This window comes from Myotis myotis, unplaced genomic scaffold (genome assembly GCF_014108235.1).
Source record: "Myotis myotis isolate mMyoMyo1 unplaced genomic scaffold, mMyoMyo1.p scaffold_m19_p_4, whole genome shotgun sequence".
Lineage (NCBI taxonomy): Eukaryota > Metazoa > Chordata > Mammalia > Chiroptera > Vespertilionidae > Myotis > Myotis myotis.
In genome coordinates, this window is record NW_023416346.1 from 22,588,001 (window position 1) to 22,876,358 (window position 288,358).

Here is a 288,358-nt window from a genome sequence, read left to right on the forward strand (position 1 = left end):
AGATCATACACCATGACCAAGTAGGATTTATCCCAGGGATGCAAGGATGGTACAATATCCACAAATCAATAAACATGATACATCACATAAACAAATTGAAAGAAAAAAACCACATGGTCATATCAATTGATGCAGAAAAAGCATGTGACAAAATTCAACACCCATTTTTGATAAAAGCTCTCATTAAGGCGGGAGTAGAAGGATCATACCTCAACATAATAAAAGCCATATATGACAAACCCACAGCCAACATCATACTCAATGGACAAAAACTAACACCATTTCCCCTAAGAACAGGAACAAGACAGGGATGCCCACTCTCACCACTCCTGTTCAACATAGTACTGGAAGTGTTAGCCATTGCAATTCGGCAAGAAGAAGAAATAAAAGGCATCCAAATTGGAAAAGAGGAAGTAAAACTGTCCTTATTTGCAGACGACATGATATTATACATACAAAACCCTAGAGACTCCATCAAAAAGCTACTAGACTTAATACATGAATTTGGCAATGTAGCAGGATACAAAATTAACCCCAAGAAATCTGAGGCATTTCTATACACCAATAGTGAACTTTCAGAAAGAGAGATCATAAAAACAATCCCATTTACCATCACACCAAAAAAATTAAGCTACCTAGGAATAAACGTAACTAAAGAGGTAAAAGACCTCTACTCAGAAAACTACAGGACGTTGAAAAAAAGTATAGAGGAAGACATAAACAGATGGAAGAACATACCGTGTTCATGGATTGGTAGAATCAACATCATTAAAACTTCCATACTACCCAAAGCTATCTATAAATTCAATGCACTTCCCATTAAAATACCAACGGCATACTTCACAGATCTAGAACGAACTCTCCAAAAATTCATCTGGAATAAAAAAAAGACCCCAAATAGCTGCAGCAATCCTGAAAAAGAACAAAGTAGGTGGGATCTCAATACCAGATATCAATATGTATTACAAAGCCACTGTTCTCAAAACTGCCTGGTACTGGCACAAGAACAGGCACATAGATCAATGGAATAGAATAGAGAGCCCAGAAATCGGCCCGAACCAATATGCTCAGTTAATATTTGACAAAGGAGGCAAGAACATACAATGGAGCCAAGATAGTCTCTTCAATAAATGGTGTTGGGAAAATTGGACAGATATATGCAAGAAAATGAAACTAGACCACCAACTTACACCATACACAAAAATAAAATCAAAATGGATAAAGGACTTAAATGTATGACAGGAAACCATAAAAATTCTAGAAGAATCCAAAGGCAACAAAATCTCAGACATATGCTGAAGCAATTTCTTCACTGATACAGCTCCTAGGGCACTTGAAACTAAAGAGAAAATGAACAAATGGGACTACATCAAAATAAAAAGCTTCTGCACAGCAAAAGAAACCATCAACAAAACAATGAGAAAACCCACTGTGTGGGAAAACATATTTGCCAATGTCATATCTGATAAGAGCCTAATCTCCAAAATTTATAGGGAACTCATACAACTTAACAAAAGGAAGATAAACAATCCAACCAAAAAATGGGCAAAGGACCTAAATAGACACCTTTCAAAAGAGGACATTCAGAAAGCCAAGAGACATATGAAAACATGCTCAAAGTCACTAATCATCCGAGAGATGCAAATCAAAACAACAATGAGGTACCATCTCACACCTGTAAGACTGGCTATCATCAACAAATCAACAAACGACAAGTGCTGGAGAGGATGTGGAGAAAAAGGAACACTTGTGCACTGCTGGTGGGAATGCAGACTGGTGCAGCCACTATGGAAGACAGTATGGAGTTTCCTCAAAAAACTGAAAATGGAACTCCCATTTGACCCTGTGATCCCACTTCTAGGAATATATCCCAAGAAACCAGAAACACCAATCAGAAAGGATATATGCACCCCTATGTTCATAGCAGCACAATTCACCATAGCTAAGATCTGGAAACAGCCTAAGTGCCCATCAGTAGATGAATGGATTAGAAAAATGTGGTACATCTACACGATGGAATACTATGCTGCTCTAAAAAGGAAGGAACTCTTACCATTTGCAATAGCATGGATGGAACTGGAGAGCATTATGCTAAGTGAAATAAGCCAGTCAATGAAGGAAAAATACCACATGACCTCACTCATTCATGGATAATAGAGACCATTATAAACTTTTGAACAATAATAGATACAGAGGCAGAGCTGCCTCAAACAGATTGTCAAACTGCAGCGGGAAGGCTGGGGAGGGTTAGGGGGCAGGACAGAGGGGGGTAAGAGATCAACCGAAGGGCTTGTATGCATGCATATAAGCATAACCAATGGACATAAGACACTGGGGAGTAGGGGAGGCTAGGGGACTGTCAAGGCCCGGGGGGGGGGGGGGAAGGACACATATGCAATACCCTTTGTAATACTTTAAGCAATAAAAAAAAAGAATAGAGACCCCAGAAATCAACCCAAACCACTATGCCCAATTAATATTCGACAAAGTAGGGAATAGCATACAATGGAGTCAAGACAGACTCTTCAATAAATGGTGTTGGGAAAATTGGACAGATACATGGAAAAAGATGAAACTAGACCACCAACTCACACCATACACAAAAATAAACTCAAAATGGATAAAGGACTTAAACCTAAGACGGGAAACCATAAAAATACTAGAGGAATCCACAGGCAGCGAAATCACAAACATATGCCAAAGGAATTTCTTCACTGATGCTGCTCCTAGGACAATGGAAACGAAAGAGAACATAAACAAATGGGACTACCTCAAAATAAAAAGCTTTTGCACAGCAAAGGAAACCATCAGCAAAACAGCAAGAAAGACTACTGCATGGGAGAACATATTTGCCAATGTTATCACCGATAAGGGTTTAATCTCCAACATTTACGGGGAACTCTTACAACTTAACAAAAGGAAGTTAAACAACCCAATCAAAAAATGGGCAATGGACCTAAATAGACATTTTTCGAAAGAGGACATATGGAAAGCCGAAAGACATATGAAAACATGCTCAAAGTCACTAATTATACGAGAGATGCAAATCAAAATGACAATGCAGCACCATCTCACACCTGTCAGAATCATCAAAAAATCAACAAACGACAAGTGCTGGTGAGGATGTGGAGAAAAAGGAACCCTCGTGCCCTGCTGGTGGGAATGCAGACTGGTACAGCCACTGTGGAGAACAGTATGGAGTTTCCTCAAAAAACTAAAAATGGAACTCCCATTTGACCCAGTGATCCCACTTCTAGGAATATATCCCAAGAAGCTAAAACACCAATGAGAAAGGATATATGCACCCCTATGTTCATAGCAGCACAATTCACTGTAGCTAAGATTTGGAAATAGCCTAAGTGCCCATCAGCAGATGAGTGGATTAAAAAAATGTGGTACATCTACACAATGCAATACTATGCTGCGGTAAAAAAGAAGGAATTCTTTCCATTTGCAACAGCATGGGTGGAACTGGAGAGGAGAGCATTATGCTAAGTGAAATAAGCCAGTCAGAGAAGGGTAAATACCACATGATCTCATTCATTTGTGGAATACAGAGGACAACATAGACTGATGAACAGGGACAGATCCAGAGACAGAGAAGCAGCAATCAGACTATCAATCCCCAGAGGGAAAGTAAGGGAAGGTGGGGGTAAGGGTAGGTGGGAGTAAGGGGGGGAGATCAACCAAAGGACTTGTATGCATACATATAAGCCAAACCAATGGACACAGACAATAGGGGGATAAGAGCATGAGTGGGGGGTGGGGATTAATGGGGGGAGGAGGACACATTTGTAATACCTTAACCAATAAAGAAATTAAAGATTAAAAAAAAAGAAACACCAATGATGAGAGAAAAATCACTGATAGGCTGCCTCCTGCATGCCCCTCATTGGGGATTGAGCCCGTCACCCAGGCATGTGCCCTTGCCAGGAATCGAACAGTGACCTCCAGGTTCATAGGTCATTGCTCAACCGCTGAGCCATGCCGGCTGGGCTAAGTGATATTTTTAAAATGCCATCACAACCAACAAGAGAGCAGAAATTCCAAGGTCCTTGCAGCAGTTAATACTGAAATTTATTTTGGACATATTGTACATTACAGAATTCTTTTGTGAAACATGACCAAGGTAGAAAGACTTAGAAAACACAAATTATAATTTTGTTGCTATGGGAAGTACTGGATTCTATAACCATAGATGGAAACCAAAGGATGATCTAGAAATGCATTTCCAGATGTTTGCAGACCAACTCCACTTGTGTGCCCATATGTTTCTTCAATTCAGTATGTCCAGACTAGGCTCATTATTTCTCCCCTACCTTGCCAAAAGTAAAACAAAGCAAAACAAATACATATTTTAAACAAACTGCTCTTTTCCTTCCTTTCTTATTTTTACAAACAGTGTCAATATTTGTCCTGGGAGTGATGGGTGATACCTCTTTCTCTTACTGCCTGTATTCAATCTATCACCATGTCCTTGTGATTTGGCCTACAAAATAGCAAAAATCTGTCATGTTTCTCCATCATAATCAACCAATTTCATCATTATCTTGATGGGGACAGAAATAGAATGTTGGGGACCAGCTATAATTGTAAGAAATATTAACCATGCTCTGTTAACCGTGGTTGTTTTGTTCTGATTAAAGAAGGCACATTCTAACCTGGCTGGGAGTTACACGTGAGACCTGAGAGCTCACCTGGAAATGCAGCTCATCCTCCCCATCAGGGAGCTGCCTATTATCATGGAAAGATTAACAACCTTGTTGCAGAATCCAGAGGCACCAGCCCTTTGAAGATCCCTAGCTCTTTGTATATCACTAGATTTTTGAAGACCCCCAGCCTTTGCATGCTCACAGGCCTTTGCAAATCTCCAGCCCATATTACCTGTAAACTGCCCATTTGGCATACCCTTTGCCTACTTCCTCTTGTAATCTTTGTCCTTCTACCCAATATAAGCAGCTGGCTCTGGTGGGGGGCAAAACAGATTTTTGTGGATGACCAGCTGCTCTCTCATATTGCCAGCAGTATTGGAATAAACACTCATATATGATTCAACCCTGTCTCTGCTTAGTTGGCTGGAGTAGTGACAAGCAGAACAGACCCATTGATTGTCCAGTTACAATCTCTCAGTTCCTCTTCTCTAAAAACCTCCTTAGTGGTCTCTGTCACTCACTTCAACCTTCTCCTCTTAATTCCACATACAAAAACCAGTGTGATCTTTTTTTCAAAAACAAAAATTTCATGTCATGCTGTTGCTTAAACTTTTCTATGGCTCCTCCTTGCTCTTATGGGAGGAACAATCATTCTGATGGCAGCTAAGATCTCACATGGTCAAGTTTGGGACAAGGGGGTGGCTGGGTAGTACAGAATTCTATCAAACCATATAATTCCATTCAAATCAACAACTCCATCGACTCAAATGAAATGAAAAGTTTAAACCAGTTACAATAAAAGTTATTAATAGTGAAATTTAAAAGACATCCAAAGAACCAATGATGTCCAGGGCTGAATAACTATATCACAGTTAAAATGCATGGGTTTGGGGTCATCATTGACAGAACAGGTCAAATTCAGGTAATTTGAAATACCTCAGCATGTTAAACTAGGACTTGGGTACAATCATCCATGAAGTAACATCCAGGTCTCTATTTCTGACTAAGACCCTTATCTGTAACCATATTATGGCCACAGTCTTCGACTAATTAAATGCAGCATATCAGAGATGGTAACTCTGCTCTCCTAGTTGGGTAAGTAATTTTGCAAACCCAGTATGATTGCCAGATAAAATATAGGATACCCAATTACATTACACTTCAGTTTCTAAAAGGTTATTAGTTGTTCCTCTAAAATTTAAATTTAACTAGGTATCATATTTTATTAGCTAAATTTGGCAATCCAAATACTCTGTAAGATATAGAAATCTATAACAATAAAAGCATAATATGCTAATTAGACCAGACAGCCAAACGACCTTCTGTACATCCTTCTGGATGACCTTCCGGACATAAGCCAGGCTACAAGGGCTGAGGCAAGCCACCATGGCTGCGAGGGCCGAGCCCCTTGCATGAATTTCATGCATCAGGGCTCTACTAAGTATATAAATTCCAAAGCAAATCAAACCCTCAGTAGACTGTTTTCATTTTAGGAATATATTTTATTATCGTGATAGTCTGTTTGTAGTTTAAGGGATTTGAAACATTTAATAGAAATTGACAGATTAGAGTTCTTAAAATTATATATTTAATTTTAAATGTTTAATTATTATTAAACTACTGAAATAGGCAAGGTAATTTTATGTGTATTTGAATGCTTATCAGAATGTAATTTATTACCAGTATAATCTTGGTTAGCTAAATTTATAGGCATTGCTATAGGGTTTAGGAATTGTTAGGTATTAAGATTACTCTTTCAGGCATTTGAAATGTTTATGGAAATCAAATTTATCAAATTTATTAAATAAAGAAAAAAACTTACTTCCACCACCTTGAGCTTGAGTTTTCCAGGACTTAAAAAAAAATTATTAAGTTTCTAAGTAAATTTGGGGTAAAAAATTAAGAAAAATTCTATTAAGAGTTAATCAGAAAAAAAAAGAGTTAATCAAAGAGCAAGTGAAAGTGATTTTTATTTTTTCAAAATGCTGAATTTATGAGTAGAATAACAAGGTTTTATATTGAACTAAAGGCTTAAAGAAAAACTTGATTTTAAACTTAGAGTTTGAATTAGTGAATATTAATGTAATCACAGCTTTATATAGCTTCATTCTCACTCCACTCCAGTCACACTGCCTTCTTTCAGGTCTCTCTAGACTGCTTCCCACCATCCTACTGTCTCCTAATTAACTCTTTCTCTCCTTTCAGATCTTGGTTAATGCTTCAGAATTCCCTCCAGAGGTCAAATCTCTCAGCACATACTCCTACAATTTAAGAATAAGAGGCTGTTATGGCTATTATAGCTATTATTGTTTTTATTTTTACCTATTACTTTTCCTTCTTAGCACTTGTCTCAGTTACAATTTTACATTAATTTTTGCCATTAACTCGTATCTCTTTTTATATAAGCCCCAAAGTTACAAAACTCCAAGTCCCTTAAATTAAAAACACCGATCAGCATGCTAATAACAAGATTACATTTGTTCTTCATTAATCATATTATTCCAGGTGGATGGTAGAGTTTGTAGCATAAGAAGCACATACAGCCTGGACAGCATGACTCAGTAATTGAGCATTGATCTATGAACCAGAAGGTCATGGTTCAATTCCCAGTCAGGGCACATGCCCAGGTTGCAAGTTCAGTTCCCAGTGTGGGGTGTGCAGGAGGCAGCCGATCAATTATTCTCTCTGATCATTGATGTTTCTATCTCTCCCTCCCTTCTTCTCTGAAATCAAAATATAGTTTAAAAAAGAAGCACATACACTCAAAGATATCCTGTTCCTCCTTGAAAATGCATGCTATTTCTCCCCTGAATGGATAGAAGGGAATTTTATATTTATACTATAAAGCAGGGGTCCTCAAACTTTTTAAACAGGGGGCCAGATCACTGGCCCTCAGACCGTTGGAGGGCCAGACTATAGTTTTAAAAAAAAACTATGAACAAATTCCTATGCACACTGCACATATCTTATTTTGAAGTAAAAAAATGAAACGGGAACAAATACAATATTTGTATTTGCATGTGGCCCGTGGGCCATAGTTTGAGGACCCCTGATATAAAGGAATTAAAAACCTTAGAGACATCAGGCTGAAAATCAATAATTTAAGTGAAAAGTTCTGCTTGGCTCCAGAATGTGTTAGTCAATGTATAATACCCAGAAAAAATGGAACATTTATCTCTGAAGTAACGGTTACTGACAGCTGGTTCCTTAATAATTGTTCTACAATGAAGACTACTGGTTTAAAACACCACTAAGAAAGAGCTTATCACTTTTTTTTGTGCATAGCCATTAAAATACGATGGAGAGTAAATCTAAAGAAAGTCTCCAAGCCCTAACCGGTTTGGCTCAGTGAATAGAGCGTTGGCCTGCAGGGTCCCAGGTTCGATAATGGTCCAAGGGCATGTGCCTTGGTTGTGGGCACATCCCTAGGAGGGGGTGTGCAGAAGGCAGCTGATCAATGTTTCTCTCTCATCGATGTTTCTAACTCTCTATCCCTCTCCCTTGCTCTCTGTAAAAAATCAATAAAATATATTTTTAAAAATAAAAAGAAAGTCTCCAACATAAAAGATCAAAGTAAACAAATAATTCAGTGGAACTAGACAATCCATAAAGTAGAAAAATTTCAAAATATTTATAATGAATAGCTTGAGCAGTTAGAAATAAATAATGAATCTATCAAAGCCAGGATATTATTTAAAATAAAACAAAAATAAAGAATAAGAGAGAGCACTTGTAAATTTAAAGAATACCAGCCAAATTTTAAAATCCATAAGAGGTGGTAGAAGATAAAGTTAAGAATATTCCTAAAGGTAGAACTAAAGACAGATGGTTAAAATTAAATGAGTAAATGTAAGAAATTTTAAAAATAAATTGAGTGGACCCACACCTAAATACTAGGTGTTTTAGAAATAAAGAGCAAAATTTAAATTAATGAGAGGGAGGAAGATGGCGGCGGTATAGGCAGACGCGTCCCAGGTCGTGTCCCTGAGCAAATGGAGTGAGCAGCTGAAACTAGTAACATCCACCCCGAATTGGCGAATCTGCTCAGCTGGTGAGACGGTTTGCAGCCGGAAGAGCAGAACTCCCCTGGAAAGGTAAAAAAACCAGGGATTTGGGCAGGAAAGTTTGCCAGACCTCTGAGCCCAGAGAGTCGGAGGGAGACCGCGTGGCAGACAGCCGCTGACGGGGGAAAGGAGAACCGCGGGATTCCTGTCGCCGCCGAGGGAATTGAGAGCTGGGTTCTATGATCACAGAGGACTGAGCCTAAAGGGGGCAGCCTGAAGAGCTGACCAGACCATGCAGTCCCGGTAAGAGAAGAAGCTTACAGAAACCAAGCCTTCCCCGTTTCCGCGGCCGGAGTTTGTTTGTTTGTTTTTACTGAATCCTGTTCATGGGACATTTCGGATACAGACACTCGCCTGTGCTGAAGAGAGGGAGAGTGTGCGGAGGAGTGGAATCTGGGGAGAGACTGAGGAGAGAAGGGGGGCAGGGAGAGGTGGCAGCGAATTGAGTGCTGAGACACCCCTGAGCCCAGGACTGGGGCAGCCATTCTCTCCGGAGAGTGAGACTCCTCCCCCCAGCCCCCAGGCAAGGAGCACAGCCACACCCAGATTCCACCCTGTATGAGATCAAGGATTAAAATAACCTGATCAGTCCCTGGGAGTTAACAGGGTCTGGCCTATAGAGGGATTTTCAATCCCAGCAACAACACAGCGCCAGTAACTATTACGCAGCCAGCTCTGGGCAGTGAACTTCCACTGGACAGAGAGGCCCTATAGCCTAAGAGGCCAACCCCAGAACACTGCCACCCAGAGGCTGACCCACAAACTGACTCTTTGCTAAACACAAAATAAGGCAGTCTGGGAAACAAATGTGGCTTGCTTTAAAATAAGGACTGTGGTTTACAACACAGAGGAACAGTGTATCACAGGGAAACGCAACACTCTCCTGAATACCTGGCAGGTCTAAGGCGAGCCACACTGAAGAATAGAAGAACTGAAGGACCTTCACTACTGCAATTTTTTTTTCTTTTTTCACCTTTTAACTAAGAAACCAATTTTTTTTTTATTTTTTTTTTATTTTCTTCTTTTTTTTTCTTTTTTATTCTTCTTTTTTGCATCACCTGATTTTACCCTTTTAATTACTACCTTCTTATTTTTAACCAGTATTATTACTCCTACCATTTTACCATTTTTTTTTAAAGTGCCATTTTATTTTCTCTTTATTTTATTTTGGGATTAGTGTTCTCCATTCTATTTTCATCATTATATTATTGGTTGTTTCTAGTTTGCATTCATCTCCAGGGAGCTGTTGCTGGAATTTGTTGGGATTAATGGCTGTTCTATAGGAGTATTCTCCTCATATAAAAAAGTCTCTTCCCCTCTTCCACTTCATTCTCTCTTTTCGCTCTTTTTTTTTCTTTTCTTTTCTTTTCTCGCTTTTATTTTCCCCCCTTCTTTTCCCCAATTTCATTTTTGCACTCCTTTTTTTGGTCCCTACTTTTCTTTTCTTTTTTCTCTTTTACCTTTTTCTCTTCCTTCTTCCTTATCCCCTAATTCTCTTAATTCAGGTGGTCACCTTTATTTGGGGTTATAAATATCTTGAATATATTTGTGTATAGTGCCTGGTACGTGGTGCCTTGTTGTGTTGTATTTTGTGCCTTTAAATCAACGCAGCAGATCCAAGCAACAACAACCTCCTGAGCACCACACCCTCTGCTGAGGAACAGCAGCTGCACGTGAAACCTCGCCCCATCAGCCAGAAGAGCCACCACAGCTGTGAACAGCACCCACCAGAGGAGCTGCTGCCAACCGAAGAGCAGCTGCTACCGCAACCGCCCGAAGAGCAACCACAGACCAAGGAGTCACTGCCACCAAGGGAGCAACCACTGAACGACTCAACGTCTAGATATGTCAGTGAGATCAAACATGGGTAGACAAAGAAACCCCCAAAGGAAAGAGAAGGAGGACTCTCCAGAAAAGCAGCTAAGTAATACAGAGGCATGCAACATGACAGAAAAAGAATTCAGAATAAGGGTCCTAGAGTGCATAAATCGGATGGAGGAAAAAATCGACAACCTCTGTAAGAAGCAAGAAGAAACAGATGAAAAAATCGATAACATATGGAAGAAGCTAGAAGAAACAGATGAAAAAATCAACAACTTAAGTAAGACCCAAGAAGAAATGAAGAGCGATATAGCTGCAATGAAAAACTCCATTGAAAGTATCAACAGTAGATTAGGAGAAGCGGAGGACCGAATTAGTGAATTAGAAGACAAGGAAGCAAAACACACCCAAAATGTACTGCAATTGGAGAAAAAAATTAAAAGACAGGAGGAGAGCCTAAGGGAGCTTTGGGACAACATGAAACGAAACAACATACGAATAATAGGGGTACCAGAACAACAGAAGGATGAACAAGGATTAGAAAACCTATTAGAAGAAATAATATCAGAAAACTTCCCTGAGGTGGGGAAGAAAAAAGTCACACAAGCCCAGAGAGTCCCAAACAAGGTAAACCCGAAAAGACCCACACCAAGACACATCATAATTACCATGGCAAATGTTCAGGACAAAGAGAGAATCTTACAGGCTGCAAGAGAGAGACGGAAAGTTACATACAAGGGATCTCCCATTAGATTGTCAAATGATTTCTCAACAGAAACACATCAGGCCAGAAAAGAATGGGCAGAAATTTACAAAGTGATGCAAAGCAAAGGACTGAATCCAAGAATACTCTATCCAGCAAGGCTATCATTCAAACTTGAAGGGGAAATAAGCTTCACAGACAAAAAAAAGGCTAAGGGAGTTTATCACCACCAAGCCAGCAATGCAAGGAATGCTAAAGGGACTGGTATAAAAATAAGAAATAAAAAGCTCAGAAAGAAAACAGCCACACAAAAACAGAAATGGCTACAAACAAGTACCTTTCAATAATAACTTTAAACGTAAACGGACTAAATGCTCCAAACAAAAGACATCGAGTGGCTGAATGGATAAAAACACATGACCCATACATCTGCTGTCTACAAGAAACCCACCTCATTAGAAGGGACTCACACAGACTGAAAGTGAAAGGATGGAAAAATATCTTTCAGGCAAATGGAAAGGAAAAGAAAGCTGGGGTAGCAATACTTATATCGGACAAAATAGACCTCAAAGTGAAGGCCATAACAAGAGATAAGGAAGGCCACTTCATAATACTAAAGGGATCAATACAACAAGAAGATATAACCCTGGTAAACATATATGCACCCAATGCAGGAGCACCCAAATTCATAAAAAAACTCCTGGAAGATATCAAAGGAGAGATCGACAACAATACAATCATAGTAGGGGACTTTAATACACCACTGACAACACTGGATAAGCCCTCTAGACAAACAATCAGCAAAGATACAGCAATCCTAAATGACTCACTAGATCAGATGGACTTAATAGACATCTTCAGAACACTTCACCCCAAAGCCAGGGAATATACATTCTACTCAAATGCTCATAAGACATATTCAAAAATCGACCATATATTGGGTCACAAGCAAAGTATCCCCAAATTCAAGAAGATTGAAATCATAAAAAGCGTCTTCGCAGACCACGATGGCATAATATTAGAAATAAACTAGAATAAAAACAACCCAAATTACTCAAACACCTGGAAGCTGAATAGCATGCTATTAAATATTGATTGGGTTACCAATGATATCAAAGAAGAAATTCGAAACATCCTGGAAACTAATGACAATGAAAACACAACAATCCAAAACCTATGGGACACAATGAAAGCAGTCCTGAGAGGGAAGTTTATAGCTCTACAGGCCTATCTCAAAAAACAAGAAAAAATGGTAGTAAATCATCTAACTCTACAACTCAAAGAATTAGAAAGAGAGCCACAAAGAAACCCCAGAGTGAGCAGAAGGAAGGAGATAATAAAGATTAGAGCAGAAATAAATGACATAGAGACCAAAAAAACAATACAGAAAATCAATGAAACCAAGAGCTGGTTCTTTGAAAGGATAAACAAGATTGACAAACCTCTAGCCAGACTCACCAAGAAGCAGAGGACCCAAATAAACAAAATCAGAAACGATAGAGGCGAAATAACAACAGACCCCACAGAAATACAAATGATTGTTAAAAAAGACTATGGACAGCTCTACTCCAACAAACTAGACAACCTGGAGGAAGTGGAGAAATTCCTAGAAAAATACAACATTCCAAAACGAAATCAGGAAGAATCTAAAAATCTCAACAGGCCAATAACTATGGAAGAAATTGAAGCAGTCATCAAAAAGCTTCCATCAAACAAAAGCCCAGGACCAGACGGCTTCACAGGGGAGTTTTACCAAACATTCAAGGAAGAACTAAAACCTATCCTCCTCAGACTACTACAAAAAATTCAAGAGGAAGGAACACTTCCAAGCTCATTCTATGAAGCCAGCATCACCCTAATACCAAAACCAGGTAAAGACAACACAATGAAAGAGAATTACAGGCCAATATCCCTCATGAACATAGATGCCAAAATCCTCAACAAAATCTTAGCAAATCGGATCCAGCAGTACATCAGAAAGATCATACACCATGACCAAGTAGGATTTATCCCAGGGATGCAAGGATGGTACAATATCCGCAAATCAATAAACGTGATACATCACATAAACAAATTGAAAGAAAAAAACCACATGGTCATATCAATTGATGCAGAAAAAGCATGTGACAAAATTCAACACTCATTTTTGATAAAAGCTCTCAGCAAGGTGGGAGTAGAAGGATCATACCTCAACATAATAAAAGCCATATATGACAGGCCCACAGCCAACATCATACTCAATGGACAAAAACTAACACCATTTCCCCTAAGAACAGGAACAAGACAGGGATGCCCACTCTCACCACTCCTGTTCAACATAGTACTGGAAGTGTTAGCCATTGCAATTCGGCAAGAAGAAGAAATAAAAGGCATCCAAATTGGAAAAGAGGAAGTAAAACTGTCCTTATTTGCAGACGACATGATATTATACATACAAAACCCTAGAGACTCCATCAAAAAGCTACTAGACTTAATACATGAATTTGGCAATGTAGCAGGATACAAAATTAACCCCAAGAAATCTGAGGCATTTCTATACACCAATAGTGAACTTTCAGAAAGAGAGATTATAAAAACAATCCCGTTTACCATCGCACCAAAAAAATTAAGCTACCTAGGAATAAACTTAACTAAAGAGGTAAAAGACCTCTACTCAGAAAACTACAGTACGTTGAAAAAAGATATAGAGGATGACATAAACAGATGGAAGAACATACCGTGTTCATGGATTGGTAGAATCAACATCATTAAAATGTCCATACTACCCAAAGCAATCTATAAATTCAACGCACTTCCCATTAAAATACCAACGGAATACTTCAGAGATCTAGAACGAACTCTCCAAAAATTCATCTGCAATAAAAAAAGACCCTGAATAGCTGCAGCAATCCTGAAAAAGAACAAAGTAGGTGGGATCTCAATACCAGATATCAAGTTGTATTACAAAGCCACTGTTCTCAAAACTGCCTGGTACTGGCACAAGAATAGGCATATAGATCAATGGAATAGAATAGAGAGCCCAGAAATCGGCCCGAACCAATATGCTCAATTAATATTTGACAAATTAGGCAAGAACATACAATGGAGCCAAGATAGTCTCTTCAATAAATGGTGTTGGGAAAATTGGACAGATACATGCAAGAAAATGAAACTAGACCACCAACTTACACCATACACAAAAATAAACTCAAAATGGATAAAGGACTTAAATGTACGACAGGAAACCATAAAAATTCTAGAAGAATCCAAAGGCAACAAAATCTCAGACATATGCCGAAGCAATTTCTTCACTGATACAGCTCCTAGGGCACTTGAAACTAAAGAGAAAATGAACAAATGGGACTACATCAAAATAAAAAGCTTCTGCACAGCAAAAGAAACCATCAACAAAACAACGAGAAAACCCACTGTGTGGGAAAACATATTTGCCAATGTCATATCTGATAAGGGCCTAATCTCCAAAATTTATAGGGAACTCATACAACTTAACAAAAGGAAGATAAACAATCCAATCAAAAAATGGGCAAAGGACCTAAATAGACACTTTTCAAAAGAGGACATTCAGAAAGCCAATAGACATATGAAAACATGCTCAAAGTCACTAATCATCCGAGAGATGCAAATCAAAACAACAATGAGGTACCATCTCACACCTGTAAGACTGGCTATCATCAACAAATCAACAAACGACAAGTGCTGGAGAGGATGTGGAGAAAAAGGAACACTCGTGCACTGCTGGTGGGAATGCAGACTGGTGCAGCCACTATGGAAGACAGTATGGAGTTTCCTCAAAAAACTGAAAATGGAACTCCCATTTGACCCTGTGATCCCACTTCTAGGAATATATCCCAAGAAACCAGAAACACCAATCAGAAAGGATATATGCACCCCTATGTTCATAGCAGCACAATTCACTATAGCTAAGATCTGGAAACAGCCTAAGTGCCCATCAGTAGATGAATGGATTAGAAAAATGTGGTACATCTACACGATGGAATACTATGCTGCTCTAAAAAGGAAGGAACTCTTACCATTTGCAATAGCATGGATGGAACTGGAGAGCATTATGCTAAGTGAAATAAGCCAGTCAATGAAGGAAAAATACCACATGATCTCACTCATTCATGGATAATAGAGACCATTATAAACTTTTGAACAATAATAGATACAGAGGCAGAGCTGCCTCATACAAATTGTCAAACTGCAGCGGGAAGGCCGGGGAGGGTTGGGGGGCAGGAGGTAAGGGGGTAAGAGATCAACTAAAGGACTTGTATGCATGCATATAAGCATAACCAGTGGACATAAGACATTGGGGGATAGGGGAGGCTAGGGGACTGTCTAGGGCGGGGGGATAAAATGGACACATATGTAATACCCTTTGTAATACTTTAAGCAATAAATTAAAAAAAAAAAGAAATAAAGAGCAACGAAGAAAACAAAGGTATAGGAAGTTAAAGAAATAATACAAGAAAACTTCCCCCAAAAAAGGATATGTTTCCATATTAAGAGGACCCAGTACACTATCATATCAAGTGTTAAATCATAATAAAAACTTTTTCAGAAATGCAAAGTATCAGAAAATGTTATCCTCCACGCATCCTTCTAAATTTTGGAAAAACTCAGTCTCTTTCCTCCTGTGTTTTTCTTTTGCTCTTATACTACTACCACACTTATAAAACTTCAGACACCAGGTATGTGGGTTCCCACACACCAAGAAAGCAATTCTCCAACATCAGTTCAACTCAATTCTGACACTATCTACTCAGAGATAGCATCAGATCTTAGTACAAATCATAATATCACTCCTTCTTAGCAAGCTGTTTAAAGATGGGTTGTATGAAACCAAAAGTAAACCAAGAATGAATGAGAAGTGAGGTCCAGGAAACTGGGAATCAACACAAGAAAGGTGAAGAGAATTCCCCCATACAAAGGTGAAGGAAAGTCCCTAGGATGGCAGTTGGAATTGGCTTAGAGAACAATCAATCCACATTGGAGTGAGAAATGGATGCAGGACCAAAAATGGTGGGGAGAAGAGTGGGCTGATAGAATACCTGATATTGTCACGAGGTGCTTTAGCTGTCTGGTAGGGACTCTAGGGAAAATTTACAGAGCAGTATATAAAAAAGAAGCAGCAAACAAGGAAATTATCTATACTAATAAAAGGGTAATATGCTAATTAGACCAGAAATCTTCCGGACATCCTTCTGGACAAAGCCACGGTGGCGGGGGGCGAGGCAGAGGTGGTTAGGGGCACTCAGGCTGGCAGGGGAAAGTGGTTACGGGGTGATCAGGCCAGCAGGCAGAGGCAGTTAGGGGTGATCAGGCAGGTGGGCAGGTGAGCGGTTAGGAGCCAGTGGTCCTGGATTGCGAGAGGGATGGCCGACCGGGATGGGGCTTAAACTGGTAGTCAGACATCCCCCAAGGGGTCCTGGATTGGAGAGGGTGCAGGCCGGGCTGAGCCCCCCCCCCCCGCCCCCCAACAAACATGAATTTCGTGCACTGGGCCTCTAGTTAACTCTGTAAAAAGTAAAATTGTACAAATTTTAATTGTCACAATATACTTATACTAGAGGCCCGATGCACAAAAATTTGTGCACTGGTGGGGGGGGGGTGTCCCTCAGCCCCACTTGTGCCCTCTCACAGTCTGGGACCCCTCGGGAGATAATGACCTGCTGGCTTAGGCCCACTCCCGGCTGGCAGAGGGCAGGCCCAATCCCTAGGTGCAGCCCCTGGTCAGGCTCAGAGCAGGGCCGATTGGGGAGTTGGGGCACCATCCCCTGTCATGCACAGAGCAGGGCGGATCGGGAGGTTGTGATGCCACCCTCAGTCATGCTCAGGGTAGGGCCGATTGGGGGGTTGGGGCACCGCCCCCTGTCACACTCAAGGCAGGGTCGATGGGAGGTTGCAGCACCACCCCCTGTCATGCACAGAGCAGGGCCAATCAGGGGGTTGGGGTGCTGCCCCCTGTCACTCACAGAGCAGGGCCCATCAGGGGGGTTGGGGCTCCGTACCCTGTCACGCACAGAGCAGGGTCGATCAGGGGGTTGGGGAGCTCCCCCCTGTCACTCACAGAGTAGGGCCGATAGGGGAGTTGGGGCACCGCCCCCTGTCACACACAGAGCAGGGCAAATCAGGGGGTTGGGGCACTCACCCCTGTCACACTCAGGGCAGGGCCGATGGGGAGGTTGCGGCTCCACTCCGTCACACACAGAGCAGGGCCCATGGGGGGGTTGGGGCGCTACACCCTTTCACACACAGAGCAGGGCCAATCAGGGGGTTGGGGAGCTCCCACCTATCAGGCACAGAGCAGGGCCGATCAGGAGGTTGGGGCGCCTTCCCCTGTCACGAACAGAGCAGGGCAGATAGGGAGGTTGTGGCCCCGCCCCCTGTCACACACAGAGCCACAGGGCGATCTGGGGGTTTGGGCGCTGCCCCCTGTCATGCTGCTCCAAGGGCCAGGAGGCCTCGTGGCTCCACTGATCCCAGTGCAGGGAGGCCTCATGGCTCCGCTTGACACAGGGGCAGTGAGGCCTCACTGCTCAGCTGATCCCGGTGCTAGGAGGCCTCACTGCTCCACTGATCCTGGTGCTGGGAGGCCTCGCAGCTCTGCTTGACACGGGGCAGTAAGGCCTCCCTGCTCCACTGATCCCGATGCCAGGAGGCCTCTTGGCTCCGCTGATCCCAGTGCTGGGAGGCCTCGTGGCTCCACTGATCCCAGTGCCGGGAGGCCTCGTGGCTCTGCTGATCCCAGTGCTGGGAGGCATATTACCCTTTTACTATATAAGATAGAGGCCTGGTGCACGGGTGGGGGCCCGCTGGTTTGCCCTGAAGGGTGTCCCGGATCAGGGTGGGCGTCCCGCTTGGGTGCTTGGCCAGCCTGGATGAGGGGATGATGGCTGTTTGCAACTGGTCACACCCCCTTCAGGGTGGGGGTCCCCACTGGGGTGCCTGGCCAGTCTGGGTGAGGGGCTGAGGGCCGTTTTCAGGTTGGTGCGTGACTGAAGCTCCCAACCACTCCTTTTTTTATTTTTATTTTTATTTTTTTTTATTCTGGGATTTATTTACCTTCTATGGCTGTCATTTGAACTGAGAGCCGGCTTTAGCTCTGAGGCTCGGCTCCAGCTCTGAGACCTCGGCTGCTGAAAGCAGGTATCTGGGTTTGTTTGGGTTCTATAATTGAAACTCTCTTGCAATTCCAGCTCGGCAGGCTGGCTGAAAGCATGGGGTTTGTTTAGCTTCTATAATTGCAACATTGCTGTTTAGAGTGCAGCTCAGAGGCTGGCAGCAGCAGGCGGGAAACTTTGGCTTCCTCCTTCACTGGAGCAAGCAAGCCTCCTGTTTGCTTCAGCTGCCTGGCTGCCAGCCGCCATCTTGTTTGGCAGTTAATTTGCATATGGCCCTGATTAGCCAATGGGAAGCGTGCCGGAGGTACGGTTAATTACCATGTTTGTCTATTATTAAATAGGATGGTTCAGCTATGTACAATATTTATATGACCAAAATAATGTTTGCACAGATATATTAATAGTAAAATTACAATATAACTATTGTACTATAGACTTAGGGGACTATGAGAAAGATAAATCTGTTTTCCATAGTTGCAACTTAATGGATAATGTCTTAAATGTAAAAAATATGAAATAGCTATAGAAGCATAATATTTTTTCTTTTTTTAATATATCTTTATTGATTTCAGAGAGGAAGGGAGAGGGAAAGAGATAGAAACATCAATGATGAGAGAGAATCATTGATTGGCTGCCTCCTGCACATCCCCTAATGGGGATCAAGCCCACAACCCAGGCATGTGCCCTTGACCGGAATCAAACCTGGGACTCTTCAGTCCTCATGCTGATGCTCTATCCACTGAGCCAAACCAATTAGGGCTAGAAGCATAATATTAGGAAACTAGAGGCCTAGTGCATGAAATTTGTTCATGGGTTTTGGGGGCAGTCCCTAGGCCTGGCTTGCACCTTCTCACATTCTGGGACCCCCTTGGCAGATGTCCAACTGCCAGCTTTGTGGGAAGTGGGCCAAAGCCAGCAGGCATACATCTGTCTTCCAGTCCAGGACCTCTCACTCCTTATCACCTGCCTACTCACTGCTCCTTACAGCTCAGCTCACTGTTCCTTAGTGCTGCCGTGGAGGCAGGAGAGGCTCCCACCACTGCCACTTCACTCTCCAGCCATGAACCCAGCTTCTGGCTGAGCAGCACTCCTGCTGTGGGAGTGCACTAACCACTAGGGAGCAGCTCCTGCGTTGAGAATCTGCCACCTGGTGGTCAGTGTGCATCATAGCAACTGGTCATTTTGGTTGTTCCACAGTAACGGTCGCTTAGGCTTTTATTATATAGATATAGAAATACATAATACATACTGGGCCAGGAAAAAAGCTGAAGAGATACAAATGTTTGCCTCTGGAGGACAGGACAGGAGTAAGAGGTGAGGGTAATGAAACACCTGTTGTTCTTTTCAAGACTTGTTATACATTTAAAATTTTAAATATGTGATCTAATATCTGATTTTAAAAAGGAATTTTATCAAATAAAATGAGCACCTAACATTGTGCAAAGCCACCTTTTACTGCATGATGAATAATGGACATTTCCCCTAATATAGTGAGCCACATGAACCTTGCTTATTTGCTCTATTACCAAAAGAACCACCTAATGACCGTGATTGGAAACTTCAGTGTGTATTCTGACTCTACCAGGTACTGACAACAAGACCTTAGACAATGGACTTCATCTCTTCCAGCCCCAGTTTCTTCAGCTGTAAAATGAAGATAATAGTATCAATCTTAAAGTTTTGCTATAAGGAATTCATGAGTTACTAGTGAAAGCAAATGTAATTATGCCATGCTCCTCTTAAAAGACCTCAAAGTCTTTAAAATGAAGTCAGACTCCTTCAAGGAACTCCACAATCTATACTTGGGCCTCTTTTTACTTTTTATTTTAATTGTTTCTCCCACTATAGTCCTGCAGGCATTTTCCAATGCAGCTATATCAGATCATTCACCATTCCCCAAGTGCTTTCACATACATATCTTTTTGTTTGTTAACCCAGCACCTAGAATGCTTCCTTACACTCCTCTCTGACTCCCCCTACCCTTCACCAAATCCACCTATAGCAAGTCTTGCCCATTCCTCATTGCCCAGCTCAAATCACACTTCCTTTTGCAGACTTCCCTAGATTTCACTAGTCACAAGTCATCTCCCTTATGTACTTCCATTGGGCTCTGCAACTCTACTTTTACCACAGTTCTTTGTACATATCTGCTGCTCTATCCAGACTAGTGCTTTTGGAGTGGATCAGAATTACCTGGAATTCTTGGTAGCAATTCAGACTCCAGAGGTCTACCTTATAGCAACAGAAGCTCTACAGATGAGTGCTAAAAATCTGACATTTTTTACAAGCTCTCTAAGTGATTCTTAGGCCTACTAAAGTTCCAGAACATTTTCCCTAGACTGAGAAACCTCAAAAAAGATTCACGTCTCATTTTTTGTGGAGTCTTTCTTCCTCTATATCTGTTGCCCAGAATTTAGTAGTCATTCGATAAAAGTTTTAAACATTAATTTAATGTGGGCACAAGAGGATCTTGAAACAGAAGCCATAGCTGCAAATCACAAGAATTTTGTAACACTGTCCACAACTTAGTTTTCAGTAAATATTACTTTAAAGGCAAAAGAAAGCACTCAAAGATCTTAAGGATATCAAAATGCATAATTTCCCTTCTTTCCACATTTCCAAATCCACTACAGAGTTTTCAGAATTTATATATATAAAAGCCTAAGCAACTATTACAACAGAACGACCAGTTGACCGATTGCTATGATGCACACTGACCACCAGGGGGTAGACACTCAGCACAGGAGCTGCCCCCTGGTAGTCAGTGTGCTCCCACAGCCAACCTCCCGTGGTCCCTCCCCCTGGCCAGCCGACCCCAATCAGGACTGGCAGAGATGGCCCCAATTGGCCCCAATCGCCGGCCAGGCCAAGGGACCCCCCACCCATGCACAAATTTGTGCACCAGGCCTCTAGTTGTATAATAAAAGGTATAGCTTTTAATATTTACAACACCAAAAAATGAACTATATGAAGCAATTCTTAATAAGAATGAGAATAATGTTCTTACCCTTCATCCCCACTACTCTTAATGTCTGTATACTAACTAATCTGATCCCCATAATTTACAGAAATTAAAATGATCTCAAATTAGATTTCCTGGAGCACTGTTTCAAACAAATGACTTTAAAAGATAATGCAGGGTCTTATTAGTCACAAATCATGCCACTGTTGCCACTTGCAGGTTCTGAACCTTCCTAAAAAAGTACCCTTTGTAAATAATTTTTTCCAATGTGGTCAGAGTTTGTATAACTATAACCATCTGAGTTTTTATATTATAGCCAGAATAACACCAAAAGGTAACATCTATATACACTGAGTGGCCAGATTATTATGACCACCTGAGGTTTGTAAGCAAATTAGCCATACACTGCATCATATGGGATATGGAAGTCGAAGGCCTGTTCGAACACCTTTGCAGTCTGAAGCTACTAAGATAAAACGTCTCCAATTCACACAGGAACACAAGGATTGGACAGTCAAGCATTGGAAAAAAGTCATGTGGTCCAATGAATCACGTTTCCAGTTGCATCATGCAGATGGCAGAGTGAGAATTTGGCAGAAACAGCATGAAAGCATGCACCCCACATGCATGAGTACAACCCTTCAAGCTGGTGGGGGCAGTGTTATGGTTTGGGGTATGATTTCCTGGCGTGATTTGGGCCCTTTAATTCATTTGGAACGTCTGAATAGCACAACATACCTAAGTATCGTTGCTGATCAAGTTCATCCTATCATGTTGATGGCATATCCCAATGGAAATGGCTTCTTCCAACAAGACAATGCACCATGCCATGGTGCTCATATTGTGCAGGAGTGGTTTCAAGAACATGAGGGAGACTTTGCCTTGCTTAGGTGGCCCCCACAATCACCAGATCTCAATCCAATTGAGCATTTGTGGGACGAAGTTAAAAGAGCCATCAGGCAGCTGGTTCCACAACCATCAAATCTCACAGAACTGGACAGTGCTATTCATCAGGCATGGTGTCAGATTCCTCGCATCGCCTTCCAACATGTCATGGAGTCAATGCCAAGAAGAATCACCACAGTACTGAAGGCAAAAGGTTGCCCAACGAAGTACTGATGGGGTGGTCATAATAATCTGGCCACTCACATTCAAATATATCCCACGTCCAAAGGCTGTTAAATCACATTGTTTACTCATATCTTCAGAAAAAAATCATTTCTACTGTCGTGGTAAACCACCTGCTTCCCTATTTATAATGGTCTGGCCCTCTAGCAACTTCAGTGCAAAATTATAGCTAATTTGCCTACAAACGTCAGGTGGTCATAATAATCTGGCCACTCAGTGTATATAAAAAGCCAGCGACCATAACACCATAACGACTGTAATGACCAGTCGCTATGGCGCCCAGTGTGGCCAGCGAACCATCCTGATTAGGGGTTGGGGCCACCAGCCAACCTCCCACGGCCCCTCCCCCAGTTGACCCGCCCCTGATTGAACTCTCCCATCCTGATCAAGGCTGGCCGGCCAAATTCCCTTCCACCCTTCCCCCTGGCTAACCCCACCTCCAATCTCACCCCCACCCCAATAGGGGGTGGGGCCAGCCAGCCAACCTCCCACAGCCCCTCCCACCAGCGGGCCCCACCCTCCATGGCCCCCACCATCCTGTTCAGCCCACAGTCTCTCCCCCTGGATGGCCCACCCTTGATCACCCCCCACTCCAATAGGGGGTGGGGCCTAATGGTCAACCACCAATGGCCCCTTCCCCAGGCCGCTGGCCCCTGATCAGCACCCCCCTCATTCCAGGGTGGGGCCAGCCCACAGCCCCTCCCCATGGCCAGCCCCATTCACAATCGGCCCCTCAACCCCAATAGGGGGTGAGGCCTGCTGTCCAATCACCTGTGACCCCTCTCCCCAGCCGGCCGGGCCCTGATTGGACCCTGATCAGGGCAGGTTGACTGGCCAACCTCTTGCCATCTCCTCCTCCCGACAGGCCCAGCCCCGATCTGTCCCAATTGGGGCAGGGCAAGCCAGACCCCACCCATGCATGAATTCGTTCACTGGGCCTCTAGTAATAGATAAAAGGCTTCCTTCTCATCCTTAGTGCAAAGTGGTTTCAAACACTTTAAATTTTAAATTAAATACTTTAACATTAAATTTGAGCATATAATTTTATATTTCTATACTGTATAACACCATATATATCACTACATTTGGTCCTCAAACCATCCTGAGAGGCTAATAAGCTGCTATTATTAATTCAGTATTATGGATGAAGAAAATGGACTTCAGGGTAGCCCAAGGCACACCATTCAAGCTTAAATTCAAATCTTCTGAAACTATAAAGCATGTTCATTCGACCATATCGGAGTTTCTCAGGTCTGCCACAATTGTGACATATATCCTTAAGGTGTAACTATCCACTTAACCCCACCAACTCCAAGTGGTGTCACTGATCACATACAGACAAACTGGCCATCCCAACTCTTTACAGGTGCCTTTCAGAGATGGTGAGAGCCCACAGTACAGGTAGCACCTACTTCACATACATACAAAGCCAGGCCAGCCTAGATTCCCTATGGGAAAATCTTGACAGTAAATCTGCAACATTTTTTCTTATTTTTCAATTACAGTTAGCATGCAATATTATATTAGTTTCAGGTGTACAACATAGTAATTATACATTTACATAACATACAAAGTGACCACCTCAATAAGTCTAGTCCCTATCTGACACTATACATAGTAATTACAATATTATTGACTATATTCCTCATGTAGTATTTTACATCTCCATGACTATTTTAATAACTGCAATTTTGTACATCTTAATCCCTCCCCCTTTTACAATTGGCAATGATCAAATTGTTCTATGTATAAGATTCTTTGTTTTATTCATTTATTTTGCTTTTATTAGATTCCACATATAGATGAAATTGTGATATTTGTCATTCTCTGTCTGACTTATTTCACTTAGCATAATACCCTGCAGGTCCATTCATATTGTCACAAAGATTTCATTCTGTTTTATTGCTGAGTAATATTCCATTGTATGTATGTACCACCTCTTCTTTATCCAGCTATAGCTAGACACTTAGGTTGCTTCCATATCTTGGCTATCCTATATAATAAAGAGGTAATATGCAAAATTGACCATCATGCCCTTGCACAATATGGCCACCCCCATGTGGTCACAAGATGGCCACCCAATGTCATCACAAGATGGCCACCACAAGATGGCCGGCAGGGGAGGGCAGTTGTGGGTGATCAGGCCAGCAAGGGAGGGCAGTTGAGGGAAATCGGGGGAACAGTTAGGCAATGATCAGGCTGGCAGGGGAGTGCTTAGTGGTTGATCAGGCTGGCAGGCAAAAGCGGTTAGGGGCAACCAAGCAGGCAGGCAGGCAAGCCGTTGGGAGCCAGTATTCCCAGATTGTGAGAGAGATGTTCGACTGCTGGTTTAGGCCTGATCCCTGTGGGACATCCCCCAAAGGGGTCCAAGATTGGAGAGGGTGCAGGCTGGGCTGAGGGACACCCCCTTCCAGGGTGCATGATTTTCGTGCACTGGGCCTCTAGTTTATAATAATAAAAGCATAATATGCTAATTAGACCAGATGTCCTTCCAGATGACCTTCTGGACAAAGCCAGGGCTGTGAGGGAAGCCTGAGTCCCGGGTTCCAGAGGGAAGCAGGTGCCAGCAGCTGAGAGAAGGAAGGCCTACTCTTGCACATATTTCATGCATTGGGCCTCTAGTTATAAATAATGCTGCAGTGTGCATAGGAAATCATATGTCTTTTCAGATTAGTGTTTTGAATTTCTTTGGTTAAATACCCAAAAGTGTAATTGCTGGGTCACTTGCTAGTTCTATTTTAAATTTATTGTGGAACCTCGATACTGTTTTCCATACTTGGTGCCCCAATTTACAATCCCACCAATAGTTTACAAGTGTTCCTTTTTCTCTATATTCTGGCTAACATTTGTTGTTTGTTGATTTATTGATGGTAGCCATTCTGACAGGTGTGAGGTGATATCTTATTGTCATTTTAAGTTGCATTTCTCTGCTGATTAGTGACATTGAGCATATTCTCATATGTCTGTTTTCTATCTGTATGTCATCTTTGGAGAAATATCTATTCAAGTCGTCTACCCACTTTTGAATTGGATTGTTTGTCTTTTCAGTATTAAGTTGTATTCCTTATATATTTTGAATATAAACCCCCCTATTGGATGTATTGTTGGGGAATATCTTCTCTGATTTACTAGATTGTTTATTTTTCTTTTGTTTTCCTTGCCCAAGGAGACATACCAAATATATATATATATATATTACTAAGAGCAATGTCATAGAATTTATGGCCTATCCTCTGGTGTTTGGAGAACATATATACTGGACCAAAAAGCTTAATGACTTTACCCCCAGTGGGTCCATCCTGGTCAATAAATTAGGTCACACCAGTTTTCCTGGTATCAGAGGTTCATTCTTCTCTAGCATTCAGTTTTGGAGATATTGCTGTTACCTTCAAATTTGTCTCCATAGGAAACCATAGTGTGATTCCAGATATGTTGCCAGAACTCAGAAAGGAGTTGTCACTCATTTGGATGAGCTTTCAGAGAGGTTTGTTTGCTTATTCATTTGTTTCTCCTAATGGTGGCAACTCTTCATTCAATGAGCCCATTATTTTTTATTTCTAGATATATTTAAAAGTGACACAACCAAACCTGCTGAATCAGGTAGGTAATAACATTCTCTGTCCAACATATATTTTAAAGCAAAGGTATAAGAAAAATGTCCTAGTTTGACTAGAAAATTGCCTGTAAAAGTAAGAAGATTTCTGAACATATTTTGAGCAATGGCAGGATCTTTAGGACAAAATGAATATTCTCATATATATACCTAAGGTCTGGTATGTTGGTTTTTCAGGCATCATCTATCTTGAATTGCCATCTATGCTACTATTTGATAATTCAGGAAGACTCTGAAGATGGAAGGTGATCCCCTAGTGCTGTGCAGTGGCAATGATGCCAGAAGGAGAATAGCAAATAAATTATTCAAGGCAAAGAGCCTCACACTGGGCTGTATATCAGGCAGCCTCTCTTAGTTATCAAATTTTAAAAAAAACAGACTTTTGGAAATCTCTTATGCTATTGGAACACATAAAATATCACTCCATCCCCACCACTGTCACATATACTTGCATTACAAAATATAGAAAGATTTTATATAAGGCATGACAAATATTTAGTTCTGAAATTAATAAAATGAGATTTGGGCAAGAAATAATTTTTACATGCATTAGCACTGGTAGAGTGCAAGCTTCAACAAACCGGCAATCTTGAGCTCTGAGGTCCAGAAAGAGCAGAGAAAATTGGATAAGCTGACAACTGGTTGCTTTTACTTTTCTTCCCCAAGAAGAAAGAACCTAGAAGATTTAAACGTCATCCACCTCACTGTTGCCCCCAAATATCAGTCCAATATAGAGAGAAATTAAAAGTTAAAAGCATTTACAATCGTGTACCTTTTCCCTGAGTACTACAATTTAGAATAGAATGGAACCCACAGCTGAAGTCAAGGGTATGTACTTACTAGGACAAGACAATAGGCATGGGGATAGCAGAGGGGACCTTTTTAATAAATCAGCTTTAAGTGTAGAGCTTGGCATGTAACAATTCTGACATCAGAATAAGAATAGTAAATACAGTTCTATTTTCCTTTACAAAGCAAAGAGCAAGCATTTACAGAGCAACTGTGATGAGCCTGGCATTTAACACATCCAGGGAATAAAGATATAAGTGAGACATGGACCATGCCCTTGAAACACTCACACTAGAGAGGGAAGTAGACACATAAATAATTACAGAACACTGTGATACACGCTCTAACAGCCCTATAATAGCAGTTGTCACTATTATACTTAGTAAAGAATTAGTGTGGCCATGTTGTAGATACATCACTGATATTACCAACTCATAATCATGACTGTTATCTGTTGTATCTACCCACTTCTGTCCTAAATTACCCCTAAATGAACCTCTCCTGGGCTCTTGAAATGTCCTGTTTCATTAGAGGACTACATTGTTTTATAAACCAAATTATAATATTAATTTTTAAATCTCCATTACATATACAAAGCTTCATAAGAGATGTCAAATATGCTCTTACATTAGCTAGATATAGAAAGTTCTGAAACATAGACTACAGTAGAAATGAATAGATTTTGACAAAGAAATAACAGGATAGAGATGTTTGTTTCTAACTAAAAAAAAAAAAATACCCTGTTACATCAACCCATCAGTCTCCCAAGGATTCCAAAAAGCAGCTAAGGTATTAGTCAGAATATGCCATTACCTCTTACTATTTCTGTCTCAAAGAAATGAATTCAGTATTTCAATTATATTATTCCCTGTGGGACAGGATAGCTAATGAATTATTTATTTAAAAGGAATTAAAATTCTAGCACTTCCATAATTTTGTCTAATTTTTATCAGTGAAAATAAAAATAAAATTTTTAGAAATTGAAACACATGTAGGCCTCAAACACTTAACTCCCTCAATTCTGAACAAGAATTTAAATTTTGAACAAGATATTCCTTTGGAAGGCTGGTTCTAAAAACAATTTTATTTTATTGCACTATCCTCAGAGAAAATCACAATCTTAATAAAAAAAACCTCATTTCTTGACATATCTAAAATATAATCTGTACTGGATATTTCAAAAGAAAAATTTGGAGGGAGAGGAATATCCAGAATAGTCCTATAGATAGTTTACACATAAGCCCTAGTGAACAATTTTAACAGAAACTCGTTAGGTTAGTAGTGATGGGCACTTCTTGCAAACTCACCTGTTAGTGGAATTTTTAATGTGATATGTGATGACTGTAAAAAAATAGGTGAGCCTTATTTCCAAGCATTCAGCATGAAGAGAAACTCACAGAAAGAATCTTCTCATACCTTCCCACACAATTTTAGAGCCCAATCTGAGGAAGATGCTGACAGTGCTAACCTAGAAATTCTGGAGGCCACACTACTGTCCAATACCTTCCAAGTTGACCATGAAAGCTGCTTAGAAGCTTGCTTTGTCACAGCATTTAAGCCATTCATTTCTTATCAAATAATACATATGCCTGGATTAAACCGGCAATCCACTGGAATGTGGAAGGATGATCCAATCCTTCCCAAAATTTCACAGAACACGTGTTGCATACAGCTGATATCTAGCCCTGGAAAGCTCCTTTAAAGAATCATGTTCACAGCTTGGTGTCAGGGCACCCACAATGTAGGGGCATCTTTACATTAATCCACACTCTCTGTTCTAATTTGTTTCACTACCAACCTTTCATTTAGTGCCCTAAGTGGTCCCTTTCATCCCAGCTTTGACCCTGTGGCTTGTTATGATATTTACATACCTCACATGTTGCACCTTAAAACTTGATACCATTTTTCAACTCTGAAGTCTTGCTTTTCTCAACTATGATTTGGCTATTATACCCTCTGATTCTACTACTTTAGAAGCTCTGGGAAACCACCTGGTCTATCATGGGCCCAAACTGTCATATGTGGAGATCCCACGTAAAAGCGGTGAGAGAACAAAGAGCTCAGGCCCTAAATCATGCAGTTTGTATGTAGCATTCATACACTCATGCAAACAAAATGCACTTATATCATGCACTGGTTCACAATGGGTTCAAGTATGGCTTTATGTAACAGAAATTTTTCTAGAAAACAGTTCTAAAACATTATTTTCTAAAGCCCACTTAGGCTGAGCAAAAGACACTGTGGTCCATATACCTCCCTGATTCCCAAGTTGTGCTGAGCCAGCCAGCTCAGCCAAGGGTTCGAAATCCTGAGTGACAGCGGTGAATGGATAAAGAAATGACAGACAAGGATAATAAGCTGGGTCTAGATCAGCCATGGGCAAACTACGGCCCGCTGGCTGGATCCGGCCCGTTTGAAATGAATAAAACTAAAAAAAAAAAGACCGTACCCTTTTATGTAATGATGTTTACTTTGAATTTATATTAGTTCACACAAACACTCCATCCATGCTTTTGTTCCGGCCCTCTGGTCCAGTTTAAGAACCCATTGTGGCCCTCGAGTCAAAAAGTTTGCCCACTCCTGGTCTAGATGGATCTTCCTGTGCCTGGCTGAGGCCACAGAGAGAGATCCAGAGGCAAGCTGAGCCTTTAATTTATAGCCAGCGGTAAACAAAGTAGTGGTCACCATAGTTACAATGTTCTTGTGAGTTTCACTTGTTTTGGCAGCACTTGCTACATCTCCCTCAGCACATTAGCTACCCAGATAAGATCTAGGGAGCTTCATAAGGTCAAGCCTAATTATGCTAAGAGGATTGTGCCCTCTAAACTGGGACTTGTTTGTGGCTTTGCCAACAGGTCAGTTGGAGGCTTAACCCTATAGCCACGCCCTACACCAAGTTCCAATTGAAGAAAAATTGAACAATAAGTAAGCTCTGTTAAGAAGGAAATATCTTTTCCCCACTTCTGATTTTAGTTTGGAAGGATTTTTTTTTTCTAAGCATATTCCTCCTATCCTGATCTCTCTTCACTTTTTCACTCAGACTATCTTGGGATGGTGAAGTGATTTATTAATTGGTAAATTTCAGAGGATTAGGCTCAGTCCATGCTTCCTTCTCCTTGCTACTGGCTGCCTTCTGGTACTCCAGGAATTCTGCCCCTTTAAGAGGGCATGGGGAGCTTTTCTGCCCTAGTGCTACTGTGACTGGTTGGGTAAATGTGCCTATTTTAGGAGTTCTGAAATAGCAAGAGCAGTTAGCTAACAGACTTAAGGCCACATCCTCCAAGCTGGTTTTTAAAGGTTATAAAGGTGATATTTTGACTCATTGTGCCATTTCTTTGCTTTCTCAAATTGTTCCAAACCTGGTGGGGAAGAGTGGTGTCACCTTAGAGAACCCAGTAAACACCTCTACATAAGACCAAAGATTATGCTAGTCTTCACTGCTATGTGTGTCTAAAATGGTAGGTTAGTTGTAAATTTATTAGCAAATGAAATGTAAGGGGAAAGATCCTGGAAGGCTTCTGGGAAAGATTCCCTTACCCTTAAAAAGAGATTTCAAGAAAGCAAGTCTCTCCTCAGGCTTTTGTGTGCATGGAACAGACTGATAGATCTAAGAGGGGAGGAGGAGGAGGGAACAAGGAGAGATCAACCAAAGAATATAATGTATATACATATATGCATAACCCATGGGCACAGAAAAAATGTGGTGAAGGCCTAAGAGGGGCCAGAGCATGATGGAGGGGGGCAAAGGGGGCATCTGTAATAGTCAACAATAAAAAATATAAATTTAGCCTATATAATAAAGAGTTAATATGCAAATTGACCATCACACCCTCACAAAGATGGCTGCCTTTGACCAGGCCAGCAGGGGGGTTAGTGAGGGATGACCAAATGACTGAATGTCAGGCTGCGTGGGGTGACCAGGCTGGCAGGGGGGTTAGTAAGGGATGACCAAATGACTGAACAGCAGGCTGCATGGGGCAACCAGGCTGGCAGGGAGGGAAGTTGGGGGTGACCAGGCCAGCAGGGGGGGCACTTGGGGGCCACCAAGTCAGTGGGGGGGGGGCAGTTAGGGGCAACCAGGCTGGCAGAGGGGGGCAGTTGGGGGCAACCAGGCCAGCAGGGGGGGCAGTAAGAGGCAACCAGGCCAGTGGGGGGGGAAATTAGGGGCAACCAGGCCAGGGGGTGTGCATTTGGGGGCAAACAGGCTGGCAGGGGGTCAGTGAAGGGCAACTAGGCTGGTAGGGGGGCAGTTGGGGCGACCAGGTCAGCGGGGGGCAGTTAGGGGCAACCAGGCTGGCAAAGGGGGCAGGTGGGGGTGACCAGGCTGGCAGGGAGGGCAATAAGGGGTGACCAGACTGGCAGGGGGAGGGGGCAGTTAGGAGCAACCATGTTGGCAGGGAGGGGGCAGTCGGGTGACCAGGCCGGTAGGGGGGGCAGTTAGGGGCGATCAGGCCGGCAGACAGGTGAGCAATTAGGAGCCAGTGGTCCAGGATTGTGAGAGGGCACGGGCTGGGCTGAGGGGACCCCCCCAACTTCATGCATGAATTTCATGCACAGGGCCTCTAATATATCTATATATCTTAGATATATCCTTCCTGAAAACTATAAGCACTTTATCAGCAAGTTGTATGTAAATATGTACCATGTGAGCCTTACAATCTTCTATTACTGTCCATTTGGACTGCTATAACAAAATACCATAGACTAGGTGGCTTATAAACAACAGATATTTATTTCTTTTAATTCTGGAGACTAGAAGACCAAGATCCATGTGCCAGCAGATTCAGTGACTGGTGAACACTAGTTTCCAGATTCACAGACTGCAGTCTTTTTCAGGTGTCCTCCCATGGTGGAAGTGGTGAGGGGGCTCTCTGGGTTCTCTTTTACAGGGGCAGAAACCTCATTCATGGGTCTCCACCCTCATGACCTAATTACCTCCTATGGCCACACTACCAAATACACTCACATTGGAGATTAGGTTTCAACATTTGAATTGGGGGAGGGGCACCAATATTCAGGCAATAGCAATTACACATTAAAAAACAATGCCTTTGTAGTTAAATAAACTGAACCTATTGAAAGAAAACCCTAAGGCATTTTATTCCTTACATCAACATTTCAAAAGATCTCTCGCTAATGAGTGACTCAGATGATAGAATAATTGCAATTTTTATTCCCATATCAAAATGTCTACATCCTTTTAAATTTATTATATTTCAAATAAATTATTAAGAATGTATGCAGCACAATAATTAAACATGAAATCCAGCTCACAGGCAATGAAGTATAAAACCAGAAATTGCTTCTTAATTCTTTTGACAATTGTAAAATAATAAAAGTAAAAAGCTTGGCCTTACAGTTTTTAAAGACATTTCTGAAAGCTAGGATTGTGAATTCATATACTGTATTTCTAATATGCAGGGAACCCTAAAGACTCATTTGCTAAAAAGCAAAGCAGAGATTTGGGGTACCTCCTAAAATGAAAACCTACCACTTTTCAAATTCACATTTACTATTATATTTATCACCAATAAAAACCTAGTGAGCTAACATGAGTTAACATAAAACTTTCAATAGGAAACTCATCAACTGGACTCTTCACAGTTCCATTATAGACCATGATTATCTGTTGGGACTAAAGTCCTATTAGTTTATCACAGCCATCATTGCCTCCCAAAGAGCAATGATTGAGATTTGTCCAAGTGTGTGAATTGCATAAATCATACATTTCCTCCTATAGGTTTCAGTAGCCTCAATATTTTACACTACATGTCAACAATGAGATATCAATAAGACTTTATATAATAAATATGTTGCTATTCTAAAGAACTGCTAGAAACCAACTGGCATGACTCAGTGGTTAACCAGAGTCACCAAAATAAATTCAATAAAAAGGGAAAAATTGATTATGGTCCTCTGGAAACAGTGAAGTCTATGAAAGGTCAAATGTCCATGATGATGTTTAAAAGGGATAATATAAATTAAGCAAGAAACAAGTTGTATAAAATGCATATATGATTTCAATCATCAGATAAACACTGTCAGGATGACTGGAGTCTGGACAGTAAATCAGATCTGTGTGCTTCCTCATCTTCTGGAAACTTGGGGGAAGATACTGCATAAGCACCTGAGCTCATATTCGTTTTTCACATTGCTGATGAGCTTGGTTCAAAATGGAGTCACATATTTTGGTAAGTTCTTCCTGAATAACATGAAACCCACATATGAAAAGGTGGTGGTGCAGTGAGTTAAGATGTGTTGGGAACCTCTCCTGTGTAGATTTTTGCAGCTACATGTTCCCAGGGACCTTATGTATCCAAGAGAAGCTTTGTTGAGATATTAAAAACCTGAGACTTTATACTACACTTCAGGGAAAAAAAAAGGTGTTTTATTCACTAAAAATAATGCATGCAAGAAGGAAGACCATTCGATACTAACAATGGTTAATGAAGAAAATATATTGTCTCAATAATTATTGGTAATGTGGTTATGAGAGTAAGTAAAATATTAAGTTAAAGTTCTAAAAACTGGCATAGTGTAAACAATCTAAAATATTTTGAAGTCTAGAAAAGGGCAGTGGTTTCAAGATTTCAGCTTTGTTGATCCAGTATAACTCTACCTCATGAAGACAGTATTGCTTGCAGCTATACTCCCTTCTAGGAAGTCTGGGGCCAAGTGATGTGGACTCTGGAGGAGAGGTAGGGGAAATAAAAAATATAAAGTATGCTAAAGTCCTTGTCTTGTTGGGCTGGGAATGCTGTGTATACCTGTTTATTTCTTGGCATTGATAAGAAAATATGTTTCTATATTTAGTGCCTAGAGTTCTTGGGCCCAGTTCCTAACTAAATTATAGGGTAGAAAGGGCTACTGACTGAAATGGAAGCCAAGGCTCTGTTGACACTTCAGGCCTAGAGGGGCTCAAAGTCACTAGCTAAATGCTGATATGCCCCCAAACAATGGTCAAGGATATGGAAGATTGACTAAAGAGGACTCAAATTATAGAAACTGGAAAGGTTTAAATTAAGTTGATGTTGACAACCACCGCTATTAAGGAAAAAGTGTTAAGAAACATTTGATTTGAGGTGAGGGGTTAATATCAATCTCAAAGTTAAATAATTTTAGAAAAGAGTCAAAATGTCCCTTTCAATAAATCTCAAATGCTTTAAGGTTTCATGGTAAAAAAAAAAAAGAAGAAGAAGAAGAAGAAGACTATTTCTATAGGTTTGTGACTAGAATATTCCTGCTCCTGGAAAATGCAGGTTTTCCCTAATGGAAAATTATCAGGACAGAAGAATAACTTATCTTGTAAATCTTGTATTGAGACTCTTTCACTACAGCTGCAGATGCATGAGTGATCCCAGCCAAGATCAGCAGAAAAACTGCTCAGCTGAGTCTATCCCAATTTGCCAAACCATGGGGTTGTGAGCCTACTTCTTTGCACTTCAGTGGTTGGGTAGAACTCTGAGAAAACTGATAAAAGTAGAGAACAAAATAAATGAAAATAAAGAAATGAGCAAATGCTGATTTGTGAGAGAGCAAGGAAACCAGTCTGACTAGAGTAGATGGGCCACAGGAAAATAGAAAGAAAACAGGAATGGTTATGTAGGTAAGATCATGGAGGACTTGGATGTCAGGAGTTGACACTTAGATTTAAACAGGAATTGAGTCATATGAAGAAAATTATATTTTATGGAGATATTCTGGAAGCAATAAATAGGATAGACAAGAGTAGTGAGGGTTTGAGAGGTTGTAAGAACATAAAATCTAGATGATGAGAGCCTGAGCAAGGGGAATAAGACTGATAAGGAACAAACCAATAGTAGACATATTGAAAAGTGGATGTTTTTTATTTATTTTCTTATTATAAAGGTACTAAGAGGCCCAGTGCATGAAATTCGTGTATGGGTAGGGTCCCTAGCGGCTGTGGGTTAGGGCCTCCCTTCCCCGGCTGCTGGCTGCCAGCCGGGGCCTTACTACATTCCGTGCTGATACCTGGTGGTCAGCACACATCATAGCGAGAGATCGAACTCCCAGTCAAACTCCCAAGGGGACACTTTGCATATTAGGCTTTTATATATATAGGTTATATGCTAACTATAAAGTATTAATAATGAAAAAGTGTATAAAGTAGAAAATCAACTACATACACACACACACACACACACACACACACACACATATACTAGAGGCCCAGTGCATGAAATTCGTGCACTGGTAGGGTGTCCCTCAGCCCAGCCTGCACCCTCTCCAATCTGGGACCCCTCAGGGGATGTCTGACTGTCGGTTTATGCCCAATCCCTGTGGATTGGATGGGATCGGACCTAAACCGGCAGTCAGACATCCCTCTAGCAATCTGGGACTCCTGGATCCCAACTGCTCACCTGCCTGCCTGCCTGATTGCCCCTAAGCGCTTCTGCCTGCCAACCTGATTACCCCTAACCACTCCCCTGCCAGCCTGACCGACGACTAACTGCTCCCCTGCCAGCTTGATCACTCTCAACTGCCCTCCCCTGCCGGTCTGGTCACCCCCAACTGTCCTCTCCTGCTGGCCTGATCACCCTAACTGCCCTCCCCTGACTGCCATCTTGTGGTTGTGGGCACTGCGATCTTTGAGGGCATAGCAGTCAATTAGCATATTCCCTCCTTATTGGCTATGGGCACCACCATCTTTGAGGGCAGGGCAGTCAATTAGCATATTTCATCCTTATTGGCTGTGGGTGCCACCATCTTTGCAACATGAGGGTCCATTAGTATATTCCCTCTTTATTAGGTAGGAGATACACACACACACACACACACACACACTCACTAGAGGCCTGGAGCACAAAATTCGTGCATGGGGGAGGGGTCCCCTCAGCCCAGCCTGCACCCTCTCTGATCTGGACCCCTCGAGGGATGCCCGGCTGCAGGTTTAGGCCCGATCCCGGGAATTGGGCCTAAACCGGCCGTTGGACATCCCTCTCACAATTCTGGACCGCTGGCTCCTAATCGCTTGCTTGCCTGGTTGCCCCTAACTGCCCTCCTCTGCCGGCCTGATTGCCCCTGCCTGCCTGCCTGATCTCCCCTCACTGCCTCTGTATGCTGGTATGATGGCACCCAACTTCCCCCCCTGCTGGCCTAGTCACCCTCACAGCCCTCCTGCCAGCCTGGTCACCCCACACAGCCTGCTTGTTCAGTCATTTGGTCGTCCCTCACTAACCCCCTGTCGACCCGGTAATAGGCAGCTGTCTTATGAGGGCATGATGGTCAATTTGCATATTACCTTTGTTATATAGGAAATATATATATATCAACATTCTAGATATCTATATCTACGTCTATATATATCAGTGCAACCACTGTTACAAATGATATTTCAAACTCCTAAATCACTATAGGGAAAAGGAAGACATGTACTTTGACAAATCTAGCAAGAGATAAAAATAAAAATAATAAAATGATAAAATTAGTAATAAATATTATGGAATTATTATAACTATGAATGTTTTAATTATGAATTAAAAGGCAGCATTCTTAGATGAAGAAAAATATCTCATCATGTGTTGTTTTAAAAATATACACCTAAGGCTGGGGACTGAGGGCCACAGTGGCTGCCAGCGTAGGACTGAGGGGCCAGCAGGCTCCACCTGCAAGGGCTGCCTCCTCCACCATCGGGGCCCCGCTTGGGCAATGCCTGGCTGGCTGTTATGGCTGGCTCCCAGGGAAACAGGCTATGCAGGCCACAAGCCCGGAGAGAGCTGGTTGGATGGAGGTGCTGCAGGCTGCCGTGGCCGAGCTGCACTCCGACTCTGTGGTGGCCATCCCCACTGATAGGCTGTATGGCCTGGTGTGCTCAGTGAGCGGTTCGGTGGCACTGGACGCTGTGTACCACCTCAAAGGCCGCAGCAAGGCCAAGCCGCTAGCTGTGTGCCTGGGCTGCGTGGTCGACATCTACAGGTACTGTCATGTGAAAGTACCCAAGAGGCTCCTGAAAGACCTGTTACCAGGACGACTGACCCTGGTGTTAGAATGCCTTGAGGAGCTCAATAAGGACCTGAACCCCTTCACTCCTCCTGTAGGCATCTGGATTCCTAATCATGCCTTCTTGCATGACTTGGCCCAGATGTTTGGGGGACCACTTGCTCTCACCTGTGCCAACCTCAGCTCCCAGCCCAGTTCTCTGAATGTGGAGGAGTTCCAGAACCTCTGGCCTCAGCTGTCCTTGGGAATCAATGGCGGGCCAATTGGGGATGGCAAGAGCCCCAAGTGTCGCCTCGGCTCAACTGTGGTTGACTTGTCTGTGCCTAGAAAGTTTGGCATTATTCATGCAGGCTGTGCCCGGGAAAACACTACAGAAGTCCTCCAAAGGATGTACAGGCTGCTCCCTCACAGGGATCCTGCTGAGACTTGGGAGGCAGGAGGGCTCAGGGACTGATGCTGGACTCTACGCATTTGTCCACCAGTGGATGGCAAGGCCTCACTTGCAGAGGCCACTGGGGCCACAGCATCACTAGTCTGACTTTCAAGGCAGTTTGTCTTTATGAATACTGTAACCAGACCCCAGAAGAAGTTGGTTTAGTGTCATACCTGGGGAAGGGGACTATATTTATTGTCTTTTCATATATCAGCCAAAAGCTGAATAGAGACTTTAAGAACATTCCTAGGATGCTCTTATTCTGATAAGCTTCTTCTCTCCCTCTCTTTTTTTTTTTTGTAAATTCTTGAAATATAATTTAAATAACATCTGGAATCTAGTGAGAGATGGTGGCATTTAAGGTCCAAATAAGCTAGAGCACCAGTTGGTGCTGTTTAAAAGTCTCAAGTGATCAAAGGCTTGAGTTTCGTGCTCCTGAAGCTGGAGCCAGGTTAGCATAAAGACTTCCCTCTGAATCAGGGGCTGGTGGTGCAGCATGCAGCAATTGCCTGGCGGAGGGTCATCACTTTCTACTAATGGTGGGAAATCAGCTCAGTTGGCAGGAAAAGGGATAGGGGATCCAAATTAAAGAGTATAGGAAAATAAATCTCTACTATCTCTTTAAAAAATCCACCTAAAACAAAACAAAACAGAAAAGTTAAAAATACTGGAAAAGATAAAGATACTCCAGACAAATACTAACAAAAATCTAGTAGAAGTGGCAAAGAAATGTTAAGGCAAAAAAGCATTAAATGGATAAAAGAAGATATCTTTATGTTGTGAATTAACATAATCCTATAAGAAAAACATGAAATTTAATGCACTGAAAAAAATTCAAACATGTAAAACAAAAAAGGTTAGAAATAGCAGACTATGATAAAACAACAGTATGACATTTTACATACTTTTATCAGAAAATTTAGATTAATAGAATAGGGAAAATCTGAATAACAATGAATAAGTTTGCTTTAATATGTATAAATATGATATAATATTACCCAAAGAAAATACAACATTTGCTTCAATTGCCCATGGAATATTTATAAAACATTTTTACATTAGGACAAAAAGATAATATTCCAAGATGTATAATTCATGCAGAAAACATTCTCCATCCATGAGAGAGTGTAACTAGCAATAAAGAAAACAAGGATAGAAAAAGCAAACATCAACTAAAACCTAACCATGTTGAAATATATAAATACACTTATAGATAACTCTTAGATTAAAAAGGAAAATTACAGATAAGGTATCAAAAGAATGACTCTTATTACACTGCATGTGAAAACTATGGGACATGGTCAAATGTATTTGGAGGAAAATTTATTATTTAAATGCATTAAATAGAAAGTAAGAAGGACTCAATAATAAACTAAGCAATCACTTAAATCTAGAAAGAAATCAAATGGAAACAAAGACTGTAGAAAAAAAGGAATTAATAAAAGCAGGAAGTGATATTTTAAAAAAAGATTTGCTTTTTAATAGTTATCGGAAAATCAAATATGTAAACAGTCCTATTAAGAAAAAGAATAAAAAAAGGTAAAACCATATATATGCAAAACCATACACATTAGAATATAATACATACAACTTACATTTAAAAATCCATATGAAATGGAAGTTTTACAAACAAATTGACAAAATTGTCTCAAGGAGGGGTGAAAACCTGAATAGACTAACCATCAAAGACATTGAAAGAAGATTTACATTTCTACCCTCTCTCCCCGCAAACAAGCACTAGGACAAAATGGTTTTATGGCTGAGTGTTATCAAGTGTTCAGGGGAACAGCTTGTGTCTAAGTTACTTAGACTTTAAAATAAGAAAAAAATAAGTTCATTTATAAAGTTAATACAATCCTGATATTAAATCAGAAAAATATCATACAAAGGAAAACAATAAATGAGAGTTTCCCAATAAGTATGCCTTGGCACATTGATGTCCTGTGGAGGGGTTGTATGTGTAACATGCTATCTTCTAAGGCAGCGGTTCTCAACTTGGGGGTTGAACGACCCTTTCACAGGGGTCGCCTAAGACCATCAGAAAACACATATATAACTACATATTGTTTTTGTGATTAATCACTATGCTTTAATTTGTAACAATGAAAATACATCCTGCATATCAGATATTTACATTACGATTCATAACAGTAGCAGAATTAGTTATGAAGTAGGAACAAAAATAATTTTATGGTTGGGGGTCACCACAACATGAGGAACTGTATTAAAGGGTCGTGGCATTAGGAAGGTTGAAAACCACTGTTCTAAGGCTTTGAGGGAAGACAGGCCTGGGAAGCCAGTTGTCTCTGCCCTGAGCAATCTTGTCTGTTTAATTTACCCCAGTGTGCCATGATGTGAAAAAGGTAAGGGGCACTGCTCTAGGAACTTGTTACTATAGAGTTTTATATCCTAAATGAAATATTGACATAGACAAAACACCACTGCCAGGTCAGTTTTATTCCAAGAATGCAAGAATAGCTCAACATTAAGAAAGCTATCAAAGTAATTAACTATACTAAAGATTAAAAATGTAATTATCACTTATATGTGGAATCTCATGAACAAAAACTGATGAACAAAATAGATCCAGAGACATAGAAGCATGGAACAGACTGATGAATTTCAGAGGGAAGGCAGGGGTAGGGGAGTGGGTGGGTCAGAGAATTTATATGCATATATGCATACCCCATGGACACAGACAAAAGGGTGGTGAAAGCCTGGGAGGGGCAGGTGCAAACTGGTGAGGGTCAATGGGGGGGAAAAAACAAAACAAAGAGGACATCTGCAATACTTTGAACAATAAAGATAAATTTAAGATAAATAAATAAATATTTTTCAAAGTTAAAAAATAAAAATAAATAAAAAGAATAACCATATTATCACCTGGGCAAATTCCAGAAAAGGCATTCAATAACATGCTATATTTGTTCCTGACAAAACTGTAAGTCAATCAGCAATACAAAGGTGTTTCGTAACTCAAAAAAGGGTATCTATCAGTAACTATGGTAATCATCATATTTTAGAGTAAAATAATGAGATATTTCTGTTAAAGTAAAAAACAAGAGGAGGCCTCGTCTTTATTAATCAATATAAATCGCATTCTCCTGGAAGTCACAGATCTTTACCAATGCGTCAAAAGGAAAACCAAATTAGAAACAAACATTATAAATGAAAAGACAAACATTTCCTTATTTACAACTGACATGATTGTACAACTAGGAATTAAAGATAATTAACTGGGAACAAACACAGAGCTAAGAAGAGAGTTTAAAATGATGCCTGGATATAAGATAAATGCAAAACCCTTTATTGTACAGATGCCAGTTCTTGATAGGTGACTCAAAATTTCCGAGGCACTTCCAGGAATTTTTTTCTTTTTACTGAAGTTGATGAGTTAATTCTATAATTCATCTGGAAAAAGAAAATGTATACAAATAGCCAAATAAATTCTGAAAAGAAGGGATGGATTTCAAAACATATTTTTAATTAATAACGAATTAATTAAAATAATTAATCCAGTAATTAAAGCAGTGAGGTATTAGCTCAGTAATAGACAAAAATTGAACAGAAAATAAACAAGCATGCTCATACAATTCATGATGAAAAGAGAATTCCAAATTAGTATAAATATCATTCAATACAATAAGTAAGTTAGGAAAACTAACTTTGTCTTCTAGAAAAATTAAAGTAGGTCCCTACTTTTGACCATAGGTATACACACACACACACACACACAAACAAACAACAATATCATATGGATTAAAGCACTAAGAATAAAATATGTAAAATATTAGAAAAAAATATTGACTAATATTTTTATAATTTGGGGATATAGAAGCCTACCTAAAAATGGGACAAAAACCAAGAAACAATAAAAAATTAAAATGTTTGCCTATTTACATAATTAATTCTTTATGGCAAATAGTATTATAAATAAACTTTTAAAAAGACAAATGACAGATATTTGTAATATATAACAGACAAAAGGATACTATCTCTAGTATCTAAAGACCTACATATCAAGAAAGAAAAAAAGATAAATGGCTCAAAAGAAAAATAGGCAAAAGAGATGAACAAGCAATCTCCAACAAAATAGAAATAGCTAATAAATATATTAAAAAGTGCTTAACTTTAGTAAGGGGTAGGGGAAATAACTTAAAGGAATGAGATTGGATTTTTCATCCAAAATGCTGACAAAATAAAAAAGAATGATAGTGTCCAGCATGCTACAAAGCAATTTAGCTCAAACCCTTTGATCTGGCAGTTATATTTCTAGGTACTAGCCTATAAAAATACTTCTAAACATGCAAAAAATAGATTTAAAAGAATGCTTTGTATAGCATTGTGTGTAACAGTAAAAACTATTAATCCAAATTCTATCATTTGGAAAGAACTTAATAAATTACCTAATACACCTACTATGGATTTCTACTGGCTGACACAATGGTTTTCTATTGAACACAAATGGGAGGGGGGAAGGACAGTAAGTTGTAGAATAGTAGTTAAGTCCTCACTTAACTTCATAGATAGGTTCTTGGAAACTGTGACTTTGAGGGAAACAATGTATAATGAAACCAATTTTACCATAGGCTAATTGATAGAAACAAGAATTAAGTTCCTAGGGCATATTCTAGTCACAAAAACATCACCAAACTTCTAAATAAATACCCAAGCACTTCTAATATCAAACACTGAAATAAATGTGTGATATACATACATTTAAGAAAAGTAAATAAAAACAAGTAACAGAATGATTTTCCAACCTTTTTATTCCAGTTCAAGGTCATGGGTGACTGGAGCCTCTCCTCAGGACACAAGACGGGATCCACCCTGGACAGGATGCCCTTCCATGGCAGGGCCTCTCACACACATCTATACTCACTCAGACTGGGACAATATAGACACACCACTTAATGTCATATGCACATTTGGGGATGTGGGAAGACACTGGAGTCCCTGGAGAAAATCCACGCAGACATAGAGAGAACGTGCAAACCACATAGAGTGGCCCTGTCCAGGAATCGATTTTTCTCATCAATTTTAACAAAACAAGATTGAATGAAACATTATTAGAGAACCTGGTGTAGGTATAGCATGATTCATATTATAAAACACACAAGAACACATGCATATAAACAGAAAAAGTTCTTGTAAGATTCAGAGCAAATAAATCATCTTGCCTGGGAGAAGGGTATTTTTATTTGTTTCGTTACATACTACTGCCCTTTTAACTTTATGAGAAGCATATGTGACTTTTGTAACAGAAAAAATAACACAATCTCACTCTATAACACTTCGATTAAAAAAACTCTAAGGAAACATAAAAAACTATATGAAATTTCACTACACAGAGGCAATTATTATTAAGATGTCAACACTTTCTTTTAAGTCCCTGTTAGGCATTTTTTTACAGATATGATTCTTATTCTATGTAATTTTGGGCTTGCTTTTCCAGAAAATTTAGAGAATAAAAAGCCACAAGAGAATAAAAAGTACATGTATTCCCAAGCCCCAGAGATAATTGCTTAAGAAAATATCATAAAATTTGCCGAAACCGGTTTGGCTCAGTGGATAGAGCGTCGGCCTGCGGACTGAAAGGTCCCAGGTTCGATTCCGGTCAAGGGCATGTACCTGGGTTGCGGGCATATCCCCAGTAGGAGATGTGCAGGAGGCAGCTGATCGATGTTTCTCTCTCATTGATGTTTCTAACTCTCTATCTCTCTCCCTTCCTCTCTGTAAAAAATCAATAAAATATATTTTTTTAAAAAAAGAAAATATCATAAAATTCAATTGCATAAAACTGGATTATAAATAATTCATGTACGCTATCATAGATCATGCACATTATCTCAGTGATCCATGCATGGCCCTCTTTTGTTTTTTATGCATTAACTTGTCCTTTATTTAATTTTCATTATAATCATACAATTATTAAAGTCAATAGTATGTTTTTAATTACATAATGAACACTCACCCACTCACCCATTGAACCTGAGCACTAGAATACTGACAATAACTTCAATCCATTTCTATGATCCTCTCCTACTGCGGCCCCATTTCCTTAACTCCAAAGACCACTATCCTAACTTTTTTTTGATATTCCTTGGCTTTTTAAATAACATATTTTAACCCAAAATATATATGTATGCCTAAATAATATACAGCACATCCCAAAAAGTGTATACACACTGTAACAGCTGATAGCTCGATTTTGAAAATGAAATGCATTTTAATAAAAACTGCCTTTATAATTATTCAAAGTATGTGTATACATTTTTGGGACACCCTATAGTTATTAGTTTTACTTGTTTTTAAATAAGATATAAAGGATATCTAGTTATACATAGTCTTCTGGTACTTGATCTTTTAATTTAACATTACAAAAGTAATCCATCCATATTATTGTTGTTTAGGTGTAGTATAATATTCCATTGTGTAAATATACTATAATCTGTACATTTTCCTTTTGGGACATTTACTATGAACATTTTAATGTATATTCTTCTGGTTATTTTTCTGAGGACATTTATATAGTTTTCTTTCTATAATTTTTTTTTGTTTGTTCTGTGTTTTTTTGTTAATCCTCACCCGAGGATATTTTATTTATTTATTTATTTTTTAGAGAGGGTGGGAGGGGGAGACACACAGAGAGAAACATCGATGTGAGAGACATTGATTGGTTCTTTCCCACATGTGCCCCGACTGGGGCTGGGGCTGGGGACCCAGCCTCCAACTGTGGTACCTGCCTTTGACTGAATTGAAACCAAGACCCTTCAGTTCACAGGCCAGCGCTCTTACCACTGAGCCAAAATGGTGAGGGCTTTCTAAAAAAATTTAATAACATATATATGTATATATATATTTACATTCATGTGACCTGTTCCTCTCACTAATGAGATCTTGTGAACACATTCCCATTTCAGGAAATATTCTTCTGTGGTATAAACTTAAATGGCTGTATAGTATTCCATCATATACTTATAATATCATTTTATTTATCTACCCCAATTGTTGGACATCTCGATTACTTATAAATTTTATGCTGTGATAAGCTTTATGTTGTACATATCCTTTAGATCAGCAACTCTGCTTTTAAGAATTTATTTTAAGTAATATCTGAGTAAATTTGCACACAATAAAGTACAGAGCCACCATCTAAGATGAGGCAGTTTGTGCTCTGCACAACATATGTCCTCATCACAGCAGTTTTTATAATAAAAAAGGAAAAAAACTCAAGTAAATAAGTAATATATTAAAATTATAATATAGATGCACAGTTACTGACATAGAAAGATGTGTACAATTTATTAAGTGGAAAAATTAGGTTAAAAGAATACCATTTTGTAAAATAAAGCAAAAATACCTGTGAAATAGTATGGAAGAACATACACCAAAAATTTTATAGCATTATCTCTGAATATTGAGTTTATTTTAGATTTTAAGTTTTTCACTGTGCTTACTTATACTCTAAAGTATTTTCAACAGTAAAACTTGATTATATGTGCAATAAAAAGGTGAAGAAATAATGGTCTTATGCACCATTTAAATTTTTTTCAGAAATATAAAACACTTTCACATTGTAAGAAGTTTGGAAGAAAAAAGAACATAAAAAGGTAAATGAAAATCACACATTATCCTATCCACTTAGTGAAATTAGGTCACAATCTATAATGGGTTTATTGCTAGTCATTTGTCTGATTATACATCTTATATAATAAAAGGCTAATATGCAAATCGACTGAATGGCAGAACAACTGGTCACTAAGATGTGCACTGACCCCCAGGGGGCAGATGCTCAACATAGGAGCTGCCCCCTGGTGGTCAGTGAGCTCTCACAGGGGGAACGTTGCTCAACCAGAAGCTGGGCTCACAGCTGGTGAGCACAACAGTGGTGGCGGGAACCTCTCCCATCTCCATGGCAGCACTAAGGGGAGCAGGCCTAAGCCAGCTGTCGGGCATCCCCTGAGGGCTCTCAGACTGCAAGAGGGCACAGGCCAGGTTAAGGGACCCCTCCCCCCACCGCAAGTGCAAGAATTTCATGCTCCAGGCCTCTATTTTAAAATAATTGCAATCATACTGTATACAATTCTACATGCTGATTTAACTTAATCCTATATAATTAAAGCCTAATATGCTACGGGTCGTCTGGTAGGCCATTCAACCAAAGTGTAATATGCTAAGGCTGCTCAACTGCTCGCTGTGATGTGCACTGACCACCAGGACACAGGCAGTCGACCGGTTGACCAGTCGCTATGACATGCACTGACCACCAGGAGGTAGACAGTCCACCTGTTGACCAGTCGGTATGACGTGCACTGACCACCAGGGAACAGTAAACCGGTTGACCAGTCACTATGATGTGCAATGACCACCAGGGGACAGATGCTCCAACCGGTAGGTTAGCTTGCTGCTGGGGTCTGGCCTATTGGGACTGAAGGAGACAAGCCAGACATGCCCTGGAGCCCTCCCCAGCTGGCCAACCTCCTGCACCCCTCTCTGGCCCCAATCATGCACTGGTGGGGTCCCTCAGCCTGGCCTGCACCCTCTCCCAATTCGGGACCCCTCGGGTGATGTCAGAGAGCTAGTTTTGGCCTGATCCTGCAGGCCAAGCCGAGGGACCCCACTGGTGCACAAATTCATGCACTGGGCCTCTAGTATTATATAACTTAAATAGACCATAAATTTTTAATGGAGTAATATTCCATCATATGGAAATAGCACATTTACTTAATTATGCCCTTAAAATTAGACCTGTAGGTTTTTCTGTTTTTAACTATACCAGATAACTATGTGAGGAACATCTTTGTGAATGAGCTATCCACATTTCAGATATTTCCCTTGAGTAAATTCATTGAAGTGAAAATACTAAGTCAAAGAGTACAAAACATTTTTGTATCTCTTGATATATATTGTCAAAACTGGACTTATTATATATTTAAGGTAGCATGGAATAATGGGGGGGTCAAAATACATGGATTCCATGCCCATATTTAGTACTTGCTTCTTAACCTCTGATTAGATTAAAGCTGATGTAAAAACATACATCTTATCTAAGTCACAAGGTTATTGTGATAATCAAATGAGAATATAGATCCTTGGGGCACCATAAATGTTACTTCCTCAGGAATGTTTTTGTTAACTTTCCAGACTCTCACAGCATCCTATATTACTTTTCCTTCATGACCTTATGAGACTTACAAAAATTTGTTCGAATATTTGAACATAGTTTCCCCCAGATGATTTCGTTTCATTAAAATATGCCTAGTACACAGTTGGTACTCAATAAATATTTGTTGAACAAATTGATGAATGCATGAATGAACGAATGAAGTGACAACACTTTGTAAACTAAATCATTAGACATTTTAAGGTATTATTATTTTTATTATTAATTTGTATTACCATGTAGATAATTCTAAATCTTTAGAGATTTCTTGCCTAATCAAAATTCCATTATGTGGCTTTAATGCTTGTAATGCCAACCAGAGGTATGGGTAGCTCCTTATAGGAGCTGAGGCTTGGAAAACCAAGTAGTTCTCTAGATCAGCATGCTGGGAGTTCAGTGACATTTAAAGCAGGTGGATCCTGGAGGTCAGAAACAAAGTAATGGTAAATGGTCTAGATGGTAAGATGACAAACTGGAGAATGGTCAGAGATAAGGAATTAAGGTAGATGATAGAGTTAAATCCCATGCATCAGTACTCAAAGCATGGAGTTATGAATATGATTCTAAATCAAAGGGTACTTGAACTCAGTGCTCTCATAGTATTTCTACCCAAATTGAAAATGGTATGAAGAAGTGTTTGTGCCTAGTCCCATATACATGAGCAAGGGATTGATAGTAGCTGGTTAAGGAATAAGATCTATGAATACAAACACATAGGTTCTGATAGTGACAAGATACAGTAAGACCGTTTGTATATAAGGTTTTATAATAGTTTCCATATAAAATGAAAACAATCAAGCTTTGAATCTCATAATTCTCATCTTGATTTTCAACAGCAGATTTATAATATGGTGGTTAGAATCATGGACTTGAAAGTAGGCTAGTTGGGTTCAAATTCTAGCTCAATAATTTATTAGTTGTGTCTTTTGGACAAGTTACTTCACCTTTGTGTGCCAGTTTCCTCATCTGTAAAACAGGGATGATAGTACCTACCCTCAATGGGTTCTTGGGAAAATTAAGTAAGTTGATGTATATAAAGACCTTAGAACAGTGCCTGGATATAGTAAATATTACATTGAATGTTATTATTATTATTCTTATTAGTCACATAAGGCCAAACAAAAATTGATGTTATAAAAATGGATAAATACACTGTATGTTTTCCACTGTATGTTAACTTTAGCTAAAATAATAGTCTCTCAATAATATTTTCATTAAAATAAGAACTGTACTTGCACCTAAACATAGTTGACTATATAAAAATTATAAGCATTAGTAAAGTAGCAAAATTTATCACAGCAATCCCATACGTGTGTTTATTCTATAGAAGGTGTTTTATGAACATATTTAAAAGTTGTAAAGAATAAATACACATTTCCTAATAGCAAAAACCACTATTTTCTGAAGCTAGTTCTACTAGAAGCAGGAATATTTGAGTTGGAAGACTTGTCTGTGGAAAGATCTGAACATAGACTTGGAAAGACTAATTTAGAAAAGTCTGGACCTGGGGAAAGGTTGGAAGACCTGAACTATGGAACATGTTAGAATACCTGGATATCGTAGACACAGGAAGACCTGAATGTTAGAAGACCGGTACACTGGAGACGGAAGACGTGGATTTTGAGCCCATTGTTGGAAAACTGGGTAGTTTTCGGAAGACGTGGAGATGTTGGAAGACATGGAGTTGCTGGCAGATGTGGAGATGCTGGCAGACGTGGAGATGCTGGCAGACGTGGAGATGCTGGCAGACATGGAGATGCTGGCAGACGTGGAGATGCTGGAAGATGTGGAGATTCTGGAAGACATGGAGATGCTGGAAGACGAGCAGATGCTGGAAGCCCTGGAGATGCTGGAAGACCTGGAGGTGTAGGAAGACATGAATTTTCTGGAAGACGTGGATTTTCTGGAAGACGTCACTTTGTTGGAAGACGTGGGTATGCTGGAAGCTATAAATTTGATGGAAGATACAGCTTTGTTGGAAGACCAGGGTTTGCTGGAAGCTGTGGATTTTCTGGAAGCCATGGATTTGATGGAAGACGTGGATAGCCTGGAAGACCTGGAACTGATTGGAAGATATTGATTTCCTGGAAGCCATGACTTTTCTGGAAGACATGGATTTTCAGGAAGACCCGAATTGTCCGGAAGATCTTGACTGTTTGGAAGATGTAGATTTGCTGGAAGACCTGGAGGTTACTGGAAGGCGTAGATCTCAAGGAAGACATACATTTGCAGAAGACCAAGATTAAGTGGAAGACATGAATTTTCTGGAAGACGTGGCTTTATTGGAAGACTTTGATTTGGTGGAAGTCATAGATTGGTTGGAAGACCTAGATTTTTCTGGAAGATGTGGATTGTGTGGAAGACCTTGAAATCATTGGAAGACACTGATTTTTCTGGAAGACGTGGATTTTCCTGGAAGATATGAATTTTGTGGAAGACCTATAATTGCTGGAAGACTGGATTTACTGGAAGGTGTGGATTGTCTGGAAGACGTGGTTTGTTTGGAAGACGCGGATTGTCTGGAAGACGTGGATTCTCTGGAAGACTGGGATTAGCTGGAAGACCTTGATGTTGTTGGAAGACTTGGAGTTACTGGAAGACCTGGAGTTGTTGGAAGACCTTGACACTGGCGCCATTGGAAACCCTGGACATTGGAGACATTGGAAGCACAGGATGTTGGAGACATTGGAAGCCTTGGATTTTGAGGATATTTAGTTATTCTGGATATTGGAGACTTTGGAGGCCCTGAATGTTGGAATTCATGGATATTAGAAGCCCTGAGCACTAGAGACATTGCAAGTCCTGGACTTGGGGTATCCTAAACATTGGAAGGTATTGGCAATAGAAGATTTAGACATTTAGCAATTCTAAAATCAGGAACCCTGGATATTGGGAGACACTGGAAAATCTGAGTATTGGCATATTCAAGTTAAAAGATATAGAATTTGAGAGATGTACTTTTAATGATGCTGTAAGTCAAAGATATTGAAAGCCCTGGATATTAAGAGACCTAGATTTTAAGAGATCAGGATGTTAAGAGACATAGTCACTTAGATATTGGGGATATTTTAACACCTGAATGATTAAGGAGCAGGTTCTAGAAGATATTGAAAAACTTGGGCATTGGATAATCTGCTAATTTTATAAGACATTATAAAATCAGAATTTAGGAGACATTAAAAGTTGTAGGAACTAAAGAATGTAAGTGCTGCACTTGGATACAGTGAAACATATGAGCTCTAGAAGACAGGTATATAGGAGGTAATAGATAACTGGAAATATAGTAAAACTGGAAGTTATAATTCTGGACTCTAAAAGATAAGACCTATAACTTAAAGATTTATTGTTGGAGATTTTAGAAGACCTAGATTTTTAATGATCTTAATATTGAGAACATTAGAAAACACTGGCATTGGAGATGTTGCAGGTGAAAGAGTGAAAAGATATGGATGTGGTAACATTTAGAATATCTGGCAACTGGAGATGTTGGAAGCTCTGGAGTTCAGAAGATCTGATGTTAGAGACACTGAAGAATTGAAAAATCTAATCATAGATATATTGTAAGGTCATGTTGAAAGATATTGTCAATGTTGAAAGACTTTCGTATTAGAATCTGATATTACTTTTAAAAACATGTCATAAGGCTGTTGTAATAAACTTTATGATTATGTCATTTCTTTCACTATGAACCACAGGGAAAGGCCATTCTAGAAAGGTGACAAAGAAGAAGCAGGGAAATTCAAGTTAAAACACATAGTTTGGCCCAGCAAGTGTGGCTCAGTAGTTGAGCTTTGGCCTATGAACCAGGAGGTCACTGTTTGATTCCTGGTCAAGGTATATATCTGGGTTGCGGGCTTGATCCCCAATGTGGGGTGTGCAGGAGGCAGCCAATTAATGATTCTTTCTCATCACTGCCGTTTCTATCTCTCTCCCTCTCCTTTTCTCTCTGAAATCAATTAAGAATATATTTTTTAAAAACATAGTTTGAATGGGCTGGAACCTATCTTAGTCTCTATTGACTGGCCTTCTGGGTATGTACTGGTTGACAAGATGGAAATGAAGAATTATCAAAGAATAAGCAATATCAAGACTAGGGAAACTACTTGGTTTTAGATAAGGGGTCAGAAAACATTTCCTATAAAGGATCAGATAGTAAATATTTAAGGTTTTGCAAGCCGTATGGTTTGTGTTGGAACTACTCAACTCTGACATTGTCATACAACTATAGACAATACATAAATGAGTGGACATGGCTTTATTTTTGAAAAAACAGGGGTGGGGACTAGATTTGGCCCAGAATCTTTTGTTTGCCAGGCCCAGCTCTAGATGCCAAATCTAGGGTATGGTAAACTTAAGTATATTCCAGGCTAGCAATCACATGCAAGAGAATGGATAGAACAATTCGAAGCCCAATGGTAAATAAATATACTATGTATGTGATGATACTCAGGAGATGAGTCTGGCAAGAACCTAAGAATGGAGTTTAGATTTCCACTTAATTTTTTCAGGAGTCCTAACACGGTGATTTATATACACAGCCAAAATTAAGTGGGTAGTATTCAGAGCCCCAGACAAAAGGCTAGGGTTCAATGAGGATGACCTAATTTAGTAGGCTGAAAGCTTAAGAAGAAAATTAAAGAAACTCACCCCTACAGATTGAGGTCATCTTGCCAGGACTAAGCGTCACTCTCCCAAAGAGAGAGAATAGCTAGCCCAGGGCAGACAAGAAGTTAGTGGCAAACCCCTCTCTCTGAGTTCCATGTTCTTATCAGATGGCACTCATCATATTACTACCAATTAATCAAGAGTTAATGCTAAGTATTTTCAATGATGGAGGAGAACAAGAAGGAGACTACACCTTGGTAGGCATATCTCAGGTACTCCAGCTTATCCCCCAGAGCTTAAGTGATAAGCTTAAGAAATCAGGGTTGACCTGTAGGAAGAAGATCCTTAGTACTTAGCCAGATAGGGCTGAGGCATACAGGAACTATCATATATACTGCATGAAAGAGAACATTGGCATACAAAACTGACTAAGGTACACTGGGACTTGGCAATGATTTAAAGGTTAAGTAGTGGAATATACAGGGGAGGTGAAAAGTAGGTTTATAATTGTGAGTACATGAGACACAGAGTTTATTCTTGTGTTATTATTTAATTAACCTGCATTTTTTTTCCCATATGAACAACTGTAAACCTACTTTTCCCACCCCTGTACAGACAATGGGCAGCTACTGAAGATTTTTTAACAAGGAAGTAACAGAATCAGAATTGTGCAGAAGGGAAGTTAGTATATCAGCAAGTTGCTAAATATCAAAGACTATTAGATATATATGCTAGAACAGCAAAAAATTCAAGTAAGAACACTTAAAGAATTGGGATGTGCATTATGAGGGCACTACAATCAACTAAGTGATAGTGGGGGATTGGATTAAGGCAGTGACAGTTCTGTGGCTTAGCAGACATAGCATTAGAATAATAACTGCTCGTCATTCTGAATACCACTATTTTAAACTTCTTGAATGCAACCACAGAATACATGAAATACAAAGAAGTTCAGAAGATAGTTATGAGGAATTTTCCTCACCTAGTAAGATTACTTAGACATCCAATTATCTCAAAGGCAGTTGAGCCAATAACTTGTAATTTAAGCAAAGTAAGTCTTATACAGTTTTATCTTTAGAGTGATTTAATTATCTTAAAAGTGAAACCAAGTTGATGGATTATATTCTAGAGAATAGGAATACTCTACATGTTAAAAAAAGTCTTTACTTTCAATATCTAGATAAATAAATATCATGCAACAATAACCACATTGTAAATATAGCATATGGAATCACCACAGGTCAAAAAGTAACAAAGGGACAAAGGAGTTATTATTTTAGGTATCTCTCAGAAGCAAACAAATAAAAATATTAAAAATGAATTTTTATTCCTTCTCTCTTCTTAAAACCATTATGCATACCTTATTTTGAGGGAAATTTCGTAAAATATTAAAATTTTGCAAAGACAGGAATAGACTATCATATTCTAGCTCTATAATGCTTATTTGTTATAATAATAATAACAGAAAAAAATTATTGTGTGCTTTCTATGTGCCAGGCACTGTACTAAGCATCTCATATAATCTCATAGCAAGCTTATAATGCAGGTATTTTTGACCCTGTTTTACAGATTAGAAACCCAAGTCTGAAATGGTTTAAAAAAACACACTCACAGTCACAAAGCTGGTAATTGGCAGGGACAGGATTGAGAACAGGTCTAATCCCAAAGCCTTAGGCCATGTGCTGGCTTCTCATGCCCCAGAGTTATCCTGCCAGGACTAAGCACCACTCACCCCAAAAGAGGGAGTCTTCAGCTCAGGGCATACAAGAAGCCAGTGGCAAAGCCCTCATTCTGTCTCATGTTCTTCTCATTATTGCATTCATCATACCACTGCCAGTTAATCAAGAGCCAACCCTGGATGTTTTTCATGATGGGTTAATTACTTCTTAGGCTATGTATAATAATGCCAGAAAGATGAAATGCAATGTCTCAAGCCCACTAGGTTCATATTTAATTTATCAATATTTGTTGTACACGCTAATGAAATACACTATCCTCTCATCTATTTTCTCTTTAATTTTATGGTTTCCAAGAACATATACACTTTGTTCATAGCACATCATATTTCTGAATTCTTAAACAACCAGAATACACTGACTTCAAAGCCCATTAAAAGGTAATAATACTGTGTGAAGTTCAGTGATCAATGTATTTCACAGCACAAACATGACTCACACACCCTATTAGACTATACACACTGTAGAAGCCCTTTATTAGCATTCAGGTGATGGCAGTCATGTAATCTAATGTCCAGTTTAAAGAGCCTTCTCTGCATTTTTATTTTAAACAAACAAAAGGCTCTTTTCAAATGTAATGCCAGTTTTCTAACATTTTATACAAATTTCAGTAACCTGGGCTGCCCTTTCTCCCTACCCCCTTTTTGTCTTTTTGCCAGTTGTTAAATATGTCTGGAAAAGAGGGAAATTCCATGCACTTCATAATATTGAATACAAAATTTTACCTGAGCCATTCAACAGCAGAAAGATTCTTTCCACTCAAGCTCTACATAAAATATACTAAAATATCAAATTTCAATTTTGGGGACTAGCCTTAACTTAAAAAAAAAAAAAAGAAACACCTGTTTACATGGCAGTGTTGTCATTAACTTCTATTTCTACCACTTAGCCTATACCCACTTTCACACCCTCCTGTAAATTATGCTGACTTATTCAATGCAACCATATTAAAATGATCTACCATTTACTCTCATAAATATATTTCTTTGATTATTTTACCTGGATATTGCCTTAAATAAGAATTAGATTTATCCCAAAGTTTTCTTTCATTTGCCTGGGACAAATGTTTCCATGTATCAAGCAAATTCTAGGCATTCCTGTGAAAACTAAAATCATATAGTAGTCAGTTTCCCATTATATTAGTTTATATTCACAGTTCCTGGCTTAATTTAAAATTTGATTTCTCTAATTCTGTTCAAATTAAGAGAAAAAATGTCAATGCAGCAATCTCAATGAATGGTAAAATTATCAGGACAGCACATTTTTTAAAGGCATAGAGAACCACTGATTATACAGGTAAAACAATCATTGACTTAGAAGCTATTCACCTCTATAAATGATTAAGACTATGACAAATTCCATGGAACCTTGAAACAGTAACCATACAGAGTTCTCTGTTTTGGTTTACGGAAGCAATAAATACAAAATGTTAAAATGTTTTAATCAAAATATCTATTCATTATTATTTTCCCCAAACCCTGTAACTCAGAAGAAAAACAGCAATTATCACATAAAAAGAAACTCACAGGAGGTACTCTCTATCTTTTCTTCTAGGAAGTTTATGCTATGTTTGTTTCCCTTTTTATCCATGGCATCTATGTCTAACGCTCTTTTCTGGGAGGTACTAAAATGTGATAAAGCTTGAATCATAAACACAATTTTAAAAATAACAAGAACATAATACAGTAACACTACTACTTCGTCTCCATGAAAAGGCTTAGTTACTTACAAAAATCAACCAATGAGGTTGATACACCTTTCTATCCAGGTTAACAATGTCAGAGATAGAAGGACCTTAGGGACCAAGTGGTCCTATTCTCTCATTTGGCAGATAAGGTAAGAGTAGGGTGATTTGACGAAGACCATCCATTTATCTAGTGACAGAGAAGAAACTTGAAATCAAGGTTACCTAGCTACTGGGCCCATACTATTTGCATTATATTTTCCATTATAATTTTATTTAGACTTAGAGCAGTGGTTTGCCATAATGACTATATACAAAAAAATCACTTGAGAAACTTTCAAAATATACATATGCTGGCTCAATCCATAATTCAGCATACCTAGAAACAAGTCCCAAAATTTGTATTTTATTCAAAGGTCCCCCATCAAGATTTTGATGCGCACTCAGTGTTAAGAATAATTGTGGCTTAGAGCAGAAGTGTAACCTTCTCTGGCACTGTGACAAGTCACTAGCTCCAAAGTAACCTATAATGGATTTCCTAACTCTCATCTGCCTCTTTTGAATTTATTAAGGAATGTCTGTCATTTCAACTGTAACTATGCAAGCAAGCCCTTTAAACTTTTGTATTACTTTTTTTTACCTTTCCTCTGATCACTTCAAACTCAGATATAGATATGCTACAATTCAGACCTCCAAGCTGCAGGGGTTGGGGGGTGGGGGATTACTGGATTTCTGACACCTTTAGGGAAGAAGTATCAATACCTTTTTCTGGAGGATATTCAACTATTCAAATCACTGGGAAGACCAGATATAAGAACAGAGAAGATAGATGACAATGAACTCTAGCAGCATCTCTTCCATGACTAGGTATCAAAGTTAAGCCAGGAATCCATTATAAATACATTGCCTTCACAGACCAATCATATACAACTGCTGAAAAACAAATTAATTTATATCAAACTACTTAAAATGAGAAGGTTTGGATAATTTTTGTTGAGATAGTAAGTTAGGCTTAAAGAGAATTACAATAAATTTCAGGTTTAAGAGGACAGAATCAAAGTGTCCAACTAAGTACAGTAGCCCCTTCCCTAGGTACTGGAATTGATTCCTAAAACCCTCATTGCAGGGGAATTTGTATTGAAAGAATTTATGAGCTTTGGGGAAAAATTGGGTCAGGGAAAGGAGTATTATTAAAGCTCAGACAATTGGTTTGTTCACTGAAATAAAACACCAAGTAAAGTGAATTTTGATGACATTTTACATTAGCAATAGTGATTACTGGGCAATTAATTTCTATTTCACTCTGATCTCAAGGTGAGGACAATCATGCATCAATGAAAATGCTAGTCATCACAGTAGTGAGAGGGAAAAAACTGAGAAAATAGGATTTTGTCTGGAGATAAGTAAGCTCTGTCTTCTCCACTTTCATCCTCTGGCACATGGATCACCACATCATCAGTTCTGATCAGATTCTGAATCCCAGAGTTCAAATATCTGCGCACAGCCTTTCTGCCTGCTGTTTGTGGAATAGGTTTGAATGACATGGCCCGATCTCTTCTGCCCTGTGGAAGCAAAGGAGAGAGACAAGACTTATTGACCTTTGTTTGAAAGTTTCTTATTACTATTTTACCAGGTTATGAGTAATTATTTAAGCCTTGCCTGGAGGTCAGTAAATATTCCACCGAAGAATCTTTCCTCTGAATCATGGAGACATTTCAATTTGTATAGTGGCTACTTCAACATTCTTCCAGTTCTTCATAATAACCTTCACTTACCTCTTTTATCAACTTTCAATGTGATCACATCTCTGAAATTTTTCTCAAATATCTTCCAATGGTAAGACTCTAATAGTTCAGCAACATCACTTAATTCAATGTCTTCAAATCCTTCACCACCTAAAGGTTTTGCAGATGCTAAAATATTTTCAATTTCTTCTACCACTGGAAGGCAACTTTCAGAATCAGTTACAACCTCATTCCAAAGTTTCTGCCAAGCTCCCTTGAGGGTTGATCATTTTATTACTCTGACTGATTCTTCTACTATCGTTAAAGTGTTACAAATGCAGAAATTTTGCCAACCTTCTTTCACAGTAAGTTTTGGTGTCTCTCATAAGATCTGCAAGGTAATCAAACACACACTGAGTATAGTACATCATAAACATTTTTTGTACCCCCAGATGCATGGGTTGAAGTAGGGTAGTGATAATGGGGGAGATGGAGATGACTTTATCACAAGGATCAGAATTTACTATTGTACTTTTGTCAGTGGGAGCAGTGTCCAGAATCAGCAACACTTTGTATTTAAAATATATATTTTTTGGTTTAAATATTGTTTAACCTCAGAACAAAACACTTTAAAAACCAGTACAGTAAAACCTCGATATAACAGACTAATTTGGGCGAGGGGGTGACCTTTAAAGCCAAAAATCTGTTATATAATAAAGTAGGTTTTCCAAATGCATTTGTTTAAAAAATGACAAATTAGTTAGTTTACCTGTTTTTTTTACTTATGTAGATACATTTGTGTAATTAAAATTAAGTATGTATGAAAAGTTTAATTTCACAAAAAAGTTTTCTATATGTATTATTGTAATTTTAAATTTATACTAAATAGGTCTAGTATATGGGTGCATTCACTAGTCACCATGAGTAAACAAATGCACACAGCTGGGGCGTGGCTTAGCTTACTTCAGAACACCAGCGTCACTCATTAAAAGTGCTACAAATGGGGGCATCTGTAATACTGGCAACAATAAAGATACATTTAAAGAAAAAAACTGCTGCAGAAAGTCACACCACTTGACAGTATGTGATGCAGTGTGATCACATGCTAATCATTCACTGAACACTGTTTACCAAAAGTGACTCTTGGATTTAAATGTTTATAGTTGTAGATATGTATTATTTATTTATGTCGGTGAAATTACTACACTGTTTTTTTGAACATATAGCCTATTTGCTAAAATTTGTTAAAAATGCCAGTGAATTAATAACAAAAATCACTGTTAATTTAATTATAAGCAAATCTTGGTTAAAAGCATTTTAAAATTGACAGGGTATTAATTTTCACATATAACATACGGACAGGAAATTTGTCCGTAAAAATCTGAAGTCTGTTAAATCAAGGTCCACAAAATCAAGGGTTTACTGTACAAAAAGTGTTCCTCATTCCAAATGTTATGGTTCCCCCGTCACGTAGACAGAAAAGTGTTTCTTACATTCTTTTATAAGAGGATACAGGTTTTGAAATCTGTGAAGCAACATGGGTTTAATAGAGAGTCACCACAAACATTGGAACAAAGCAGATCTTTGAGTTTGTCTTTTCCAGTCTTGAAACCGCTGGTCTTTTTCTCATCTTTTGCAACAGATGTGCAAGTAGGCATGTACTTCCAGAACAGGACCATTTCATCAGCTTTGAATACCTGTTCCAGCAAACAGCCATTTTCTTCCATCAGTTTCTCCGGGTATTCAGGATACTCTGTAGCAGCTTCATGATCTCCTTCCTTTGCCAGCCACTTTCTTTATCATACAGACATAGCATTTCTTAAACTTACTCAACCACCCATTACTTGTGATAAATGTTATAATTTTTCATCTAGATCGAAATTTAAACTTGCATATTTTGGGGATGCTTGCTGGCAGATTATATACATAGAAAGAGAATTATTTAACCTTCCTATTTTAGAATCCACAAATACAAATCTCTTCACATTTTCTCTATTTTGACATTTCAAGTTATGTGTGATTTTCGTAATTATTCCTGTGTGTCCCTCAACTCACTAGCCCTATTAGCTTTCTCATTTTTCTTCGTTGTATGAATTATAGATTCATTAACATAAAAAACCCACCCTAGAGTTCTTGGCTCCATTGTTATCAAGCATTTCAACAACTCTCATTTTGTTTGCAATAGACATAGCCTTTCTTGCCCTCTTCACTGTTCTTGCATTTATTTCTATCATCTACATTTTTGCTTTTTTGGTTGGATGCTATTCTTACCCAAACATACGCAAATTTACAATTATTAATTGTTTTATATCACTGAGCGGTACATAGCACTAATTTGTAATATATGAGAAGCAAATGACAACATTCACATGACAAATAAAAACAAAACAGCTTTTGCATGACTACACGTGTGTGATTGACAGCTACAGAGGGAGCAACAGACAGAAGAACAAGGATAGAAGCAACAAACAAAAATGTTGATCTCATCACAAGAGCCTAGTCAGCAAGACAACATGATGTTGACTTGAACTTGCATATTGTTCCAAAACTTTAAAAGATGTCAACTAGGTAAACTCAAAATTTTGTATGAGAATGACTTGCAGTTGTGGAGGGATCACAGAATTCAGGAGTCAAGGTCAGGCCACCAGGCTGAGATGAGAAGCACAAATATCACCATCTAGAAGAAAGCAGACACAAACATAGGAAATGAAGGCAGGAACAGAGGCAATCTGCATAAGTAGATTATAAGCTAGAGAGGCAACAGAAATTTGTAATAATAATAATATATGCCAAATTGCCTTTACAAAGGCTGAATCAATTTGTATGCTCACTAACAGTGAATGAGAATCCTTTTCTCCCATATTCTCACCAACATGAAATATTATCAACCATTGTAATTTGTGCCAAGCAGAAGATGAACAACAAGGTATTTCATTTTTGTTTTACTTTTCATTTCTTTAATCATCCTTCCATATGGTAGACCATTTCCATGTCTTCATCTTAAATTGTGTGTTCATATGCTTTGCCCATTTTAAATTTTTTTCTTACTGATTTATGGGCAATATTAGCATATTAGGGAACTCTTATTTTTAATTCTCTGTTGCAAACATTATGCCAAGCCTAGCATTTACTTTTAAATTTTATTTATCTTTTGCCATAAAAATGTTTCACATATTTATGTAGTCAAATGTTTCATACCTTGCTTTGAAAAGCTTCCCCCTCCCTAAGAAAATGATGTTCACATATTTTCTGTCAGCATTTCAACCAAAAACAAGGTGTGTTTTTTATTACTGCTACACCTTGTGAGGATTTGTATGTACAAACAGAATTGATTGCAGCTTTTGTCATGAAAGGACATTTGGTCTTAAGGGGTTTGCTTTTATACAGCTGTGCAGAGTTTATTTTTCTTCTTCAAAAATCTTAAACACACATATATTCAAGTGGTAAGCTCAAAAAGTATGGACCATCAGAATCATTTAACACTTTAAACTGTAATACCCATAAATGGTGACCAATGATGAGGCTTCCATGAGAAATCTTATTTTTTCAAAATTTATAAACTACCCACAATGCTTTTACTAATATGATAAAGATGTCATTCAACTGACTTTTTAAAAAATATATTTTTGTTGATTTCAGATAGGAAGGAAGAGGGAGAGAGAGGGAGAGATAGAAACATTAATGATGAGAATCATTGATCGGCTGCCTCCTGCATGCTCTCTACTGGGGATCAAGCCCGAAACCCAGGCATGTTCCCTTGACTGGAATTGAACCTGGGGCCCTTCAGTCCACAGGCCGATGCTCTATCCACTAAGCCAAACGAGCTAGGGCTCAACTGACTTTTAAGACCAAAAAGCAATAATAGAGCATTTCAAAAGTAAACCTGCATAATGCAAAATTTCAGAAACTTATTCATTCTCCTCAATCATCTCACACTGACAAAAAGTTTATCATGTACAAGGCCATGGGAATAGAAAAATGAATTGATTTAAAAAAAATTTTTATCTTAATGAACTTAGTCTTCTAGGAAAAATAAATATAACACAGTATAAGGCAGAAAGCCACAGTCCATAGAGTTGAAAACAGGTCCTTCTTATCCCTTATCTGAGGAATGGTATAACTTCCTAAGTCATCTGCCTGCCACTCAAGCCTCTCCACCATACTGCGTCCTGAGCAACCTTTCTAAAATAGGGGTCTAATCCAGCACTTCTTCCTCTTTAAATGACTCCCTTGAATGGCTTACTGAATAAAGTCCAATCTCAGTCTGTATGATGGTGCCTGCCTACTTTCCCATTCTTATCTTTTACTACCTCTTCCCTTGTTATCTACATGTCAGACAGTTAAGGGGCTATATCAATCATCCAAATTTCTTTAATCTTCAACACTAGTTCAAGCACCACCTCTTCCAGGAAGCTTTCTCTGCTCCTCCAGATAGCTCTGAAGCAGTGACAGGAAATCTCAGAGGCTCCTTCCCATGCTTAGTATGATTATAGCATTTTGACATTTCACTGTAGTTACATCTGTTTCCCTGTATCTTAATCATTTCTGAATGCCTTGACAGTATCTGGAACAGAATAGATCATCTATTTATATAAAAGCCTAAGTGACCATTATGACAGAATGACCAGAATGACTGGCTGCTATGATGTGCACTGACCACCAGGGGACAGATGCTCAATGCAGGAGGAGGGGGAGCGAGGAGCAGCGAGGCCTGGAGGCACACGCTATGGCCCAGGGATCCCAAGAACCACAAGCCCAGAGCCTGCTTTCCAATAAAAATAAATTGGGGAAAAAAGCGGGAGACAGGGGGCTGGACGCTGCCACCCTGGGAAGAACAGCTCCAGGAGGGAAAGGCCTCCCTAGGCCCCACCTGCGAACCGACTCACCAGTGATGTACAGGAAGCACAGCCCCTCTGACTCCAAAGCCGGTGGCACTGACAGCTGCTCCCCATCCTGCTCCACGGTGGATGCAGACCTGCCTGGCCATACTGTGTCAGCTCCAGCTTCTGGCTTCCTGACCTCCCTTTCATATACTGTGTGTACTTGGGAGTGTGGCTTCGGCCTCCCAGGCCAATAGTGCCGCAGCACAGCCAGAGAGTGGCAGGACACAGCCACCAGGGCTGGCTGGGCATTGATATGGCCATGTGACTGACGTCCACGTGCAGTTACACTGCGTGTTTACATTTGTAGGGAAGCAGGGCAGCCTGCTCCTGCCACCCACGTCACCTTCTAGGCTAAGAAAGGCCCACTGATCTCTGTGTTTCTCCTCCCATCCAGAATCAAAACCTCTTGGGAATGAATGATCCCAGCAATGGCCCCAACACATGCTCGGTGTCACTGTCACAGACATTCCCAGTCATTACAGCCCATTCCTCAACCCGTAGTGCCCTGCTCTACCCACTGCCACCCCTTACCTGTCACCCCCGGAGGACCACCTTCTGTTATTTGAAATGTGGGCAAGATCTCAAATGCCCCCCCGTCCTTCTTTTTTTCCAATAGCTCCCTTGCCCTACCTTTTTCTTCCTCTAAAAACCTTGCATTTTAATAATATGTATTTGATTGATTTTAGAGAGGGAAATAGAGATAGAAACATCAATGATAATAGAGAATCATTGATCGGCTGCCTCCTGTACCTTCCAAACTGGGGATCGAAACCTCCCATGGCTCCTCCCCCCAGCCAGCAAACCTCTTATGGTCAGGTCCCTCCCCCAGCTGGCAGGCCCCAGTGGCAGTGTGGCAGGGATGGAAGGAGGAGGGGGGAAGGTGGGGAACTGCGGGGTGGTAGGGCGCCAAGGGTAGCGATGGTGTCTGGCATGCATTCCTTCCATGCCAGGCCCAGTGACCATCACCTCCTCTCTAGACCTTCGGCCCAATCTGCCCAGCCCCAATCAGCCCTGATTGCCCACCAGGCCTAGGGATCACACCCATGCATGAATTTCATGCACTGGGCCTCTAGCTTTATTACATAAATGCTTACAGTGGACAGAGTAAGTATTGCATGCAACACTCACAAAAGGGTTATCATTTAAAATGAACCTTGAAGAATAGGTAGGGTTTTCAGTGCGTGGAGAAGGGGGCAAGTGAGTGGGAGTTGAGAATTAGGTTACATGAGGCTAAAACACGGTGGGGGGTGGGGGTGTCCAAAGTGGATAGTAAAAAACAAAAATTGGAAAAGTAAGCTGAGGCAAATCATAGAGGGCCTGAGATACCTGTTTTATTTGGTGAGATGAAGTTGTTAAATTTTTCCATATGAATGAAAGGGTTTATGTTTGCAATTAATAAAAAAGCAGGGGTTTATGATAAATCAGTTATATTCGTGTTACTATGTCTCAACACAAACATTTCTAAGGGGAAAAGTCCTATTTGTGTACTAAGTAATTTAGGAATATCATATTGATATTTATTATCACATTATTCTTTTGTTCTTGCAATTTAATTTTTGATAACAAAGACAGTCATGAAACATCTCCCCTTTCCTTCTATGGTTTGATGGGTCACTAATCAAATAGACATCCACAAATTCTTAATAATAATCTATTTTTTCACATTAAAATTTTATAGAAAGCTGTGCCTATTTCTTACTGGATCCAAGTCTTTTTTACAGCTTTGAAAATTCTCCCCGCAAAGTCTAAGTGGAGTCTATGCTGCAACAGTGCCCTCTCCTGGCTCTAGCATGGAACAGCTAAACCCTAAACAGGGAAGGAATGCAAAAGGCAAGGTCATCTAAGGTGCATCTCTCCTGACAGGCCTGCAATGTCTTTCCCTTTCCTGTTAAGCAGAATGTTGACTTGATGAGCTCCTCAAAGGAATCAAACTCATCTTAGCAGGCAAGGAATAGAGCAAATGTTTTGACAACTTCCATTTTTCCCTCATCTTTTGGGGAGTTGGCTACACCCAAAACTTCCAAAGATTTTAAGAAAACGCACATTAATTTGAACAACAGTTTCCTGATCTCCTGTATTCGCTCTTTATCTTTTCTCATTTTTACTCGCCTGTGTAAGAATAAATGAAGTGTTTAGTTACAGAATGCTTTAAAGAATAACAGAAATCATGGACCTAGTGACCTAGTGGCTGGCCAAGTCCCAACCTGAAATACAAACAGGCCATCTCCTAAGCCAGGGGCTAGATGTCATTTAACCCTCTCTCTTAACCTTAAGGGTAGGAAACAACATGAAATCAGCTTACAATGACTCCTTATGATGACAACTGAAAGCAGCTTTTAGCTAGCAGGAAGCACAGTGGCCTCCTGCTGGGAATTAAATGAAGTACGATGGGGGAGATGCACTGTAAATTGTGGAGTATGATCCTCATCAAAGGTGCTAGTATCATTGTAGATTCAGACTAGATTGCAATACCAAGAAATGCTCATGGCAGGCTACAGAAGGATAAGGAGTCCCCAAGTGCACAGCCACCCTTCTTTCTGCAAAGACAATTTTAAAGGCCCTTCCTGCCACTGTGGTTCCTTTATTCAACCCAATTCTGAATAAGCTGTAATTAAGGGACCACAGCTTTCTCCTGTGTCTTATTTCTGTGGGGTTTTGGTGGTTCCAATGCAGAGCTTTACAATCTGGGGCCCTGGGATGAGTTCTCATCTTTGGTCACTTCCAAAGTCCGAAGCCCCTATGGCCTCCGTGAGCAAAGCACTGGGCTATGCCCCTTAAGTAACAGGTGGTAAAGCAGTGGTCCCTTCTTTCCACACAGCCATGGAGTCATATATACAGAAAAAAACCAACTAATTGCCATAAAAGACCCAATGATAGGTACCACAGAGGTGGGGGACTTGGGGCCACAGAGAAAGGAGGTAATCATTTCACAGTTAATTTACAAAGCCTGGCATTAGGGTGAGGCGAAGGCAGCCAAGTCATGAGTTGGATCATTTCTTTAACATTTTTTTTCCCTCATGGAATATTTTGCATTAACTTTGAATCTTAAAGATATCACATTTAAAAATTGTATCGATTAATGAATGCCTTGGTGACCCCTTAAATTTTGTTCCCGAGGCCAATGCCTCAATAGATGTGCCTTTGTCCTGGCCCTGGTGATTTGAGTGAGGGCATAAGTGATAGACATGATTTTGCAGAAAGAGGAGTAAAAGGCAACCGGAGAAGGCACCAAGGAGCCCAAGCAGGGCCTGGAGAAGGCTGGAGAGGCGTGATCTGGCGGGTCTGGCGGGCTTGCTCTGCTTGACTAGGCTAATTTGTGGCAGCCCCCGAGGAAATCCGCTTGGTTAAAGCGCAATACCAAAAGGACATAGGCTTACCTTGTTCTGGCTGCTCAGGCCCTGAAATCTCCTCCTCTAACCACCAAAGCACAATCTGCTCCCCTCTGGGGAAGATGCATCTTTTCTTTGCAATGCGCCTACTCCGAAGCGTTCTTTAGCGCAGACTTAATCAACCAGCTGCTCTCAGTGGAGACCTGCCCCTTGGAGAGGCCCCTCTAGCATCCGCCCTCCCCGCTGCGCCCATTGTTCGCCAGAGGTCCACTCCCACCGCGCAGGGCGGGCTGGTCCCCAGCTGGGATGGGAGGACTGTATGCTGTCACTTCCGACCTTGTGTCGGGACACTTCCTCAGTTACACCATTCAAACCCCAGCCTCCGCCCCACTCGATCCCAGCCGCCAAAGGCCTTCTCCATTAACCATCTCAAGGCCAAAGTGCTAAGAGACTCTGCAAGGGTCGGTTTGCTATTGAATAGTGGCAACAGTCGCTAATAAGCTTGATTGCTTGGGCAGGCAGCAAATTTTAAAGCTGGAAGGAATATCATATAAGGGCAGGATTTAGCATCCGTTTTCTTTCCTGAAAAGTCACCAAGCAAATTAAATGTGTCAACATTTAGTACCAGTAGTGCATCCTAACAAGTACCCCTTCCCCCCCCCCAAAAAAAAAAACGTTAAAGCACTCTCTACAAACACTACCTTTGCATTCTTGAAATCTCCATCAGAAGGCGGGGAAAGTGTTTAGAGAAGGGTGAGTTTTCTGGTAGGAATTGGTCTGAAATAAGCCGAACCCCAGAGAACAGCTTGGAGCTGGGAGGCAAGGGGCGGGGGGTGGGGCCTTAATTTGTTGTTCCTACTTAAGCCCTTTCAAAGACCTCAAATTTCTCGGAAGCTCTTTGCAAAGTGCCTGTCTACAAGTTACTTTGGGTTTCTTATAAAACAATTAAAATGGCTTGTCCAAGTGAGACTGGTAGCTCAGGAAAATACTCCTGGAAAATGGATGTGAAACATGGCTGTTTGAGCCACATAGCTGTTTTAATGTGGTATAATGTACACTGAAAGTAACAGGGCCTGGAGATGCATATTTCCCCCAAATCTCTAAACACATATTTCACTTCAGGAGTCTTGCTTGCAGGTATTTGCTTATTTTTAAGGCATTAGTAAATGAGTAACAGGCAAAATCCATAAATACAAGAACAAATGCCAGGTTTAGCAAATAAAAACATGGATCACCCAATTAAACCGAATCTCATCTCAGAGGGAAGGCAGGTGGGTGGAAAGAGATTAACCGGGCAACTCATATGCATATATACATAACCCATTGACACAAAAATAGTGTGATATAGGCCTGGGGGGGGGGGGGTGGCAGGTGCAGGCTAGAAGGGAACAATGGGGAAAAAGGGGAAAATCTGTAATACTTTCAACAATAAAGATAAATTTGAAAAATAAAGCCAAATCTCAGATGAGGAATATCTTTATAATATAAATGTGTCTTATGCCATATATACATAAATCTCAGATAAATGAGGAATACCTTTATAATATGTGTCTTATGCCATATATACATATTTTTTTTTTAGTTGAAACTCAAATTTAACTGAATATCTTGTTTTTCTCTGGCAACTAGGAACAATGAGAAAACTATTTGAAGTCTTTGTTTATAGGCAAACAAGATACAAGTCTATATTGAGAGGTAGGCAAAAATATCACAAGGATTCTGAGTAATTTATTTATTTATTTTTATTTACTTATTTTTTGTATAGCAAAGGTAGAGACTTATTGAAGAAAAAGTACAGACTCCCACGTGGGGAGAGGGAAAGAATCCTGAATTCCTTTTTCCTATGGTTTATAAAGGCTGCAGAGCCTGGTGCCTTGATATCCCCTCTGACTGGTCACTATTCCTTAGACTGGTTACTATAGTAACTCCTAGGCTCAAAGGTCAAACCCTTTGTTTGACATGTGAAGTTCTCCCCTCTCCTTCCTTATTGTTTTCTTATGCCCTTTGGGCTTTCTTCTCCTTCTGGATGAAGGGCTTCCTTCTCTCTATTTTGTAAATATAGACCTTTTGCTGTTTCCAGCTCCCTCATTCTATGGAAATAAACCTGTTGCAGCTTTTCAGCTTCCCTATTCTATGGAAATATACCTTCTGCTGCTCTGCAGCCCTGTGCTTCCTCCATGGTCCCCTTAATTTCCAAAATTTCTAAAATTTCCTAAAACCTGTCTTTTTCACCCCCCAAAATTACTGTTTCAGTCCCCCCTTCGGTTAGGAAACACCAACTGAGTAATTTATATATGTAAAATAGCAATCACATTAAAATACTTATTATGAAAGCAGTAAAAAATTTTATTTATATTAATTGAGAAGATTGTCAATCTGATACTTAAGACTAATAAGGCTTTTAATCCAGGGATCTCCAAAATAAACCCCGAGGGCTGAATCAGATCTGTGGCCATTTTTTGTATGGTCTTTGAGCTAAGAATGGTTTTTACATTTTTAGTTGGTCAAATAGAATCAAAAGAATAATATTTTCTGTCAAATGACAGTTATATGAATTTCAAAGTTCAATGTCCATAAAGAAAGTCCTATTGTAACCCAGCCATGCCCACTCGTTTGCTTAGTATCTTAGGCTGTTTCCTGGCTACAAAGGCAAAGCTGAGTCAATGCAAGAGAGAGATCAACCTGCAACACCCCCTTGTCCATTGCAGTACCTCACAAACCAGAATATTGCTGTGGTGTTTAGATCCGTGACCCAGTCAGTACTTTATCAAGTGGCTAGCCTGCCATCTAGTGGGGAAAGATATGAGTGCTTTATGTATGTATGTATCCTATATAATAAAAGCCCAATATGCAAATAGACCAAAAAGCAGAATGACTGGAGGAACGACTGGTCACTATGACGTGCACTGACTACCAGGGGGCAGATGCTCAATGCAGGCGCTGTCCCCAGCCTGCAGGCCCCAGGCCAGCCAAGGAGGGTGTCAGCAGGGGCCCCCTGATCGCCCCGCCAGTTGTCCCACAGAGGGAGGCAACTAGCAAGGGTGGGGGGGGCAGGGCCTGCGAGCGGGCGGCACTAGGCCAGCTGATGTAGGTGCCAACAGGGGCCCCCCGATAGCCCCGCCGGTCGCCTCACAGATCATCCCTGATCACTGGCCAGGCCTGGGGACCCTATCTGTGCATGGATTTTGTGCACTGGGCCTCTAGTTAGATTATAAGCACCTTAAGGTTGGAACTCTGCCTTTGTCATCTCCATAAATCCATCACCTAGCAGAATTCTCCTGGTTCAGTATATGGGCTCAATAAATATTTTCTGAATGAATGAATAATCAAAATGAATATAGCCCCTTAATAATGGGCTCATAGGTGGTCCTAAAGAATAAATGAAGGAATCACTCATCCAGACTAAGATGAGCTGTGTATGATGAAACAGCTGTGAGCTATGGGACCTGTCACACCTATACAAACAAGCAACCACTACTTATCATGGTTGTACTTACATTAAAGGCAATTCATTATTCTTTGCTTTTCCACTGGAGAAATTAGGAGAGTAAAGATAACTGTTTCCCAAGAGTATAGAACAAAGTGATAAAAACCTATAAAGAGCCCTGGTGGGATAGCTTAGCTGGTTAGAGCATTGTCTGGATACACCAAGGTTGCAAATTCAAGGGTTCAATCCCAGTCAAGCCACATACAAGAATCAACCAATGAATGCATCAATAAGTGGAACAACAGATCACTGTTTCTTTCTCTCCCTTCTCGCTCACTAAATATTAATCAATAAAAATATATTTTTAAAAACCTATAAAGAAAAATTATTTTTAGGTTCATACAATAGCTGCACATGCTCTAGGAAAAAAACACACATTCATTTGAAAGTGCAATAGTATTCCAATCCTAGCATAGTTAACCCTTTATATCAGTTCCACATTCAATCAACTGAGGATTGAAAATATTCAAAAAATAATGTTATGCTGTTGCTGACATGTACTATGTAGTTACACCTATGATTATTGTGTCTGTACTGAATATGTACAAACTTTTTGTTTGTTATTATTCCCCAAACAACAATATAATAACTATTTACACATTTACATTTTAATGGGAATTATAAGTAATCTAGAAATGATTTAAAATCTAAGGGATGCCCTGGCAGGTTTGTCTCAGTTGGATAGAGCATCGGCCTGTGCACTGAAGGGTCCTGGGTTCAATTCTGGTCAAAGGCATATGCCTAGGTTGTGGGGTTGATCCCCAGTGGGGGGCATGCAGGAGGCAGCCAATCAATGATTCTCTCTCATCATTGATGTTTCTCTCTCTCTCTCTCTCTCTCTCTCTCTCTCTCTCTCTCTCTCTCTCTTTTCCTCTCTGAAATCAATAAAAATATATTTAAAAAAAACATAATGGAGAATCTGCATGTGCATAAATTACATGAAAAAACTATGCCAGTTTATATAAGGGACTTGAACATATATAGATTTTGGTATCTGCAAGGAGTCCTAGAATTAATACCCTAAAAATACTGAAGGAGGACTATATTCCTTTTACATTATTTAAAAAATTATCTTAGCACCTAGTATGATAAGAAAAGTAATAAATTAAAAATCTTGTATTATAATGCAATGGTAGAAAAGTTTTAAAATATAAAACTTACTAGAGGCCCGGTGCATGAAAATTCATGCACTCAGGGGGGAGGGGTCCCTCAGCCCAGCATGCGCCCTCTCACAGTCTGGGAACCCTCAGGGGATATCCACCTGCCAGCTTAGGCCTGCTCCCCAGGGGATTGGGCCTTAGATGGCAGTCAGACATCCCTCTGGCAGCCCAGGAGCCCTTGGCGGATGTCCAATAGGGAGCATGCCTAAGCCGTTTGTCGGATATCCTTAGCATTGCCTCAGAGGCGGAAGAGGCTCCCGCCACTGCTGCTGCAATGGCCAGCCATGAGTCAGCCTCTGGCTGCAAGGTGCTCCCCTGAAGAAGCGCAGTGAACACCAGGGGGAAGCTCCTGCATTGAGTGTCTGCCACCTGGTGGTCAGTGTGCATCATAGCGACCGGTTCTTCCTGATCATTCTGTTGTTAGGGTCAATTTGCATATTACCCTTTTATTATATAGGACTAGAGGCCTGGTGCACAAAAAGTTGTGCACTGGGGGGGGGTCTCTCAGCCCAGCCTGTGCCCTCTCACAGTCTGGGACCCCTCGGGGGATGACCACCTGCTGGCTTAGGCCTGCTCCCCAGGGGATTGGGCCTAAGATGGCAATCAGACATCCCTCTGGCAGCCTGGCAGCCCTCCGGGGATGTCCACTTGCCAGCGGGGAGCAGACCTAAGCTGCAGTCGGACATCCTTAGCGCTGCTGAGGAGACAGGAGAGGCTCCCACCAACACCGCTGTGTACTGGCAGCCATTAGCCTGGCTTGTGGCTGAGCAGAGCTCCTCCCATGTGAGAGCGCCCTGACCACCAGAGGGCAGCTCCTGCATTGAGCGTCTGCCCCCTGGTGGTCAGTCTGTGTCATAGTGACCAGTCATTCCCAGTCTTTCTGCAGTTAGGGTCAGTTTGCATATTACCCTTTCACTATATAGGATAGAGGCCTGGTGCATGAGTGGGGGCCAGCTGGTTTGCCCTGAAGGGTGTCTTGGATCAGGGTTGGGGTCCCGCTGGGGTGCCTGGCCAGCTTGGGTGAGGGGCTGATGGCTGTTTGCAGCTGGCCATACCCCCTTTAGGGTGGGGGTCCCCACTGGGGTACCTGGCCAGTCTGGGTGAGGGACTGAGGGCCGTTTTCAGGCTGGCTGGCGACTGAAGCTTCCAGCCTCTACTTTTTTCTTTTCTTTATTTTATTCTGGGATTTATTTACTTTCTATAATTGAAATTTTGTTGCCGTCACTGGAGCTGAGAGCTGGGCTCCTGCTCGCTCCAGCTCTGAGGCCACGGCCTGCTGAAAGCAGGTATCTTGGGTTTGTTTAGCTTCTATAATTGAAACTTTGTTGCCGTCACTGGAGCTAAGAGTCGGCTACAGCTCCATGGCCACGGCCGGCTGAAAGCAGGTATCTGGGGTTTGTTTAGCTCCTATAATTGAAACTTTGTTTCTTTCAGAGCTCAGAGCCAGGCCGCGGCAGGCGGGGAACCTTGGCTTCCTCCATCACTGGAACAAGCAAGCCTCCTGCTCACTTCAGCTGCGTGGCTGCTGGTCGCCATCTTGGTTGGGTTAATTTGCATATCTCACTGATTAGCCCATGGGAGGCGTAGCGAAGGTACGGTCAATTACCATGTTTGTCTATTATTAGATAGGATATGGGTCTATAAGTCAAAAATGGGTCATTCTTATGCCATTAATTGATAAATAAGTAAAAATAAAATATCTCAGAATGAAGTAACCTTCAAAACTGAGCTCTTGATAGAATTGCACAAATCTAAGATTTAAGGGAAGAAAGAAAAAGATAAATTCCTGAGAACATACTAGGTCTCAGATATTGTCCTGGATGCTTTTACCAGCATTATCTTATTTATCCCTCTGAAAAAATATCGAGAGGTCACATGGCTAATAAATAACTGAATTGGATTTGGGCCATACATCTTCTGTGTCCTCCCCTTTATTCTGCCCCTCATATTAAGAATTCACTCCAAATATAACACTTTTTGGGATTCCTCATCAGTACTGTTTTTTTGTTTTGTTTTGTGTTTTTTTAAATATATTTTATTGATTTTTTACAGAGAGGAAAGGAGAGAGATAGAGAGTTAGAAACATTGATCAGCTGCCTCCTGCACACCCCCCACTGGGGATGTGCCTGCAACCAAGGTACATACATGCCCTTGACCAGAATCAAACCTGGGACCTTTCAGTCCGCAGGCCGACGCTCTATCCACTGAGCCAAACCGGTCCCGGCATCAGTACTGTTTAACTTTATATCTCCCTACCACAACAGCATTTCAGATGCTATCTGGGATAGCTAATTGAATTTCGGAGGTTCTTTCAACACATGTAATTCCAAGTGGTATTTCTCCCATTCAGCAATCCTATTGTTGATGCTTATCAAATATCTTACGACAGACAGTTTAAATCTGTTAACTTACACAGACTACTGTTTAATTTTTTTTTATCTCCTCCAAATACACAGTTTTAGTAGACTGATTACAGCAAGCTGAGTTCCAATGGATCAATAACTAACTCACTTGGTGGCCTGCTGCCAAATGGCTAATCGCCACCAGAAAATATGGAGCCCAATTCTCCCCTAGTCTGCCACTGATTAATTGAACGGGTCATTTTTCTCTTCCAGTCAATCATAGGCGTGAGAGTAGTGTGTGACTCGTATGCAGACAGGATACTTACTGCAAGCACTTATAGATAGTTTCAAATTGGGGAAAAGTTTGTGAATATGTATAATGACAAATTTTAGTAATACAGTATTCACAATCAGTCCTAAGAACACTAAGCACTTGTCAAAATTGCACAGTTAATTTCTTTTAGAATTAAATGAAAATGGAGGAACAATAATTAGGCATTCAATTATCCATAAAAATGTTTTTAAGATTTGCAATTATAGTTAATTGCTATAAAATATCATGTTGATTTAAAAAGCTGTTAACAAAATTGCAAATAAAATTCTTCCAGGCACATGTACAGCCCCAACTGACTTTGTGACCCAGCTCTCTGTAGAACCTGCTGGGCTGGCTGTACAGTCATCCTCCCATTCTCTTGTTGCACCTTTTTTTTCTTTTTCACATTGTCCCTGTACATACAGTGGTCTTATCATAGTCATGCACCCAATAACATTTCAGTGAATGATGGACTGCATATAAGAGGTTTGTCCCATCTACACTAATATAAGAGAAACATGGTAATTGGCGTACAACCACTACCCTTTTCATTGGCTAATCAGCAAGATATGCAAATTAACTGTCAGCCAAGATGGCGGCCGGCAGCCAGGCAGCTTGAAACTAACATGAGGCTTGCTTGCCTCAGTGACGGAGGAAACCAACGTTCCCCGCCTGCGGCTGCAGGCCTCTGAGCCTGCAGTTTAAGAAACTCTGTAACAAATACCACCAGGCTTCAGCCAGCAGGATGGCAACATTGTAAGCAAAGGCCAGAAACCTAAGAGCTGGAGCCAAGCCTCAAAGCTAAAGCTGGCCCAGAATAAAAAAAAAAAAGAAAGAAAGAAAGAAAGGAGCAGTTGGGAGCTTCAGTCACCCCCAGCCTGAAAACAGCCCTCAGCCCCTCACCCAGACTGGCCAGGAACCCCAGTGGGGACCCCTACCCTGGAGGGTGTGTGACCAGCTGCAAACAGCCATCATCCCCTCATCCAGACTGGCCAGGCACCCCAGTGGGGAACCCCACCCTGAAGGGTGTGTGACCAGCTGCAAACAGCCATCATCCCCTCACCCAGGCTGGCCAGGCACCCCAGTGAGGACCCCCACCCTGATCCAGGACACCGTTCAGGGCAAACCAGCCGGGCCCCACCCATGCACCAGGCCTCTATCCTATATAGTAAAAGGGTAATATGCCTCCCAGCACCGGGATCAGCGGAGCCGAGAGGCCTCCCGGCACCGGGATCAGCGTGACAGGGGGCAGCGCCCAAACCCCCTGATTGCCCTGTGGCTCTGTGTGTGACAGGGGGCGGGGCCACAACCTCCTTATCTGCCCTGCTCTTTTTGTGACAGGGGAAGGCGCCCCAACCCCCTGATTGGCCCTGCTCTGTGCCTGATAGGGGGGAGCCCCCCAATGCCCCCCCCCATGGGCCCTGCTCTGTGTGTGACGGGGTAGAGCCATAACCTCCCCATCAGCCCTGCCCTGAGTGTGAGAGTGGCGGTGCCCCAACCCCCTGATCAGCCCTGCTCTGTGGGTGATAGAGGGCGGTGCCCAACCGCCCTGATGGGCCCTGCTCTGTGCGTGACAGGGGATGGTGCCGCAACCTCCCCATCGACCCTGCCTTGAGTATGACAGGGGACGGTGCCCCAACCCCCCAATCGGCCCTACCCTGAGCGTGACTGAGGGTGGCATCACAACCTCCCGATCACCCTGCTCTGTGCATGACAGGGGGCGGCACCCCAACTCCCCAATCAGCCCTGCTCTGAGCCCGACCAGGGGCTGCACCTAGGGATTGGGCCTGCCCTCTGCCACCCGGGAGCAGGCCTAAGCCAGCAGGTCGTTATCTCCCAAGGGGTCCCAGACTGCGAGAGGGCACAGGCCGGGCTGAGGGACCTCCCCTACCCCCCAAGTGCACAAATTTTTGTGCACCGGGCCTCTAGTAAGATTATAATGGAGTAGAAAAATTCCAATTGCCTAGTAACATAGTGGCCACTGTAACATCATAGCGCAATGCATTACTCGTGTGTTTGCGGTGATGTTAGTGTAAACAAACCTACTGCACTGCCAGTTGTATAAAAGTATAGCACATGCAACTATGTAGATAGTATTCGATAATGATAGTAAATGACTATATCACTGGTTTATATATTTACTGCACTATACTTTTAATTATTTTAGAGTGTAAAATAAAAGTTTCTGTAAAACAGTATGCCATGTTATGCTGACAGCAGTCTCATACATCTCACAATTACTCTGTGAAAGAGTTAAAGAGAATAAAATGGGGAAAAGAAAAATTTATTGTGTTTAGCAGTTATCTTACAGAAAGCTTGCAGCCTTGAGTACAGCATAGCTCAGATAACCAGAACCAAGGATGGACCAGACCCTTACATCAGCAGAGCGGCTTACAGCCAGCAAAAATCAATAAAAAACTATCTCTCCCTGCTCTCTTCGCTGATGCCTTTCTCGGTCTCAGCCCACCTGCACTCAGGTGTCGGGAATAAAATCTCTTTTGATACATTAGGGCCTCATGTCATAGGTGCGCAACCTTGGCCCACTCTGAAACTTTCACTCTGTCTCTTGATTACATCATTTCTATTGTGCTTAATTTAATCTCATTTTGTTGTGTTCATCACTGCCTACAAAAGCTACTGCTAACAGCCAGTAGATTATATCTAATGATTGACCTGAAATGAAATTAAAGGTGATTAAGGACTACAAAGATAGAAAATCAGTGAAGATAATTGCTTGCCAGTGATGCATGTCTCATGCCACCAGAACTACGATTTGGGGGAACAAGAACAATGTGACAGAAGCTAACAAAGCATCTGTTTCATTGAACGTGAGACTAACAAAAATGTGAGAAGGACCTACAGCAGATATGAAGAAACTTCTAATGATCTGGATTGAACACTAGACACAGAAGCATATCCCTGTTAATACCATGATGATCATGGCCAAAGCAAAAAGTTTGTTTGTGATGTTGAAAGAAAAGGTTGGACTTGACTACGATGTTGAATTTACTCCTAGCTCTGGGTGGTTTGAAAGTTTCAAGAATCGTTATTCATTACATAATGTGAAAGTGAGTGGTGAGTTGATGAGTGCAATGTGAAGGCAGCTAAAACAATTTTAGAAACTCTAGATAAGCTGAGTGTGGGGGAAAGCAAGAAAAACCCAAATGGAATATTTCTGAAAAGAGTGACACCTCCTCAAGAAGAGCCTCAGGCAGGTCCTTCAGGAGGTGTTCCAGAAGAAAGAGTTATTATCATAGGAGATGACAGCTCCATGCTTGTTATTGTCCCTGAAGACCTTCCAGTGGGACAAGATGTGAAGCTGGAAGACAGTGATATTGATGATCCTGACCCTGTGTGGGCCTAGGCGAATGTGTTTGTGTTTGTGTTTTAAAAAAAAAAAAAACATTTAAAAAGTGAACATATAAATTTAAAAAATCTCATAGAATAAGAATACAAAGAAAGAAAATATTTTGTACAGTTGTACAATGTGTTTGTGTTTTAAGCTAAGTGTTATTACAAGAGTCAAAAGTTTAAAAAAGTAAAAATTTTATAAAGTAAAAAGTTACAGTAAGCTAAGGTTAATTTATTATTGAGAAAGTACTTTTAATAAATTTCTGTAGCCTAAGTGTACATGTTTATAAGTCTACAGCAGTGGACATAATGTCCTAGGCCTTCGTAGTCACTTACCACTCACTTACTGACTCACCCAGAGCAACTCCCAGTTCTGCAAGTTTCATTCATGGTAAATTCCCTCTAGAACTGTACCATTTTTAATCTTCCATACTGTATTTTTACTATACCTGTTCTATGTTTAGATATATTTAGATACATAAATACTTACCATTGTGTTACACTTGTCTACAGTACTTTGTATAGTAACATGCTGTACAGGTTTGTAACCTAGTAGCTATAGGTTATGCCATATAGCCTAGGTGTGCAGTAGGCTATATACCATCAAGGTTTGTGTATATACATTCTATGTGTTCATACAATGATGAAATTGCATAATGATGCATTTCTCATAACTCACCCCTGTTGTTAAGCAATGCATGCCTGTATTCTCTGCCCACTTCCCCCATTCCATAGAGCTCCTATGATGGAGACCCCAAAAGAAAATGATCCACAGGACTAAGAAAAAATAAAATGAAGCTGCGGAGATAATCTGCCTTTAAAATTGGAATTCCATTGAATTATGCCAAGGTTAACTCTTACAGTTGACATAACTTCAAAGCACATCCCTTTTATTCACTGTAGGCCATATCTATCTCTCAATACAAAAGGTTTCCAATTTTATTCTTTCTGAAGTTTCATTCAAATATGATTTAGGTTATGACTATAATATGAAGATGGACATCCTCAGTAAAGTGCATGATGTTATCTTTTAAAACTTCAACTTACATAAAAATCTAAAACCATGGATGGCTATCCTAATATATAAAAACCCTGGATCGTAAGGACCAGTAACTACTGAGGCGTGACCAACTGGAAGTCAGTCCTGCAGTCAGCACAGCGCTTCCACTGCAGGCGTGGTGCCCCAGCACTGACTGCTGAGGGGGCTGCGAATCAGGGCCAGAGAGAGTCCTGAAGAGAGAAGCAGGGACTGCTCTGTTGCCTCTGTGGCAGCTTTTGATCATCACTTACCTCTTTCTCACCCAGTCTGGCCAGCAGCCATGCCTCCATTTCTCTCCAGGCCTCCAGGGGGGCTGCTGATCAGCCCCGCCTTTCTGATCAGGCCCCATTGATAGGCCCAGATATGCTGACTGGCATATAAACTGACCAATCAGAACTGAATCTGGGTCAACTGTGAGGAGCCAATCGCTGCCTAGGAGGCAGAGCTTTTGACACTGACTGGCATAGAAACCAACCAATCAGAACCTAATTGGCTGGCTGAGAAGGGCAGTTGGGGGCGAGATCAGGCCAGCAGGGGAGGGCAGTTGGGGGCAACCAGGCCAGCAGGGGAGGGCAGTTGGGGACAAGATCAGGCCAGCAGGGGAGGGCCGTTAGGGAAGATCAGGCAGGCAGGCAGAGGCAGTTAGGGGTGATCAGGCAGGCAGAGGCAGTTAGGGGTGATCAGGCAGGCAGGCAGGTGAGCGGTTAGGAGCCAGCGGTCCCAGATTGCAAGAGGGATGTCCAACTGCTGGCAGTCGGACATCGCCCAAGGGGTCCCTGATTGGAGAGGGTGCAAGCTGGTCTAAGGGAACCCCCCTCCATGCACGAATTTCGTGCAACAGGCCACTAGTCCTATATAATAATAGAGGAATATGCAAATTAGCCCAGATGCCATAACATTGCAACTGGTCAGCAGGGGGCATGCACAGCAGGAGCTGGTGGGCAGGAACTGCCATCACCAGGAGGGCCTCTGCGTGGCTCGAGGTTGGCCCTTGGCGGAGGCGCACGCAGGCCCGCTGTGCTGCCCGGCCCAGAGGCCGCCCAGCCAGAAGGGATGATTAACAGCTCAGCTGGCACCTATCTAAGTGGGGGCTTCATTTAAATCGAGCCTTTCCCGCAGTGAATGACCCAAACCCTCCCTGGATCAGGCAGGTTCCTGTAGAGTGCAAACTCTACACAATACAACAGGGCCCCCAGTTTTGTCCCTGGCCATCTCATGTGCATTAGCTCGGGGAAGTGGGGAAGGAAGGGAAAAGGCATCATGTGGGCAGGTCTGGCAAGCAAGCAGAAGGAAACCATAACTGGCAGACACTCCCCTGCCACCACCTTCAACATGTAAGAAGAATTAAATAAACCAATACAAACACCTTTCCCCCACCCCAGGAGGGATCTGGGACTGAGGGGCATCCTGCACAGGCATTGTGTACCTGCTTCCCACCCCCTTCATCCAAATGGACAGGTTAGGGGGTTAAGGGGAGGAGGAGGAGCTTCGCAGGAGGGTGATCCCCGGGAACCACACTCCTGCCCTCCCTCCAGACCTGATCTCTCAGAGCACAGGGCCTGACCTCGCCCCCAGCAGATTTGCATATACCAGACCCCTCAGTGCTTCCAGGCACTGGGCATTCCTGTGTCTTCCCTGCCTCCCAGCCACTGACCTTCACTGTCTCCTGCCCCAGAAGCACTCTATCCTCCCCAACTTTTGGTCTTTGTAGCCTAGATGCATGGTGGGCATAGTTGCTTCTCCACTGATTTTATTGGATAAGAACCCAGAGAAGTTGCTTAGCAACTGAGCTGCTCAGATTTCATCAGGGACAATGGATGACACACTTTACTTGCCTTTGATAGCAAAGCAATCTTATTCTTTTATTTTTTTAAATAGATTTTTATTGATTTCAGAGAGGAAGGGAGAGGGAGAGAGATAGAAACATCAATGATGAGAGAGAATCATTGACCGGCTGCCTCCTGCACGTGCCGTACTGGGGATCGAGCCCACAACCCAGGCATGTGCCCTTGACCAGAATCAAACCTGGGACCCTTCAGTCCTCAGGCTGAAGCTCTAGCCATTGAGCCAAACCAGGTAGGGCAAGCAATCCTATTCTTAAAGATTTGATTTTTGTCATACACAAGTGTATTTGAATCATATCAAACCAATATACATTTTTAAATGAAATGTCTCTTCATTTCTACTAATGCAATTCTACCTTAAAGCTTGTGTTGTATAATCTATACTAATAAACGGGTAATATGCTAATTAGACCAACATCTTCCGGACGTCCTTCCGCACAAAGCTACGGTGGTGGGGGCCAAGGCACAGGCGGTTAAGGGTGACCAGGCGAGCAGGGAAGGGCAGTTATGGGTGACCAAGCCAGCAGGGGAGGGCAGTTAGGGGTGATCAGGCCAGCAGGCAGGTGAGCAGTTAGGATCCAGTGGTCCCAGATTGCGAGAGGGATGTCTGACTGCCGGTTTAGGACTGATCTCACAGGGGCCCCCGATTGGAGAGGGTGCAGGCTGGGCTGAGGGAACCCCCCTCCCATTCACGAATTTTGTGCACCAGGCCTCTAATATGTAATATCTCTTTGTTGAGTTAATATCACTATCCTCTTATAGCTGTTCTTAAAAGGAAATGTTAGGCTTTTAATTATCCATTTTCTATCTTTGGGGTGGGGAGAGAGGTTGTATAAGCAGTTTAGAGAATTCTACTCTTTTATTCAAATATTTACATGTATATGTTTCAATGAGCCCAGCCAGTGTGGCTTGATGGTTGAGCATCAACTTGTGAACCAAGAGGTCACGGTTCAGTTCCTGGTCAGGGCATATGCCCAAGTTGTGGGCTTGATCCCCAATGTGGGTGGGGCATGCAAGAGGCGGCCAATTGATGATTCTCACTCATCACTGATGTTTCTATCCCTTCCTCTCTGAAATCAATAAAAATATTTTTAAATGTATATGTTTCAATGATATATAAATATTAATTACCAACCTAACTATACTTTTCCATTTCAATAGTTCCTTATTTAGTAGGATTTATCTACATTTGATTATAAATTACCTGTATTTATCTTTTTTTTTTTTGCATTTAAGAACAATTTGATGCCCTAAAATATCTGCAATGTAAAAGTGTACTCTGGCCAGTGTAAGGCTCAAAACAAATTTGTAGTGGATGATTTCTCTAGCTTTCCATCTATGTCTAGCATCTATTTTATGAAAATGCCAGGGAAATAGAGATATATCAAGTCTAAATATTTGCTAGAAATACAAAATAAGCCTTAGCAATTAGCTTCCATTTTAAACACTGGCACTTTCAGATTGATACAAAAAGAAGGCTTTCTCTATAAGCATGTCCTTTCTCTGCAATACTACTATTCATGAATTCATTCATCTATTCATTCAATAAACCTTTCCTCCGCTGCTGTTCTGGACATGTCACTGTGCAAGGTGCTGAAGATATGTAGAGTAACTCATTACATCTTTATAAGATTATAAGGTAGGTACTATTATAATTCCTACTTTACAAGTGGAATTTAGAGCAGTTATTTGCCCAAAGTTACAGAGATAGTAAGTTGTAGAACCACTACAAAATAACTCAGACAACATAGAAAACTTTAACTTAATCTCTAACTTAGAGAAGTGGTATTTAATCAAAAATCATAAGCAGAGGATTGATAAAGCCTCAGGGCACTGTGAACACATAGGATTATTTACTTGATTTTTTCTTTAACTTTTCACTGCCTTGACAAGATATTACCATCACTGTAGGTGGCATCAAATTTGGCCATTCACAATCACAGTAACTCAGCACACATTTTTCAAGCACTGCTAGAGTCAGGAAGTACCGTGACTTCCCAGGATCCCAAGATACAATTCCATTGAGTCTGATTTTAAAACCTAGGGGTTTTAGTTATTTTGCAAACCTGTTCCAAATTCATTATGAGGATTCTAACCTTGATCATTTATAGAGACTGGGGAGGCACCTACAGCTCTATCAGGGGGAACAGCAGCTTGCTCCTTACCTAAGGACCGTGCTAGGTTCAGGCACAAGTAACTATGGGTCTAGTAAGCACATGGAGATGGCAGACATCAGAAAAGGTGACTCTCAGAATTTGAGGTTCAAGCTAGAAAATACACCCTATGTTACTAGAAATCAACATTAACTCAATGACTGCTTGCTCCATTCTATCGGGCAGTCTAATTCAAATCAAACTATCTTTTCTATGCTTCCTTCCTTAAACCCTTTAAGAGTAAAAACAAAAATCTCCCCCCACTAAAACAAAATAAAAAATTAAATATTTGGTAGAAGGAATTCTCTTAACCAAGGAGATAGTCACACTCTTTGAGCACCATTTTTCTTTCTGAAAACAAGTACCTCTCTGGGAGGCCAGATGGAATGCAGTAAGCTGATTCTCAGAAACTCAAATAAGAAGCAGCAGCTTAGACAATTAATTCAAGTTACTGTTCCCTGCCTTTTATTTGATTTTATTTAACAACCAGAGCTAAAGAGACGGTCCTCCTTTTGCTCTTAACTAGCTGAGGGTCTGAGCTAAGCCTGTTTTAGTGTTGCATCCCCTGCAGCTGTCCAAACAGGGGCTATACACATTTCTGAATTTCATATAACAGTCTTATTTTTTTATGATCACCTATGGCCTTATGGAAGAAATTTAGAGTTTAGAAGAATGGTCACTATGAGTTGTATCAGGTGATCAGACTTATAGGGAGGAGAGAATCAGTATTTTTATTTTATTTATTTATTTATTTTTAAATATATTTTATTGATTTTTTACAGAGAGGAAAGGAGAGGGATAGAGAGTTAGAAACATCAATGAGAGAGAAACATCAATCAGCTGCCTCCTGGACGCCCCCTACTGGGATGTGCCAGCAACCAAGGTACATGCCCTTGACCGGAATCGAACCTGGGACCCTTGAGTCCGCAGGCTAACGCCCTATCCACTGAGCCAAACCGGTTAGGGCATATTTTATTTATTTTTATTTTAATCTTTATTTTTGAAAGTATTACATATGTTCCCTTTTTCCCCCATTGACCTCTTCTAGCCTGCCACGCCCCCCACCCCAGCCCTTCAGCACCCTATTGTCTGTGTCCATGGGTTATGCATATATGCATACAAATTCATTGGTTGGAAGATCAATGTTTTTAAAAAGGACCTGATGTGATTCTAAAGTGCATCCAAGACTGAGAACTACAAGTTTCAACGGTTTCAACCTTGGGAGGTTTCTAAGTAACTGGAACTCACATCACATGCAGTAGGAGTAACTCTCTAGACTACGACTGTTGAATGGAAATGCAATATGAGTCATAGATATCATTTTAAATTGTTTAGGTAACACATGGAAAAGGTGAAAATTAACAGGGAAATTAGTTTTATAACATCCTATATAAGAAAAGCCTAATATGTTAAGTGTCTGGTAGACAGATTGGCCGTTCAACCAATCAAAGAGTAATATGCTAATGATATGCTAAGGCCACTCAACCGCTCGCTATGATGTGCACTGACCACCAGGGGGAAGACAGTTGACTGGTAGATCAGTCGCTATTACGTGCACTGACCACCGGGGGGCAGACGCTCTGACTGGTAGGTTAGCTTGCTTCTGGGGTCTGGCCGATTGGGACTGAGCGAGATGGGCCAGACACGCTCTGGATCCCTCCTGCAGTCCCTCCCCAGTTGGCCAACCTCCCGCATCCCTCAGGGAATGTCAGAGAGCCGGTGTCAGCCCGATCCTGCAGGCCAGGCTGAGGGACCCCACTGGTGCACAAATTCGTGCACTGGGCCTCTAGTATTTTATATAGCCAAATATATCCAAACTATTATCATTTCAACATGTAATCAATATTTAAAAATGGAGTAGTCTATTATTTTTTCTGTACTAAGTCTTGGAAGTTTGGTGTATATTTTACAGGTACAACTCTGTACTGAGCAGCAGGACTAGAAATGAAGGCACTCTTCTACCATGGGAATATGTTCAAATGCATACCCCAAAATGGGTATGGTTTTTGCCTTCCAATTGGCTACCAATCCAGAATGGCACTATATACTGTATAGGGTTGGACAAAAATAGGTTTACAGTTGTGAGTACAAGAAACAGAGTTCATTCTTGTATTATTATTTATTACTGTATTATTTTCCATACAAACACTTTAAACCTACTTTTGTCCCACCCTGTGTAGTCATAAAGACAAAGATGTTTCACTAAGTCACTGGATGGGCCAGAGCTGGAAGGACTGGTAGACATTTGGTCCAATTCCTTTATCTATTAGCAAAGTGACTGAGGCAGAGGGTGAGAGCTTTCTACCAGACTATACTGATAATTTGTGGCAGCACAAAGACTCTGGAGTCTTAGGCTGTTTTCACTATCCTGAAAGAGACTGATAGTTGAAAAGGTGGTATCTGTCCTAATTCTCCCTCTAATTCATTAAAAAAGATGCATTTTCTCTAATATTAAATAAAACAAAGAAACTGATCAGAAACTTTTCATTTTATGGTAAAAATTAAAATGCAAAATTTTCACTTTGTTGGGATTTTTTTAGTGTAGCAGGCCTTGGACAGCTTATTTTATGCCTCCTGAACTGTCAATTTCAGCAAACACACAAAGAATGAGGTGCTTAAAGGGCCTAATTAACTCAGGAGGTTCCCAGTTGAATAGAGTGATTGATTTCTGGAACAATCCACGCATCTGGTATGAATGATCAGAAGCCTCATTAACAACCCCTATTAAACAAAAGGGTACCTGGGGTGTTAAAGGCCATCATTGGTTAGACAAACCTCTTTAGCTTTTCATCTGTTTTTTAATGAAAAAAGAGTAAAGTTCACTTAAACATTAAGCCACCTGCCTGATATTCAGGAGTGTGTGGTAACTAAAAAGCCTTTCACACAAAAAACGAAAACACTTAGTAACTATTAACAGGTGCTTTCCTAATATGCAATTGTGTACTAGAGAGAGCTATGGTTCAATGTGTTTGGGTACTTTTGTTCCTTTAATTATTCTCTCCAGTGATTTCTGTTGGAATTGCCTCACTCAATATTGGCTTCCATATGTCTTATCATTGTTACACCACAAATCTGAGGAAATAGAAACGTGTAGATACAAAATGACATATACACACTGATTCTGTCCTTTGTGCACTTAATCATTGACTGGGAACTCCTATACAAAGCACCGTGTTAGACCTTCCAAGGGACACAAAAGTAAAGAAGATATACCTTCAACCCTCTAGATGTGTGGATGTATGAGAAGGGAACATACAAATAGCTGAAATATATTTTAAACATCTAAGTATTCAAAGATATGCATATGCAATATTATGGGAGATACACCTTTTTGCAAATTTATATCTGTGTAATTTTTTTCTGATCATTTTGACTAGACCTGGGTGAGAAAGAGACACATAGATGAGAGAGGAAGAGTTTTGATAAACACCAACACTTGAAATCAGGGCTTAAGGAGGCATTTGAAAGGGAGCTATCATTGCCAATATATACTCAAACTTGATGGTGACTATTGTAGTATTATAACATACTAGAGGGCCGGTGCACAAAATTCGTGCACTGGGGGTGGAGGCGGGGGGTCCCTCAGCCTGGCCTGCACCCTCTCGCAGTCTGGGACCCCTCACTCCTTACCACTTGCCTGCTAGCTGCTCCTTAATTCTCAGCTCGCTGCTCCTTAGAGCTGCTGTGGAGGAAGGAGAGGCTCCCACCACTGTTGCTGTGCTCACCAGCCATGAGCCCAGCTTCTGGCTGAGCAGAGCTCCCCCTGTGGGAGTGCACTGACCACCAGGGGGAAGCTCCTGCATTGAGAATCTTATCCCAACCGTAATGGTTGCTTAGGCTTTTATTGTCCTACTAGAGGCCCAGTGCACAAAAATTTGTGCACTCGGGGGGAAGGGGGGTCCCTCAGCCCAGCCTGTGCCCTCTCACAGTCTGGGACCCCTTGGGAGATAACGACCTGCTGGCTTAGGCCTGCTCCCGGGTAGCAGAGGGCAGGCCCAATCCCTAGGTGCAGCCCCTGGTCAGGCTCAGAGCAGGGCCGATTGGGGAGTTGGGGCACCGCCCCCTGTCATGCACAGAGCAGGGCGGATCGGGAGGTTGCAATGCCACCCTCAGTCACGCTCAGGGTAGGGCCGATTGCGGGGTTGGGGCACCGCCCCCTGTCACACTTAAGGCAGGGTCGATGGGGAGGTTGCGGCGCCACTCCCTGTCACGCACAGAGCATGGCCGATCAGGGGGTTGGGGCTCCGTACCCTGTCACACACAGAGCAGGGCCCATCAGGGGGTTGGGGAGCTCCCCCCTGTCACGCACAGAGCAGGGCAGATCAGGGGGTTGGGGCACCGCCACTGTCACACTCAGGGCAGGGCCGATGGGGAGGTTATGGCTCTACCCCGTCACACACAGAGCAGGGCCGATCAGGGGGTTGGGGAGCCGCCACTCTCACACTCAGGGCAGGGCTGATGGGGAGGTTATGGCTCTACCCCATCACACACAGAGCAGGGTCCGTGGGGTGAGGGGGGTTGGGGCGCCGCACCCTGTCACACACAGAGCAGGGCTGATCAGGGGGTTGGGGCGCCGCACCTTGTCACACACAGAGCCGCAGGGCGATCAGTGGGTTGGGGCACCGCCACTGTCACACTCAGGGCAGGGCCGATGGGGAGGTTATGGCTCTACCCCGTCACACACAGAGCAGGGCCCGTGGGGTGAGGGGGTTGGGGCGCCGCACCCTGTCACACACAGAGCCGCAGGGTGATCAGGGCTTTGGGAGCTCCCCCCTATCAGGCACAGAGCAGGGCCGAGCAGGGCCGAGCAGGGGGTGGGGGCGCCACACCCTGTCACACACAGAGCCGCAGAGCAATAAGAGGATGGGGAGCTCCCCCCTATCAGGCACAGAGCAGGGCCAATCGGGGTTGGGGAGCCTTCCCCTGTCAGGAACAGAGCAGGGCTGATAGGGAGGTTGTGGCCCCGCCCCCTGTCACACACAGAGCCACAGGACGATCAGGGGGTTTGGGCGCTGCCCCCGTCACACTGATCCCGGTGCCGGGAGACCTCGCGGCTCCGCTGATCCCAGTGCTGGGAGGCATATTACCCTTTTACTATATAGGATAGAGGCCTGGTGCATGGGTGGGGGCTGGCTGGTTTGCCCTGAAGGGTGTCCCGGATCAGGGTGGGGGTCCCAATGGGGTGCCTGGCCAGCCTGGGTGAGGGGATGATGGCTGTTTGTAGCTGGTCACACATCCTTCAGGGTGGGGGTCCCCACTGGGGTGCCTGGCCAGCCTGGATGAGGGGATGATGGCTGTTTGCAGCTGGTCACACACCCTTCAGGGTGGGGGTCCCCACTGGGGTGCCTGGCCAGTCTGGGTGAGGGGCTGAGGGCTGTTTTCAGGCTGGGACTGAAGCTCCCAACTGCTTCTTTTTTTCTTTTTCTTTTTTTATTTTGAGCCAGCTTTAGCTCTGAGGCTCCAGCTCTTAGGCCTCTGCTCCTGAAAGCAGGTATCTGGTTTGTTTAGGTTCTACAATCAAAACTCTGTATCAACTCCAGGTCTGAGATCCCAGCTAGCTGAAAGCTGGTTTCTGGGGTTTTGCTTAGCTTCTATTTTTGTAACTATGTTTCAAACTGCAGGCTCTGAGGCCTGCAGTGGCAGGCGGGGAACATTGGAGTCCTCCTTCACTGAAGCAAGCAAGCTTCATGTTAGTTTCAAGCTGCCTGGCTGCCGGCCGCCATCTTGGCTGCAAGTTAATTTGCATATCACCCTGATTAGCCAATGGGAAGGGTAGCAGTTGTACGCCAATTACCATGTTTCTCTTTTATTAGATAGGATATAATAAAGAGGTAATATGCTAATTGACCATCACACCCTTGCACAAGATGGCTGCCCCCATGTGGTCACAAGATGGCCACCACAAGATGACCAGCAGGGAGGGCAGTTGCGGGGGACCGGGCCAGCAGGTGAGGGCATTTGGGGGCAATGGGGCCAGCAGGGGAGCAGTTAGGCATTGATCAGGCTGGCAGGGGAGTGGTTAGGTGTCAATTAGGCAGACAGGCAGGCAACCAGTTGGGAGCCAGAAGTCCCTGATTGTGAGAGGGATGCCCAACAGCCAGTTTAGGCCCGATCCCTGTTGGACATCCCCCAAGGCGTCCCAGATTGGAAAGGGTACAGGCTAAGCTGAGGGACACCCCCCCCCTCTAGTGCACGAATTTCATGCACCAGGCCTCTAGTATAGATGATAAAAATATATATCTAAATAAGCTCAAAAAAGCTCTGATTCCAACCAGAGTGAAGCTTCACCTACAGCAGTTACTGGCACACCTGAGCAGAGAGCCCCCATCCAACCAGTACATAAAGTCTCCCCCAATATACCCCCCACTCCTCATCCTCTCACACACAGGTATCATCATGCCTGCATCCAGACCTCTGTGTGCAACAGTCCACTTCCCTTTGCAGTTTCCTTTGTGATGAAAGCCTCTCAAAATGCACATGCTCAGTGGCACACTAAAAATGCAGTTGCCCAATCAGCATCCATAGCCCTGTCTCCAGTCCGGATATAGGTTGTCATGCATTCTATTCAAGCCAAGTTGCTAAGCAGCTGGCAGTCTCAGATCTAAACCAATCACAGACCAGACATTCACTCTCTGTTATTGGTTTACCAGGTATGTAGACCTTGCTGCAGAATGAACCTAGTATGCCAACTCAGGTACAAAAAATATCAAAAGAATGCAAGTGATACCATTGTAATTAGCTAGTTATTAATAATAGAAAAGGAGCAAAGGGGGAAGGCCAGACATTTTAGGCATGTCTTTTGGGCAGCTTTACCAGGAAACTGCAACTTTGCACTCCTCAGTGGGAACCATTGGCCTATTCTTTGCAAAACACTGGTGGAAGGGATCCAACAAAGGAAAAATAGACACATACCCAGTAAAGTTGGGGTGACTAAGGGAGGTGTCTGTCAGTCAAACCTGGGACAGACATGGTTGGCCAGAATGGGCATGGCCACTGCAAGTGAGCAAAAACTTGGGAATATATAATCTCCTAAACAAAGGAGTTCTCTCTTGTTGCTCTCTTGTGTTCTTGGCTAGCCCTTGACTTCCCTGTGAACTCCACATGCAATGGACTAATGAACTGCAATGGGAAACACAAATTAAGCTAGCCTGATGCTGGATTGGACTCTGCAGACATGGAAACTCTGGACACTGGTTCTGATTTAAGCTCTACTGAAGCCCCAGTTATACTTCTTCTATGGGTGGGGGGGATGGACAAAGGGAAATGGGACTTTGGAAACTCAAGGATCTAATTCCACTGAAATAAAGCTTTCTACCATATCTCATCCTCCTGTGTGAGTCTCAGAAAATTCCTTTTCTCGGGATATCACAGAAATTCCATCCCCTCTAGCAACTAGGGGAGATGAGGCCCTCTCTCCTCTGTCAACACAAATACTAGTATATCCCAGCCACTTCATCCCTGCATTCTGACACAATGCTGTAACCCTCCCTTTCATTAATAGAGATACGCAACTAAATAAACTATCAATTTGACCAGGAAATCAAAAGCCTTCTTATGGACACTTGTTCCTAAAAGGCTACCTTCCTATCCTCACTTCTGTTAGACACAAGAAATAAGTCTCCAGCCATCTCTGATATGAGAAATAAGGCAAATTGTTGATCATCATGTCCCATCAGTGGCAGAGGGCATTGCCAAGATATTTCAAATGGCATTTTCAGTGAACTCATTGAAGTGCCACTTTCACCTCTCTCTATTGCAGTGGTTCTCAACCTTCCTAATGCCGCGACCCTTTAATACAGTTCCTCATGTTGTGGTGACCCCCAACCATAAAATTATTTTCGTTGCTACTTCATAACTGTAATGTTGCTACTGTTATGAATCGTAATGTAAATATCTGATATGCAGGATGTATTTTCATTGTTACAAATTGAACATAATTAAAGCATAGTGACTAATCACAAAAACAGTATATAATTATATATGTGTTTTCCGATGGTCTTAGGCGACCCTTGTGAAAGGGTCGTTTGACCCTCAAAGGAGTCGCGGCCCACAGGTTGAGAACCGCTGCTCTATTGCCTTACAGGCAAACCCTGCAATTATTTAAATGAGAGTCTCAGTAAGGCACTGACAGGCATTCTTGCATACTTAAAAGCCACAGGGGCATTTGCTAACTTCCTCAAGTATCCATCCTGCCTCTTTTCTCTTTTACATCCAAGGAAATTAGTTCCTTCACATAAAGGAGACAAAAGTCTCCTTTTCGTAGTCAAAAATGGCAACTCTGAATAAAATTCCATTCTCCACAATGAGAAAACTTCTGTGGCAATCTGAAGTGGCTGGCACCCTTGGCCATTCCTTCTCCAACACTGGATATAGCTGTAGGTGCCCTTAAAAAAAGTCCGTGTGACTCTGCCCCAGGCACTCGGATGTTTTCGGGCTGCACTTCCTCTCCTCTCTCCTCAACCCTCTAGTCCTGTCTACATATCTGTGATTTCCAAGTGCTCTGACCCAGGCCTTTTGACAGCAGTGAGATGTGAGGTCAGGTTCTTGAGATGTCAGGAGCACTAATTTTCTGGCTCCAGGACCCCCTGGGATACCTGCTCTACAGTCAGAAATCAGAGCAGCCTCATTGCTGAGCCCAACTCAAGCCCTCAGGACCCCAGGCAGGTGGTTGTCACCCAAACTGCATGCTGGGTGACAAATAATTTTTTCTCTGTTTCATCGTTTATACATCACAAGTACTTCCGTGAGCATTTTAATCTGATTCTGATTAGCTTTATCTTGAATTAAGGAGGCTGGGTGTAATGTCACTGCTATCTTTCATATGAGAAAATAGAAACACAGAAGATGCCACAAGTCATCTGAATAAATGGGGGGGGGTCAGTATAAAGTACTGTTAAGTCACACTTCTGCTCCTATAATATTTCTACAACTATCATTCCTAATAACACCACCAACAGCAATAGTAGCTTCTGAAAACTATATTTATGAGTTTTGACAGAAAGAATTCAATGCACAGCATTAGAAAATCAATACTTCTAATTTAATTTTGTAACTTCACTTAATAATTATCTGGCAAGTATTTGCTTTTGAACAGGATTGCCTACATAATTTGTGGGGCTAAATGGCAAAAGAAAATGTGGGCCCCCTTTTACAAAAATTAAGAATTTCAGCACCATGACAGCAGAGCATCAAACCATCTAAGCATAGGGCCCTATGAGACTACACAGATCAAAAGCCCATGAAGCTAGCCCTGCTTTTGAGCCCTCAAGAGACTCTTAAGCTTTTCGGTTTTTTAAATATATTTTTTATGGATTTCAGAGAGGAAGGGAGGGAGAGATAGATAGAAATAGCAATGATGAGAGAGAATCATTGATTGGCTACCTCCTGCTCGCCCCACACTGGGGATTGAACCCGCAACCCAGGCATATGCCCTGACCGGGAATTGAACCCTGACCTACTGGTTCATAGGTCAAGGCTCAACCACTTAGCCATGCCGGATGGGTGAGACACTTAAGTTTTAGGATGATGTTTAATTGTAGAGAAAAGGGAGGAAACATGTTATTGGATCTCTGATTCTTCTGATTTCATGAAAACTTTTGGTTTTGTTAACCTTGTAAATTCATATATCATCAAGAGTATCATTAGAATTAGAGATGTGCCACAATTCCTGGATGATAAGTCTGTTTTGTTTTTTTCATTGATTCTTGAGCTAATGTGCTGATTGCGGAGTTTTTATTCTTTTTGCTGACCCTTTCGAATACTGTATAAAACAAAAACTGGGAAGGTAACTCAATTGCCATTCCTCCCTCTCTTAGACCCTGCAGTTAATAAAGGATACATTGAATATGTTAAAACTAATCTAAGCCATGGCAAGGAGAAAGGCTTGCTCTGTTAGCCCACTTACGAAAAACAAACAGTGCCATTGAAGGCACAGCCTCACACAAGGCTGTACTAAGTGGTCTTACAACAGACATGCTAGACATTTTCAGTCTGGAGAGATTCAGCCTGCCCCCAGCCATAGCTCTACCCATCATGATTCTTCCCTAGCCCTCCCACTTTCAAGTCAGAAAACAAATGAATGCTAAGAAAACCATCATATAATTAAGATGAAATGTATAATGTAAGGTTATTTAAGTGCACTATGATACATTTTTAAAATGAGAACCATGTTTTGTTTTTTGTAAGTACAATAATACACAGAAAAGTGTTTTTACTGGGCTGTTTGATACCTTGGAGTTTGTCTTTCTTTACTCCACGATCCACCTTTTCTTGACAAATGACTTACCGTATCTAATTCTAAGATGCTTATTTTCTTCACATTTTCACACCTCTGAAATCAGAATGTACTTTTTAATCAATGCAATTTTACAATCACTAACATCCAGGAGGTATTTGAAAGGGAGATGTCATTGCCAGTATATACTCAAACTTGGTGGTGGCTATTGTAGTATCATAATCTATAATATTGAAAGTGTAATATGCTAATTAGACCAGATGAAGCTGGGGCTACAAGGGAAGCCTGGGTCCCAGGTGCCTGCCGATGGCCGGAGGGAAGCTGGGGAAGGAAAGCCTACTCTTGCATGAATTTCCTGCATCAGGCCTCTAGTATATGATAAAAACATATTAAATAAACCAACAAATATATTTCAGTAAATATAAAATTAAAGTTCTATGGATATGGCCCTAACTGGTTTGGCTCAGTGGATAGAGCATCGGCCTGCGGACTGAAGGGTCCCGGGTTCGATTCAGGTCAAGGGTGTGTACCTTGGTTGCAGGCACATCCCCAGTAGGGGGTGTGCAGGAGGCAGCTGATCAATGTTTCTAACTCTCTATCCCTCTCCCTTCCTCTCTGTAAAAAAATCAATAAAATATATATTTTTTAAAAAGTTCTATGGATATGAAAGCATTGCATCAGTTTTTTTAGAATTTTTTTCTTAGTGTTACATAAAAACACAATTACATAAAAAAATCTCTAATGCGATGAAACACTTCATATCTTCAACAGAATACAATATCTGTCACTGACAGTTTTGAAAAGTTTGAAAAGCTTCACTTGCACCCATTGAGAAGCCATCCAAAATTCATATTGGGAAAATTTCTAGGTACTAATAAAAGACAACTTTTTAAATATCTTTAATAAAATGCTAGGGTTTGTTTTTGTCTTTGTTTTTATTATTTGTAGCTTACAAGTAGAGATTCCTCAACCTGGAAATCCAAACACTAGTAAAAGGTACTGGTTACATCAGAATAGAGTAGCAGACAAATCATTTCTTTCCTGTGGTCATGTTTTTAGAGGAAGTTAGAGAATTCCAATATAAGCTCTAGAGCAGTATTATTATATAACTAGGGGCTCAGTGCACAAATTCGTGCACCTTGAAAGGAACTGTGGGTCGTGAGGCTGTGGTGAGCACAGGGGCGTGTCTCGGCCCATCCTCCCCACCTCCACCTGGCCCCTCTTGCCATGGCCCCCTGTCCTGGTCTGCCGGCAGCCCCACTCCGACCACCGCTCCCACGTGCTGATGGCGCTGGCCCCGCTTGCATCCGCTGATGGCACGGAGCGACTGGGGCCGGTGCCAGCAGCAGCTGCCAGCCAGGCTGGTGCTGTCAGCAGGTGTGAGTAGTGGCTATTGTCCCAATTGCCCCTCAGGAGCAGGGGGAGGTGAAGAAGCCCTCAGGGCAATCAGGGCTGGCACCAGGTGCTGGCAGCAGGTGTGAGCAGTGACTCTGGTGCTGGCAGCGGGTGCAAGCGCTGGGCAGGACCTTGGTGTGCGCCCCCGCTTACCTGCTCCACCATCCTGCCACAGCCGACACCTGCTCCGTACTCTGCTGCCTGCTGCTGACGCCTGCCATGTTCCACGCATGCCCCCTGGTGGTCAGCGCACATCATAGTGACCGGTTGTTCAGTTGTTCCACCGTTCAGTCTATTTGCATATTAGGGTTTTATATATTTAGAATATATATAATACAAGCCACATATGTAATTTTAATTTTTATGTTGCAATATTTAAAAAAGTCTAAAAAGGAGGTGAAATGAATTTTAATAATGTGTTGTTTAATTCAACATACCTAAAATATCATTTCAACATGTAATCAATATAACAATATTAATTAAGTATTTTATTATGCTTGTGCTGTCTTTGAAATCCGGCATATATTGTTATTTTACACTTATGTCATATCACAGTTCACACAAGCCACATTTCAAATGCTTAATAGCCAACTTGTGGTTAGTGGCTCCCATATTGGAAAATGAAGGTCATTACATACATTTATCAACAAAATAAAATAATTCCTTCCAGAATATTTTGCTCAAACACAATCAGTCATAGAAGCATTTGCCAGAAATTCAAGAGTGGCAGCTGTTTCCACTGCACTCTTGTGAATGTAAACTACAATAAATCAGTTTTCCCAACAATGACTATATATTGCTCTGGAGCAATTCTGCTTAAGATAGTCTAGAACAGTGGTCTTCAAACTAGGCTACTGGTACATGAATTCTTTTCAAGAAATATGCAACAGGGAGAGTTTTCAGGTAACTCACTCTATGGTTCTCAATTTGCATATGTATTCTTGTCTAAAATTGATCTGACTATGAAAACTTTTGTTCCACTTGCTTAAAACTAAGAATTATTATTCAGCTATTCTCAATACTAATCACTTAAATCTGCAATTAATTGAAAAGAAAAGCACTTCCTAACTAATAGCAGTACACACTGTTGATTACAATTCTATTAAATATGACTGGAATGATTTCCTGTGCTGCCAAGTGTTTACACGATAAAACTTATGCATAGATATTATTGTGATTTCTTTCAGATACGGTACATCATTCATTAAACTAGTTAAAATCTGTGTTCTCATATTGTATCTTGAAATATTTTTTTCCGATTAAAGTCAATCCTTATTTTATTGTATAAATAATCAAAATTTCTATCTCCTATTATTAAAAATAAAATATGATGGTTGCCAGACTGATTTTTTTAGCTATATGTATTATTCTCTTTCATAGATATGGTTGAAGAGTTTGATTCTGTGGTCTAATTACATTCATAGATTTTTAAATTTTCATATAGGGGTTGGCAAAAGTAGGTTTACAGCTGTGAGTACGTTGAAACACAGAGTTTATTCTTGTATTATTATTTGCTAATTATTTTGTTATTTATTTGTATTACAACTGTTAACCTACTTTTGCCCAACCCTGTACATGATTCTTAATTATTTCCAGAACCAAGCAATAGAGTTCTAACAACATATGTGTTATTTGTTTACCAAAGAAAAACCATGTCTGTCATTGGATTCTTTGTTTCATACATTAATTATAATGCTAGCAACATATTACATGAGAAACAAAATTATTATTTAATTTCTGAATTTATTTTGAAGTGGATACAAATATCATTAAAATTTTAATCTAAGTTTGTTAGTAACTGATTTCTCCATGGTTTTACCAATGATCCTCAGAATGCATAGTAATTCATCTTTTTACATTGAAAATGAAGTCAGTCACTTTTTCTGAAGGTAAAGATGACTTGGCTGATTATCTTGATATGAACATTGCTTTTGCCAATTAAGTTTTATTACAAATATTTTCTATGAAATTGATGATCCAAATCTGTGGCCACAGAGCTTTATATTTAAAGGATATAATGAATTAAAGTCATTTTACCAAAATTATTATATTGGCTAAGACATTAAGTATTTTTATTTTCTCAACCTTTGTAAGTATATTGGGTTAAAATAATGCCTCAAAATGAAAGTATGACACATAATAGTTATTTTCAAAATCTTGGTAAGGTCATTTTGGTAGAATTCCCAGAAACTCAGAAATCAATGACTAATCAACAAATCCTTTTGTAAATTGGGGCTTCTTTGCTTTCATGCTATTCAAGAGAGCTCTAACCAAAATGTCTGTTAAAAACTATAATTTTTAATTAAATAATTTAAATAATTAAAAATAATTTTTGATGACAGGTCACTGTGTGATTTCTGACCCATGACTTGGACACTCATTCCATTCCCTCCTATTTATGGGAACAAAGTTTTCTGAATTCTTATAACTATAAAAGTGAAAAATAAGAAAAAGATTATACTGCCCTCTGTCTCATTAGATTAGAAGAAAAGTAAAAGTCATCCTCTGAGTCATGAACTAATTTGGGGAAAAATGAACAATCATGTACTTAAGGAATGCATTTACAATCAAATTCTAGTTTTTATTTTAAATAATTATCAAAATATATAGTATTTTATACTGGCCTAATAAACTGTATACTACTTGTGATTCAATTATAAAAAAAATCAGAAGCTTAGAGTTATAGGAAATTTTGTTTCAAACTATATATACTTCTCTTTTTTTAATATATTTTTATTGATTTTTTTACAGAGAGGAAGGGAGAGGGATAGAGAGTTAGAAACATCGATGAGAGAGAAACATCGATCAGCTGCCTCCTACACACCCCCTACTGGGGATGTGCCCGCAACCAAGGTACATGCCCTTGACCGGAATCGAACCTGGGACCCTTCAGTCTGCAGGCCGACGCTCTATCCACTGAGCCAAACCGGTTAGGGCTATATATACTTCTTGCAGTGATTTATGATATGGTGAAAATAAAAGGCTTTTAAGCATAAAATTATATTACATTAGGATAAATTATGTATGAGAAGTTGAATGGAATGGCAATTTCAAGGAGATAATGCAATCATGTAAAATTTCTGACTATTTATGGGTTTTTCTTTATTTTTTACTTTTAAACTAGCAATGATGAGTTTCAAGTTACTATGGTATTTTTAGTTCATTGGATCATACAAATGTGATTAAATCATGTTATTTAAGAGCACAAGTATTTATAATATGCTGGAAATAACAGCCACAAATAATTAAATTTATGATAATAAATTTCAGATGCTAACTTAGAGATGTATGATGGGATAGCTAGCTTCTCAAAATTATTTTAGGTGGCCTATAATTAGAAAGTATGAAGACCACTGCTATAGACCACAGTTTTAATAAATTCTAGAGAAAAACTTACCAGGGATGAGGGGGACATGACATTTAGAAAGAAAGGTTTATTTTTATGTTATAACTACTTTTAGTTTCTGGATATAGCAGAAATCACTATAACTTGAACTAGCTTATTTGGCAGGGAGGTTATGCAACTTTTCAATAAGTAAAATTTTAGGAATGTTTCAGAGCAATCCACAAATACTGTACTTACTCAATATGGTCACTAGGTGGCAAATATGCCCTGGGAGGGAAGCCCTCTTTCCTGTCTTCCACTGGCTCACTCAAATCTTCCATCTCCTCCTGCAAAAAGGAAAATGATCCAAACAACAGTGACAATCACTACAAACAAACACCAACAGCAGGAAGTATTTATTTTAGGTCTTTCCATTTGACAGGGACAGTAATAAGCCCTTGTGATCTCTGAAAATTTCAGAAATGGCCTTGTCTATAAAGTTAATATATTCTTTATTGATATCATTTATGAATAGTATTAATATATCTCTATGATATAAACATGCACTTGGACCACAAAACCCAAACCCTATCCAGCTAATAACTTCACCTCTAGCAAAACCAAAAAAGCAACAGCAGCAGTAGCATCTATGACATTCCAAACATGAGGCTAAGCCCTTCATTTCCCTGAATCTTCAAATAGTTCTAAGAGGGAAGAGCTAATATTACCGCCCCCCCCCCATTTTACAGGTAAGAAAGCAAAAGAATGGCTCCAAATCATTGCGCTAGTAAGTGCTGAAGCTGGGATGTAAACACAGGTTTGGTTTGGTTTGTATTCAAATTCAATAGCCATGAGCTTTAATATTACACTGTGTGTTGTTTCCGTGGTATGTGTGTGTGTCTCTATGTATCTTTCTATATATACCCATGCATGTTTATATTTCTTTGTTTTCCTGTGATTCTATGCCTGTGAATCTGTGCATGTGGAAGTGTGTGTGTGTGTGTGTGTGTGTGTGTGTGTGTCTGTGTGTCTGTGTGTGATCACACAACATGTGCACTCCAGATCTCTTAGAAAACTTTCTGGTAATTTCCACATTTGCTTGAATACAGTCATCAGAGGGAGCTTAATAACTTTCATTTTCGCTTTAAGAGGCTAAGAAAAAGGTACATTAAAAGTCACAGCTTCCTTTGAAAAAGTATTTATTCATGTGTCCTTTTATATGTGGTTGAGTCTTTATATTTTCATATGTATAAAGCTGCATGAGTCCTTATGTCTGTTTTTGTTTGAGCATAATTAAGTCCATGTATATATTTATATGCTTATGTTGGCAGGTGTATATGTGTGCACATTCACATATTTAATATACATTTAGGACTGAGTGCTATATGAGCGTAGCAGTACATTTGTATGAGCATAGCAGTACATTTGTAAATCAGTGGCTCTGGTAGTTACTTCTACCTTCTTTCCTACCTATCTATAATGCATATCTAGCTCTATATGTCTGTGTGTGTGCATGTGTATGTGTGTGTGTGTGTGTGTGTGTGTGAGAGAGAGAGAGAGAGAGAGAGAGAGAGAGAGAGAGAAAGAGAGTGTATGTGTGCCAATTGTGCATGTTGACATGTAAGGGTGCATATCTGTGCATTTGAGTCCCTCTGAATATGTCTGTATTTTTAGTATGTCTTGGACCGCATTGCCTGTAGATATATGTGTATAGCCTTTACTTTTATATAATGAGGATGTTGTGTATTTGCGTGGGGATATATCTGGCACCTGCATATACATCTGCATGTACTTTTACAGGGGTGGGCAAAAATAGGTTTCAGTTGTGAGTATGCAAAACACAGTTTATTCTTGTATTATTATTTATTAACTAGACACCCAGTGCACGAATTCATGCATGCGTGGGGTCCCTTGGTCTGGCTGGGGCAGGCCGGCCAGGGAAAGGGACCCCGGGAGGTTGGCCGGCCAGCCCCCCGATCGGGACCTATCAAAAAGGTTGGCCAGAAGCAGGGAGGGACCACAGGAGGTTGACCTGCTGGCCCCCTCCCCCCAATTGGGGCCCCGGGTGAGGGACCACTGGAGGTTGGCCAACTGGCCGCGAGGGAGGGGCCATGTGAGGTTGGCCGGCTGAGGGGGGAGAGGGGCCACGGGAGGTTGGCTGGCAGAGGGGAGGGGCTGCAGGAAGTTGGCTGTGGGGGTGCACTGACCACCAGGGGGTAGCTCCAGCATTTAGCGTCTGCCCCCTGGTGGTCAGTGCGCATCATAGCAACTGGTACCAGTTGTTCTGGTCGCAATGGTGACTTAGGCATATATATATATGTATATATGTATATGTATATATATATATATATATATATATATTTGTATTATTTTCTATATGAACAACTGTAGACCTACCTATGCCCCTTTATGTGTCTATATGTGTAAGTGCATTTACAGAGCTCAGTGTGCATGTGCCTTTAAGGGCTGTTTGGAGTGTGTCACCATCTAAGTCAGTGGTTCTCAACCTTCTGGCCCTTTAAATACAGTTCCTCATGTTGTGACCCAACCATAAAATTATTTTCATTGCTACTTCATAACTGTAATGTTGCTACTGTTATGAATCGCAATGTAAATATCTCATATGCAGGATGGTCTTAGGTGACCCCTGTAAAAGGGTTATTCGACCGCCAAAGGGGTCATGACCCACAGGTTGAGAACCGCTGATCTAAGTGGATGGAACCTTGTCTTTTGGAGGTGCAGTATCCAAATCTATGTACACATACATAAGTCTGTGGGACTGTACCTCTATCCCCAAGTATTTAGCTCTGCGTGAGTCCATAGCATCTAAGTCTATGTGGACACATTTAGCCCTTAAGTTTACCGCTTGCATATACTCATCTGTAAGATAGGTCTTTGTATGTCTGTGTATGTGTGTGTACATAATATATACATAATATATGTATGTGTGTGTGTCTGAATGTGAGTCTATGTGTCTATGTGTACCTATACATTCTTGTCTGTAAGCCCCTTTATCTGTGTCTAGATATTTCTATATTCACATTGCATGCCTTGATGTCCATCCATCTGTTCACCCACCTCTATTTGTATGTGTATGTTTGTGTGCCACCTGCATGTGTATGGGGGCATGTGTGTGCATCTACATAAATCTGTCTGCATGAGAATGAATTTCTTTGGATGACTCTCTCGGTGAATGCATCTGTGTGTCCATGTGCAGATGTTTATGTTGTTGAGTGTATGTGAGGATTCTATATGAATGAGAATTTTATATGCCTGTATGTACACGTATGTCTCTGTTCCTGTGTTTGTGCATGCTCGTCTATGTTTGCATGCATACATATGACTATAGACACAAATGTCTGTGCAAGTGCGTGTCAGTGAAGGTGTGTTGGGCTTTGCTATTGTGGGTGCACATATTTCTATGTCTGCATGCACAGGTCAATAGACATGCATGCTTGTGTGTGTCTGCCTCTTGTTCACGTATATGTTTGTATATCCCTATCTCTACCTGTACATCCATGTATAATGTCTGTAAGTATATACAACTGTATTTTTCTACATACATCTGCACAAATTTCTGTGTCAATCTCTTTGTGAGTCTATATGGGTGTGGGCCTGTGTACCTCTCCCAGTGCACATGCCTGTGTCTGTGAATTTACCTGCTTTTCTGGGCATATGTGTAATTTTGTATATGCTTCTCTTGTGCCTCTGAGGGAATATATGTATGAGTGCCAATGTTTGCCTGTATATATCTTCTTGTAGGTCTTTAGGCTTGTGCCTATCTGTGTAGATATATGCCTCTTCATACGAAAGCATCTTTGATAAATCTATGTCTGTCTATCTATCTATCTATCTATCTATCTATCTATCTATCTATCAACTATCTACCTACCTATCTATAATGCATATCTAGCTCTATATGAAAGCATTATCTCTCTAAATGTATATAACACTGTCTGTATGGTACATACATGTAGAGATCTCTTTATGGATCCACCTCTGTTTTGTCTGTATGTGCATGTATATGCCTCCATGTACCAGTAAATTTATGTGTGTACACCTTTGTGCTTGTGTATTTTCCTATGTACATCCACGCACATAAATATTCTCATGTGTGCTCCATGTGCATTTCCATGTGCTCATGGTGAGCATGAACACTTAGGTTTCATATACAGATATGAGCATGCTTATGTATGTGTGTTTTAATTATAACAATGCCTCTGTGTGCATATGCATGTGACTCTGGGAGCATGAAAATGCCACTAAGTACATGTTTAAAACACATGTACCTACCTATGAATGAATCACTGTTTCTGTGTTTGTTTAAATGTGTCTATGTCTCTGCAAATCAGTAAACACACACACACCTGTTTCGGAATATGAAGGATTCTATGCACATGTATGGGTATATATGCACACATACAAACACACATGTGCCTGTGTGGGTTTGTGTTTACTTGTGTACATTTCTGCATAAATATCTGGGGGTGTCTCAGAATGTGCCTCATGAGCCTCCAGAAGCATCTTTATGTTTTCGTATGTGTGTGCACCTGTGTTTTTGCATCTTTGAGGTTATGAATCAGTAAACACATTGTCTGGATGGCATATATACATCTCTGTGTGCTTCTCTGGTCTGTACAATATGGATTGTATATTTACAATTATATGTTGCTCTGTGTCTACACACAGAACTGTGGGCATTTGTGTGTTACTCTATATATTCACATGTGTATCCATGTATACATGAAATCACACTTGTTGGGACTCTGGATGTTACGTTTGTATTGTGCAAACAAATATCCTTGGTTGTGGCTTTAAGAATGTATGGTCTGTATGATTATGACACACCTGTGGGTCTATGTCAGTATGAACATCTGTGACACTGCATGTCTATATATATTCTGTTGTGTATGTTCTTGTCTGTGGTGAATATCTGTGTGTGTAGGTGTGAGTACTTTCTTCTGAACAGACTTCTGGTCATTTACACACCTGTTTTTCTACAATATAGCCAGCCAGAATGGGGTCAAGATTTTCTTCCTATTCTTGAAGTAGCCAAGAAAATAGACATGAAAAGGCAGTCTCCTTTAAAAAATATTGATTATTGAAGATGGTAACTATGGCCTAAGTCAGTGGTTCTCAACCTTCTGGCCCTTTAAATACAGTTCCTCATGTTGTGACCCAACCATAAAATTATTTTCGTTGCTACTTCCTAACTGTAATGTTGCTACTGTTATGAATCGTAATGTAAATATCTGATATGCAGGATGGTCTTAGGCGACCCCTGTGAAAGGGTTGTTCAACCGCCAAAGGGGTCGCGACCCACAGGTTAAGAACCGCTGGCCTAGTGACATAGGATTTTTATAATCTGAACACAAAAAGCAGGTGGCTGCTCAGATCTTCAAATCCCACTGCCATGGTTGGAAACTCTGGCACATACCTATCTTCCTTCCCATCTCTGGCCCTAGGTAGGGCCCACATACTGTTTCCTTCCACCTTCTGCTTCCTCAGGCATGCCTATTACAAAGGGCTCCAAAGTTACTTCTACTTTCTTTCCTAGGAGACAGAAACCAGTGTCAGCCCATTTATAAATGAGGACTAGGATCAGAGAGTTACAGTGCATTGTGTGTGTCACATGGCCAATTATTAGCAGAGGCAGAATTAAAAACCAGACATGACTGACACTGAATCCATATTCTGTCTCCTGTACCACTGACCATTTCTACTATCCTATGTGCCTAGATCCCAGCACCAATAAGTGGTGGAGCCAAGCCTTGGAGCGGGCATGTCTGCCTCCAAAGACTGTTCTGAACCTTGATTCTTTGCAGAAGTTGTCTCATTTAATTCTCAGAATGGCCCAAAAGGAAGTATTTCACTATGTTTACAAATGGGTATACAGACTCAAAAAAGTGAAGTCACTTGTCAAAGCTCTGTGTGAGCATGTCAGTTCTCAGTTCGTATCCTATGGAGCAGCATATTGTTGAGGATTAAATGTGATAGAATGTGGAGCTCAGAAGTGAAGCTAAATGTTCCAGAGTGAGCATATATATTGTGTTGCCTTTCTTGGTCTTATAGACTTTCTGAGTATTGTGTAGCAATGCTTGGTATTACTAAGGATGTCTGTAAAGTTTGGGGCAAGTCTGCATGTTGTGGGATGAATGTATGTTGTGGATTATGCCTCTCTGAGTATGTAGTAGTATCAGTGTGTGAGAACCATGGGAGTGAGTGCCAGTCTTCTGGCTTAGTTTCTGGGTTAGGTAGCATGTCTCTGTGTAGTGTTGTAAGGTTCGGTGTTGTGGGGTGAGTCAGGTGAGATGAGGTGAGTCTGTAAGAGAAAATCTTTTTGTGACAGGGGAAGTCTCTTTGTGTTGTGGGTTGAATCTATGATTTTGGGGGTGACGAGTCTTATGTTGTGGGGTGAGACTGTCTGAAGGAAAGTGGATCTAGGTGTTATGAAGCAAATATATGAGTTGCATGATGTGTAAGTAAATTGTAGGTCCTGTGAATGAGTTTCTTGTGGTGTCAGACTATCAATTGTATGACTCATGTGTGCACTGTGAGGCTGTTCTCTACATTAAGGGAGGCATAGCTAGGGGGTGTAAGATAAACTTGTGCATTGTGGGTTGTCTCTATGAATTATGGGCCCTGTGGGTCCTGAGCATCTGGTTTGGAGTGACTGTTTTGTGGGAGTGATTTTAGTGTTGTGCATTTTATGACTGTGATTTTTAGATATACTGTCAGGGAAATCTATGGATTGTGGAACATGTCCTCACATTGTAGGGCATGTCTAGATATTGTGGTCTATACATGGCAGTCTGTACATTGTGGGATATATTATGAATTGATGGGATGAGACTGTGTGTCATGGGTTGATTCTAGAGATTCTATAGTAAATCACTGTGTCATAGGGGCAGTCTTTGTATTTTAGTGTATGTCTTTGCTTTGTGGGAAATCTATGTGAATTTTTAAAATGTGTTTTAAAAGTCTGTTGTGTGTGGGGTTGTGCCATAGTATGGCATTTCAGCAGGTTGTGGTCCAATGTTGTGCATTATGGTGCAAGCCTGCATTATGTAACCTAATTCTGGTTGTTGTATTGGATGTGTCCTGGTGTTGTCAAGAGAGTGTGGGTTATTAGGGGCAAGTGTGGATGTGAGAGAGCTTGTATTTGTTATGTGGGATCACTCTGTATACAGTAAGACATATCTGCTTTATGGTATAATTCTGTGTTATGTGGTATGCCAGTGTGTAACTGAGCATGTCTTGAGTTTTGGATCTTTATGTTGGGTGATGATTTTTGTGTGGGGTGAGTTTGTGTTGCAGGGCATGGCTGTGAATCATAGGGTATGGGGCAATAGTGTGGGGCAAGTCTGTATATCATGAGGCTTGTCTATAGTAATATGGGTCATGTATTGATTTTTGGGGGTGATGATACAATACTTTGTTTATGTAGGAGAGTTTGAGTATGGAGGAGCATGTTAGTGCATTGTGGGGAGAACTTTATATGAGTTAAGTTTGTATGCTGTGATTTGATTCTAGGTAATTTGGAATAATAGTGTCAATAATAAAAGTTAAAAAATGAATTTGCATTTGGAGAAATTATGAGCATGATGTGGTCATTCTGTGTGGGAAACTGTTTATTGCCTTCACTATCTGATAAGCATAGATAGAGAACCCCCCGAAGGCTGGGTGCTTTTGAAGCCCTGGCAAAGTTTGGAGTTAGGTGCCACCTCTGTTTGTCCAGACAGTGGTGGCTGAAACCACTCCCCCATTTATTATTATGTAAATCCTTGCTGATGGGCTAGTCTGCCTGTTGCTGGGGGTCACCTGCCTAAGGGCTATGCTATGGGTGCATCCTAGATCAATAAAAGCTTGGTGAGGACTGAGCACAGGAGGAAGTCCTTCCCCTTGAGTTGGACTTGTCCGCCTGGCCCCCCAATATTTCCAAATTATCTCTTGTCTTTTCATATTCATTTGTATGCGGCACTGCTTCCAGTTCCTGAACCCTGACCCACGCGGGACGTGGGAAGGAAACACTCAACAATTCTGGGACTGTTGGGAGTATCTATGTGTTTTCAAGAGATTTTGTACATTGTAGGATGCATCTTTTCATTGGAAGTTTTACCAAGGTGTTGTGGGGGTGAGTATGTGCATCATGGACTGTGTCTAGGTTGTAGGTCATGTGTGACTTGTGGTGCAAGGCTGTATGGTAAAGCATTTCTGGTGAAGAACGTAAGTGTGCACTATGGAGTCTGCTTTCATCCTGTGGGGAAAGCCTGTGTGTCCTACGGCAATTTTGGGTGTTGGGAACACAAGTTTTCTTTGTAGGGTATTTGCCTTGTGGAGAGATCATGTGTGTGTTGGTGTGAATCTGTGTATCAGAATGAAATTTTGTGTTTGTGGTAAAAATATTTCTGTCATAGGGTATATCTGTCTATAGTAAGACAGCTATGTGAATATATTGTGAAGCTAATTTATGCATTATAAGACATGTCTTAGTGGCTACACTAAATTTTGGAGTGTGGCTGGATGTCTATGGTCAATTCTTACTATAGTGGGGTGAGTTTACATTGTAGAGTAAGGCTGTACATTATAAGGAGATTTTTGCATTGTGGAACTTACCTCTGTGTTATAGGGAATATCTCAATATTATGAGGTAATATTGTAAGTGCATTGTAAGTGCATTGTAAGTATTATGAGGCATTTCTGTATATATGGTGTAAGACTGAGTTTTGATGCAAACCTATGTGTAATACTAATATTGGATGACTTATGGAGCAAGTCTTGGCATTTTTTGGAGAATTTTTGACTTGTGAGATAAATTTGTGCATTGTGATGCGATTCCATGTGCTGTTATGATAGTCTTATGTCATGGAGGATGTGTGACAGCCCAAGTTGATCTAGATATTTGAGAGGTGAGTGTGGAGTTATGGAAGAAACTGGGCACTGTAAGGCTCATATGCATGTTGTGGATTGTATCTTGGTGTTGTGCTGCACGTTTCTGTGTTTGGAGGCATATCTGGTGGTTGTGGTGTACTCTGAATTATTTGCTTTGTGAATGAGTCTCTGCATTGTGTGATAACCCAGTTTGTAGGGGTGAAAGTCTATGAATTGTAGGATAAATTTGGAAGTTGTGTAAAATTCTACACATTGTGGGGCAAATCTATTTTTCTGTGGCATGTTTTAGAGCTACTGGATAAGTCTATGCTGGTGGAGGAGGGGGTGAGTCTATGTGTTTGAGGATGTGACCAGATATTAATTGGTCCATTCATTATTGAGTGTATGTTTTTAGAAATGTTTGTAAGTTGTTATGCAATACTGTGTGTTTCTGGGGAGTCTATCTTATGAAGCATATTTGTGTATTGCGGGATGTATTGTGATGTATATAGGAGTTGTGGGGGAAGCTGTGTGTTTTGGAATGAATGTGGTTTTTTTGCAATTTGGGGTACTATGAAATGCATTTGGGCATTGTATGGAGAAGTCTGTAATGTTATTGCATTCTGCGCATTGTTTTGGGAGTGTCTAAGTTGTGACTGGTGTCTGCACATTGTAATGTGTGTCTGGGCATTGTGGGACAAATGTGAGTTGTGAATTGATTCTATGTGAGGGTTAATGTATGTGTTATGCTTTGTTTCATGTGGGGTGAGTTTTGTGTATTTTGGGCTCAGTGTGAGTGTTTGGTACAAACTTGGGAATTCTGTGGTGTGTGGTGGGGTGAATCATTGTCTGAGGTAGGTCTGTGAGTTGTTGGTCTTAGTTGTGCATTATGATGCAATTCTATACATTGTAGGACAACTCAAAAACTTGTAAGCTGAATTTGAGCGCTGTTGTTTCTTTCTATCCATTGCAGGGCAACCATAAGCTTGGTAAGGGTGTTCCTATGGGACACGTTTTCATGTTATATTATGATTTTGAAGCTATTTTTGGAGCCTGTTTATTGTACTGTGAGTTTGAGACTCCGGGTCCAATCTGTCTGTTTTGGTACAAGTCTGGAATTTGTGGAGCTAGTGCAGTGTGAGGCAAAGTATGTGTTAAGCTAATTTATGCCTTGAATAGTGAGCTGACAGGCTGCAATGGAATCCTGTGTTGTACAAGGGGGTTGACATCTGGGAGCAAGTCTCTACATTGTAGAGTGTTTATACATGTTATACATGTAGTGCATGTGTGTGCACTGCTTGGGCAAATTTATGCACCAAGGGGTAAGTGAGTTAACTGTAGGACAGTTCTATATATTGTAGGACAGATTGTGTATTGTGATGCTATTCTATGCCTTCTTGGGAGAGGTGGTTACATGTTGTCATTGACCATAAGTGTTCTTGTCAGTCTTTGTGCTGAGAGATGTGTGTGTGTGTACGAGTTTTGTGTCTACTCTGAGTATTTTGTGGCACATCTATGTGTCATGAGTTGACCTTATACAACATGTGGGGAATCTGTATACTCTGGGGTTGTTTTGTATACTTTGGTGTGGGTCTGAGTGGTGGGCAGTGTCTTGGCACTGCATCTAGGAATTGTAAAGGAAGTCTAGATGACTGTGTTATGGGAAGAGATGCATGTTGGAGCATGTTTCTGCACTGTAGAGAGAGTCTTGTGAAATGAGATGTGTCTCCCCATTATGACTTGATACTGTGCGTTGTGGGTCATTTCGACACTTTGGGATATGATTCTGTGCTTTCTAGGAAGAGTCTGAATTGTGCATTTGTGACTGTGCATTGGCCTTTTTACAATTTACGTTGTACAATCGGCTCACAGTTGGTGGGATAAGTATGAGTAGAGGGCTGTGGATAGGCATTACAGGATTCGTCTTTGTGCGGCAGAACAGGTCTAGGTGCTTTGTTGCTTCTATTTTCCCTATAAGCCAGGTGTTCGCACTGAAAGGTGATGGCGTGTTTGAGGCACTTCTCTGTTGTAGGGCATGTCTGTGCACTGTGGTGCAGCTATGTGCTTCGGAGGCAAGTTTGTGTGCTATGCATTTCGGTCTGTGCTTTAATAGTATGAAGTCTCTGAGTATTGTGGATTGTGATTCTGAATGTTATGGTACATGTCTTTGCATCCTAGGAAATGCCATTGTGTTTTGGGACAACTCTATGGATTGTGGTACTGGATCAAACTGAGTGGGATAAACCAGTGCTTTATGGAATAAGTCAGTGCATTGTGGATGATTGTGTGTTTATGAGACATGTTTGTATTTCATATGAGGTATTTTCACATCTGTCTGGATTGAGGTTAATGACTATGCAGCATATGGTGTGTCCAGGTGTGGCTGGCAAAGTCAGGGTGTTGGGGGTGCATATCTATGCATTATGGGCCTCTTAAGTGGTGGGGAAGTAGGGAGAAATACTGTACAGTAAACTTGGGTATTGGTTCTAGTGTTTTCATTGTGGAGCGATTGTGTCTGTTGTGGAGCAAATCAGTTTTGTAGAGTGAGTCTGTGCATTGTGATTCCAACCCATGCATGTTAGCAGAGTCTGTGTGTTGCACGGTATATCTCTTGTTATGAGAGGTCTATGCATTATGGGTTTTATCTGTGTTTTGTTGGGGCTTATACTTGGTATTTGTGGGCCTTGACTTTCCTGCATGATGTATGTACATTGTGTGACGGTCTGGGCTTTGTGGGGCATACCTTAGCATTGTGTTATTATCTTGTGCATTATGGTTTAAGCTTGTGGGTAGTGGTTGTGCCCATACTTTGAGAGGCATGTCTGTTTGTTGTGTGTCATATTTGTGGGTTGTAAGGTGATCTGTGAGCAGTGAGTTGACTCTGGATGTTCTAATGTGAGTGTGGGCAATGCAGACAGAGAGTTGCGTTGTGGGAGATGTTTATTCATTATGAGGCATGTCTGTAGATTGTAAGATAAGCCTGTGGTTGTATTTGAGTTCTATGGGTCCTGTATATCTACTGCGGATCTGTATAGGGACAGCTGACGATGCTTGGGGCCTTGGCATTGTGATATAATTCTGTTCCCTTGGGGGTTTTGGGTTGTGTAGATGCCTGTTCATTGTAAATTATGTCCAGGTATTATGAGGATAGACTGTGTACAGTGGGGCAAGGTGGCTTGTTGTGATGCTATTCGCTACATAGTTGGAGGAGTCTGCACTGGGTCTGTACATTATATGGCATGTTGAGGTATGTATCAGGTTTGTATATTACAGGGTTGTTGTTTTTTGTATTTTGTAAGACAAGTCTTGGTATTGTGAAATGAAGGTTTTTACTGGGTTGACTCTAGATGTTTTGGGTTAAGTCTTCACTGTGTGGAGCTGATGATGTGTATTGTGTGCCCTGTTGCGTGTGTCTACTTTGTCAGTGACTTTGTACATTGAAGATTATATTTGTGTGGAATAGGCCAATCTATGTGGTATGGGACTAGTATGTGTGCTGTGGAGCAAGTCTGGATCTTGTGGATAGATTACCTGCATTATGGGGCAAGTTGGTGCACTGTGGGCAATTTGGGGTGTACAGGTAATTTTTGTGGGTTTTGATAGGGATGGTGTGATACAATCCTGTGTGTTGAAGAAGTCTATGCCTTGTAGATTGTTTCTAGGGCACTGCACTTAAAGTAAGTGTTTTATTTTGTGTGGCCAATGTAATCTGTGGTGAGCAAGTGTACTGTCAAGCATAATATATATAGGATAGGGTGCAGTTAAATGGGATGAGTCTTTGCATGAATGTTTCTGTATAACAGGTATGTTTGTTCATTGCAATGTGCGTGTAGGTGTTGAGTGTGAGTCTAGGTGTTGCAGAGACTGTGTGGCACTTGCTTATTGTGAGATAAGTGTAGTCAACATGGGAATTGTAAGGAAAGAATGGTAAAAGTATGAGCTGTGATGTAATTGTTTGCTTTATGGGGGTATACTCTTTGCTGGGGGTAAATTCTAATTATTTTAGGTTTAGTCTTACCATTATGGTCCCATTCCACATGTAGAAACAACAATAACAGCAACAACAACAAGATCAGTTAATATGGATAACACCTATGCCAGGCACTGTTCTAAACACTTCATAAGGCATTCACTCATTTATTCCTCTTAATAACTCTAAAAGTACCATTATTATTCCCAATTTCAACTGAGGAAAATAAGGCACAGAGAGGTTAAGAAACCTTTCAAAGTTCACACAATTAGCAAATACTATATGTGAGATTAGTGTAAGCTTTTAACCACAATCTGTACTGCCCCTATGTTTTGGGGTGCTGTGCATATCTTTAGGTATGTCTCTGGGCCTCATGAGCTATGTCTAGGTGATGAGATACTAATATTTGCAATGTGTGGGAAGACTTTCTATTGTGACCAACACTGAAAGTTGTATGTCAAGCCTCTGCTTTCAAGGAAAGATGTGTGGTGATGTGGTTCTGTGAGCTGTTGGAGAATTTTGTGTTTACAAGAATACTTATTTTGAAAGGTATGTTTCCTTGTTGTGAGTCTAGAACCTGGATTATGGCATGTCTCTGTGCCTTATGGAATGAGTCTGGGTATTGTTGTCTGGGTCCGTGCTTTATAGATGTGTGTAGATTGTGATGAAATTCTGTTAGTTATCAGGGAACCATGTTTGCTGTGGGAAATGTGTATATGGATCTCCAGGTATTCTGAGGATAATTGCTACTTTAGGGGGTGCATTGCAGAATGACTCTGCTGTTGTAAGGTAAAAGGTGTGTATGTGTGTTGATGTGGAGTGTGTCTGTGCATTTTGGGTCTGTTTGTGCCCATGAAAAGTGTTTTTGTGTTATGGGGCATGTCTGTGCATTGGAGGCCAATGAGCATTTGAGAGAGGGATGAGTTTGTACATTGTGGAGTGAGGGTGCATATTATGTAATGCTGAACACTGTGAAGCTTCTTTGTACATATTAACATACCTCTGGGTATCTTGGGAGATGTGATAAGTGTCATGGAGTATTCTTTGTATTCCTGAAACAAACCTTAGTTTATGGGGAAAGGCCTTAGGTTGAGGATTTAGTCTGTTTGTTATAATATGGTCCCATGCATTGTACAGGGTATGTCTGTACCTGCTAAGCTATTTTGTAGCAAGTCGATGTACTGTAGAGCCTGTCTACGTGTCTTTGGATGAGTCTATCTATTGTGGTAAGTCCACATCATGGGCACCCCTGAATTACTGGGTGAGTCTGTGTGTTGCAGGATGAGTCAGTATCATGGTACAAGTGTTATAAATTCAGGAGCATGTTTGTGAATAGTAGATATGTCCACATATTATGTGACAAAAATTAGTGTGTGGTAGGATGTATTTGTATAATACAGGGCTTATTGCTGAGTTGCAGGGTATATATATATATATATATATATATATGCTGTGTTGTGAGCTTGTGTCTTGTGGGATGTGGCTGGATATTGTGCATGGAGCCTGGACATTGTGGAATGAGTCTGTGTATTATGGAGCAAGCCTGTGAAATTTTTAGCAAATTTTTAAATTGTGGTACAGTTCAGTATATTGTGATATCTGGTTTGGGGTTATGTTTGTGTTCTGTATGGTGTGTGGGGGTTGTGGTGGGTGTCTGTATGCTGTAAGGTGTTTTTAGATGTTCTGTATCACATGGTGAATCTTTCTGCTATCACATGATTCTAGGTATTCTAAGTAGGCCCTTTTCTCTTTAATAGTAATGGTGGCGGGGGGGGGGGGGTGACAGTAATAGTTGTAATAGTTCCTATGTGCCAGGAACTGCACTAAGTACTTAACATATCTCATTTAATTTAACACACAACAACCCTTTTGAGTAGATGCTATTGTTATTATTGTTCTACAGATGAGCAAACTAAAACACAGAGATATATACTTACCCAAGGTGATACGATTAGAAAGGAATGAAACCTGGATTCAAACCTAGGTAGTAGGGGTCCAGAGGCTTTACCCTTAACCTACACAAGCTGTGTATATGTTGTAGGCAAGAGTTGTAGCTCAACAGTATGATAAAGCATGTCTGCAAACTATGATGGAGCTCTTTGCATTGCATGGTAATGTGTATTGTGTGTCTGCACACTGGGGAATGTTTATGTGCATTGCAGGGTTTCCATTTTAGAGTAAGTCTGTGTTGTGATACAATTCTGTACATTGAAGAAGTCTATGTTTACAGGCATGCCTGTGAATTTTTAGTGTTGTGGGGGCGATTGTGTTTTGGGGCTAGTCAAGTCTATGTCCCAAAGGGTTTGCCTGTACATTTAAGGTGAGTCTCAGTGTTCAGTGATGCTTGTGCGTGTTGTGGAGCAAGTATGTTGTTGATGGAAGAATCTATGCATTTTGATGGAATTCTGTGCATGGTTGGGCATATTGTGTTTATGGGCAGCAATGTGAATAGGGACACAGTCTATGTGCTTTGAGGTAAATGTGGAAGTTGTAGAGCAAATGGTTGCAGGTGTTTTGGAATATGTGTTTACACTGTGTAATCACCATAAGGAGTATCATTTTTGTGAAATGAATTTGTATGGCAAGTGTGTGTTGTGAAACAGTTCTATGCATTATAAGGGTGGAGTTTGTATGTATGTTTGCATGGGATAGGTTGCATCTATGTTGTCAGATGAGTGATGGTATTATAGATCACGTCTGTGACTGTGCCCTGAGGGGCATATCTGAACACTTTGGAGACAGATTAGGTTCTACTGTGGCAGGATTGTGTCTGTTGTCGAACAAGACTGTCCATCAAAGGACCAATTTGCATGCTGTGATGTGCATTGTGAGGTGTGTCTACTGCAGTTTGTCTGAAGAATTTGGGATGTGTTTTGTTGTGACAGGGCCACAGTGTGCATTGCATAGTAACTGTATGGTTGGTGAAGGCTTGGATATTGTTGGTCAAATTAGTGCACCATAGAGCTAGTATTTGCAATGTATGATAACTGTGCTTGTTGTGAAGTAAATTGATGTACTGAAGGAAAACTTTGCGTGTTGTGTCACAACCTGTACATCATGAGGGGATATATGTGCTGTAAGATGTACTGTTGTATCTCTGTGCAATGGAATGAGCTTGTCAAAGTGCTGTGTGAAGAGTCTCCATGCTATGGGTTTAATCTGTGTGCCATGGGCTAAATCCTAAAGCTGTGGAGTAAGTCTGTGTCTTGGGGAGAGGCTGTGCATCCTGGGGCCAGTCTGCCTGAGGTGAGGAGGGTCTGTGTGTCATGGAGAAGGCCTGTGTCCTGTGAAGACAGTTTGTGTTTAAGGTGTGTTTCTATACACTGTAGAAAGAGTCTGTGGACTGTGAGGCATCTCAGTTTGTGGGACACACAGTTCTGTGGGAGTAATTTTTTGGTTGTGGGGAGAATCTGTGTGTTGTGGAATGAGTTTGCTTGATCTGGGCAGTGTCTGTGTACTCTGGGACAAGTTTGTGTCCTTTTGGAATGGTCTGTGTATCATGGAGCAAGTCCATCTGTTGTGGGAGAATCTTTGTGTCTCTCTGTGTAGGTCTTCAGGCTGTGCCATGAACTGTGTTCTGGGGAGGAGGTCTGTATTCTTTGGAGAGTCAGTGTGCTCTGGTGTGAGTCTGTGTGTTGTGGGTGAGTCTATGTTCTGTGGGGAGAGTCTGTGTGATATGGTGTGAGGCTGTGTGCCCTGAGTAAGGTCTGTATGCTCAAAGGAGTCTGTGTCATAACTCTTCAAGCTTGACAGGAGTCTATATGCTGTGGGATGGAGTCTGTGTGCTCTGGTGAAGGTCATTGTGATGTGAGGGGAGTGTGTCCTCTGAGGAAAATCTCAACTATGGGTTTAGTCGGTGGGGCATTGGGAGAATATGTGCTGTGGGGAGAATCATTGTGATTCTCCCCAGGCAGTCTGTTTCCTGTGCTCACATTACTATGAATTTCCTTGGGCTCCTGAGGATGTAAGTAACGTGAAACATTTGGAAGACTTCATGGTCACTGGTGGCCATACTGAGAAGAGGTAATTTTGGAGGAAGAAAAAGGAAGTGGCTCAAAGCCTTCCAAAGATTAAAAATATTCAATGCTGTATATACAATCATGATGGCAGTTTAGCCCAGAAAAACTGACATCATGATTGCAGAATAACTCCTTTAGTGACTCTGGTCCCAAAGACCCCTCCTTTTCCTTCCCAGCTGCATTCCGCCACTGCAGAGGAAGGAATGTGGAAGCTCTGGCAAGCTGTTGTTGCCAGGGAAACCAGCCTCTAGATACAAACAAATCACAGCCTAATGCGCAAGTCAAGAAATTACTGGAGCTGTGGTTACGAGCTAAAGAGCCCCCTGCAGTAAGGGTAGGCAAGCCATCCTCCCATCCCTGCTCCTTTGTTTTGTTTCAAAATCAGTAAAGGTTAGACAGTGGCCAGTTCAGAAGTCAATAGAGAAATAAGTATGTGTTGGAGATGGGGGTGGAGGGTCAACAGTGAGTGGCAGATGATTTTAATAGTCAAATATTTTGTGAGCACACAACCCATTTTCCACTAAAAAACTCAATGTTTTATGCTTGAGCCTTCTACCTGCAGTGAAGAGATGAATCATTGGAGTGTGTCCTTATCTACAACACATGGTGACAATGGTGGCATGGATTGGGACTCACCCTAACCTCTTTAAACCCTAGATCAGAATACTGCCAACAACAGGCTGGCAAACATTATTTCTGCTTCTCATACACTTCTTACATTTCCCTCTTATAGCATTTTAGAAAATTCCAGAAACTGAGTCCAGACAGCTTTAATTCTCCAAGCATCTGAGGAGTAGAAAAAGAGGTTGACTCTACATCAGAGAAGCATGGATCAGATGCTCAAAACTCAGAGGGAAGATAGGGGAGAGCGGGGGTGAGGGGGAGAGATCAACCAAAGGACTTATATGCAGGCATATAAGCATAAGCGATGGATGTGGACAACAGGGGGTGAGGGTGAGGGCAGGATTGGGGGGATGAGGGGACATTGGGGCGATAAGGACACATTTGTAATATCTTAATCAATAAAGGGAAAAATTAAAAAGAAAAAAAAAAGAAAAAGAGGTTGAAGGAAGAACCTTAGGGGTAACACTAACCCAAGGGGTATTTTTTTGAACACGAAATTAGAATTCAGGTGTGTCTAAGAAGAATAGCACGTCTGGATCAGTGGTTTATATATTCAGATTTCTCGATTTTAATTTGTAAAAAAAAAATCTGATAAAAATAAAAATTTTGAATAATTAATTTTAAAATCCTGTTTGAAAACATCTGCCTGAAACTGAATGTGCCTAGAATTGTTGAAGAGCATAAGCATGACCATGACACTTTGGAATGCTTTCAGAAGCTGCTAAGAAGGTAGGAGTGCTATTGAGGAATGTAACCATCTTAGGTAGAAAGAAAATGGCTGACCTGTGGAAAGTTACACCCTACCTAACAAGAGAACAGTTGTTGCCATTTCAAATCAGTGGAAGAAGGCTGGATTATTCAATAAATGACGCAGAAACAATTGGTGACCTATTTGAAAAAAAAAATAACAACACAAAATTAGACCCTACTTCCAAACATATACCAAAATAAATTCAGATAATTAAATTGTAGAAAATGAAACAAATGACTAGGGGAAAATACAGGTGAATATACTCATCAAATGAAAAAATAAATCACAAAAACCAACATTTACTAGTGAATAATTAAAAATGTACACCAATGACATGTAAAAATAAGCCCACCATAAATGATAAAAAAAGTCAACAGGCAAAAAAACAACTGGAAAATAATGTTTGTATCACGTATGATAAATAAATTAGGCAATATGTATGTGGTTGGGGGTAGGGGAAGATACAAATTGGTTCATACCATTAGATCCAGAAATTCCACATCTAAAAATTTATCCTAAGGGAAAAACAGAAAAGCACAAATATATTTATATGGAAAGATATTCCTTAAGTTATAATAGCAAAAATTGTACATATACATAAACACTCAATAATTGGACAATTAGTGGGACACCTATATGATTGAAAACTATGCCTCCACAAAATATCACATTCTTATGGAATATTTAAAAATATGGGGAATTTCTTTCAATATGTTATTTTATGTTTAAAACAGGTCGAAAACTATATGTACCTATGATTTTCATTTTATATATAAACATATTTACTATGCATTTATTTGCATGCATTCACTGAAGAGAGACTGACAGTATGTTAATAGTAATTATCTCTACATTATAGAATTATGGGTAATTTTTATAGTCATTTTTGATTTTTCCAAATTTTCTGCAATGACTATATGAGATTTTTATGACTAAAGGTGAAAGATAGCATTTTTAACAAGATACTTTAATAAGTGTTATAAAAGCGGTGGAAGCACAGAAAGAAAGTCTTAGAATGAAGACAATAAAAAGCAAAGACTAAATGTACTAATGTACACTGACAGAGCATCAAGCAAAACAAACTTACTATGTACTACATACAAATTATGGTATTTGCATGTTAGTTGGTACGGAATTTCTTATACAAGATGGACTCCTGGAAAATTTTCTTCACTACACCAGAGAATGGTCACATGTCCCTGGATGCGTCAGTCATTCTCTTTGCCGCAGTGCTCTGTTCAACACTGCCTCCCTTTGCCTTCAACACACTCTCCCCCTTTCCCCCTGCAAAATATGCTACCAGCAGACATTTTCAGACTGAAAAAATGGTCCATCTTGTGGACTTTCTTTGAAGCTTTTTCATTCTTATTTTTCCTACTGGATTGATGCTTTGTCATCTAGCTTGAAAATTTATGTATCTTTTTTCTCCTTTCTTCCTGTTGAAGTGTCAAAACAATCTGAATTTCAAAGGAATGAAAAACCACCACTTTACCTATTTTTTCTTTTTCTTTTGCAGAAATAGATCTATGAAAGCAAATTTCATGGAACAGGAAACATAATACACATTTTCAAAAACATACAAAACAGCTTTGTTGATAGGAATCTCTGCTATCCTTCTTACATCCCTTTTCAAAGAAAGGAATACTGAGAAGATTCTATCTTTACTGTACAAATTGACCTCCATAAATACAAATGAATCATTCTCAAAATATAGTTACAGTCGCAAGGTTCATTATTTATTTTTCATGATTTTTCATCCCAAAACCAAATTTTGATCTTCCCCATTCAACACACATTCATCGCGCACATGAAGTAATTAATGTGAACATTACAGGCTGCCCTCCTTCTTATTTTCTCTCTTGTACAGATATCCAGTCACATCATTTTCTTAATTAAAAAAAGAAAGAAACAATATCCTTTTCCTCATTGCAAAATAACATTGTTTCTCCTGCTTTCTCCACACTGTGAAGGGAAATCAGATCTGAGAACATCTAGAATCACAACCCATTTTTGTCAAGTCTAATCCAAACATAGTAAAGCAGAAATACCGTTCCGAATTCAATTTCTCATTTTAGTGACATCTTCGTCAAGTCTTATTTTGGGAAATATCTTACCAGAATCACAAGGAGGAAGTTTCTATATTTTCTTCCAACAACTCACCATTTAAGACACAAGCTTTAAACTAGAAAAGTGACCGTGAAATATTTAGACTATAATTAAGCCATTTTCCAAGTGCTACTGATTAGAATTCGAAATTCCTACACAGTTTAGTATTATTCTATTCCATTAAAACATGTCACTTGCCTTAGAAAGCATATTTTGGGTATCTATTTTACAAAAGATTGCTCAGCTACTTACCAGCAGCATGCGCTTTGCCTCTGCACCAGCTCCCGGGCTATAGCACTGAAAAAGTGTGGGGGGGAGGGGCAGCCAGTCACTTGAAAATGGGTTGTGCTTTGAAGAAGGGATAATCTCTATGGAAAGAAATGAAATTCCTTGGGATTAGCCTCAAAATTCCTCCAAAAACATAAAATCATATTAAGCATTACACACTAAAAAGTACATGCTCATCAAAGGACAGATTTTAATAGCTAAACCTCTGATCCAAATCACACTTAAATTGCCTTGATTTCCAGGGGAACCCCTACAATGCCATGGGCTTTTGGCTCTCCCGTCTCCTAGCAACAGTCTCATTAATGGTGTTTTTTTCTGCAGTGGTCCTACTACCCATCAGACAAGTTCTAGTCTCTCTCTGGTAGTGAGTATTGCCATTTTGTTGTTCGGTATGTGTTTTTTCTCTAAGTAATACAGAGAGTCAGGCATTCAATAACATTTCTCCAGAAGATGTTGGTTTCAAATGACATTCCATTCAAATAACATACATTGTTCTTGTTCCTTCCCTTGATGCAATGTTGTAATTAAATCCCTGACCTAAAGATAAGACTTAGAAAAATATGCCCAGCCTCTTCTGCAATCCCCAAATTACACATAGGCCCACAACTAGAAATCCAGGCCCTAGTGTTGTTTTCCACTGTGCTCAGAGAAAAAAAAAAGAATTCATGGGATTCATCTGTATTCTTAGTCCTGTTACCAAGACCCCTAACCATCAGTATGTCTACTAGAGGTATATGACATGAAAAACAGTGGATGAAATATAACCAGATAAAAAACAACCCATTTATCTATAAATATTAACATGCAAAATACTGAGTATACATTAAGGAAACAAGAGTAGATTACTATACAGTAAATATAATATGATCACTTGTATATCTTATTTGGATAGGAATAAATGTACATAAAGAAATCTGGAAGGGTGTGTTAAAAGTGGTTATATCTCAGTTTTCTGTGGATGGTAGAATTTGAGGGGAGTTTAAATCATTTTTCTTTTTGGTTATCTATTTAATAACTTTTCTGCAATTACTATAATCTCTTAAATTATTATAAAAGAACAGGACATGAAAATATAAATGTACTTAATGGCACTAAACTGTACACCTAAAATAGTTAAAATTACAAATCTTATGTTATGTATATTTCACTATAATAAAAAAGAGAGAGAGAACCATTCATTCAGTTCCCAAACATGTGTTGAGTCTCACCACATTCAAATACTGTACTGGGGCAGGAATTATAAAAATGAACAAAACACAATGTGTCCCCTTTCTAAAAGTTCATAATCTAACAAACAACTAACCCAAAAATTTCAATATGGAATTTTCTGATACCTGATATACAGAACTGCTGCATTTAGACATACTTTTTATTTTATTTCACCAGTCTTTGGTAACATTTATAGTTAGGTTTGTTACATTGTCTGCCTAAATTATTGGACTCCCTGTGGGTGGAGGAAGTAAAGAATTACATATTAAATTTTAATATATAAACATATGTTCATTTGTATATTTGTATAGAATTGCCATATTTCAAAAATCAAGGGCAGGGAAACTGCTCTAGGTTAAAGAAAATTAAAAAGATATGACAAAGAAGAGATATGATGCCAAATATACTCTGTGATCGTTGATTGGATTCTGAATAGAACATAAAACAGCTATAAAAGACATTATGGGAGCAACTGAAACATTTAAGTATAGACTAGATATTAGATAATATTAGATCAATGTAATAGTTCTTACTAGGTGTACCGGCTAATAATGTGGATTTTGTAATAAAAGGAAACACGATAATTTCAAGAGAAACATCAAAAGTGCTTTATTCAAAGTAATGTCCATCACTAGCTACACATTTCTCCATCTTTCAGGTAATCTGTGGGTACCGTCCCAATAGAACTTTTCTTGTTTTGAGGCAAACCATTCAGAGACCCAATTTTCCACTTCTTCGTACGTTTTGAAGTGCTGCTCAGAAAGTGCGCGTGCCATCAATCCGAACAAGTGGTAATCTGAAGGAGCAAGGTCTGGTGAATACAGCGGGTTGGTTAATACTTCCCAGGCAAAATCTTTTAACATGTCTTTATCTGGTTTTGAAGTGTGTGGTGGTGCGTCATCATGAAGCAAAATTAGTTTGCCGTGTCTTCTGGCACATTCTGGTCGTTTCACGATCAAAGCGTGGTTCACATTGATTATTTGTTGTCAGTAGCAATCAGTATTAATGGTTTCACCTGGTTTTAGAAGCTCATCATACACCACAACTTCCTGATCCCACCAAACGCAGAGCATTGTCTTCTTTCCAAGCAATTTGGCCTTGCAGTCGATGTTGATGGTTGACCTGGATCAACCCATGATTTTGTGCATTTGAAATTCTCAAAATAAATCCGCTTTTCATCGCCAGTCACAATTCAATGCAAAAAAAGACTTTCTTTTGTGCCGTTGAAGCAACATTTTACTGATGACTTTTCGGTTTTCCATTTGTCTTTCATTCAGTTGACGTGGCACCCATTTTCCTTCTTTTAAAATCTTTCCTATTGCTTGTAAACAATCAGAAATTGTTTGCTGCGCAACATTTACTCTTTCTACAATGTTTTTGAGTTTGACACACATCTTCATCCAATAATGCTTGTAATTGTTGGTCTTCAAACTTTTTTGGTTGACCTGGATGTTCTTTGTCTTTCACATTGAAATCATCACTTTTAAAGCATTTATTTATTTATTTATTTATTTATTAAATAAATCTTTATTGTTCAGATTATTAAAGTTGTTCCTCTTTCCCCCCCATAGCTCCCCTCCACCTGGTTCCCACCCCACCCTCTGCCTTTACCCCCCCCCACTGTCCTCATCCATAGGTGTATGATTTTTGTCCAATCTCTTCCTGCACCCCCCACACTCCCTTCCCCCCAAGAATTGTCAGTCCACTCCCTTTCTATGCCCCTGACTCTATTCTATTCACCAGTTTATTCTGTTAGTCAGATTTTTTATTCACTTGATATTTAGATTCACTTGTTGACAGATATGTATTTGTTGTCACTTTGTTGTTCATAATTTTATCCATAAGAGACACACTCAGGGGGCAGATTCAGTGAGCACCAAAGCCCCACTGAAGTAAGTCCTACCCCATAAGGGTGTCTCCAGCACAGAAGTTCTCCCATTGTAGACACAACTGGTTCTCACAGCTAATTGACCTGGAGGTCAATTCCTCCCAGGGATACCAACAGCAATCAAGGCTTAACTACAACAAGACTGTGCACACAGCCCACAAAGGGGTGCATCAAGAGAGTCCACCTCAGGTAATTAGGGAGGCTGAGCCACTGGGCCCTATAGGACACCTAGCACAGAAAGCCACTCTATCAACACAGGGAAGCAAAAAAAATGTGGAGGCAAAGAAACAGATCACAAATGAAAAAAATGGAGGAAAGCAAACTAGTGGATATAGAGTTCAAAACCACAGTTATAAGATTACTCAAGAATCTTCTAGAAACCTCTGAGAAATATAGTGAGACCCTCAAGGATATGAAAAGGGACCAATTAGAAATTAAGCATACACTAACTGAAATAAAGAATAATACACAGAGATCCAACAGTAGACTAGAGGATCCCAAGAATCAAGTCAAAGATTTGAAATATGAAGAAGCAAAAAACACCCAACCTGAAAAGCAAAAGGCAAATAATATATAAAAATATGAAGATAGTGCAAGGAGTCTCTGGGACAACTTCAAGCATACCAACATCTGAATTATAGGAGTGCCAGAAGAAGAGAGCAAGATATTGAAAACCTATTTGAAGAAATAATGACAGAAAACTTCCCCTACCTGGTGAAAGAAATAGACTTACAAGTCCAGGAAGTGCACAGAACCCCAAACAAAAAGAATCCAAACAGGACCACACCAAGACACATCATAATTAAAATGCCAAGGGCAAAATACAAAGAGAGAATCTTAAAAGCAGCAAGAGAAAAACAGTTAGTTACCTACAAGGGAGTACCCATAAGACTGTCAGCTGATTTCTCAACAGAAACTATGCAGGCCAGAAGGGAGTGGCAAGAAATATTCAAAGTGATGAATACCAAGAACCTACAACCAATATTACTCTACCCAGCAAAGCTATCATTTAGAATTGAAGGTCAGATAAAGACCTTCACAGATAAGAAAAAGCTAAAGGAGTTCATCACCGCCAAGCCAGTATTACATGAAATACTGAAGGGTATTCTTTAAGAAGAGGAAGAAGAAAAAGGTAAAGATAAAATTATGAACAACTTTTAAAGCATTTAAACCAGTGTTTATAAACATCTTGAGATAGAGCATGTTCACCATAAGCTTCCCAAAGTATACAATAACTTTTTCTTCAAAATAAAGTAATGAATTAAAACTTCCCAGAAATGCCCTTTTTTTGGCACAAAATTTGACATTTTTAAGCATAAAAATATCTATGATGTTAACACCAACAGCAAATTTGACATATGAAGTTTTGAAGCTTGCTGTCAATACAACAAAATAACATACATATCAAATCGCATATATATCAACATATGTGTAACTCCATCTATTGAAAAAAATCCGCATTATTAACTGGTACACCTAGTAGGTATGATAATGTAAGATGACGAACATGTTCTTATGAGACACATGTTGAAGTATTGAGAGGTAAAGTGCCATAATGTCTACAAATCATTCAGAAATGCTTTGGATGAAAAATCATAGATACAAAACAAATGTAGCAATATGCTAACCATTGTAAATAGTAAATCTTGGCTAAGTATACAGAAGGGTTTACTGTGTTATTCTTTGATCTAAAATCCAGAAAATAAAGAAGAAAATACTTTAGTAAAAATTATTGCACAATAATTATACTTAAAGTTAAATTTCATTTACATTTTGCCCTGGCTGCTGTGGCTCAGTTGGTTGGAACATCGTCCTATACACTAAAAGTTGGAGGATTTGATTCCAAATCAGGGCACATATGTACCCATGTTTCAGGTTCGATCCTCTGTCAGGGTGCATGCAGGAGGCAACCAATCATGTTTCTATTAATGTTCTCTCTCTCTTTCTCTCTCTCTCTCTCTCTCTCTCTCTCTCTCTCTCTCTCTCTCCTCTATTCCATCTCTCCATCCCTTCCTCTTCTAAGATCAATAAAAATCAAAATAAAATTAAAAACTTCATACACGTTTTGGAATTAATGACAATTATGTTTGTACTCTCTTAGAAAGAACTTTCCATACTGACCAATTGGATGATTAGTGTCATGCGCCATCTAGTGGTCAAGTCCTGATTTACCATTACTGGAACATTTCTAAAGAACACAATTTGACAACTAAACCATTAAATAGTAATATAATTTTATTGTAATAAATAAATAAAAATATTTCTTATTACTATATATCAATACACTTAAAAGGTTCCCTTAATTTTCATTGATTATTCTTGTTTACAGAAGAATGACTCTGCTCAGATGTCCGAACAACCTGGCACATGTCCACATAAATCTGGGTGAAATGTCCTGTGACTCTCCCTGAAACACAGCAAGATATCAATATTGTGAAGACTGTTTCTCACCACCTCCCTATCTTGTGAGGAGATGCCAAATGGCAGTTTCTCATCCGCCCCCCTCATTCTGGTTAAGTGTGGGACTTTGCTCCCTTAAGGTACAACTTCCAGTTATAAAACCAACTACATATAATATGGAAACAGTTCCTCTGTACTAGAGAAATTCAATGCCCCTGTCATCTGTAATATTCTCCCTGTAATTTATTGTCATCCTGTGGGAATAAAGATATGGGAGCTGACACCATGCTGATCTTCTCAGCTTTCTTTTGTTGTCATAAGTAAGACTGTCTGGACCCATTTGGCATATTGTCTCTTTACCAATTGAATATATGATGGAGTACTAAGTTGAACCTAGCAGCTCCTGTAGCTTAGAGACTTTGTCATTGCTTGACAAAAGTATCTATAGATGTATGTGTGCATGTCTGTGTACATAAAGAGAGAGAGTGCCCAAACTTCATACATTCTGGTGAAACTTGAAAGCTTTCTTTTTGAAATTGGGAAGAAGATGAGTGATGCCCACTTTTATATCTTCTATTCAACATTGTGACAGGGTGCGGGTGAGGTAGACAGCAGTGGCCAGTGTAGTAAAATTTCATAAAGAGCTAAAATGAATAAAGAGTAAATATGACCAGATTACATAGTGACCAGATTAACATAGACACCCAAGTAACCACTTAGTCATAAGTAAAGGAGTAACAAATCACTAAGAGAAAACTACATGGTTTTTTTTTGTGAGTCCATCACATTTTTTCAGGACAGGTAAGTAGTGTTGGCCCTCAGCAACCACACCTCTTCCTTCCCAGGCATCCCAGTGCAGTGGCTCTTGATGTTACTTGCCTGTTTAGTCATCTAATGGAAACTTCTAGTTCTACTCAGGAGGCAGCCTGAAGGGACTCTCAGTGGATCACTAATAATAATAATGCCTACAGTGACTATTATGCATCAATATATATATATATAAATCATAATTATCACACACTCAAAGATCATTGGTAAACATTGGTAGTTATTGGGGTAGCAACCCCTTATCCTGAAAATTGAAAGTAAAGAGAAATATTCAAGCATTTATCTTAACTTTCCTGTGCAGACTATATTTGAATATAATCAAGTAGTTAATAAGGGGAAGCTCCTTTTTTAAAAATAGATTTTTATTGACTTTAGAGAGGAAGGGAGAGGGAAGAGAGAGATAGAAACATCAATGGGAGAGAATCATTGATCGGCTGCCTCCTGCATGCCCCCTACTGGGGATTGAGCCTGCAACCTGGGCAAGTGCCCTAGCAGGGAATCGAACCGTGACCTCTGGCTCATATTTATACCAAAGGAGTGAATCTATTCTGGGCATGACCTAAATTATTCCCTGATTTAAATGTAATCCAATTTAAATAAAACATCAACCACTGAGCCCTGCCGGCTGGACGGGAAGCTCCTTTTTAAAGAAAATGTCCTGCTAATAAATAGAGAAGGAATTAATGAATCAAAAAAAAATCACCATTTTGCAACCCTCAGCAAAACTATGCATCTAGGCAACAATCTTCAATAGCTTCTAAAACCATTTAGTGAATGATTAATGAGGAACTGCTTTTTAAGCAACAAAAATAACTTCCCAGACACAACATTTTAATGTATTTTATAATGCTAGCAAAATTGTAATACCAACTCTGGGTAAAGACAGTAGGAGAAGAGAAAATTAAAGTTCTATATTGTATTCCAGAGTGCCACTATTTCCAAATAAGATATAATATTTTCATTGGCAAGATCTGGAAAGAATATTTATACCAAAGGAATGAATCTATTCTGGGCATGACCTAAATTATTCCCTGATTTAAATGTAATCCAATTTAAATAAAACATCTGCATATATGCATAACCCATGGACACAGACAATAGCGTGGCGAAGACCTGGGGCAGGAGCAGGAGTGGGGAGGAGGGGGTCAATAGGGTGAAAAAGAGGGACATCTGTAATACTTTCAACAAAGAAGATAAATTTAAAATAAAATAAAATTTCCGGAATAAAATTAACTGTTTAGGAAGGATCCTCAAGAAAGAAATCCAGGACTCTGGACTGTTAAGGAAGGTTATCAATGGTACTGTTTGTATGAGAAACCTGGGACTCTGGACTGATTCTTGGATCCCCATTTGGGAGACAAGGAGAACAGCACTGCAGAATGACAACAGGCACACTAACAGACTCAACAACATAGCCACACTTGCCACATCTGCAGCAAGGTATGATACTCAGGACCTATCTCAGCAGGAAAATAGGAAGCAGTATCTGGAGAACTACTTGCAGAAATGGAACCACATTCCACTGAGGCTTTATCCAGAGCTATTGATGTTTCCATGCCTGGTACTGCTAAAAAATACTCCAATTTTATTTAAATCAAGAGATAAAAGAGAAGATATGGTGTTTGCCTAGGAAATCTAAGAATATAATGCATTTAACTACAGTACTTTTCTTTGCATAAAAGGAAAGTCAACTGAATTTTCCAGCCATTTGCATCTTTCAGAAAATAGCTTCTAGCATGAGATCATACCAGTGCCAGTCCAGCATAAATTAAATCACAGAAGGTCACCTAGGAAGCTCTACTCTTCTGCTGAGAATTTGGACAAAGATGTAACCCAGCTAGAAGCATTAATGACAAAAAAAGAAAGGAAGAAAGAAAACAAGAGAGCACAAAATGAGCAAGAGAATAGTGAGAATTAGTGATAAATCTGAGATGACTCTCTTCAGTCTGCTCTTCTACAGATAAAACATTGAAATTTCATGTCCTGTTCTTCATATGATACAAGTGTTTCACAAGTTTTTACTCTAGATTATTCTCCTCTGGAGATCCTCTAGTCTTTCAGAAGGTGGTACTACAAATTCATCAAAATCATCCAGATTTTGCCTGTTGAACACAGAGAAGACTAGTGTTGTTTCTTCTGATAATCAAAAATACTTCTGGAAACTATATAGCAAAGCATGGAGGAGAGGGGAAAGCCAAACATTGTCCTAGATGCTGTGATACAACACAGTAAGACAGGCAAGGGCCATGCCAGAGAAGAGCTTACAAGTGTAATAGAATACAAACCAATACAAGGAATCAAACAAATAACAAGAATGTAAAATAGCAATGATTTCTACAAAGAAAATAAACAGAATAATATGGAAGAACATCTTTGGTTGTGAGGAAAGGCCACTCTGAGAGAGTGACATTTGAGGTGAGACCCAAAAGGACAAGGAGGAAACCAAGAAAGTATATGTGGAGGTGCTTCCTGGGCTGCTAACATATCCAGTGCAAAGGTCCTGAGAATGAATGAGCCTGACATATCCAGGGACAAAAACATGAAAAACAATAGGAGATAAGGCAGTGGTTCTCAATCTTCCTAATGCTGCGACCCTTTAATATAGTTCCTCATGTTGTGGTGACCTCCAACCATAAAATTATTTTCGTTGCTACTTCATAACTGTAATTTTGTTACTGTTATGAATCGTAATGTAAATATCTGATATGCAGGATGTATTTTCATTGTTACAAATTGAACATAAAGCATAGTGTAATTATATATGTGTTTTCCGATGGTCTTAGGTGACCCCTGTGAAAGGGTCATTCGACCCCCAAAGGGGTCGGGACCCACAGGTTGAGAACTGCTGAGATAAGGCAAAGTCAGCTGTAACTGAAAAATAAATTAATATATATATATATATATATATATATATATATATATATATATATATATATGAGCCCAGCAACCATATGGCAGAATGAGCACAATGATCAGTCGACCAGTCGCTATGACATGCACTGACCACCAGGGGGCAGACGCTCAATGTAGGAGCTGACCCCTGGTGGTCAGTGTGCTCCCACAGTGGGAGTGCCACTGGGCTGACCAGCATGAGCGGTGCTCCCTCAGTGGAACAGACGCTCAGAGGCGGGAGGGGGTCCACAGCTGCTCAGCTGACCACGATGAGTGGCGTTCCCACAGTGGGCTGATCCCTGCAGGTCATGCCCCCACCAGTGCATGAATCTGTGAACTGGGCCTCTAGTACTTTTATTAAAAGGTAGACAAAGGTTAGACACATAGGGCCCTATTAAAAATGTTAATAAACCTTTATATCTAATTGCAATGGGGAATTACTATAGGATCTTAAGCAGGTAAATTACATGATGTGGTTTATGAGCAAAACTGTGGTTTCTCTGAAGAAGAAATTCTGCCTGTGGACTACAGTGTCAGCTCTAGTCCAAGAATTTCCAGCCTGTTGTCATGCTCTACAGATTTCATACTTGACTAGCCCATCTCCACAACTGTGTAAGCCAAATCTTTGTTATCATATATGTAAATATACATAGATACATAGAAGACATATATTCAGTATATATATCCTACTGTTTTTGTTTCTCTGATAGAATCCTGACTTACACACAGATTAAAGCATCTGTGTTCATGGGGTGATTGACAGTCCAAAACTAAGTCAAGAGATCAAATAGCAACATCAATCTAGATCCAAAGAGAAGTCAAGGTGAAAGAAATTAATTAGAGATGTAATTCTATTAATTCAGAGCACAGCGTGAAGACCAGGCCTCATGGTTCATTCACGGTCAGAGAATGATAGGAGGAAGACAGGAATGAGCTTATAAAAATAAAGCAATAGCCAGCTGTAGTCAACTGCCTAGGAGTATCAGGTGGATTCTAGACAGATCTTAGTCACAATATCTGCAAAAGATAGCTGACCTATGGTGTTCTTCCACAGTGCAGACCCAAGCCCAAGCCCAGTGTGTTTGGGGAGGATATAAAGACCTTCTGGCTCACTTTTTTCTAGTTGGCATGGAAGAGGGGCAGCCTGAAACTGCCTTGCTTATAAAGAGAACTTCTGGATGGGCCAGGATAAGGTCAAGGGCTAACAACCTCCTTGCATGCCATCCATGTTTCATTCTCATTTTCACATTTTGTGATTATCCAATCTGTCTCCATAAAGCAAATTCTGAGAGGCAGCCACTTAGGTTTAGGCCTCTCAAGAGCACACGGGAGTTTAGAGATGTGCTGTGTTGTTGATTTACTATGGATGTAGATATTATCGCATATAGGGTGTCCCAAAAGTGTATACACACTTTGAATAATTATAAAGGCAGTGCTTATTGAAATACATTTCATTTTCAAAACTGAGCTAACAGCTATTAAAGTGTATATACATTTTTGGGGGACATCCTGTATAACAGCCATAGCCAATAGCAATGTCAGACATTAATTATTTTATTTAACCATCACAATAACCCTATGAAAGAGGTACTATTTTTTACTCCTATTTTACAGATGAGGAAGCTGAGACCCAGAGAGCAAGTAGCTTAATCAAGATAAGCAACTGGTAAGTGAGGGAGCAGGACTGGAAGACAGGAATTTTGATCAGAGAATCCTTCTTGTGTATATTCTACTGCCTCGTCTATTTGGTTCTGGCTGAGGGGAGGGGTAGAGGGCAGTTGGCTGGCCAGCCCTGCACCCTGGTCTAACTCCCGATTGAGAGGACAATTTGCATATTAGCCTTTTATTATATAGGACTAGAGGCCTGGTGCACAAAAATTTGTGCACTCAGGGGGTAGGGGGGTCCCTCAGCCCAGCCTGTGCCCTCTTGCAGTCTGGGACCCCTCGGGAGATAATGACCTGCTGGCTTAGGCCTGCTCCCGGGTGGCAGAGGGCAGGCCCAATCGCTAGGTGCAGCCCCTGGGCGGGCTCAGAGCAGGGCCAATTGGGGAGTTGGGGCGCCACCCCCTGTCATGCACAGAGCAGGGCGATCGGGAGGTTGTGATGCCACCCTCAGTCACGCTCAGGGTAGGGCCGATTGGGGGGTTGGGGCACCGTCCCCTGTCACACTCAAGGCAGGGTCGATGGGGAGGTTGCAGCACCACCCCCTGTCATGCACAGAGCAGGGCCAATCAGGGGGTTGGGGCGCTGCCCCCTGTCACGCACAGAGCAGGGCCGATCAGGGGGTTGGGGCGCTGCCCTCTATCACCCACAGAACAGGGCCGATCAGGGGGTTGGGGCGCCACCACTCCCACACTCAGGGCAGGGCCTATGGGGAGGTTATGGCTCTACCCCGTCACACACAGAGCAGGGCCCGTTGGGGGTGGGGGGGCGCCGCACTCTGTCACATGCAGAGCAGGGCCGATCAGGGGGTTGAGGCGCCGCACCCTGTCACAAACAGAGCCGCAGGGCAATCAGGGGGTTGGGGAGCTCCCCCCTGTCAGGAACAGAGCAGGGCTGATAGGGAGGTTGTGGCCCCACCCCCTGTCACACACAGAGCCGCAGGGCGATCAGGGGGTTTGGGTGCTGCCCCCTGTCATGCTGATCCCGGTGCCGGGAGGCCTCGCGGCTCCACTGATCCCGGTGCTGGGAGGCATATTACCCTTTTACTATATAGGATAGAGGCCTGGTGCACGGGTGGGTGCCGGCTGGTTAGCCCTGAAGGGTGTCCTGGATCAGGGTGGGGGTCCCCACTGGGGTGCCTGGCCAGCCTGGGTGAGGGGATGATGGCTGTTTGCAGCTGGTCACACACCTTTCAGGGTGGGGGTCCCCACTGGGGTGCCTGGCCAGTCTGGGTGAGGGGCTGAGGGCTGTTTTCAGGCTGGGGATGACTGAAGCTCCCAACCACTCCTTTTTTACTTTTTTATTCTGGGCCAGCTTTAGCTTTGAGGCTTGGCTCCAGCTCTTAGGTCTCCGCTGCTGAAAGTAGGTTTCTGGCCTTTGCTTACAATGTTGTGATCCTGCTGGCTGAAGCCCGGCGGACTAAAGCAGGTTTCTGGGGTTTTGTTTAGCTTCTATATTTGTTACATAGTTGCTTAGAGTTTCAGCTCAGAGGCCTGCAGTGGCAGGTGGGGAACGTTGGAGTCCTCCGTCACTGAAGCAAGCAAGCCTCATGTTAGTTTCAAGCTGCCTGGCTGCCGGTCGCCATCTTGGCTGGCAGTTAATTTGCATATTGCCCTGATTAGCCAATGGGAAGGGTAGCGGTCGTACGCCAATTACCATGTTTCTCTTTTATTAGATAGGATAGCTGCCTTCTGTTGCTCAACTACAATCTCCCTGAGAGCAGCAATCTAGTCTCATTCCCTCATATAAGCATAGGCACTAAGCAACCCTCTAGGCCTGCCCCTCCATTATCTTAGTCACTGGCTGGTTGGATTCCATCACTTTGTACCATTATGGTGATGTGTGCTGACCTCACAGCAGTGGCTCCACTTCCGAATTTGGAGGGTAGCAGAGCATCTTAGTTCAGAGAATACCGTGCAGAAAACTGGGCACAGTTAAACTTTTATTTTTGTCCATAAGACAAAAGGACTGAAAGTATTTAAATAATGGACAAAAAGTTCTTTTACCTTTTTATTTTCGTGTATTTTGTGGAATGCCAACTTTATTTACAGTGGACTGCTGCTGGTAAGTGAAAATTCACTGGACAGTTAATAGGCTTAAAAAGTGAGATTCGCCACTGGGAAAGTAAAATTGTATTCTAAGTAATTATATTTTCCCCTCAAAGTTTATAAAACAGTAAATAATCACAAATATTTTGTAGTGCCAATAACTTCTAATGGATTGATAATAGGACCAAATGAAAAAAAATGGAACATCTCAAGATAGTGGATATCTTCCAAAAGACTCAGGTAAATCAACATAATACTGACATTCAGTAAGATTAGAATTATTTCAAAATTCTGTCTTGGCCTTTGTATTGGTTATTATCTCTGTATATAATAATTAGATGAGCATTCACTTAAAAATTAAATACTATAATATTCACTGCCTTTAAGCTGAACACTCTCTTTAGGGATTGCTCCTTTCTTTTTCTTTTTTATTTTCCTTTTTTTTGGTTGGTACACACAAAATATTCGTTCCTAACAAGATCATAGGAACATAGCTGTATGAATTTAATTGTGATTTACATAATTTGGTGGTAGAGAATATTAATTCAGACATAGATGATTTGCAAGTGTACAGCTTTTTTTAAAAGTCATTTGTCTTTTGTTTTCTTTTGCATTTCTTTATTGAATGCTAGTGGAAATGCTGCTTATTTCCAAAGACAGGAATCAACATCTGACAATCTGAAAAGTCAATAAGTATATGTTTGTTGAGCCCAATCCCAGCATGTTTGGGGAGGATCTAAAGACCTTCTAGCTCACTTTTTCCTAGGTGGCTGTGGAAGAGGGGCAGCCTGAAACTGTCCTGTGTATAATTGTGGTATGCAAAAAATGATTCAATTTCTAACAAAGCAAATAATATCTATATAATAGAATAACATTTAATTAGTGTTAGTCTTGATCCCTCCCTCACACTGAGTTTCTTATCTTCTGATGAAGTGCTTTCCTAAACTGTACTACAAAAAGCAGGCCAGAAACCAAATATAATCTATTCCTAATGTTCCATGTTAATGGCAAACATTTGATGGGAATCATTTCTCATAATTTTGCAAGTACAGTGAAATTATTCTACTGGACATAGAGTACATTACATTAATTTTAGTAACATTTAACATTTTAGCTATAGGAAAACTATATTATGTATTATGTATATTATGTATTTTAGTATCCTTGTATAATTCCAAGTCATTTCCTTATCTTTCTAAAACTTTCTCTAATCTTTTACCTCCTTCTGATCTCCTTCCACAGTCTTCTAACTTTAAGCCCCTCGAGTCATTTTATATAGTTCTCAGGACATCACAGGAAGCTGAGGGCCTGAGAGGATGGGTGAGGACTGACAGCCATTGCCAGGGACATTGTGTTGAATGACTGCGAAGAACACCAATGTGGCCACCACTACTCCACACAGCACTTTTATGCAAATTGGAGAAAGGTGCCCCCTCAGTAGAGATGGATTAATAAAAGATGCCCCTCTGGGATAACAGATTAGTAAAGCACCCCCTATTGTTTACATATTAGAAAGGAGAACCCTGTCTGGGCTTACACAACCCTATGGGCTTGTGACATAGTATGAAGAACAGAGGCTGATTTTAAGGCCTTACTGCCAACTGTCAACTACCAGGTACCTATGTGCAGCACACAAACTACATAGTATGCACAGCAGTTCTGTGAGCAACACTCCTGGCAGTTTTTTCTTCTGTCTTGGCTTTCTCTCCTGGAACCCTATCAGACCACTTGATTCAGAGTGCCATGAGCCAGAAGGCCACTGTTGTCTTGCAGCTCTCTCCCCTCCTGGTGGGCATATTTTTCTTTCTCTTTTGCATATTTGCTAAATGCCTGTTATGGGCAAACCACTGCTCCTCACCCATCTTCATCCATTACAAAAGCATGGGCTTATTCATCTTCCTAAAACTCACATATAAATGTTTCATCAATTGCCAACTCTAAAACCTTTGTCTTCCTCAAACACCAAGCACAGAGTTTGAGTCTTGGCCAGGGCATCAGAAGTCCTGGATTATGTTCCTTACTCTAATATTAACCTAAGATCTCTTCTAAGACCTTTCCTATCCATAAGCCTCTGTGATTCAGGGCTGCCAGAGCACAGCTGCTCTGAGTCTGCATATTCTTCTGAATCTTGCTCTCCTATACTAACTGTCTGGTCCTAGCACCTCTGTCAGGACTTTCTCGGATGCCGGGTAGTAGATGGAGAAGCCATGAGAAGTTGTAGGGGTATAAGAAAGTCTTTATTGTAGGAGCCAGTGGCCATATAGCCATTGTTAATAAGGAACCACTCATCAAAACAGTTCTTCAAAGTAAAGTCCCATGCAGGCAGCCACACACCAGCTAGTTAACAATATATCTTTCTTACACAGCAGCAGCCTCTGTCTCCATAGCCATTATCTGAGCAGCCTTGTGCTGCCTCTAGACCCACTGCCTCACATAGCAGTGGCACCTGAGCTCTTTAACCTCAGTACTCTCAGTAGCCTCTTCAGCCTCTCTCTTTCACATCGTAGTAGCACCAGTACACTGGCTGGTCAATACCATGTATTATACCACTTAGACAAAAGAGGCCTCTAGCCTAGTAGTTGGCAAACTGCGGCTCATGAGCCACATGCGGCTCTTTGGCCCCTTGAGTGTGGCTCTTCCACAAAATACCATGTGTGGGTGCGCATGTACAGTGCGATTGAAACTTCGTGGCCCATGCGCAGGAGTCGGTATTTTGTGGAAGAGCCACACTCAAGAGGCCAAAGAGCCACATGTGGCTCATGAGCCGCAGTTTGCTGACCACTGCTCTAGCCAATAGTGACATGGATCACCTTGGTTATAGAAGGGCACAGTGTACCATGAAATTGCTGTGGCCTATCTTTGTGTATAGTCCTTGGACACCATGATTAAGATTTCCCATGCTCAGAGTGGCCTTGTCCATCCAGCATACTGTAGATAGGGCCTTCACACTCTAATCAGCCTTGAGCATCTGGCATCTCTGGCATGGTTCCCACAAGGGCTCTAGGTCACAGTATAGGTTTAGTCATGGAGACAGAAAGTAGAGCTGTTTGCCTCATAACATTTAGAGATAGTTCCCTGGAAAAATACAACTTTCTCTTGTAATCTTTGATTCTTAATCATATGAAAAGATGCTTACCCAATGCATATTAAGAGATTATATAAATTAAAAGTCCATTGTAATATAAAAAGAGAAAAAATGTTTGATAACATACTTGGCAAAGGAACAGGGAAACAGATACGCTGAAACAATAGTCCCCCTTAATCCATGGGGGATATGTTCCAAACCCTATATATGTTTTCTCTTCTACCTACCTACCTATAATAATGTTTAATTTATAATTTAGGCACAGTAATATATTAATAATATAACTAATAATACACTAGAACTATCACAACATAATTGATCTGATAACAGATGACTACTACCTGTAAGTGACTAACTGGCAGGAGTGTATACAGTAGATGCTGGACAAGGGATGATCCACATCCTAGGCTGGATGGAACAGGAGGGTGTGAGATTTCATCATGCTACTCAAAGTGGCATGCAATTTAAAACTTATGAATTGTTTATTTCTGAAATTTTTCATTTAATATTTTGGATCATGGTTGACCATGGGTAACTGAAACTGAATGAAAGGGGACTATTATATGTTACTTGTAGAACTATAAATGCATCCAACTGTTATAGAGGTAAATTGTCAATATCCATAAAAATGTATATAATTTTTACCCAGCAATCCAACTTCTAAGACTTGTTTCCTTAAAAATAGACTATTCAATTTCCCTAGTCCATTTACTCACTCATGCTCCTAGAAGACTATCTCATATATTTTCTCTCCTATCAAATTCCTAACTTATTTTCCCAGTCACACACTCAGGTGATGGTCTTGTTTCTTCCTTCACTGAGAAAATAAAAGTGGTCAAAAGAGAACTTCCATAAGGTCCCACCAATACAACTTCCCTTTTACTTGCACCTGTATTTATATTCTTTGCCTTTTATCCAGTTGTTATGGATGAACTATCTATATTAAGGCTAGCCTCTCTCTCTGTGCACAAAAGTTTACCCCCACAATCTTTTGATGCATGGGACAACACTCCAACCAACTGAGCCATACCAGCCAGGGCCACTTTTCTTTTTTTCCTAACATTTTATTATGAAAAATTTCAAATATACATGGAAATTAAAAAAAATGTACATTAAGCACACCCATCATCTAGATACTAAAATTAAATACTTTGCTATACTTACTTTTCACAGCCCATGCCATTTTTTATCATGCCATTTTCCATTTCTATAGGTGGCATGAATGAACTTCGGGGCATTTTTCAGTTCTAGTAGGCTGAGCCACGTCATCCTGTACCATGAAGGGACAGAAATTGAGGAGCGGTAAGGGTTGGGGGGGACCATCAACTAAAACTGTCAAATGTATGGAGTGAATGAGTAATATAATTATATCACCTATTGCTCTTTTATTAAATTTATACTAACAATAATTTCTATTTTTTTCAGGTGTAATGAAAAATGGGAGTACTATCAAAAAGGTGGAAATTGAGAAAGAGAAAGGTATATCATATGCTATACCTAAAAGATATATCAAATGGAATATAGGAAATGTAGAATTATAAAATTCACTCCCAAATTGCCCTGTAATCCATGTTCATACTGCACCTTGAAACAATAAATGCATCATTTAATCAGAAAAGTATGGCCACTCTTTTTTCAACCAAATAGATTGCACATGTCTTACTGACTCAGGAAATCAAATTCTCTACAATGCAGGTGAGAGGTGCTTTGAATAGGGCCAAGAAGCAGATGAAATAAAGAAGCTAGGCATTCAGCAGGAATTTAATTTCTATTTGTTTATACAAAGTGTGCAACCTAGTCTCAGCTCCTTTTTATTTATTTAAAATGGTATTTCTGATTTATTTAGGTATATTTGATTTGATTTTCTATTCTCCTATGGGAATAACAATATGATTAACAGATATGTCACTGATACACACAATTATCGTGAGGATTACTTTTCTTTATTTTGATTTTAAGCAGTGATTTCACACAGACCAGCTCTTACTAAAGTAATTTTAATTGTGGATGTAGCCAGCCACCTGCATTTCTCTGATAGATGAAATGAGTATCTTTTTTGCAATATATAAGTGTATACTGAACATACATTAGATAAGCACTTATATATTAACTATAGTGTTAATTTTTATATTTTTAAAATATGTTTTTATTGATTTTAGAGAGAGAGGGATAGAGAGACAGAAACCTCAATGAAAGAAAAACATCGATTAGCTGCCTCTTGCATGCTCCCTACTGGGGATGGAGCCCACAACCTGCATATGTGCTCTGACTGAGAATTGAACCAGTGACCTTTTGGTTCATGGGTCAATGCTCAACCACTGAGCAACACTGACCAGGCTCTAAGGTGCTATTTAGTGTTAACTAATGATGGCACTGATAATAACAATCACTAAATGATTATGGTCAAATAAATGTTTCAGATCAGTGTTTTTTTAAAATATGGGGATGTGCTCCTGAGTTGCTTCATGATATTAATTGTTTAAAAATGAATTATAACATAATACAACTTGTAGAACAGAAAAGATCATTGTGGATCACATTGAAGCATACAACAGACTGACATATTTCAGAAGGAAGGGGGGCAGTGGGAAGAGATTAACCAAAGAACTTATATGGATGTATGTACGCATAACCCATGGACATAGACAATAGTGTGGTGAAGGCCTGGGGAGGGGGCAGGAGAGAGGTGGAGAAGGTCAATGGGGGGAGTAGGGGGACATCTGTAATACTTTCTTCAATAAAGATGAATTTTTTAAAAGAAAAAGAAAAAATAATTTTGAAACCTGGCCCGGTAGCTCAGTTGCTTAGAGCGCTGACCCAATATGCCTAGGTTAGGGGTTCAATCACTGGTCAGGGCACATATAAGACTCAACCAGTGAAAGCATGTAGATGTGGAATAACAAATCGATGTCTCTCTCTCTCTCTCTCTCTCTCTCTCTCTCTCTCTCTCTCTCTCTCTCTCTCTCCCTCCCCCTCTCCCTCTCCCTCTCTCTTTCTGTCTCTCTCATCTCTATCTCTCTCAAATCAATAAATAGAAAAATATTTTTAAAAGAATAAGTACGGTAGCCATGAAATCTATTCTCTTTACTGTGGCTTTCAGAACTGCACCTATAGAGAGTATATTTCACTGACATTCCTAGCTGCTGTGTGCTGAAATCTATCACTGTGTTTGCATTGAAGCCACAATTTCCATGAGCTGCCCCTAGCCAGTGACTGAACAAGGCAAGGATAAGAATGTAGGCCCAATCCTGGGAAATACAGGACTAACCTGACAGCCAGTCTTGTTTTGAGGAGCCCCCCTACCCTGCCACCATTGGCCTTACCAAATTTCCTGAGAGCTGCACTGAGTCCAAGGCTTCTTCACCTGTTCGTCCTTCTCCATCTCCTTCATGAGGGTCAATCTGCATTGGTGACCTTTCAGCTCTCCTAGCCTTATCTGGCAACCTTCACCTTTTCCCTTATGGGTATTCTACCTAACAATTCTCTGCAAGTCTAATCCATTCTTGGCAACTGCTTTTTGGGGACCTGAACAGCACAAATGGTACCAAGAGTGGTCTGAGAAAAACAATAAAATGGGGATTTTGGACTGGATCACTTGCAACCCAGTCTCTAGCAGATAATGGTGGCAAAATTGCTAAAGATTTCCCAGTGCTGACCTGAGAAATGTTGTAGTGAAGGGAAATGCTGTTGCAGGTGTGATTATTCAGGCATTTGAGAGTTATGGTGTAATAATACCTATGAAAAGAGTGGAGTTGGCTGGTTACTGACAAGTTATACTGATGCCCTGAGGAGGGTTAATGAGAGTCTGTGAGACTCTAAGAAGCAGTTAATGACTAAGTGTGAGAACAACAAGGCCTATGAGGTTGGTCACAAAGAGGCCATTATCACCTGCAGTGAAAAGCAAACACGACTAAAGAACTGTTAAAGATTCTTAATAGAGTTATGGGGTGATCATTTTATAAAGGTATATAAATGTCTAATCACTATGGTATACACATGAAACTAATATAATACTGTATGTCAACTATAATTGAAAACAAAGTTTTAAAAAAATAATTAAAACTTAAAAAATTAAGGTTCAGGGTCAGAGATGCTCAGCCAAGGTAAGATCATTTACGTGAAATTTAGGATCATGGTGAGGAAAAGCTGAAACACTGAACTATGCAAATAGAACATCTGAATAGAAGTCTCTGTACATGTTAACTCTGCAGCTCCCTGCCTTGAACACATGGGACTTCACATGTGCCTCACCCTTCCCTAAGTGCAAGTGCTTTTGCTGTACTAGAACATGCTACAGAGGTTTCTTTCTTGCAAGATAACTTATGCTCCACTAAGGAGCTTCCCTCACCTCCTCTGTTGACTACCAGACCAATAACTGAGGTTAAATCCTAGTATAATCCAGATGAGGATGTACTGGAACCAATAAATGAGGAAAGTGACTATAGGCTGAGATAATTGCAAAAATTAGTCCTGTGCATCTATGAGATCCATGGGAGTATTCCTGGTATTGCATTCTGAGGCTGCTTGTTCCAGGAGGCTAGACTATAAGATTGAATAACCAATAATTCATTGACCTGGAAGTATTTTCTTTAGACATAAAATATAACACCCTAGCGAAGACGCATAGATGCAGGCACATATGTTACTGGGATTATCTTAGAAGCCTGGAAAAGCTATTGCCAATATTATTCAATGTGAAGTAAACACCTGAGTTGCCCTAGCATATGGCAGAGGAAAGAATAAAGGGGCTGTGGGAGGGAGTGTGAATGTGGGAATGGTAGAGTGAGGAGCTCAGCAAATCTCCCCAAAGGCAATTATAAAACTGGACAAAGTTGTCAAAAATAGCTATTTCGGGACTCTGTAAATTGACCAAAGTCATACAACATACTAAAAAACATTTATATAAGAAAATGCACTCAACTTTGGCAGGAACTGGCGGGTGTGTGCGTGTGTGTGTGTGTGTGTGTGTGTGTGTGTGTGTGGTCTTTTGTGTTGAGCTCCCATCCCTATCAGTTCTGGTAGAATGACTATAAAAACCAACAGCTCTCTGCCAGAGTGTACTAACTTGAGAAAAAAAGTTGAAGACTGGGGACTAATAAAAAATAACAGACCTTAGTGGCAAAAATTGGGGAAATTCAATATTACAGCTGTTTGAGACTACAATCCTGCTTGGGACAAGTAACATATCAGCCAGAAATTTAAAGAGAAATAAGACAGCTATAATGGGCCTTGTTAAGCTACCAGATATCTCTGCTGTTCTGGAAGGCTGTGCACATGTATAAGGCCGCTTGTCCATAGGTGAGACTGGAGAAGATCACAGAGATCTACTTCTCCTGGTTGAGTATGAGGCCTTGTACACATGCAGAGAAGACAGGAAAAGATCTAGTAGAAAGTAAAAGCTGTGGAAGACTTGCAAACTGCCTCTAGTTTGAAAGCTGTCCCCACAGATCCATTTGAATGGCAGAAGCCTTACTGGCTCAAGATGTTTAAGTGAAACCTCAGAATAAACACTGGTGGATCACTATCCTATATAATAAAAGCCTAATATGCTAAGTGTCCAGTTGACTGGTCGGCCGTTCAACCAATCAAATCATAATATGCTAATGATATGCTAAGGCTGCTCAACCGTTTGCTACGATGTGCACTGACCATCAGGGGGCAGACAGTCAACCAGTCGACCAGTCACTATGACGTGCACTGACCACCAGGGGGCAGACACTCTGACTGGTAGGTTAGCTTGCTGCTGGGGTCCAGACTATTGGGACTGAGTGAGACGGACTGGACATGCCCTGGAGCCCTCCCACGTTCCCTCCCCAGCTGGCCAATCTCCCATGTCCCTCCCTGGCCCAGATCATAACCAGTGGGGTCCTTCGGCCAGGCCAGGACCCCTCAGGAGGTGTCAGAGAGCCAGTTTCGGCCTAATCCCACAGGCCAGGCCAAGGGACCCCACTGGTGCATGAATTCGTGTACCGGGCCTCTAGTATTTAATAATCCAGTCACAGATCCTGGGAAACCATGCATAAGAATGAAAACAACTGGGAAGAGAACTGTAGAGAATACAGACTCTACAAAATAGTTCAGGCAAGTTAGTCAACAAACAAACAAACAAAAGCAACAGCAACTTCCAAGAGGGGAAATGAGAATCCATATTTGCTACAATATATTATCTAAAATGTCCAGTTTGCAACAAAATCTTACAGAACACAAAGAAAAAAGGAAGAACACCCCCTACAGAGGAACAAAAGTAGTCAATAGAATTAAAGTGGTACACTAGAGAATATCTACTTAACACAAAACATGATAAAAATGAACAGGGTAACAAAAGAAATGTGACACATAGAAAATAAGTAGCAAAATGGCAGAGATAAATCCAATCACATCAATAATTACATTAAATGTAAAAGAATGAAAAATAAAAAAGGCAGATTGTCAGATTGAATTTAAAAATACAATCCAATTATCTTCTGCCTACAAGAGACATGTTTTATTGTATTTATTTATTTATTTTTAAATACATTTTTATTGATTTCAGAGAGGAAGGGAGAGGGAGAGAGAGATAGAAACCTCAATGATGAGAGATAATCATTGATCATCTGCCTCCTGCACACCCCCTATGGGGGATCAAGCCCACAACCTGGGCATGTGCCCTTGACTAGAAACGAACCTGGGACCCTTCAGTCCATAGGCCAACTCTATCCACTGAGCCAAACCAACTAGGGTAAGAGACATGCTGTAGGTGTAAAGACACAAATATGTTGAAAGTAAAAGGGTAAAAAAATATATACCATGTATACAGCAAACAAAAGAGAACTGGAGTGGCTAGAGTAATATCACACAAAAGAACTTTAAGACAAAAATTACTAAAGATAAAGAGGGACAGTTTATAATAAAATGTCAATTCATCGGGAAGCTATAACAATGAAAAGAAATACATACCTAATAACTCAAAACACATGCAACAAGACCTGATGGAATTGAAAGGGAAATAGACAATTCAACAGTAAAAGAGACTTCTCAATAATTGATAAACAGAAAAATAGCAAGGATATACAAGACTAGAATAGCACTATCTACAAAGACGGCTTGACATCTGTAGAATATCACATCCAACAACAGCAGAATACACATTTTCATGTGTACACAGTACATTCTCCAGGATAGATCATCAATGAGCCCATGAAGCAAGTCTCAATAAATGTAAAAGAATTGAAATTACACAAAGAATGTTTTCCAACCAAAATAGAATTCAATTATAAACCAACAACAGAAAAAATTTGGGAAATCAACAAATATTTGTAAATTAAATAATATACTTTTAAAATAACCCATGGGTCAAATGTCAAATAGCAAATCACTGAAAACATAGGATATATTTTAAATTGAGCAAGAATCAAAATACAACATGTCAAAATGTATGAGATATAGCCAAAGAAGTGCTAAGAGGGAAATTTATAGGTTTAAACATTTGTATCTTAAAAGGAGAGAGAACTGAGACCATTAATATAAGCTTCCATCTTAATAAATTAGGGGGGCGGGAGGCAAACTAAACACAAAAGATAAAGAAAGAAGGAAATCATAAGAATGAAATTGGAGATCCTACTCACAGGGATAGATATTTATTCCAGCAATTAGTCTTTATTTCCTGCTGGCAGAGCCTTAGCCAGCACCACTATCCTGAGGCTTACGGAATACACAGGCATGGAAGTATAACATGCAACTAGAAGACTCAATTCACAGTGAAAAGAGGTATGGTAGTGAACCCATGATAATGGGACCTACTGGTTATATAACATACCACACCATTCAAAACAACCAACCTCAGAGAGTGCTGGGATGCCTTTCTAAAGGCAAAGCTGAAGCACTAGCACAGGGACAACACTCTGAAATGATGAGGTGCCATCTTGAGAAATACAATGTATGTATTAAAGACCTCAATATGGTGTTATGTCTTCATTAAGAAGAACACAGAACACAAGGTTCTGAGAACTAAGGAGTAGAAGCAGGAGTAGCCATACTTAGCATTACTCCCAGGCCAAGAGGGGGTTTTATGCTTTCTGTGCCCTCAACTGTGAGCTCTGCAGGATTGTAGGTCCTGTTTCACAAAGGAGGTACACTCTTTCCAGGGGACACAGTAAGGGTCCCATTAAACTACAGTCAGAGATAATGGAACTACATGTCAGAGCTCTGGATTCATTGTGCCAAAGGACCAGCAGGCAAGAAGAGGCGTTGTAGTACCAGCAGGGATAATTGACCCTTATCAGCAGGAGGTAGGACTGCTTTTACATAAGGAGTCCATATGGAATTAGGTGTGGAACCCAGGTGAACCACTTGGGTACCTTGCCCCACTGTAACTGTGAATGGACAAGTGAAGATATGCTAAACTGAGAAGGGCCTAATTTCCAAGGCTTCAGATCATTCAAGAATAAAGGTATAGGTTACACCACCAGTCAAGCCACCAAGACCTGCTGAGGAGACAGGATGAGGTGAATTTAGAAAGGATTGTGGAGAAAGAAAAGGATGAATACAGTTGTGGTCCCAAGATCAACTGCGAAGACTGGAGCTGTAGTTCATCCCACTAATCTCCTTCTTCTGAGTTTTTTTTTTTTTTCTCACAAAAATGTACGTAGAAACCATGGGACAGCTGTTCTCTATACCCACGAGGAAAAGTAGACCTGTGCAATGAAATCGAAGGACTTTGGTGATCATAAAAATGTACCATTTAGGTCCCCATCCCTAGAGAGTAAAAATAACCAATGATCTCAGCTACTATGATCTGAATTCATCACTACTACACTTCCAATGACTGAGAGCAACAGGCATACTAAGGCAGACCCATTCTTAGATGATGCAGGCCTCCTTGGGGTATTAAAAAAAACCCTGTGAATGGCTTGAAGAATATTCTAAGTCCCTGATACTCAAAGTGTAGATCCACTGCATTGAGTTGAAATGACTAAATCTTTTAGGGTGTACAATTTGACCACCTTTAGGAACAACCAGAAACCAGCCCAACATCTTCCTCTCACACGCAGGAAACTCCACCACCACCACCCAAATACATACATTATTAATTATTTAAATTCCTCAGAGATGACATGAAAATTATGTAGACATGTCTGTCTTGGATTTAAAATTTAATAATTTCATTTTAGTTCTTTTTTTACAATTGTAGGAAATTGGCAAATGGATATGACATAGTAAAAAGAGCAGTAGGCAAGAGGTCAGAAAAATGATCCCAGCTCAGTTATTAAGAAGCTATGTGAATTTGGGAAAGGCACATTTGCTCTCTCTCTGAGACTTGCTTTCTTCATGTGTAAAACAAGAATGTTGGATTTAATTATCTCTAAAGCCCCCATTTAGCTCTAACTATGATTCTGTGGGCAATTCATATTCTTCCAGTTTGGCCAATTGAATTACATCACACATAGCCTTAAATGACCACAAGGTGTCAGAATATGCTCATCTAACAATAAACAATTCTGCTTGCTCTGCATTAAACTAGAAGACCCATTTTCACATACTTCACACATTTGAAAAACTTTCATAATAACCCTATCAAAGAGGTTAGGCAAGTATTATCAGTAAAATTTAACCTAAATAATAGGGAGCAATAGCTTCTACCGTCCTTACCTTCTCCCAAATACTACATGCTTATTTTCTCCACTAAGCCTTCAATTATACTATTTTTGTTCCTCAAATCTAAATTTTACCTATCATTCAAAACTAGCTCTATCTATTCAGAATAGCAATAATAATAATCTCTAGAAATAAACCTAACAAAAATACATATGACTTATATGAATACAGCTATAATTACTGAAGGATATAAAAAATGATGAGGATAATTGAAAACATTTACCATAGTTTGGAAAAGTCAGTTCTGCACAAATTACTTTTAATCCAATACATTTTGCCCATTAAACCCAAAAATCTCAGTGTAATTATTCATGCAGAAGAGAAAGTGAACAAAGATAATCTGGATTTTTTAAACCTCTAGAAACTATGAGAAAGGATAAAGAAGTTACACATGCCTTACAAAATATCAAAATATTTTAGACTAGTCATTGTGATAGTGAAACAGCACAGGACTAGGAAGACACATCAATGGACCATAGTAGAGTCCAGAAGCAGATCCTGTATACGTATATAGGAATTCAGTATAGATAAAGATTGAATTTAAAATAAGTGGGAAAAAGATCCACTAAATAGTAGTTTCAGAATCAACTTTATTTGGAAAAATAAAATTAACTGAATTCCTAGCTACATGTTATAGTGATTTCTAAGTGAAACTCTTTTTTAAAAAAATTATATAATACAGTAATAGAAAAGAACAAATACCTTCCTTCTATGTGTTGCATTTTCTTTTTCTGAAAAAGAGCTAACATATACTTCACAGGGCCACTGTGAATGTTAAAAAGGCTGGTGAACAAGTACTGAATACATGTTATCAGTATAATAGAATCACAATAAATATTTAGTAATAAATGCATTTTTATTAGACTGTGAAAATGCAGGGGTGGAGAACAACTCACTTGCTCCAAATCACTCAGTATATAATAGATCCAGAGTTTATAACTGAGAGACTATTGGAACCCAGGTCCTCTGGGTTCCAGCTCATTTTTTTTGCTATAGATTCTCTCTTTTTAAAGAAATATTAGGATACCATTTAAACACTGAAATGTTTCATTGAATTTCTACATGATTACAGTATTTGTTCATTTAGAAACTCTTAACTGATGAACTGCTACTATAAAGTCAATAATATTTTAAAATCAACTTATATTTAACTAAGCATAATAGTATGTATATACATTTTAAAGGCTATAGTATGTTTATTTTCTGAGATATTTTTTATTCAGTCCACAGTGAATGTGTGGTGTAGCCCCAAGGGTAGAAACCACTGAACTATGGGAAATGCACTTGTTTATGGCTGCAGAGGGAGCACTGAATCAAAAGTCTGATTGCAACATGTGAAAGAACAACCTAAGAGTCTACAGTCCTATGCCACCTCTCTATAGGGACCTTAATCCTATGGAAGACAAAAAGCTGATAGCGATTTTGTAAAAGGGGCTAAACCTTACAGATAAAAGTAGTTCCCCTTATGGCATCAGCATAGCAGTTTGCTCTAATTATCAGAAAATTCAATTCTCATAGATAAGCAAGTCTTTTAATTTCATTTCAGAAGAGGAGGAATAGGCTCCAAACCTCGAAGGGGCATGTTGTGGCTTCTTGGGTTTTGAGTCAAGGAGATTTGATAGTGGCTGCCACAGGGTTGGCTGGGGAAAGGATGAAAGCACTCTCCAGGAATTTGGGGACAGAGTAAGAGGATGGTAAAGGAAGAAAGTAAGGAAAGGATTGGAATTCCAGGGAAAGACATGGTGCTAATGCATGATGTGCATTCCACGAGGATTTCTGTTGTCAAAGTCCTCTCAGAGCTGCCTCTTTGAAGCTGCTGAAGTTGTAAGTTATGGTTCTATTCTATGTCTACTATGCTTTAACCCAGTAACTTTTATCCATGTCACTTAATGTCTGTACCTGTTTGCTCAGCTGTAAAATACGTAAATAGCAACTGTTGCCACCACTTTACAGGTTATTTGGGAGGTCTCAGTACACCTAGAATATTACACGAATAGAAAGGACTGCTGTTACTCAAGGCATCTGCCCATCCTGGGTTATGTAGAAACAGGAAATAGAGCCACACCTATTCCCACCCTACCATAAGATTATGTTTGAGCAGACAAGAAAACTAACAACCCTTCTTGGTTGCATGTAGAAATGTGGGGATACCAACATGATAGATGCTGCAGAGAATTCATCCAAGAACTTGCCCTGACATTTCATCACCCCAATCTGTGATTGTTTGTGAGGGTCACAAGCAGGCTGACTACAGAAAGAAAAAAACTTCACCTGGGAAGTTTTAGAGAGAAAGGAGGATGCCATTCCCTGGGGTGATAAACAAAAGGAAATTCACCTTTCACTTTTGTTGAACAGAAATGAGAAGTCTCCCACTCACCCAGCTACTCTGCACCTCTGTACTACAAAACATTTCCATCATTTATGATTTTATTTCTATTACTTTTCTTTGAGCCTTGCTTTTACCTGGATAACCCTCTCATCATAAAACTATTCCAGCACAGATATTATTCTGAACCAAAGAGATAGTGAAAACATTTCTGACAAAGGTTTTGAAAAAGCTGGGCCCTGGCCAGTGTCACTAAGCGGTTAGAGTGTCATCCCACACACCAAAGGGTCTTGGGTCTTGTTTCAATCCCTGCTCAAGGGCACGTACCTTCAGGTTCACTCGCCCCAGGTCAGGGAGCTTGTGGGAGGCAACCAATGAACGTGTCTCTCTCACATCGATGTCTCTTTCTCTCTCTTTACCCCACCCCCCTCGTTTCTATTCTCTCTAAAATCAATGGACAAAATATCCTCGGGTGAGAATTAACGCCCCCCCCCCCCCGCCCAAATAAAGATCTTGAAAAAGTTGCAACAAGCGAGTAGCATTGTATATGTGAGAATTCCTGCCCCCAATTTTTGAATTATATTTGTGAAAGGTGCATAGCGGGCTTGGCTCTTAGATGAGACAGACACAGACCATATACTTCTGGTACCATCTATGTGCACTTACTATCGCAACAGCACTTTCATTTCCATTGCTCAATATTGTGATTAGTTTCCAAGCAGAATGAAACACTCAATAGTGCTCAGAAACAACTCTGCAGCGAGAAAAAACAAACCAACCAGCACTGCCTTTTAAAATAGACAGCAGAGGGCAGCAAAGCCTAGTTCACTCATCTACTCCTGGGAAGCCCTGCAGACCCTGCCATTCCCATTGCAAATTTCGGGTCCATTAGCAACCAAACCTCTCTTTTAAGGACCCACAAGGTAATTGAGAGATGAGATGGTTTCTCTAAGATATAGAGCGCGAACACTAATTGGTTCAGTATTGGTATAATGAGGACGAATAAAGCCATGGCTCTAGTCATTATGCAGTAAACACAAACAACATAACAGGCTTCAGGAGACATTATTTTGAAAAGAATAGGCTCCTCTCAGAATTGGCCACGAGCAGGTGATATAATATAGACATAAACACTATATATATGATATGTATCACACTTGAATAAGAAGACTGCAATTAATAATAGCCATTTGAAACTATAATTGATAATTTTAAAGTAAATATATCCATGCAACTGAATGCAGATAGCAAACCCACTATACAGCTGACCCCTGGGCATGAAGAAGAAATAAACAGGAGGTGCATTACATCCTATTAATTATTTTCACTGCTACAGTTATTTGCTATATAATACAGGTCAAGGGGTTAGCCTGAAGCGTCTCCTAATATATTAGTAAATAAATTTGAACAGATTTTAATTTACTAATGGAAAGGTCTGGGCCAGTTACAAATAAGAGTGAGGCTACTTTGTCTCCCTCATTAGCATGCAACCAGGATTATCCTCCTCATTCATACAAAATGTTACATTTCCATAAAGTGTAGTGTAATTTGTCAGAAAAAAAAACCTATGTAAACTGTATTAGGATAAAGATAAATTTGTATCATGTGGTCATCCTACTCATAGAGTGCTTATGATAATTGCATGTGTAACACCTGCCTTCAAATAATACCGCCTGACAAATAATACCTCTCTGGATCTTCATAGTATGTGAAAATGACAGGGAATAAAATAGCTATTTTTCTAACTTATTCATAAGTGTCTATACTCATAGCTATAGGCTTTATTGTGGTTCACTAGTGTGTCTCAGGTTTTGTTTTGTTTTGTTTTGTACAGAAGACTCTTCCTGCTTGGCAATTTTAAATACTTAGTCTATATTATAGATTTATGATATTTTCAGAAAGCTGCCATAAAGATAACATGAAAAAATCATTGCATGCTATGTGACAAAAGCTCTAGTTTAAAGTGAAATGATTGTTTCAATTTATATATGGTAGAGAATTTAATCTAGTTGTAGTTCATATTTTTTGGTGCCTCTTGCCACCAGCCCCATCATTTATTTGACCCACTGAAAATAATCCCTAAAATTTGTAAGGTTTACATCCAAATAAAGAAGAGACAAAAATCTAAAGTTTACTGTGGAAGTAAATTGTAGTTCTCTATTCTTATCTACATTCTTCCTCCCCACCTGGACCCCAGGGGGACTGTGCTTCCCCCTCTGACCCTCCTCCCCAGCCCAGACACAGCCCTTCAGTCAGGTGGGAATCTCTACTATTGTTACCCAGGTGTGATTGGGAGTTCCTAAGATTTCCATCCCCTCTTTGAAGTAAATCTTTCCCTGGTGCCCCACAGTGCTGGGAAAATCCTGTCAGGTGTCAGGGCAGAGAGAGTCAGCTGGATTGGCTGGTTTCTCAGTTTAACTTGGGAGAAACAGGAAGAGATACAGTAAAAGGATGGAACAGGAAAAGGCTCTCTTTGAACAGATCAATGTAGAATCTACCTGCCATGAAGGGGAGAAACTCTTAAGGAAGTCAATAATAGGAGAAGTAAACCTGATATAAGAAAATTGGGGTTTATAAAATATGATAATTTAAGGAGTTAAATTGACCAAACAATCTCATTAGACTTCTCTCAAACTTTCATTCTTACATTTATATTGATGACTCAATCTACATTTCCAGTCCCAAGCTCTCACACAAATAACTAATAGTTGATTTAGTGTTTTGTGGTTTTAGAAGTGCTTTGAAGTTTATTGTTGGATTAGATGTTCATCACAGCCCGGTGAAGTTGTCAGGGTTCAGAAAGATGCAGTGACTTTTTTGAGTTAGACAGCAGGGACTCAGGTACCAGCCCAGGGGTTCCAAATCCTAAACTCCATTCAAGACCCCACGCTGCTTTCCCCCAACCTTAAGTGCCTAAGACCTATGCCATACTCCACACCATTGCATGGGAACAGGCTAGGTGAGTACAGAATGACATTCTGAAATCCTTCACCACATTTCCCCCATACCTTTCTCCCCCTTATCAGGATCCTTGGCTAAGTCCAGGGACAGCCGAGAATGCTAAGGGGGTCTTGACCAAAGAATGACTTCCTACCCCAACCCCCACACCATCCAAATCTGATCCTGTCTCAGCAAGTGGTTTCTTAGGTGAAGAAACCCTATTGTTCACACTCAGGACTCAGTTTGTAAGGTGGGTTGTGGATGAATAGGAAACTACCCGACTGACTCACTTCTCAGGGGCTACAGCTGTCTAGGGCATAGCCCAGCATTCTCCAGAGTTGCTTAATATGAAGCTGAAGTGAATTAAACTAATTTCCCAACACGACGGCACAACAGACTACAAGATACCCTGCTATAAGATCAAAGTAACCTACCTCACATCTCCTCCTCAAAATGAAGAGAAAGAAAAATGTAACTTACAGCTCTTTCCAGAATCTTCTAGGGGTGGGTATGGAACTTCTGGTCAAACCACATCACTTAATGGTGTTTTGCTGTCTAAATATTTTGAACAAAATTTGGTAAGAAAAAAAGAAAAAAAAATAATTGCAACAAAGAGAAAAATTAAATAAGTCTAGGTAACAAAACACTATTCTACTCGATAAGCACGGGGCCCTTTTATCACTGATTACTCATCTTTTCATCTGTTACTTCATACAAAAATAGAAGAACTCATTTTTAACACTCTCAATATCTTTCTGAAACGTCATTTTGAAAAAGTACAATTCCATTTAAAAAGAAACAATTGCAAGCATCAATAGCAGAAGGTACCTCTGTAGTACTGGGGTCTCCTCAGTGGCAGTCTCTTCTCTATTGCAGATTGTCACTCATACTGTTTCATATTAAAATAATGTGAGGAAATAACTCCCTAGTCAGTGTGGGCTCATAGCTCTGTTCCAAAGCTGCAGGTAATGTAGACTCTCTGTTATATTAAGTTCATCATTTGTATATTTTTGAGCAATACTTTTCTGTTTTGCTCAGTGCTGTACTTTGGCAACCAGGCAGAAGAAATGGCAGGAAGAAGTGTATATGTGAATCGCTACTAATTTCCCACCCTTTCTTTTGTAATGCAAAAAAAGAGAAAGAAAACTCCTATTTGGAAACTGGGATGAATGGAAGAGCACCAAAGTCAGTCCCCTTAATTACAATAAATGCCTCAAGGATTATTCAAACATAGATCAAAGTCAGGCACTTTTAATTTCAATTATCCTCCCTTTTTTATGGTGGAGAATAAAATCAAAGCTACAGAAACACTAGCAACTTGCACTTTAAGGCATCATTGTATAGGTTGCTTCAAAATTCTAAATGTTTGCTAACTGCATTGTTTTCTGGGAATGTAGGTAGTTATTATGAGCTTTGCTAGGTATTCCCACTATAAAGGTGAAATACTGAAATATATCTAGAAAAAGACACTACATTCAGACAGCATAGCTGAATACTTTATAGCTCAGAAAAAGTAAACTTGGCCTTGATCGAGTGAAGCCCAGATCATGACATTCCAAGAGGAAAAGTAAGCAAGCCTGTAAACAAAATAATTGAGGTAAGTATAGGACTTTTCATCCCTCTTAGTTGCACCTCAACTCTCCACCTCACGTTACATAGATAAAAAAAATATGTGACCATTTTAATAACCAGAACTTAAAGCTTTAAGTCTCCACTTCATTTTTTTACTTTATAAAATATGGATTAATTTTTAATTAATTTTTTTTCAGTTACACTTTACTTTCAGTATTATTTTGTATTAGTTTCAGATGTCCAGTATGGTGGTTAGACATTCATATCTCCAGTGCCCAACTGGCACCGTAGATAGTTATTACAATATTACTGACTGTATTCCCTATGCTGGACTTTACATCCCCATGGCTATTTTGTAACTGCCAATTTGTACTTCTCAGTATCTTCACTGACTTCAATGATCTCTCTTGCAAGAGCTATAGAAAGTTTGGAAATTCGAGACAACTTTCAGCCTGGAAAGAAAAAAGAATAAAGCATCACATGATAAATTTGACATCTTGGTTGGTAGTTTGTATTATCCAAAGCCTAAAAAAATTGTTCTCAATTCCTATAAAATTAAAGTTAGCTAAAATGTAAGCCAAGTGGATTTTGCCAGTATGTTTGCCTAATACAATTCAGTAGTGTACAAAAACACAGAGTAGGTTGTAATTAAAAATACTAAACATAACCAGCCTACTTCCAGCTGCTTTTATTAGGAGGAAAGAAAAAAGCTTAGAGAAATCGATTGCTGGGAAAAGTAATGGGATAAAATCTCCTAAAATCACTTTATCAAAATATGCTTGTGCCCACTTTCAATTTACATGTTATCTGCTATTTAAATCTGAAGGGGCATCTTTGCCAACTGTCTCTCATAATCTAACAACTATCTGCCAAAAAAAGGAAACTTACAGATATTAGTGACAAGGACAGACTCACCAAGGGGAAACTAATGCTTCTTCTATTTTACTATAGAATGTCACATGTTGTAGAATTTGCACAATTCCCAGCACTGTATTTGTTACTGCACCCTTTATCTCTCCCTGATGCTCAGCATTCCAAAAGTGGCAAATTCTTGACTTATTTTATGAATACATCCATGCCTTCTATATATTCAGGGGTTGGCAAAAGTAGGTTTACAGTTGTGAGTATGTGAACTAGGCTTTATCCTTGTACTATAAATTAGTTACTATAAACCTATTTTTGCCCATCCTTATATTTTAAACATTTAGCCAATTTGATGGCACGCTTACTTTTTAAGGGGAGACTGCATTGTCTGTTCTCTCTTTCTTGAGACTGCTTTAAATTGGGGAAAATATGGGTATATTATTTTGTCAAAATACAAATATTAAGTATAAACTTCTTTGTCAACTGAAACCATAAAAATTATGGTAATCATTTCCACTCTATTTGTTATCCCTATTGGTACTCTTTAAAGAAAAAAAAAAACCTGAATAGGTCAGTGTTCAGTGTGCTATGGGTAAAAGCAGCATAGCCATGTAACTTCACAGCTTGAATAAAGGTGCAGTGGGGCCTTGACTTACGAGTGTCCCAACTAACGCGTTTTTTGAGATACCAGCTGTCTCTCAGCTGATTTTTTGCATTGAGTTGACAGAGTAATTTGAGTTAACGAGCTCCTTAACGAGCTTGGTCTCAGAACAAATTAAACTCGTAAGTCAAGGCCCCACTGTACAGGAAAAACTCCTTCATAGCCTTGGTCATGAGAGACAGAATTTCCTCCTGAGAGATTAATGGTGTTATTGAAATAAAATTACTTCAAATAATAACAATAATTACATCAACACTAGTTACCATTTATTGGGAACAGCTAAAGTTTATTGAATGCTAACCATGTGCCAGGTACTGTACTAAGGAGTCTATATATATAAAGAGCGAGGGTCCATAATGTCCAAAGTGACTGAAGGGACAACTGGACATCAGGCTGTGTGCGCAGCAGGCTCAGGTGGGTGGGTACTGGTGAGCTGGCTGAACTACTGACCTCTTGGAGAGAGAGAGAGAGAGGCGGGGCTGATCAGCAGCTGCCGGGGCTGCTGATGAGGCCTGGAGAGAGAACCAGGGTCTGATCCTCAGCCTTCGTGGGAGCTGCTGATCAGCCTTTGCCTCTCTCTCTCTCTGAGCCTCGCCAGCAGCCCAGCCTCTCTCTCTCCAAGAAGTCAGCAGTTCAGCCCACTCGCCAGCAGCCTGGGGCGGCTGCTGATCAGCCCCGCCTCTCTGATCAAGCCTGGAGAAAGGCCCAGAGATGCTGACTGGCATAGAAACCGACCAGTCAGAACCAAATCTGGGTGAACCGTGAGGAGCCAATGGCTGTCTAGGAGGCAGAGCTTTTGACTCTGACTGGCATAGAAAATGACCAATCAGAGCCTAATCTGAGTGACCTGTGAAGGTGGGGGCTGAGGAGGGGTTTTATGGGCAACAGCTCTTTGGTGTAAGGTGTAATAAAGCAGTTCAATTTTTTAATGACCGGTTTGGCAGTACAGTGCATATGGCTGGCTATCAGTCCAGATATAGGGATTATGTATTTTTGTCTGCCAAGAGCATCTCCTCCTGCTGAAAAAGGTCCCCCCCATTTAAGCAATACTATCCTATATAATCTATCTGTAATAATAAAAGTGTAATATGCTAATTAGACCAGGTCTACTGGCCATCTTCCGGATGTCCAACTTCCTTCTGGACAAAGCTATGGCGGTGGGGGCTGAGGCAGAGGCAGTTGGGGGTGATCAGCCCGGCAGGGGAGTGCAGTTGGGAGTGGCCAGGCTGGCAGGGGAAGGTAGTTGAGGGTGAGTTCAGGCCTGCAGGGGAGGGCAGTTAGGGGTGATCAGACAGGCAGAGGCAGTTAGGGGTGATCAGGCCAGCAGGGGAGAGCAGTTAGGGGCGAGATCAGGCTGGCAGGCAGGTAAGCAGTTAGGAGCCAGCGGTCCCAGAATGTCAAGAGTGATGTCCGACTTCACCGGGGGGGGGGGGGGGGGAGGCATCCCTCAGCCCTACCTGCACCCTCTCCAATCCGGGAGGCCACAGGGGATGTCCTACAGATGGTTTTGGCCCGCTCTCCGCGGGGAGTGGGCCTAAGCAGCAATCTGGCCTCCCTCTGCAGGAGGCTGATCAGCAGAAGGCGCTGCCCTTATCACTCTGCTGCTGCCACTGCCGGCCGCCACAGTCGCCAAGGTGTTTTCATCAACACAGACTTCAGTCCCTTCACCACGAAAAAATGACAACTTTCTTTAGGCATTTTCAAGATGTCTCTTTCATAGGATATGACCTTCCTTCCTTCCTTCCTTCCTTTCTTTCTTTCTTTCTTTCTTTCTTTCTTTCTTTCTTTCTTTCTCACCTGAGGATATTTTTCCACTGATTTTTAGAGAGTGTAGAAGAGAGAGGGAAAGACAGAGAGAAACATCAATGTGAGAGAGACACTTTGATTGGTTGCCTCCTGCATGAGCCCTGACCTGGGCCCCAACCAGGGAGGAGCGTGCAACCTAGGTACATGCCCTTGACCAGAATTGAACCCGGACCCTGCAGTCAGCAGGCCAAGGCTCTACCCACTAAGCCAACCCAGCTAGGGCAGGGTATAACATTTCTTAGCCCCTCCAGCAGCGGACCTTTGTTTTTTCCTCCAGAAGTGAGGTAGAAAAACCCTAGGTCACCTTCTTGGATTCTTATTACACAAGTTACCAAGAACACTGTGAGTGGCCTACCGGGAGCTTAACCAATGAGCAGTCAGAAAAGGTGTTTCCTCTGCAGCTCACATGCAGAGGCAGGACTGCCGGCGCGCCCTGGCTGGCAGGTCCTATTATCTGTGGGCAGGCCCTGTTCTCTGCTCTGCTCTCTGTAGGCCTGACTGCTCACCGCAGCTGGCAGGCAGGCTCTGCTCTCTGACTCTGAGGGCCTGCCCTGCCCTGCTCTCTGCGGACCTGCACCACCGTGGCTTTCCTCACCATGAAGCAGTCCCCTCCGACCCACCTGAGCGTGCAGCCTCCTCCTGAGCAGTGGTGACTGTTACAGCATCCCAGCTAATTTGCATATTATCTTTTGATATATATAGATTAGCCCTAAAAGCACTTGAATCTTTGTAAATCATAGTAATCATTAACAGAGTGATAAATTCAACAATTTGTGGAACACAATAGGTTTACATTTTTCTTTTAAAAAATGCCTATAGTGTGATATCAAAATTAGGAAATGACATCTTCATTAGGCATGTAATTACTTTACAGTATGTGTTGACTTCTCTATATCACACCAGTTTAAAAGAAGGTTAAATCCCAAACACAAAACAACCAAAAGATTGTAATGCCCATACCTAATACTTCCTAAGCTGGCTTTGGACTAGTCACCATTTCATCACATTCCATTTCATTTTATTGTCTTTTCATGAAAAGGAAAATTCTCCCAACTCGTTGGTAACATCTCATTATAAATATAACCTCCTGACTCCAGAGCTATAATTTGGGTTTTGACTGCCACTCCTGCTATTCAACTGTCATCTTCTTTATATGATGAAGAAGAGCATTTTTCTCCAGGTGAGCCTCTCTGCAAGAGCCATTTTAGCTTTAGCCAATTCCTGCTTAAGAGATTCATTCTCTTCCATGAGCTGGTTCCGAGTGAAGTTGAAGGAGTGCTCAGGAGAGTGAACTGACTGAGAAGGCCAAGGCGCCTCTGGACTTGTCTGAGTGGCTTGAGTGACACTGTGCTGTTTCTTCAGAACATACTTTCCACTGGAAAGCAGAAATGATTCACTTGTGAGATTTTCTTTCAAATCATTCCCAGTGTTAAGCATCTGAGAATCTCTGATATGAAAAGAGCCATTGTCATTTCTCTCTACCACAAGATGGTCAATGGCTATAGGAGCTGGTTCAAGGGATATTGTACTACCACGAGGACTCTCACCTTTTAAATTTATTTTTGTTTTAGAAACTTGTATCTTCATTGGCATCACTGTTGCAACAGTATCATCTTCCAAAAAATGTTGAGTATTCATAAGGGAAGATGTAAGAAACTCAGTGCTAAAGTTTTCTATATGGCATTGCAGAAATCCATTTCTTTCTGCAAGCAAAGAGTGTATTACAGCACAAGGACCACTTTCAAATCTCAGGATAATCTCAGGAGAGGATTTGGAATGAATAACAGCTTTATGATCAGAACCTACTGAATGATTGGAAAGGTAATGCTGAAGACTGATATTGCCCCACTGATGCATGATCGGGGCCAGGGAAGGACACGGGAGGTTGGCCAGCTGGGGAGGGATTGAAGGAGGGCTCCAGGGCGTGTCTAGCCTGTCTCTCTCAGTCCTGATCGGCTGGACCCCAGCAGCCAGCTAACCTACCAGTTGGAGCATCTTCCCCCTGATGGTCAGTGCACGTGATAGCAAGCAGTTGAGCAGCCTTAGCATATCATTAGCATATTATGCTTTGATTGGTTGAATGGCCGACCAGACACTTAGCATATTAGGCTTTTATTATATAGGATAAGATGTATAGTGTGGAGGCAGGTTCAGTGGGCACTGTTACTTAGGCTTCCCACTTAAAGATGACTGTGATTTAAGTGTTCTCACTGTGGGTGCTTCTTCTTTACTGAATTTCAGGTTCTTAGAGAGTAAAGCTATTTCTGGCAGCAAATCTTTAGCTTTAAAGGTCAACTCTATGGTTTTGAATATGAAATGTATTTTATTAAACACTGCCTTTATAATTATTCAAAGTGTATGTATACATTTTGGGGGTACACCCTATGTTTAATGTGAATCATTTTCTTTTCAACAGCAATCATTTTGGATGCAAGTTGTCAGCAATGGATGATATCTTGAAATGGTAGAAATATGGGAAATTCTTGGACAATCTTAGCTTACACTCTTGATTCATATATAGTGAAGTATGAACTCTTTAAAATGTTGGACAAGACCCTCCATGATTGTGCCTCTGCCCATGGCCCCAGTCTCAATTCTCAACACATGCTTACTGGTCTTGAGCCCTACCCTATGCTCCAGGCCTTCTAATTTGCATTCAGGTGCCAAATGAGCAGGTAGTTTCACTTATAGAACAGCTCTCTATTACCACATCTTCCCCCAACTAAACTGCCAGAATGTCCAGGGTACAACTAAGCTCCCTAACTCTAACACGTAGCACAGTTCCTCCAATATAGGTGTAGTAACATTTTATGGAATACATAATTCATGGGCTTACTATGGGATAAAATCCTGAGCCCTTTTCACATGGGTTGCTAAGCTCATCTCTTCCATCCTATACTTGTGCAATTGATTTTAAAATCTACCTCAGATACCACCCTGTCTACAAAGTCTTCCCTAATTATCCCAGTCAGAAAAGATTTCTCTCTCCTCTGAATTCACTCTTGAAACTTTCTCTAAGTCTTCAACAATAGTTCATCAAGCAGAAGCAGGTTTCACTAGAATAGAATTTCTCAGCTGTTCTGTGAACAACTCACATTGACAAATACTGTATTTTAGACAGTATACTTAAAGTGATTAAACGATTCAAAATAGCCCAATGCATGTGGATGGTAATGACCTCACAATGACTTTTTCTCTATATTTAGGAATATACACAATTATTGCACACTTATGTGGCTCTTTGGAACTGTTTACTACCCTGATATTTATGCTCTCTCAAATACTCTATAAGCCAAATTCTTACATTTCCTAGGTACGACACTATCTTTCCTTGGTGCTGAAATTATGTTCTACTTCTTACTTATACACATGACCAATGGTACTCCCAACTCCTCACTTATGCAGTTCATGCCTCATCTGGCAGACCTCTCCCAATAGTGTTGAACCTTAGCCATGGCAAAAAAGATATCACATGTTGATTAAAATATGATCATGTAGCTGTAAAAGACTTGTGATACTCTAGGATGCCAAGGCAATCTGGTTAAGATTCAGTGAGACAGAGAGTATACTCAGCCCACCAAATTTATAGCTTGTTTGAAGAGGAAGAATACCACTGAATTCAACAGGTTTAGAACATGTGCCCTGCTCACATACTTGGGCATGTGCTTCCCAGCTTCCAAAATCATATGCAGATAGCCTATGTGGTGTCCCGTGATTAAGCTATCTTAATCCTCTGTGTTAAACCCAGGCATCAGGGTGGTCATATGGTAGAAGGAGCATTAAAGAACTAATTAGCCCTAGCCTGGACTCTCTAGCTGAGAACATCAGTATTAGTCCCCTCATCTGTTAAATAACATGATCTTGAAGGGTTTTCCTCGTTTGGACAGAGGAAATGCCAGAGACTTGTGTTATTCATCTTCTAGATTCCCATAGCCTAGTGAAGGGCTGGGCCCCAAAACATGTATGATGAATAGATAAATGAGGTATTTTTTTTGTTTTTTTTTACCTTATTTTGCTTTAAGAGACATGTGTCTTTGGCATTAATAACTGATCAACACAATCTTTCTTTATGAAGTGTCAGGGACAAGAGATTCATTCAAGGCCAGCTTAGACTAGTGTAGTTCAGGCCTTATGAAGGACTCATACAGACTCAGCTAATTTGTAATGGTGTCATCTCATCATTGACCAAGGAACCCTTTTATTCTTCAAGGTCACAGCAGAACAGGAATTTTTCTATGGAAGTCCTGAGTAGACCAAGGAAATCCCATTTAAAATGGACAAATTCAGAAATCCATGGGTTTGGACAGGCTGTGAAATAGGAAATTAACTAAAAATGACCAAAGAAAAGTTATCTGTGACTTTAATAACCCTAAGTGGGAGTAAATACAGCAGAAAAGAGACTCTATAGAAGAACATTGAAGAACAAATTATCCTGTCCCTATTTTCAGCTAAATATCAGCTTAAAGTTATCAGGGCAGAGTTTTAATTTTGTGATAGCTAGAATGGGACTCTCCGTTTTACTCAAAAAAGAAATATGTGTTGTTTTTTGGAAAACAATGTAGAATTGTTCAACTTATCTACCTGTCTCTGAAAAATATAGTTCTGGGGCTGTTATTCATTGAGACTTCTGATTCAAGGCCAATGTGCTTGGGCAGGAAGAATAAAATATGCTACCTAACAGGCCAACTCACTGAACAAGGAGGCCAGAGACTTGAGTCACTTTCTGGTTTTGCCACCCATTGTCCTACCCATCCTGATGATGTGACCATGTTCCTTTCTCTAGTAGCAATATGAAAACTGATAACTCCTCCCCTAGATCAAGAGGAGTTTGTGAGATATGATCTTTTATAAGAGAAACACTTAGATTCCCTTTATTTTATTTTATTATATATTTTATTGATTTCGGAGAGGAAGGGAGAGGGAGAGAGAGATAGAAACATCAATGATGAGAGATAACCATTGATTGGTTGCCTTCTGCATGCCCCACACTGAGGATCAAGCCTGCTACCTGGGCGTGTGCCCTGACCGGAAATCGAACCGTGACTTTTTAGTTCATAGGTCTATGCTCAACCACTGAGCCACGCTGGCCGGGCCACTTAGATTCCTTTTAAGTGCGCCCTATACAAAAAGATATGTCTTGAGAATTCTGGTAAAATGAAACAGCAGCACCTGCAACTTTGCAGAAGACCAGTTTCAAATGTAGAATTCTCAAATTCCTGGGAGCGCTGATTCAGAATATGGCAGTGAGGGGAGCACCAGCCCCTTGTCCCCAAACTACTCCTCTTTTCACTCTTACCCAAGCTCTACCACTTACATAAGGATCTTCATGTCCTTCATGTGTAGATCCTGTCTTGCATGTTCAAACTTCAACTATTATGACCCAACGATTTTAGTTCTAGGTAAATACATATGAGAAATGAAAACATATGTCCACACAAAAATGTATACATGAATATTCATAGCAGCACTCTTCACAATAGCCAAAAGGTTAAAACAACACACAAATGTCCAACAACTCATGGTTAGATAAACAAAATGTGGAATAGCAATATAATAGAATATTATTCAGCCATTAAAAGGAATGAAGTACTAATGCATGCTGCAACATGGATTCACCTTGAAAACATGCTAAGTGAAAGAAGCCAGTCACAAAAGACCACATATTGTATGATTCCACTTATGTGAAATATCCAGAATAGCCAAATCTATGGACACACAAACCAGATTAGTGGTTGGCAGGGATTGGGGGAAGAAGACATTAGGAGGTGACTGCTTAATTATCATGGGGTTTCCATCTGTGGTGATAAAACAGTTCTAGAACTAGGTAGTGGTGATGGTTGTATAACATTGTGAATATACTAAATCCTTGTCTTTGTCTGTTTTGGTGGTTATAACAAAATATCACAGACTCTAGAGGCTGGAAGTCCAAGATCAAGGCATCAGCATGGTTATGTTCTCCTAAGGGCCCTTTTCTTGGTTCATAGCTTGCATCTTCTCACTGTCCTCACACAGTAGAAGGGCCTAGGGACCTCTCCAGAGGTTTTTTATAAGGTACTATTTCCATTCATGAGAACTCATGACCTGATCACCTCCCAAAGGCCTCACCCCCAAACCATCATCTTTGGAAATTTGGATTTCAATATTTTGAGGGATACATTCAGACCATAACAATGTCACTGAATTTTTCACTTTAAAATAATAAATATTTTGTTATTTGTATTTTACCACAATAAAGAAAAATGATCTCAAACTCATTTACACAAAAGTATCGATGATCAATAACCAACATCTTACATGTTTAAAATTTTAACATATGGTAAAAGTAGCTAACATTTCACTTTAGAAAATGTTTGTTAGCACTAACACAATTTTCATCCTCTGGAGCTTTTAATCTTGCTTGATGTTAGATGGTTCATTTGAGATGTGGCCTTTATCTTTCTCATGTCCCTGGTAACTAATACTTTTTAAAAAATATCATTAGGCAATCACTAATGAATTATAAGTAAATCATACATACAATGCCCTATTTATCATTTCCTCATGGAGAGAATTTATAAGTCCTTGAAAATTTAGTAGATTTAAAAGAAAAATATTTTTCTAAATAAATACTTTCTCTGCTCTGGTTTAAAAATAAACTCCAGTATGATTTATGAAATGTTCTTATTTCTGCTAGGTATTGTGATTTCTGAAATAATGAAGTGTAGTACTTGAAAATCACATTTAATTTACTCTGAGGGAAGCAAGCTAATGCTGTGCGAGGTTGCTGGGGAAACAGAAAAGCTTCTTTAGGTCAGTGTTGTAGCAGAGAAGTAAGCTGATATTTCAAAATTTATTCATAGTCATAGGTCTAAACTCTTTCCTGATTTTTAGCAACATATTCCTAATTTTACATTAAATATTCATATACCCTTTAATCTGGTCTTATTTTTGGTAGTTGATAAAGATTTGTAAAGCTAAAAAAAAAATTGAGAATTTAAGCTGCTCTTTATCACAATCCTTGTACATTTTAAGTTGTTTTCCTAAAGCTCAATTCAATAAAAAAAAAAAATTATATCCGGTTTAGCACCAGAGAAGCTCCTTTTGGGCAATGGAAGCCCATTTATCATTAAACTTTTAGATGAAATAAAATAAGGGCTCTGGGCATACAACCTCTCTAATTATTCAGATAATCCACAAAAGCCCTGATTTATGCTAAATACTTAGCTTTAATTAGCCAGTGGCTACATAAAGGAGGGGTGAGTCTTAAGATGAGTGTTGGAAAAAGGACAATGTGACAGGCACTATTAGTTGCTTTCCCAACATCCATTTCCCTCTCTCTTTCTCTTATTCAGGCCGAACTAACTCTCACTATAGAAGCTGGATATGCCAGATACCAACATCCGAATATTCTCTTGCACTTAAGAAATGAGTGTGTGACTATCGCTTCTCTGGCCAGTGGAACATGAGGGAATTTTGTTAGAGATGGTTTTTCTTCATAATTAAAATGAGAATAAATGCCCCATCTTCCTCTTACTCTCATATGTTTTGTTTTGTTTTTCTGCATATGCTATCTGGAGCTGCTGCAGCCATCTTGCAAACAAGAGGGGAGACATTATAATACTGAGGATGCTGAGGATGACAGAGCAGAAAGATGGAAGAAAGTCATAGCTCTGATGACAATACTGAACCACTGGACTAAATAATCCTAAAACCAACCTCATCTGGTTCTGAGATAATAAATTGTCCTCATTGTTTCAGCCACTTTTAGTTCTGTATTCTGTTAATTTAGCCAAAAAGATCATAAATGTTAAAAAACATGATTGACTTTTCTTGTATATTCTCCAGAGTTACCAAATTGAATTTTCATGAATAAGGACTGTAAATCAAAGTGTCAGAGCTTGGAAAAACTTTTAAAATTTATGGATTTTAATGTTGATGGGAGGATCATCTGTGGGACTTGTTTTCCCAAACTACACATATCTCACCTCCACACAAGTAGATAATAGCTGCTGTAGTGAGAAATTCCACTGATGAGAGGGAAAAAGAGAGGGAGGGAGAGAGGAAGGGAGAGAAGGAGGGAGAGAGGGAGGGAGGAAGGGAGGGAGGGAGGGAGGGAGGGAGGAGACTAAGAATGAATCATGATCATCAGATCTACTCCCATGCTTTCAATTTACAGATAAGGAAATAAAGGTCACCCAAAGCAGTCCCTAAAAAGAGAAAAAGTACTGATTCAGAGAACTTATTTATAGAGCCCAAGTGAATTGTACTGGAGAATTAAACTATCTGATGAGCATTTCTCCTTTTTAGTATGTCAACCAAGAATGACTTTCCTAAATTTTCCAATTAAAGACAATACCCCAAATTAAAAACCAGTATTGAGGGAAATAACTTTGCTATGGACTGGCCAGTTCGCTGGGGTTGGTTGAAATTTCTTTAGCAATCACTTCTGTGATATTTTTCATGAAGGACAAATGCTTGACACACTGTACCTGGCACAGAAAGCATTAAAGAGGTTGAGAAGGAAGCAAGATGCTTCCCCTCCCAATGTCAACATCTGCAATGCTATCTCACAAAGTTTATTTTTTTAAAATTTAAATGAAATACTAAATAATAGAAATCATTGAAGAAATGATGATTGCAAATTACTCTGTATTTTCATGTGGGCAAGAATGTGTCTTGCCTTTTTCCTCCTCATTCGTCACACAGAGACACCCCGCCCCCCCCAGTCTGACTACATCCTTGAAGAGTAATATTTTTTATAATGTTCTTATAAGTGATTGCTTGCAGCATCTTATAGTCTTATCTCAGCTTGTGCAGCTTCTCATTAATATTCTGTACATATGGAAGAGTTTTCTATATCATTGTCCATTAACAAGGAGAATAATCACTCATTCAGTTATCAAGCAGTCAGCAAAGACCTGGCCTTGTGCCCTTAGTGCAAAGAATCATGGGATATCAAGAAGGTTAAATGTGGTTGACATTATGATAGTTACATTTTTTATATAATTAGAGTTCTATAACCAAGTTGATCAAAGATAAGCAAAGAAGTATTAAAGTCTTTTAGGACTTAGAGACCATATTAGTGACTCTTTACCTCCTAGTAGCATGACAAAAAAACGTATTTCAGCTGATACATACCAATCAACATTCTTTTATGGCAAACAAGAAAAGGTCATAAGTTTACATATAAATGACATATTATTACAAAATAGCTTTTAAAGAGAAGTGAGTTAAGAGATACTAAGAAAATTCAAAATTGAAATGGGACCAACTGGGCATAAGGAAAGAGACATTAAACAGCTCACTGACTGAACAGAGAGGCCGAAGGTTCAGAATGTCAAGTTAAAACACACCCTACTGTACCTTTGTGATCATCATTTAGCCATTCAGGTCTTTTCATTTCTACAATCACAGAATCTCTGTATAGACATTCTAATATCCATATATCATATCCATATATCCATATCCATATCCATATCCATACCTATACCTATACTTATACTTATATCTATTATATATATGCTAGAGGCCTGATGCACGAAATTCATGCAAGAGTTGGCCTTCCTTCCCCTGACTGCCAGCACCAGCTTCCCTCTGGCACCCGGGACCTGGGCTTCCCTCCGGCCATGGTAGGCACCCAGAATCCAGGCTTTCCTCGCAGCCCCGGCTTCATCTGGAAGGTCATCCAGAAAGATGTTTGGAAGGACGTTTAGTCTAATTAGCATATTACACTTTTATTATTATAGATATACATATACGTGTGTGTATATATATGTGTGTGTGTGTGTAAAGAGAGAGAGAGTCAGAGAGAGAGAGAGAAAGAGAGAGAGAGAGAGAGAGAGAGAGAGATTTTTTTCAGTGTCAGCAATACCAGAGGGAGAAAAAGGCAACCAGAATTTTAGGCATGTATACTTCTAAATAGGTGATGTAATCTATTCCAGATGTAGCCAAAAGTCAGATTTTAGAGAAGGATGGTCATTACTCAATTGTCATTGCTATTCCTAAGAGGCCACTGAACAGGTGAACTGATAACGATCTGGAAAAAAGTGGCCATGAAAAATGGATAGGAAGGAACAAATTCAAAAGTTACAGCAGAAGAAGAAATGCTAGGATCTGAAGATTGATTGGCTGTGGGGATGAAAAGAGATCCTGTTCGGAATGGGGAACTCTAAACTTCCAGGTGAAAAATGTGGGCTCTCTTTCCTCTCTCACTTTCTACTTAGGTTATCTTGAGCAACTGTTTTAATATGTCAGCAAACATTTTCCTCATTTAAAAATTGGGATAACTATATCAATACTGGTGTAGGAATCAGAGGTGTTTATGTAAATTAAAATACTTTTTAAAGGTCATAGTGTTACATAATATAAGGGCAGATTTTAGTGATCCCCCACACAGAGTTTAGAGTATAGGGGAAGTTGCTAAGATGAACAGGTGTGAATCACAATGAGATATCACCTCACACTTGTTAGAATGCCTATTATAGAAAAAAAATAGATTACAGGTGCTGGTAAGGATGTGGAGAAAAGGGAACCCATCTGCAATGTTGATGGGACTGTAACATGGTACAGCCACCATGGAAAACAATATGGAGGTTCCTAAAAAAATTAAAAATAAAACTACCATATGATCCAGTAAAATCCACTTCTTGGAATATATCCAAATGAAATCAAATAATCTCAAAGAAATATATGCACGCCCCTGTTCATTGCAGCAATATTTATAGGCAAGCTATGGAAACAATCTAAGTGTCCATTGAGGGATGAAGGGATAAGAAACAGTGGTATATGTAATGAAATATTATTCAGTTATAAAAAAAGAAGTAAATTCTTCCCTTTATGACAATATGAATGAACTTTGTGAAATAAGTCAGGCAAAAAAAAGAAAGAAAGAAATACTGTATGTTCTCACTTACATGTGTGATAATAATAAAATCAAACTCATACAAATAGATAATAGATTGGTGGCTACCGGGGGCATAGGGAGGATGTGTGAAGGTGGTCAATGGTTACAAATTTCCAGTTACAACATGAATAGATTTGGGGAATCTAAGCTATAACATGGTGACTATCCTATCCAATAAAAGAGAAACATGATAATTAGCCATACATCTGCTACCCTTCCCATTGGCTAATCAGGGCGATATGCAAATTAGCTGCCAGCCAAGATGGCGGCCGGCAGCCAGGCAGCTTAAAGTGAACATGAGGCTTGCTTGCTTCAGTGACGGAGGACTCCAATGTTCCCTGCCTGCCGCTGCCGGCCTCTGAGCTTGCAGTTTGAAACATTGTTACAAATATAGAAGCTAAACAAAACCCCAGAAACCTGCTTTCAGCCAGCCAGGATCTCAGAGCAGGAGTTTAAACAGTGTTTCAATTATAGAACCCAAACAAACCAGATACCTGCTTTCAGCAGCGGAGGCCTAAGAGCTGGAGCCAAGCCTCAGAGCTAAAGCTGGACCAGAATAAAAAAAAAAAAAAGAAAAAAGGAGCGGTTAGGAGCTTCAGTCATCCACCAGCCTGAAAACAGCCCTCAGCCCCTCACTCAGACTGGCCAGGCACCCCAGTGGGGACCCCCACCCTGAAGGGTGTGTGACCAACTGCAAAAGCCATCATCCACTCACCCAGGCTGGCCAGGCACCCCAGTGGGGACCCCCACCCTGAAGGGTGTGTGACCAGCTGCAAACAGCCATCATCCCCTCATCCAGGCTGGCCAGGCACCCCAGTGGGGACCCCCACCCTGATCCAGGACACCCTTCAGGGCAAACCAGCCGGCCCCAACCCATGCACCAGGCCTCTATCCTATACAGTAAAACAGTAATATGCCTATCAGCACCAGGATCAGCGGAGCTGTGAGGCCTCCCGGCACCGGGATCAGCATGATAGGGGGCAGCGCCCAAACCCCTTGATCATGCTGCGGCTCTGTGTGACAGGGGGCGGGGACACAACCTCCCTATCCGCCCTGCTCTGTTTGTGACAGGGGAAGGCGCCCCAACCCCCTGATCAGCCCTGCTCTGTGCCTGAAAGGGGGGAGCTCCCCAACCCCCTAATCACCCTGCGGCTCTGTGTGTGACAGGGTGCGGCGCCCCAACCCCCTGATTGGCCCTGCTCTGTGTGTGACAGGGTGCGGTGCCCCAACCCCCTGATCGGCCCAGCTCTGTGTGTGACGGGGTAGAGCCATAACCTCCCCATGGGCCCTGCCCTGAGTATGACAGGGTACAGCACCCCAACCCCCTGATCCGCCCTGCTCTGTGTGTGACAGGGGGTGGTGCCCCAACTCCCCTATCGGCCCTAAGCTGTGAGTGACAGGAGCGAGCTCCTCAACCTTCTGATGGGCCCTGCTCTGTGTGTGACAGGGGGGAGCTCCCCAACCCCCTGATCGGCCCTGCTCTGTGCGTGACAGGGGGGAGCTCCCCAACCCCCTGATCAACCCTGCTCTGTGAGTGACAGGGGGCAGTGCCCCAACCACCTGATTGGCCCTGCTCTGTGCATGACAGGGGGTGGCACCACAACCTCCCCATGAACCCTGCCTTGAGTGTGACAGGGGGTGGTGCCCCAACCCCCCAATCGGCCCTACCCTGAGCATGACTGAGGGTGGCATCGCAACCTCCCGATCCCCCCTGCTCTGTGCATGACAGGGGGCGGCGCCCCAACTCCCCAATCAGCCCTGCTCTGAGCCCCACCAGGGGCTGCACCTAGGGATTGGGCCTGCCCTCTGCCACCCGGGAACAGGCCTAAGCCAGCAGGTCGTTATCTTCCGAGGGGTTCCAGACTGTGAGAGGGCACAGGCCGGGCTGAGGGATCTCCCTCCTCCCCGAGTGCACAAATTTTTGTGCACCGGGCCTCTAGTCCTATATAATAAAGAGCTAATATGCTAATTAGACTGAACAGCCTAGTGACCTTTCAGACATCCTTCCAGATGACCTTCTTGATGAAGCCAGGGCTGTGAGGGCTGGTGGAGGCTGTGAGGGGCCGTGCGGGCCTATTGAGGCAGCCGGGCCAAGCCCCTTGCATGAATTTCGTGCATCAGGCCTCTAGCAGTTAATAATAATGTACTATATACTTATAAGTTGCTAAGAGAGTAGATCTAAAATTTCTCACCACACACACACACACAAATGATAACTATCTGAGGTGATAGAAGTATTCACTAACCTGACTGTGGTAATCATCTTGCAATATATATGTATATCAAATCTTTATGTTGTACACTTTATATCATATCAATATGTTAATTATATATCAATAAAACTTGAAAAAAGACATAGATAGAAAACACTTCACACAAAGACAACGACAAAGAAAGAAAGAGAGATAGATTCATATAAAAAGGTGGACTAAAAGAGAAAATGAGACCCAGAGACATAAGACACCAGGCATACCTAGCTGCTAGTCCCAGCTTGGAAACAGATTTACTCAGGAAATTATGTCCTCAGGTCCTCTTTCTAGGCCTGATTATGTTTAAGAAGGGGAACAGGGTTGATGAGAGTAGTTCTAGCCAATTTCTTTCAGCTTCTTCTCATTATTTTTCTCTGAAAGTATACTACTACTAAAGACACTAGAATCTGCTAAGTAGATCAACTCTTGTTGCTCTTGTAACTTAAGGGCCCATTATAATTTTTAAAATAATAGTAGAACTTTAAAAAATATAGCATAAAGAAATACAAATGATATTACAAGTGTTGGTGAGGATATGGAGCAATGGAAACTCATTCATTGCAGGTGGAAATGCAAAAGTGTACAGCTACTTTGCAAAAATACTTTGGCAGTTTCTTATAAAGTTAAATATAAACATACCATGATACAACAATCCCACTAATCTTCATAGTGGAAAAACTGCACCTCATTGGAGCCCAAACAGGAAACTATTCTTTCATATCCTGCCCAGCAAAAGCAAGGATCAGATTTCCCTAGTGGGGTTTGGCAGTGATATGAGCCTCTACCCCCACCCAAAAGTGCCAGGTGAGGCTAGTCAACCACAAACTCAATGATCCATGAAATATTCTTTAGGAATGAAGGTGAAATAAAGACAGTCACAAACAAAAGAAAACTATGAACCTATTTCCCCAAATTACCATTAAAGAATGGTTTTTAGAAAGATGTCTAAACAGAAAGAAATTGTGACAGAAGAAGGTTTAGAACTTTAGAAAGAAAAGAACAGCAGAATGGGTAAATGTGGTAGACTGTCTTTTTTCTCATGAGATTCTGAATTAATTTTTCTTTAGCCTGTTGATACAGTAGATTATGAATTGATTTTTTAATGTTGAAGAAGCTTTGCATATCTAGAGTAAATCCAACTTGGTCATGGAATATAATTATTTTTATACATTGGCAGCTACAATTTTGTGGAAGATTTTTGTATCTACGGTCATTTGAGGTATTGGTCTGGAGTATTTTGGTTGGGTTTTTTTTGTACTATTTTCATCTGGTTTTGTAATCAGTAGCCTATAAAAGTAAATGGAAATCAAAATACAACAAATCAAAATTTGTGGGATGCAGCTGAAGTTGTACTGAGACAGAAACAGAACTAAATGTTTATAGTAGACACAAGTAAAGATCTCAAGTCAATAATTTAAGTTCCTACCTCATGAAATTAGAAAAAAAGGAAAGCAAAATAAAGTCAGAAAAAACAGAAAACATAAAGATGATAAAGATGATTTGGGAAATCAATGAAATTTAAAAAGAGGGAATAGAGAAAATTAATGAAAAACAAGTTCTTTATGAAATAATTAAAATTGATATAGCTCTAATAGCACTGAAAAAAAAATATGAGAAGCTACAAATTACCGATATCAGGAATAAAACAGAAGGTATCATTATAGCTCCTGCAGCCAGAAAAATGATAATAAGGGACTATAAATTACTTTATTCACAGAAATTCAGCAACTAGAACAAATTATTTTGAAAACTCAACCAAGATAAAATAGAAATTCTGAATTCTTCTATAATCCATCAAATAAAATGAATTCTTTATTTAGAAACTCTTATAAAAAGATTTTTTCATAGGGAAAACAGAAACATCTACTTAAAGTTTACATCTTATGCAAACATTAATTTAAAATGGATCATGCTCTTAAATGTAAAATGGGGAATTATAAAACTTTTAGATAAATACATAGGAGAAAAGCTTTGGTACCTAGAGCTATGCAAAATAGGTCCTAGATTTGACATCAAAAGAATAATCAACAAAAGGAAATATTAATAGATTAGACTTCATCAAAATTTAAAACCATACTTCAAAAGGTCCTGAGAAGATCACAAACTACCTATTGGAAAAAAATTTGCAAATCACATGTCCAACAAAGACTTGTATACAAATATAGTTAGGCCCAGCGGCGGAGTGGCTCAGTGGTTGAACGTCAACCTATGAACCAGGTGTTCATGGTTCAGTTCCTGGTCAGGGCACATGCCTGGACTGCAGGCTCGATCCCCAGTAGGGGGCACGCAGGAGGCAGCTGATCAGTGATTCTCTCTCATCATTGATGTTTCTGTCTCTCCCTCTCCCTCCTCCCTGAAATCAATAAAATATATATATTTTTTAATTAAAATACACTTAGAATTTTCAAAACTCAACAGTGAAGCAAAACAAAACAAAAAGACAACCTAATTACAAAATAGGCAAAAGATATGCATGTGCATTTAACAAAAGATGAAAAGTCAAGAAAAGATGTTCAACATTGTTAGCTATCAAGGAAATACAAATTAAAATCACAATAAGATATCACCACACACTTATCAGAATAGCTGAAATAAAAAATATTGACACCACCAAATCTATCAACAATTCAGACAAACTAGATCACTCATACTTTGCTGGTGGAAATGTAAAGTGATACACCCACACTGGAAATGAGTGTGGCAGTTCTTTACAAAGCTAAACATGCCATTACCATAAAACTCATCAACTGCACTCCTGGGGATTTAACACAGAGATGAAAAAAACTTATACTCACACAAAAACCCTTAATCAAATACTCACAGCAGCTTTATTCACACTAGTCCCAAACTAGCATAATTCCCAGGAGCTCCATCCAGGTTGTTGCATATATCAGTAGTTACTCATTTTTTATTGCCCAGTAGTATTCAGTGGCAAAAACAGTTTGTTTAACCATTCACTCATTGAAGGGCATCTGGATTGTTTCTAGATGTGAAATATCTCTACACTGAAAATTGTAAAGACTAATATAAGTGAATAAACATTTAAATATGTAGAGAGGTATACATACCATGGTCAAGAATTGGAAGATTATATATTGTTATGATGTCAAGTTTCCTCAAATTGATCTATAGATTCAATGAAATCTTCACACACTTTTCCATATAAATTGACAAGTTAATCATAAAATTTATACGGAAATGCAATGAGCTTAGAATAGCCAAAACAATTTTGGTGGGGGTGGGAGAATAATGCTGGAGGATTTAAACTACCTGATTTCAAGACTTACTATTAAAACGATAGTAATCAAAATAGTGTGGCTCAAGGATCAACAAGTCAGTCAATACAACAGAATAGAGGGTCCACAAATAGACCCATGTATATGAATTCAATTGATTTCAATAAAGATACCAAAGCATTCAATGGGAAGAGTATAGCCTATTCAGCAAATGGTTCTAGAAAAGCTTGATATCCATATAAAAACTATAAATTCCAACCTTTATTTAACATCCACATGAAAACTAACTCAAAGTGGACCATAGAACTAAATATAAAAGTTGAAATTATAAAGCTTCTTTAAAAAAGCAGGTGAAAAATCTTTGCAATTTTGTAGGCAAAGATTGTTTTCATAGGTCATATAAAGCACAAATTACAAACAAAAATACAATAAAATGAATATTGTAAAAATGTATATCTTTCCCTGGCTGGTTTGGGTCAGTGGATCGAATGTCAGCCTGCGGCCTTAAGGGTCCTGGGTTCGATTCCAGTCAAGAGCACATGCCCAGGTTGCAGGATGGATCCCCAGAAGGGAGCATGCAGGAGGCAGACAATTAATGGTTCTGTCTCTTCATTGATGTTTCTATCTCTCTCTTCCCTTCCTCTCTTAAATCAATATGTAAAATATGTATATTTTTAAATGTATATCTTCTCCTCTTAAAAGCACTGTTAAGAAAATTAAAATGTAAGCCACATACTAGAAGAAAATATTTTCAATGCATATACATGACCAAGCGGTGTATCAATAATATATAGCAAACACTTATGTCTCAAACAACACATTAAAATAAATAAAAAGAGAGATATACCTTCTTCATGGTTTGGAAGACTCAGCATACTAAAGATATCAATTCTCAAATTAATATATAAGTTTAATAAAATAGTATAAATATTACAGCAAGTTTCTTTACAGATATAGACAAGCTTATTCTAAAGTTTATGTGGAAAAGCACATGCCTTAGACTAGTTAAAATAATCTTGAATAATAAAAAAAAATCACAAAGGAAGAATCACTCAAATTGATACTCAGGCCAAATATAAATTAAGAAAGTGTGATATTTATCATTGGAACAGAAAAACTCAGAAATAGATGCAAGAACTAAGATGGAGGCATAGGTAAACACCGGAGATTGCTGCCTCGCACAACCACTTCAAAATACAACTAAAAGATGGAACGGACATCACCCAGAACCACAGGAAGGCTGGCTGAGGGGAAATTCTACAACTAGAAGGAAAGAGAAAAGCATACCGAGACTCAGAGGAGGTGCGGTGCAGAAGAAAAATACAAAGGTGCGGAGGTGCGTATGGAGCGGGCTGGCGGCTGAGGGCATGGTTGTCTTTTTCAATCGGGAGGGAGTCTCAGGCTTTGGGCTCCAGTTTCAGGCGAGTCTCTGGGGACCCAGACTCAAACGGGAGAAGCAGGACTGTCTGGCATCGGTCGGAACTTGAGGGCAGCTTTCTCTCTGAGGGGCTTGCAGAGGTTGCTGGGACACTGAGAAGCAGAGCCTCTGGGGACGGGACTGAGAGCAGCCATAACTGCTCGCTCCACCCGCCCTATTGATCCCGTGCGACCCGCCCCGCCCAAACGCTGCACAGAGGCATTGGCCGGATAGCCTCAGGCAAAGGCTAGATTAGCACCTCCCTAGAGGACAGAAGTTCTCCCACTGCAGACACAGCTGATTCTCACAGCCAGTTGGCCTGGAGGTCAAATACCTCCGCCCCCCCACACACACAGTGTTACCTACAACAATCAAGGCTTAACTACAACAAGACTGCGCACAAAGACCACTAGGGGGTGCACCAAGAAAGCATAAAAAATGCGAAGACAAAGAAACAGGACACAAAGGACAGAAATGGAGGAAAGCAAAATGCTGGATATAGAGTTCAAAGCCACACTTTTAAGGTCTCTCAAGAACTGTCTAGAAGCCGCCGATAAATTTAGTAAGGCCCTCGAAAAGACTGGTGAGACCGCCGATAAATATAGTGAGATCCTCAAGAAATCTAATGAGACCCTCGATGTTGTGATAAAGGACCAACTAGAAATTAAGCATACACTGACTGAAATAAAGAATATTATACAGACTCTCTACAGCAGCCCAGAGGAGCACAAGAATCAAGTCAAAGATTTGAAATGCGAAGAAGCAAAAAACACCCAACCGGAAAAGCAAAATGAAAAAAGAATCTGAAAATACGAAGATAGTGTAAGGAGCCTCTGGGACAGCTTCAAGCGTACCAACATCCGAATTATAGGGGTGCCAGAAGAAGAGAGAGAGCAAGATATTGAAAACCTATTTGAAGAAATAGTGACAGAAAACTTCCCCCACCTGGTGAAAGAAATAGACTTCCAAGTCCAGGAAGTGCAGAGAACCCCAAACAAAAGGAATCCAAAGAGGACCACACCAAGACACATCATAATTAAAATGCCAAGAGCAAAAAACAAAGAGAGAATCTTAAAAGCAGCAAGAGAAAGAAACTCAGTTACCTATAAGGGAATACCCATACAACTGTCAGCTGATCTCTCAAAAGAAACTTTGCAGGCCAGAAGGGAGTGGCAAGAAATATTCAAAGTGATGAATACCAAGAACCTACAACCAAGATTACTTTATCCAGCAAAGCTATCATTCAGAATTGAAGGTCAGATAAAGAGCTTCACAGATAAGGAAAAGCTAAAGGAGTTCATCACCACCAAATCAGTATTATATGAAATGCTGAAAGGTATCCTTTAAGAAGAGGAAGAAGAAGAAAACGGTAAAGATACAAATTATGAACAACAAATACGCATCTATCCACAAGTGAATCTAAGAATCAAGTGAATAAATAATCTGATGAACAGAATGAACTGATGATTATAATAGAATCAGGGACATAGAAAGGGAATGGACTGACTATTCTTGGGGGGGAAAGGGGTGTGGGGGATGGGGGAAGAGACTGGACAAAAATCGTGCACCTATGGATCAGGACAGTGGGTGGGGAGTGAGGGCGGAGGGTGGGGTGGGAACTGGGAGGAGGGGAGTTATGGGGGGAAAAAAGAGGACCAATGTAATAATCTGAACAATAAATATTTAATTTAAAAAATAAATAAATAAATAAAAATTTACCAAAATAAAATCAGAAAGCCTATTTAAAAAAAAATAGATGTAAATAAATATGCCCAACTGGTTTTTGAGAAAGGTATAATAAGAAGGATAGTCTATTCAATAAATGGTGCTGGAGCAAATGAACATCCACAGGTAAATAAATAAATAAATAAATAAATAAATAAATAAATAAACAAATAAACCTAAACCGTACACTTTATACAATAATTAATTCAAAATGGATCACAGACTTAAATGAAAAATGTAAAACTACAAATGTCTTATAGAAAAAAAATGGGAGAAAAATCTTTGGGCTCTAGGGCTAGGCAAAGGATTCTTATAGTTCATATCAAAAGTACAATCCTTAAAAGCCAAAATAAATACATTGGATTTTATCTAAATTAAAAACTTTTGTTCAGTGAAAGCCCATGAGAAGACAAAAAGACAGGCTATGTAGTGGGAGAAAATATTGCAAGCCATGCATTGAACAAAGAACTAACAGTGGTTCTCAACCTTCTGGCCCTTTAAATACAGTTCTTCATGTTGTGACCCAACCATAACATGACTTTCGTTGCTACTTCATAACTGTAATGTTGCTACTGTTATGAGTCGTAATGTAAATATCTGATATGCAGGATGGTCTTAGGCGACCCCTGTGAAAGGGTCGTTTGACCGCCAAAGGGGTCACGACCCACAGGTTGAGAACCGCTGAACTAGAATATATAAAGAACTCTAAAAACTCAGAAGTTAATAAAAAACAAACTTTGGGTGGTAAACACACAATGCAACATACAGATGATGTACCATAGAATTGTAGACTTTAAATCTATATATTTTTTTTAAATTTTGTTTTATTGCTTAAAGTATTACAAAGAGTATTACATATGTCTCCTTTTTTTTTTTTTTCCTTGACCTTCCCCCGGCCTCCCCTACCCCCCAGTGTCTTGTGTCCATTAAACCTATATAATTTTGTTAACCAATGTCATTCCAATAATTTTAATTAAAAATATAATAGAAAATAGGCAGACAGCTCAGGGGGAGGGCTTTGTTGTGGGGGGTGGGCAGGGAGGGATTGAGCCAAACAGGGAAAGAAAGAGAACTCATGGACATGGAGTTTACAATGTGATCACTGCAGGGGGAGAGGGTGGGTGAAGGTGGAAGAGGGGATAAATGGTGATGGAAAAATAAAATAAAATATAAAAAAAGATACTGCGCAAAAATAAATAAATAAATAAATATTTATTTATTTATTTATTTATTTATTTATTTATTTATTTATTTATTTATTTATTTATTTTAAACCAGGCAAACAGACAATCCAACTCTGGATCATTCTCCAACTTACAGTGGTTCAACTTTAGATTTTTTTTTTACTTTATGATGGTGTGGGATTGATATGCATTCAGTAGAAACGATACTTCAAATTTTTTTTTAAAATATATTTCACTGATTTTTCACAGAGAGGAAGGGAGAGAGATAGAGAGTTAGAAACATCGATGAGACAGAAACATCGATCAGCTGCCTCCTGCACATCTCCCACTGGGGATGTGCCCGCAACCCAGGCACATGCTCTTGACCGGAATCGAACCCGGGATCCTTCAGTCCGCAGGCCGACGCTCTATCCACTGAGCCAAACTGGTTCCGGCGATACTTCAAATTTTGAATTTTGACTCTTTTCTGGGCTGGCTATATATGGTACAATACCTTTTCATGATGCTGTGAAGCAACAGTGAGCCATAGCTCCCAGTCATGCATGTGATCACGAGTGTAAACAACCAATAAGTCTACAGTGTAATGTGTTGCCAGTATATTTTGGATATTGCATTTGAATCTCATCATGCCTACAAAATCCCATCTGTGTCTCCTGCTTCTGAAAGGAGGAAGGCGATTTCATAGAGAACAACGAAAGACATGAGACATTTCATGAAAGAAGATTTATCAACAGCAAATAAACACATGAAAAGATGTTCAACATCATTTACTATTAGGGAAATGTATGGAGAAAGGAAGGCTTGACAACACCTACAGCCATATACAAAAATCACACAAAAAACCCAGTATGGATACTGCTGCTACTGCTGACACGAGTGTTGGACATCACAATGAGAATATGGCCATTTAGCTCACCCAGGAACCTACTGAAAGCCCTACTCTCTTGCTCTGGCATTTGATGTTCTTAGATTCTATTAAGAAGGCAGAAACATAGAAAGGAGATGTCAATGAAGTGCTCCTAAAAATAAATGATGCTGCTTTTAATGTCTAGCATTCAAATCATAAAGGATTATATTCCCACTTTATTCCTTTTAATCAGATAAGACCTGGAGTACTCAATCCATTACTGAGTAACACTACCATAAAAAGGGCATTGTATAACAAGAGAACATTTAGAGGAGAGAGATAATAACATGTAAAAATGTTGCTTTGAGAAGTGGAGAAAAGAGGATACTTAATGGGGCTAGGAGAGCTGTTTTCAAATGTCATAAGAGTTATCATAGAGGGGAAATATTTCATTTCCTAGGATACAAAATAGGACCAAGTGTTAGAGAAATGGATTTCAGCTTTAAATTAGGAAATTCTCTAATGATTCAAATTGTTTTACAGTGGAAAACCTTATTAGACAAACTGTTAAGAATACAAATGCATGGAGACTAAATAGCATCTTACTAAACAAAGAATGAGTTAAGAATAAGATTAAGGAAGCACTCAAAAGATACCTTGAGGGAAATATGAAACCACAACAACACAAAATCTATGCGACACAGTGAAAGAAGACCTAGGAAAGAAATTAATAGTAACACAGGCCTACCTCAAGAAACAAGAAAAATCTCAAATGAACAATCTAGCTTACACCTAAAGGAAGTAGAAAAAGAACAACAGTCCAAAGGGAGTAGAAGAAAGAAAATAATAAAGATCAGAGAAAAAGAAACAAAATAGAGTCTAGAAAAGTACAAAAAATTAATGCAAGCAAGATCTGGTAATTCGAAAATATAAATAAGATTGATAAATGATTAACCAGACTCACAAAGAGAAAAAGAGAGAGGACCCAAATAAAATTAGAAATGAAAGAGGAGAAGTAATAACTGACACCACACAAATAAAAAGGATTATTAGAAAATATCAACAACAACTATATGCCAACAAATTGGACAATTTAGAAGAAATGGATACATTTATAGAAACATAAAATCTCCAAAAACTAAATCAAGAAGAAACAAAAATCTGAACACACTGATTATAACTAATGAAATTGAAGCAGTAATCCTATACAATAAATCCTAATATGTAAATCGACAGACCGGTTGCTATGATGCGCACTGACCACCAAGGGGAAGACATTCAATGCTCTGCCCCACCCCCTTCCCAGAGGGAGGTGACCGACAGTGATGGCGATCAGGGGGATGGGGCCAGCCAGTGGGCGGTGCCAGGCCGCCAGCCAAGGCAGGTGCCAGCGGGGGGGGGGGGGGGGGGGGGCGCAATTCCTCTTTCTACCGGTTGCCCCACAGATAGGCTCTGATCACCGACCAGGCCTGGGGACCATACCCTATGTATTGGGAACAGTCTCTTAGATTTAAAAATTAAACCTGGCAAGGCTACTCTAACACTGAAAAAACAGGATGATGCAGTGATGGCATGCCAGGACTCTGGCTTGCACATTTTATGGTCAGCCCTGATTCTGACATAACTGTGTGACAAAGCCAATTACTTCTCTCTGCTTCAGTTTTTCCACCCATAAGATGGGAAAAATGATACTACTGCCTCAGAAGGATCATGCTATGTACTACTTTTTATAATCAGGGCAAAAAAATGTAGCTGCCCATACAACAGCAAGATGCCTTTCACCTGTATGAAAGGTATGGTCACTGGTGCATACAGCATCCCAGGTTGCAAGAGGGATGTCTGACCTGCTGGTTTAGGCCCAATGCCTTAAACCAGTAGTCAGACATCCTCTGAGGGTGCAGGTTGGGCTGAGGAACCCCTTCTTCCCTGTGCACAAATTTCATGTACCGGGGCCTCTAGTAAGTAAACAAAACTTCCAACAAACAAAAGTCCTGGGTCCAATGGCTTCACCAGTGTGTTTTGCCAAAGATTCAAAGAAGAACTAACACCTATCCTCCACAAACTATTCCAAAAATGTAAGAGAAGGGAAGCCTTCCAAGCTCATTTTATGAGGCTAGCATTATCCTAATTCCAAAGCCAGATAAAGACGCTACAAAAAAAGAAAATTATAGGCCAATATTCCTAATGAACATAGATGCAAAAATTCTCAACAAAATATTAGCAAACAGAATCCATTACAATACATTAAAATGATCATACATCATGATCAAGTGAGATTTATTCATGAGATGCGAAGTCGGTACAATATCTGCAAGTCAATTATTGATATATCACATAAATGAAATGAAGGATAAAATCATATGATCACATCAATACATGCAGAAAAAGCACTTGACAAAACCCAGCTCCCATCCTGTATAATAAAAGCCTAATATACTAAGTGTCCAGTCGACTGGTCGGCCGTTCAACCAATCAAAGCGTAATATGCCAATGATATTGCTAAGGCCGCTCAACCACTCGATATGCCATTCACTGACCACTAGGGGGCAGATGCTCTGACTGGTAGGTTAGCTTGCAGCTGGGGTTTAGCCAATCAGGACTGAAGGAAATGGACTGGACATGCCCTGGAGCCCTCCCACGGTCCCTCCCTGGCTGGCCAACTTCCTGCGTTTCTCCCCGGCCCTGATCATGCACCAGTGGGGTCCATCAGCCTGGCCTGAGCCCTCTTGCAATCCAGGACCCCTCAGGGGATGTTGGAGAGCCAGTTTCTGCCCGATCCCGCAGGCCAGGCCAAGGGACCCCACTGGTGCACAAATTCATACACCAGGCCCCTAGTTTATAATAAAAAGTCTCAGCACAGTTGGAATAGAGTGAACATACTTCAACATAGTAAAGGCCATATATGACAAACCAACAGCTTGCATCATGCTCAACTGAGAAAAACTAAATATGTTTCCTTTAAGATCATGAACTGGATTGTCCATTTTTACCACTCTTATTATACAAAGTACTGGAAGTCCTAGCCACAGCAATCAGACAAGAAGAAATTAAAGTCATCTAAATAAAAAAGGAAGAAGTAAAACTGTCTTGATTGGCAAATGACATAATACTGTATATAGAGAACTCTAAAGATGTCATAAAAAACATTAAAATTGATAAATGAATTCAGTAAAATGGCAGGATACAAAATAAATAACCATATATCAGTTGTATTTTATACACCAATAATGAATTGTCAGAAACGGAAACGAAGAGAGATCAGACTGATGGTTACCAGACAAGATAGGTATTGGAGGGACTGGGTGAAAAAAGTGCAGGGGTGCCCTGGCTGGTTTGGCTCAGTGGATAGAGCGTCGGCCTGCGGACTGAAGGGTCCCAGGTTTGATTCCAATCAGGGGCATGTACCTTGGTTGCGGGCACATCCCCAGTGGGGGGTGTGCAGGAGGCAGCTGATCGATGTTTCTCTCTCATCGATGTTTCTGACTCTATATCCCTCTCCCTTCCTCTCTGTAAAAAAAATCAATAAAATATATTTTTTTAAAAAGTGCAGGGGTTAGAAGTACAGATTGGTAGTGTCAAAATAGTCATGGAGATGTAAAGTACAGCATAGGGAATATAGTTAATAATATTGTAATAACCATATATGGTGCAAAGTAGGTACTGGAAATATCCGTTACAACACTTTGTAGAGTATTTAATTGTCTAACCACTATGCTGTACACCTGAAACTAATAAAAAACAATATTGAATGTAAACTGTAATTGGAAAAAAATTAAAGCACTTTGTTTAACAAAAGAAAAAACACACACATACTGGTAAGGATCCAGGAAGCGGCCAGATGACTACCTGGCAGGAGTGCTGTTCAATGGAAATTCCTAATTTGGGTAGGTTATTGAGTCATGTTATCTCAAACTCCATTGTGTATGCTCCTCCAAAACAGATTCATTATCCACATAGTGGCTAGCACCTAGCCTCTGTTCCAGAAATATGTAGTGAGCAACACACTGTAAGAAAGAGGTTCTAGGGTCAGTAAATCAACAAATCTGGCTGTGGATGTCCTGCAGAATTCCTGAGAGAGCCCCAACCAGAGAAATGGGTTCTTCTGTGCCTGCATTGATAATGTTTTAGGACAGGTCCATGCAGAAAGATAAGTTGATAGGCATCAAGCAGAGAAAGGTTGTATGATTTCACTTACATATGGAATCTAAAAACGTTGAACTGAGGCAGAGAATAGAACGTTGGTTGTCAGAGGCTGAGATTGGTGAGAGGTTGGTCATAGGGCACAAACTTCCAGTTATAAAATGAGTAAGTTCCAGGATGCAATGTACAGCATGGTCACTATAGTTAACAATATTGTATTATATATTTGAAAGTTGCTATGAGCCCTAGCTGGTTTGGCTCAGTGGATAGAGTGTTTACCTATGGACTCAAGGGTCCTGGGTTTGATTCCAGTCAAGGGCACATGCCTGGGTTGTGGGCTCGATCCCCAGTGGGGTTGTGCAGGAGGCAGCCAATCAGTATTCTCTCTCATCATTGATGTTTCCATCTCTCTCTTTCTCTCTGATATCAATAAAAATATGTTAAAAAAAAGAAAGTTGATATGAAAGTAGAACTTAAATGTTCTCACCATAACAACAGTAAAATGATAATTATATGAGGCAAAGGATGCTTTAACTAACTTTATTGTGGTAATCTTTTCACAATATATATGTATATCAAATCATCATTATACACCTTAAACTTATACAATGTTATATATCAATTATATTTCATTAAAGCTAAGGGGAATACTCCAAAGAAAAACCTGTTGTCATTATTTAATTGCACTGAATCTATGTATCAATTCGAAAATAACTATTATATTTAAATATTTATTTTTCCAATCCATGACCATAGTAAATAAATTTTAATTTTCTTTTGCATATTCATTTTTATTGATTTCAGAGAGGGAGAGAGAGAAACATCAATAATGAGAGAGAATCATTGATCAGCTGCCTCCTACATGCCCCCTACTGGGGATCGAGCCCGCAGCCCGGGCATGTGCCCTGACCAGGAATCGAACTGTGACCTTGTGGTTCATAGGTCAATGCTCAACCATTCAGCCACACCGGTTGGCAAATTTTAATCTTTATTTGAGTCTTCTTCAATGTACTTCAATAAAGTTTTATAATGTTTTCAAACAAAAATTTGATGGGTTTTCCTGCACAGAAGTGGCACAGGGTCTGAGCTTTGCAGCTTTAGCCTGTCTAGAAGACCAATAGGGCCAGGGCCACCAAGGGTCTATTTACTTGAGGGACTAAGTAGCCTCTTAGAGAAAAACTCTTTAAGAACTTTGGTGCTTAAATTTTGTTCAAGTTTAGTAGGTAAGTTTGGAAAAGAAGAGAAGGGCATTATTTTAAGAATATCACATTGCCTGTCATTCAAATTGTCCCTAGGCTTAGCCCCCACAGACCTGAGTCCTGGAGTGACAAGACCACCACAATAGGAAGAGGAAAAAGGAGAGGAGGAAGAGAAGATGAAGGAAGAGGAGACAGAGGAAGCAAGATAGAGAGAGTTTCTTTGAAAACTCCAATCTGGAATAGAGAAACAGTATGGGCCATCAATTAGTTCGCAATAGAGTAAGGTAGAGAGACCTATAACTCTCTAATGAGAAAACAACATGTGCAATGGCAGATGCCATGATGTTGTTAGAACAGAGATGAACCAAATTCTGTGAGTGGGTAAGGAGCAGAGACCATCACTCCTCAGTAGCCAGCCCACAGCTTTGGTAGTTTCGATGATAACCTTATTGTGGTGGCTTGGTGGACCACTGATTCTATTTCAATATCAGGAATCATTACAGTAGCTGGATCAGGACAGAAAAAGTGGCAGATGCCATGATGTTGTTAGAAGTAGTTCACAAACATGCAAAAAATGCTCCTTTATAATTCGTGGAACATTATAGAAGAAATTTGATGGGAACTTGAATCTCTTTAAAAATGGGTAGAACCTAAGTCAATAAATACTCTATCATATTTATCATTATAGACAAAATTTTACTACTAGCCATCATGGTAGAGAGACATGGGATGCTTTAGCAAAAACTATATTTATAAGACAAAAAGATTACAAGGCCATCCATCCCCAGAAAGCAAATCATGCAAAGTACACAATCAAAGACCTCAGGGGAGAAAGAAAGAAAGCAGAAAGTTGCCACTGATTTTACCTTCTTAGCATCACACTGCTAAGTGATCCTTCTCCCCAGTTTCTCTAAAGAGAATGGTAAGTGCAAGTTTTACAGAGTGGCCAGAGAGAGTGTGGTGTCACCATGGTATCAGGCCACAGGAGGCAAAGCTGACTGAATGGTGGTCCTGCTTAGTTAATATTGTTGCTAGGAAACCCACATGTGCCAAAGTTCTACCCACTCTGCTTTCTGTGCATCATTTACTCACTAGTAATAACATGGCAACATCACCCACAAAGTTGGAAGGATGCCCACCACAAAGCAGATCGGGTAAATCCCCTGCAACCAAAGCAGAAGGCAACCTATTACTGCTCCCTACACATTGGCCATACAGCCAGCTGTTCCTCAAGAGAGCTCACCCATCCCCCAGTGACACCCACCACTGAGATGTGACTGCTGGGGAAAATTAGCAGCAGGAAACACAGCTTGAGAGTAATTTGTGGGCCCTGCAGTACTTAATGAGCACACAATTTTTGAGAGATGCTACCATGGTCACTGGGGAGTAGAATTAAATTAGAAACAGTATGGGCCATCAATGAGTTCACAATAGAGTAAGGTAGAGAGACCTATAACTCTCTAACAAGAAACCAACATGTGCAATGGCAGATGTCATGATGTTGCTAGAACAGAGATGAACCAAATGCTGTGAGAAGACCAAGAGCAAAATATACCAAAAGCCCAGGAGTGGCCACAAGTGCCATTCACTGCCCATTAGGTGCAGGGGATTATGGGCATCAATACAATAAGGGATAGGGTCAGGACAGACTAAAAGAAATGGCTGTGTACGTAATTGTAGCAAAGAGAAATGAAATGGGAGAAAATTACTAGCACTAGAGTTAGAGGGCTGAAGAGAATCTCATCATACCCCAAAAGTGAAGTGGATCCAGCAAATACAGAGCCGTGGCTTCTAGGCTAGTACTGTCCAATCAAATAGAATGTACACTACAAATGCAAACTATATATTTATTTTGAAAATTTCCAATAGTTGTATTGAAAAAAAGGAAAAAGAACAGATGAAATTAATAGTATATGTTATTTAATACAATATATCCAAAAAGTATCATTTCAACTTGTGATCAATATAAATAAATTATTACTATTATATATGAGATAATCTGTGTGTGTTTTTCACACTAAGCCTCTTAGCACAAGCCACATTTCAAGTGGCTGATGGCCACTTTATTGGACAGCACAGTTCTAGACAAAGGAGTCAGGATCAGAAAATAGAAGGAAAAGAGCAAACTTTAAGAGCTTCTGTGAAGATATAAACTTTGACTATGACACCTGTGCTAGTGCCTAAGAGAGGCAGGTGATGCTAATAGGTCTCATAAAGGGAATAACAGTTACTATTTATCAAGTTCTTGTTATGCACCATAATTTCACATGCATCGTATTATTTAATTCTTACAGAGACCCCATGAAGTAAGTACTGTCATCATCTCCATTTTATAGCTGAGAAAATTGAGGCTCGAAGATATCAAATAGACTTTTAGGAAAGAGGAAGGCTTTGAGCTCATTTGTCTGAGTCCTAAGCCAGTCCTCTCAGCCAGTCACTAGATTGTTCCCATATGCTTTGCCTCCTAATTTGCATTGTCCTCATTATAGCAAGAGCTGCCCAAGTCCGAACTATGTCTTATTCAACTTTGAATCTCCTCAAATGGGTAGTACTTCTAAGATTACCAGAGCTTGTGAATGAATGAATGAATGAATGGTCACTTAGTTTAATTTCTTTGTTTACATATTGGCCTATCCTGATCCCTAAACTTTTCCACAGAACTTGGTGCTGAATGACTTTCAATATCTCCCCCCACCCCAACCACCACCACCATCAAAATCCTATCCACCCTCAAAGAAAATAATAAATGTCACCTTTGAGGACATACAAACGAATGAACAAAGTTATTGCATTTGACCAGGGAGGAGGTCAGTGACTTTTGAGGGCACAAGTTCATCAGGGAAGTCAAGAGAGAAATTTGGGGAACTTGAATTCCCTGGATAAAGTGAAAGCATCTGCTGGACCTAAGGGGTAGGGGGAGGCCTGGGCTTGAGGAGAGCTGAGAGAAGAGACAATGTAGAAAAGGGCTGCAGGACCCACAGGAAGGAAAAGTACAGGATGGCATCGCAAGGGGCAGCCTGGATGATAAATGATTCCCCTTGAAACATTTCAGGCCCTTCACTGATAATGCCCCAGAGCCTGTGGTTATTTATCAGTAGGAAAGTGGAGGTTGGGTCATATTTCAAGTCAAGGACTAGATGAGGTCACTGAAATAGAGTAAATAGAGAAGAAATAGAGAAGCAGGTGTAGAGTATCCTTCCATTGATGTACAGGTGGCCGTGTGATGGTGGAACAACCAATGAGGCAGAAGAAAAATTCCAAAGAGTATAAAATATTTCTGGATCATCCTGTAAAAAAATAAAGGGACCATTAGCTTTAGTAATGTGGAAAGGCATTGGTGACACTGACCACAGTACTTTCAGTGGTAGGAGTTAAAACATCGCTGGAGAGGGTTCAAGTGATATGGAAGAAGAAAAAATGGAGAGAGTGAATCTGAACAATTCTTTTGATGTGTTTTACATAAAAGGAGGTTAAGGAAGCGGATGATGACCATGGTGTTGAAGCCCAGGAGGGTAGAAACAAGAGAAATAATCTGGGGACTGTTGGAAAATGTTAGTGGGCAAAGGTGTATTTTGGGCTAATGCTCATTACTAAGAAAACACTCACACTTTTTAAATGAAGTAACCAAGATGAAGGAGTAAAACATCCAATTTCTACTTGCGATTTGTATCACTATATGTGTTTAAGGCCTAGATAATATATTATTTTTATGAAGATGATATTAATGACAATGATAAATAACATTCATGATAAATAAGGTCCAGTAGATGAGTGATTGCTATGGAAGAATAAAAAATCATAATTTTGCAGCTTTCAATGAAACAGTGAATCTGGGAAACAATCACTAATTGATAATAAAACCATTAGGAGAAAAGGTGATGAGCAAAATTGCATAATGGCAGGATCATACTGACATCACCTGAACCCAGTGAGGAAAGCTTGCATTATTTTTTAGGGATAACAAGCAGTCATGTACTTTCTGGTGTGATACAATGGAAAGTACACATCACCAATTCTGAAGAAGTCTCAAAAAATTTGTTAGCATGTGCGTGTGTTTACACACACACACACACACACACACACACACACACACCTTAATTTAATCAGCCATTTACCTATGAGTAAAAAACAAACAAACAAACAAAAAACAGCAAGAACAACAATAACCCGAAAAATAGGAACACGTTTAACTTCACCGAAAAGAAGCAATTAGTCAAATTCAGAATGTGGGACATTCCACAGTTCAAATGAACCCACTTTTATAAAATAATAAATGGCAGAGCAAGGGGGAAAAAAGAGGTAGAAGCTATTTTATATTAAGAAAAATGTAGTGCCATAATTCCTAAATGCACAAGCGGAACTTGTTTGGATTCTGATTTAAACAAATTAACTACCAAAAGAAAAACTTAAGACAATCAGAAAGATTTCAAAATTGACTAGATATTAGATATTATGGAATTACCGTGACTTTTTTTTAGATATCATAATGGCATTTTGGTGCTATGTTTTAAAGTCTATCTATTATAGATACATACTAAAGTATTTGCCGGTGCAATGACATGACATTTGAGATTTGTTCTACATACATAAAAATATTTGAAAGGGCCGAAACCGGTTTGGCTCGGTGGATAGAGCGTCGGCCTGCGGACTGAAAGGTCCCAGGTTCGATTCCGGTCAAGGGCATGTACCTGGGTTGCGGGCATATCCCCAGTAGGAGATGTGCAGGAGGCAGCTGATCGATGTTTCTCTCTCATCGATGCTTCTAACTCTCTATCTCTCTCCCTTCCTCTCTGTAGAAAATCAATAAAATATATTTTAAAAAAAATATTTGAAAGGTATGATGAGAGGGGTAGTAGATAACACAAAATGGCAACATGCTATTAATTATTGAAGCTAAGTGATGCATACTTAGTAATTCATTATACTCTTTATTTTTATGTATGCTTGAAAAATTCCATAATAAAGTCAAAAAGTAAAAACAAAAAAGCATACATTCTTGAGCCTGTCTGCCTGTCCGCCACTCATTAGACAAGTGGACTTGTCACAACCTTTCTGTTTCTCCTTTTCCTTATATGCAAAATGAGGATAGTAATATTGCTATAATACAGGGAGTCTTTGAGGGTTAAATGAGTGTATGAAAGCAAATTATGTAGGACAAGGTCTGGCACACAGTAAGTGCTCAGTATGTGTTAGCTATCATCGTCATCATTACCACCACCAAGAAAAATAATAAATTATCTGCCCAAGGCTATCTACTGAATCAGTAGTCTGAAAACATTTTCTATAAAGGGTCACTTAGTAAATATTTTAGACTCGCCGAAACCGGTTTGGCTCAGTGGATAGAGCGTCGGCCTGCAGACTGAGAGGTCCCAGGTTCGATTCTGGCCAAGGGCATGTACCTGGGTTGTGGGCACATCCCCAGTGGGAGATGTGCAGGAGGCAGCTGATCGATGTTTCTCGCTCATCAATGTTTCTAACTCTCTATCTCTCTCCCTTCCTCTCTGTAAAAAATCAATAAAATATATTTAAAAAAAATATTTTAGACTTTGTGGGACATACGGTCCATTTTCCAAGTACTCAACTCTGCCCTTGTGGCATGAAAGCAGCCATAGGCAATACATGAATAAATGAGTGTGGCTGTGTTCCAATAAAGTTTTATTTATAAAATCAGGCAAAAGGCAAGATTTGGCAGTGAGCTATATTTGATGACCCTTGTAGTCTATAAAGGAAGGAAAGCAAAAGCTAGGTATTCTGCCTCTATGAATGAATTATCCAATCCTCTTTCTTTCATTAAAATACTAGTGACCCAGTGCATGGATTCATGCACATTGAAAGGAAATTAATTAGAAGGTAGCTGGTGGGGTGGGACTGGGCTAGACGGGCTTTTCATGCCCTGGAACCAACCTCCTGTGGTCCTGCCCCAGCCAGCCGCATGTGGGGAGGCACTGTGGCTCGAAGGGTGTCTGTGGAGTGAGCGGGGTCCCTCACCTGGCCTTCGGGGATTGGGCTGAAACTCGAAATTGGCTTTCCAACATCCCCTGAAGGGTCCCAGTTTGCAAGAGGGCAGTTCTCAGGTGACGCACCCCAGAATTTGGCTCCCTCCTCTCTGGTTCTAGGTGCATCACCTGAGAACCGCAGCTGCCAAGTCACTGCAGCTTGGCAGCTCCTGCATTGAGCGTCTGCCCCCTGGTGGTCAGTGTGCATCATAGCTACTGGTCTGATGATGGTCAGATGGCCGCTTAAGCATATATATATATATATATATATATATATATATATATATATATATATACACTAGGGGCCCGGTGCACGAAATTCGTGCACTGGGGGGGGGGGAGTGTCCCTCAGCCCAGCCTGCCCCCTCTCACATACTGGGAGCCCTCAGGCGTTGACCCCCATCACCCTCCGATTGCCTGATCGGCCCCTTGCCCAGGCCTGACGCCTCCGCCAGAGGTGTCAGGCTTGGACAGGGGACCCCCATCTCCCCCTGATCACTGGCTCTGGCCCCCGCCCAGGCCTGAGGCCTCTGGCCCAGGAATCATGCCTGGGCGGGGGACCCCCATCTCCCTCTGATAGCTTGCTCCACCCCCCGCCCAAGCCTGACGCCTCTGACCCAGGCTTCAGGCCTGGGCGAGGGGACCCTCATATCCCCCCAATCCCCGGCTCCGCCCCCCCCCCAGGCCTGATGCCTCGGCCAGAGGAGTTGACCCTCATCACCCTCCGATCACCAATCACCGGATCGGCCCCTTGACCAGGCCTGAGGCCTCCGGCAGAGGTGTCAGGCCTGGGCAGGGGACCCCCAGCTCCCCGCGGTTGCAGGCTCCGCCCCTGCCCAGGCCTAATGCCTCTGGCCGAGGCGTCCGGCCCGGGCAGCGGGGACCCGCAGTGGCAGCGGGGGGCGCTGCGATCGTGGGCTTCGCTTTAGGCCCAGGCAAGGGACCCCTAGCTCCTGGGACTGCCAGCTTCGACCGTGCCCAGCTCCCATCGCTGGCTCCACCCCTACTTCCTGCTATCACTGGCCAGGGCGGCAAAGGCGCCTGATTCTCCGATCATGGCTGGGGGGCAGGGCAAAGGCGGCCCCAGGGCCGCCTTTGCCCTGCCCCCCAGCTCTTAGCTCCCCCCTGGGTTTCCGATCACTGTCAGTGGCAGGGGGCTTCTTCCTGCTTTCCCTTTCGCCTCCCTGCATTGTGCCTACATATGCAAATTAGCCGCCATCTTGTTGGCAGTTAACTGCCAATCTTAGTTGGCAGTTAACTGCCAATCTTAGTTGGCAGTTAACTGCCAATCTTAGTTGGCAGTTAATTTGCATATAGCCCTGATTAGCCAATGAAAACGGTATCGCTGTACGCCAATTACCATTTTTCTCTTTTATTAGTGTAGATATATATATATATATATTTGATTTCAGAGCGGAAGGGAGAGAGAGATAGAAACATTAATGATGAGAGAGAATTATTGATTGGCTGCCTCTTGCACACCCCCTACTGGTGATGGAGTCCACAACCTGGGCATGTGCCTTGAACAAGAATTGAACCTTGACCTTCTGGCTCATAGGTCAATGCTCAACCACTGAGCCATCATGACCAAGCTATCCAATCCTCTTTCAACTAAACCAAGCCACGTCATGAGAAAAATGTGGAAAAAAAATTATTTGACAAAATACAAATCTCTTTTGCAAATTATAGAGCTAACTTTCAAATGAGCACACATACACTTAAAGGCTAAAAACCTGCAGAGTGTTTTAAAAATGATACTATGGAAGATAATAGTTCTTAAACCAACTTTCTTCCACCAAACTAGAAAGAGCTCTTTTCTCTCTTGACTCCCTCAATCACTGCAATGTTACAGAGAGCCTTGTTAATTTTTTACAATTATATTACTTTATTCATAGTTGCTCTCCAACTCAACTATCATAAAAGAAATAAATTAGCCACTTCTTGGAGATGTCTCTTGGTTTTGATAGAGGGCTCTTAGGTCCGAAGCCATGTCTCAGGAACTCAGTGTTATGGGGGAGGGTACCCCTAAGGCAGTGGTTCTCAACCTGTGGGTCACGATCACTTTGGGGGTCGAACGACCCTTTCACAGGGGTCGCCTAAGACCATCGGAAAACACATATATAATTACATATTGTTTTTGTGATTAATCACTATGCTTTAATTATGTTCAATTTGTAACAATGAAAACACATACAGCATATCAGATATTTACATTACGATTCATAATAGTAGCAACATTACAGTTATGAAGTAGCAACGAAAATAATTTTATGGTTGGGGGTCACCACAACATGAGGAGCTGTATTGAAGGGTCGCGGCATTAGGAAGGTTGAGAACCACTGCCCTAAGGCATGGCATTTCTCTCACTTCATTATCAGTGTTCCCAGGCCCCAAAACATACCATCACAAACTTTACAGACACCTCTTACTTTTCAACTCACTGCATGGGGGTGCTCCCATTTTTCAGAATGTTATAAAAGCAAGACAATCTGATGGACTAGTCTTCAAATTTGACTTCTGAAATGTTAAAAGTTAAGAAACATAATTAAACTGCAAGTGCATTAACATTTATATAAAATATAAACCAAATGCTTATCCTGATTCACCAAACAAATTACACTTTGAACATTATAAAAACCCAGCTACTTATCACCGGCACCATTTGAAATTATTGCTAGTACTACAACTCCAAATGCCTAAGATGCCTTAAATACAAACCCTGAACATTTACATACTGATTTCATGAGCAAAGCAAAAGGTATTTGCCGGTAACAGTACAGGACTCAGCAATTTTATTGTCTGAGTAATCCTGGTTCGTTCTGATATGAAAATTCAATTATTTTAGAACGGGCCCTCTCATTAAATTTTGACAAGCAGCACGAGCTCGGTACCAGTTATAGCTAGAAGAGACCGGGGGTGCCTGATAGCTCCACACTGAATTTTAAAATGTAGTATTTTTGCAGGACAAGATTATCTGACAATTTTGTATTAAAAGAAGAAAAAATTAATCAAATACATTGTAATATTCAACATTGGTATATTTGGTCTTCTTTTTACAGATATTTTACTAAAAATTTGCTGCAAAAATGTTTATTGCATGCTTTTCCCCTGATTTCACAATTGAGCAATGTACTAGAAAAATATGTATATGTCGGTAGTGAACAGGAAGTATTTGACTACACATTTTTTACCTACTGCTCCCTTTATCAATTGAAATGTATTTATGGTGCTTATAAATGTGATTTTCAGAAACAGAAATGACTTTATTTGCATATAGCCTGTTTTTTTATTAGGAGGCTTATTGTCCAAGAGAAATCTTTTAGGGCAATTTTTGAGCAAGCCTATTGTCTTTTATAAGCAGAGCTTACAGCTAATCACAACATGTAAAAGAATAAACAATTTCAGTATTCCCTATAGGGTTGAAAGAGAAATAACAAAAGTCTCTAGGTCTGGTCTGTTGAGTTTATTTTTTCCTTGTCTTGTTTTTTCCTGTGGGTGCTGTGGGCTCTCTGCCAAAGATGTTTTTTCATGGTCCAATATGTCTGTCCACACATGGCCTGTCATAAAGAGAGGCACACAAATGGTTCCTATGTGTTGCTTTACTGACAAACATTCAACGTAGGAAAAGGAGCTAGCCATAAGGTCAACAGCTCCAAAATCTGAATCAGAGGAACAATAAATAGTAAGGTGAACTGAAAAGCAAAAGATTGCAGAAGGGACACTCTCCCTGCAGGGGCTGACTGAAATCAAGCAAAGGGACCCAAGAGCAGGTCTGACTGACTATGGTGATGCTCTGGACAGGCTCACCTCCCCCTTAACTCGCCTCTTCCCTGGTCTTTCTCTCAGTACCTTTAACCTCTCTGAACCTTAATACTCCATCTTTGTGTGGTCAGTTGCTTGTTAACTCTTCCCCATTACATACACACACACACACACACACACACACACACCAAAAAGTGCTCATCATATCTTATTGAATTAATTTTAACTTGGAGAAGTTTTTGAGAACACTAGAGTATGCCACAAACTTCCAATTAGCTTTCTGGGCCTTTAAAGTTTGAGCTTGGTAACTCATATAGAGCTGTTTAGTAGAATATAATCATTGGAATAATAGTATCATATCTTTTTTTAAATAAGAAGGGGAATGAAGGGTAGACAGGGGAACCAGGCCAAGAGTTTAAAATCATTTCATATTTTGTTGCTGAAGAGAAATATAAACTTAAAGATCAGTTTGGCTTTCTGTTCTCTAACCTACAATCCTCATTGGCAGAACTAGTTGAATTAGAAAGTGAAGTTCTGTATCCTGAAATACCCCAGAAAACCTTTATTCAGCTTTAAGGAGCTATCAAAGGCAACTGACTGGTAAGAAAGGAGCCTATGGGCAGAAAGTTCAACAATAGAATCTGTGAGAATTGAGAAACTAGGGATCTATAGGCCACCTGCAAGAGCAACCAGGACCAGGACCCAGACATTAGACTTAGACACCAGGCTAATCAAACTTTATTTCCTCTAGTATTAGGGATATAAATAGCTTAGAAGCCTTGAGAGAGTGAAGATATAATTAGACTTACATGGGCTCTCTAACTAGGCTATGGACTATAAATTTCTCATACTATTAAGTGGAAACTTACACTCCTTTAAAAAAGAATAAATTATTACATTATTTTGGCCCCCAACAACAATGGCCTTTTTTTACATAGTATTGGCCAGGGTTCTCCCTTCTGAAGTGTTTTTTCTCCCTCTTGTAATTAATAATTATTTTGTGGAAGATGTACTTTGATACCATGTGAATATTCCATTCTTTATCATACTTTTAAATTTATTCATTATTTTTTTACTTTTAACTTCTTTAATAAGGTATTACATATGTGTCCTCATCCCCCCATTACTCCCCCCACTCATGCCCTCACCTCTCTGTTGTCTGTGTCCATTGGTTAGGCTTATATGCATGCATACAAGTCCTTTGGTTGATCTCTCCCCTTAACCCCACCCTCCCCTACCTTCCCTCTGAGGTTTGACATTCTGATCGATGCTTCTCTGTCTCTGGATCTGTTTTTGTTCATCAGTTTATGTTGTTCATTATATTCCATAAATGAGTGAGATCATGTGATATTTATCTTTCTCTGACTGGCTTATTTCACTTAGCATAATGCCCTCCAGTTCTATCCATGCTGTTGCAAATAGTTAAGAACTCCTTCTTTTGATGATAAAATTGTCTCTGATTTAGCCAGTAGAAGCCCCTTCAAGTTCGCTTCCATGTTTTTTAACATGTCCTAGTTATTTTTTTAAAGTTTAGACAAATGGGGGAAATTTGAATATGAACTGGTTATTAGATGATATAGTGAAATAGTGTTAATAGTTCCAGTGGTACTACAAATATTAGGAGGTTATTTTATTATGGAATATGCTAAAATAGCAGAATGTCTGCAGCTTCCTTTAAAATAGTACAGGAGCAAATATATCTTGCCTAATAATAGACAAACATGTAAATTGACCATACCTTTGCTACGCTAACTAGCCAATCAGGAGAGTATGCAAATTAACCCAACAAAGATGGTGGTTAATTTGCATATGTAGGCCCCAAGCGGTGGAGTGAAGCCTGACGGCCCCCGGGCTGGAACAGCGAAGCCTGATGGTTTCATGGCTGGCTCCGGCCAGAACCCAGCCAGAGCAAAGGCCTGGGTCCCAGATGCCAGAGGTAAACCGGTGCTAGCGGCCAAGGGAAGGGAAGGCCTATTGCACGAATCTCTTCATGCAACAGGCCTCTAATACAGAGGTCCTCAAACTACGGCCCGCGGGCCACATGCAAATACAAATACTTTATTTGTTCCCATTTTGTTTTTTTACTTCAAAATAAGATATGTGCAGTGTGCATAGGAATTTGTTCATAGTTTTTTTTAAACTATAGTCCGTCCCTCCAACGGTCTGAGGGACAGTGAACTGGCCCCCTGTTTAAAAAGTTTGAGGACCCCTGCTCTAATATATATATATATATTTAGAGAGAAATTATTAAATATATTAAATGTAAATATTAAATATAATAAATATTAAAATATATTATATTATTAAATATTAAATATATGTATATATAGAGAGAGCAAATATGACAAACCATTAAGAAATAATGAAACTGGTAGAGGGTATACAAGTTTTTATTTTATGACTTATCATTTTTACTTTTATATATGTGTTTAAAATTTTGTCATGCTAAAAAGTAGGAAAGGGAAATAAATGGGACAACTAAAAATATATTTATTAAAATATATTTATGACACAGTTGTGGAAATTTGAATGCTGACATAATATCAAGATATTATTTAGGAGTGATATGGGTACTGTTATATTTCCAAAAGTAGAAGACACTGATAAGTATTACTGAAGTGTTTAGATGAAATGATAAGCTATTTGAGGTTTGCTTTTAGAAATACAGTGGTTTAGGAATATAAACAAAACAAGATTGGCCATGAATTAATAATTGTTGAAGGTAGCTAATGAGTACTACTTTATTTTTGTATATACTTGAAATTTTCCCTAACAAAAATGTTTTAAGGCAATGCTGAAATAAAATAAGAAATTGATTCAGAAAAAAACAGTAAAAATGGATAAAATTGTTTTTCTATGAAAAATCAATACAACAGACACTTAGCAAACTTATCCAAGCAAGAAAACACAAATGCACAACACTGAAATGTAGACTTCATGAGGGCAAACATCTTGGCTGTCTTATATACCACTGTGTATGACATGAAATAAGAAACCATTGCACATCCCAGCACATAGCCCAATAAATGAAATGGAAGGATGAACAGAAGAATATAGCTATAGATTAGAGATGAGTTTAAAATCAAAGAAAAATATATACAACTTTGTGCCAGCAAACTTGAATAACTAGAAAAAATGGATAATTTTAAAGGAAACTATAGTCACTACAAACAACTGAAACAAGATTAAACATCCACAATGAATAATAACTAAATATGAAATTGTATAGGTTGACAAAGATCTATTCCCCCAAAGGGCACTAGATCCACAAGGGTTTATACATATTTTTATCATTATCTCAAGGACCAGACATTTTTTTATCTCATTTTAGCCCTTTAACTATATAACATTTAACTATATAATTTTCTATATCATTGGGAGCATGAAAACATTCCCAATTCATTTCACAAGGTTTGCAAATGCCTAATAGCAAACCTAATAAACACAGCAAAAAAAGAAAATTATTATCAGACGAAACCTCTCTAAGGATACAAATATAAAAATTTTTTTGTCTTTTTTTATTTATTTTAATTGTGGTAAAATATACATAACATAAAATTTACCACTGTAACCATTTTAAGTACAATTTAGTGGTATTAAGTATATACACATTGTTGTACAACCATCACCACCATCCATCGCCGGTACTTTTCATCTTCTTAAACTAAAACTCAGTACCAATTTAACAATAGTTCCCCCATCCTCCCACCCCTCTCAGCCCATGATAACCACCATTCTACTTTGTGTCTCTATGGATTTGGCTGCCCTAAATACCTCATTAGCAAAAGTAATTCAACATTATATTAGAACACAACTAGGAGAATGCATTCTGACCTATTTGAGTCTTCCCTCAAAAAATGAATGGCCCAATATTAGTAATATATTGACATAATTTATTACATAATCTGGTTGAAGTAGAAAAATTGTATAATTATCTCAATAGATGCCAAAATAGCATTTGATAATTCAACATCCATCCTTATTTGAAAAAAAATAATAAACTAGGAACAGAAGAAATTTTCTTAGACATGATATAATGTTTATCAAAAATTATGATCAAATACACCTAACAATGAAAAACAAGAGCTTCTCTCATTAAAATCAGGAACACCATAAGGGTATCCATTATCACTGCTATTATATGAATTATCATATAAATTCTAGCCACTGCAACAAGATAAGAGATATTTCTTTTGAAAAAGAAGAGGCAAAATTATCATTATCTGTAGAGGACAATATGACAGCCTGGAAAATTCAAGAGAAAAACTATTAGAAATAATAAAAGATTCAGTAATTTCAGTAAGGTATATGCAAACTCAATAGACTTCCTATGCAAGTAATAAGATATTAGAAAATGTAATGAAATAGATAACATATAAAATAACACAAAAATAATTCATAAAGCATAAGTCAGAAAATTAGAGTTCAGAAACAGACCAATGCACATATGGGAATTTAGTATATAATAAAAATGGTATTTCAAATAAAATTTTATTCCTGTCACCAAATAAAAATAAAAATGCATTCAAAAAGGTATTCAAATTTTTAAAAATTAAAAAAAGCAATGAAAGGAAATATAGAATATTTTTATAATCTTGGAGTAAGGAAGACCTTTCTAAGTATAACATGAAACCCTGAAATCATAAAGCAAGAGACTGACAGATTTAATTCTATAAAAAATAAAAATATTTATAAAGGAAAAAGTCACTATAAGCAAAGTTAGTAAATGAATGAAAAACTGGGGAAAATATTAGCAAAATAAGACAAAGAGCTAATACTATGACTTTGTAACCAAATAGAATAAAAAACTCTTATAAATCATCTAGAAGCATACCTCCCCAATAAAAAATGTGTAAAGGAAACAAACTAGCAATTCCCAAAAGTGTTCTAAATAGCAACAAGTACAAATACATCAGATATCAGCAAACTATTGCCTGTGAGACAAATATGGCTGCTGCCTATTTCTCTACATATTGAAACACAATCACAGCCATTCAGTTACATATTGTGTATAGATACACCTCCCTACAATGAGGCAGAGTTGAGTAGATGCAACAGAGACCATGTAGCCTGCAAAGTCTAAAGTATTTACTATTTGACCCTGTACTGAAAAAAGTTGCAAAGGCCTGGAATATTTGGTCAAACTCACCAATAATTAAATATATAAAAACTAAACCACAACAATATTGTCATTCGACAAATATTTACTGAGCACTTAATTTACACCGAACATTCATTATGCCTATCAGATTAACAAACACTAAAAAGCATGGTGTTGTCCAGTAATAGCAAGAAAGTAAGGAATAAACATTCTCTTATACTACTGGTGGAAGTGTAAAATGACACAACCATTCTGGAGGGTGACATAGTAAAAATAACAACAAAACAACAAAATAAAAACTTTAAATGAACATACCCTTTGATCCAGCAATTTTATGTCTGATAATTTATCCTAAAAAAACAGTAGCCCCAGTGTATGCAAACTACATGTATATGGATAATAATTCCAGAATAGTTTATGATAGTAAAAAAAGCTAAAAACATATAAATGTCAATCAGGATAAATCGATATAAAGAAAAATAAGTATATACTAAAGGAAGTGTCTATTTATAGATTCATGGAAAAGTCTGAAGTATATATACACCAGATTGTTGGAAATGGCTATTTCTGGCAGGTAGATACAATTCTCTGTTTTTTAAACTTTTAAAAAAATGATTATGTATTATCAGAAAATGAAAAGAAGATAAAAATATTTCTGGAGAGAGGAGGGAAATTAAAGCTTATATTACAAATTAAGGGAATGCCCAGCCACTGTTACTCAGTGGTTGATTATCAACCTATGAACCAGGAGGCCACGGTTCAATTCCTGGTCAGTGCACGTGCCCAGGTTGTGGGCTTGATCCCCAGTGTGGGGCATGCAGGAGGCAGCTGATCAATGATTCTCTCTCATCATTGATATTCCTATTTCTCTCCCTCTCCCTTCCTTTCTGAAATCAATAAAAATATTTTTTAAAAAATTTAAACAAGTTAAGGGGAAATAGTCATTAAAAAATGGTGTTGAAAAATTAGCTAAAACAGATTATAGAGGCTGCTTAAGCTTCAAAATTGGCAAGGATTGTTACTCTTATTTAAGTTTGCTTTCACTTAGATTTACTACTGAACCACCAACAAAAACAGCAATTCAACAATTGCTGAAGATCAAGAATACAAATGGGTCTGCCACCCATCACTATCAGGATTGTTGCTATGCATCATTCTACCAGAGACACAGGACATACGCATCTAAACCAGAAACAGAAGACATAAGTTGGTACCTATGACTGTGGGGATTATATATTCTAGTTTCCATGAGAAACTCCTTGTTGCTACTGGTATAATTAATAGTTTCCCCTCACACTCAAGTCTATATGATAAATTATATCTTTACCCTAAGGGAATCCATGGCCAGAAAGTGAAAGAATAAAATAATGTCAACAGGCAACTCAGTAAAGCAGACCTATTCTCTGGAGGAGAGAAAAAAATAAAAATAATTACATGATCAAAATGGAAATGTGCAGTTAAGAAAATCCAATTATAAATAACAAAAATAATGAAAATGTATACCATGTTCATGCATTGGAAGAATTGACATCATTAAAATGTCCATACTACCCAAAGAAATCTGTAGATTCAATGCAATCCCATTAAAATATCAACGGTATACTTCACAGAACTAGAACAAATACCCCCAAAATGTATACAGGACCATAAAAGACCCCAAATAGCCACAGCAATCTTGAGAATGAAGAACAAAGTTATAGGGATCACAATACCAGATATCAAACTATACTACAAAGCCATTAAAACCAAAACAGCCTAGTAATGGCACAAGAACAGGCATATAGACCAGTGGATCAGAACAGAGATGCCAGAAATTGACCCACACCATTATGGTTAATTAATATTTGACAAAGGAGGCAAGAACATACAATGGATTAAAGACAGTCTCTTCAACAAATGGTGTTGGGAAAATTGGACAGACACATGCAAAAAATGAAACTAGGCCACCAATTTACACCATTCACAAGAACAAACTCAAAATGAACAAAATCCTTAAATGTAAGGCATGAAACCATAAAAAATCTTAGAAGAAAACATAAGCAGTAAAATCTCAGACATCTCACATAGCAGAATTTTTGCCAATATATCTCCTAAGGCAAGAGAAACAAAGAAAAAAATAAATAGTTGGGACTACATAAAAATAAAAAAGCTTCTGCATAGCAAAATAAAATGGAAACAGAATCCACTGTGTGGGAGAACATATTTGTCAATGATACATATAATAAGGGGTTAATATCCAAAATATATAAAGTACTCATGCAAATCAACAAAAGGAAGACAAACAATCCAATTGAAAAATGGGCAGAGAACCGGAATAGATATTTCTCCAAAGAGGACATACAAATGGCCAAAAGACATATGAAAAAATGCTCAAAGTCACTAATCATCAGAGAAATGCAAATTAAAACCTCAATGAGATATTACCTCACACCTGTCAGAATCATCTGTAATAATAAAAACGTAATATGCTAATTAGACCAGATATCCTTGTAGGTGTCCTTCCGGATGACATTCTGGATGAAGCCAGGCTGTGAGGGAAGCCCGGGTCCTGGGTGCCTGCTGGTGGCTGGAGGGAAGCCTGGGCCCAGGGTGCCAGACCGGTCCTGGCAGCCGGGGGAAGGAAGGCCTACTTCGTGCATTGGGCCTCTAGTATATAATAAAAGGCTAATATGCAAATCAACACAACAGTGGAATGACCGGTGACTATGGGACTGCACTGACCACCAGGGAGCAGATGCTCAATGCAGGAGCTGCCCCTTGGTGGTCAGTGCGCTCCCACAGGGGGAGCACCAGTCAGCCAGAAGAGGGGCTCACAGCTGGCAAGTATAGCAGCACTGATGGGAGCTTCTCCTGCCTCCACAGTAGTGCTAAAGATGTCCGACTGACAGCTTAGCCCTGCTTCCTGTGGGGAGCGGGCCTAAGCTGTCAGTTAGACATCCCCAAAGGGATCCTGGACTGTGAGAGGGCACAGGCCAGGCTGAGGAACCCCCCTCCCCCCACCTCGCATGTACGGATTTCATGCACTGAGCCTCTAGTGGTTATCATAAAAAACATACAAACAAACAAAAACAAGTGCTGGCGAGGATGCGGAGAAAAGAGAACACTAGTTCACTGTTAGTGGGAATGCGGATTGGTGCAGCCATGGTGGAAAACAGTATGGAGTTTCCTAAAAAAATTAAAAATGGAATTTCCATTTAATCCAGCAATCCCACTTCTAGGAATATATTCTAAAAACCCCAAAACACCAATCAGAAAGAATATATGCACCCCTATGTGCATAGCACCATTATTTACAATAGCTAGGATTTGGAACAGCCCAAGTACCTACCAATAGATGAGACATTTACACAATGGAATATTATGCTGTAAAAATGAGGGATCTCTTACTCTTTGGGACAGCATGGATGGAGCTAGAGACTATTATGCTAAGTGAAGTAAGCCAATCTGAGAAAGATAAATATCACAAGATCTCACTTATTTATGGAATCGAACAAAATGAATTGACCAACAACATAAGACTGGAAGCATGGAGGCATGGAACAGACTGATATACCTGAATGTGGAGATTGGGGAGATGAGAAGAGATAAATTAAAAAAACTAACATACTTTACTGGAGAACATATTTGCCAATGTTATCACCGATAAGGGTTTAATCTCCAACATTTAGAGGGAACTCATACAACTTAACAAAAGGAAGATAAACAACCCAATCAAAAAATGGGCAATGGACCTAAATAAATACTTTTCAAAAGAAGACAGAAGGAAAGCCAAGAGACATATGAAAACATGCTCAAAGTCACTAATCATCTGAGAGATGCAAATCAAAATGACAATGCAGTACCATCTCCCACCTGTCAGAATGGCTATCATCAACAGATCAACAAACGACAAGTGCTGGCGAGGATGCAGAGAAAAAGGAACCCTAGTACACTGCTGGAATGCAGACTGGTGCAGCCACAGTGGAGAACAGTATGGCATTTCCTCAAAAAATTAAAAATGGAACTCCCATTTGACCCAGTGATCCCACTTCTAGGAATATATCCCAAGAAACTAGAAACACCAGCCAGAAAGGATATATGCACCCCTATGTTCATAGCAGCACAATTAACCATAGCTAAGATTTGGAAACAGCCTAACTTCCCATCAGTAGATGAGTGGGTTAAAAAACTGTGGTACATCTACATATGGAATACTATGCTGCGGTAAAAAAGAAGGAGTTCTTACCATTTGCAACAGCATGGATGGAACTGGAGAGCATTATACTAAGTGAAATAAGCCAGTCAGAGAAAGATAAATATCACATGATCTCACTCATTTATGGAATATAATGAACAACATAAACTGATGAACAAAAACAGATCCAGAGACAGAGAAGCATCGATCAGAATGTCAAACCTCAGAGGGAAGGTAGGGGAGGGTGGGGTTAAGGGGAGAGTTCAACCAAAGGACTTGTATGCAGGCATATAACCCTAACCAATGGACACAGACAACAGGGGGGTGAGGGCATGAGTGGGGGGTGGGAGGGCAAAAGGGCAATAAGGACACATGTAATACCTTGATCAATAAAGAAAAAAATGAAAAAGAAGAAAAAAACTAATATATTTATATGTATAGCCCATGGGCACAGGCAATATGGTGGTAAAGACCTGAGAGGGATTGGGTAGGAGCTGGGGGGAGGGAGATAAAAGGGAGAGGAAATGAGAGACATCTGTAATACTATTAACAATAAAAAACATATTAAATGCAAATTTTAAAAATACTTTCATCATAACCCATGGACACAGACAATAGTACAGTGAAGCCGTGAGGTGGGGTAGGGGCCGGGAAGAGGAGGTAATGGAGAAAAAATGGGGGGCATCTGTAATACTCTCAACAATAAAGATAAATTTAAAAAAACTTTCAGAACTAAAAATTGTATATTTAAATTTAAAAATTCAATAAATAAATTGAAGGAGAAGCTGATCACTTATTGAGACAAAAAATTAGAGGTCTGAAAGATATAGAAGTTATCTTTAAAAAATACAAGAAAAATACAAAAAGATAAGAGGGATTTAGAAAACAAATGTATACAGACTACCTAATTTGTGAATAAAAGGAATTTTAGGAGAAAGAATAGAACATGCAGGAGGGGTAATAGTTAAACAAATAACAGCAAAAGGAAATTTTCCTTAAGTAAAGAAAAATAAATTTTGCAAACTGAGAAGGTCTCACTGAGTTACAGGCAGGATTATTATATTAGAAATATAAATTACATACAGCAAAGCACCTAAATCCTAAATCTACAGCTTTATGAAATGTTATACATGTAATACCCATGTGACCAATACCCAAGGGAAAATACAGAACATTATCATCATCTAAGAGAATCCTTCATGGCCCTTTCAGTGTAAAAATCCATCTCTACCGAGCTGATCATTAATATGTTTCCGAACCCATGCAGTACATTTTGTAAACAATTGAACCTTTTATCAATGGAATCACACAGTATATACTCTTGGGCTGGCTTCTTTGATTCATCATCATGTTTTTGATGCATCCATATTAATGTATTAGTAGTTTGCATTTTTATTGTTTATAAATTTCCATTTTATATCATAACTTATTCATTCTCATCTTGAGGAATATGTGGGTTGCTTCCATATTTGCTATTATAAATACAGCTTCTGTGAACATTTTTAAATATATCTTTTGGTGGACACATACACTCATTTCTCTTGAGTATGCAGCTAGGAGTTAAAGTGCTTTGTTAGAGTGTAGCTGTATGGTAAGCTCTGGTAGATTCTGGCAAACAGTATTGCAAAGTGATAGAACAAAATTAATATACACTAGTAATATATGAGACTTCCAGGGGCTCCACACCCTTGGCCCAAATTTGGATTTTCAGTTTTTTATAATTTCAGTCAGAAAATTAAAAAGGATGGGGAACATTCCCACCTCATTTCAGAAGACCATCATTGCTCTGATACCAACACCAAACACATTAAAATAAAACTACTTAGCAATATTACTTATAGATATATAAAATTTTAGCAAATCAAATCCAGCAATATATAAATATGTTAATATGTTATGTCCCAGGAATGCAATGTAGATTTAACATTTGAAATTCATTCTATGTAACACACTATATTGAAAGAATACAAAGAATTATATGATCAACCTAATGGATACCAAAAAGGCATTTGATAAAATTCAACTATCATTCATGATGAAAGAAAAGAAAAAACTCTTAAAACTAAGAATATAAAAAAATTTCTCTCAACTGAAAAAAGGCTTCTATAAAAATTCTATAGTAAACATACCTAACAGTGAAATACTGAATGCTTTCCCCCTCAGATCAAGGAAATGGCAAGGATGTCTGTTCTCATTTCTTCTATCCAATATTGTACTGAAGGTTCTAGCTAGGGTATTAGGTTAAAAAAAAAATTAAATAAAAGGCACAGAAATTGAAAAGGAAGAAAAAAACTCTCTTGATTTACAGAGAATATTATTTGTCAAACTCATTGAATGATACAGTTAAAAATATGAGTTTTATATAAATTATACTTAACAAACTGATTCTAAAAAAGCAAACTCTCACAGAGAAAAACTCCAAGCTCAAAATCAGTGAGTTTAATGGTTTCACTGGTTAATTCTGTCAAATACTTAAGGAAGAAATAATATTGCTAAGATAAATAAAATATTGCTAAGATAAACTGCAGTAAATTAAATACATAGGGATAAATAAGTGGTGAGATATGCCAAGTTCAAAAATATGATGATTCAATATCATTAGGGTGTTTATTTTCCCTCAGTGTAGTTTGTGTAATCACAATAAAAGTCCCAGGAGACCTTTTGGAAGAAACTGACAAGCTGGTTCTAAAATTTACATGGAATTGCAAAAGATATAGAATAGCCAAAACAATATTGAAATAGAAAAACAAAGTGGGAGAATGCACACTACCTGATTTCAATATTTACTTTAAAAATTACAATAATCTCGACAGTGTGCTACTGGCATAGGATTTTACTTTGCAATGTTGCAGTTTTTAAAGCCAGAAATTCTAAACTCTTTGAAGAATTTTAATAACTCCTTTATATATGCATTATTCAGTTTCATAGATCCAATTTTATTTTGTAATAATTTACTAAGTTTAAGGGCCGAGTTCAAGTAGCTTTGCTTTCTGGAAAGGCCTAGGAACAATAACAACCACGTAGCAATGAGCATCCCTAACACTCAGATAGCGGTCTTTAAATAGCATTTGCCCCCAAAAGGAGCCAGGTATCCTTGGAGAAATGATTGATCCTAGGTTAGAGCAATAAATGTTCAAGATGTGTCTGTAACATCTTGCTTTGCCTGTAAGCAAGGAAGCTATCAAACACTAATTAGATCTGTCAAAACAAACAAAAAAATCAACTCCAAGAGGCTCCCACTGGCCAAAAATAGACAATTTGAGCATCAAAAAAACAATGACTTCAATGAATTAAAAGATAGTGATTACTAACAAATCTATGAATTCATAATACTTTTAAAATATCATTCTCACCTTTGGAGTTTATTAGGTCTCCTACCATTATTTTTTTTTAATATATTTTTTATTGATTAAGATATTACATATGTGTCCTTGTCCCCACGTTACCCTCTACCCCCCCCCCCCCCCGCTCATGCCCTCACCCCCCCCCCCCGTTGTCCATGTCCATTGATTAGGCCTATATGCTTGCATATAAGTCCTTTGGTTGATCTTTCCCCCTTACCCCCACCCTCCCCTACCTTCCCTCCAAGTCCCAACAGTCCAATCAATGCCTCTCCGTCTCTGGATCAGTCCTTGTTCATCAGCTTATGTTGTTCATTATATTCCACAAATGAGTGAGATCATGTGGTATTTATCCGCTCTCCAGTTCCATCCATGCTGTGGCAAATGGTAAGAGTTCCTTTTTCTTCTTCCTCTTCTTAAAGAATACCTTTCAGCATTTCATATAATGCTGGTTTGGTGGTGATGAACTCCTTTAGCTTTTTCTTATCCGTGAAGCTCTTTCTCTGACCTTCTATTCTGAATGATAGCTTTGCTGGATAAAGTAATCTTGGTTGCAGGTTCTTGCTATTCATTACTTTGAATATTTCTTGCCAGTCTCTTCTGGCCTGCATGGTTTCTGTTGAGAAATCAGCTGACAGTCGTATGGGTACTCCCTTGTAGGTAACTGACTGTCTTTCTCTTGCTGCTTTTAAGATTCTCTCTTTATCTTTTGCTCTTGGCATTTTAATTATGATGTGTCTTGGTGTGGTCCTCCTTGGATTCCTTTTGTTTGGGGTTCTCTGCGCTTCCTGGACTTGTAAGTCCATTTCTTTCACCAGGTAGGGGAAGTTTTCTGTCATTATTTCTTCAAAAAGGTTTTCAATATCTTGCCCTCTCTCTCCTTCTGGTACCCCTATAATTCTGATGTTGGTACGCTTGAAGTTGTCCCAGAGGTTCCTTACACTATCTTCATATTTTTGGAATCTCTTTTCTTTTTTCTTTTTTGGTTGGGTATTTTTTGTTTCTTTGTATTTCAAATCTTTGACTTGATTCTTGGGATCCTCTTGTCTGCTGCTGGATCTCTGTAAATTATTCTTTATTTCAGTCAGTGTATGCTTAATTTCTAGTTGGTCCTTTTTCATGTCCTCCATGGTCTCACTATACTTATTGAGGGATTCATTAAATTTATCGGCGGTTTCCATAAAATTCTTGAAAAACCTTATAAACGTGGCCTTGAACTCTATATCCAATCGTTTGCTTTCCTCCATTTCTGCCATTTGTGACCTGTTTCTTTGTCTCCGCATTTTGGCAGCTTCCCTGTGTTGATAGAGTGGCCCTGTGCGCCAGGTGTCCTGTAGGGCCCAGTAGCTCAGCCTCCCCAGTTACCTGGGGTGGACACTCTTGGTGCATTCTTGGTGCCTTGGTTGTTGTAGAATCACTGGGAGGAATTGACCTCCAGGCCAATTGGCTGTGAGAATCAGCTGTGTCTAAAGTGGGAGAACTTCTGTGCTGAAGACACCCTTCTGGGGCAAGACTTGCTTCAGTGGGGCTTTGGTGCTCACTGAGTCTGCTCCCTGAGTGTGTCCCTTATGGATCTGAGGAGTTGCAATCTGGGTGGTCCCCCTCTGACCACTGGGTACAGTGGCTCCTGGATCTAAGGAGGTGCTAATTCAGCCTCTGCCTGAGGCCACACAGCAGGAGCCACGAAGAGGCTCAGCTGTGAAGCAATGCAAGCCGCTGTAGGGCCTTGGGCCTTCTCTTGGAAGTTCCGGGTCTGCCTGGTTCGGCTGCAGTTAGGTACATTCACATGCAAAAGCCTCTGCCGCAGCCTGGGTGGGGCGGGGTCTCAGGGAGTCAAAGGGCGGAGAAAGCAGCTATGGCCGATTCTCCGCCCGGAGTCGCGCATCTCAGTGTCCCGGTAACGGCTGCAAGCACCTCTGAGGGAAAGCCGCCCTCAAGTTCGCCCGCTGCCGGACAGACCAGCCTCTCCCCATATGAGTCCTGGGTCCCCAGAGACTTCCCGGAACCGGAGTTCAGAGCAATCGGGAGCTTGTGATTCAAAAAGACAGCCGCGTCCTCAGGCGCCACCCCCTTTCCTCGCGCACGCGAGCCGCTGTACCTCTGCACTTCACCTCCGCAGCGCCTCTGGCTCTCAGTGTGCTTTTCTTTCCTTCTAGTTGTAGAATTTACACTCAGCCAGCCTTCCTGTTGTTCTGGATGATATTTGCTCAGTCCTTTGCGGTAATTTTCAATTGTTGTGTGAGGCGACAATTTCCCGGTGTTTACCTATGCCGCCATCTTAGTTTTTCTCCCATTATTTTTTAATATATTGTTTTACTGATTTCAGAGAGGAAGGGAAAGGGAGAGAAAGATAGAAACATCAATGATGAGAGAGAGTCATTGATCAGCTGTCTCCTGCACACCTAGACTGGGGATCAAGCCCGCAACCCAGGCATGTGCCCTTGACCAGAATCAAACCTGGGACCCTTTAGTCTGCAGGCTGCTGCTCTACACACTGAGCCAAACTGGCTAGGGCTGCACCTACTATTATTTTGAAAATTGTTAAATAAAGGGAAAGAATCAAGCATGTATCATGTCTTTCCTATATGAACTTCATTTCAGGGTAACCAAATAGTTGATGAGGAAAAATCCTTCTTTATGGAGAAATTCCTGCTAATAAACACAGAAAGGATGATAAACTTAAAAAAGTCACCATTGCATAGCCCTTAAGAAATAAAGGATCTAGTAAATTATCATTACTAATTATCAAACCATTAGGTGAAATGTTGATGGGAAATTTATAATCAATGGATAAAGCTGCCAACACCTACACCCTCTGATTAATATTAACATCATTAAAAGTTGGGCAACCAAATAATATGTGTCTTCTGATACTTATTGGGAATAAGAAATAAACCTTACAAACTATGAAATTTTTGCCAAATAATAATAATAAAGTAAATTTAATATAGTCAAGACTCTATATCTAACTACCTAATTACAGGAAATATGGAATTTAGAGGAATCAGTTAGACAAAACTGACAGATGTAATCAGCAAAATCCAGTGTGTTGTAAATTCTAAAGAACAAATTAGTTTTTCAACAAATAAATGTTATAAAAATGGAGTGTGAGGGTGCTGTTATAAGAGAGAGGGAGAAAAGAGGGAGGGAGGGAGGGAGGGAGGAAGAAGAGAGAGAAACTTAAGAGACATATCAGCCAAGTGCAATGTGTAGACCTTGTTTGGAACTTAATTCTAACAAACAAAATGTAAAATCAAAGCATTTTATAAAAGCAGGAAAATTTGATTATGTATTGTAAGATATTATTAAGAAAGTATTATTTATTCTATTATATGTGAAATGATATTGTGGCTATGCTTTTTTTAAGTGTCTCTACTGTTATGTCAGTGTTCACTGGTGTCAGAGCACCATCTTACCCTGGCAGGGTTGACTTTTTTTTTTTAATTAAATCTTTATTGTTCAGATTATTACATTTGTTCCTCTTTTTCCCCCCCATAACTCCCCTCCTCCCAGTTCCCGCCCCACCCTCCGCCCTCACTCCCCACCCACTGTCCTCATCCATAGGTGCTCGATTTTTGTCCAGTCTCTTCCCGCATCTCCCACACCCCTTTCCCCCCCCAAGAATAGTCAGTCCATTCCCTTTCTATGTCCCTGATTCTATTATAATCACCAGTTCATTCTGTTCATCAGATTATTTATTCACTTGATTCTTAGATTCACTTGTTGATAGATGCATATTTGTTGTTCATAATTAGTATCTTTACCTTTTTCTTCTTCTTCCTCTTCTTAAAGGATACCTTTCAGCATTTCATATAATACTGGTTTGGTGGTGATGAACTCCTTTAGCATTTCCTTATCTGTGAAGCTCTTTATCTGGCCTTCAGTTCTGAATGATAGCTTTGCTGGATAAAGTAGTCTTGGTTGTAGGTTCTTGGCATTCATCACTTTGAATATTTCTTGCCACTCCCTTCTGGCCTGCAAAGTTTCTTTTGAGAGATCAGCTGACAGTCGTATGGGTATTCCCTTGTAGGTAACTGAGTTTCTTTCTCTTGCTGCTTTTAAGATTCTCTCTTTATCTTTTGCTCTTGGCATTTTAATTATGATGTGTCTTGGTGTGGTCCTCTTTGGATTCCTTTTGTTTGGGGTTCTCTGTGCTACCTCGACCTGTAAGTCTATTTCTTTCACCAGGTGGGGGAAGTTTTCTGTCATTATTTCTTCAAATAGGTTTTCAATATCTTGCTCTCTCTCATCTTCTGGCATCCCTATAATTCGGATGTTGGTACGCTTGAAGCTGTCCCAGAGGCTCCTTACACTATCTTCAAATTTTCGGATTCTTTTTTCATTTTGCTTTTCCGGTTGGGTGTTTTTTGCTTCTTCGCATTTCAAATCTTTGACTTGATTCTTGCACTCCTCTGGTCTGCTGTTGGGAGTCTGTATAATATTCTTTATTTCAGTCAGTGTATGCTTAATTTCTAATTGGTTCTTTATCACAACATTGAGGGTCTCATTAGATGTCTTGAGGATCTCATTAAGTTTATCAGCGGCTTCTAGACAGTTCTTGAGAGACCTTAAAAGTGTGGTTTTGAGCTCTATATCCTCCATTTCTGTCATTTCTGTCCTGTTTCTTTATCTCGGCATTTTTTATGCTTTCTTGGTGCACCCCCTAGTGGTCTTTGTGTGCAGTCCTCCTGTCATTAAGCCTTGATTGTTGTAGTTAATACTAGGGGGATTTGACCTCCAGGCCAACTGGCTGTGAGAATCAGCTGTGTCCGAAGTGAGAGAACTTCTGTCCTCTGGGGAGGTGCTAATCTAGCCTTTGCCTGAGGCTATCTGGCAAATGCCTCTGTGCAGGGCTTGGGCGGGGCGGGTAGCACAGGATCAACAGGGCGGGTGGAGCAAGCAGTTATGGCTGCTCTCAGTCCCGTCCCCAGAGGCTCTGCCTCTCAGAGTCCCAGCAACTGCTGCAAACCTTGGAGAGAAAGCTGCCCTTGAGTTCCGACAGATGCCAGACAGTTACACTTCTCCCATTTGAGTCTGGGTCCCTAGAGACTCACCCAGAACTAGAGCTCAGAGCCTGAGACTCCCTCCCCATTGAAACAGACAACCGCGCCAGCCCGCTCTGCACGCACCTCCGCACCTTTGTATTTTCTGCACTGCGCCTCCCCTGAGTCTCAGTATGCTGTACTCTTTCCTTCTAGTTGAAGAATTTCCCTTCAGCCAGCCTTCCTTTGGTTCTGGGCGATGTCCATTCTGTCTTTTAGTTGTATCTGTGAAGTGGTTGTTCGAGGCAGCTAACTCCGGTGTTTACCTATGCCGCCATCTTGGTTCTCAGGGTTGACTTTTTAAAGAAATGAGTTAGCCAACTCGTAGGGAAAGATTATATTTGGCTGCTTAATTCATTAGGTAATAGTTTGTTGAGGAACCTTATAATGGGTGTATCAGGGTGTTATTGTTACCGACTGATTAATCTTAGAATCCCAAAGTGACACAATTAAACATAATATCTCCACTTGAAATATTAATGTTTATTGCACATAACATTATTATATTTAAAATCATTTTTCTTGAAAAAAAAAGCAAAAACAAACAAAAAAAAAACCCACATAATATCTCCAGATTTTATGGAACCGGACCTAATACAGTATTTGACACAGAATAGGCACTCAATAAAATTTTGTTAAAAGCAGGCTCCCATCATGGTTCTAACCTCACTCTTTTACTCTACCAGCTCTCTGGACAGTATAGCTGTGTTCTTAGTTCAGGCTTACAATCACCTGTAGTTTACTTTATAGCACTGCTGTTACCGCTGCTGCCATCCCCTCATTCCATTGCTACAATCATTACAGACTCTGATTCTGCTTCTAGGACCAAAAGTTATCTCTTTCCTTGCTCCAGGTGGAAGCAGATTTTTTTCCTTCCCAGTGTGACAACTCTCTTAATTTACCTTAGGAGGCTTGGCCCAGAAGTAGTCATAATCCCTCTAATGACTCTTCAGGTTCTTATATACCAAGTTCTTCAATATATCAAGGAAGAACTGATGCCACATAATCAAGCTAGGAGTGTCTACCTCTTTGTGCATCCCCATGGACTATGCCATTTTTATAGATTGACTCTATACTAGGGCACCAAAAAACTCTTGGCTCCTTCAATTGACTCCCATCTCAGTCTGACTTCCAGGAATTTCTGAGGAATCACCTTCATCACAGCCCCTTCTTTGTACTTGGTGAGGGGAATGGGGAAGTTGTTAATTTTAGTGTAATTGGAAGCCAGATATTAATGCCAAAAACCTCTTTCCTCTTCACTGCTTCTCCTTCAGGAGTTTAGGAAACTTCATAAAAAAGAACCCTGGGATCTGCCTCCATATTACAGAATTCCAGAGCTATGCTTGCAGATAGGCCCATCCAGGACACTCGCTACCCATAGAAAAATGAAAAGCCATCCCTTTCTGGAACAAAAATGAAACACAACAGGTGGAGGCAGCAAGCACAGGCAGTGTTAGACTGAAAGGAAAAGGCTGAGCAAGCAAGTTAAGGCCTTTTTTTCTGAAAAGTAAAGCCAGGCAGAGGTACCATAAGGACTTGTAATGCTAAAGCAGCTATTAACACCCCAAATGGAGCCTACACAAGAGCTGAGCACAGCAGCACGAGATTTTAGCCTCCAATACCAAGTTCAGGGTGAGTAAAGGAAATTTTTAACTTAATCTTGGTAAGTAACATCAATTAGATAGGCAAGAATTTTGCACATTCATAGTTCAATTATCTAAGTTGTTTATATAAGTAAATAGATGATAGATATAAATAGATAGATGATAGACAGATAGACTATAGAAATATCTATACTAATAAAAGGGTAATATGCTAATTAGAACAGAAGACCTTCCAGGAGACCCGACGTCCTTCCGGACAAAGCCATGGTGGCAGGGCTGAGGCAGAGGCAGTTAGGGGTGAGAAGGCCAGCAGGGAGGGGGCAGTTGGGGGTGAGAAGGCTGGTGGGGGCCAGTTGGGGGGGAGCAGGTTGGTGGGGGGGCAGTGTGGGCGAACAGGCTGGCAGGTGGGGATAGTTGGGGGTGATCAGACCAGAAGGAGGGACAGTTGGGGGTGATCAGGCCAGCATGCAGAGTGGTTAGGGGCAATCAGGCAGGCAGGCAGGTGAGTGGTTAGGAGCCAGTGGTCCTGGATTGCGAGAGGGGTGTCCGACTGCTGGTTTAGGCCTAGGATCAGGCCTAAACTGGCAGTTGGACATCCCCCGAGGGGTCCTAGATTGGAGAGGGTGCAGGTCGGGCTGAGGGACAACTCCCCTGATATAAAGGCAAATGGCACCAGGACTAAACCACTGCAATGAAGAATAAAATGATTCACACCCATTTTGTCCTCTCCAAATGATTTGACAAAATTAGATTATCTCCCCAAGGTAAAGTACACATCTATTTCCATCCCACCCACCCCAAAACTGAGAAAGTATCTATTTGGAATCTATTCATTTACAAAATATAGTTATGTTTTTTAAAGTATTTGGAGAGCACCTGGAACATAGCATTTACTATGTTCCAACTACTACCATTAATTCATTATAAATAGATATTGACTCAATGAATTTAGGAACATTTTGTCTGTCCAGGCAGGAAGAATGAAGCTACTGCTCCCTGCAGCCTTCCACACAGGCCCCCTTACACTAAGCTTGTATGTATGTGTAACAGGGAGGCTAGGGGATATGTACATTGCCATTGAATCAGACCCCCACATATTTGTAATAAACATTTGGCAGATAGAAAGAAAAAATTTCAAAGGCTATTTATTAAGCTCCCAACATCCTTGGGGTACCTTGTTGGGCACTGTAATTACAGGAAACATTTTTGCCTCTGCTTCCTTTTGGACCGCTGGCTGGGAGGCCTAGTGAGTGGGCCATGGTAACCGCTTGTCATTTTCCAGACCTAGGCCATTGTAACCCTAATGAGATCCATTCTGATTGCAATTAGAACAGTGTGCAGCAGGTGAAGCCATATGGAGCATGGTCATCTTGAACCAGGAGCTGAAAAGGGGCCTTTGTCTACCCATCTCTGCACTTGTGTTTTCTAAAATCAAGTCCCACCTGGTCCTACCACAGCCCTGTAAGAAACAGGAATTGTCTGAAGGCTGAAGCTTCAATCCATGCCCACATTACAAATAGGAAAAAATAATTGCTCGGTGCCTACTGTATGCCAGGTGCTGTGTTAGACTTTTTCTCATGTCCTCTTATCAACCTCTCAGTAAGCCAGCTATCATAAGCAACATTCTACTGAAAATAAAGCCCAGAGCGGTCATTGGGCTTGCCCTAAGTTGCACAACATTAATATGACAGCACCAGGATGACCATGACAGCACCAAAACTCCTCACTCTATTGCTTAAATGTTTTCTATTCCAAGCAGAAGTTGCCATTGAAAGCTTAACCTTTCTGGATTTTTTTTCATTGCTTGAATTTAATACTTATATTTTCATAAAAAATCCTTTTTCAGAGGGTCCCTAAGTTCTTTATGCACGATATTATGTGATAACTGACTGGGGTGCCCTAGTACAGAGTTGATCTATAAAAATGTCATAGTCCATCCATGGGGGAAGCTGTTAACTAGATAGAAGCCACCACAGCCCACCTGCCCTTGGCATCTTCCATTCAAAGAAATGGAGGGGGAGTAGAAAGGGGAGGGAAGAGTGGATGGGTTGAAAATCAGTTCCCAGAATCACACTTATCATTGTGTCTTATACTGCTCACCAGAACTACTACTCTGATACAGGCTGGATAAACTGAGGTATGAAAATCTCTTTCATTGCATGTAATACATTTTTATTGGAACCACAGTATCTCTTCCCTTCCCTCCCCCTTCCTCTTTTCCCTGCTCTCCCCACATCTCCCCCCACCATGGCTAACCCAGCCAATAGGATAGATAAAGGAAACTTAGAGTCCGCAGTTCAGGGTCACATTGGTCTATTAAAGCCTAACAAAGAGCAAAGCTTTATGCAGAAGAAAACAGGTTTACCTTGAATTTGTGAATTGAGAGGCTTTTGAAGGAGCCTGAGAAAGCCTTTAATATTAGGCAAACCCATTATTCCATAGGCTGCAATAAAATAGTATTTAATTCTAGGTGGCCACGTGGCCTAGCATACTAACCCTCAGAAGAATGTGCCTATGCAAAGAAAGGAGCTTAGGTTCTCATTAGAGAATGTAATTTTGGGGTATAAACACCAATAAATAACAGAATTGTGTATATGTATGTAAATCTGTAAAATGATTGATAGAAAGATGAATTATTTTCTAAAATAGAACAATTGACTCGTCAAAATCTTTGTGAAATCCTATCAAGAGAGTTCATTCAGTTCTCCCTTGTGCCTCCAAAAAGCATGCAACAACTTGCCTAGTTTTTTTTGCCTGCGTAGCCCCTTACCCAAACCACTGTCCCCACATAAAGGCTCACCCCTGCTCAAAGCTCAGGACCAGTTTTATAGCCCATTGTCATAGTGCCCTTAAGGTACTCTATTTGATATTTGGTGGGCTAGGCATCAGGTCAGCTTTTGCAGACCTTGTACCCTGTACTAGAAACTGGCCTTCCATCTTACTGTAAACACTAGGCTCCAAATTTCTGCCATCCATCTGTGCCTGAATCTCTATTCTGAAACTCTGGCCCTTAGTCTGAATCTTGACCTGCTCAGTACTTCAATCTAGAACCTGGGAAAACATGGCAGAGCCCCATTTATCTCCTCCTGCAGAGAGATGCCTGCCCTCAACCCCCAGCCAGAGCCTGGGTCCTGCTTATATGTTGGCAGCCTGTCTTTCTGAAACTGTCACAATGTTTATCTGATGTGCTCTGCCTAGCTCATAGCAACCCCCTCTTCCTCTTTTCACTGCCTCATTCACACCAGGTAGGTAAGCTTAGTTCAATGTCATCAAACTCTTAGGAGCCTGGCCTAGACACTTGCCTCTCCAAAATCTCAGCTTCTAGTAGAATTGCTTAGCAGTGCCACTGCCATGCCCAGCCACCTGGCTCTGGGCACAGAGGGAAAAGCTCCAGCCTGATAGACTCAAATATTTGGGGAGAATAAATTGTACTTTTTCTAGCATCTGGTTGAATTAGTGCAACAAAATGCTTTGGAGAGGGTACAATATTCCACAGGCTGGCAGTTTTAATTTAATTGTCCTTCCTCTCTGTTTTCAGGAGCTATGGAGGCCAGAAATGCTGACAAGGATTACAGGGCAAGGAAGCAATTTGTGCAGCCATCATTACCATTCCTACTGGAAAAAGAAAACAAAAACACTCAAACATGCTTGACATTCCCCCCCCTAAAAATATCTCTTCCTCTATAAAAATAAGAAAGATCATTATAACAAAATTAAATTTTTAACAGTAGGGAAAAAATACCTATTGTCCTAATATCCAAAGCCAAAGCAATCTATTTTTTCTATCCTTTAGTTTTGGAGTGAGAAAATTTGTAACATCTTAATGCCCATGAACAACTGATTCATTTTCCTTGTCCAAGTATCTGTCAAATATTGTGGGAGCACTGTTCTTCCCAAGGGATGCAGCAAGCTGATTCAAGAAGAGTGAATTTAACAGCCATCCCTGCCCTGAGAGACCACTGACACCTTTTCAAAAATGCCAAAACACCATGGACACATCATAATAGCTAACATTTGTTTAGCATTTACAATGTTCTAGGCACTGAGCTATGAAACAAGATCTCAAGAAGCAAACAACAACCTAAAAGTTGAACAATAGGAAAATAGTTAAATAGGTGATGGAATATTGTTCAGCAATTTAAAGTGTTTTCAAATAACAGCTACTTAAAATAGAAACATTTGTATATTTTAATGTTAAGTGAAAAAAGCAGAATTCAGAAATATACAAGTGGTGTAATCCCACCCTGGCCAGGTAGCTTAGTTGGTTGGAGTGTCATCTCATAACCAAAAGGTTGCATGTTCAATCCCCAGCAGGGGCACCTAGGGGCACCTAGGGGAGGCAACCCATCAATGTTTCTCTCTCACCTCTCTCTCTCTCTCTCTCTCTCTCTCTCTCTCTCTCTCTCTTTCTCTCTCTCCCTCCCACCCTCCCTCCCTCCCTTTCTTGCTCTCTCTCTAAAACCAACAAACATATCCTCTGGGGAGGACTTAACAAAAAGGTGTAATCCCAACTATTTTTTTATTTTTTATTGTTTAAAGTATTACAAATAGTAGTACATATGTCTCCTTTCTTTTTTTCCATTTGACCTTCCCAGCCTTCCCTACCCCCCGGCACATGCCCTCACTCCCCTCCTAGTGTCTTGTGTCCATTGGTTATGCTTATATGCATTCCCCCCCCAAAAAAAAAACCTCCCCAGCCTTCCTGCTGTAGTTTGACAGTCTGTTCGATGCTTCTCTGCCTCTGTATCTACTTTTGTTTATCAGTTTATAATGTTTTTTATTATCCATAAATAATTGAGATCATATGGTATTTTGCTTTCACTGACTGGCTTATTTCACTTAGCATAATGCTCTCTAGTTCCACCCATGCTGTTGCAAATGGTAAGAATTCCTTCTTTTTTATAACAGCATAGTATTCCATTGTGTAGATGTAACCACTGTTTTCTAATCCACTCATCTGCTGGTGGGCACTTAGGCTCTTTCTAAATCTTAGCTATTGTACATTGTGCTGCCATGAACATAGGGGTGCATATATCCTTTCTGATTGGTGTTTCTGGTTTCTTGAGATATATTCCTAGAAGTATTACTGGGTCAAATGGCAGTTCCATTTTTAATTTTTTGAGGAAACGCTATACTGTTTTCCACAGTGGCTGCACCAGTCTGCATTCCCACCAGCAGTGCAAGAGGGTTCCTTTTTCTCCGCACCCTCTCCAGCACTTGTAGTTTGTTGTTTTTTTGATAACCATTCTGACAGGTGTGAGGTGGTACCTCATTTGTTGTTTTGATTTGCATCTCTCAGATGATTAGTGACTTTGAGCATGTTTTTTATAAGTCTCTTGGCTTTCTGAATGTCCTCTTTTGAAATGTGTCTATTTAGGTCATTTGCCCATTTTTTGATTGGATTGTTTATCTTCCTTTTGTTAAGTTGTATGAGTTCCCTGTAGATGTTGGAGATTAAACCCTTATCAGTGATAACATTGGCAAATATATTCTCCCATGCACTGGGCTTTCTTGTTGTTTTGTTGATGATTTCTTTTGCTGTGCAGAAGCTTTTTATTTTGATATAATCCCATATATTTATTTTCTCCTTAGTTTCCATTGCCCTAGGAGCTGTATCGTTAAATATATTTTTTAAAGCAGCATATGGATAGAGAAAAGACCAGAAAAAATATACTAATACTGTTAAGAGGAGGCAGGGCCAACTACATAATTAGTAGGACCCAGTGAAAAAAGTGTTCAGTCCTTTCTGCAAAATAATTAAGAATCATTATAAACTATTTAAAATGTCAAGACAGCAACAGTCAAGCATTAAACCAAGTGCGGGGTCCTTTTACACACTGACCCCTTCACAACTGCGTAGTTTGCATACCCAGGAAGCTGACCATGGTGCCAGTTATGTATTTCTAGGTGTTAATATTGTCAGTAGTTGTTTTCTTTTAGGAATTTGCCTGTATTCTTCCAGTTTTATTAAGTGAACATATATTATTTTTATTTTTAGAAAATATAATAAGTGATTTTTAGTAAACTAACAAAAGTAAATGGATACCTATCATTATATTGTAACATTATTTGGAACGCTAGCTGTACTATGTCACAGACAGGTGAGGATTGAATCTTGAATGCAAGGAGGTGTGGAAATCTGGCCAGAGGGGCAAAGTCAGAAGCTAATGAAAGAAGATAAGGACAGGGAAGGGAAGCTTACATCCGGGACTGGGGAGATGAGGCCTTAGCTGGTTGCAAAAAAAGGTCCCTGCCCCAATCTAGGCAGGGGTGAATGATCACGCTAATGTAGAGGAAGTCCTCACTTAAGTTTGTCAATAATTTTTGTAACTTTAGGTGATACAACATTTAATGAAACCGATTTTACCATAGGCTATTGATATAAATGAAAATTCCTATGGCATCTCATCAACATTATATTGAAACAGCGTTGAACAAAACATTATTCAAGGACCTGTTGTGCAGGCAAAACAGATGGTTCCACAATAAGCAAGAGTCACAGTAGTGATGGCAGTGATACAACCTTATGGAATTGCAAGGCACTAGCCCATGTAACCCATGGTGGCCACATGAAAAGACTGTGCCAATAAGTTTAAAAATTAAACTGGTGGTCTTCTAAAGAACAAAAAGTATCCAAGTGGGGAGAGAACCCAGGAGTTTTCACCAACTTAGGTGGTTGAGGAAAGGCCCAGAAAAAGTCCACATTAGTGTCAGTATCTTTTTTTTACTCTCAGGCTGGTATAAAGGGGACCACATATATTTCACTAATTTATTTAAACCAATATTTATTTGTCTGTGTCTGCCCAACTAAAGTGTAATCTCTACACCTACTATGGTTTTAAATTGTTTTATTCACTATTGTACCCCCACCCCTAGGAGCATGCCTAGCACATAGTGTGCACTCAAAATATATTTATTGAATGAAGTAATTACAAGTTTGTTCCAATTCGCATCTCCTTGTGTGAGAAAACAGTACTGTATAGGATAGGACAAATCACAAGAAAAATCAGAATGGGAAAAATGTCCTTGTTTTTGAATTCCAAAGGGAACATGAGGGATTCCTTCTTAATTATTCAGTACCTTAATTATTCAGGGTTCATACCAGAGGGTATGGGGGTAAAATAGACAATAGGGCCAGGAGTGAGCAACACACCTATCTACATCCCATTAATATAAATCAATTTTGGGGATTCCCCAGAAGACCAATGGTCTTTCTTTTGAGTTTCATGAGGTTACCCCAGACACCACACCATTTCAGGGTCATTCTGAAAATGTGTTAAAAATTCCTGACACCACATCATCTGTGAACAGGTGGAAGAGAAAAAGGAAAACAATTACGGAGACACCAAGAGCTGAGAAAGGGTTAAATATGGGCCTTCCAGTGAAAACAGCTGCCTCCTTCACCACCACAGATCCTGCTCTCAGGCTGCACCTGTCCACCAAGGAGCAGATGACAAGAAGCAGATGATGCAACACCCCAGTTTGCTCAAGTCCTCTCACAATGGCTCCTGATGCCAAAAGGCCTCTCCTCTACACTTCTTGCTTAATCCCATGCTCTTAAAGGAGGTAAATGTAGCCACAAAATGTTTCTACCCCTTTTTTGGGACTATCACTCTCACCAGCATAATAAACAGGAAATGTCTCCACTGTACCACCATCATCAGCTGCACTTTTCTGAATTTACTATTGCAGTCCTTTTCTGAATCAACAGAGAAATGCATGCACAGTTCTCCCCATTTCCATATTCTTTCCCTGAGGTAGGATTAAGAATGCAGTTATCCCCAGTCAAATACAGCCTGAGGGAATATTCTTTAGCTTCTGTAGAGAAATAGACTGCTTTTGACATTGGCCCAGAGTGCAGAGTCTCACTAAGGGGCTGAGCTGAAACACATACTTATCAAAAAGTAGGGAAAAGAGAAGAATGGCGGTTTTTGTTGTTGTTTTTATTATGATTTACAGTTATGAATTCTAGGTTGTGAGTAGATTTAAGACGCAAAGATGAAATTTGACAGAGTAGCTTGGTTTAGGGGCAGGATTGTGGGATGCATGTATGGGGAAGGGCAGGTATGGGTTGTGAAATCACAAGACCTAGCTTTGCCACAGAGATCTTGGGCAATATGTAACATCTACAGGAAAAAGCAAGTATACCTCTGAGCCCAGTGGGTAGCCAACCTAGGGATTTTTTAAAGACAAAATACAGTTTTATCTAAAATAGCATATCTGAACTGGTAGTAGGACAAACCACCTGCCATAAAGGAATTTGAAAAGTTGAAACCAAATGTGGAAAATATCCAGGTTTTCTCACAATAGATGGGAGGAAACATAGACTTAAATAATCTATGTTAGCCAAAATAAAGTTGGTAGGGCCAGCTTCCACCACACTAAAAGTTTGTTCTATGAACTTTGCTAACAATTTGTCGGTGGTGTTTGTGCTTGTGAACCTTCTAGTAACTGGATGTCCCCAGACAAGTTAATAATCTTTCTGTGCCTTGGTTTCTTCATCTATAAAATGGAGGTAGTAATATCTAATTTCTAGGGGTGGTGTAAAAATTAACAATGTGTATAAAGCACCTAGTCCATCATAGATAAGATGGTAGTAACACTCCAGTTATTATGTGATAGAAAGTTATTGAGAAGGTAATTTTTAACTCATACTTTTGCCTCTGCCCTTAATAATCACCAGTTTATGGAGATTTGGAAGGGGAAAAAACACAAGAAGAAAATTCAAATCATCACTATTCCATAATGATGAAACACTATGGAAATAAGTGTAACCAAGAATCGGGGGTAGGAGAGACCAGGGGAATGTCAAGGGAGGGGGGGAGAAGGAGACATATGTAATACTCTTTGTAATACTTTAAGCAATAAAACAAAATTAAAAAATAAATAAAATAAAATAAATTTAAGAACCTATATTTCAAGTGTAGTTGACATAGAGATTATGGACAGCTAAGAGGTAGAAAAACAGTGAGGATGGGCATAAGCTGCTCATAAGCTGCTCATAACCATGGCAGAAAAGAGTATTTCAATAACTGATCATGACTCAAAATGGCTTGTACAAAGATGTGAAATAGATGAGGGAGAAAAAATATCATTGGTTTTCTAATGACAAGGCTGCTCAGTGATCTGCAGATACTCTATTCCTACTTTTACCATCAAGCATGTGGCTTCCATGAGGGCTTTCCCAAAGTTTTCCTGCCTCCTCAGAACCTTATTGCACCTCCTTGCCTGTGCTTCCCCAAGCATCCTTTGCATGCTGCCTCATGTTCCTTTCTTTTCTTTTTTCTTTTTTGCAGAACTATTTGGTGTCCCACAATCATAACCTCCTCTAGAGCAGGATTTGATCTTACACACTGTAAGGTGTCCCAGAAAAAGGTATACACAGACTTTGAATACTTATAAAGGTAGTGTTTATTGAAGTACATTTCATTTTTAAAATTGAGCTATCAGCTGTTAAAGTGTATATACATTTTTGGAGACACCCCGTATTTATAATTAATGACCAACACAGGATAAGTCCCTGGCACTGTGTGGTATGCTCAACAAACATGTTAATGTAATGAAGGGCAGACGAGCTATGCTGTCTCAGGCTCTGATAATAGCATTTTTTAAATTATTTCCTTTTCCTCCTCCTTTTGTGGTCTCCAAATTGCTGAGCATGGGGCCCACCAACAAAGTAGGTCAACAAATACTTTGAATTAATGAAAGGCACACACCAATGGTTCATGCCATCATACCCTGTCATCAACATAGGGAACCTAGTTCTTTAGCCTACTGATGAGATGTTAGGAGGCTGCACTTGTGGAAAACAACTCAAAGGGGTTAGGAAATTTTCCCCCTTCTTTGTACATCAGGAGGGGAGATTGAGAGTCTTTCCTCTGACAAGCTTTGAAAATGGCATTATAACCAACTAATAGTAAAGACAGCTTACAGTATTAGTATGGAATACTGAAGTTAAATCATAAAAGTCACATTGGTTTGCTTTATAATGCTTGGAAAACTATCATTTTAGTGCCTGTGAGGGCAGCAGTTGCTGATAAGATGGTGTGCATGATATGGAAGGTAAATGTCAATGAATGGGGAAGGGAAGATATTTGAAGACAGAGAAAAATAAAGACCTTCATGCTTCTTTCTTTTTTTTTTTAAATGCTACTTTCAAAAAAATAAGGCAGTTGAGGAAAGGAAGGAATTAGAAACTAAAACAAAACAAACAAAAATAAAACCCAACTCTCTGTGTGTATTTATATTTTTCTGACTAGACATTCAGCTCTTTGAAGGCAGGAACAAGGTCTACTTCCTCTCAGCAGCCCAGTCCCTGGTACATGCTGGGTACCTAATAGATGCTCATGGGATGTTAAATAGGATTACAAAGTATGGGTAAGAAAGATAGAGAGCTTGGCAAAGATAAAAAGGAGACCCCTAAAGAAGGAAGGTGAAAAACAATACATCAGAAGTGGGGTTTAATGTAGGATTATACATGTCCCTCTTTCACTTCAATGTTTTCTTCTTTAGCATAAATCCCCTTTTGAGAATAAGATACTTAGTTTTTGTTTTTGTTTTGTTTTTACACCTGCCAGCAGACAAAGTGGTTAAGCTACTGCTGATGTTCTCCGGGGTGGGGGAGGGAAGGTCAGTTGTTTTTCCTAAGAAAGCACTGTGGGCCTGAGATCCTACTTCATCTAAACACCAGTAACAATATACTACAGCCAGATTTCTGGAAGGTTCCGCTCTGATCCTGCAAAGCATAGAGCAGCCTTTCCTATTTGCAAAGCCAATGGGACATTTATACCTCTTCTTCTTCCGTTGCTAGCTGGAAAGCTGTCATTGCAATCAGTTCCTATAAAATTAATAAGCAAACTTCACTTAATTGTAAAGTAAATGAATGTTATTTTTCCCATCTATAAATGAGAAAACTGGGGCTCAGTAAAGTGTCCTGATCGAGATCATATAGGTAGTAAGGATTAGGTCTGGTACCAGGACTCTAGCCATCAGAATTCACCCACCACCTTTCTCAGGAATCCATGGACTATTAAGTTCCAGGAAATGAATAGGGTGATCAACCACCCAAGTTTTCCCAGGGGTTCCTAGGATGTAGGATTCCCAGCGCTAAAATCAGGACAGTGTTGGACAATCATGATGGATGCTGACCCTAGCATGTACTATGTTGATTTTGTTCACTGCTGTATACCTGTGGCACATTGAGGCTACTCAATAAATATTTGCTGGATGAATGAATTAAATATCGAATGAATGATTTTATGATGGCTCCAGGACACATTTAAGTGCTCCAATTCCTTTATGAAAGGCCATTCAAGGTGTCTTCTTAGTCCACTCCCTCCCCTATCAAACAGTAAGTAAGGATCATAGTTATTGTATATGACAATTTCAATGAGAAAAAGTTAGAGAGATACCCTAACAAGCAACTGAAATTGAGTTCTGTGTCTTTGTTGCTTTAAAGAAAAAAAATTAAATGAATGGTAAAGTTGATTCTTATTTTCAAATAAATTAAACATTCAGAAACGTGTGTTTGTTGCTAACTTTTAATAGCATGTTTCTTTCTTAAGCCAGACTCCAAGCCAGCCTCCTGACCAAGTTTTCTGTTATGCCTTATTGTCTAGTCTGTTCAGCTATTTTTAAAAAATGTTGAATATCAACAATGGCTTTCAGGCGGGCATTGTCAACTTTTGTATGAAGCAATCTTGGTTGAATGAGAAGATCCCAGAGCTTATAGTCCCGTCTACTGTGCTGCCCCGAACCGGGCTTGAATGTGTGTGACTGATAACAGGACACATTTTTACCTTCCTTATTACATTCCTGCTCCATAATTCATTGGCCACTCTCTTTTTAAGAAAGATCTTTGTAGCAAAGTGAGCAAGATAGTAGGTAAGTGCTCTCAGGAGAAAAGTAAGTCCAGCTGTCTCCTGGAACTGACAGATTGAGTGTGGGGTCCCCTGGGAACTAAGACCTCTGCACCTTGTCATCCTAACCTGAGGTTCCTGGCTTACCCAACCAGGTCCATAGACCCCTCCCCCCCATAGCCTTGCAATTGTCCTCACAGAGGGGTGCTTTTCAACAACATGCAGTTACAACTAATCAAATTCCCTGGCCACTGTGATAAGGGTTAAGGCGCTTTGTGGAGGGTTACATTTACATCGGGTTTGGCCCACTTTGGTGTATTTTCCTTTGCCAGGTTACAATTAGAAATGAATATGCTAATTTGGAATTGCCTTTCTTTCCCAAAACTGGGTTTTGCTCCTTTTGAGGGGTCTCTAGGAGCCACCAGCATATAATTTCCTGCATTCGAAGGTTGTTTCTCTCTCTCTCTCTCTCTCTCTCTCTCTCTCTCTCTCTCTCTCCCTCTCTCCCTCTCTCCCTCTCTCCCTCTCTCCCTCTCTCTCTCTTTCTCTTCAGGTAAACAAGCATCCCAGCAGAGACTAGGTCTCTGACATCAGATAAATTTTATTTAAAATTTCTGTTACTTCGAAGGGAAAAAATGTATTGAGTTTGCTGAACTGCTCTTTTTCCATATCAAGGTAAATCATATGAGATTGCATATGTTAGCATTAACAACCCCAAAGGACAATTCCTAGGGAAAGTTTTCCATTGCTTTGGGAATTGTCATGGTTAATTCAACTTGTGTGACCTGCTTGCCTCCCAGGTGGCTGCCTTAGAAGAGAAGAGACTGAGTCTTCCCTGAATCCAAACACACTGCATAAAGGAGGAGCCACAGGAACTGAGTTACTCTAGGCAAACAAACATGTCAATATATAACTTGAGAAAAAGAAACAAGAGCCCCTAGCCTGCCACCAATTTGGCAAGCTGAGAAAAAAAGGAAAATGAGGGAGAGAATAGCTCTTCTTACAAATGACTTCTCTGTGAATGAAGCAGCGTCCTAAAATTTAAGGGGGAACTATTGCTGAGAAGGGGGACTGAGCAAGATATCCCATAGTATATTAAGTTTGCCACGGAGTCATCAGACTCCTGGGGTTCATTCATTCATTTGCCATGGTCCCTTGGCAGAACCCTTGGAAGAATCAGTGCGTTCATCTGCCTCACTGTGGACACAGTACAAAGACCAGTAAAGGGATCTGCAATCAAATCTGAGGTCAGAGAAGCAGCCATCCATGGTAACCTTTCAGTTGGTATATAAAGGTAAGTGATCTCTGATTGACAAAGGAAATACATTAGATACCTGGGTTATTCCATTTTTAAAGCTGATTTCTAAAATAAATTATCAAGGATTTACTGATTCTCTTTAGGATTTAATATAATTTGAGTAAAGGCACACATGCAAATAGAAGACCACATCTGCCACACTGCAGCACCTAATTATTTTATTCCATAAAAATATTTTCACTAATACAATAATACTTTCATTAATAATATTGACTGTAAATTGTAATTGAAAAAATAAAATAGTATTTCTTCTAAAAAATATTTTTAATTTTGCAAATCAATCTATAAGTGCCATCTGTGGGGTCATTGACCAAAATGTGACAGCAATTTATGGCAATATCCATATTGAGTTGTAAGTAAACCCAAAAAGTTAAATAAAAAGATCTAAATTTGCATGTTTCCACATGAACCAAGCAAATATACTCTCTCCTTGGTGCTCCAACTTTTTTTCTCAATAGTAGGAAGCAAAATAAAATTGTATATAATAAATAATACTGCTATTCATTGGAATTGATTCTAATTGCTTTGGAAGAAAAAATTTACTTCTTAAAATGAAGCATTTTCTATACTGTGACATATCTCACAGATCCCATGCACCTAATGACCAGGCTGAGAAACTGAGGTCTCTGCACAGCTCAGATTCTTCAGGCATCTCTCCTTTTACATGCGTTCTCACTGGGAGAAAAACAAAGGTGCTAAGGTAGTAAGATCACAGATGGGCCTTGCAGTTGACTAGAGATAGATGAATAAGCAAATGAATTGATTGATGGCTGGATAGCAGCCTAGCTGTTTTGAAATTTCTTCTATTCCTAGGTTTAGGGTTATCACCCTCCTGAGGTTTTATTAGGTTTGGAGGTTTCATGGCAGGAGATTGATTTTGAATTTGTGTGTATTACTATTAATATTCAAAAAGTCAAATATGCTGAGTTAAAGAGGGTTTCTTTTAAAAACATTATTTAAAAATATGTGTGTGTGAAAGATGAGCTGGGGAGTTAGTAGAAGTAATCTGAGAAAAGAAAGCCACAAAGGTTCATGATGGCCAAGGTATGTGTTGAAAAATAGGGAAATGAAGACTACCACTGTTCTGTTTTATTAGTAATATATAGACATATATATAAGTTTTAAAAATGAAGGCATTCACACTATTTTTCTAATATGTCAATGATTTTAAAATCTGATGAAGCAAAAGATTTAACAAGACTAAAATCCTCACCTCTTGAAAAGAACAATAGGACAATAGGTGAGGATTTTAGTCTTGCTCTGCCACTAACCATGGACAAATCGCTGCTCTTTTCTGGGCATCAGTTTCTGCCTTTGCTTTGAGGCAGTCATGCCAGGTGAGTTTCTTTCAGTGTTCACAGTCCATGATTCTCTTCAATCAGTGTGCACATGGAGAGCATGGTGTGACTTGTTTAAGGAGTGCAGAACAGAATTAATTAACAGATGTTTGAAGTAGGTGGGGTTAGAGAGACAGAAGGATAATATTGTAACAAAAAGTGACAATTAACTCATCTGGATTCATGTCAGCCTTTCAGCTTAAAATGATAGGACTTCTGGAGTAAAAGAAGGCTGCAACGGCAAGACATACCACACACCTGAGGTCCAGGTAGGACAATAATCAGAGAAGTTCATGCTTAATGGAATAAGTATTGCTGTGCTCCAGTCTAGCCAATAAGGCTCTCTTTGAACTATGGGAGACTGTGGAGTACTATTGTACTAAATGGCAATGTGGCATATATATATATCTATATAATAAAGAGGTAATATGCAAATTGACCATCACTCCAACACACAAGATAGCCGCCCCCATGTGGCCACAAGATGGCCTGCATGGGAGGGCAGTTGGGGGCAACTGGGCCGGCAGGGGAGGGCAGTTGGGGGCAATTAGGCTGGCAGGGGAGGGCAGTTGGGGGCAATCGGGCTGACAGGGGATCAGTTAGGCATTGATCAGGCTGTCGGGGGAGTCATTAGGGGGTGATCAGGCTGGCAGGCAGAAGCAATTAGGGGCAATCAGGCAAGCAGGTAGGCAAGTGTTTGGGAGCCAGCAGTCCTGGATTGTGAGAGGGATGCCCCAGATTGGAGAGGGTGCAGGCTGGGCTGAGGGACACCCTCCCCCAGTGCATGAATTTTGTGCACCAGGCCTCTTATATAATTAATATTTACTTACGTTTAAAAAGCACCATGAGAACTCTGGCCAGTTTTTCTCAGTGGTTAGAGTGTCAGCTCATGGACCAAAGTGTCATGGGTTCAATTCCTAGTCAAGGGCATGCACTTTGGTTATAGATTCAATCCTCGGACCCATTTGAGATACATGCAAGAGACAACCAATCAATGTGTCTCTCTCACATTGATATTTCTCTCTTTTTCTCCCCCTCTTCCCTCCCTTCCACATTCTTTAAAAATTGATGGAAAAATATTGTCAGGTGAGGATTAAAAAAAATAAAATGAAATAAAGCACCATGTGAAACAGAAATGGAATAAGTCATATTCGTTATACTTAGCATCCAAATCCAATAGATTAGATTCAAACAAGGAGGGAACTGACCATATTCTGGAAGGAGAAAACCACGTCGTTTCTGAAAGCTGATTCCTGATGCTTGGCACTGAGCTTTGTAATAAGACTTGTGTGCAAATGGACTGGACCACTATATCAAGGAAAGAGCAAAGGAAAATGAAGAAAACTTCTGCTAGGGAAGTCAGACAAGGGCCAGGAAAGAAGGAACAAAGGAGAGTCCAAAGCAGAAGTCCAGAGAACACCGAGGAAGGACCCAGACTACAAAGTATACATGAAAATTTAACGTGAAGGGAAAACAGAGTCTCTGTGGGAGACACTTACCGTGAAAGTGGGACTTGCAACTACAGAAGCAGGAGGAAAGGGAACAACTGAGCCCAGATTAAGCATTGTAAATGGGTCTCAACAAGACACTCCTGGAGGCCAGTAACTAGGTCTTATACTTTTGTCTCCCCATTACTGCACCCCACTTCTGGCATATTAGCTGATAAACTGGTAATGATAGCTACCAGGATGATTTAAAGGTGAATTGCTGAAAAGTTCACCTTCTATGAACACTGAAAAAAGGTTCAATTCCTTAGGATATAGACAAATAGAAGTAGCCATTAGTGCATACTTCTCTAAGTAAAGAACATGTTTAGGGGTATGTAGTTGGTGTGAGGCACAACCCTTACTATGCAAAGTGTGGTCCAAGGATCTGAATCATGGGTATCACCTGGGAGCTTGTTAGACATGCAGAATCTCAGGCCCTGCCCCAGACACACTGAATCAAAATCTGCATTTGAATCAGATCCCCAGAGGGTTTAGATGCATATTAAAGTTTGAGAAGCACTGCACTAAACAGGGGTTAGCAAACTTTTTCTGTTATGGGCCAAATACCAAACAGACTTTGGAGGTCACATTAGGTTTGGGGCAGCAGTAGTGGCTACTTCTCCTCCCCCCACACTTCCTCCTTTGCAAGCCTTTAAAAGTGTGAAATCTATTCTCAGCCCACAGGGACTAGTGAGATTGAGCCTACAGGCCTTGGTTCCCCACCCCTCACACACTGAGGGCTGAGCTCAAGGAGTTTAGAAAGCATAGCACATAAAGTCAAAATCTCCAGAGCTAACAAGAGTATCTTAACCTCTCTGTGCCACAGTTCCCTCACATGTAAAATTGGGGCTACTTATAGTACCTACCTCACAAAGCTATTGAGAGGAATAATAAGATAATATACTTCGAAGCACTTTAGAAACTATAAGACTATCATAGTGATTATTTTTGTCTCAAAGTGAAGGGGTCCGTTGTATGCATGCATATAAGCCAAACCAATGGACATGAACAATAGGGGGATGAGAGCATGAGTGGCGGGGGGGAGATTGGGGGTTAGTGGGGGGGGGGATGAGGACACACTTGTAATACCTTAACCAATAAAGAAATTAAAGATAAAAAAAGTGAAGGTGTCCAACTTGGAGTAAAGCTGTCCTTCCCTGCCCAAATCACCAACCCTCAATTGTCCACAGCACAGAGGGTTGCTCAGCTTGAGACTAAAAAAACAACGCCAAACAAAAGAACAAAAAAGAGACCTGAAGCTCATTTCAAATCATCAACCCATAAAATCTCCAGCTACATTTTTTTGCTTTTGTATCATCTCTTCCCATTCTGGCATATTTTAAAGTTCTTTTAAACTGGTATTCTACTTGTACTCACCTATATCCAACTAATTCACCTTGGACCTCAAATCCCCATGATCCTGTTGACCACAGAATGTTCTGTGCCATTCGTTAGGCTAACCATATACTTTGCACTTGTGTTAAATGCTTCATAATCATTAAAGCACTATACTCATAACAACCCTGCTAAGTAACTATCATTCATATAATATTTTACAGATGAGGAAACAAATTCAAAAAAGTAACTAGCCCGAGGTCACACAGCTGTGGCAGAGCTGAGACCAAACCCTGCAGTCTGATTCCAAATCCCATACTCTTAACTGCCAAGACTTGCCACTAAAGAAGAAAATGAATGTTAGGGCATAGAGACACTAAATAAGTAAGGGGATGGAGTTTAGGGCAGTCTTTTTCCAATGTCATGATACCCTCTGTGCAGATTGCAAGTAAGTAATCAGAAAGTGTGTCTAGCATTTCTGAGATACAATGGGCAGAGATGACAAAAGGCAGGATGTATTTCTAAAAAGGAAAATGTGCATGAATAAGGCATCTCATCTTTCTGCACATGTGGCATAAAATTTACAAGCCCTAGGTGAAGATTTCGCTCTGTATTGTACCTGCTTCACCTAGTCTAGGGCACCCATGTTTTGTGACCCAGAAGCTGAAGGGTTATAGGAGCACACACATCATGAAGTAGTCAAGGCAGCATGGGACAACATGTAGAATGGCAACAATGCACACAGGCCTTGTGAGCCATATCACCCTCTCTCCGTGGTTGGTCAAGGTTACCATTTTGCCTTTTTGACATATTATCAATTATGCTGCCGACAGAGATACTGGACCTTTAGTTTTCTTATAAAATAAGAAACTGAGTTTAATTAAACCATCAGTAACTTGGACCTAATTATTTCAGACAGTATTTAATTAATGTTTCATGGGTACCTAATGTAATTAAGGTTCCTTTAATAAGACCTTCTGTGACATTAAAATATATGACCTTTATCTTCCTTATCTACCACATTCTGACAACCCAGATTTGTCATTTTCACTAAAAGGTATAGTTTGATTAAATAGAACAGACCATAAAATTAATCTGGCAAATTATACTTGTTTGTTTCTCTCTTCCTCCCCCCTCAAGGCCTAATAAGTTAAGTCTTTTAATTAGCAGTGCAGATACAAGTGTTCATGCTACCATTTTACTTTTAATTTGCCAAAGTGTTTCTTTTGTACATGAATTTTTGTGACCAAAGCAGATACTAACTATCCTTTATTAATCATGGTGAAGGGTTCAATCTTTAAGATATGAAAAATAATGAGCTGTTCTTTACTTTAACAATGACTAGTGATTGTTTTCAAATGTCCTGCCATTAATAAAAAGGTTTGATTGCTGATACTAATAAGCCATTCTAAATATGAAAATCCCTATTAGCATTACAAACAAACACAAATTGCACCTTAAAACCTAAAGTGATTTGAAAGATGCTCATCCTTCTCTGCAAAATTCAAAAGGCCTCCATGACTTTCTAGCACAAAACTACAAATATCCAAAATATCATTGGGAAGCCAGAGAGTTAGTCTCCTATGGTATAATATACATTTTGCTAAGAAATTCTTGTTTAGTAAATGTGGGGAAAAGTAGGCTAAAGTGAAATATAATTCAAAGTGGAAATCCTTATATTCTGTTCCCACTTTCAGGATCCACAAAGACTGAACTCCCTTCTATTTTAGCAACAAAGAGAACTGTGGTTTCTTCTGAAACACAAGATCTGCCTCCATCTTCAAGGAAAAGAGCCAAAGTTGGGAAAGAGAAATGGCTGTTCCCTGAAGCCCTGGTTACCTAGTTGCAGAGTAGTGAACATAAGGGAGGAAGTGGGGGTATAGGGAGATTACCAGTAGAGGTTTGCACAGAGTCAGGGGTACACAGGTTCCAAGTCTGCTGAGTGAGAATTCTCAGCACAGAGGATGAAGGTTGTCCCTAATCTAGACCAGTGCTGTCTAATAGAACTCCTGGCCCCAATTCACTCACAGGAGAGAATGTTCACAGCAGGTAACCATCTTAGAAGGCAGCCTCCTGTGTTGGGCACTGCAATATCTGGGGACCAGCCCACAAAACCCGGGTTACTACTCTGAGTGTGAGGCCAGACTCTGTTGCCCACTTGGACACTGCTTCCAGTTCAGACAGCAGCTCTGGGATAATGTCCCTATGGAATAATTTGCCCACATGCTGCCACTGCCATTTCTCACTGGTGCAACAACTGACAAAACTATTATGTGAGGTAGAAAAGAAGAAACAGCATTTGAGACAGTCTCTTCAATAAATGTTGTTGGGAAAATGGGACGGATACATGCAAAGAAATGAAACTAGACCACCTCCTTATACCATACACAAGAATAAACTCAAAATGAATTAAAAACATAAATGTAAGACTCAAAACTTTAAAAATCCTAGAGGAAAACATAAGCAGTAACTTAGATATTTCTCATAGCAATATTGTTTCTGATATATCTCCTCAGGCAAGGGAAACAAAAGAAAAAAATAAATAAATGGCACTACTTCAAACTGAAAGTGTTTTGCACAGCAAAGGAAACCATCAACTAAATGAAAAGACAACCCATTGAAGGGGAGATGGGAGAACATTTTCACCATTGATACATCTGATAAGGGGTTAATATCCGATATTTATAAAGAACTTATAAAACTCAAGACCAAAAAATAGCAAACAATCCAATGAAAAAATGGGCAAGAGACCTGAATAGACACTTCTCTGATGAGCACACAGAGATGGTCAATAGACATATGGAAAGATGCTCAACATCACTAATCATCAGAAAAATGGAAATTAAAACTACAACCAAATATCACCTCACACCTGTCAGGATGGCTATCATCAATAAATCAACAAACAACAAATGTTGGGGAGGATGTGAAGAAAAGAGAAACCTTGTGCACTGCTGGTGGGAGTGCAGACTAGTGCAGCAACTGTGGAAAACAGTATGGAGTTTCCTCAAAAAATTAAAAATGGAACTCCCTTATAACCCAGTGACTCCACTTCTGGGAATATATTTGAAGAAACCGAAAACACTGAATTGAAAGAATACATGCACCCCTATGTTTATTGCAGCACTATTTACAATAGGCACGATTTTGAAGCAGCCCAAGTACCCATTAGTACATTTACACAATGGGATACTACTCGGTCATAAAAAAAAAGAAGGAAATCTTACCTTTTGGGACAGCATAGATGGACATAGAGGGCATTATGCTAAGTGAAATAAGCCAGTCAAGAAAAAAGACAAACCATATAATTTGATTTATAGGTGAAATCTAATGAACAAAATAAATAAATAAACAAAATAGAAACAGACTCATAGAGACAGAGTACAGACTGACAGCTGTCAGATGGGAGAGGTTTGGAAGGCTGTTTGAAATAGGTGAAGTGATCAAGAAAAAAAGTCATAGACACAGAACAGTATGGTGATTACCAGAGATGTGTGTGTGGCGGGGGGAGGGGAATGTAGAAGAAAGTCAAGAGGGGATAAATGATGGTGGAAGAACTTAATTTTGGTGAAAACAAAATACAACATACACATGATGTATTATAGAATTATACACTTGAAAACTCTATTAATTCTATTAACCAATATAACCCCAATAAATGCAATTAAAATGTAATAAAAAAGAATGGCATTTTGGAACCCAGGGCCAAGATTCTGGAGTTTTTTCTACTGTGTTAAGTGGCTTTGAGGTCAGACCAACATAAAGTAATTTTCAAATACTTCCACATCCTATCTCTGTGGTCCTGAGCAAGTCATTTTACTCTGAGCTTTTTTCTACCTTCCTCTGTAACAGAAAGGAATAGCACGGACCTTGCAGAGTAGCTTGAAGATCCAGGAAGGTAATGTAGACAAAAATGCATTTGAAAACCCTAAAAGCAATACATCAATATTATGTATTGTTATTGTTTACAAGTTTGTGTTGTTGTTAACCAGTATAACACTATATCCAGTGTCACATGTGAAAACAATTCCTTTTGTTGTTGTTTTTTTCCCAGATTCCAGATTGAAACCTAGAATGGTGGGGGTGAGCACTGGGCAATCTTAGCCCTTATGCTATTGTTGGCCTCACAGGTGCCTAAGGAGAGTCTGGGTTTTGACTTCACAGCCAAAGACTCAAGGAGCAATAGGTTACTCCAGAATTGCACTTGCTTAAGAAAGGAGACCACAGAAAAGTCAGAGTAATTCCAAAAAGGCAACATATGTTAAACACGTATTGAATGGGTGGTGTTTAACAGATTCAGCTAATTAGATTAAAACTTTTACATAGTAACGCCCAGCTCACATTTCAATTAGTGGTAGAAGTTTCAAGAGTGACTGAGGGAGCACCCAGGAGCTTGCTGGCATTCTGGGGATGTCTCACATCCTGACCGGGGTGGTGATTGCAGGGGTGTATACGTATTTAAAAATCCATCTTTCTCTAAATTTAAGATTTGAGCCCTTCACTGAATGTAAATTATGCCTTAAATCTTTTAAAATTTTAATTGGTAAATTTTAGAAAGGATGACCCAACATATCTGTGCAGTAGCATAATGACCATCTAAAGCAAGACTAGCCCTAGACAGTTTGGCTTGATGGATAGAGTATCGGGCTGCATACCTAAGGGTTTCAGGTTTGATTCCAGGATACCAGTCAAGGGCATGTACCTCAAATGCAGGCTCCTCCCCAGCCTGAGCCCTGGTCCGGGGTGCATGCAGGAGGCAACCAATCGATGCATTTCTCTCACATGGATGTTTTTCTCTGCCTTTCCCTCTCTCTTTCACTCTCTCTAAAAATCAATAGAGAAAATATTCTCAGGTGAGGATTGAAAAAATAAAAATAAATAACGTAGGTGACTAGCCCAAAGACATACAGCTAACTATCAAAAGGTAAGAGACAGTATGAGAATTCCAGTCTCTGGAATCCCAAGCCAGTATGCATTCAAATTCAACCACTGCTCATTGAGTATGCTTTAGGTTAAGATAGCAATTTAACCTAAATTAACAATTAACAATTTAACCTAATTATGTCTACAGTGTTCATAATGGAAATTACACTTTTACCAATCAATATTAGAAGCAATCCTTAACAGGGAGCACTCACTTATCCAGAAGTGCACTGAGGTCCCCAAACTGTAAACACCAGGAGCCTCTTCTCAGTTTTCCTCCTCCTGAGTGTGTTCCTATAAAGTTCCCTAATATCAACCATCTTGGCCCATATCTGCACCCTACTTCTCAGGAGCACACTGAGGCCAAGCAACAAATCTCTAGGTGATAGCTATAAGGGAAGAGAGTTTGGGTCTGCTAAGCATTAGCATATTCAAACCTCTGAAGGTTATGGCAAGAGGACAGATATGTTAAAGAAGAAAAGCCATAGTTTAAAGAAATGAATTGCAAAATTTCTTGCAATTCAGCTCCCGGTTCAAAAACAATTAAGCCAAGATGTTTTCATCTCTCTGTAGGTTATCCTCAGAAAATCAAATTATATAATTAAAAACAGAAAGTTTAGAAAAGGAACAAAAAAATGTGAAAATATGACAGAGGGATCCTGGTGATGACTGTTGTTGTTTTGTAATCACTGATTGGATTTCCATGAGGAATTGTGTTAATGAGAATGATCAATTTAATTTAACAAGATATTTGCAGGATTGTGTAATACAGAAGTCCTAATAGTCTGATATTAAATATAGAAAAAATATTTCCAACATAAAGAACAACTCTATTTGGACTTGTAATAAAGTGACCCTTTTCCTATTAATTCCTGAATCAGACATTGTTTGCCATCTCTGGATTATTTTGATATACAAATAGTTATTTTGATTATATTTTCTTCCTTTAAAAGCCACTTCATTTTAAGAATGTGGGGGCAAGGCAATGATGGAAAGCTGGCCATCTTAAAATAAAAATAGATAGACATGGATGTGAAAAAATAAGTATACAAATTTTTAAAAAATCACATTGCTGATAGCTGCCATGCAAGATTTCATTGCAAATACAAATCAGGCATCATTTTAATCAAATTGAATTTGGATTATAGACTTTCATGTAAAACCTAATTTACTTTGAATTCCCTGGCTGCAAGTTGTTCGCACCTTATAGGACAAGGTTAAGGAGATTACATCTGGGTTCATGTCAGCAGCATCTGCTGCTTAGTCCTCTGCACTCTGATTTAATGAGAACTTATGCACAGTTTCTCTGAAGGACTTCTGTTCCAGGCAGGTGCTTGAGCAAAATCTTCATTTCTATTGCAAGGTCTAATGGGGCTTTGAGAATTAGGAAACATGCATCACTACCTCTGATGTATAAAATAGTCTGATATCTGTCACCACTTAGCTAAACTTACAAGCAGAGATTACAACCAGACCAGTGGTTTTTTGTTTGTTTGTTTTTTTCAGTTCAAAAAGGAAGAACCATTGTTATTTTGAAATGTTGCTTTTTAGAAATGCTATACATAATTTTGTAAATAATATGCATATTATATAAAGAAAATGCATTAAAGACTGCTTGTGCTTAATAAACAGGGGAGAGGAACACAACAATCATTAATTCTGAAAATTCTAATACAAATTTTTAAATAATTTCAGTTCATTAAAACATTTCCTTTTTCAAGTCACAAGTTCTTCAGAGAAGAGCTTAAAGATGTTCCTGTAATTATTGTAAAAGGAAGGGGTTCAGGCCATTAAAATAATCTTTGGCAATTCAGTGTGATTCTCCTTATTTATGCAGTACTCATTTCTGAATGTGACTAAGTCCCCTTTGCCTTTGCTGAAATGGTCACTTCTAAGCAGTGTATTACAAAGAGGTTCAAATTCCAAAATCAATCAAGTCATTTTGCCAAAGAAGATTTACAATCGGGTAATCTGTAATCACATAGATAGATGTCTTATGATAATTATCTTCTTTTTGAGCATATATTAGTGACCAGGGGTGTTTTAGAAAGGCAGGTGGGGAAAGCAGAATAGATGTGGCTCTTGGTATTTTATTAAGATGAGACAGAAATCCCAAGCATTTTATTTTTATATCAAAACCCGCTTTTGTCTATGCCCTACTCATACTATTGTGAAAACCTAATAACTGGACATTGCTCTCAACAAACCACAGTTTAAATTAAATATTCACTTTGAATATGCATAAAAATTTTAAGAAGATGGGCAATTTTCTCAACAGGTCTATCATAATCATGAGAGAAAATGATTATTCATGATAGAGGATACGGGATGAACAGGTGTTCAGACTCAAAAGAATACACTAATTTCTCCAATTTCAACAACTGGGATTTCGACTACGCAAGATAAGTTTTTCCATTGCCTTTCTATTTGAGGGAAGCAGGTATGAGCACACAGAGGTAAGATGGAGTTGTTTAGAAGCAACTACATCCGTGGGATTCCATCTGCTTCTGAATGTATGAACCTGAGCTATTTTTTTAGTCTCTAGTGAGTTGTAACCCCCTAGTCAAGCCCCACATCTCCCACACAGAGGATGATCACAATTGCAGCACTAATGTAAAGGCTCTAACCCTCCTGCTGTCTGACACATTCCCGCACTGCTTGAGAGAAATCTGAGAGAAAATGGCCTCAGTCGCAAGGAATGTGAAGGATTAGGATGTTTAATGACTTAGAAGTTGAGCGATATTGACAATTCTTCCAGTGTTTAATTAAACATTTAAGACAACTTGAAGAGTCAGACAGAGTAGTTTAATTTGAGGACAATAAAAGTCAACAAACTGTCTTGTCCAGACAAGTCAATCTCTGGGAAAGTGACAGCATGTCTGAAATAAAGATTTTCCTATTCCACAGCTACAGTAGCGAGTGCCCCATTTGACAAACAATGTTGTGCTCAAATGTACATTGTTCTGAGTCGGTCCCTTACCCAATTTTTATTAAATATGAAATAATAATGAGTGACAATAATGGAAATATATTACTATCTTTTGTGCACATGCATTAATTAATAACGCAGCTTATGACTATTTAGATTTCTAAAATGTGTCTTGTGATTTTCCTTGTACCTCTTTTGATGTTCACAGAATAAACATAGTTAATAAAACTCAATTGCAAAATATGTAATGAAAACAAGGTTAAGTGGTTTTTGCTATATTAAGCAAGCACATCTAAGTGCTGAAGATGCCTCAGCTCCTTAGCCATCCCACAGATCCATTGCTTGTTAGACTTCTGCTCCTTAGAAAAACAGTCGGATATAAAAACCAGAAACATTTTTTTCAAAGAAGTTTTCCTTAGAGGTCTTAGTGGTGAGTGGGGCAAGTAAAACCTGGAATGAGCAAACCATAATTTGCATGTCAATAGATAAGTTTAACATATATTAACACTGGTGGGTGACTAACCACTATTTAAGTGTTAATGAAAACAGTTTCTTAATGATGGTTAAGATGTCTAAAGTTTGCAGAAATTTTACTTTCCCTGAGCAGTGAGGAAAAATGAAATAGTGATTTCCCTGTGTAAAGAATGAAAGTTACCATCAAGGTGGCAAAGCAGAATGATTCAACACATTCATAACTAAAATATAATAATCAATCAATTGGAATTGTAAAAAAAATCTATTTTCTTCTCCTGTGCCAAGAAATCGTGGCTGTCAAAGTCGAAGAGATTTATCCTTCTCAGCATGAGGCTGTAGATTCAAACAAGAATCCTGACTCTTAGCAAGTCAGAAAGGCAACCTCATTGAATACACCATCACTTCCTGAATTCCTGGCAGGGTATGGGGGTGGGAGGTGGTTGGGAGGAGATGGAAATGAAGGGTCAAGAAACTCAGAGGTGAAAGTACCTTAGATAGAGCTATGTGTTTGTGCTCTGGAGATGCTAGTTTTCCCAATACCAATTCCACCCTTTCCTAAAGTATTGCCCTAAAGCCTTTTGGGCCCAAGTGATGACTTTAAATAATTAGAACTATTATGACATATAATTAGCCTCTGAATTCAAGGCCCACTTAACAGCTGCCCTGTCCTTCTCAGCTCAGGCCTGGAAATAGAGAAGGGCTAAGATTCCCACAGGTGCGAAATGCTTTCCTGCAAAAGTCACCTGGAAGGCTTGGAAAGTTGAATCCCTGAATGTCTTGGCCTCTGCCCTCATAACATGCTCCTCCATTCCCCTTATCTCTCAGCTCTTTAGGTCCAGATTATCTCCTAGGCATTGTTCTGGGAAATGGGTGGCCTTTTATGTTCAAGATTTTCTTCTACATCCTCTGAGTGCAACTCTCCTTATATACTTTTCCCTTCCTTCCTCAAATCTGAATATGCATCTATTCTTTGCAAGGCCCACTGCCAGGCATTCAGGACACAGAGAGCCTATGCCCTCAAGAGGCTCACATTCTCCTGTCATGGGGGCAAGCTGACAAGTATAAAATGGGCATTGGCATCACACTGTGGTCAGAACTCTCACTCTGGTCAATACAGAATTCTCTACTGGCACAGAAGAGCCACTAACCCTGATCTGGGAATGGAGGACTCAGCACAATTCCTCTCCAGTAATTTAATGCATTGAAGTAGCTAAAATGCTGTCTCACCCCAAATTTGAAGATCTCTGAATTCCATACTGGTGAAAAGGGGAGTATTCACTCAGCAAGGTGGTGGGAAGTAGTTGGAAGAGCACCCACCCATCTACCCCCAAACTCCTTGAAAGTATAAACAGAATGGCTGGGGCTTAGCAAAGAAACTGACTTTTGCCAAACAAGAAGACAGGGTGTCTGTCTCTTTTGTTTAGACTGTTTTTATAGCGCTTAACATAGTGTGTCTTCCTTTAAAATGGTATCCAAACAATTGTGTTTTTTTGCAGTGGAATCCTTTGCCTCCCACCCAAACAAAAGCTTCTACAGAATCCCAAGAATAAAAGAGATTGAGCAGGGCTGCTCCTGTTGAGGAGTTGGAGCAAAGGCATTCCCTGAGGCCACTCCAAAGGCTTTGTAATCTCTAAAGACTGCACAAAAGAATTTCTGTCCCCAGCAGTCTCCCCACTAGACTGTGAGACCCACAAACAGCAACCATACTTTCTTACATTTCTATTTCCCCAAACTGCCATACTGCCTGGTAAATGGTATGAATTGAATTGGAAAAGAATGCGAGAGAAGGAGAAAAAAATGATGTGTGCCAGAGAGAAGCAGGATGTGTTGATGGAGACAAGAAGGCTAAGTTATGTAGTTAGATGTGGTGACTAAGAAGCAAAATAGTTGGGACACAAAGTGAATAATGCTTGTCTCAAGTGATTCTAATCATGGTGCAGAGAAGGAAACGCAAGCAAACAATTATGAAACTCTGTAATTAGAGGAAAATTGTATACAAGATCCACAGTGGTAGAAACATAGCAGTATGCCAGGGAATCAGGGATGGCTTCCTGGATGGAGGAGTTAAAGCTTGGACTGAAGTGTAATAGGAGGGAAGGGAGAGAGGCAGGCAAAGGTCAGATCATGAAAACCCTTACATGCCACATTCAAGAATGGAAAGCTGCTGAACAATTCAGAATAGGTAAGTGACAAGGTCAAATCTGGATATTAGAAAGCTTAGAATTTAAGAAGCTATTTAAATAAACCAGTAAAGAGGTGGTGAGGTATGGAAGGGAAACTATGGATTTAATTTAAAAGCTATCAATTGAAACAGCAGAACTGGCAGGTTTTGATATTGTTCTCTCTGGTTATTTGGTGTTTCTCCAGCAGAAAGCACAGAGTCATTTCTAGCTGGATCTATACCGCAACAATAGCCAGACACTTAGGGAATTGTAGCACTGGAGCTAAGGAGCAAGGGAAGAGCAAGGGACGGATAGAGTGACAACTGTGTCTTTCTCCTAACTGAGCCCAAGTCATTCTGTCCTGGAAGTGTGACCAGGACTTCTCATCTGCCTTTCTTCTTGGTTTCCAATTCTACATTTTCAAAGTCCCCTCATCCTCATTCCTTATTAGCTGATTAGTTATTTGCTATGCTATCTGGAGGCTGAGGCTTTCCTTCCTCAGTGCTTCCAACCAGAACATAGTACTAGTTATTTACTTAGTAGCTATAATAGAAAAATATATGTCAAGGGTACAAGCACTCTCATAATTTCCTTAATATAATTCCCCTATAATGAAGGGCCACATGAATGCACTGTATGAAATTGAGGATTTTAATATACGGGGTCCTCAATTTTGTATTGATAAAGTTTGATTACCAACCACATCAACCTGCCTACCATAGCAGCTGCTAAGAAAACTTCTTTAAAATAGCCACATCTTGAATCCACTGGTGACTTCAGATAAAAAACCAAAGGTAATGGAATGTAAGACAATGCCAGAATTTGATAAACAGCTGACTCTGCCAACTTGAAAGACATAGTAATCTCCATCAAAGCCATTTTCTTCCAAATTTTACTTTTTAGAGATAGCATTTTACTGTTTACAAAAATATTTTCTCACTCATATCACTTCATTAACATAACCATCTGAGAAGAGAATGGTCATCCATCTTTCACAGGTGAGCACAAGAATGTTCACACGGGTAAGCGACTTGCCTTGGGTGGTCACACCACCAAGCCAGTACTCAAACTCTGGTCTCTGGCTTTCTCTGCTGCAGCACCTCACCGCTTCTCCACATTGCCTCTATTATGCACTAGCAACTACCAAGGCATTTTCCTTTTTGGATTGATGTCTCACAAAACTTGATAAAAGACCAAATTTCTTCATTACAATGAATAACTGATTTTGAATATGAACATTGATACACTGTATGCAAATCTTACCTGAGGTAGTGGGAGAGAACTGCTGTCATTTCACTGCACAGAGAATGAAGTCAAAGTATGTCCTCTACAATTTAACCCCAGCTCCCACCTTACTCTGCAGTGCCTTCTAGCTCTTAGCCACACTGATCTCACCATTTCCCAAACATGCCTTGTACCAACTTACCCATGGATCTTTGTGCTAGCTGCTTCTTCCATAGGAATCTTTTCCATCTGTGTCTTTTAAGGCACAGCTCACAACTCTGTCCACCTTCTCTAAGAATCCTTTCTAAACCATCACAGACAAAATGGCTCCTTCTCTCCCCTCTACCTCTATAGCACCTGACACATTTGCAAATATCCTGAGAGGAGGCCCGCTGTTGTTTCAGTTCTTTTCATATACTGAGTTCCTGGAAATAAGCATCTGTTTCTTCCACACTGTACAAGGCAGAATAACTAGCATCAGCCTAGCTTCTTGACCTAATACAACTGTAAATGGTTGAGCAATCAATTATTTCCTTCCTACCAAAATGAAATTTTATTGATGTGAGGTAATATGTCTAATCTCTAGCTGATCTTGACTATACCCTTCTTTGTTAAGTGTCCTCTAGTCCCTTAAAGGGATAACTTACCAAAGTGAGGACAAAAGCAACCATAAAGGCTGTTAAAATAGAGCAGTGGTTCTCAACCTTCTGGCCCTTTAAATACAGTTCCTCATGTTGTGACCCAACCATAAAATTATTTTCATTGCTACTTCATAACTATAATGTTGCTACTGTTATGAATCATAATGTAAATATCTGATATGCAGGATGGTCTTAGGCGACCCCTGTGAAAGGGTCATTCGACCGCCAAAGGGGTCGCGACCCACAGGTTGAGAACCGCTGAAATAGAGTCTGCTTTCTTATTTACAGAGTCCTTCCTGGAGGTCACCAATATAACTGCCTCTTTTCAAAGAATACCAGCATGTATTTTATTTTATCTACTTTTATGGTATTTTAAAAATCTAACTGAAATCCAAACTGAAATGGAAATTATGTCAGGTGAAAGATATTAAAGCTTTAATAAAATAGACTGGATGAGAACCCAGGTTTTCTGGGCTAAGGGTCATTGAGAAAGGAAATAACCTCAGGTTACAATGAATGAAGTAATAGAAAAGCTAACAAACAACACCTGGGCAGATCACCTGAATTTTATACTAGTAGTTGGAGAAACCAAGATCCAGGGGCAGAAAGTGTTTCCTCTAAAGTCGCACTTGAGCTATTAAGAAGCAATTTAACAACCAAAACAATAAACATCTATTGAGTACCAACAATATACCAAGGGATTCACATATATCTCATATGCACAAATCACTCTGGGAGAAATACTCAACAGTTAAAATGAGCTTTCCAATCCACAAGTCTGACCAAGTCACAGCCCCACCCCCTGCTAAAAACCACCCCCTGCTAAAACTCTTCAAAGAGATTTAGTGACTTTGGGGAATGGTTTGGAGAAGTCTCTCCTCCGGAGACGCATCTATTAAACTAGTCAAAATTAGCAAAGACACTCATTTTAAGACTCTGAAGGATGATCAAAGGCTTATAACAAATTAAGACACATTTATTCAAGACGATCCTCTGCCATGGGAGGCCACAGCATTCAAACTAAGGTTTGCATACACACACACACACACACACCTCCACCAACAGATCTACTTTAAAAACCTGAAAACTGAGATTTAAATGATACATTAGGTGAAATTTGAATCCAGAATATCTTCACTCCAATTTTATCAGGGCCTGCTCCTGACTCTCAGCGCTAATGTAAAGTTAGAAGAGAGAAATGCTTGATCCTGTGTATATTGCTGTGGGTCCTCTTCTTGGTTCTAACTTCCAGTTTTAACATTCTGGCTCTTACCAGCACAGAACACCTCTTTTCTACAGTACCAAAGACTACCCTTACTTCCTTAGGGCTGGAAGTGTGAAGACAGACTGACGATAACAGTGCTGTGTTTAAGAAACTAATTCTGGAACTCAAAACATCAGGGCCACCAATTACACCATAGCATTCCTCTGTACAAATCAGAACAAGGCACCTCCTTGGGCTCAAGCAGCCCCTTAGGTGCAAGACTTGGTGAATGAAGAATACCTTTATAACAAAGGAAAGGAACCTGTTGCTCCACACAGATGCAGGCCTGTGCTGGGGTACACAGTTCAGCAAGGGGAGCCTGAAATATGTAGCTTTTATGTCCCTTTCCCCTCTCCCCCCACCTCCATGGATAAAATCAGTATGATAGCCAAGGCACTTGCCACATAAGGGTGGGGGGGGAAATATTATCAGGCTATGGCGCCCGACCAGGGACTGAGTTCGGGGGAATTTAAAAAGTGGTCAGGTGAAAGGAGGCTCCAAGGCGCGCAGAGAATAAGCTTAAAAAACAAAAGTAAGAAAATAAGAAAGTAAGCTTAAAAAGCAAAAGTAAGAAGGCCAAAAAACAAAGTAAGGTAGGGAGCCGAAGTGTGGTAATATTAGCTCAGTGTAAAACTTGGGAAATTCAGGAAATAATTTGTAAAAAATAAGCGGTAGAAATAAGCTGTAGAAGTAAGAAATAAGTCGAAATAAGCGGTAGAAATAGAGAGTAAGTTTAAAAAGCAAAAGTAAGAAGGCCAAAAAACAAAACAAGATAGGGAGCCGAAGTGTGGTAAAATTAGCTCAGTGTAAAACATGGGAATAATGCTTAATCGAAGCATTTTTAAAGTAAGCATTTTTTAAATGTCTAAGTAGAAATAAGTGGTAGAAATAGAGAAATAAGTAGAAATAAGTGGAATAAATGTTAGGAAATAAGTGGTAGAAAATAAGAGATCTCTTAGGTTTTGTTAAGCTAAAGATAGGTAAGATAGAAATAAGCTGTAGAAACAGAGAAATAAGTAGAAATAAGTGATAGAAATAAGCTGTCAAAATAGAGAAATAGGTAGAAACAAGTGGTAGAAATAGAGACCTAAGCGGTAGGAAATAAGCTGTAGAAAATAAGCGGTAGAAATAAGCTGTAGAAATAGAAAATAAGCAGTAGGAAGCAAGTGGTAGGAAGTAAGAAAATAAGTGAATAGGAAGATATAAAATAAGGTAGAAATCTCCTAGGTTTTGTTTAAGCCACTGTAAAACAGAAGATGGCTGTGGTTGATGATGTTTAAGGAAGTAACTTTTATTTTAGACCTACATTGTAAACTCTTGCAGCAGTTGCATTGTTTCTAGGCTTTGGTTATCTTTGCATGTATGAACTGATAGCTCCCTGGGACTTTGGGTCTGTGTGAAACGCCAGACTCAGAATTGGAAGTCTCCAGCTCTGCAGGACCGAGGGTTGCTCGTTTCCAAGCAGCAGTGGCTAAAGAAAGAAGCTGAGAAGGGACCAGACTTCCAACTGCGAGGATGAGGCTGATTTGACTGGGACTGGTGCAGACTCAGTGTCAGGGTCAACCGTCCAGTCCAAACAGCGTGATCCAGGGGACTAGTTTTGCATCTACGACATCTTTGCATCAGCAGCATCTTACTACACTAGTGACCGAGATATCAGCATGGAGTCAGCTGAAAAAGATGGCGACTGAGGCCAAGCAGATGTTAGAAAAGCAAGTGGAAGCTATGCTAGCATTGGTGAACTGTCAGTTTTCTGTAAAATCTTGCGGAGCTAAATCTAAGGACTTTGAGTAAGATATCCTGAAAATGTTAACATGTTTGTAATTTGGTTTTGCATTGGTATTGCTTTGTTACTAGCCAGAGTTTTGTTCTCTCTTGTTAACATTGCTGTGTCTATAGTTTTGTTAATAGCCAGAAGTTTGTTTTGATGTTTTGATGATGCTGAATAATTTGTTTAGAGTTTTTTAGAGAATGTAAATAGATAGGCGTGTTTAAAAACAAAAGTAAAGGGGGATATCCCCCCTTTTTTTAATTTAAATACTCTTAAGAGGCTTTTGGAAATTTTGCAATGCAGTCTTGATAGCTTTTAATTTAATTCTTTGTACAGAAATATGACTGCTCTGGATTCATTGTATTATAAGCAGCTTTACTGCGAGATAAACCATCAGTAAAAAATTAGTTAATGCTTTAAGAATAGTTTCCTGACCAGTACAATAAAGTTCTCCTGAATATTCACTTATTTTAATTTGCCAATTTAAATCAGTCTGAAATAAGGCTTATTTTTTAACTTTATTTGTCTTTGGCTGTGGACAGTAAATAACACTAATTGAATTTTTGCTATTAGTTTTTGAGTAATCCTATATAATAAAGAGGTAATGTGCAAATTGACCCTCATGCCCCCAAATCATCACAAGATGGCCACCCCCACGTTGTCACAAGATGGCCACTCCCACATCACTAGATGGCTACCCCATGTCATCACAAGATGGCAGCCCCCACTTTGTCACAAAGATGGTCAGCAGGCGAGAGCAGTTGGGGGCGACCAGGCCTGTTGGGGAGGGCAGTTGGGGGTGATCTGGCCAGCAGGAGAGCAGTTAGGGAATGATCAGGCTGGCAGACAGAAGCAGTTAGGAGCAACCAGCAGGTAGGCAGGCGAGTGGTTAGGAGCCAGTGGTTCTAGATTGTGAGTCAGACATCCCCTGAGGGGTCCCAGATTTCAGAGGGTGCAGGCTGAGCTGAGGGACACCCCCCCCTCCCAGTGCACAAATTTTGTGCACTGGACCACTAGTTTTATATAAACTTTGTTTAAGGGGGCAAAACACAAATTATTTACTTTTCTTTTTGAAACCTAATACATTGATTTTTAGCTATAATTTTATAGTCATTTGAAGGAAATATTCTTTCATTTCCTTCTGGTGTAAGTATACCAAGCAACCTACATAACAATTGTGGTTGCTTTTGAAATGCTGACTGATAGTGCTAGGCCATGCTTATGCATTAAATGACTCCCTTTTTGTTCATGGTGACTACTATTTATGATCAGATTTAACATTTTTTTTTTATTATTGCTTAAAGTATTGCAAAGGGTATTACATATGTGTCCTTTTTTCCCCCCGCCCTTGACAGTCCCCTAGCCTCCCCTATCCCCCAGTGTCTTATGTCCATTGGAGATTTAACATTTGAATAATAACTTTTAGTTTACCCTGTAAATATTAGCGGAAGAGATTTCAAAATTTTAAAATTTCTCTTTTTTATTAAGCTTAAAATTTACTTTTAAACAGTATTCCCTTTGACTTATTTACATATACAGAGGGATTATAGGAAGTCTCAGTACCTTTCAGAGGGATTTATTAGAATCTAATTGCTTATAAAAATATTAGCTTATCATCCTAGCTAATAAAGAGGTAATATGCAAATTGACCATCACTCCAACACATAAGATGGCCGCCCCGATGTGGTCAAAGATAGCTGCCCCCATGTGGACACAAGATGGCCACTATAAGATGGTCAGCAGGGGAGGGAAGTTGTGGGCGATCAGGCCTGCAGGGGAGGGCAGTTAGGGGTGACCGGGCTGGCAGAGGAGTGCAGTTGGGGGCAACCAGGCCTGCAGGGTAGGACAGTTGTGGGGGACCCAGGCCTGCAGGGGAGGGCAGTTGGGGGAGACCAGGCCTGCAGGGGAGGGCAGTTAGGGGTGACCATGTCGGCAGGGGAGGACAGTTGGAGGCAACCAGGCCAGCAGGAAAGAACAGTTAGGGGTCACCAGGCTGGCAAGAGAGGGCAGTTAAGAGTGACCGGGCCAGCAGGGGAGGGCAGTTGGGGGCAACCAGGCCTGGAGCGGAGGGCAGTTAGGGGTGACCAGGCTAGCAGGGGAGGAGAGTTAGGGGCAATCTGGCCATAAGATGAGCAGTTAGGCATAGATCAGGCTGGCAGGGGAGTGGTTAGGGGGTCATCAGGCTGGCAGGCAGAAGTGGTTAGGGGCAATCAGGCAGGCAGGCAGGTGAGCGGTTGGGAGCCAGCAGTCCCGGATTGTGAAAGGGATGTCTGACTGCCTGTTTAGGCCTGATCCCACCAGCAGTCGGACATCCCTTGAGGGGTCCCAGATTAGAGAGGGTGCAGGCTGGGCTGAGGGACACAGCCCCCCATGCACAAATTTCATGCACTGGGCCTCTAGTTTAACTTAATTTATATGAGACTTTGATTATGTTTTAGAAAGCTAATTTATTAAGTAATTAAGCAGGCATCTTTATAGAAAAAGCAAAGTTAGTAAATTTATACGTCTGATTCATGAGGCACAAACGCGGTCCCACCACCAGCCTATTTAAAATGCAGGCTGCCTAGGGCTTTTGTCTTAAAATTCAGTTTTAAAATTCCTCTGTTGAAAAATTTGGTTTTACTTAAGAAATATTTAGTAACTTGTTTTGCCCTTCCTAAGAGGCCAAAACCTTCATAACATTTAAAATATATGTATATAAACAAAATATGTTTATTAATTTCATTTGATAAAGCATTCCATGTGATTTCAAGTATATTAGATCAGTTTAATTTAAAAATCTCGGTTAGCCTTAGCTGGTTTGGCTCAGTGGGGTCCCAGGTTCGATTCTGGTCAAGGGCATGTACCTTGGTTGCAGTCACATCCCCAGTAGGGGGTGTAAAGGAGGCAGCTGATCGATGTTTCTCTCTCATTGATTTTTCTAAGTCTCTATCCCTCTCCCTTCCTCTCTCTAAAAAATCAATAAAATATATTTAAATAAATAAATAAATAAATCTCGGTTAAAGTCTTGAAATTTAACTTGGAAAGACTATCAAATACCCTATCTAATAAAGAGGGAATATGCTAATTGACCCTCACATTATTGCAAAGATGGCGGCACCCATAGCCAATAAGGAGGGAATATGCTAATTGACTGCCATGCTCTCAAAAATGGCGGTGCTCCCAGCCACAAGATGGTGGCACCCAGTCCCCTCAGCACCGCCAGGGTGCCTGCCTCCAGAGCTCCCCAGTCCCATTAGCCCCCCAACCACCCAGGGCCAGCCCGAGGCACAGGCAAGCAAGCCTTGGATGGCGGCTGCCCAGCCGCCCAGGGCCGCCCAAAGCTCAGGTAACCAGGGCCGGCCGAGGCTTGTGCTGCTGGCAGTGGCAGCAGCAGAGGTGTGATGAGGGTGTCACTTTCCCCTGATCACCGGGTCGCCTCCTGCCCCTGAGGGCTCCCAGACTGTGAGAAGGGGCAAGCCGGGCTGAGGGACACCCCCCTCCAGTGCATGAATTTTCATGCTCTGGGCCTCTAGTATATAGACAGATGACAGATAGATTATAGATAGATAGATCTCAAAGATTATATCATATACTTTTAATAATTATTTTAAAAGATATCAATTAAATTTAAACTGGTTTTTATATTAAAAATTTTATTGAGATCACAGAATTAATCCTCTTTTTTTAATTAGACCAATAAACAAATTTTTGAACTACTAATTCTTTCTAGAGAAAATATAAGAATTGTTTTCTCAAAAATAAATTTATATGCTTTATGCATTTTGTTACCACAACTATATAATTTCTCCTAATTTAATTTGAACTTTAAACTCTTAGAAGTCTTAAAATTTTTGGTGGCAAGTTAAATATTTAGCATTTCTGAGATTAATAACACCTTTATATTTTTAAGAATAAATTTCAAAAATATAAGATATACTCAATTAATAGATTTAATTCTGTCCTCTAGATTTCTCATGCAAGGCAAGCTTAGATTAATATTTCAGTAATTTGTCGTTTCAAAATACCTAGACATTTAATAAGTCCTATTATTTATATAATTCAGCAAACTCTAAAGTTTTAAGTTTCCAAAGGCTTTGGAAAACTACATTTTTGGCTGGTGAGAGGGGGAAGTTGAGAAGCAAACCTGTAGCCATTTAAATGCAAATTGCCACATTCTTTCTGCTGGGGGAAGTGCGACCAGGCCCTTTATCAAAGAGTGAAGCCAGTTTTCTCCTGGGCTACTTAGACCGTTATATATATTTTTTAAATATAGACCGTTATAATTAATACTAGAGGCCCAGTACACGAATTCATGCACAGATGGGGTCCAGCCAGCCTGGCCCCAATTGGGGTGGATCAGGGCTGGGCCTGTCGGGAGGAGGAGATGGCAGGAGGTTGGCTGGCCTGCCCTGATCGGGGCCTAATCAGGGCCAGCTGGCTGGGGGTAGGAGCAGTGGGCGATTGGCCAGCAGGCCCTGCCCCCAATTGGGGTTGGGGGGCCAATTGGGGGCAAGGGTGGCCCTGGGGAGGGGCTGTGGGTGGTGGGCCAGCCGACCCTACCCCTGATGGGGTGGGGAGGCTGATCTGGGTTGGGGACAGGTGGGGGGAGGGGCTGCAGGAGGTTGGCAGGCTGGCCCTGACCCCTATTGGGGTGGGGGGCGATCAGGGGTGGGCCAGCAGGGGGAGGGGTTGTGGGCTGATCAGAGTGGTGGGGTCCCATTGGGGGCATGGCCATCCAGGATGAGGGGTTGCAGGAGGTTGGTGGGCCGGCCAGCCCCCTATTGGGGTCTGGGGGTGGGATCAGGGGTGGGCTGGCTGTGGGAGGCACTGTGGGCCTATGTGGTGGGGCAAGCTGATCAAGGGTGGGGCTGGCCAGGGGGAAAGGAGGGGACATTTGGCTGGTGGCACACTCTTGATCAAGGTGGGAGAGTCCAATCAGGGGAAGGCCAGCAGGGGAAATCTTTGGGTTGTCTCCGCCATTTTTCTTTTACAAGAAAAACATTTTGGGTTTAATTCTGTATCATCGTAAAGAGAATTAAGTTTAGCTCAAAACCTATCTAAAAATCCGAAATCAGACAGTGCACACATTTTGTTTTAAACCAGCTTTCTCTCTTTACAAGTACAGAAATCCCAGGTGCATTTCTAAGTTTTGTAAAACTTTTAAATTACAAATCGGAAAAAAGCATGGTGAAGATGAGACTTGTCTCATCACGTGCCTCCCTTCCCCCACTTCCTGCTTGCTTTGGGAAATTTTAGCAACTGATCTAGCTGCTTTTCTTTTTCCAATTAAACTAAAGGCATGCTTAATAGAAAATGATGAATTAACAAGACCAAATCAGTTCTTTTCCTAAATCTTTTTCTATTCCACTCTCCACAGCATTGACTAGCTTTTAAGGTTATTTTTGCCAGGATTTGCCTGTCCCAGGGCATCTGATAATATTTTTTAAACAAGGCATTAACAAGTTTCTCTGTGAGAGAGCTGAAAGCTTTAATTTCTCTAGCTGCCCAGCCTTTCCTCTCCAGGGGCAGAGGATTGGGCAGCTTTTTATAAATTACAGACCTTTTATCCTCAATACATATTGGGCATAATACAGTTTGAACCCACATAGTTAAAGATGATAACAGCACTCTTCTTCCTAGAGCCTGATTTAAGAAAATGCCTTTTGATATTCCAATTTCTTTATAATTTTGCCTTAGAACCAAATTCTTCCCCATAATAATCTGACTTAAAAACAAAAGACTTTTCTTGCTCACTGTGCTTCACGATTTCCAGTGCTTGGTACAAGCTTTACACGCAGTGAATCTTACCACCATTACTGGTGCTGTTTTTTCTGCTCAGGCGAAACTTCTTCTCCAAACGTCCCTGTTCAGGCGCTATTTAATGCAGAGGGTCTTTCCCAGCATCTAGAAGGGTTCAGGAATCTGGAGAAGGTGCTGCGTGTAAGTTAATAAAGAGACTAGAAATATAATATAAATTTGTAATCCATGGGGGAAGCCAGAAGAAGCTTAGCTATAGGAACCAAGTTCTCCCTATCTCCGGACCCAGGGCTCGGTTTATTCCCACATCTTGCCCTATAGCAAAGTAGATATACATATCAAAGGTAAGTTTGGTATACAGTAGGCATTGTCAATTTGAGGGAACTTCCTTCAGCTATTCAGGTGTTTGGCCAGCAGGAGACAATAACATGTAGATTAAAATGCCCTCAGCTGTCTGATAGCAGGTAATAATATATGCAAATCTTTAGGTGTGGGGAAATGCCCTTAGCTATTCCAGCAGCAGGTAAAATGTTTTCAGCCCTGCTGAATCCCCAAGTTCCATCAACCTTTTGATGAAACTTCTTGCATTTATGCATGCTGGAATTAGCTTCTGGCAGCTTTCCCCCTGCCAGAGTCCACAGCAGACTGGGATACCTTCTCTCGTACATAAAGATCTAGACTAGCTTTCTTAGCTAGACTCTGCTTCTACAAAGATTTGCTTGCTGCCTGAGGTGCTAGAGCTGATCACTTTAATACATCTAGAAGATGGCCATTACTGAAGAAAATCAAGGCCCACTTTAGTTTACTTACTATTAAGAATGGCATCGCCGAAACCGGTTTGGCTCAGTGGATAGAGCGTCGGCCTGCGGACTGAAAGGTCCCAGGTTCGATTCCGGTCAAGGGCATGTACCTGGGTTGCGGGCATATCCCCAGTAAGAGATGTGCAGGAGGCAGCTGATCGATGTTTCTCTCTCATCGATGTTTCTAACTCTCTATCTCTCTCCCTTCCTCTCTGTAAAAAATCAATAAAATATATTAAAAAAAAAAAAAAGAATGGCATCACATGGGAACTTTCGGAATCTTCAAATCTTATCAGAGAAAGAACCCTTAAAAAGATATCTAGTCCTACCCCCCTCATTTCACACATTGGAAAAATGAGATCCAGAGAGAGGAAGATTCATTGTCTAAAATCACACAATAAGGAAATAAGGCCACCCCAGGGCAGTGCAGTGGAAAGAACCCATCTTTTGGAGATAGATCAAATCTCAAAGTCTTGTCACTGTGTGTGCAAGCTTAGACAGGTTGCTAGGATTAAATAAACATGAAAACATATGTAAAATTCACATACAGGGTCAGCCTGTAGTAGATTTCAATAAATGGTCACCACATTCTGTTTTCCTAGAACCTTTGACAAACCTCCCTTTTTCATATGTATGACATAAGACAAGAAATTAACTTGAAGACTAGGAAAAGTGAGAAGTCACTGCTGGTGAATTGGAGGCTGGGTCATCAGATTGCTTTGCTATGACATTCAATGTGAAGCCCATCTGGCAGGGCTGATAAACAAAATATAGAAATCTTTTGACTCCTAAGAATGAAAGGAAATAAGCATCTTGAGAGATTTGTGTGTACTGAAAAGCTCACACTAGCATATTGGTTTACCTATTTAATCCTGAATCTAACTCAATGTCAATTTTAATGTTTATAATTGGTGCATTTTGGGAACTGGCAATATCTCTCTGGCCCTCCTCTGTTGGAACAACCTAGGGGTTTAGGCTCCCTCCTCATTCTTTTTTTTTTTTTAATATATTTTATTGATTTTTTACAGAGAGGAAGGGAGATGGAGAGGGATAGTTAGAAACATCGATAAGAGAGAAACATCGATTCAGCTGCCTCTTGCATGCCCCCTACTGGGGATGTGCCCGCAACCCAGGTGCATGCCCTCGATCGGAATCGAACCTGGGACCCCTCAATCCGCAGGCCAACGCTCAATCCGCTGAGCCAAACCAGCCAGGGCTCCCTCCTCATTTTTAATCTGCCATTTGTCACTGTTCTTTAAGATACCTGGGTATCATTAGGGGCTTTACTTAAATATAGAAAGAAATAATTACATGCTTCTCAATATGGTATAGTATCAATAACATACTAGGCTACGCAACCCAATGAGAAATACACTTATTGCCAAAGTACAAGCAAACTATATTTTGGTGGAAAGATAACTGGACAAAGAGTCAGGAGGGGTCCTTTCCATGCCTGATTTTGCCAACAATAAGCTCCACCATTTTGGACAAATCACATAATCCTTCCAAGCCTATTTTCTTATCTGTTAAAATAGAAATAACTTTGCCCACATCTGTCCTACATAGCTCAAAAAGTTTCTATGGAGATGATGATGATGATGATGATGACCTAACATTTACAAAGTCTTATGACTTTGTATCAGGCACTGAGTTCAGTATTCATGCTTTATTATATAATCTCATTTATTTCCCACAATCACCTTAAGGGATATCATTAATTCCCATTTTTATAGATGAAAATAAAGTTCAAAGAAGTTAGGTAATTTCAATGAAGGGCAGGGAGCAGAATTCAAAAGCAGGTCTGGGCTTTTAAACTTTTCACTGTGCTGCATTTTTTATGCATCAGAGCCCTGCCTAGTCTTTCAGCAAAAAATTCATCTAAGAGTCGAAGTTTCATGTTAGATATCTTCCTTCAAATGCAATGACACAGACTATCCACAGAATTACTCAATCTGAACTGACCTCTCTCTCTACTTTATTTAAAAATGGTTTTGTAATTTTCTAAGTCTTTTTAGAAGACTGTGAGGAACGATAAGACTTTAATCTCTGCAGGTGATTAATATGACTTTTTTTTTTCATTTGGCTTGGTCAATTGTGCCTATTTCTGAGACCTCAGAGTAAACATGAAAGTTATGAAATCTGAACAAGCCTTCTCTCCTAATCCAACATGACTCCTGATACTATCTATAGAAAGAATATACTTTCTACTGAGCTCTGAAAGAAAGAAATAAAACTTACATTTTAAGAAAAAAATAAAGGATTTAAGATCCATATGGCATGAATTATATATTTTTAACAGCAGGCATGTCTCTATTATAAAGGATATTTTATGTTATCTCAGACCTACACACAAGAGGCACCTGAATAAGTGCTTTCTAGAGAGCCTTGACAGAAACAATCTCAAGTGACTTGCTGAATGTGGAGAGTGTGATACAAAATTGGAACCATGGAGTAATTAGTTCATTTTTTCTTTCTTCCAAAAGGACTTTCTCAAGGACTATGATTCATTCCACAAACATCTGTGCATAGCATGTAAGGGGTAAGAAAGGAGACATGGCCCCTTCTCTCCCACACTAAAGGAATTTTCAACCCTGTTTTAGGTGAAAAAGAAAACCTAGTTGAAAACAAGACAACCCTTAATTGAGTATACTCTGTGCTAAAGAGTGCCAGGTGCTTTCAGCTATATTATCTCATTGTGTTTCCATCCTAATCCAGTGAAGGCCAGGTTATCCACCTCATTCAGATGAGAAAATTGAAGTTCAAGGAGATTAAAAAACTTGCCCAATATAGTTAGTAATACTGCATTGCATATTTGAAAGTTGCTAAGTGAATAGATTTTAAAAGTATACATTACAAGAAAAATAAATTTGTATCTATATGTGGTGTGGATGTAAACTAGGCTTATTCTGGTCATAATTTCAAAATATAAACAAATATGGAATATTGTACACCTGAAACTAATATAATGTTAAGTGCCAATTATACTTCAAAAAAACTTGCCCAATTTATAAATATAGTATAAACACCTGGGCACCATTTCATGTCAACATCCTGAGAAACATTTCTTTCTAATCTTCTACTGAATACAGTGGGGCCTTGACTTACGAGTGTCCCTATTAACGAGTTTTTTGAGATACCAGCTGTCTCTCCCCTGATTTTTTGCATTGAGTTGACAGAGTAATTTGAGTTAACGAGCTCCTTAACGAGCTCGGTCTCGGAAGGAATTAAACTCCTAAGTCAAGGCCCCACTGTATATTGTCCCCTTCCAAGGCTTCACTTAAAGATTTGTGTCTCTTTGCTAACAGTTTTGGTACTCTTCCCAAATTTCAATTCAACTGCCCACAACATCACATGCCTGAGTCCTCCTTCCAAATTGAAAGTTGAGTGCTGTAATAAAATTAGACCCAACAAAATACTCATGCAGCTCCCAGTCAGTCTGCATAACTTCCAGGTTACTGATCTGCAACTGCACTTTGCTGACTTCTGGTACTAAACATCACTTTGGGAAGGTGACGATTTCCCCCAACTCCTGTAGAATACTTTCTGGAACAGTCTCATACTTGCATATTGGTAAAACTGCATTCTCTATTGTAGCAACCTAAGAGAGAATCAAGGAACTTTATTGTGGATGTGGCAACTCTGTGCTCTTTGGCAAAATGTTTTTGGTAACTTTATTCTGACATCTATTGGAATAAAACAGAAAAAAAAATGCTCAATAGCAAAAGGGAAGCATACTAATTCACTGCATATCAAAATATGGTAGGAAGCCACCAAATGGAAACATCCTCAACAAGGAATGCATGATGAAAACAGGGGCCTAAGAACCATTTGGAAACAATTCTTTGTCATTGTTCTTAAATAATTAAGAATAATTTAAGTAGCCATCATAATGGCTCTACTCTTGTCCATTCCTTCCTCCTAAGATGGAAGTTGTTTAAAGAATAAAGGGCATGACATCTCTGAAGGACAAGTCCATGGTTATTATTTTATTGTTTTATAGTTGTGTAAAATGTTTTTATTTAATAGTGAATAAATCCAATCATTTTTTAAAAGATTTAAAAAATAGATTTGGGAGAGAGAAGAAGGGAGATGGAGAGAAAGAGGAAGGGAGAGGGAACGAGAGAGAAACATCCATGAGAAAGTGAAGCATGGATCCCTGCCTCCTGCACACCCCCACCAGGCATTGAGCCCCAAACCAGGTATGTACCCTGACTGGGAATCAAACTTGCATCCTTTGGGGGCATGAGACAACGCCTGACCAAGCCACACCTCCAGAGCTAAATCAAATATCTTTGATTGATTTTTAAAAAATATTCTAAGTCCTTTTACTAGCACAACTCCGACGATTAAATTCTCAGGCCAACTCTATAGGACTGCACTATTGTTTAGTTCCTCAAGTAATTTTTGTAGTGATTTATAAAGATTAGATAGATAAGTAAGTATTCTACTTTCAAAGGAAGCAAAGCTTTCCCAGCCTATAACTCTATTTTGATGTTTCTAGAACAGGTATCTAATGGCTTACTATGACTCTCTGGTAATTACTGAATATTTTTCTCATATTATTGCTTTATGTATGTTGAAGGTTTTATTTTGCAGCACACACTACAAACAGGATTTTTTTCTTCTTGCAAGCTAATTTCACCCAAATGATGAAGACTTATTCGTTTTTAAAAAATGAAATTATCTCTAATGACACCAATCCAATGGGATTAGCAAATTTCAAAATTCATATTTTTAAAACACAAAGATGTGTAAGCCAAATTATGGTCTAAAGGGCACAGAAAAATTATCTGGAGATGGATTTATCTCTGTGAACAATTAGAAACAATAGTGAAAGCTGCTCATTTATGTCCCTCCCCTGTCATCACCTCATCTGGGTCTTTCAATAATGGACTAAGAAATATATAGAGAGAAAAAAAACAAAGCATGGTTTTCAATATGGTTTTTCTCTGGGGAACAATAAAAACATTAAACTTTATACATGTAAGTGTCTGTGCACAGAATGGTAGCCCTTTCATGGGAGTCCAGCTTGGGTTTTGTCTGGGTGGGGAAGAGGGGAGGGAGTCTGTGAATACCCTCAGAGTCATTTAAAATATATAGTATTAGCTAATTGATGAGAGGACTAAAAACAATAGTAAGTAGTCAGCCTGGCTGTGCGCCAGGAGCCAGGCTTTATGGTAAAAGCGAGTTTACATTAGGGGCCTGTTTTTCCCCTTTCCTTATATGAAATGAACAGCTGTAATTGAAAAGCAAGGAGCTCTATGGTTTATAGAAATAGGTGTTGTGAAGAGCCTTGGCCGTCTAATTTTCTTCCTATTGCAGGGCAGGCTTCCATTGTCTGTTTTTTAGAGCTAATTTCTTTTCTGATCAAAAGGCCCACGTCGTTGAAAAGGTAGTAATGACTATTCATTTGGCTGAAGCCTCCATTCTCCAGACTGCAAGCTTTATTTAGAAATGGCTATTTCTTTCTAAAAGGAAAACCTCATTTATGTCCTCTATAATGTCAATTAAAGTAGAATATATTTTAATTATTTATCCTGAGGAGAAACCTTTTAGGAACTTAATTTAGTATGCCTATGCTATGCAGACACTACAATATGTGAATGTGGAATCATATCTAGGCACATGGGTCTTATTTTATTTTACCACTAATGAATACTTTATTTGGAACTAATTAACAAGTTAAATCGGCGCAATTAGTGTCGAATTTCTTTAATAATATAACTCATAAAGGGAGAGCCATTGGAACTAGAAAATAAGATTGGTTATTGGCTTTGTAAAGAAACCATTCCACAAAAGGGGCAGTTTTTTTCCCATTAGAAGAGGGTATTTAACGTTCTTCTCATAGCGTTTTCAAATGAAAGCTTGGCTGTGCTGGGGGAGGAAATATGTTTTTAAAAAGGGGGAGGCGGTGTTAATTACATAAACATCACATTAGCAAAGCTTCGAGGTCATAACCTGGAGACGGATAAATGTAATTGGGTTGACCGCTGCCTAGGCACCCAAAAGACAACGCAGCTAGGCCTCCGACAGACCTCGCTTTGTCGCACCGTCTGGTCACGACCGCGCAGACAGGGTCGGCCTGAGGATAGGCATCCTCCGTACCTGGCAAGCAGCGGCACGGCAGCTATTCCCGGGCCGCGTCCTCTGTCCAGCTCTCCGTCGAGAGCAGCATCCCCAGAGCCCCACTCCCCGCCACTCGGAGAGCCGTGCCTGGGCGCGCGGCGGCTGGTGCTCTAGGTACGCGGGCATCCTGCGGGCTCCGCGGCTCTGCTCGTCGCGGCCGGGAAAAGCGCGCGAGCGCTGCGAACCAGAACCAGCGGGGCCCCAGCCAGCCAGCCGCGGCACCCCAGTCCCCCGCCTTCCTGAGCTTTCCCTTGCCCCCGCCCCCACTTTTGCTGCAGAATGTGAAGGAGCGGGGTCTCTGGCAGTACCTGGAGCCCAACACAGCACACAGTACACACAGTAGGTGTATGACGAAGATTTAGCGAAATGAAAATAAATGATGGCCGAAAAGCGGCAAAGAAAACATAGATATTCCGCGCATCGAATTCAATGGCTCTCCTCTCTCTTAAAAGAAAATGAAAAAGAGAGAATAAGAAAAAAAAAGAAGAAGAACAAGAAGGGGTTGGGAGGATGCTGCTTTGAAGTTTAAAATTTGCTCTTGGAGGAGGCTCTCCCCAGCCTTGAGCCGCCCTCCGGAGCCCAGGACCAATGGTCCTGCCTGGTCACACTGGCGGTGCCTGGAGGTCACGTGATCTTACAAGTATACGGGGGGCACTTCTAGGCCGGCTGGACCTTTGCTCCCTTCCAGCATCCACCCCCCCCCCCCCCCCCCCCCCGCCTACGCTCCCGCTGTCTGAATTGTGAGGACATGAAATAATTCAAACAACATTACATACGATAACGATTTTTAGATGATTTTCCTGGCCAGGGCTTCTGGCAAGCCACTTTGACGCTGTTGAGGGTTATGTTTTTGCAGCCACAGTAGGAAGAGGAAAAGGCTATGGTCCCAAGTGGGAAGGCAGGCCTCGCTGTAGGGTGCTGAATTCCAGGGGAGGATGTTCCCCAGAGGTGAGCTGTTTGTCAACTTGGAGAGTTGGGGGTGGGGGGGTGTTGGGGAGGATAGAGAGACAAAGAAGTTGAAGATCATGACCCGGAAGACCCCCTGGAAGTGGGACCCAGTTCCCGGTAGAGCCTTCCTTCCTCGGGGAGGTGGCAGTGTCCTGGGTTGTGTTTGGGTTGGGAGGAAGGCAAGAGGGCTCTGAAGGCTGAAGGCAAATGTCAATTTCCTCATAGTTGCTCCACACCTAGGAAAACAAGAGCTGGTTATGAATATCTTAATACCCTGTTGGTGAAAGGAATCTTAGCAACTAAGCTCCAAGGTGTGGGCCACGGGGATTCCCAGTTATCTACCAGGGACAGATCACCTAACCAAGTGAATCAAATTGGGAAAATCACTTGTAAAAGTGCTCCCTTCCTCCCAAAAAGAGCTACAATAAAAATGCAACAGAATACAGTTGTACTTCCCAAAAGAGACTTTTTGGTGCCTCAAGGACCATATCATCACACACTTCCATAGCTCCCAGTAACATTTCTTTAGAGAGCATCAACTAGGTTATTATTTACAACCAACACCAGCCAGCCTAGGGTCTTCAGCTCCTTTCCAAACCTGTAATGAGTTTCATTGAGAATGGGGTGGGGGAGGAGGGTGGTGCTTTGTGTTGAGGGAGGGAGAGCAAACTGAATGCTCTGAGAACTAGAAGGAGCTGTCTACTTCACCCTGTTAAAGTGTTGGTGACCTTTCTGACCTCTTACAAGAGATGGTTGGTTCTGCAACAAACCTCCACCTCTGATTTCTTGATCAAGGCCTTCAATCTCTGTCCTAAATACACAATCTTGGCTAGGAGCCAGAGTAAATAGTCCAAGGATGGTCTCAAGGAAGAAATAGGAATTACTGCCTTTGGATAAGAAAAAAAGAGATTTTTTTCTCTGCTGTAAAGCAAAGCATTTCAGAAAGTCTCCAGGGTAAGTTTTTCTCAATTACTCTAATCCAGATCTCTCGCTGGGTTCGGATGCACTTGAAAAGGCGATCTCTCCACCCTAAGGTCAGATCTCAGCAGGCAGCAACACACGTCCACCCTATTCCACTCCGCACGCAAAAGGCATCTCCTTTTAAAGAGTTTGGGACATAATCCAGCAGGAGAATCTGAGAAAGGTCCCCCATGAGCATTTGCTGAGAAAGAATCAACCGCGGGCACCTCCGCGCCAGTGGTAGGACAACCACTTTCCTGCTCTGCTCTCTACCAGTAGCTATGAGGCACAGCTGCTAAAAGTGTGCTTTGCACATAGGAAGCCCTTGGGACACCTGATTTCTGCCAAGGCTTGAAACTGGAGGAAGGCAGAATGGGGGGGTCCTATGCACCCGGAGCCCGCGGGGCCAACCACTCTAGAACCTCGGCCCCCCGATTTTTGCGATATCTTTCCCTCTAAGGATGAGCATTTACGTCCTGGGGCAAAACCAACTACCTCTCTATGGAGCATGGCGATCTCCAAGTCCCGGAGTGCTGGAAGGGGCACCTCTGTGTGAAATTTCCAACAGAAGCCAACAAACGGCGCTGTTGCCGCGCCCTGGGTCCTGGAAACCCCAAGGCCGGCCCCTGTTGGAGGGAACCTGAGCTCTCTTGGGCTGAAGCCGGAGGGGGGGGGGGGGGGGGGGGAGGGGGATCAGAAGGGGCTCTTGGCCGCGTTCCCAACCTGCGTTCCCAACCTGGCGCCCAGGACTCTATGCTGCCCACTGGCTCCCGGAGGTCCCGAAGAGCAAGAGAGCTGCCAAGCACGCTCTCCAGGAAAGGTTGGAAAAGACTGGTCCTGGATCCCGCAGTGTCCCTCTGCTTTCTTCACTGGGTGCAGGGTGCATGTCAGAGACACTAGTTGGTGCTCCGTAGGTCCCCTTGCCTCCCCGCAGCCTCTGCTTGAACCGACACTTCTCCTGATCCCCAGCGAAGGTCCCGCCTCTGGGTTGCAATGCTGGTGGGCCAAGAGAACGGTTTCCTTCCAGCCTTCCCCCAACTCCCCATGCCCCACAATGGTAACCTTGCTTGGCTATTGAAATGCTAGTTTGGGTTGAGGATGTTTCCTGGGAAATGTTTGGAAGGAAATTCGGCTTGACTCTTACTTGGGGCTGTGCAGACCATTCCAGAGCCTCCAGGCAGAGACAGGTTTTTTGACGGCCTCGGAAGGAAGCCAGGAGTGTGGGAGAGGGTGTCGTAACTGGCAGAAGGATGTAGTGTGCAAATGAGCTCACCTAAGCCTTGGGCAAGGCGCTATCAAATGACAAATGGCTGGTGGCAGTGACTAGATCTCAGATAATCTGCTGCCGAGAGGAGTTGGGTCCCAATACCGCATCCCTTGCCCGGGGAAATATGCAGCCCAGGCGCTGTCGCCACAACGAGGTCCTCAAACTTGGAAAGAATCCTGACATCTGTCAGGCTACTGGACGCCAGGCCGCGCGTCGGTTGGGTGGTTTCCTAAAACGCGCTTCACTTAGCAACAGCCTCGGAGGCCCAGAGAACCCAAGAGGGCATCTGAAAAAGGCGGCAAGAGGGCAAGACAAGTGGGTCTAGGAAAACTTGACTGTCCGAAAACAGGTGCAGGTGGGGATTGCGGAATCATTCCGTTTTCTGAGACGCGCCTTTCACTCCATGTCAGCTTAAGTGTGCACACCCGTGCACGTGCTTGCGTGCCTGCACACAAAAGCGGGCGCGCGCGGACACACACACACACACACACACACACACACACACACACACACAAATAAAACCCACACACAGAACCATTCCAGACAGTTTACTTTAAAACCTCATACCCGTACACCCATTCAAATGATCGCAGACCTTGGCTGTGGACGTTTGCTTCCTTCTGTCCTGATGAACAAGAAGACCTGGACCAGATGGAACCCAAACTTAAAGGGCAAGTTTTGAGACCCAAGCTTCCAGGAGATAATGCCGGGTGGGAGCCAGGATTCTGGTGCCAGTGGTCTGCCAGCCCCAGAAGGGGCTGGCCTGCAATTCATGCAGGAAAAGGGGAAGTTCCCAGTGGCATGAAGGCAGGCGGTGGAGGATCGCCTGGTCTTGCATTAGCGCGAAGACACTAAAAGCCTGGGGTTTTGTTTTTGTTTCACACTTTGGATTTAAGTCTTTCTTTTTAGTTCCCCACCTTTCCACAGGCTGGGGCGGGGGCGGGGCGCCCACATGCACGGACACCTTATTTCAGTCTCTGCCACTTCTGCCCGGCTGGTTTCTCCTTTCCACCCAGCGCCTGGGGCTGCTCCGGGAGTTTCAAACGCTTGCCACTGGCTTGGGTTGGCAAAGGCGATTGTTGGGGTTCCCTCTCCCTGCAGCCGGGTTTCCGGGCCAATACTTTTTGGCAGACAACCCCACAAACTAGTGAGTGTCCCGCTCCGAGTCTGGTAGTTCCGGCCAGGAAGGCTGTAAAACAAACAAGGAGAAGGATGGCAGAGTCCGTTAGCAGAGTCCGCTTCCCGGGGAGGTAGCGCGGCTGCGCGGCGACAGCAGCACTCAGTGGTCCTGGCAGGTGCGCGGCCAGTGGAGGGGCCCTGTGGTCCGCTTGAGGACCGCCTCGGCTCCTCTCCAGCCACCGTCCCTCCCTCCCACCCCTCCAAGAAACTTTTCTTTCACTTGGAGAGGCTCGGTGTTGCCATGAAAACGGATTTTCCAAGGGGCCTGACCCTCCCCCTCAGGGGCATCGGACTGGAAAACCGAAATGGCCAGAGAGCAGAGACAAAAAGGGGCCGCTAAGCGGGGGCCTGGAGCGAGAGAGCCAAAGCCAGTGTACCCCCTCTGCCCCCACCCACACCACTGCCCTGAGCGCCTGGGCTCTGCGCGTGCAGCTGTCTGCTCTCATTCACAACCAACCTTCGCGCCTGTGCGCTCCGCCGTTCCGAAGCTTGTCTCCCGCGCACAGGTCCCGGACCCCTGCTCTGTCCGCTTGGACAGGGGCTGATTCCAGCGAGGGCTTCTCGGAGCCACAGCCCAGCGTAGCTCGCTTGCACCCTGAGCCCCAAGCCCGCCAGGATGTTGGCGATGCCCAGTGTCCAAGCGCTGGCAGCAGAAGCGGTTTGAGGACCTTTGCGCAGACTGCGCAAAGCTTTGCAAGGTGGTCCCGGGCACCGGTGGTCCCGGATAGGGCTGCAAAATTGTTGATTGAACCCCATGGGCGCCCTTTTGCCCCCTCTCCCCCCAATCCTGCTCGTGCGTCCCCTCCCCCTCTGTCACCTCCTAGAGTTTCGTTCTTTCAAACTTTTTGAGACCCTAATTGGTGGTCTCTGAGTGGCTCTCCGAGACTCCCGCCTCCAGAATAACTCTCATCACGTCACCGGGCCCAAGAGGGGCGTGGAGGTGAACGAAAGGGCTCCCCGAACTTTTTTTCCTGTGGGGGACGATCGGGGGCTCCGTGGTGATTGGCCAGAGTGCATCACTGCAAACCTGTCAATCACGGGGGCTCCCGCAGGCGAGGGGCGGACCGAGCCCAACCCTAGGGGAATCGGAGCAGGTATATAAGAGGCCTGGCGAGTGCCCGGCCAGACAACGAATGCGACCAGCTCCTGGCAAAGCATCAGGTGAGAGTGGCCTGCGGGTTCCTGTAGACCTGGCGCGGAGCGCTTCAGCAAGCCTATCCTTCCCTCCCGACCCGCTGGCCCACCGGCCCCCAAGTGCCCCTCCGACGGAGCCCCCAGGCCTTTTCACCGTGGCCGCTCCAGCCCCGGGAGCGCCTTCTCCTCCCGCCACTCTGGCGCACCTTCTTCCCGCTCCGGCCATGTACAGCCTGCTGGAGACTGAACTCAAGAACCCCGTGGGGCCATCCACTCCAGGGACAGGAGCTGGTGGCCCCACAGCCCCGGGCGGTGCAGGCAAGAGTAGCTCGAACACAGCCAGCGGCGCGAACGCAGGCGGAGGCAGCGGTGGCGGCGCGAGCGGCGGTGGCGGGGGCAGTGATCAGGACCGCGTGAAAAGGCCCATGAACGCCTTCATGGTGTGGTCCCGCGGGCAGCGGCGCAAGATGGCCTTGGAGAACCCCAAGATGCACAACTCTGAGATCAGCAAGCGCTTGGGCGCCGACTGGAAACTGCTGACCGACGCCGAGAAGCGGCCGTTCATCGACGAGGCCAAGCGACTGCGCGCTGTGCACATGAAAGAGTACCCGGACTATAAGTACCGGCCGCGCCGCAAGACCAAGACTTTGCTCAAGAAGGACAAGTACTCCTTGCCGGGTGGCCTCCTGCCCCCCGGCGCCGCCGCCGCCGCCGCCGCCGCCGCCGCCGCGGCGGCCGCCGCCAGCAGCCCGGTGGGCGTGGGCCAGCGCCTGGACACGTACACACACGTGAACGGATGGGCCAACGGCGCGTACTCGCTGGTGCAGGAGCAGCTGGGCTACGCGCAGCCGGCCACCATGAGCAGCCCGCCGCCGCCCGCGTTGCCTCAGATGCACCGCTACGACATGGCAGGCCTGCAGTACAGCCCCATGATGCCCCCAGGGGCCCAGAGCTACATGAACGCCGCCGCGGCCGCCGCGGCCGCCTCGGGCTACGGGGGCATGGCGCCCTCAGCCGCCGCCGCCGCCGCCGCCGCCTACGGGCAGCAGCCCGCCACCGCCGCCGCCGCGGCCGCGGCCGCCGCCGCCATGAGCCTGGGCCCCATGGGCACCGTGGTGAAGACGGAGCCCAGCTCACCTCCACCCGCCATCACCTCGCACTCGCAGCGCGCGTGCCTCGGAGACCTGCGCGACATGATAAGCATGTACCTGCCACCCGGCGGGGACGCGGCTGACGCTGCTTCGCCGCTGCCAGGCGGCCGCCTGCACACCGTACACCAGCACTACCAGGGCGCGGGGACTGCCGTCAACGGAACCGTGCCGCTGACCCACATCTGAGCGCCGCCCTGCGCTCGCCGGCCCTGCACCCCCACCCCACCCCGCACCCCCTGAGTTGGGACGCCTTGTTGTTTAGCTTTGCTTGCCTGGGTCTGTTGCCTTGTACCTGTGAAGGGGAGGACAGAAAGTTTTGCCATAGCTGTCCGGTTTTGTACAAAAGCAAAAGAAGTCCGGAGCAGCTAAGCTAGGACTTTCTAGAGCTCGACTGCCCTTTCCTCCCCTTTTGTAGGCTGGAATCGCTGTGATGTTCGCAAAGAAAAAGCAGCCCCCCCACCCCATCCTCCGGGGTTCCGGGTTTTCCGGTTGCATTTGAAAATGTTGTCTCCTTAGTTTGCTGTTAGTCATGGAGTGAGTGAATGGGAGAAACTGTACTCGTACTCGCGGGTGAAGCTGACCTGAAACCTGCAACCTCCCCTCCTCCAGTCGCGTTGCATCCGTTTTCCTCCTGGGCTTTTGGGGGGCTGACCGCGCGGAGGGGCGCGGCAGCTAAATCCAATGTTAATTTATAGCCAGGTGTGCGTGTGTCTCCCGCATCGCAGTCCTTGGCCACAGGCAGCTTGTCCAGTCCGCATTTAGTTTGTTGCGTTGTGATTTCTGCCGTGATCAATATTTGATACTTTGTCGCGATGATGTTTTCAGATTTCGTTTGTGTTGTGGGGAAGGGGCTATTTTGTTTAATGTTTTTCAAGGGTTTACTCTTAATTCTTAAATGAGAGATCAATAAATTTTATAACCAACATAATGGAGTCCTGATAATTTTGTGAGCCTGAAACTTTAGGTGCGGGGTGGATATTACAACCGTGGTCCTGTCCTGGGGGTGGGAGGCACCTGAGGGACGTTGAGTGATCTGAAATGGTTTATTTTTTAACTACTGGTAAACCAAAACACAGCGGCTGCTAATATTTTCAACTGAAACTCTGAGGAGAAAGTAGTTTGTCTAAAGCGAACCTCCCGCGGCCACGCACTTGTTGATAGCTCCGAGAGGCCAATGGAACCAGCAAAAAAAGGGGTACCTTTACCTTTGTGCACTGGGGCGGGAAGACACTAGAGCCAAGCTGAAAACGAAAACCCTTCAGAAATCTCAATTATCTTATTAGAAATAAATAGATTACAGGAATCCCTATGAGGAAATAAATATATTTCAACCGTGGTGGCAGAAGCTGGAGAACCAGCATTCAAAGAACATAAGGTTTGGTTTTGCAAAGTGCATGTTAGATCTCTAAAAAAAAAAAAAAAAAGACCTAAAGGATCTCTAAAACTCTGAATGGCTTTTTCTTTTTGACTTGTCAACCCAGTCCACATACTTATTTTCTAAAAGAGGCTCCCTCTCATTCCAAACCAGGAGCCCACTTTCTACTCCTCCCCCACCGACTTCCCCCAGTCCCTGACCCTTGGCCATGCCGCTGTGTCCCCTGAAAGCCCTTTCGTTTCGCTCTGGCCACACGGCCCCAGTGTATCTGTATGGAGTCTAGGAAGAAAACAAATAGAACCAGTGTTTTTTTACTGCCTTCTCAGCTGTTTGAGGTGATTTCCTTAATCCCTTTAATCCTGTTACTTCGCTATCCCAGTATAACTAAACTAGGACTTTCCAATAAGCTTGGCCTGGTGCACTGTTTTTAACCTCATCTACTTCTGGCCACAGGTTTGTTTGCTTGAGGTCTGCTGGGAATCTGGGCGACAGAATCTCCCGTAAATTGGTTCGAATTCCACATTTCCAACCGGCTTCTTTGTGCGGGCCAGCCTTTCACCTGCTGGCTGGGGCGGGTTTCAGGGGGAGGGGTAGGGGCTTTCAACAACTTCAGGGGTCGTTCCAGCTTTTTACACATCACTGAGGATCCTGAAGACTAAGCTTACTATGCCTCTACTAGAGAAGTCCGAAGTCCGGTCTCCCAGGAAAAGTAGCGCCATCCCTCCTCAGAGGACACTGGCACCCCACCTATAGCACCCCACCTCACACTGTGCAGCAAGGGGGGTCGATGAATTACAGATTACAGCCCATTGCCCTCCACCCCAAAGCTCCTTCCTGGCCTGCTGTGTCCCTGCTGAGCTCAGGCAAGGCCTCTGCTCTACTCCCTTTTTTCCCACAGACCTTGGTCCCTCCAGGCTGGTCCGTGCTGCCTAGATTGGAGCTAACTGAACAGACTGTCAGGATGCTGAGCCTCAACCTCCTCCCCGTACTCCAGTGTCCCAGGGTCTGGAGGAAACTCTCCTGTCATATTCACTCCCCTATTCATCTTTCACAGTGTTTGGGTCTCAATAAAGTACCTGTTTGTAGGTTACTCTGGGTTCAAATTTCTAGCAATTGTGGACACAAGTTTGATTTGAAATGACTCCAGGAAAGGGAGGGTGAAAACAAGCAATTCCAACCCACTGAGGGGGCGGTGGCGACTGGGATAAACTGACACTGCTTCTTTGGAAGAGTCCATTGTGTGGTTGCCTTCTTAGAAGTGCCAGGGTCACCCTTTCAGCAGTCTCACATACTGCTCACTCCCTCTCTAAACATCCATGGCTTTGTGCTCCACTTTGTCTGATTTCCAAATTGTCTGTAAGAGAAAAGATTTCATCAATCAGCACATTTGGAGGATTTAAATATAGATGAAAGACAATTTTTTAAAAAAACTTTAGCAATAGGGAAGGGAAATGAACTGAACTGGGGTGAAACTTCTATCCTCTAGGCCAAAGTTTTCAAACCAGAGCGCGTGCGTGTACACACACACACACACACACACACACACACACACACACACACTTCTTTACACACCTCTACCAGGACAACTGAACTGCTCCTTAATCTCTTTTACAGATTAGGGTTCTTGTAAGGTTTTTAATTTGAAATAAGGGTTCTGCTGCTTAAGTATCAACACTAACAAAATCTGGTCACACCCAAACACTCCTCTCCCTTGTTGTACATATGAAGAAACTGGCCCCTAAGGAAAAAAATGGCAATGCTCAAGGTGCTTAGCTGACTCTATGGCAGCACAGGCATGGAGGGCTTTCTGTTGCACCACAAGATGAAGAGAAATGGATGAAATCCAGTTTTAGTTGCCTCTCAAGCTCACAATCCCGCAGGTCTCTGAAGAAAAGAGATAATTCCTAACACAGACACCTAGTAGCCACCGCTTGGTGAACAATGAAGTGATGTGGGGAACATAGGGTCTTACAGAGTGGAAAACACCAGCCCCTATCTTTTATCTTTCCACTAACAGGAGCGGAGTTACCGTTTGGTGGGAATTATCCTACATAGAGATTTTCTTTCCTGTCAGGTCTACACAACTCCCCTTACTAATCCCCCTTCTAGATATTCAGAGGGGGAGAGGCCACCCAAAATGAAGGAAGAGATTTGTAAACAAAGACACTCATCACAGACCTCCCTATAATGGTAAAAGTTACACACAACCCAAATAGGAAAACATTATGCAAAATATTGTTTTCAAAAAAGACTACTTTGCAGATTAAAAATTGTGTGTGGAGAGATTTTAATGACATAGGGAAATGCTTAAACCACAAAGTGAAAAGAGTGAGATACACAAAAGTATATTCAGTATGTATGACCTATTTAAAAATAAGTAGGTATGACTAAAAACTATGCAAAAATTCAGGGTAGTATTATGAATACTGGTTAGTCTTCCTTATATATTCTTGTACTTTTCAATTTTCTCTGATAAGATTATATTTCTGTTATCACCAGAAAAGGCATTTAAAAAAATATATTCCCTCCCTATCACAAAGACAGAAAAATGTGTCTCCTTGTGAAAGAAAAGTTCCAGCTTTCCCTTCATTTGTTTTGGGGCAAGGGGGGAGCAGGGAGCCACGGGAGCAGTAATCCTTCAGCTTTCCTCAGCCTGGACAGTGAACGCAAGTAGGACAAGCACACTAGAGTAACACCAGCCTCTTCGGCCAAGTGCCCTCTTCAGCAAGCAGGAGCAGGAGCAGATTAGTGAGGGCTCCATCATTCTTCAGACCCACTCATTGAAGAAAAAGACCTCTTTAGGAGCCAAGATCAACAGCGGGAAGCAGTGGCCACTGAGGACCCGGAAGGCACATACTAACTAGTAAACCCAGGGGCTTGAGTAACCCTCATTGCCCTCTTGGGATGGGGAGGGGAGAACAAGCCCAGGGGTTGGGTCCCAGGACAGGAGGAGGAGGGGCTAGGTGAGCACCCACCACCAGCTGAATGAAACATAATATGCTAGTCCCTTCTCCCCATCATCACCATCATCACCATCCTCAGCCTTTTCTGCTGGACCACTATCATGGCTTCCTACCTGCTCCCCACCAACTATTCTTCCTATAGAGTTCCCTCTACTTTGCAAACATAAAACCTATCATTGTTACTTCCCTTCTTATTAACCTTCTAGTGGCTACTTTTGATTGCTCTTGGGAAAATCTCCCAACTGCTCCAAAGCTGTGCTTGATCCAGCTCCTCCCATCTCTCTGGGCTCAACTCCTTGCACTTTTACTCTTCCTTATCTCAACACCAGCAAGAATTTATTTGATAAATGTTTGCTAAATATGTTATGGTTCCTAAGGTTTCATATCTAAATACAATTTAAAGTTCAGTAATTGTCTCAGATAAAGATTATTTTGCACAGTACATGTCTTAGTTTACATCAGCGGAATTTTCCCAGATCCACGCATCAAACACAGATTTCCTGACAATTAATAAAATTTATTATAAAAAAATACATTGTTTCTTTCCTGCCTCAAGGTTTTTGAATTTGTTGTTCCACTTTCTTGGATTGTTCTTTACCAAGCTCTTCCCAACAAATACTTCAGTGTCTTCCTGAAGATCTCAGTTCAAGCGTCACTTTGGGGAAGTATTCCATGATGCCCACCTTCAGAATAGGACAAATCTGCTTGTAATAAGCTCTCATAGCACTGGGTACCTTTTCACAGCACTGATCTCAGTGGTCATTTTATGTTTACTTATGTAATTCTGCCTATTGTTGGTCTCTCATCTAGTATTGTGAGTTCCATAAGGACAAAGTCTGTGTCTGATTTTTTTCAGCAATACTTATTCCATATTAGGTTCTCAAAAATATGCAACCACAATATTTTCAGACCCTGTGCATAGTTTCAGGCACAAAGCCATTATGTAGTATGTATTAGCTGTGATGGTCCCCTTTCTTAGCAACATCTGATGATTCTTCAGGGAGGAGCTAATGCTCTCTGGTCAGATTCTGTAATTCCCATCATCACAAGCAATGTTTCTCTTGCTAGAAAGCAAGCAAAATAAAACATTACAATTAAAAAGGAACAAACCATATGACACCACAAGCAAAAACACAAAATTTAAAAATAGATAAATAAGACTTTGTCAAAATTAGACTTTTTTGCTTCAAAGGACATACATCATGAAGGAAGTGAAGAGACAACTCATGGAATAGGAAAAATATACACAAATCATATATCTTATAAGAGGCTCATATGTAAAGGCTTACAACGTAATAATAATAATAATAACAATAACAATGTATCCTATTAAAAATGAGCAAAAGACTTGAGTCAGAATTTTTCCAAGGAGAATATACAAATGGTCAACAAGCACATGAAAAAATGCTCAACATCATTAGTCATCAGAGAAATGCAAATCAAAACTACTTTACTTCAACTAGGATGACTATAATAATAATTTTTAAGTATGCAATAACAAGCATTGATGAGGATGTGGAAAAAATGTAATATTTATACAGTGCTAGTGGGAATGTAAAATAGTAAAGCCACTTTAGAATATAGTATGGCAGTTCCTGAAAAGGTTAAACACTGACCATATGACCCAGAAATTCTAGTAGTAAGAATAACCAAGAAAAATAAAAACAAATGTCCACACAAATATTTGTACACTAATGTTCATAGCAGCATTATTTGTAATAGCAAAAAAGTCGAAACAACATAATTGTATATTAACTTATTAAGAATAAATAAAATGTGATATATCCATACAATGGAATATTATTCTTCAGTGAAAAGAAATTGAGTACTTGTTTATATACAGGTTAGTATATATGAAGCAATCTTATCCCCAAAGAAATGCGCACACACAGCATCCAGATCTTAGTTTCTAATATCATTCTTCAATAAAAGGAAACAGGGCTATTCTAGGACAGGGGCCAGAAATATACAGAATGAGCCTGGAACATCCTGTAGTGCCAGAAATAAGAAAAGGTAAGAAAAAAGGCAAGGAAAAATGAAAGGAAGGAACACGTGCAATTATGGGGCTGTGCCAAAGGGACACAGGTGCCAACTAAAAGAGCTCCAATGATCAAATTGGGAACAATTTGAGTAACAAAATGAATAAATTAGTATGGGATTATAACCCAAAGTATACAATAAATATCTATGCATTCACACTGAAATAAACAATTAAATAAATACATAAATGAGGGGAGAATAGACAAATCTTCTGTGTAGAAGAAATATAAATAATTTATATAAATACTCTGGCTTCTCATAGTATGGGCTATTCATAGTGACTACCTTATGAAGAGAATAGCAAGGAAAGAGGGAAATGAGTAAGTTTGCAGAGGAGAAACTTGACAAACACTATGTCAGTGAGGTCAACATCAACAGTGATAAGTCATGTTGATAGTATGTACCCTTGATATTCTACAATAAAAATGACATTTTTTCTTTGTGGTCTTCCTTCCCCAAACCCATAGTCAGTCTGTCTAGTCAAGAGACAAACATCAGACAAATTCCAATTGAGGGACATTTTACAAAATATTTGACCAGCAACCCTCAAAATTATCAAGGTCATAAAAAAACAGGAAAGCCTGAGAAACTGTCATAGTCAAGAGTAGCCTAAGGAGACATGACTACTAAATGTAATGTAAATGTAATGTAGTATTCTAGATAGGATGTTGGAGCAGTAAAAGGATTTTAAGAAAATCTGAATAAAATATAGAGTTTAGAAATAATATATTAATATTAGTTCATTAATGTAATGGTTGTACCATACTTATGAAAGATGTTAATAATTAGGGAAACTGGGTATAACAATATATGGGAACACTCTGTAAGTATCTTCCCAATTTTTGGTAAATATATAACTGTTCTAAGAAGCAAATTTATTTTTTTTAAAGAAATGAAGTACTGATACATACTACAACACAGATGAAACTTGAAAACATTATGCAGTCACAAAGGAGCACATATTCTATAATTCCATTTATGGTAATGCCCAGAATAAGCAAACCCATAGAAACAGAAGTAGATTAGTGTTTCCCTATGGCTGGAGGAATTGGAGAAGTAATGGGGAATAACTGCAACTGGGTACAGGGTTTCTTTGGGGGATGATTAAAATGTTCTAAAATCAATTGTGATGAGGGTTGCACAATTCTTTGAATATACTAAAAACCATTGACTTGTATATGGATGAATTTTATGGTTGAATTATATCTCGATAAAGTAGCTATTGTAGGTGTTTGGGAGGCAAATTGTCAAGTTCTAGAGGCTGCTGCACATACCAGGTGCTACTTCAAACTCAAATGCATTTTTCCTAACCTACGCTGTTTGAGCAGGAAGAGTCTTCAGAAATCATCTAGTACAGCATGCACCCTCATTTTACATAAAGGGAAACTGAGACCCAGAGTGACACGAATATGCCAAGGTTGCACTTGTTAATGCCAGAATCAGTGAACTAGAACTTGTGTATCCTGCCTTTCTGTTCAATGATTTCCTACAACTATCTCCAAGCTGCCTTTAATAAGGCTTATTATGTTTTTATCCACCTCCACCAAAAATCCCTTCTAAGTGGGAGGGAGGGTAGGTGGAAAATGGCAAACCATTACCAAAAGGACAACTAAATAAACTTTTTAATTACTGAAAACCTAGATTCAACCTACAAAAAAAAAATCACTCTTGTGGTAGCAACTACGCTCAGAACTCATTTTAAAAATGAGTACTTTGGAGAATAAGTGGATGCTGCATGGACACGCTCCCAGGAACAAACTGGAATTACAACTAAAATACAGAAAAACTTCCTGAATAATCAATGGAAGACTCATTGGAGAGAACCCTGATACCTGAGGACCAAAAGTGGAGACCGAATAGAGACTGGTAGGAGGGGCAGAGGCATGAAAGGGCTGGCTGGGTGCCCACAGACAGCAACTGAAGTTCTAGAGAGATATCTCAGCTGTGGGGGGTTGCCACTGAGAGCTCTGGGGTCTAATCCCCAAACTGGGCCACCAACAGAGAGCACCAGAACTGAGAAGGGTACCCACATAATATCTGGCTGTGAAAAGCAGCAGCGTTGCTGTCTGCCAGGGAGAGATGGCTTGAAATTCAGGCACCCTCTTAAAGGGCCAAAGCACAGAATTCCCTGTGGAGCCACCTTGTGCTCCAGCAGAGGGAGGGCAGAGTGGACTGGAGCTGTGTGAGCAGAAGCCGGACTGGGGACACAGGAGTTAGAGCTCAGAAAGCATATATCACCCCTCCCCCATTTTCCTGTGCTGAGTCATTCCCTCATGCAGAGGAGGACATCTTCCCAATACAGACATTTGCCTTGCCTGGAGGAAAGATAGTTTGACCCACCCTGTTGAAAAAAACCTTACTCTGAGGCCACTTAAGAGACTAAAAATAACAATTAGCCTCCAGGCAAAAGCAACTGCCCCACCCAGTTGAAAAAACTCTGGCCTCACTTGAGGACAATTGCCTAGGGGCAATTCAAGTTGGAATACAGTAGGTCCTTGGGTAAATTCGGAGATCCGTTCCTACTGTGCAACACAACGCGATTTTCACCATAAGTCAGAACCCACCTACATAAGCACCTACATCACTCACATGGAGCACATACACAGCAGTAATGAAGTGAAACGGTAAAAAAAAAAATAAAAAATTAAAAGAAAGATAACAATTCCTGACCTTTACTTGTGGTAAATAAATAATAAAAAACATAAAACACATATGTACACACATAGAAATGACAGAACTATTTTTTTATAAATAAATAGGAGATGGCGACATAACCACAAAATGATGTACATTGAGTCCAACGTAACCTGAGAACTGTATGTACTATCAGTCTGTACGCAGAGGCAGTCTCTGAAGGCTTTGAGTCTTTGCCTGATCTAATTAGTCAGAAATAAGCATTTGACACTGTCCTGAACTAAAAATTGAGGGCGTAGAGGATCTACCTAATACATAGTCACAAACCCAAACAGACAACCAAAATGAGGAGACAAAGAAACAATCCCCAAATGAGAGAAGTAGAGAATTCACCACAAGAAGATATAAATGAAGCAGAAAAAAGAAATTTATCTGAAACAGAGTTCAGAGTAATGATGGTAAGGATGCTCAATAACATGAGAAAGGATATAGCAACTATGAAAACAGAAATAAAGAATGACATAACACAAATAAAGAACACGTTGGAAGAAATTAGAAGACAGGTTTGAAAAAAATCAGAGAACCAAAAAGAAAAAACAATTAAAAAATAGGAGGACAGCTTAAGGGAGCTGTGGGACAACATGAAACGTAACAATATTAGAATAACAGGTGTGCCAGAAGAGGCAGAAAAGGAAAAAGGGATAGAGCATTTTTAAGAAATAATGGCAGAAAACTTCCATAATCTGGTAAAGGAAAAAGTCACTCAAGTTCAGGAGGCACAGAGAACCCCAAGCAAGAAGAACCCAAATAGGACCACGCCCAGGCACATCATAATTAAAATGACAAAAATTAAAGACAAAGAGAGAATCTTAAAGGCAGCAAGAGAAAAGCAAACTGTTACCTACAAAGGAGTTCCCATAAGGCTGACACTGATTTTTCATCAGGCCAGAAGGGAATGGCATGACATACTCAAGGTAATGGAAAGCAAGGATCTAAACCAAGATTACTATATCCAACAAGGTTATCATTCAAAATAGATGGTCAGATAAAGAGCTTCCCAGACAAAAAAAAAAGACTAAAAGAGTATATCACCACCAAGCTAGCATTACAAGAAATGATAAAGGGGCTGCTGTGATGAGGAGAAGAAACAGAGAGAGAAACCTAGGCATACAGAATTAAAATGGCAATAAATAAGTACCTATCAATAATAACCCTAAATGTAAATGGATAAAATACTCCAATCAAAATGCATAGGGTAGCTGAATGGATATAAAAATATGACCAACTATATGCTATCTACAAGAGACCCACCTCAGGACAAAAGACACACACATGATGAGAGTGAAGGGATGAAAAAATTTTCCATGCAAATGGAAAAGAAATATTCATATCCAACAAAATAGACTTCTAAATGAAAGCCATCACAAGAGACAACAAAGTTCACTACACAATACTAAAGGGATCAATCCAACAAGAGGATATAACCCTGGTAAACATATATACACCCAATAGAGGAGCACCTAAATATATTTTAAAAAACTTCTAGATGACTTTAACGGAGAGATCAACAACAATACAGCCATACTAGGACATTTTTTTTATATTTTATTGATATTTTTACAGAGAGGAAGGGAGAGGGATAGAGAGTTAGAAACATCGATGAGAGAGAAACATCGATCAGCTGCCTCCTGCACACTCCCTACTGGGAATGTGTCCACAACCAAGGTACATGCCCTTGACCGAAATCGAACCTGGGACCCTTCAGTCCACAGGCCAACGCTCTATCCACCGAGCCAAACCGGTTAGGGCACCATACTAGGAGATTTTAACACCCTGCTCACTTCACTGGATAGATCTTCCTGACAAAAACTTAACAATGAAACAGTGACTCTGAAGGAGACACTGGATCAGATGGATTTAATTGACATTAATAGAACATCTCACCCTAAAGCAGAAGAATATACATTCTTTTCAAGTGCAGAAAGATCATTCACAAAGAGAGACCACATGTTAGGACACAGAACAAGTCTCTACACGTTGACGAAGACTGAAATCATATCAAGCATCTTCTTAGATCACAGTGGCGTGAAATTAGAAATCAACTACAGTAAAACCACTCAAAAATATTCAAACACATGGAGGCTAAATAGCATGTTATTAAACAACAAATGGGTTACCAATGAGATCAAGAAAAAATAAAAAACTACCTGGAAACAAATGAAAATGAAACCACAACAATCCCAAATCTCTGGGACACAGCAAAAGCAGTCTTGAGAAGGACATTTATAGCACTATAGGCATACCTCAAAAAACAAGAAAAATCAGCAATAAACTATTTAACCCTACAACTGAAAGAACTAGAAAGAGAACAATAAGAAAATCCCAGAGTAAGTAGAAGGAGGAAAATAATAAAGGTTAGAGCAGAAATAAACAACATAGAGACAAAAAAAATCAATGAAACTAAGAGCTGGTTCTTTGCAAGGATAAACAAAATTGATGACCCATTAGCCAGACTCATCAAGAAAAAGAGATAAGACCAAAATAAATAAAATCAGAAACAAAATGGGAGGAGTAAGCATGGGCACCGAAGAAATACAAAGGATTATAAGAAAATACTATGAACAACTATATGCCAATGAGCTGGACAATGTGGATGCAATGGCCAAATTCCTTGAAAAATGCAATCTCCCAAAACTGAATCAGGAAGTTTCAGAAAACCTGAAGAGGCCAATAACGACTGATGAAATAGAAGCAGTACTAATAAAAGCAAAAACAAAATAATAATAAAAAAACTCCCAGCAGCCCTGACCGGTTTGGCTCAGTGGATAGAGTGGCGGCCTGAAGACTCAAGGGTCCCAGGTTCAATTCCGGTCAAGGGCATGTACCTTGGTTGCGGGCACATCCCCAGTGGGGAGTGTGCAGGAGGCGGCTGATCGATGTTTCACTCTCATCGATGTTTCTAGCTCTCTATCCCTTTCCCTTCCTCTCTGTAAAAAAATCAATAAAATATATTAAAAAAAAAATCCCAGCAAACAAAATCCCAGGTCTGGACAGCTTCAAAGGGGGTTTTACCAAACATTCAAAGAAGAACTAACATCTATACCTCTCAAACTATTTTTAAAAATCCAAGAGGAAGGAACACTTTCAAACTCTTTATGAGATCAGCAGTATCCTAATTCCAAAACCAGACAAAGACACTACAAAGAAAGAGAATTATAGGCCAATATACATGATGAACATAGATGTGAAAATCCTCAACAAAATTCTAGCAAATCAGATCCAGCATTACATTAGAAAGATTATACACCATGACCAAGCAGGATTTATTCCATGGATGCAAGGCCGGTACAATATTTGCAAATCAATAAATGTGATATATCACATAAACAAATTAAAAGGCAAAAATCACATGATCATATCAATAGATGCAGAAAAAAACATTCCACAAATCCCACACCCATTTTTTATAAAAACTCTCAGCAAAGTGGGAATAGAAGGAAAATATCTCAACATGATAAAGGCCATATATGACAAACCTACAGAGAACATCATATTCAATGAGCAAAAACCATTTCCTCTAAGAACAGGAACAAGACAGGGATGCCCATTTTCACCACTCTTATTCTACATAGTACTGGAAGTCTTAGCCACAGCAATTAGACAAGAAGAAGAAATAAAGGCACCCAAATTGGGAAGGAAGAAGTAAAACTCTCATTATTCTCAGATGACATGATTATTGTACATAGAACACCCTAAAGACTCCACCAAAAAACCCACTAGATTTAATAAATGAATTTGGCAATATAGCAGGATTCAAAATCAACACTACAAAATTGATGGCTTTTTTATACACCAATAATGAACTCTCAAAAGGAAAAACCAAATAAATAATCCCATTTACCATTGCAACAAAAAAATTAAGATACGTAGGAATAAACTTAACTAAGGAGGTAAAAGACCTATACTTGGAAAACTACAGGACGTTGAAAAAAGAGATATAGGAAGACCTAAACAAATGGAAGAATATACCATTTTCATGGATTGGTAGAATCAACATCACTAAAATGTCCATACTACCCAAAGCAATCTATAGATTCAATGCAATCCCTATCAAAATACCAATGACATTTTGCACAAAACTATAACAAATAATCTAAAATTTTATATGGAATCACAAGAGACCCTAATAGCCACAGAAATCTTGTGAAAGAAGAACAAACTTGATATATTATGCTACCTGTTATCAAACTATACTATGAGGCTATAGTAATTAAAACAGCATGATACTGTGTCTATAAAAAATAGACACAGAGAACAAATGAACAGAATAGAGAGCCCAGAAATAATCCCATGCCTATATGGTCAGTTAATATATGACAAAGGAGACAAGAATATACAATGGGGTTAAAATAGTCTATTAAATAAATGATGTTGGGAAAATTGGACAGATAGATTCTACAAGTGAAACTAGACCTCCTTTTTACAGCATACATAAGAATAAACACAAAATGGATTAAAGTCTTAAATGCAATACTTGACACCATAAAAGTCCTAGAAGAAAACATGGCAGTAAAGTGATGTTACTCTTAGTGATATTTTTTCTAATATATCTCCTCAGGCAAGGGAAACAAACAAACAAACAAAAAATAAATGAGACTACGGCAAACTAATTTTTTTTGCACAGCAAAGGAAACCATCAACAAAATAAAAAGAAAACCCACCTAATGGGAGAACATATTCACCAATGATATATCTGATAAGGGATTAGTATCCAAAATTTGTAAAGAACTCATATAACTCAACACCAAAAACTCCCAAACAATCAGATTAAAAAATGGGCAAAAGACCTGAATAGACATTTCTCCAAAGAGGACATACAAATGGCCAATAGACAAATGAAAAGATGCTCAATGTCATTAATAATCAGAGAAATTCAAATTAAAACCACAATGGACTATCTCCTCACATTTGTCCTTGAACACTGTTGATGGGATTTCAGATTGGTGCAACCACTATGGAAAACAGTATGGAGGTTCCTCAAAAAATGAAAATAGAACTATTATATGACCCTGCATTTCTATTTCTGGGTATATATGGAAAGAAATTCAAAACAGTAATTTGAAAATATATTTGCACCCCTATGATTATTACAACATTATTTATAATAGTTAAGCTATGGAAGTAATCCAAGTGCTATGGAAGTAATCCATCTTTTTAAATAAAAAGATGGTACATGTATACAATAGAATATTACTCAGTCATAAAATGAATGAAATCTTACTATTTGTGAAAACATGGAGGAACTAGAGAGTATTATGCCAAGTTAAATAAATCAGATAAAGATAAATACCATGTATTTCATTTAAAACCTAAAGAACAAAATAAATGAACACACAAAACAGAAAGAGACAAATAGACATAGAGAACAAACTGAGGGTTGCCAGATGAGTGGTGGGTTGGAGATAACGTTGAAAAAGTGAAGAGATTAAGAAGTACAAATCATAGTTACAAAATAGTCATGGGGTTGTAAATTACTAGTACAGCATAGGGAATATAGTCAATAATATTGTACAGTGCCAGGTGGTTTCTAGACTTATTGGGGGGATCACTTCATGAGTTATATAAATGTCTAACCACTATGCTGTACACCTGAACCTAATATAATATTGAATGTCAACTGTAATGGAAAAATTAAAAACAAACAAAATTGAATTAAATATAATCTGTTTAAGGTCACCCAATCTGTTAGACTGCACATACTTCTAGCAAAGAAGTAATTATGACTTCTAATCTAATTTTTCCAGGCCAGGTTACCAGAAAATGCCAAGAGAATAAAGATTTATATTTTAACAGAAATAAGTGAGTACTTTGTGTGTGTTAAAGAAATCTTCACAGAGGAAAAAAATGTCCTGTTAAAAAAGTAATTAAGAGCTCATTTATTTTTAAAATATGTCATTCTCTATGGAAATATCAACAAAAATTAACAGAAGTTTAAATTACCATACATATATTACCCTTAGATATTATTAGTATGCTTTTATATGTGGATCTTGGAAATCCCTAATAAGCAAAAACAAATGTATAATACTAAGTAGACATTATTTTAAAAATTTACTGAAATTTAATTTTATTTAAATTTGAAAACATCAGGAACTTTTGAAATAAGTTTGAAAAGCTTTGCCAAAGCCCAAGATTTTTTATTCCATAAAAATTTTAAGGTATTCTATGTGTCAGGAAGTGTGTTTCAACAAGAAGCACACAGGGTTGGAGAGAGAAGGTCAATAAGGTACTCTGTCTGGAGACAGAATGAAATGGGAGCCATTCCATCATAGAGCCAGGGTTTGTGAGAAAGCTGAAGAAGGGGCTTCCTAGAGAAGAGATAATTTTTAAATATACGTTTTATTATTGATAGTATTATAGATATCTCCCCTTTCCTCCCCCCTTCTCTCATCTTCCCAGCCTCTACTTACTCCTCCATGTCTTTACTACCCTATTGCCTGTGTCCATGGGCTATGCCTATCCTATATAATAAAAGGCTAATATGCAAATTGACTGAACTACAGAACGACTGGTCACTATGATAAGCACTGATCACCAGGGGGCAGACGCACAACACAGGTGCTGCCCCCTGGTGGTCAGTGCTCTCCCACAGGGGGAGTGCCTCTCAGCCAGAAGGTGGGCTCATGGCTGGCAAGCTCAGTGACAGTGGTGGGAGCCTCTCCTGCCTCCACATCAGTCAGACATCCCCTGAGGGCTTCTGGACTGCGAGAGGAAGTAGGCTTGGCTGAGGGACCCGCCCCCCCCCCCCCCAGTGCATATTTCATTCACTGGGTCTCTAGTCCTATATAATCCTATCTAATAAAAGAGAAACATGGTAATTAGCATACAACTGCTACCCTTCCCATTGGCTAATCAGGGCAGTATGCAAATTAACTGCCAGCCAAGATGGCGGCCAGCAGCCAGGCAGCTTAAAGTGAACATGAGGCTTGCTTGCTTCAGTGACGGAGGACTCCAACATTCCCCGCCTGCTGCTGCAGGCCTCTGAGCTGCAACTCTAAGCAACTATGTTACAAATATAGAAGTTAAACAAAACCCCAGAAACCTGCTTTAGTCTGCCGGGCTTCAGCCAGCAGGATCGCAACATTGTTTCAAATACAGAAGGTAAACAAAGGCCAGAAACCTGCTTTCAGCAGCGGAGGCCTAAGAGCTGGAGCCTCAAAGCTAAAGCTGGCCCAGAATAAAAAAAAAAAAAAAAAAAAAATGGAGCGGTTGGGAGCTTCAGTCACCCATCAGCCTGAAAACAGCCCTCAGCCCCTCACCAAGACTGGCCAGGCACCCCAGTGGGGACCCCCACCCTGAAGGGTGTGTGACCAGCTGCAAACAACCATCATCCCCTCACCCAGGCTGTCCAGGCACCCTAGTGGGGACCCCCACCCTGATCCAGGACACCCTTCAGGGCAAACCAGCCAGCCCCGCCCATGCACCAGGCCTCTATCCTATATAGTAAAAGGGTAATATGCCTCCCAGTACTGGGATCAGAGGAGCCGCAAGGCCTCCCGGCACCGGGATCAGCATGACAGGGGGCAGCGCCCAAACCCCCTGATTGCCCTACAGCTCTGTGTGTGACAGGGGGCGGGGCCACAACCTCCCTATCTGCCCTGCTCTGTTCGTGACAGGGGAAGGCGCCCCAACCCCCTGATCAGCCCTGCTCTGTGCCTGATAGGGGGAGCTCCCCAACCTCATGATCGCCCTGCGGCTCTGTGTGTGACAGGGTGTGACGTCCCAACGCCCTGATCGGCCCTGCTCTGTGTGTGACAGGGTGTGACGTCCCAACCCCCTGATCGGCCCTGCTCTGTGTGTGACGGGGTAGAGCCATAACCTCCCCATCGGCCCTGCCCTGAGTGTGAGAGTGGTGGCGCACCAACCCCCTGATCAGCCCTGCTCTGTGGGTGATAGAGGGCGGTGCCCCAACCCCCTGATCTGCCCTGCTCTGTGTGTGACAGGGGGTGGTGCCCCAACTCCCCTATGGGCCCTACTCTGTGAGTGACAGGGGGGAGCTCCTCAACCCCCTGATCAGCCCTGCTCTGTGCGTGACAGTGGGGAGCTCCCCAACCCCCTGATGGGCCCTGCTCTGTGCATGACAGGGTACGGAGCCCCAATCCCCCTGATTGGCCCTGCTCTGTGTGTGACAGGGGGTGGCACCGCAACCTCCCCATCGACCCTGCCTTGAGTGTGACAGGGGGCGGTGCCCCAACCCCCCAATTGGCCCTACCCTGAGTGTGACTGAGGGTGGCATCGCAACCTCCTGATCCTCCCTGCTCTGTGCATGACAGGGGGCGGTGCCCCAACTCCCCAATCAGCACTGCTCTGAGCCCGACCAGGGGCTGCACCTAGGGATTGGGCCTGCCCTCTGCCACCCGGGAGCAGGCCTAAGCCAGCAGGTTGTTATCTCCCGAGGGGTCCAAGACTGCGAGAGGGCACAGGCCTGGCTAAGGGACCCCTCCTCCCCCCCGAGTGCACAAATTTATTATATATAAAAGGCTAATATGCAAATCAACAGAACAGTGGAATGACTGATTGCTGTGACATGCACTGACCACCAGGGGGCAGATGCTCAGTGAAAGAGCTGCCCCTTTGTGGTCAGTGGACTCCCACAGCGGGAGCACTGCTCAGCTGATTGACCCATCTGGAGGCCCACCAGTCTGGGGGCAGCCACTCACTCTCTCAGTAGTCCTACAGGTCCAATCTCCAGAGAACAGGCCAGGCACCAATGGACTAGACTAGCACCACCAGCACAATCCTGACAGCGCCGCAGGCCTCCTGGAAATCCCTAGATGCTCCACAAGGAAGAAATAATATAAAAGTGGCTGCCAGGTGGCTCCAACAACTGGGCACAAATGTCAGTGGATGGATTCGGGTCTTGGGCCATCAAAGGCGTCCCACCGCCCACCAGAGAGCTGATCAAGTCCCTCCCACCCCCCTCAGGAAGGGCTCCAGATGCAGGGCTCATGGCTGGTGAGCACCCCTGCTGCAGTGCAAGCCTCTCCTGATAGAGGCTGATTGGGCACTAGCCCATGGCAGGCCCAGCAGAGCCGGGATGAGTGGGAGCAGCAGGCAGGAGTCACAGTGGTGTTGGACTGCCGGTTTCAGCCTGATCCCCGCAGGCCATCCTAAGGGACCCCACCCATGCATGAATTTGTGTACCGGGCCTCTAGTAAGTATATAAGTTCTTTGGTTTATCTCGTCTCATCCTCCCAACCGACATTGAGGTATGTTAGTCTTTTCCATGCCTCTGTGCTTTGTATCTTATTTTGTTGGTCAATTCATTCTGCTCATTAGATTCCACAAATAAGTGAGATTATGTTATATTTGTCTTTCCCAGATTGGCTTATTTCACTTAGCATAATATTTTCCAGGTTCATCCATGCTGTCCCAAAGGGTAGAGAAGATACAATTTACGCTCAACCCTATATAGTATGTAGGACTTTTATAGGAAGAGAAGGAGTAGTGGACATTTCAGGCTAATAGAACGGCATGAAAAAGATTCAGTCATATATGTTGGAGTCTGGGAACTTAATGTGGTTAAATAGCATGGCTGCAGAGAAAGGGGATAGAGAGATGTTAAGGAAATTAGACTGGATTGGTAGAAAAGGTTCTGCTTAAATGATACACTAAGGTGTTGAACTTTAATTCTGTACTCAGTGGGAACCACAAAAGGATTTTGGTCAGTGCTTTATCAAAATCTAGTTGGCTGCAGTGTGAAGGATAAATTGGAGCTAGAAGAGACTGGAGGTGGGGGAATTGGCCAAGAGGTTGTTTCATTTTGGTTCAGGTAAGAAAGACCTGATTGGGGGTAGTAACAATGAAAATGAGAAGTGGTAGGATCAAGAGATAGGATTCTCTGTTTCACCTTGTGTGGTGGTGCACAGAGAGGGAGGCAACATTAATAGAGATAGAGAACACAGACCCTGGCTTTTTTAAGATGAAGAGAATGGATTTTTTTTTAACATATTTTATTGACTTCCTACAGAGAAGAAGGGAGAGAGATAGAGAGTCAGAAACATCGATGAGAGAAACATCGATCAGCCGCCTCCTGCACATCTCCCACTGGGGATGTGCCTGCAACCCAGGCACATGCCCCTGACCGGAATCGAACCCGGGACCCCTCAGTCCGCAGGCCGACACTCCATCCACTGAGCCAAACCGGTTTCAGCGAGAATGGATTTTTATATGTGACTTTAGTTTAGTACTATATGATTCTGTGTATAACCATAATCATTTATATACACATCACTTTTGTTCAAATGAACTATTGCTCCATCAAATTTAAGGTGGTTTTATATATAATAAAATCTAATTCCATCTACTAATATTGTTCAATTAAAAATAATTCTATTTGTTGCTTTATTAATTGTTCAATTGAAGTACCATTGTTTATTTGCAAGTACATAGCTTTAAATATCCAGAATTACTTTGTGGACTCTGTTCTAAAAAGACCTATAAGGTGCCTTCTAACTTTAAGATTCTTCTGAGTCTCTATGTACAAGAACAGGATATCTGTAATGTCAAAAGCCCCAAACAGTTCAGCAAAATTAGAATGGTAACAAACTTCTGTGCTCACACCCTGGGTAGGATAGTGGTGTCAACACCTCCAGCAGAGCTGATAGAGCTGTCTTTCAGTCTGTCTGCAGGCTCTGTTTACATTCTGCAGGTTAGACAAAAACACCCTCACCACCACCAACTCCTGAAAAAGATCTTTGGATCAACTTGACATCTTCTAGACTTTCCATGTACTGGATTTCTTCCTGTAATGAGCTCTCCTGCTTTGTTACTTCATATGATTTATTTACAAAGAAGAAATTGGGCTGTGTGTATAAACTACATATGAACTCTAGAGATTTTGCCAATGACTACAAGTAGGAGAAACCAACTGCAGATTTGCAGAGCATTCTTTCCACTGGAACTTCTCCCATTTGGAGAAGGCTCAGGTAAATTTGAAAGGTGGAGAGAGATTCACTAATATTTGGAGTTATCAGTTAGGTAAAACTGGGACCCAAATATGGCTACAAAGTGAAGGAAAAGTATTTTAGAATGGGAGGTAACTGCTTGGGAGAAGGTATACATGGGGGAGAGAGAGATAGAGATAGAGATAGAGATAGAGATAGAGATAGAGATAGAGATAGAGATAGAGAGAGAGAGAGAGAGAGAGAGAAAGAGAGAGAGAGAGAGAGAAGAAGAAGAAGAAGAAGAAGAAGAAGAAGAAGAAGAAGAAGAACAACAACAACAACAACAACAACAACAACAACAACAACAACACTTGTCTGATGATAAAGGAATCCAGTCCATATATATGGTTTTTCTGAGCCTCAGACCTTTGGATTCAACTGCCTCTTGAATATATTTATTAGTATGTCCTACAAGCCCTCAAACACTGAGTGGACAAAACTAGCTCATCATTTTCCTCAACTAAGCAACATCTTCTACTCTATTTTCCACCTCATTTAAACATTATCCATGTCTACTCACACATTTCTTTCCCCCTCACACTCCAACCAAGTTTGCTTCTATTTCCAGAATCCATCTATTCTTCATTCCCATTGCCTTAGTTGGGGCTAGTATTATTTATCCATTTCTTTGTAAGAAATTACCTCAAATGTTAGCAACATAAAATAATAGATACTTATTATCTCACCATTTCCGTGGGCTAGGAATCCAGGCATGGTGTAGCTGGCTCAGGGTCTCTCACAAGATTGGAGTCAAGGATTTGGCTGGGAGTACAGTTATCTCAAAGCTCCACTGGAATAGGATCTGTTTCCAAGGTTACTGATGTGGCTGTTGTCCTACCTCAGAAGACCCACTTCCCAGTTTGCTCAAGTGGCTGTGAACGGGTCTCTGGTCCTAGCTGGCTTTTGACCAGAGACATAATTTATTTGCTATTTGGACCTCTCCAGAGGGCAGGTTACAACACAGCAGCTGACTTCGAAAATCACAGTCTTTCCATAATCTAATCTTGGAAGTGACATCATCCTGTTCTTAAGAGTGAGACACTGGGTCCAACCTGCACTCAAGGGGAAAGGGATGAACAAGGGTGTGAATATATCATATATATCATATATCAGGAGATGGAGATCATTGTCCACCAGAGGGCCCTTGTCCTTTGTCTGCAATATAACTAGCATCCTAACTAGCTTCCTGGCCTCCAGAGTCTCCCCACTATAGTTCATCCTCCATACTAAGAACTGAGTGATGTTCTTGCACAAAAATTCTGATTATGCAATTGCACTTCTAGAAAACCTTTGTTGGCAACCTGTGCTTCCCACAGAATAAAGTCCAAACTCCTTGACAAGCCATTCAAGTCGATCCATGATTTGGTCTTGGCCTCTTAGCTCTCTAAACTCATTTCCTACCACCACACGCCTCCCTAGAGCAATACCAAATTTCTCTTATAGTTCACAAGTTCCTGGAAATGAGCCATGTACTTGTTGACCCTTCCACAACTTCAGATGATTCAGAAGAGCTTGTGCCCTTTTGCTACCTGGTCTTATTTCCCGCTCCTCATCCTTTAGGGCATAGATTCAGAGGCACCTCTTCTGAGATGCCTGCCCTGACTCTCCCTGCCTTTGTGTTCCCTAGGTTCTTTGAATGTAGCTCTATTTGAGGAACTTTCACAGAGCCAGACACATCCTATGAGACACCTGAGGAAAGTTTGTCATATTCTTAAATAAAATCAAATAATACTATAGCTGCAAGAAATTTTGAAAAAAGAGAAAACAAGAACATAGATCACTGAAGTTCCAATGAGGAAGTACTTGAAAGCCTGAGAAGAGAAAGATGAGGGATTTTCCAAGGTCATACTACTGTACAAGGGCAGAGCTGAAACAACTAACTTAGACCTGCCTCACACCAACTCAAGGGCTCTTTCTACTACTATAAAAGTACCTTCATTGCTTCTATGTTCCCTGTTGCCCACTACCCTGAAATCTATAATTTTCTGAAGGTGGGAAAAACAGAAGCTTAACTCTGCAGGTGATGCTTCTCCATTTCTTTTTGGGTCCACATAAGTCCTAGTGCACTGTCTCCGTCATGTGTGAACATGAACTTCCTTTATGGTAAAGTAGTGATAATCATATTCTAATCTTGGGGAAAGAAAACTGAAGGAATTATGTCCACTTTTTGGATCTTTTTGTAGGGATGCACTTGTTTTCAGGGCTTATGGGTCCCTGAGGACCATTCTTGAGCCTCCCCCAGTAGGTGCATTCTTATCCATTTTCTGTAGGTCCAAGCAGAACTCTCTTTCTGGGTATGTGAATTTTCAGTTCCTTTTCCAGGGATACAAACTCCAGGATATTCATGAAGAGAAAAGTATGGGCAGAAGAAGGTACTCTTTTCCTTCTTCCTTTTATACTGAATAAATCCTTAACATACCAAAAAGAGCTGTCCAGAGATAACAAGGACTTGCAGCATGTGCTGCCTGAGTAGCTACAGCAGCAATGGCAATTCCGGTGACAATCCAGTCCCTGAAATCAGCAGGAATGAGGAATCTGACAGGAGGTGCTGAGGAGGAATATGCTGCAACAGCTCAAGAGGTGCTGATGGGGGGAGGGCCGTGGCAGTGCAGCTGGCTATGCTTTAAAATCCTAAAGATATGGCTAGGTCCTTGATAGATAGTGTGTACTTTCAGTGGGCATAAAAGAGAATTAGGGCTCAAGCTATAAAACCAGCAAGTAAGTCTTTCAGAGTTTGGGCATTATAATCAGACAGAACTCAAATCACAGCTCTGTCCAAGGTCTATACCAGCTGTTCTCAACCTGTGGGTCGTGACTCCTTTGGGGGTCGAATGACCCTTTCACAGGGGTTGCCTAAGACCATCGAAAAACACATATATAATTACATATTGTTTTTGTGATTAATCACTATGCTTTAATTATGTTCAATTTGTAACAACGAAAATGCATCCTGCATATCGGATATTGACATTATGATTCATAACAGTAGCAAAATTACAGTTATGAAGTAGCAACGAAAATAATTTTATGGTTGGGGGTCACCACAACATGAGGAACTGTATTAAAGGGTCGCGGCATTAGGAAGGTTGAGAACCACTGATCTATACATTAGTTGGCTTTCCTTGAACATATTTTGTTAACCTCTCTGAGACTCAAGTGGTTTTTCTGTAAAATGGAGATAAAAGTAGTATTTACATTATAATACAGCTCCAAATTTAAATAGGACGATGTTTATAAATGGCTTACTACTCAATAGGGGAAAATATTACCTTTATTATTACAGACCTGGGAGAACCCAAAATGCCCATATTATAAATGAACATTAGACTATGACCTCTAATACATCAACTCATAAAGCTTTCCAAGCCAGTTACTTTGCTTACTAGCTGTGTGACCTTGGGCATGTTTCTCAAACTCTCTGAGCCTCCAATTTTCTTAACTATAAAATGAGGATAAAAATGATATTCAGTTCATAGAATTGTAATAAAGATTAAATTTAAAACTTACCACAATGCTTAGTATTTATTATTATTTTTAAATATACATAGTCTTTCTACAGCTTCATCAACCAAAGTTTACTTTCCTGCCACAGTGGAAAGAGTACAAGCTTTCCAATAAGACAGATTTCAGCTTGAGGTGTTTAGAATGTAGATTCCAGAGTCCCAGCGCCTGAGTATCAGTTAGTTCCATTACTTACTAGCTGTGTGACCTTGAGTAAGAACTCTGCCTAGAAGTTATGATTATTCTTAAATCCCTTGCTTACATTTTGATATCACACGGTAGCCATAGAATATTCTTAGGTTCTGCATTGAAACATTAGTGTCGTAAGTGTTTCCCTCCACGTACTGCGTGGTTCAGGGTTCGGGTCTGGAAGAGGAGCTGCACAACAAATGAAAAAGAAAAGACATGAGATAATTTGGGAATATTGGGGGACCAGGCAGCAAGTCCAACTCAAGAGGAAGGACTTCCACTGTGCTCAGGCCTCACCAAGCTTTTTATAGTGAGAGGTAAACAAGGTAGTGGTTACCAAAGTTACACTTTTCTTGTGAGTTTCACCTGTTTACACCATGGTTATACTTCCTGCACTTCCTCAGCCCATTAGATTCCCAGATAAGATCTAGGGAGTGTTATAAGGTCAAGCCTAATTATGCTAAGAGGACTGTGCCCCCTAAGCTGGGAATTGTTTGTGACTTTGCCAGCAGATCAGTCCGAGGCTTAACCCTATATCAGTTTCCCACACATTAGCATTATATTTATTTTCAGAAGTGGTTTCTGTAACTTTGCAAGCCTTTTTGCTGCCCTTGTGCATTACTTTGACCTCTCTAGTGCTCAATTTCCTCATCTGTAACATGCTGATAATAATACACATACTAGTATTTCAGAGTTGTGCTGTGGTCATCTACTCCAAATTTGGTTCCCATGCTAAGACTGATGATGCCAAACACACCAAGAGGGTATGAAAGGTTTGCTAATTACTTTATTTTTTTTCTGGGAAGAGCAGGAAAAGCCTCCCAATCTGGTCCAAAATGGCTTTACAGAGCAAGGAAGGGAGACTGGGCAGGGGTTTTATTTTGGTTAGGCGGTGGAAGTGAGGGTTCCCACAAGGGGCCAAGAGCTTGTATGATTTGAATCTCCTGCCAGCAATAAAGGAGTGTGCACCCAAGCTTTCTTATCAGCTTACCCAAATGTGGGGAATAATGGGATGGGGGAGAGGGGGAGTATTAAAAGCTGCCATATTCAAACATCAAAAAATGGTGTCAGATTCCTTATTACATGTTGTGGCTCAATAAATGAGATAACCCACATAAAGTACTCAATGAACAGTGACTGTTATTATTTAAACCACAAAACTGGATAGAGTCATTGGCCTACTCTATTGAAAATGTATAATTTCCTTACATTGGGGTGTTTGCGTAGTGGAAAGAGTAATTAACAGGCCTTTGGGCAACCTGGTCAGCAGTCTTCTCTTCATTAGCGTTTGTGAACTTAGCTTAGTCAGTTCCATTCTGGGTCTCAGGTATAAATGAGGGGATAGAACTATGTGATCTCTAAGGCCCCACGTGGTTCTAACAGTGTCTGAAAGGCAAGGTAGTTGACTCACTCATTAAGAGGTATTGCTATAGAATGAAGAACCACTTTTTCCCAGCCCACTTTCTACCATGTTCTAGATTTTGTGATACCCCATGCTATTCATACCTTTAAGACAGGTTTAGCCGAAGCCGGTTTGGCTCAGTGGATGGAGCGTCGGCTTGCGGACTGAGGGGTCCCGGGTTCGATTCCGGTCAAGGGCATGTACCTGGGTTGCGGGCACCTCCCCAGTGGGAGATGGGCAGGAGGCAGCTGATCGGTGTTTCTCTCTCATCGATGTTTCTAGCTCTCTATCTCTCTCCCTTCCTCTCTGTAAAAAATCAATAAAATATATTAAAAAAAAAAAGACAGGTTTAAACCAGCAGAGTAAAGAAGCAATCCAAAAATAGCAACTGAAAAGATTAGCTTTAGCTTAAGTCTCAGTAGATCAACTATAGTTCCATGACTTTCCTACAGTCTGAAAAAACTGATACTTATCTTGTCCGAAAGAAGAACTCTAATTTCACCATTCTTACAAAGCACACTTTTTTTGGTTTTTATTGTAAAAACATGTCCACTGGAAAATAATTCATTTGGGATAAAAAAGGATAGGAAGGATGGGAAAGAAAGGTCCTAGAGATATAGAAAATTTTTAAAGAGTTATTCCCAGAAATCAGAAGATCATGTCACCTGCATAAATGACTGTTTCTATCCAGAGAATGTTTTCTCTGGTGAGCAAACTAGCACTACTGTGTCTAGAGGGGATACTGATTTGTAGAACAAGACACAGAACCACAGCAAGTCTTTGATAGACATGTCTCAAGGATAAGAGGTCGAAAGACTATTTCCCAGGGGATTTAAAACTTGTTTACTCAGAGCAATTCCTGATATCTAAACTCTTAGATGTCCCTCAACTCAGCCACATATAAAAACATTCTTGTTGACACAGTTTCAATCTACTTTTGACCACTTTCTTCAAGCTTGTCAACACTTCAATTGCAGTTCATTTGGGGAGTATGGAGGGGCCTAGACTATGAAAAAACATAGCAGACTAGGAGATAAGCCACCACCATCATGCTTTTTTTTTTTTTTTTTTTTTTTACCTTCTTTACCTTTTATTACCTTCCACCCTCCTTCCCTCTGGTACCATCATGCTCTTGCTAAAAAAAAAATGATGACCATGTTTACCTTAGGACCATTCTATCTTCTTTGGATCTGGGAATGTCACAGGATATCTCTGCCATTTCTGATAGAAGATGTATACCAAACAAGTTTTCTACTGAATCATTACATCTGAGATATATATCTATACATCCATATATCTATCTATCTATCTATCTATCTATCTATCTATCTATCTATCTATCTACACATCTATACATCTATCTATCTATCTATCTATCTATCTATCTATCTATCTATCTACCTATATATCTATATATCCATAGATCTATATGTGAATGTCCAGAATCTTTTCTACTGAATCATTACATCTAAGATATATATCTATACATCCATATATCTATCCTATATAATAAAGAGGTAATATGAAAATTGACCATCATTACAACACACAAGATAGCCGTCCCCATGTGGTCAAAAATGACCACCCCCATGTGGACACAAGATGGCCACCACAAGATGGCCAGCAGAGGAGGGCAGTTGGGGGGGACCAGGCCTGCAGGGGAGGGCAGCTGGGGGGAACCAGGCCTGCAGGAGAGGGCACTTAGGAGTGACCAGGCTGGCAAGGGAGGGAAGTTAGGGGCAACCAGGCCAGCAGGAGAGGGCAGTTAGGGGCAATCGGGCTGGCAGGGGAGCAGTTAAGGGTTGATCAGGCTAGCAGGGGAGTGGTTAGGGGGAGATCAGGCTGGCAGGCAGAAGTGGTTAGGGGCAATCAGGCAGGCAGGCAGGTGAGCGGTTGGAAGCCAGCAGTCCTGGATTGTGAGAGGGATGTCTGACTGCCCATTTAGGCCTGATCCACTGGGACATCCCTCGAGGACTCCCAGATTGGAGAGGGTGCAGGCTGGGCTGAGGGACACCTCCCTTCCCGTGCACGAATTTTGTGCACTGGGCCTCTAGTATATCTACATATCTATATATCTATATGTGAATGTCCTGGAGGAGATGCTCTACTATTTCTACATGTTGAGGAGTGCCAGGTGTTATGTGCCATGCATCCCTGGGTCACTTGTGATATTTGAGTATCCTCCTCAGGATCCCAGCCAAGTGGATAATTAGCTCAAGTACCTCCAGGGATTAACAAATCACTGCTATGTGGGGCAATTTTCCCTATTTGGAAAGCGCTTACTATTATTCTGTACTGCACCTTCCATCCAACCCTTCCAGTTGGGACTTATAGTGTTTACTCCCCATTTGTTCTAGGGCAGTGGTCGGCAAACTCATTAGTCAACAGAGCCAAATATCAACAGTACAACAATTGAAATTTCTTTTGAGAGCCAAATTTTTTAAACTTAAACTATATAGGTAGGTACACTGTTATTAACTTAATTAGGGTACTCCTAAGCTGGCCTTTGCTAAAAACGTCCTCAATCAGATTGAGGTATGTTCGCTGAGGTCGACCCCTTCCAACTCTCCCATCCACACTCGTCTTGTATACTTGTTTCGTCTATCTAGGGCATCCCTGTGCTCTAAAGTTGTTCATCTCCAGTACTCTCATTCCTCCCAACTTTTTATCATTTGGGTGGTTTTAGGTGCTCTTAGCACTCTGATGTCTTTCTTCAGAAAAAAATTGCAATATATATGTCTTCATCCATTAGCCCAGTGTAGTAGCCAGAATTGAACACACTAGCCCACAACAGTGCAGGACTCACTTTGTCACTCTAGAGAGCAAGTTTCACTATCCCAGAAGTCCATGCACAGGCAAATTGCACTGTTGACTCACCTTAAATTTCATATTATTTAATTAAGCTACTCAGTCCAGCTTTCATGGTTAGGTCCTGATTCTGTCATCGCACATCACCTTCCCAAATCTGTCATTCTGTGGAGGTAGCTTGATATATATATATATATATATATATATAATAGTTGTTTATCATATAAGTGAGATACATATTTAGCATATATAGGGAATTTTATATAAATAGTCATTGGGATTACACTTAGAATTGAAGTGTATTGAACCTTAGAATTTAAGAATTAAAGAAAGTTAATTCTGGTCACTGGGTAAGATCCTACTTAAATTTTTATTTCCTCCAATTGGATAATAGGAGTAAAGGAGACACTGATTTCTAGTCAGATTCAGCTTCTAACCCTATGCATTATATAAAATACTTCTGGACCTAGGACTCAGGGTTTCATCAAGAACACTAAACCAAAGGAATTATGTCAGACCTAAAGAGAAGTAACTTGAACAGTAAGGGCTGCACACCACTGAGGCAGGCTCTAAAGGCACTCTTGGAAGTTCTTTTCAGGGAAGACTAAAGGAAAGGAAAGAGTCAACATTTTACACTGTTAGACCTGTCCTAGACCCCAGAGAGCTACTAGAAAATATCCAGCAAAAAATAAGAATTCTGACAGCAATGTTGCTTCTAAGCCACAACCTCCACAGACACACACCTAGTTCAGAGTCATAGCCATTTTAATAACTCAGGGCCACGTTGAAATCAAGACATAGTTGTTTTTCATGGATGATGATTTTAAAATCTAGAAAGTTCATGAAATCCATGGGGCTGTTAAACACTATATAATATTTTTGGTCCCAAATATTAGCAACACTCTCCAAGTTTCAGTAAATAAGGGAACTATTTGCTAAAACTGTTGCTTCTCAGCAACATCCTTTGAATCTACCAGTAGCTGCCAAATCCAAGAGCCTCTACTCTTGTAATTCACTGACTATGGAATGTATGCAGTTTATTCCTTTCATGT

The 288,358-nt window shown here is 40.6% G+C and overlaps 2 protein-coding genes, 1 long non-coding RNA gene and 2 pseudogenes across 4 annotated transcripts; 3 read left to right on the forward strand and 2 right to left on the reverse strand.

The window, feature by feature from the left end:
- The first annotated feature begins 36,029 nt into the window (after positions 1-36,029).
- LOC118653281 lies at positions 36,030-37,507 on the forward strand (annotated as a pseudogene).
- A 9,771-nt stretch (positions 37,508-47,278) lies between these two features.
- Positions 47,279-48,784, forward strand: CDR1 (cerebellar degeneration related protein 1). Its single transcript, XM_036305702.1, is given in 4 exon segments — positions 47,279-47,290; positions 48,064-48,615; positions 48,669-48,741; positions 48,744-48,784. Coding segments are annotated over 4 exon segments (678 nt in total).
- An 8,896-nt stretch (positions 48,785-57,680) lies between these two features.
- On the reverse strand, positions 57,681-115,646 carry LOC118654425. The gene is made up of 6 exons (XR_004966998.1): positions 115,613-115,646; positions 113,734-113,769; positions 113,287-113,391; positions 100,457-100,572; positions 95,278-95,366; positions 57,681-58,841 (listed from the first exon to the last, which is right to left on the reverse strand). It is a non-coding gene; the product is annotated as an uncharacterized LOC118654425 (long non-coding RNA).
- Positions 115,647-152,591: 36,945 nt separating this feature from the next.
- Positions 152,592-153,319, reverse strand: LOC118654381 (annotated as a pseudogene).
- Positions 153,320-258,236: 104,917 nt separating this feature from the next.
- SOX3 (SRY-box transcription factor 3) lies at positions 258,237-259,574 on the forward strand. 2 transcript variants are annotated; one of them, XM_036304057.1, is made up of 2 exons: positions 258,603-259,243; positions 259,331-259,574. In XM_036304057.1, exons 1-2 carry the CDS (start codon positions 258,663-258,665, stop codon positions 259,572-259,574), a joined length of 825 nt encoding a protein of 274 aa, XP_036159950.1. In that variant the 5' UTR covers positions 258,603-258,662. The 2 variants fall into 2 exon arrangements, with proteins under 2 accessions (XP_036159949.1, XP_036159950.1); XM_036304056.1 differs by having other exon boundaries at positions 258,237-259,574.
- The last annotated feature ends 28,784 nt before the right edge of the window (positions 259,575-288,358 follow it).

Bases quoted from the DNA above. Each gene is read 5' to 3' on its own strand.
- SOX3 (XM_036304056.1), top strand. From the start codon at position 258,237: ATGCGACCAGCTCCTGGCAAAGCATCAGGTGAGAGTGGCCTGCGGGTT.